Consider the following 288358-nt stretch of genomic DNA (forward strand, 5'->3'; position numbering starts at 1 on the left):
GGTTGAGAGACCCAAGAGAACCATGGAGCATGCCTCTGGATAAGTCTGTGAGTACACTTGCAGAGAACATGGATGTGTAGGAACAGTAAGGGAGGGGAATGACCTACTCCAAGTGTGGGCAGCACCTCCCAATGGCTGGGGGTTGCAACAAATCAAAAGCAGAAAGGGACGGCACCAGTCAACATGCCCAGACTCCAGGATTCCAGAGCTCAACATGGCTCCCGCTGCCACTGTTGCCCTGAACAACACAGCTCTTCAGCCTTTCGTGTTGCAGATGGAACGACAGGCTATGTCCCGCCGCCCAGCTTGCATACACCCGGGCTAGCGGGCTGCTTGTTGTCTTGGCCACCCTGCTAGCTTATGCCCGAAATAATCACACAGAGATCTGTATTAATTAAATTGCTGCCTGGCCCATTAGCTCTAGCCTCTTTCTGGCTAACTCTCACATCTTGATTAACCCATTTCTATTAATGTGTATCGCCACTTGATTGTGGCTTACCAGGAAAGATTCAGCATGTCTGACCTGGTGGCTGGCTCCATGGCAGCAATCTCTGCCTGCCTTCTCACTCCCGGAATTCTGTTCTGTCTACTCCACCCACCAAAGGGCTGCCCTTTCAAAAGGCCAAGGCAGCTTCTTTATTCAACCAGTGAAATCAACACAAATACAGAAGGACCTCCTACACCACTTTTGGTGGGATCCATACCAGTCACTCTGCAGAAGGCTTTCAGGTCTTCACCATCTCAGAACTGTATCATTAATCACTCATGTTCTGGGGCTTCTGTCTTCCTGGACGGGGCAGCTGCAGGGGGTGGGTGTTAATGACTCTGCAGCATGCAGACAGCCATAGTTGGACAGCCAGTCTCTGATCATGCAACATCATCTAACAAATATACCTTTTATGATGAAATATGTTCTCCTGACTCTACTAGAGAGACTCAGGCACTAATAGGTGCTTCTTTCTGTTGTCACCCTGCTAATAACTCAGTTATTTCCACCCTCTTAGGCATCTAGTTGACAACTCCACACCCATTTCAAAGTCTGGGAAGCTGTTGACATGACAAACTAACCCCTGGAATTAAGTGAATCCGAGAGATGCAGGGGTCAACTGGACCCGAGGCCGCTCTTTTCAGATCTGCAGGAGCTGGAACAACCATGGGCTGGGACCATTGCCTGCCAACAGCCCCCAGCTGCATCCTCTGCAAGTGCCCTCAGAGGCTTGGACCACCTCCCTCAAGTCTACTTCACACTCCTGGAGTGGCCAACCACCTGTTATGTTTTGATATGAACTGTTCCTCACAGGCTCACTGGTCCCCAGCTGATGGTGCTGTTTGGAAGGCTCTAGAAACTCTAGGAGGAGGGTCCTAGCTGAAGGAAGTAGATAACTGGGGGTGGCGGGAGGTGCCTTTGAAGGTGATCGCTATTCTCAGTTGCTTTGTTGCTTGTTCTCCACAAGGTGAGCTTTCTCTCACCGTCTTGTAGTTCTGCTTCACCGCGCTCCCCGAGTCCCCAGAGGCCAGACACCATGCGTGAAATCTCTGGCACGGGAATAGACCCTCTCTCTTTTGGCTTTCTTGCGTGAGTGCTCTGTCACAGCAACAGCAAGAGGAACACATCCCTCGCCTCAACGTGAGCTCCCCCTGGGCTCCCAGAGGCACCCGTGGCTGTGTCATTACGGGTCACTTTCTGCCCAGTGTCCTCTTAGTAAGATTTTGACAAGTCTCTGGCTTCTTGATCTTCTCAGGACATCTTCATCATGAATAAAAATATTTCTCTTTCCTCTGGGGGCAGAGCATTAATAGGCCGTAAGCGTTTTCTAAAAACCCTTCACCTTCTGGTGTCATTGACACATTTTTGTTTGTTGTCGTTGTTTTTACCTCACTGTAGGAATTGTCTCATTGCCAATTTAAAAAAAATAAGCTTTGCTGAAATATAATCCAAACCTATACAGTTCACCAGTGTGACAGTATCTTATCCTACTCCGAGGTACTGTGTAATTTATGAAAAATGCAGGTTTTTCTCTTACCGTTCTGGAGACTGGGAAGTCCGCTGTTCAGCGCTTGCTGCTAGTGAGAGTTTTCTTGCTGTATCGTCCCACGGCAGAAGGCTGAAGGGTGCAGAAGTGCACACACGTGTGCATTTGAGAGAGAAAGAGAGTGAGAGAGCTGAACTCACTTTTGTAATAAACTCATTCTAGAACAGAGAATCCGTTGCACATGCCACAGCTAATCCACTTAAGAGCACTGAACCCTCAGGACATAGCTGTCCAGCATTTAGCTGTTCTATCAATCAATACTGTTCCATTGGGAATCACACCATTGTATGAATTCAGGCTTTGGAACACACGCAGATCACAGTCAATGGATCTTAGTATGTTCGCAGTGTGTACAAATGCCACCAGCGTCAACTTTGGAGCCTCTCCACCACCTCCCAAACTCCATGCTTCTCTCATCACGCCCGTCTCCCTTATCCTCTGCCTCTTCTCTAAGCACTCCTTCCTGTCTCCATGTGTGTGGTGGATTAGCCAAGAATGGCCCCTATAGGCTCATATATTGTTTAGTCATCAGGGATCACATGACTTGAGAAGGATTAGGAAGTGTGGCCTTGTTGGAGAAAATGTGTCATTGGGGGTGGCCTTTGAGGCTTCATAAACCCAAGCCAGGCCCAGTGTCTCTCCCTTCCTGCTGCCTTCAGATCCAGGTATAGAACTCTCAGCTACTTCTCCAGCACCATTTTGGCCTGCACGCTATCACAATCTCCACCATAATGATATTGGACTAGACCTCTGAAACTGTAAGCCAGCCCCCATTAAATGCTTTCCTTTATAAGAGTTGCTGTGGTCCTGGTGTCTCTTCACAGCAGTAGAGCACTGTAGAGTGGGTTTCCCTGTTCTGGACAGTTTCTATGTATAGAGTCATGGAACGTGTTTTAAAGCTTCTACCTCATATATGATTAAGTCATATTTCACTCCTTTTTGAAATTTTTTTTTAAAAATTGTGATTAAACATAAAAAGCATAAAATTTATAATTTTGACCAATTGAGATAAATTATATAACTTTACATACATTCACGCAGCCCTATCCATCACTAGAACTTTCTATTACCCTCAACTGAAACTGAACCACTAAACAGAAGTGCCTATTCCCCACGGCTACCTGCTTGCCAGCACTATTTAACTTCCTGTCTCCGTGACAACTTTCAGTAACCCCAACAATCAAAATCATGCAGTGGTTGCCTTTTTGCTTCTGTTTTCTTTCTCTTAGCGCAATGTTCTTACATTTCACACAGTAAAAGTCTCATATATTGCCAAGCCACACCCAGTGAGACACCACTTTCTGTTGCCTGCAAGCCAGGATATAGGACACTCAGCTACCTCCACAGCACCATGTCTGCCTGCATGCCACCATGTCGTACCATGATGATAGTGGACTGAACCTCTGAAGATGTAAGCCTTCCCAGCTAAATGTTTTTCCCTTATAAGAGTTGCTGTGGTCACGGTGTCTCTTCACAGCAATAGAAGTTGGTCCCAGAGACTGGGTATTGTTGTGGTAGGCCTGACCATGTTTTTATTTGGAGGAGCTTGGACGTTGGTACTTTGGGTTAGGAATGCTTTAAGCAATTCCGATGAGATATGGAAATGTTATTCCTATATTCTTCTAATACCTTCCCAGCAATGCATTACTTTATGCAATTTTATGTCTGTAGATCCTAAGAATAATGGTATGTAAGAATAAGTGTAAAGGGACTGGAGCGATGGCTCAGAGGTTAAGAGCATTTGCTATTCTAACGGAGAACCTGCATTTGGTTCCCAGCATCTAGGCCCGGTGGCTCCTAACTACCTGTAACTCCAGTTCCAGGGGATGTAGTGCCCTCTTCAGGCTCCTGTGTGCACTGCATGCCTGTGGCGTTCAAACAGACAAGCGGATGCACACACATTCCCATAAAAATAAATGCATTAAGATGTTTTTGGCATTTGTTAACTTTCTCGAACTTTATTATTTCCTCCTACAGATTCAGGTTACCAGCTGGAATTCAGTTTTGCTCTTTCTCCTTTGCCTTTGTCTGGTTATAATCAACAAATGCCATGTTGATCTCATGTCTCCGTGTCTAGGTATATTGCTACCTTCTGCAGTTCAGGTATCTATTCACCAGATGAAAATCTTGAGCTGTAGCTTTTTTTCCCCTTTCTTTCTCTCCTACCTCTTTGCTTTTCATCTGTGCGTTCAGAGGTAGAACCTGTAGTGCTGACACTGGCTTTTAATCCCAGCACGTCGGAGGCGGAGCCAGAAGAATGTTTCAGGTCAGCCTGGGGCTGCCTGGTGCTGTCTTGTCTCAATGCCCTCTCCTCAAAAATGTGGTAAAAGAAAAGAAAGAAACGGTGACTAGTTTGTTGCTGGCCTTGGGGAAGCTTGTTCCCATTAGGAAGAAACTCAGGGGGAAATGAGCAGGCCTCAGTGAGGCTGACCTCAAGAAAGAGACTGTTTTCCTGAGCTTTTACCTCCTTTAGTGCCGTGGATTTAATAATGCCCAGGAGGAGTTCAGAGAGATCCAACCTAGGTCATACAGTCAGGAAGTGACACTCACTGTGTCCGGCTCAAAATGAAGCTTGGAAGCCTCTCCACAAAGTCCAGGGCTGATGACAGGAGAGGGACTCTGGCCAGGTGGAAGCTGGTATTGTCTACAGTGGTCTACTGTTGTCCTTAGGTGCCCGTCACTGAAAGAGGTGCCTTTAGGTCCTGGGATGCAGAGCCAGCAATGCAGAGTAAAGCTGCTCTAATATTTTATTCCTGCCTTAGAACACTCTGCACACATTTGGAAGACAGATTGTCAGGATCCCCTGTGACTGCACAGTGGGGTGCCTTTGGTTCATTATTTCTACGGCAAAACATCTTATTTGTAGGTCTTCTATTTATATGCGTATTTGCTAGAGAACTGTGAAAATCAGAGGCGGGGAGGGAATGCTTGGCACCGGCACATGCCGCTTTTCTCAGAGCTGTAGTATAGATTGCCAGGGAAGGGCGATGGAGATCTCTTTCCAGAATATCTGAATGTGTCAGCTGCAGCGTGCGCCGATACCAGGTCGCAGCCTGCAGGGAACTGGAAAGACCTTGATCAACACAGAGTATGTCTGTAGCCTTGACAGCGACCATTCTGAGCCCTGGATTATTTTTTTTAAATGTTATAAAAGGTCTGTACTAAGTAGGCTCATGGGCAGAACTTGCGGGAATGACTGTGGTCAGAAGAGCCTCGTGAAGGGAGCTGGAAGGAGCCTGCTCTACTGCAGTGGTTGCCTTCAACTCTGAGGAGCTCACACCAGGTCCTCAGTCCGGGAAGATCGGAGTCCTTTCTCTAAGAAGGCAAGAAGGGCTGCCCCATGAAGAGAGCTGCTTTCTTGACTTAAATCCTAAATACCAAGCTAGAGACATTTTATAATTGAAAAAAAAAGGTGTGGTGACTCAGATCTGCTGTCCCAGTATTCAGGATGCTGAGGTGGGGGAATCGACACAAATTTCAGGCCAGCCTAGAATACAAAACTAACACCACCACCCCCCGAGACAGATATACACACACCCCCACAAAATGAAGAAAGAGATCATGCCCCCAAACAGCTATAAGAACTAGCTAGAATGTGCCAGCAGGGACAGAGGAGGCTAGAAAAAAGGCTTTAATAAGCAGGGCTTCTTGGATTCAGGGACACGGCTCCAGGGTGGCTTTCAGAAGCCCAGAGGGAGGGACTGTCCACACTCTGCACTGTGGAAACGCCTGAGGATGAAGGGAGATGGTGGCAGAGGGGCTCAAAGCTCAGGGAAGTGGGCTGTAGGGATAACTTCAGCAGAAAGGAGGGTCTGAAAGTCACGTTCTTTACCCGACCAGGTGAGCTCTCCTTTGTCTGCTGGGGCTGAGGGAAGGAGGTGTAGACATAGTCATGCCTGAGGGACAAACTAATTACCGTATTGTTGAACTGTAGGGCCTGCCAAAGGGACTTAATCCCAAAGGGAGCTGTGGAGGTCAAGTGGTTCCTCTAGGAGGGAGAGGAGGTGTTGGAAGAGGAGGAGGAGGAGGAGGAGGAGGAGGAGGAGGAGGAGGAGGAGGAGGAGAGAGGAGGGTACTTTGTTGGAAGGAAGCAAGTGCAGGGGAGCAGAAAGCTGTGTGCAGTCACCTCAATTCCTAAACCAAATGGAAATGAAACCAATGTTCAGACCCCAAACCTACTGACAAAGATGTGAATAGATTCCTGGAAGATAGACGCAGTTGAGATTTCTGGAACCTTCCAGGGTGACTAATCACCGCCGTTCAGTCAAGTGGCTGTGTGTGAAAGGAAGGAGAATGGCCAGCCGTTTTGAATATACTTGCATGCAGGAACCAGGTTGACCTAGAAATCTGAAAGGTCCTGTGGCCCTGCTGTTACCATAGCAGCGTGTGACTGCAGTGGTCATCGGGATACAGCCAGCATGAAAGAGGCACTGGGCTCTTCTCAACACAGTACTTTAAAAAAAAAAATTAAATCCGGGACCTCATACATACCAGGGATACTGTGCTGTTAAATCCAGCCCCCTTCTGAGTTTTATTTATTTATTCTTTTGTGACAAGGTCTTAGCAAGTTGTCTGTGTAGGCCCTGAACTCATTTCATTGCCCAGAGTGGTTTGTCACTTGCCCTCTTCCTACCTCAGCCTCCCGAGTCGTTGTGATTCAGGTCTACACTACTAGGAGACCTCTTGGCACCATCTTGGTTTCCATGTGACCATATGGAAGAGAGAAGTCACGCTAGTCTGAGTCAGGGGCTCGGGCTTCTGAGAGATGTAGGCTTGGCCAAGCCACCAGGTAAGACGTCCAGCAAGAGTCCAGTGTGGGTAAAATTTGGGATGGGGAGTACAAGAGGAAGACAGTGCTGCCACTTGTACCCTCTGATCCAAGGTGGAGATGTGGGAGCTACAGTTCACCCACTGAGCTCTTCCTTTATTTCCCCTCTAAAGAAGAGAGACAACGTGTACCACAGGGCTGCGGGAGGGCTTGTAGACGTGGAAAAGACAGGAAATGCTCTCTCTAGGCAGAGACCACAACAAAGACAGCGGAAGGTGGTTGCAGAATGGGAAGGCGGGTCTGGCCGTTTCTCCATCTTTGTTCTGGAGCTTTGTCACAGACTGGTGGAGCTCTCCCAGTTGTGAGAAGCCCCTGTAGCCTGTTGCTGCGTTCTTCTTCCTCTTCACAAGGCCAGCCCTGCACAGAAAGTGGTACAAAGGAAGGTGGTTTCTTTTCCGTCTTTCTTTTAGAACATGTATTTTCAGAAATGTTGAATGAGGCTGCTTGTTTGTTTTCCTGGCTGCTTACCCCCAAAATAATCACACAGAAACTGTATTAATTAAACCACTCCTTGGCCCATTAGCCCTAGCTTCTTATTGGCTAACTCTTACATATTAATTTAACCCATCTCCATTAATCTGTGCATCAGCACAAGGTCGTGGCAAAGTTTCAGCACATCTGTTTCTGGTGGCTCCATGGCTTCTCCTTGATTCTGCCTCCTTTCTCCTAGTATTCAGTTTAGTTTTCCCCGCTTACCCAAGTTCTGCCCTATCAACAAATGTCTTTATTTTTTCTTATTTTTAGTTATTACTTTAATAATTTTTGTGTGTGCTGAGTGTACAAGTGCCTCTTGCTGATCCTGAAGCTCATTCCTTTGGCTAGCCTGGCCTGGGATATGCCCATCTCTGCACCCCAACACTGGGGTTACAGCCCTTAAACTAGAACTTTATGGAGTGGTCCCTAAGCTTGGTGCTTTTTATGCAACACATACTTTCTTCCCAATTATATTTTTTTAAAAAAGCTCATATGTCCTTCCCATTGACAACACCTGACTGTCTTTAAAGCATGGACCCTCAAGTCTCAGCTCCAGAGGTTCTAATTCACTTTCTGTGAGGCAGAATTTGGATAATTTTGCACAGAGGCAGTTTTTGTTTTGTTTTTCAAGACAGGGTTTCTCTGTGTAGCCTTGGCTGTCCTAGAATTCACTTTGCAGGCCAGTCTGGCCTTGAACTCACAGAGATCTGCCTGCCCCTGCCTCCCCAGTGCTGGGATGAAAGGCGTGTGCCACCACTGACTGACTTGAACATGCCTTTTCTAAGCAACTCACAAGATTTGGGAAGTGGCTCCCCCTCCCCACCCAGTCTAGCCTTCACAGTTTTGCAATGCGTTCTCATTTCCCACAGTCCTGCTCCTTTACTCCTGCAAGCCTCTTCCAGACCGAGGCCAATTCTGGCTGTCTTAGAACCAGATAGAGGGAGAAAGTCTCACACAGACCTTGACGGCCCTCACTTTAGTGTGCGACCATCAGGAGTCAAGAAACTGTGTTACATGAACAGTGGCTGCTTTCTAAATCCACCATCCACCTAATGCTTTCTTGACTCTGTTAGAAGTCTCTTCCAATGCATTCAGAGTAGAGGATATTAGTGCAGTCTGCTTTATTGTGATGAAGCCTCCAATTTTATATGCACTATCCCGAAAGATACAACTTCTAACAGTACTCATCGGGGTTCCAGCTCGTACAAGGATCCTGCTGTGTACACCAGCCACCTGCTGGTCTCTAAACCTGCGACCACACAGACCTCTACCCCTTTTCATCCAACAGCCATTATTTGAAAAACAATTATCATAGAATCCCTGAGTCATTTTTTTTTTCAGATGAAATATCAGCACTTTAACCTTTTTTCTCAGATGGTATAATTGGAAACCTCTTGCTACTGAATTCACTCCAAGCGTTTCCTTCCAGGGCAGAGACAATCACTGTTTGCTGTGTGATAGATAATTGTATGTAAAATTGCTGCCGAGAGCTGTATTAACAACCGGAGTAGGCACACTCTGCAGGCTGGTCTCAGTGAAGCTCCTGGTCTGCCCCGCCTGGGCCGCTCTGTCCTCTGTCTCCTATTGTGTTGTGTTGTCATTCACTGAGTGGAGGGGCTTTGCTAGCTAAGGAGAGGTCACTGTGGGCTTGGGCTGCAAGGGGGAGAGGTGTGTGCTTCTAGGAGCCCTTTACTCAGTGGCGATGCCAGCGACAGCACAGGTGGTGTCAGAACTAAGGCAGAAGAAAGGAGGCAAGCCCTCTGGTCTGTGCAAATGTGGCAGAGTTCTTACCCAGTCCTCTGACTGATTTCTTGTGTGAGCTGAGAACTGATCAGCTAGGTTAGTGTAGGTGCTGGCCATTTTAGCCACGCAAACATACACACACACAATGCACACTATATATTTCTTATAATTTACACTGGGGAAATGTGGCCATTATAAAGAATATTGTCAAGTTGAGAGAACTAAGAAAGTTGAAATGCTAGTTCCTTCCTTCCTTGCTTGTTTCCTTTCTTCCTTCCTTCTTTTATTCTTTCCTTTTTTTTGAGACAGGGTCTCACTATGTGGTCCTGGATACCAAGGAACTTGCTCTGTAGACCAGGCTGGCCTTGAATTAACAGAGATCCACCTGCTTCTGCCTCTGTGGGAATTCATTCAGCCAATATTTTTTGGCTTAGTCTTTAATATGTATAGGTATTAAGAATTACAAGTCAGTAGTCAGCCAGGTCTGTGGTGTTAGGCTAGTCAGGTTCTCTAAATGCATGGAGATTGTACTTCACATAGATAGGTAATCTTCAAACACTTCAAAGAACTGTAGAATATGGCATTTAAATAACTACGGATTCTGTTGATGTGAGACACAATTGCTCCTGGCAGCACTGATCTATTCCTGAGGGAATGTTGGGCCCTAAAGACACTCCACTTGGAGCTTGTTTTCTTCTTGGCAAAACTGGCCTTTGGGTAAAGAAATGCCCTTGTCTTGACCTTGACTACTAACAGTATGTACACTGACCAAACTGGACAAGCAGGATACAAACAAAAATAACTGCTGAACCTTGCCAAGACAGGGTAGGACAGTCTTTCAAATTTTCTTGCCTCTGAAAATGGTCTGTCAGATACTTTAGGCCTTAGCCAAAGTTGGTTGCTCCTAACTTTGCAAATGAGACTTTGGGTGATTGCCCGGGTACTCAGTTGTCTATGCCATTTCTTGCACTTCTTGTTTACTCAGGTAATATTCTTTTCCTTCTCAGGTCTTTGGGGTTAAAGACTAGATAGTCATAGCTGCTTTCCTCTCATAACTTAGTTAAGACATTGTAGTATAAGACTTAGGTTCCTCAGGATAGGACAACTATTGAGTTAATCTCTGTTGTTTGCTGATTATCTCGGACTGGACATTTAGCATGTGTTTCTTGCTTGATGTTGTTCATGTTGGTTGTGTATATTTCTATTTTTGTGTATATTTTTGCCTCTTACCCCCCTGGACAATACTTAATATTTGTTCGTATAGTATATAGTTTTGTATTAGGTTTAGAACCCTCTTATTTAGAGAAAAGAGAGAGGTGTTGTGGGAATTCATTCAGCCCATAGCCTTTTGGGTATTGGCCGTTAGAGTGTGGTCTAAGATACTGTAAGTGAAGATGTAATCGTGCTCGGCCCTTCTTTTGGTTGTTGATCAGATTTTGGTTCACAGTTTCCAGTGCCCACAGAGGACCACAGCTCTCTGCCCTTATTGTGAGTTTTTTTTCCAAAATAAATAAATAGTTGTTATCCTTTATTCTGGGCTCTTGTGGACCTCCTTAGTTATGCCAACATTAGGTTTTCTTCCTGCTTCATGTCTCTTAGCATAGTTCTTTTGAGGTTCCCCATACTAGCTGTACCAAGAGCTCGTTCTATGAAATGGTCCCTCTGAGTGAACACAGCCCGCTTACCCAGTCACTGGGTGAGCATGTGAATTGTTTGCCATTTGGGACAGTCTCAAACACAGTGGCTCTGAATACTGTGTGCACGTCTCTGCATGGGCATATGCTTTCTCTTGGCTAAATGTCTAGACAAAGAATGACAAGATTATATGGTAGGTGGAGTGTTTAACTTTTTATGAAGCTGCCAAACTGTTTCCCAGAATGTTGGCACCATTTCCATTCCTTCTAAGGAATGATTTGTTTCAACATCATATATTTTAAATTTCAATTAAGTCTTCCTTATTCTTGGAGTTCTCTTTTCTTTCAATGAGCCCCTCTGTGCACTCTTTACCATGGGCCCTCTTGCTACAGGCTATCCATGAGTGCTGAGCTCACATTTACAAACCCTACACACACACATACACACACACACACACACACACACACACACACACGTATAATTTAAAAGGTATTTCTAAAACATGCAGTAGACAGACCATGTAAAAGTAGCAGGCCTGTAATAGTGGTATCTATTGTTTTACTTGTTAGCTTTTCTATTAAAAGCTAAACCAAATACATAATTTTTGGAGACAACTTGATTACTTGAGTAATCACTAGAAAATGACTTTTATAATTTCTAAACACACGTGTGTGTGTGTGCCTGTGTGTCCCTGTGTATAAGTACAGTCATACATATACCACAGCACACGTGAAGGTTATAGGATAGCCTCTGATATCAGTGTTGACTTTCACCTTGAGACAGGGTGTCTTGTTGTTTGCCATGGTGTATGCCAGGCTAGCACACCCCGAAACATCCAGGGGCTCTCCACTGTGTATGTCAGTTTAGTCCTGCGTATGTCAGGCTAGCCCACCTGAAGCATCCAGGGGCTCTCCACTGCATATGTCAGGCTAGCCTGCCCCAAACCATCCAGGGGTTCTCCTGTCTGCACCTCCTATTTCACTGTGGGGAATACCGTGTTGCAGACAGGTGCTGCTCTATCTGGCTTTTGTGGTTCTGGATATTTGAACTCACGTTCTCACCTTGCCTAGCAATCATTTTACCCACTGAACTATCATCTCCCTATCCCCAAGTGTCATTTCTTAAAATAAGACTTTGCGGTGTTCCTTAAATTTAGTGAGCATTTTCATGAAGTGAAAACTTACTGCAGATATTGAAAATAATTTTTGCTTGTGTCTCTTAATTCACTTCTGAATCTTAGCATATAATTTAAAATTCTCAAATTGTATGTCTGTTTTATTTCCATGTAACACTGTGAGGAAAATGCTTGACACAGTTTAAAAGAAAAGAGACTTATTTTGTCTCTGTCAGGTCAGCACATGGTAACTGGCCCCATGACTTGGATAGGACACCATGACCATAGGAATGTGTGGTAGAGGAGAGCTACATGGCCAACCACGAAGGAGAAGGAGTTGGGAGAGGGACAGAGAGAGATGAAGACAAGGAAAAGGAGGGGGGAGAATGAGAGAGATGTGGGCAGGGATATACACTATCAAGGATCATACCCTGGTAACTGACACTCTCCAGCTTGGCCCCCTCTCCCAAGTTCCTAGAATGTCCCCTAAAAAATACCCCTACCTGGGTACCTGATCTTATAGAGGAGACTACATACATTTAAGCCATAAGCTGAGTAAATTGCGGTTCTGCGATTATTGTAACCCAAGTCTCTGAGTCCTTAGGACACATCACAGTCCTCTAACAGTTGTCTTCCCATGAAATAAAAAGGCACTGGCTTACACATTAGGGGAACAGAGTGTGGATTTATGACCCATGCTCCAGGGTAGGGCGCATGCCCAGGAGAAGGAGCTGGCAGACATCAAAGGAACTTCATAGTTTTTCTGTGCTACCCCATTTTCCCCTAGTTTTTTGTCTTATTTTTGTTTTTTCTTTTCTTTTCTTTTCCTTTCTTTTCTTTACTTTTCTATTTCTTTCCTTCTTTTTCCTTTCTTTCTTTCTTTCTTTCTTTCTTTCTTTCTTTCTTTCTTTTGCAAGAAATGCAGAGAAATTTGGTGAGTAGAAAAGAGAGGAGTGGGGGCTGGAGAGATGATTCAGTGGTTAAGAGCATTGCCTGCTCTTCTAAAGGTCCTGAGTTCAATTCCCAGCAACCGAATGGTGGCTCACATCCATCTGTAATGAGGTCTGGTGCCCTCTTCTGGCCTGCAGGCATACACACAGACAGAATATTATAATAAATAAACAAATATTTTTAAAAAGAGAGAGAGGAGGATGTGGGAGGAATGGGGGAGGGATATATGAAGTCACAGACACTTGTGAGCTGCCATGGTGAGTGCTGGGATTTGGACCTAGGTCCTCTGGAAGAGCAGACTGTGCTCTTAACCACTGAGCCATCTCCTCAGCCACTTCTTTACTGCAATTTTAACAACTGTTTTATCTGATTGTTGTGGAGGTATCCACATTAAAGCTTAATAAATACCAATATGAAGGGTCCATGATATCCCAGGTTTTTATAATTCATTCATTCTCTCAGCAAAAATTAATTGAGGGTTGGAAAGATTCAGGATCTGCCACTCAAGCCTGACAGCCTGAATTTGGATCCCTGAAAGTCATGTAAAAGCCAGACCATGTGGCATGTGTCTGTAGCCCCAGAAAGCATCAGGAGAGAGACTGCCTCAAACAAGGTAGAGTTGAAGACCATCGCTCCAGATTGTTCTCAGAACTCCACACACACTGGCATGTATGCGCCTCACTACATACACATGTATGCCCACATAGGCACAAAAGCAAATATTAAAATATATTGTTTTTAATGACTTAGAAATGATGTGTCTATGTTTGTGTGTGCCTGTGGGTTTGTATATGTGAGTTTGTACGTGTGTGAGTACTAGTGTTAGATCCCCTCAAGCTGGAGTTACAGGAGGTTGTGAGTTGCCTGATGTAGGTGCTGGGAACCAATCTCCAGTCTTTTTTGCAAGAGCAGTAAATGCTCTTAACTATTGAGCCATCTCTCCAGCCCCCAAGTATCTATTTTTATATAAAGAATAATGGTTCACATTTTTGTGTTGGATACACACAACAAGCTCTTATTGCTTTTTTATGACCTTCATGGAGTGAGGCCCACACACAGTAGTTACATAAGCCAAAAAGAAAGGAATGACTGTTCCATAATAACGGATAATAATTTTTCTCATCTAACAATTTATTTTAGGCATAGAATTCAATTTCCTTTCTATACATATGCTCTTGGGGGCTTCTAAAACTTGCTCTGTGCTAGGTGGCTACATTTACCGTGGGTGACATATTTACATTATTTTTAAAGGTTGATGGTACTTTTTTTTGGCCTTTCAGTGAAAATCATTATATAAATGTCACTTGTCATTATCATAGAAACATTCAGCTGTGGGAAAAAAATCTTTAAATATCCTGCCTAGAACAAGATAATGTACTTTGTTATGAATAAGAACATTTAGCTGCTGGATCCTATATCCTACTAAGCATGTGTTTCTTGATCACTTTGTGTTAAATTGGTCTAGGTCTGTTCATGCTTCCATGCTGACAGGATAGACCATGCCGGGCTACTGTTCTTTCTAAAAGCTGCAGTGTGGAGACCAGGGGTTGTGGCTGAGCGCCGAGTACTTGCTTTGCCTGTACAAAACTGGGGGCTCTGTCACCAGCACTGGAAAACAAACTGAAGGACAGACAGATAGACAGACAAACCTGCAGTGTTCTGCTCTGCCATTACCCAACAGCAATAACTTCCTTGAGCAATGAGAACATTGTAACCAAGATTATACAGGAATAACAGTGTGTTTACAGAGGAAAAGGAAGAGCAGTGTAGGTGGTCCTTCTGTCTGCATAAAAGAGTTGGAAGATGGAACAGAAGGAAGTGGAGGGTAGTAAGTAAGCTTTCTGAGCTAGTTCATCTTTCTTTGGTGGAGCCTGTGTGTTGCCGCTACAGCTATGGCTGTAAGCAAGACTCCCATTTTAAACTGAGCATAATGTCCAAATCTATAATCTCATCGTTCAGGAGGCTGAGGCAGAAGGATTGAACATTTGAGACTAGGCGGGGTTCATTAGTGGGTTCCAGGCTGCTCTTAGCTGCCTCAAAACAAAACAAAAGACTCATTGGAAAAACTACCACTTTGTCTATATTAATAAAATAATTTTAGAATGTTCCATGTTTAGTTTTGGTTATTACTGTCTATAGAATGCTGATAATTCTTGACAAAAACACTTTGTGGAGGCAACAGAAGTGAAGAAATAATTATTCTAATATTTCTTTTCTTTCAATCCCAATCTTTACCTCCACACAGCATTAATCCTGGGGTACTAGGTCACTGGGTAGCACTGCCACACATGGGAAATCATTACTGCTCTCTTCCTGCCAATTCCACCTAAATAATTGTTGGTATCCTGTCTGAATACTAACATGCCACTTGTGTTGCTTTGTGGCTGTATTGTAGAATAAAGTGCACACTAACTGTGGTGGCTAGTCTTGATGGGTAACCTGACTGGATCAGGAATCCACGAAGAGATACACTTCCGAATGTGTCTGTGAAGGGTTTTACAAAAAAGAATAACACACTGTAGTGGGCAGATTTTCCCGCAGAAGATGCAGGCCCTTTCAAAATATGGTCCGGATATGAAGAGGTCTGAGGAAAAAGTGTTGCCTGTCTGCTTGCCCATCTTCCTGAGGGAGCACATCCATCTCTGCTGCTACCATCCTCAGCATCAATCTCCATGTCTCGCCTTCCAATGTGGACTAAATATCAGAGACTCTCCAAGAACTTTCCAGACTTTTGGCATCAGGTTGGGACTGCTGAGGTATTCAGCTCTGTGAGCTCTGGGCTTCTCAGCTTTCACAGTGCACAAACAGCAATTGTTGAACTACTCAACCCCTATCCTATCAGCCAATCTAATGAATCCTCTTTATCTATCTATCTATCTATCTATCTATCTATCTATCTATCTATCTATCATCTATCCATCAATCCACAGAGAGATATATACATACACAATTCTATCTGTTCTCTTCTTCTGTAGAACCTTGACCAACATACTATTTATATGTGTTTTTTCATTTAAATTAAATAAAACTAAATTCTTTTTTTTAATTTGTTCCTGTTACATTTCAGGTGTTCATTCACATATGGCTCCTGGCTACTCTGTGGCTGCAAGTATAAGATATTTTCATTGTCATAGATAATTCTTTTGTCTGTCTCTGCTCTAAGGAAACCTCTATGAAGTATGCTGAGAGTAAAGTTCTTGGAAGAGTGTGAAAGTCACGTGTGTTGGGATGGGTGTCTAAACAGTACCTTCTTAGGCACCATTTAAGCCTTTTCTTTCTGGTAGCTCTCTTCTTAGAGAGTTCAACAATGTGGGTTACATGGGGCCTATTCATAATGCATATGAAACACCCCCCCAGGTCTAGCACAATTTCTAATTGGTCTTAATAAAAACTCAGAGACAGATGAGATAAATGTCGAAAGATCAGAGAAATAAAAAGCCAGCCACTAGAGAGACTTCTTGCCTCTACCAAATCCTCAGACTGAAGGGGTTTATCCTGTCTCTATGAATTCTCAGACCGAATGGAACTGAGTTCCTGTCTCCTCCTGCCTTATATTCCTCTCTTTGCTCAGTCATATACTTCCTGTCTCCACTTTCCTAGTGCTGGGATTAAAGGCGTTGGATCCTAAATGCTGAGATCAAAGGTGTTTAAATCTCCTGTAGCCCTGTTTCCACCTCCCAAGTGTTGGGATTAAAGGTGTGTACCACCACTGCCTGGTCTCTGTGGTTAGCTAGTGGCTATCTCCTCTGATCTTCAGGCAAGCTTTCTTTGTTAGAGCACAAACAAAGTATCACACAGGCTCCTGTGATGTACATTTAGTGCCCAGCTTGGTGGGACAATCTTGGGAGGTTCTGAGGAAATTCAGGCAGTGAGATCTAGTTGGAAGAAGTAGGTAACTGGAGACATGTCCTTAATGGTATTTTGTCCTTGATCCCTTCTTGTTTGTGTCTCTGCTTCTTGTGTGTTACAAGTGGAGAAACTCTTCACCATGAAGTTCTGGGACCAACTATCTACAGGTTGAATACTCTGAATTCTTGAGCCAAAATAAAACTATATTTTCTTGTTCTGTCAGATATTTTAGTCATGGTCATCTTTAAAAAGTGCCTAATACAGGTGTAGTGTCTATCCTCACACTTCCATGACCATAGAGGCCCTGCTCTGGAACATGAACATTTAATAATTGTTCTCCTGACTGGTCTGGAACAGGGCAGCCCACTTAAGTTGAAGAAACAAATCATAATTGTCTGTAATTGTAACTCCACTTCCCAAGGATCATGATGCCTCTGGCCGCTGAGGCCACCTGCATCCACATGTACAAACCCACATGCACACACACACACACACACACACACACACACACACACACACCTAGGCATGATTAAAAATAAAATGATAAATATTTTAAAAGCCTTCTTCATGCAGAGCCAGCCACAAAAGCTCTGAAAAGCATTGTGACATGCATTACATCTTTCCACGTGTGTCTGTATGTTATCACATGTAGTCTTTACTTCTGCATGTGTAATTTACAATTTTTTTGCTTCAGTTGAGTAATTTATATAAACAGAGATTCCAGCTTAAAATGGGTTGTTTCTTAAGAGGTTGTTGGGAGCTTTTGTATTTGAAGCGTGTTTTTCCACCAAGATTATATTGCTGTGAACAAGGGTTGTTTGGCACATGGAACTTTCTTTAATATAGGTCGGATCATTTTTCACTTCCATTTGATTTGGCCTTCCTCCATGTTTAATCTTTAATGTTTAATTTTTCTACCAATATTTCAATCACATCACTGAGTGATGAAACTTCATGGTGTTACTGGAAATTTAAAGTATTATCTTGAATATTTTAATGGAAAGACCAATTAAAAATTGCAGTATCAACACATCTTTATTTCAGAGTCATAAGGATAGAAATCACGTCAGCTTCTTTCAACTTGACTTTCGATCTTAGTTTTTGTTTCCACAATGCATGATGGAAAACTGCTTGAGTGATATGTTTAAAACTCTTTTTACAAATAATTCATTATAAAAAGCAAAGAATTAAAAATGAAGAAGTGAACCAGGGGTGGTGGTGGTGGTAGTGGTGCACACCTTTAACCCCAGCCCTGGATCTCTGAGTTCAAGGCTAGACTTATATATATAGAGAGAGTTCCAGGACAGTCAGGGCTAAGAGAAACCAAGTCTTATCAAACAAAATAAGCAAAAATAAAATAAAGATAGAGAATCTCATAAAAAGTCCAAGTGTATTAAAGTATATAGTCTAAATATTTTGGAGGTATGCAGTTGAGATCAAAAGTAACTATTGTCTTTAGGCAAGACATATAATTCAATGTAAAACTTTTAATTAAAAATGATACTTGTTGAAATTAGAACAATTGAGCATGTCACCTACTTTTTTGTTAAGTCTTATTTTTCTGTGATATAGACAAACACCTGTGGCTGAGTAATTTATAAAGAAAATGGTTTCATTTGGCTCATGGCTTCAGAGGGTTGGAGAGTTTAAGCTTCACTGGTCACATCTGGTGAGGACCTTATGTTGTATCTCATGGTGGGACAGTGAGAGGAGTCAGCTCTCATTGGAAAAGAGGAAAGGGACAATTTATAATGACATGTCCTTAGGATAACCAGTGATCTGAGCCAGGTCAGGAGGAACTATACTCAGACCTCTATGAAGGCTCCACCCTTCTGGTCAAATACCATTCAAGGTCCCAACCTTATAATAGCATTATGTTGGTAATTAAATTTTCAGCTGCCTTTGGTGGGGACAAAGCACACCGAAGCAGTCACAACTCTTCCATGAGCTCAGGAGGTGCATGAAATGTTGGGCAGATGTTGAAGTAAGAAATATGGTCGTTTCTTTCTTTCTTTCTTTCTTTCTTTCTTTCTTTCTTTCTTTCTTCCTTCCTTCCTTCCTTCCTTCCTTCTTTCTTTCTTTCTTTCTTTCTTTTTTTCTTTTCTTTTTTCAGACAGGGTTTCTCTGTCTAGCCCTAGCTGTCCTGGAACTCACTCTGTAGGCCAGGTTGGGCCAAACTCAGAAGTCTGCCTGCCTCTGTCTCCCAAGTGGTGGGATTAAATACATGTGCCACCACTACCCGGCTGGTATTTTCTAATATCTATCTCAGAAGGTTTTTTCCTTTTTTTTAAAAAAGGGGTCTTTTAAAAATTTAATTTTTTTGTGTGTGCATTAGTGTTTTGCCTGCATGTATGTCTGTGTGAAGGTCAGATCTTGGCATTACAGACAGTTGTGAGCTGCCGTGTGGGTGCTGGGAATTGAACCCCAGTCCTTTGGAAGGACAGCCAGTGCTCTTAACCACTGAGCCATCTCTCCAGGCCTCTATCTTGGAAGTTTTACAACTAGTATTTGGTAATGTTGGTAGAGGGAATTATGAGTTTAGAATGAGGGGCAAATGTTAGCAGTGAGTGGCTTTGGCTCAAATTTAACACACACATGCACTTTCTGAGAAACCTGTGGTGAGATAATGATGTGGGAGAGTCTTCTGTTTGTGTTGATTTCATTGGTTAATAAAGAAACTGCCTTGGCCCATTTGATAGGCCAGCCCTTAGGTGGGTGGAGTAGACAGAACATGAGGCTGGAGAGCTAAAGAATGGGCTGGATCCAGCTGCCAAAGTCACGGCTTTAGTCCTACCTATATTGTTTGGTAAATTAAAGACTCATATGGTCAAAAAAGAGACATATACAGTAAAAGAAAGATTCAAAGTCAAAGAAAACGTCTAAATAGTTTACAGTGTGTTAAAAATATATGTAGGCTAAAGGTTAAAGTTCTTAAAGTAAAAAAAAGAGTAGTTGGGTGTGGTGGTACACACCTTTAATCCCAACACTTGGAAGGCAGAGGTAGATTGACCTCTGTGACTTCAAGGTGTGATAGTACACACCTTTAATCCCAATGCCTGGGAGGCAGAGACAGAGGGATCTCTGAGAGTTCAAGGACAGCCTGGTCTACAGGGTTATTCCAGGACAAAGATATATAGAGAACCTGTCTCAAAAAAAAAAATAAAAGTAAAAATAAACGAAATAGAGGTTAAAATAAAGCCGCACAAAGATGGAAAATACATAGAGAATCTTGATACTGTATGCTATTATGCTCTCTTTGAATTGTTTGAATGCTGAGGAAGGAGCAACAGCTGCTAAAAGATATTTGTTTATAAATGCTGCTGAACTAATCCAAGGTAGATATTTTGAAAATACCTTGATTTCAAAATTTGGATCTAAGGTTATGATGCTTTGGAAAAGTTCTTCTTTTGTTTTCAGAGGATGAGACCCTGTGGATTGCTTCTATCCCAATATGGTATGATAGACTATGCCCTCCTGAAAGGTTGCTGTGAACACCCTCAAAAAATTACTTTGCTCAACTGCCGACTGAGAGGAACCTAACACACAGGTTACACCATGAAAGATATGATTAACAGCGCCCTCATACAGCAGGAAGCAGTTTGGAGAGAAATAATTGCGCCCATATTCCCAAATATTGTTTACAAATGTTCTTTTACATTTAAAGGGGGAAATGATATAGATATGAATAATTTACATTGGTATAAATTTTACTCTATTGATATAAATTTAAGGTCAACTTTGTTATATGTATATGTATTTCTGATACTGATTAAGGTAATGTGATTGTGTTGTTCATTTAAAAATGTAATGTATATAGGTTGTTAATGGATAGTCATTAATAATAGTCAAACTTGTAGTCATGTTAGTTAGATTTTCTAGATGTGAATAGATATATTTCAGATAGGCATTCTTCATATCTTTCAAAGACTACAGAATATGCCATTTAATGTTTTAATAACTTAGGGCTTTTCATGACAATGAGACACATCTGCTCCTGGCAGCACCAATCTACTTCAAGAGGAAGATGGGCATTGAAGAGGTTCCTTATGGAGTTTGATAGCCATTTGGGCAAGAAACTGCTCTTGCCTGGACTGTTGCATAAACTGGGCACAAAGAACCCTCGGAGAGAGGACTGCTGAACTTGCCTAAGGGTGAGATGGTCTTTCTGGGTTCCTGATTCATGAAAGAGTCTGTGAGACATTCTGCAGGACACAGCAGATAGTGACTGAACTGCCTTTGAAATTTCCTGCTTCATGGAAATGTCTCTGGATACTATGGGCCTGTAGGCCAAAGATGGATGCCCCAACGGTACAGAGGAACTTTGGGTGACTGTCCAGGAAGTGAGATGTCTCTGTGATTTCTAGAGTTTTGTAAGTTGCTTACTTCTCACTTACTTAGGTAATATTATATCCTTCTGGAGTCTTTGATGGAGTTAAAGCATAGATAGTTATAGTTGTTTTCCTTTGTTGTATTAAAAGATAAAATAGTTATAAATATTGTGACTGTAATTCTTACTTGATAACTGTTGTTATATGTAATTTTGCTATGTTTAAGTTAAAGCCTTTTTTCTGTTTAAACAGATAAAGGGGAAATGATGTGGGAGAGTCTTCTGTTTGTGTTAATTTCATTGGTTAATAAAGAAACTGCCTTGGCCCATTTGATAGGCCAGCCCTTAGGTGGGTGGAGTAGACAGAACAGAAGGCTGGGAAGAGGGAAGTTAGACAGATGCCAAGCCTCCCCTGAGTGAGACAGTTGCCATGAAGCCAGCCACCAGGTCAGACATGCTGAATCCTTCCCGGTAAGACACCACCTTGTGGTGCTACACAGATTACTAAATATGGGTTAAAGCAAGATATGAGAATTAGCCAATAAGAGGCTGAAACTAATGGGCCAGGCAGTGTTTAAATGAATACAATTTGTGTGTTGTTATTTCGGGGCATAAGCTAGCCAGGCGGCCAGGAGCTGGGCGGCAGGAACACAGCCCGCTGCTCCTTCTACAAGATAACACAGTTTATGCAGATTCACATAACATGGTCATGTATGCCGACATCTGTGTAATTGGTGATGAAGTAATTACTAAGGTTTTTGACTTTAACATGAAATTTCTGAAAAGGCTAACCAATTGGAGCCTGTTAGAAACCAGGACCCAAGGGTAAGGTTTCAAGTTTGGTGTCCTGAAGTTCAAGTCTGTGTTAATCACAGTTTCCTCAAGAAAATGTCATTATAAAAGCTGTTTTATTTGGACCCCAACCAAATTTATGATTCATCTTCCAGGGTGGGGGAAGAGGGAGAGGAGAGGGAGGGAAAGAGCTCACTCCTAGACTAACATATAGGTATTTTACCAGAACAGTTATTTAGTTTGATGCTTCAGTAACAATTCTTGTTTATAGACAGATGTTTTAGTGTGCATGTGTGTTTCTGTGCATGTGTGCTCATGTCTGTGTAGGTGTGTGCATATGTGTGTGTAAGATAGACACATTGAGCATTTTCTTCATCCACTTATCTGTTTTATGGATATGGATGTTTTGCTCAAATGTGTATATATGTATGCATGCCTGGTGCCCATGGAGTCTGGAAGAGGTACCAGATCCCCTGGAACTGGAGTTACAGACAGTTGTGAGCCCTCATCCATCTTAGTTTTTGAGATAGGCTCTCTCATGGAATTTGGAGTTCATCACCTAGTCTACGCTGGCTTGCCATTGAACTCTAAGGATCTACTAGGTTGTCAGGCATGCTGTGTGTGTGTGTGTGTGTGTGTGTGTGTGTGTGTTGGGGATTGAACTCAAGTTCTCATGCTTCTGCAACAAACAGTTAACCAACTGATCCATCTCTCCAACCCTTATAGCTAGCCCTCAGCACAATGCCTGGGATCAATAGAGATTCACTGAAGTAGTCAAAACATTAAGGAATGGGGCCGGGAAATGTCTCAGAGGGTAATGGTGTTTGCCATCAATCCTGTCTGACAGTATGAGTTTGATCCCTGGAGCCCACATGGTGGTGAGAACACACTTCTACAAGCTGTCCTGTGACCTTCATGCGCATGCCCTGCCTCAGCAAATAATAAGCCATGTAAAAAATGTTAAAGAATAAATGCCTATGGAGCATAAACTGGCTGAGGGAGAGGTTATATAAAAGCAATGAAAGACATTTTCTGCTCTAGATTACAGTCCAACCTCACTTACATAATAAGTGGAAAATATGTTCTTTGTGTCAATCCTTAATATAGCCACCTGCTCTAGGAGTGAGCATTTTCTCCACAAGGGAGAACCGCTAAGCCCTTATCCCTTATTGCGGCTTTATCTGGGCCCTTAAAGTACCAGATGAAGTGGGAAGTCTTGCAAAGTGGCGGGACTGAAGTGTAAATTAGGTAGCTAGCTCTTGGTTGTTCAGAGTTGGCCTTTGCCTGTCCGCAGGCTCATGAGCTTGCACACTTAAAAATGTGTGTGTGACAAGCTTATCAGGCCCTTTGTCAAGATGTCTGTCCAACACCTACATTTGCGTGGCTTCAAATGAGCGTTTGCCCTGTGGACAAATGCCAATTCGTACTTCCAAGGGGGCACCGAGCTCCTGGAATTGAGTCTCATCAGGAATGAGGCTGGAGAGAGGGAGATAGGGAAGGAGGGAGGGAGGGACGGAGGGAGGGAGGGACGGAGACCGTCCTCTTTTTGGCGTGTTGTGCCAAGAAATAGTCTCTATTTGAAAGCGAAGATCGGAGGTGAGTGTTCAGACAAAACAAAACAAAACTGAAGAGACTTTGTTTGGGCGGGAATCGCGTCCGAGTCCCGTGCCGGGAGCTGTCCGCGGTCCTGAACGCCTTGCGTGGCACTTGCCGAGCCATGCAGGGCGGAGGTTGGCGGCAGGGGTGAGGCTGACTCCAGCACCTGTTGGGAATCCGGGCCTGGGACTGTAGCCCCCAGGGGTTGGGGGCGAGCCCGGGCCAGGGCTGGGGGCGTGGCCTGTGCGTGGTGGGCGGGGTTGGGTCAGAGGTGGGCGGGGTTGTGGGACTTCGGGGCGGGGCCTGAGGAGGTAGGTGGGAGTGGGTGAAGGCCGGGTTGTGGGTCAAGCTACGGTTCCTGAGGGGGCGGGGCCTAGAGGGCCCCGGGGGGCGGGGCGGTGTCACGTGCCGACGGTGCGCATCTGGAGAAGGTTCCGCTTCCTGCGCTGCTGGCTCCGGAGCTCCGACCCCACCCCGCCGCCCCGCCCCGGCTCCCCGAGGCCCAGCAGCCCGGCCCCGGGGCTCGGTCCCGCCCCTCTCGCCAGAGGCCTTGGCGCGTCCTCCTCCCGCACCCTCCAACCCCCACCCGCGCTCTCCGTGCTGTTGGTGCGGTCCATGGCGAGCGCATCATGGCGATCGAAGGTAAGTAGAGGCCAAGCGAGGCGTGGAGGAGTCCGCCCGGCGGGCGAACGCAGGGCCTGGGTGGGAGGCCGAGGCGCCGGTTGTGGGTCCGGGCCGTGAGGGAGGCGGCGGATGCGGGACACCGGCCTAGGCGCGGCGTGCGGTCCCGGCGGGCACTGACCTACGCGCTGGAGGCGCTGAGGTGCTCAGGGACTGAGGAGGCTCAGGTATTAAGGCGCTGAGATGCTGGGATGCTGAGGTATGGAGGTTCTGAGGTGGCGTTGGGATTCACCTCTGACAGAAGGACTGGGGGACCCGCTCAAGGTGCTGCTCCCGCCGGTACCCAGCCTGCGCTCTGGGCTGGTGACATCCGCTCTATCCCCTTCTGTTGACGGGTATGGGGACCAGGACATCCGCGTGAGGTTAATCTGACCCTCAAAATTGTTTGTCTCCGGGGAGGAGTAAATGCCTCTTTTTGACAAACGCACCTAGAAGACTTCAACAGAAATGTTTCATGAACACCTTAATTCGAATTAAGTTCCTGCATAAGGTTGGTGGTACGAATAATGTGTGTCTTCCCCTTATTTTGAGAATATGGGGCTGGAGTGGCGTGTAATTTGCCTTGATTTTAAAGAGGATATTTTGCAGTTAGTATCATACAGGTAGGAGAGTGTCCACAGAATTTGGCTTCCCATTTCAGATGAGCGCAGTGTATAAAGATTTCCAAAACTTCCCTCTGGGACGTGTACATTCATGTGCAGGGTACCAATAGCTGAATCATTATTCGTTTACATTTAATGTGTTCTTCCTGAGTAATTCCCCGAGGTGACTGGTCTCTGGTAGTATACACACCCGGTACACAGCCATCAAACTGCAGAATTGATTTAGTTGTGTGTTGCGTGTTTACTTCATTTTAGAGATTAAGAACAGGGCACATTGACATGCTCTCAAGTACGTGCGTTTGCTAAGATGATGAAGAACACAGTCTGTCTGTAGTCTTTGATATTCCTGTTAGTCAGAACAGCTTGTCCAACGCTGTTTCTTCCCAGTGTAGTTTACTAGAGCTGGAAAGTCAGGGAGCAGGATCCACTGGTGGGTGTAGAATGCTCTGTTTTGCCAACAACTTTGTGGAAGGATTTCTTGTAAAGTCATAAAAATAAAATTTTATGCAGAAAATTAAGGATTGGCCCAGATAGGTTCAAATATGATCTCATAACTTGTAACTTCTTGGTATCCAGTTTTTCTTCATGCATGCATACCTTCCTCTGGCAGTTAAATATTACAGCATTTTGCTCTGTCTTTTTTATCTTTAAATAATAAGATTTTCTAAAGATACTCTGTATGTTTTTTGGTGCTAGGCTATACCCTCAGCCTGTTCTTAAACCTATACATTTGTTTCAGGTTTTCATGATATAAAATAAATATCAACACTTAGGCTGTCTCTAATTTGGTAAGGAAACTGTAGTTAATACATTTCAAGTAAAGGTATCAGGTTAAGTCAGTCTCACTATGCCTCTTAGCACATGCTAAAATACATTCTGTTTATATAGTCCATCCTTAATTTCTTCACCCCTTAGTAGAATCTTATTTGCTCAGTATGATAATACCGTAACCAGTGTTTCTTTAAAGACCTGCTTGGTAGACATACCTCTAACTGATAAAGAATGATACAGTTATGTAGTAGAAATAATTTATTATAAGAGGAAGGTTTTAAACAGAGGAGGAAATCAGTACTTTAGTATTAGACTCAAAGGTGGTGAGACCACTGAACACAGCAACTAAGAGCATGCCTGACTGTTACAAACACCCGTTCTTCAATTCACTGTAAGGTTCACGCAAAGGTCTGCAGATAAAACTAGAGATAAAGACTTTGTGTTGAGGTCGAATCAGAAGTTAGAATCCTGAGGGTATTTCATTCAACATTCTTCCTTATAAAGTAGTTTTCAAAACATCCAATTCATTCACCTGCTAATTCAATGAATATTTGTTGAAAACCAGGTATATACAATGTTCTGAAGTAGACTTTGTGGGATCTTCCCTGTTAGAGTTTATGTTCTGGTGAGACAGATAAGCGTATGGTTATAGTATAGTGTTTATACCAAGAGATAAACCATGCTTGCTTCCTTTTTATAAAAACATTCAATGGTGTTGTCTTCAAAACTAATTTTGAGGCAATAAGTGTTATATCTTTAAGGTCTTTATATTTGGCCTGAAGTTTTGTATTTCCAAGTCTGTTATTCAGCAAGTTTGGTCTAACTCCTTCCTAGTTTTGCTTTCTTTTTCTTTTTTTTAAAGATTTATTTATTTATTATGTATACAACATTCCTTCCATGTTTGCTTGCATGTCAGAAGAGGGCACCAGATCTCATTATAGATGGCTGTGAGCCACCATGTGGTTGCTGGGAATTGAACTCAGGACCTCTGGAAGCGCAGTCAGTGCTCTTAACCTCTGAGCCATCTCTCCAGCCCCTAGTTTTGCTTTCTTAAGCAATACTTAAAATATACTCTTTTATGTGTGTGTGTGTGTGTGTGTGTGTGTGTGTATACCTCTTCCATTTGCAGACAAGAACTGTATGCTCCTTTGTTTTAGAATTTGAAATACAGTGATGGAAAATTCCATTCCACTGTTACCGAAGCTAGTATAACCTTACTTGTACTTAATTCTATGAATGCAGCTTAATGTTAGAATAACCTTTTGTGTAACTTCTTGTTGACTCAGACGAGCTTGTATTCAACCAAAACTATGGACTGTTTTACTTGGGTTCCTTACTCTAGCTGTGTCTTCAGCCCTTTATGTAACTAAATTGTGTTGTGAATTGAGAATAGGTGTAGCAGGGAGGCGTGCTTTCAGTAGTTCTGTTCAGTGGGTTAGCCTTGGGTTTAGGACCAGCAGCTACTTGGATTTCCTCCTCTGAATAAAACTCTTTGTTTTATAATCCCAAATTATCTGTAAAGAAACCATCTCCTCCTTTATCAGTCAGAGGTATGCCTACCAAGAGGTCTTCATAGAAAGTTAGGTTGATGGTAACACCGTACTGAGCAAAGAAAATTCTACTGAGAGGTGAGGAAGTTAACTTTTAAAAAGTGGAAGTACACTTAAAATTCTTTCTTTAGTATGATTTTATGTGTATAGTTGTTTTGGCTGCATGTGTATTGGCATACCATGTGGGGGCCTGGTGCCCATAAGGCTAGAAAAGGGCATCAGATTGCCTGGAACTGGAGTTACAGATGGTCATAGAAATCATGGATGTGCTGGGAACTACACCCAGGTTTTCTGGAAGAGCAGCTAGTGGTCTTAATTGCTAAGTCATTTCTCCAGCTCTGTAAGTACACTTTCTAAAAAGCATTTTCCCAATGGACAGCTTATAGGTCCCAGCTATCTGGCAGTTCAGGTTGTGATCATTATTTTACTTAAGCTGTCCTGACATGCCATTGGCTGCCCAGGAAGGACATAGACTTCTCTAGTATTGCTATCAATCCACCTTTGTTGACTATTTTTCCTTTCTTTTTTCTTTCTTTCTCTCTCTCTTTCTTTTGTTCAGTGATTTATTGATTTTTATTTTATGTGCATTGGTGTTTTGCCTGCGTGTGTGTGTGTGTGTGTGTGTGTGTCTGTCTGTCTGTCTGTCTGTCTGTCAGATTACCTGGAGGAGGAGTTACAGACACTTGTAAGCTGCCATATGGGTGCTAGGAATTGAACCCAGGTCCTCTGGAAGAACAGCTAGTGTTCTCAACTGCTAAGCCATTGCTTGTTGGCTATTTTCTAATTTTGGAGTTTTCTCCTGACTACTTAGTTTTTTCTGCTTACCTGAACTAATGTTCTTTGTGTTTCTGTTTTCGACTCTATTGCTATTATCTAGTTTATTCATACTTCACATATTGAACAGTTTTAATATCTGTAGTCCAACTATAAATTCAAAGAGGATAAAGTCTTTTTCAAGAAGCACCTGGAATCCTATGTCCTCAGTCCACATTTCCTGAATTATTTCATGGAATTCTGTATGTAGTCTTCATAGATTGCATCCACTGTTTTGATGCCTGTCTCTAGCAGAATTTTTCTGTAGTAGATAGCTATCTTCACTCACATTTTAAAGTAGTAGGTAGAGATCCTCACTTGGATGTACCAAAGCAATCCAAAATGTCCACCTTAAAACATTCAGAATGACCTTAAGTTGTCACCTGCCCGTCACATCTGTCCCTCATACTTTCCGTACCTCCTTATTCTGTGCAGACTCACTGGCGGAGTGACAGTCAAGCTAGAAACCTGGGTGTTAACTCCGCCATATAGTTCATTAAATCCGTTCACGCCTGTATCTTAAAAACATTTATTTTACTTAGTGTTTATATTTTTGCTCATATACTTATTGAAAAATGATTTGCCAGCACTTAAGAGGCAGAGACAGGTGAATCTCTGTGAGTTCAAGGCCAGCCTGGTCTACAGAGTTAGTTCCAGAACAGCCAAGGCTGTTACTTAGTGAAACCCTATCTTGAAAAACAAAAACAACAACAACAAAAAATCCAACAAAAAACTCCACAACAACCCAAACCCCCCAAATCCCAAGTTCCTGCAGAAAGAAATGATTTGTTTATTTTCTATTTTTCTTTTTTTAATTTATTTTTCCATTCAAAAAGTTACACTTCCTCCCCTCCTCCCATTCCCCTCCCACTCCCCCACTCCCCCTCCTCCCTCCCCCTCCCTCCTTAAGAGAGGGCAGGGAATCCTGCCCTGTGGGAAGTCCAAGCCCCCCCCCCCCCCATCCAGGCCTAGGAAGCTTTGCATCCAAATAGACTAGGGTCCCAAAAAGCCAGTACATGCAGTAGAAACAAGTCCCAGTACTTTTATCAACGGCTTCTTAGTCAGCCCCCATTTTCAGCCACATTCAGAGAGTCCAGTTTGATCACATGCTCGTTCAGTCTCAGTCCAGCTGGATTTAGTGAGCTTCCATTAGAACAGGCACACAGTCTCAGTGGGTGGACCAACTCCTCGTGGTCCAGACTTCCTTGCTCATCTTCTCCCTCCTTCTGCTCTTCAACTGGACCTTGGGAGCTCAGTCCATTGCTCTGATGAGGGACTTTATCTCTATCTCTGTCTCCATCTGTCCCCGGACAAAGACTCTATGGTGATATTCGAGATAATCATCAGTGTGATAGTGGGGCAAAGCCAGTTCAGGCACCCTCTACTCTGCTGCCCAAGGACCTAGCTAGGGACATCCCCGTGGACACCTGGGATCCCCTCTAGAGCCAAGTCTCTTGTCAACCCTAAAATAGCTCCCTTAATGTAGATATCTTCTTCCCTGCTCCTATATCTGCCCTTCCTCCATCTCCACCCTCCCACTCCCCCAAGCACTCTCCAGTCTTTACCTTTTCCCTTCTCTCTCCCCCTCTCCCCTTCCCCCTGCCTCATCCCAACCCCATGCTCCCAACTCCCCCCTCCCCCGGCAATCTTGTTTGCTTCCAATTTCCAAGAGGATCTATATATGTTTTTCTTTGGGTTCACCTTGTTATTTGGCTTCTCTAGGCTTGTGAACTATAGGCTTAATGTTCTTTGTTTATTTTATTTTCTTAACATTTTTCTTCCCAGTTCACATTTTTGAGATTACATGTAAATGAAGACTGTGTGTTCATTTCTTAGCTGCCCAGACCAGAATAATTGCACAGAAACTATATTAATTACAACATTGTTTGGCCAATGGCTTAGGTGTAATTCTAGCTAGCTTTTACATCTTAAATTAACCCATTTCTATTAGTCTATGTATTGCCCTGTGGCTGTGGTGTTACCTCATTTTCTACATGTCTTGTTTCCTTGGCGGCTGGCTTGCTTCTGTTTGGTTCTGCCTACTCTCTATATATCTCTGTTCGGGTTTCCCTACATGGCTTTACTCTGCTAAGCCATTGGCCAAAGCAGCTTCTTCATTAACCAATGGTAATAAAACACAGTCACAGCATACAGAGGGGAATAACACATCAATTATACACCCCCACATACACCCTTATAATACCTTACTTGAACCTAATAAATTGAAACCTTTGATTTATTATTTTTTTAATTTTTAATTTAGTTTATTTACTACATAGTTATATTTGAACATTTGCCATGTAAAACTAAACATTGCTATTAAAATATAAACAGTTACAAATAATGACAAGTGAGTAATATAAGGACATAGTTAATGTTTAAATTTCTGTTTTGCTGACACAGTGTAACATTAATAATATTCAATAATATCTTTTTTGTTTGATTGTTTTTATTTCATACATTTTTAATTAAAACATAAATACATCGCTTTCTTCCTCCCGGTTCCTCCCTGCACATCCTCCCTCCAAATCCTCCCGTGTCCTCCAACTCCCAATTTGATGGCCTTTTCTTCCACAATTATTCTGTTAAATATAGTTTGTATATATGTAAAAATATATAAATACAGACTTCTGAGTCTGTTTTTGTTGTGTGTGTATATGATTTCAGAACTGACCACTTTATACTGGACAATCAACTAAGGGACTCATTCCTGGGAGAGACTAATTCTTCCTCTCTCTCAGTAGTCATCAGTTACAGAAATAGTGGTAATATAGCAAGGTGTTATTTATTAACAAACTTCTAAAAGCCATACATATATTCGGAACAATTTCTTATTTTCATGATTTTAGGACCATGGTAGACTAAATCTTCAAAGTAGTATTTTGAACTCACCATGAGATAAATATTAATAAAATATTAAATTATTTTCATTGTACCTTACTATACAGCAATGCATATTTATAGTTTTAAAAAATTTATCTGGCATAGCCAACACAGAAGGATTTTGTTTTATTTTGAGTTAACTAGAAAATTCAGTTATTAGACCATGCTATATATAAGCACATACTTGTAGGGATTTACTGTGTTGTGTTAGTAGCTTTCTAATAGTTTAAAACATTAAATAAAACTATAATCTAAAGACTAGTTCAGTGACTGGAAAAGTGGACTAATTTGCCAGTAAATTTAATTTTATAAGGAAAAATTGTATTTAGAAAAATTATTAATTAAATACATAGGGATTTATGTAGGTCAAATGAGATACTATGTTGAGCAAGCTTTTGTTTCTTCATTTTTTAAATTTAGCATATGGGTATGTGGGAGAGAGGCGAAGAGGAAGGAGCGGGAGATGGAGCAAGCACCCCTGTGGGCAGAGGCCGAGTGGGCATAGTTCCTCCAGTCCTCGCTGGCATCTGGACGTCTGCGTCCGCCGCAGGCTCTGGTGACCGCGCTCTCCTTGTCAGGCTAGCGCTGCCGTGCTTTAGATGCTGAGCCGTCTGGTTGATCTGACACACCATTGCTATCAAAATAGACGGGGCTGTTCGTGTGATGCTGTGGTAGTGGTGAGTATGTTCCCAAAGTTAGGCTGGGAGTTCAGTGTAGAAAGGCCTTGACCTGTTCAGATTGTTTTAATTCTACTGTAATTATGTAGCAGTGGTGCCAATTTAGGAGGGTAACTTTTAGAAGTTTGGAGGCCTAATGGTTTTCCCGTAAGAAAAAAAATTAAAGTACAGCATGTGTGCGGGGCTAATATTCATTTTGGGATATTTACACAAGCTGATTTTTGGAGTTAGTGAAAGCGGGTGCTAAAGAGAAAGAAAGCATTCAGGCGTCTTCTCTGTTTCCTAGGCCTAAACGCTGACGTTCTCTTTGAACTTGACGACTTTGGATTCCAGTCATCGACACCCACTTCTTCCTCTTATGACAGACAAGCCTGCTGTGCTGTGTCGTCCTTTTTCCTATTAGTGGTGTACTGGGTTTGGAAGTTGTTAGGATTGTTTGGCTCTGCCTGCAGCAGGTGTTCCCATTTAGCAGAATGAGCGTGCAGCATGAAAGCTATTTTTGTCCTAGGATTATTATTACCACTTTATAATAACTACATTTCCTCACTGCAACTCCCATATAAACAAACACAGGTTTGTAGAAGCCATTCTAGATGATGCTAACGTTAGAAGTGAAGCCTGGCTCAGCCCAGAAATCATGATTGTTTATAAAACTGTGCTCTTAAAATTAGAGACCCAAACTAGGAAATGGCTTAAATTGGAGACTAATCTAAAAATACTTATACAAGTTAGAGGTCTAAATAGGTTAAGGTGATTTGGGGCAGTTGTCAGCATAAACAAAAAATGTTTAAAGTCTTTTCCTTATGTATAGTAAATACAAGAATTTACAGAAGAACTTAAAGGTTGTGACTACTTTCATGGATGAAGTTTGGGGAAAAAGTTTTTAGATGAGATGAAATATAAGACACTAGGTTTTCAGTGTCTGACCATGAAAAAAAATTAGTGAAGCTTGTATGTGGAGGTGACCTAAGCCCGCGGTCAGAATCCAATAAAGTGAATTGTAAGGAAAACTCTTCAGGAGCTGAACCATAGGTTTAATTCTCTCTTTGACTCCTGCATGTACTCTGGTGCATTTTCCCTTCTGTGAAGCAGGGAAGTAGGTAATCTGTAATGATTCTCCTCCCCCTTACAAAAGTATCCGAGTTACATATGAGGCATGTTCCCAGCTGTGTGTCCATTCATACAAACACATGAAGGTACACAATCAACATGCGTGTGCCCCACACCATCTATTATCTCCCCCCCTGCTGCCACCCTAGAGGACTGGACAGTCTCTTGTTCCCATTGGATCCGCCCGAGGAGAACTGTGCTGATGACTGACATGTCACCCGGTGCTCTGAGTCCCAGGCAGCTAAGATCATTTCAAGACCAGTGCTTGTATTACCTCTAGAGACAGTTCTTAAATGAAGTTTGCTTTATATAAATTACCTTAAAGCACTCAAAAGCAAATTCATAATATTCCTATTTTTGTACAAACGAAAATGTCCATTTTAACTTCTTAATTAACTTCATTGGTTGTTAGCTACAATATTTGAATTTTTTTTAAAACACTAATTAGCAGTCTTGGGAAACCATTAAGGTTCTGCTTTGTTTGTACTGTAAAATAATGGGCTAGCTAGGTTTATTTACAAATTCTAGTTTGTTATGTTAGTTATGTGACTGGTGTAGGAGTTCCTTCTGTTTGTGTGTTGCTCTCACTGGATAATGAATAAAGAAACTGCCTTGGCCTAGTTGATAGGGCGAAACTTAGGTAGGTGGAGGAGACAGAACTGAATGCTGGGAAGAAGGGCAGAGTCAGAGGCGCCTTGGATCTTCTGCCTGAGACGGACGCTGGTTAGAATCTTGCCAGTAAGCCACAGTCACGTGGTGATACACAGATTAATGGAAATGGATTAAACTATATGTAAGAGTTAGCTAATAAGAAGCTAAAGCTAATGGCCAAGCAGTGTTTTAGTTAATACAGTTTCTGTGTGGTTATTTCAGGTGTAAGCTAGCTGGGCGGCCGGGATGGAACAAGGGCCCTCTCCCCTAGCAACATGTGATTTTTTTCATTAAGTGCTTTGACAGATTGACAGTGGTCAGTTAACTAAGTTTAAGATGTAGTAATTATTTGACTGGCTTTTAAAACTGAAGTTCTTTTATTTAGTATAGATAAAGAAAACACTTAGCAAAGATAGGGACAGATGAGAGATGGTTCACTGGGTAAGGGTGCTTGTTGCCATGCCGAATTTCCAGAGCCCACACGGTGGCAGGAGAGTACCCACTCCCACATGTTGTCCTCTGACTTTCACATGTGTCCTGTGCCAGTCATGCACGTTCACGGACACACACAATAAATAAATAGATAAATAAATAGATAAATAAATAGAATATATATATATATACACACACACACACACACACATATATATATATGATAGTTTTGTTATTGTTAATACTAAGCATTGTAAAACCTGCTGTTACGTACTTAGGACTAGATGTATGAAATAAAACAACCAATTTATATTAAATATGTGGAGAGTTTAGTTTTAAGGATTTATTTTTATTTATTTATTTTTAAATAATGTGGAGAGAGAGAGAGAGAGAGAGAGAGAGAGAGAGAGAGAGAGAGAGAGAGAGAGAGAGAGAGAGAGGTCTGCAAAGGCCGGAAGAGGGCATCAGATCCCTGGAACTGTTAGAGGTAGTTACAGGATCCCAGACATGGGTCCCAGGAACTGAATTTTGGTTCTCTGCAAGAACAGTATGTGTTTTAACCTCCTGAGCCATCTCTCCAGCCCCCCAAAAATCTTGCTTTATTAATAGATGTTAAAAGGCGCACTCTGGTTCCATGAGTAAAGCATGTGACTCAAACTTAAGTTACAAATGTTGACATCTAGAGGATGCGGCTTAATTATTGTATAGGAAAAATAGTTCAACTAACTATGAAAACATCAAAGGCCTCAATATAAATTATGATTATTATTATCACATGGTTTTTCTAGTATCTTGAAAATAGTTCATTAAATTGAGTGAATACCTACTCCTTTGGCTAATGTCTTCTCAGTTTTAAAAGATGCATTTGCAGCTATATTTCTTTCTAGCTCTTTAGCAAGTAGTCTGTTGTAGTTCCTTGGTAATATTACAGTTAGTACTATATTTGACAGTGGCATTTTGCTCAATAATAATTCTTTTTTCAGCTTTAGCTTTTGTGTTTAGTGTTTCCCCTGCTAAACCTGTATTCCTGATGCTTTGTATTATTGTTATTGATCCAGGAAGCAGGGACATTTTTACAACCAAATTAGACTGTAGATCTAACCTACTTTGGTGATAGAAATACTGTTTTCTAGATTTTTTTTTTTTGCTTCTTACATGACCCACTTTTAAAAATGAATATCACTTCTTATTTCTCACATAATTACTGTAGGAATTCTGTTTCTTGTAACTGAACTGTTCATAATAAGCTTCTATAATGAACTAAAATGCTTGCATAATTTAGTATTATGTAAAATTAAGTAATTCATAGGTATAGTTGATAAGGTTAAACATACAGAGAATACTACAAAATTTTATTGAGCTTACGTTAGAGTAGTGGCATTATGTTTTTGAGAGAAAGAAATACATATTTATAAGAGTAATCAGTATATTTATGAGCTATAATGTTGTGTTTTTATATGTACAAAATTGTAGAATATTAAATCAAGACATGTCTGCCACTTTTCCTACTTATTCTTTGTGGTGAGAACATTTAAAACCTGCTGTCTCGTCAGTTTTTAAGACTATAATAAATTGTCATAAAACCATCATACCGTTCAGTAGATCACTGAAACACACTCCTCCAATGGGGTTTAATTTGTCTTCTGTGTCTGGCTTTTTTCTCTCAGATTAGTGTTTTTACCACTTGTCCCTACTGTTGCAAATATCCAAGTAGTTTTTGTAGATACTATAGCATTCCATCGTGTGTGCATGCCACAAAGTTCCATCACTTGCTTGCTAGGTATACCCAGCAGTTCTGGGTGTGTAGCCAGGAGAAAGGCATGCATATGTGTATTAAAGAGACATACTTTACGTGGCCTCTAGCAAAATTAATACAAACTCATACTCAAGCCAGTCCAAATGTTTATGAACTAAAGTTTATGTATAACTATATACAGTCTTGTGCATATATTTATGTATATTTAAACAGTAGAATTTTGTATAGCAATGAAAATGAATGAATCACAAGTAACATTGGGCTGATTTTACAAATGCATTGAAAATAATGAGACTTAAAAATGTCTATTATTTTATAAGCTTTCTATTAGAACTCAGGAGAGTATTCTTTATGTAAATTTGGGGGCAGTTTTTGTGAAGATGAGTCGACCTCGGAGTTGGTGGCTACCTGCTGTGTCTGCTGTGGTTTGCAGTGACTGGAGACATGCTCTATGATAACTGAGTGGGTGGGGCTTTATAAATGTGTGCACTCTCCTGTATTTATACATGTGTGCTCTCCTGTATTTATACATGTGTGCGCTCTCCTGTATTTATACATGTGTGCGCTCTCCTGTATTTGTACATGTGTGCTCTCCTGTATTTATACATGTGTGCTCTCCTGTATTTATACATGTGTGTGCTCTCCTGTATTTATACATGTGTGCTCTCCTGTATTTATACATGTGTGCTCTCCTGTATTTATACATGTGTGCACTCTCCTGTATTTATACATGTGTGCGTTCTCCTGTATTTATACATGTGTGCTCTCTCCTGTATTTGTGTATGTGTGTGCTCTCCTGTATTTATACATGTGTGCACTCTCCTGTATTTGTGTTTTTCTGACCACCACGTTGGAAAATGAGATTGGGGGAAACGTTTTCCAAAGACGTAACAGTTTTTTGGGGGTATGGACTATATTGTTATTATGTTTTTATCCTGTTATCTATTGTTTGTCTTCTTACAAATTTGTAAGAGTGGGTAGCCACACTTTATCCTTTATGTGGTACTATAACTGGTGCTTCTATAGGGTTGACAGTTAAAGAAACAGCCGTGTATGCCAGGGCTCCGATACAAAGTGGGTCCTTCCTTGCTGTGCTTCTTTCTAGGAAATAGGAAGGGGATAGGAGGTGGTGATGCAGTCACTATTTCCAGGAGGTTTCCAGCTGGAATAACCTACCAAATAAGGAAGTGTCATCTTTCCACAAATAAAGCCTTCATTTCTGGATTTTTCAGAAAAATTCAGGCTGTAATATTTAGTTTCATTAACCTTCAAGAAAATAATTAGGGAGCTTTTTCCTAAGATCATTTTTAGGTACCTATTTGGCATGGTTCTTTGTAACAGTAAAATTTAGGCCATTGTCTGCATTTTTGGTTGCTAATAAACTTTTTTCTTTATAGGTGGAGAGAGAACCTGTGGAGTACATGAACTCATCTGTATTAGAAAAGGTAGGCCAATGCTCTGTATGGGTGTTTAAGTACTAAATGAATGCTTTCTAGAATATAGTATATTTTAGTATGATATTTAGTATGATAATTTGGCTATATAAGGCATGAATTTAAGAGATATCAGTACTCATCCGCATTATGGATTTGAGCACACCTGGAGTCCATGTTGCTTATTACGTGACTACTGAGGGTTGCATATTTTCTTTTGATGAACTAATAAAGTCTGGTTTCTTTATTTTCTTTTATTTATTTTCTGTCCCCTTCCAGAATCTGGGTACTGGGTGCATATCGGCCTCTAGTTGGCTTCTGTTCTGTTACTGTACCCCATCAGAGTAATGTGGACGGTTGGTTGAAATTCAAATTGGGAACATATACAAAGCCCAGACAACCACATGGCACGAACAACTGCCTGTGCTTCCTTTAGAAGGAGCCACTTGGCAGCTAGGTAGCTCAGCAAGGCAGCCAAGGAAAGGTAATTCAGGTATTTAGGTGGAAGGCAAGGAACCTGGTGTTCTCTAGGTTTTAAGGAACTTGGCTCTGGGCACTGTAAAGAGAGGAGACCTGGAGAAAGGGCAAGAGGGAGAGAAAAACCTTCATTCCCTGACCGCTCCTGCTGGGGTCTCAGCAAGAACATGTCTTTCTTTCTTTTTTCTGCAACTGAGCTGGCACTCCTGAGTTTGGCCAGAAGCCCAAAGCCCACCCTGACCTTTCACCTTGCAGAGGTTGGAGCAGTGTCTGTGAGACATGGTATAACTGACAGGGCAGTCAGATGTCAGTTATTTTCAGTCTTGACAGCTCTGGAAAATCCTTAGCTGCTCTGGAATTGGGAAAAAATTTTTTTAAACCATCTTGGGTGAATCCATGTGATTATTACTAGTGTTATGCTAATTAATTTATGGGTCACTGCCTGTAGTGCTGTCGTTTAAAGACAATCTACTTTCTTCATTAACATGTAGGTTATTGTATCTTTCCTCTGGTACCAGAAAGGGAGAAATTGAAGTCAGTTTTCTGGATTTGTGCATCTTATCAAAAATAGTGAAGATCAAATTTATATATTTTTATGTAAATATTTTCTCTTGTGTTATATTTTATTTATTTTGTGTTTCAAATTATTTTAATTCTATTGAGAGTTTTAGTAATTTTATAGTGATTATTATCTTGTCCCAATAAACTTATTGAAATTGTTTTACTTGAGGGTCAGCAAAAGTTGCTATACAGATTATTCGGAATCATAGTCAAAAGCCTGAGAAGCAGTTGATTCAGTTGGAATCAAAAGCAACTTCAGCAGGACTCAGGTGAAGAGGGATTCAAGACAAGACTAGAGACAGCTGGCAGGAAACTGAGTGGGGACACTGGGGAGAGGTGATCAGGATAGCTGGTGATCTTAATTAGACCACGTAACCTGGCTGAATGTTCCTCCTCTTAGGGTTGTTGCTCCCATTACTTTGTATTTAACCAGCCTTTCCACTTTTCTTTGTGCTATGGAATCTTCATTCTGTGATTATTTATATACTTTTGAGATTGGGTCTTAGGTGGCTCAGGGTAGCCTTGAATTCACTGTGTAACAGAGAAAGATTTTTGAGACCTAATCTTCTACCCCCACTGGCCAAGTGTTAGGATTACAGGTGTGTGCTGGTGCCATGCCTGATTTTACACATTGCTGGCACTGAGCCCAGGGCTTCACGTGTGCTAAGCAAGTACTCTACTACTGAGCTACAACTTTAGCCCAGTTAACATTTAAAAAAATTATTCACACTGTAATCACTTTATGAAAAAAATGTTTAGATCTTTATTTCCTTAGCATTTAATGGTATTATATTCTGATGTTTCATAAATGTTTAAGCATTTAAGACTGAAGGCTAATACTTCCTCGTTTTAAGCTAGACTTACATAGACCAGAGCATATGAAGGTTATACAAACTAAAATCATAGTAATTAGTGCCAGTTATTCTGATAAAATGACACCAAATCAGCCCTCCCCTTTGTTTTCTTGAGGTAGCTGTTCATATATCCCATGCTGGCCTTCAACTTACTGGGTGTCTGAGGCCAGCATTAAATTTCTGAAACTTCTGTCTCCACTTTGCAGTGCTAGGATGTCAAGAAGGTGCCCCCATGCCATGCTCAGTGGTGAATTTCTCTTTCCTTGTGCATTCTGTCTCCTGCTGGATGCTCTCTGTCTGCAGCACAGACTGCATGAGAGTACAGCGCTTGACTAACTTCACTGTCTTCCCTTCTGTGGTTTCTATCTAGTTGTGCTATTTTGAATGTTCCTTGAAGAAAGTCAACATGGATGGCCTTTAAGTTCTTGCTCTTTTTCTAACTTCTGGATATTTTTATTTGATGTCAGTAGAGTAGCAGACTGACTCATCTAAAAGTCTGTCTTAATCCTTAAGTGAGCCTTCACCTTCTAGTGAGCCCTTCTCCTCTCAGCTGTGAGTAGCACTCCCTGCTTGCTTAGGGCCTAACTTAGGAATCTTCCCGTATTTCAATCAGTCTCTTAGCTCCCACTGGAACTGTGCAGTTGTCATTTGTACTCGGAGTGTATTTTAGTCCGTCTCCCCTCCCCCATTCGTTGTCATTGTAGTCTTGAATATTTTCTTTTGCTTAGCCCACTAGAGTAGTTTTCTTTTTCTTATTTACATGCTTACCTTGTTGTAATAAGCATCAGTGATTTTTAAAAATGTAAATTATACTATATCACTTTGATGGTTGGAATTGTTCTGTGGATTTCCAGTGTACCTGGAATAAAATCAAAGTGTTTCACTCAATCCACAAAGCAGCAGCTTTGAGTTCAGAATGTCAACTACATATCATCAGCTCAGAGGTATAAATCATTTCTATAAAAGTGTGTATAAGAACTTACTACTGGAGACCTGTGGGTAGGGAACTCTGAAGAGGAATATTGCTTTTAAGATTAAAAGCTTATGATTATATACCTGTTAGAAATTGCAAACTTACTTTCCTTGTATATATTTCATTGTATATATTTGTCTTAGCTATTTATTGTTATGGTGATAAATTATGCTTGGCAAAAGCAACTTCAGGGAAACGTGCTTGTTTTGGTTCACAGTTCCATGTGCAGTCTGTCATGGTTAGGCGGTCACTGTGGCAGGAGCTCAAGACAGCTGGCCATGTTGTATGTGCAGTCAGCCAGCTTGCTCCTTTCTATGCAACTCAAGACCCAAGCTTAAGGAATGGTGATAACCTAGTCAAGATAATCTTTCACAGATCTGTCCAGATGCAGAACTAAATAATCCTGGGGTCCATTCCTGCTGTGTAGGAGCCCTGCTTGCTTGCTTTCTCTTAAATTCCCACTTTTCAACCTATAATAAAGTATTTTCAACCTCAAAATAAATTAAAAAATAATCCTAACAGGTGTGTGTGTGTGTGTGTGTGTGTGTGTGTGTGTGTAGTCTTACATTCTTGCTGATTCCATATCCTGTCAAGTTGACAGTGAACGATAATCCTATTGTTCACTATATGCTTTTGTATTCCTACCAGAAACACATGAACTCCTTGCTCTATCAGCAGTGTCTTTTGGAGACTCTTGTTGTTACTGCTGCTGCTGATCTGACGGTAGAAGAGTGGTTCGGTGCCCTTTCACTCTTCTTAGGGAAGGCCTTTGAGCTGTCTGCAGAGCGCCAGAGAACCCGCTGCTTCAGGAAGGTCTGCCTCTGCTCCGTAGCTTCTCACCCTGCAGTATGTGCTACATTAGGGTCCATTTAATCTTTGAACTTAATTTCAAATGTATTACATTGTTGTCACCTAAATATACCACCACTGTATATCAGATTATTTTGATTCCACATGGGAAACAAGAATTATGGACCTGAAGCATGAGCCTCAGGACAAGAGGTGTTCTGTAGACGAGGGTGAGAGAGTGGTGAAAGCGGGCACAGGGCAGTCGAGGGCAGTGGCCAGAATGGGCAGATCTGAGGTGTGCCAAGGGCAAGCTGTTTGTAGAACACTGTTTCTGTTTTATGGTGCAGCTGAGAGCATGGAGCTGCTGTGCTGCTGTGTGGCGCTCTGCTTTCTCCCAAGTGTACACTCCAGCCCCACCCTATTCTTCTGAGGTGGAATAAACAAAGGAGGCCGAGATGAAAGGGAAAGCCTGTTTAGTAATATAGTCTGCTGTATATGTGCAGAATGTGAATCCCTCCCCGTGTATGTATGAACATGTATGTGCAGGCGTGTTTGGAGGACAGAGGTCCTTATTAGATATCTTCTTGTGTTGCTCTCTGCTTTATTTTTTTGAGAAACATCTCTTGCTGAACATGGAGCTTGCTGATGTGTCTAAACAAGCTGGACAGCAAGATATTGCCTGTCTCTACTTCCATAGCACTAGAATTACAGGCATTTCCTACCAATTCCAGTTTTCATGTCGGCACTGGGGATCTGAATGCATGTCCTCATGCCTGCCGTGGTAGGAACTTGACTAACTTAACTATCTCCCTAACTCCCCCTCCTTTTTGTCTTTTTTTTTTTTTTTTTTTTTTGGTTATTCGAGACAGGGTTTCTCTGCAGCTTTTTTAAAGCCTGCCCTGGAAATTGGCTTGTATGTCCACTTTATTGTATCTTCTTCACCCTGATAGCCATTTACTCTTTGGTGAAAGAGAGTAGAATTAGATTCCAGTGCGCTATGAAAGGCAGCAGTGGTAGACAGACAGTTTTAGAAGCCTACTCTCTCTCTCTCTCTCTCTCTCTCTCTCTGTGTGTGTGTGTATGTATATATTTAGTAATTTTCTTCTGTAGTGGATCGAAAGCAAAAGTGTCTTGAAGGCCTGAAGGTTATGAAGTAGAGGATGGGTTTCTTGTGTTACTTGTCTTGTAGGTGTTGATATATATTTAGTATTTTAGCATTTGTCTAATTGTGGGCACTGTTCTAACTGCTGGGAATTTTGTGTTTAATAAATGACAAATGTTCTGGTCTCCTGTAGCTTATAATGCTTGGACTAACAGGATATAGACAAGAAACAAATCAAATAATTCTAAAATATCTATAATGGCTGTAAAAACAGTAGAATACAATGGTGTGTGTGTGTGTGTGTGTGTGTGTGTGTGTGTGTGTGTGTGTAACCGTGAGGAGAGGAGAAGAGTCGGAAAAGAAAGGGAGAGTCTTACTGATTTCAGAAAGAACAGTTTAGTCAGGTAAGATCTTTCTGAGAAGGTAGAATTAAAATTTTTATTTTAGATTTTTGAATTTTATTTTGCAATATAAATGTTTTGCCTGTGTGTATGTGTATATATGCATACCATGTGCATGTCTGGTGCTCACAATGTCAGAAGAAGGCATCAGTTCCTCTGGAAATGGAGTTAGAGGTAGCTGTGACTTACCACATGAATGCTGGGAACCAAACCCAGGTTCTCTGCAAGATAACAAATGCTCTTACTCCTCGAACCATTTCTTTAGCCCATGAGAAGATAACATTTAAGCTGAGGGAAGAGGTCTGCCTGGTGAGGAAGAAACACAAGGATGGGGAAGTCAGTTACCGAGCTGGAAAGTACAGGCGCCCTGAGGTGAGAACAAGGCTTGCCTCTTTAAGGCTCTAAGTAGTGAGTGTGCATGGGAAGGTTCATGGAATAAAATGGGGGAGGTCTGGGGTGTTTGGATTGTATAAAACTTGTGACCTGTTTCACTGCACACAATGAAATGCAAATGGGGAATTAGACAGGAAGTGAAGTGATTTACTCTTAATAGTTGTTTGTTTAATTGTGTGTGTGTTCATACACGTGTGTGCCTGTGCAGACACACATCTGAATCAGGTGCCTGTGGAGGTCAGAGGCGTTGATCTGGAGTTACGAGAGGTTATGAGTGGCCCCCACATGGATCCTCTACAAGAGCAGTATCTGCTCATAACCACCGAGCCATCTCTTCAGTACCATAATTTACTCTCATACATGTCCAGTAAGGGGATGAGAGTTGATGTTGGAAGAGCATTAGGAAGCTCTTGGTGATTCCAGGCAAGAAATGACGAGGCTTGGATTCCTGTGGTGCCAGTGCCGGTGCTGAGAAGTGCTTGGTTCAGGGTGGCTTTTCATGTTGAAATGTGTAAGAAATGACTACGGCCTGTGCTTTGGGAGCACTCTTGATGGAGATCCTGCTGACTGACATGGGGCAGGTGGAGGGAAGCGGAAGTGGGCTCGTGGGGGCGCAAGAAGTCACTTGTTCCATTTTGGACATGTTGAGTTCTAGGTGCTCACTAAACATTGATTGATGATGTTAGGAAGGCGTTTGGATATCAAAATCTGGAAATTAGGATAGCAAATGGGAAACTGGGGGATATGGTATTGAGAGCCAGGGTGCCAGTTGAGGTCATCCTGAAATTGAGTTATATAGAAAGACAAAGGCTATTGATTTATACATGATTGCTGATTTATTTAAAAATGAAAATATATTAGTGTGTAGTTCATCTCTGAAGACAAGTTGATTGCTTTAGTGAACTTAATTTAAAAAGACAATTAATGATTGTATTAGGGATAATTATTTGATTTTTCAATGACTTAACCAAAACAATATTTTCTTTTCTCTCTTTTTTAAACCTTTGTTGATTCTTTATGGATTTCATATCATGCATTCTGATCCCATTTGTCTTCCAGTCTCCTAGAATCTGCCCTCTGCCCTTGCAACCTCCCCACCCTCCAATTAAAACTAAATTTAAAAGGAAAACTAAAACCAAAACCAAAACAACAAAAGAAGAAGAATCTTGTGGAAGCTGTCGTGTCGCTGTTGAGACACAGTTTTTACCCTTTAGTCTGTTCATCTTTACTTGCCAGTGTTCTCTACCAGGAATCAATGGCCTGGTTCAAGGCCTCTGGTCTCTGCTACACCACCAATAATGAGCTCTCACAGGGGCTCCTCTCGCATATACTGTATTGTCCTGGTCCGTGGAGATCCTGCTGCTTTGGATCTGTAGATTCATCCCCTTTGTTATGATTCTGCACTGGAAAGGGACCTTGGTGGTCAGTGGGTCCAAGCCACAGTGGTGAGAGCTCACTGCGATTCCCTGTGTTAGAGACCTGGGCAGGTGAGACACAAATATGCCATGCAGGCAAAGCTTAAGTGACTGAGATAAAGGGAATGGGGGAGGGAAGAGAGAAAAGGAGAAAGGGGGGGGAGAAGAGAGAAGAGATGGGGGAAGAGGAAGAACAGAAAGAAGGAGGAGGAATTTCCCTTTTTAAAGAGAGGATACTGCCTGCCCTGCACACAGGTGTGACACACTGTCAGGTCCTCAAGGGTCGTGGCCAGGTTTGTTTGGATGCTAACATTCCTTCCTTCTTTATTTATTAAAAAAAGGTGAGGAGTTAGGTGTGGCAGAGAAGTGAGGGCACGGAGTTCTTTTTTTTTTTTTTTTTTTTTTGGTTTTTCGAGACAGGGTTTCCCTGTAGTTTCTAGAGCCTGTCCTGGAACTAGCTCTTGTAAACCAGGCTGGCCTCGAACTCAGAGATCCGCCTGCCTCTGCCTCCCGAGTGCTGGGATTAAAGGCGTGCGCCACCACCGCCCGGCGAGGGCACGGAGTTCTTGAAACTACTTCCCGCCTCTGGGGCATCAGCCGTCTTTGGGGGACCTGAGAAAGCCGGGATGCCGGCCATGGCCTAGGGCTTCACTTCACTGTCCAGACTCCGGGGACTGTCTGCCCTCTTGAACCTAGCAAGGTGTTGGCAGAGCAGAGGACACGGTTAAGTTTAGGAAGACCGTTTCCTTAGGTCCTGGTAATTGAGGAGGGGGGGGGGGGTGCTAAGACCAGCGTAAAGGGGGGAGGCTTACGGTATTTAGGTCCTGGTAATTGGAGGGGGTACATCTAAACTGTTTGTGGTGAATCCAAGTTGACTTTCTGAAACTTACAAGAATTCTTTGAGTTTGTGAAAACATAAGTTTTAGACAGGTTAACATTCCCACTGTTTATAGTCTGCATTGAAATTGACATTGTAGAAACCGCATGCCAAAAAAACCTGTGACAGATGTTGTTGCACAATGAAAAGTATCTTTGAGGTCTATAGTTAGGAAACCAGTAACGGGAATTTGAAATCTTGAGCTTGTGGCTATGGTGACAGTGATATAGTATGGTATTTAGTACTCTGTCAGAGTTGGATGAATAGCATATTAGAACTTTATTGATTAATGTTAAGACTGTGGACCCTTGGAGTCCTAATATAGCAGTAGCATACTGAGAGAGAACAATCTGGAACATGTTTTATTCTTTTAAACATCTCAAATCACTTTCTCTTTTCAGCACTGAAGCCTTTTATCCTCAGACCTTTATAACTTGCATTTACACATCTTAACAGCTTACATTTGCACACCTTAAAACACCTTCTTAGACCCTAAAACTCTCCTAGATCCTCCATCTTAAAACACCTTCTTAGACCTTGAAACACTCCTAGATCCTCACATCTCAAGCTGTGCTTCTTCAAACACTTTTTATTAAACAAAGGAATGGTAAAAAGTTATACTGAAATCTGTTTTGTGAGTTTATTTTTTTTTTTTTTGAGTCTGGTAATGAGGTAATTGTATGTAGACTTAGTATTGGCTCTAGGAGAGTGAGACCTGTGACCTGAATTTTACACAGAGAACTGAGAAGTTGGCAAAGCTACCAGTTGTCAAACTGCATCAGAGATCTTGAGAAGGATGAATTTTACCTGAAGTTTTGATTACAAATGACAAAAACTCACTTGATTGGCTACCTAGACAGCCACCTCAGGGTCCTCCATGGTCGCTGAGGGCAGGCTTTAGGGCATCATCCGTCTTCCAGACCTGCAAGGTCCCAGAAGATCCCACAGGCTTCTGAGGAATAAGGACTTGTGAGAGGACCTGCCTACCTTTTCCCTTAGGCAACTGAGGCAGACATGGCAGTCTCCCATTGTCCCATTGTCCCCAGGTTGAAGAGGGTCTTAGCAGCAGTTGAGGTGGAAAACAGTTTGCTCAATGGCTAGTGCTTTCAAGTGTAAAGCAAGCTCCAGGTGGAGCTTCTTCCTTGCCCATCTATCTTCTTTGGAGGAAATGGGGCTTTCTGACCTGCATCTCTCTATTACAAAAAGCCTTTTTTAATTAAAAATTTTAAATGCTATATTCTCCAGATCTTTGAGCATCTGAGGACTGTCTATCAGGTATATCTGAGTTATGACTACAATGGCACAGGATCTGCATGGAGAGCTGGGTCAAGCTGAGAGGTTGTGGAGTGTTTTGCCTAGACTCCTCCAGCTTGACTTGACTGGCCTTAACTTATCAGGTCAGATTTATGTTTGTACAGGACAAAAGAATAAAGAAAAATTTCTTTTTGCAATAGACGCTTAACACTAAAATCTGACAATAGTGAATACAGAAAGGGCTGAATGTTGTAAATCTCTAAGTTAGCTTTTGTTAACCCGAAATAGGTCTTTATAACCTTAAATTTTTATCAGTATATAGAATTTATTTTAAAGCAGAACTAAGTCACATATACAGTATGTTGTATCAGATCTAAAAGTACATACCAGTCCGAGTCACCACACCAAATGCTATGATTCTGCATAGTAGAGGGACCTTGGCGGTGGGTGGATCCAAACCACAGTGGGTAAGAGCCCATGGTGATTCTGCACTTCAGAGACCATGGCGGGTGTGAGCCAGATGTCTCATGGCAGGTGAGAGACAAATACACCATTCAGGCAAAGCTTAGGTGAAGAGTTTTTATTGAGATAAAGGGAATGGGGGAGGGAAGAGAAAAAGGGAGGAGAGAGAGAGAGACAGAGAGAGAGACAGAGAGAGACAGAGAAACGGGGGGGGGGGAGATGATGCAGAGAAAGAGGGGAAGAAGAAGAAAGCGGAGTTTCACTTTTTAAAGAGACAGGATACTGCCTGCCTATGTGACACACTGTCAGGTCCTCAAGGGGCACGGCCAGGTTTGTCTGGATGTTAACACCCTTCACAGGTTTCAACAGTTCATAGATTCAGTGGATGTTGGGGTGGGCCAACTCGTAGCCCTAGTTCTGAGCCTGGGTGGTAGCTGGGTTGGTCAGCTCACACTGCCTCTGCTAGCTCACCCTGCCTCTGCTAACTCACCCAATACAGCCTACAGAAAGGAGCAGAGCCAGCTCCTCTGCTCTCAAGCCCTCAGATCTGGTTTCCCCTCACTCTTATTGTCAGGGTCAGCTCTACTGCTTTGCCTGGCAAGGTGCAGGGCCCTCTTTCTGGATTGCAGTATGTGTTGGGGGACATGGGGGAAGAACATACAAGGGAGGTGGGGGTCAGCTCCCACACCCTCTGTGCTGGCTCACCCAGACCCCCCATTCCTACCCCACAGTCAGGGTGCAGGGTCCACTCTTCTCTGCTGCAGCTGGTGTGAGGCAGGGCTAGCTCTCTCACTCTTGGGATTCTGGGACCAGCCACAGGTAGCAAGGTGTGGAGGGGGAAGACATGGCAGATGAGGGGGATGGGATCTGCTCTGTGGCTTTCACACCCTCAGGGCTGGCTCACCTGCACCCAGACAACAGGGCCAGCTCTAGTATGTTGCCCAAACAGGAAACAGAGGCAGCTTTCTCAGGTGAGGTTCAGGGCTAGCTCTCTCACTTTGTGACCTGAGGGCCAGCTCTCTCACCTGCTGCTGTGGATGGCTCTTCCCTGAGGGACGCATCCAGCCATGGGCAGGAGCAGCCCATGAGACAATTAATGGTTGCATTTGATGGCTGGAGAGGTGTCTCAGAGGTTAAGAGCACTGGCTGCTCTTCCAGAGGTCCTGAGTTCAATTCCCAACAACCACATTGTGGCTCATAACCATCTATAATGAGATCTGGTGCCCTCTTCTGGCCTTCAGGGATACATGCAGGCAGAACACTGCATAATAAATAAATAAATCTTTAAAAGGTTGCATTTGAGATAATTATTTGATTTTTAATGACTTAACCAAAAGCATATTTTCTTATAAAGTATATCTTCTCAATTGTTTCTAATAGAAGGTGGGTATTGTTTTTGTTTTTTTGAGGTTGGGAGTTGAAGTTTTGACAGAGTAAACAAGGTATATCATGTGCTCTGAGCCGTAGCAGAAGTGGTAGTTTCATTTTCATTTTCATTTCGTCTGAAAGTGTTCTTTTGGTCAGGAGCCGTACAAGGGTTAGTTTGTGTTGGATGCACTTTCAGATGTGAAGCTGCAACAGATTCAGACTGAGAGACAAAATTAAGTCTATTAGCTTTTTTTTTCCTGACTGTCTTTATATTTATATTCTTAGGTTTCTCTCCTGTTCCTTTTCATTTTTAAAATGTTTAGACATCTTTTTCCTGGCTGTGGGAAGGTGAATTCATGAGTGGCTTTGGAGGGAGTACCCATAATGCTTCTTGCTGCTGCTTAACTGGGTGAACTCAGCAGGTTGCCTGACCCTTCTTACCTTACAGTTCTCATCTGAATGCAGAATGGGATGACAGTATTGTGTTTCTCATCTGGTGAGTTTTAGACTAGTTAATATATATTAATGCATAAATTAGTGGTATGAAGTCCTTCTGAATATGTGTTGCTTTTATTGGTTAATGAATAAAGAAGCTGTTTTGGCTCTTAATCTGGTAGAACAGAGCTAGGTGGGGAAAACTAAACTGAATGCTGGGAAAAAGAAGGCAGAGTCAGGAGATACCATGTAGCCACACCAGAGACAGACCCTGGATGGAACCTTGCTGGTAAGCTCTTGGGGGCTGCAGACCCCTGGCCCCTTGACTTTCTTTGCCTGCTGGAATGAACGGAGTAAACAGCTTGTTTTCCTGTGCCTGCAGCTTCTCTGAGCAGGAGACCCCCATGAGTTCCTGATGGCAGGGGAGTGGATTCTGGTGGGTTTTACAGCTCAAAATCCCAAGAGCTGGGGCATGGCTATCAGTTAAGGATCCCCATATAAGCTTCCTTGGAGCACAGTAAAGTTGGCATTCTTGTATCAAGGATTACCTGAGTCCCCGTGTCTCTGTCTCTGTGTGTATGTTTTTAAATCTCCAGCCCCTTTCCCTGTACACAAACCGCCCCATAGTGCAGGTGCTACAGTAAGCCACAGCCATGTGGCAGTACACACATTAATAAAAATGGGTTAAATTAAGATGTAAGAGCTAGCCAATAAGAAGCTAGAGCTAAGCCGGGCGGTGGTAGCACACACCTTTAATCCCAGCAGAGGCAGACGGATCTCTGTGAGTTCAAGGCCAGCCTGGTCTACAAGAGCTAGTTCCAGGACAGGCTCCAAAGCCACAGAGAAACCCTGTCTCGAAAAACAAACAAACAAACAAACAAACAAACAAAAAAGAAGCTAGAGCTAATTAGCCAAGCAGTGATTTAATTAATACAGTTTCTGAGTGGTTATTTATGGAGTCTGGGCAGCCAGGAACAAACAAGAGGCCTCTTACAACAAATTGGCACTCCAACCTGGTTGACTATATCCACAAAAAACCTGACAAGTTTTGGTTGAGTTTCAGAGGTTACATTTTTGTGATTGATAGTTTTTGTAGTAAAGCTGTTTACTCTTCAATCATGTTTTTGTACAACTTCACTTCTAGCTCAACTCCATTTTCACCAGAGCTTAGAATCCATGTTGTCTTTTGCCATTCAGATTTTTCTTTTCTCTCGCCACCCTGCTCCGCTTCAGTAGCATGTATCCTTAGCCTGCTCTACTTCCCTAAGTGTCTTGGTTGCTGTGATAAAGTACTATGACCATAGGCACCTTAAGGAAGTGGTGGGGAAGGCCTGGCAGCAGGATCATGAAGTTAAGAGAGCACATCTCAGCTGCATACAGGAAGCAGAGAAGGAAAAGTGGAAGTGTGGTGAAGTTATAAATTTTTAAGTCCCTTTCCCAGTGACTCACTTCCTCCAGCAAGGCTCAATGACCTAAAAGTTCTATAAGCTCTCCAAACAGAGCTACCAAATGGGACCAAGTATTCAGCTATATGAGTTGTTTAAAGAGATATTTCTCATTTAAGCAAGAACACTTGGAACTAGTCAGCTTATTATATCACTTAATATATAAGTTAGCTGGTATGCTTAGCAAATCCCAGAGACACAAGCAGGAGAGAAGTTTATTCTTCTGAGAAATTCAGGCCAGTTGTTTGTAATGCCTATAGGACATTGCTTTCATGGGACTGCATGTCTAGGTTCTTGGCATCTCTGGCTCCAGCAACTCTAGCATGTCACTTTGGAAGCTACCATGTTCCTCATCAAGTAGGGAATATGAAGGAAAGGGAAAGGGTTGTTCTTAGAGGCTTTTATGGGCCAACCTGGAGGCAATGCACATTCCTTAATATTCTTCTGCTCTCAGTAATTCAGTTGCATGGCTACAGGCTTCTTCACAGCAGGCTGAGAATGTTAGGAAGCCAGTGAGCCTGGGAAGTTACCAGGTTGTAGTCTACTATTTACACCAGTTCACCTTAGCACGGAATTCTTATTGGTTATTCTTATGTGCTGTGTATATGTTAATGATGACTCAAGGGACAAGTTCCCTGTACTAGTATGGTGTAGGAATTCTTTCTGTTTGTATGTTAATGGGTAAAGAAATTGCCTTGGCCTAGTTGATAGGGCAGAACTTAGGTAGGCAGGAAAGATAGAACTGAATGCTGGGAAGAAGAAAGGCAGAGAGAGAGAGAGAGAGAGAGAGAGAGAGAGAGAGAGAGAGAGAGAGAGAGCGCCCCCATGGAGCCGCCAGAGTCATGCTGAATCTTTTACGGTAAGCCACTGCCACATGGTGGTATACAGATTGATAGAAATGGGTTAAATCAAGATGTGAGAGTTAGCCAATAAGAGGCTAGAACAAATGGGCCAAGCAGTGTTTTAATTAATACAATTTCTGTGTGGTTATTTTGGGGCTAAGCTAGCCGGGCAGCCGGGACAAACAAGCAGCCCCACCTTACAACACTAGTAGTTGAATAATTTAAAGATGTGTCTTCAGAATAAATTTAAGGGCTTGTGGAAAAATATAATAGGAATTTTGGTATATTTTGTTTTTGTGAGAGAGGGATTGGAAATATTCTGATTTTTTGTTTTGTTTTTTTACTCATTCTGCAAGATTCTACCTTATATAAATGGAAGTTTCTGTACTGCTTGGTACCATAGCCATTCAGTCCCAAAGAAACACACAGAGGCTTATATTAATTATAAACTGTTTGGCCTGTTAGCTTAGGCTCATTATTAACTATCTCTTACATCTTAAATTAACACACTCCTCTTAATCTGTGTATGGCCACAAGGCTGTGGCCTACCGGTAAGTTTCTGGCTTCCTTCTCCTTTGGCAGCTAAATGGCATCTGTCTGATTCTGCCTTTTTCTCCCTGCATTCAGTTTTTTTTTTTTTTGCCTACCTATATTCTACCCTGCTATAGGCCAAAGCAGCTTGTTTATTAACCAATGGTAATAAAACGTATTCACAGCATGCAGAGAGGAATCCCACATCAACCTCATTTTGTTTTTTTCTCTCTTTACTTCCTAAACTATGAACAATCTTCTGTTTTCCTCTTCACAAATTGTAACTCTAATACAATTTCTCATGTTGTGGTGACCCCCAGCCATAAAATTATTTTCTTTGCTACTTTATAGCTGTAATTTTGCTAGTTATAAATCATAATACAAATAGTTTTGGAGATAGAGGTTTGCAAAAGGGGTCATGTTCCACAGGTTGAGAATCACCACTTAAATTGTCTTATAATTTTAAATTCTTTTCCTGTGCTTTGTGTCCTGTTCAACTATTTTAAGTGTGTGTGTGTGTGTGTGTGTGTGTGTGTGTGTTTGTGTGTGTGTATGCATGCATGAACTGATTTTTTTGACAATGGTTTTAGATCTACCTGAGGTTTCTTATTATTTTCTATTTTCCTTACACAATTTCTTCTTTTGCTTATAGCAAAGGCTTTTCAGCCAGGTGGGTGTGGTGTTGAATTATTTTGTACCACTTATCATAAAGGAAGTATTTACCTCCAGAGAAAAGATGGATTTGGAATACCAAACAGGTTGTTGTTGATTTTTTTTTCCAGATGAGGTCACTGATACTTTCTGAGGTGTGATCTCATACCAAAGATTTTCTTACATTTATTACAAGCATCTCTCCCATGAGTTCCTTGACATCTGTTGAAATCTGTTAAAGGCTTTTTAACAGTCATTGCATTCATCAGATTTCTCTCCTGTGTGAACTGTCTGATCTATAGTGAGGGCATCCTTACGACAGATTTATACATACTTTGCATTAGTAGGACTTTTGATGGGTAGTACAGCCTGACAGTTAGCTGAAAAATTTCTTTTATTAGTTGTGTTCATAATTATCCATGGCTTGTGTATATCATTTGATGAGTTATGAGTTCTGTGAATATGTATGAATATGTACATGTGCATATTCTAACACATACATACATTTTGGAAAGTGCTTTTTATGTATAGTATCATTTTTGCCTTGTAGGTTTCTCTTTATTCAAGAGTATCCCATAACCTTGCATTCTGTTTTTTTGATGTTTATTAGTTTAGATATTTTATGAACCCCAAATTAAAATAATAGACCTCAGGTAAGTGACTATTGGTTAATAGGTGTGGATACTTTTGAGTATTACTCTAGTTTTTTGGCACAGGACTCCTGCTCTTAGTTTCTTCTGTATACCAAATCCATCTTTATGTAGTTCATAGTTTGCCTAGTATATATGCATATTAGCAACATATATTCCAGTGTGAATGAGAGTCCTTTAGAACCTGTAGAAAACAGAAGATCTTTGTAGTGGTTAGAGGATAGAAGACAATATGGTGGTTTGAATAAGAATGGCCCCCATAGGCTCATATATTTGAATGATTAGTCATCAGGGAGTGACACTATTTGAGAAGGATTAGTAGGTGTGGCCTTGTTGGAGGAAATGTGTCACTGGGGGTGGGCTTTGAAGTTCCAAAAACACATGCCAAGTTCGGTCTGTCTCTGCTTGCTACCTATGTATCAGGATGTAGCTCTCAGCTTCTGCTCCAGCATCTGCCTGCATGTCCCATGCTCCCCACCATGATGATGATGGGCTAAACCTCTGAAACTGTAAGCAAACCTCTAACTAAATGCTTTCTTTTTTAAGAGTTGCTGTGGTAATGATGTCTCTTCACCGCAACAGAACAGTGACTAAGACAGAAGATATCAGTGAAGAACTTTGGAAAAATACTTTTTTAACTCTAGAAATAAGAATGGGGATTGAGCTAGGTGTGGTGCATGCCTTTACTTCCAGCTCTTGGGAGACTGAGGCAGGTAGATCCCCAAGTTCAAGACTAGCCTGTTCGACAGAGCGAGATCCAGGACAAACAGCACCACACAAAGAAACCTCATCTTGAAACATGCTCCCCGCCCTGGGGAGGGGGAGGAAGAGGAGGATCTTAATGGGGATTGAGAGTTTAGCTCTGTGCTAGAGCACTTGTCTAGCATGAGTGAGATTGTGTCTTTGATTGATAGTACCACAAAAATAAATGAATTTAAAAAAGATGGAGCACAGAGTGTGATTGAATTAAAAGCCAGCACTGCTAAATATTTTTTAAAAATTGTTTCTGCTTGCTGGGTGTCATGACCCCATGCCAGTAATTTCTTCACTTGGGAGGCTGGGGCAGGAAGATTTCTGCAAATTTAAGGGCAGCCTGAGTGATCCTGTGATACCTTGTCAAACACAAAAGAAAGCAAGCCTAAAGACTTAGTATTCTTCTTTTGCCATGATAAAAACATCATGATGTTTAAAGAAGACAGAGAGAATTTATTTTATCTTATGGTTCCAGAGGGATAAGAGTCCAGGATGGTGGAGTGGAGCCATGGCAGCCAATAGCAGGCATGGCGGCAGGAACAGGAAGCTGAGAGCTCACATGCTTTACTGCCGTCATAAAGGAGAGCAAACTGGGTACAGGACAAGGCCTCCTCCCAGTGACAGACAGCCCTTTAACAACTGAGCACCAAGGGTTCAAATGTCTAAGAATATGAGGACATTCTCATTCAAACCACTACACTGGCTTAACTAAGTCTATAAATTTATTGTTGACCAAATTTTTTTTTTCATTAGATAGAAGTCATTTGTTCAAGCCACTGACTATAAACTTTTGGCCATGCTTGGAAATGATGATACAGATAAGCTTTCTAATCAGTTCTGTTTGGACCAAGATTGTATGGAACGTAGATTGATCACCTGGGCTTTTTATTGGTGTTGCTGTGTTACAGGGATGGAGCAAGCTTGTGTACCAGGCAAACACTGGATTAGTTCACAGCACCATCCGTTGTTCTTAACTTCTCTAGGTGCTCTTTTTCAACATTTTTTTTTTCAATTTTGTTGAAATAGTATTTCTCTATGTAACACTGACTGGCCTAGAACTCACTATGAAAACCACACTGGCCTCAAATTTATGGCAGTCCTGCCTTAGTCTCAAAAATGCTGGGAATCAAAACATGAGACACCATTCTTGGTTTACTCTGAAGTCTAAGTAATATTTACAATTTCTTTTAAATATGAACATAAATAACTAAAAATCTCATAAGTTAACACTTTATTATGAGTATGTCTGTCTACCTGAGAGCAACTACTGATAAAGGATTGAACACGGGAGTGGAAGGGTTACAAGTTGTGTGCTGGTTTAGATACTGCATCTGTCCAGACCTTGTTACCTCTTATGCTTCTACACAGATGTATTGGGATAAGCAGCTCTAAGCGAGAACTAGGCATAGAAGTGAAGAGAGTTTAGAGACAGCAGCTGGAATGCTTGTCCTTCTTTGAGTTCCGGAAGAGACTCAACCAAGTGCTGCTTGTCCAGGCTTATAGCCACAAAAGGCATTTCTATGCATTGTCCTTTTTTTTACAATAAGCTGTGACTACTGCCTTATAAATAGTGTCTTAGGGTTTCTATTGTTGTCAAGAGACACCATGATCATGGCAATTTTTCTAAGGAAAACATTTAATTGGGGTGGCTCGCTTACAGTTTCAGAGGTTCAGTCCATTATCATCATGGCAGGGAACATGGCAGCATGCAGGCAGATGTGCTGGCTGATCTTGGCTTGCAGGCAGTAGGAGGTCAGCTCACTCACTGAGCAGTACTCTGAGCATATGAAACCTCAAAGCCTGTCCCCACAGTGACACACTTCCTCCAACAAGGCCAACCCACTCCAACAAAGCCACGCCTCCTAATAGTGACACTCCCTTTCTGGGTCCATTTTCTTTCAAATCACCACAAATAGGAATCTAGTTTTCAGGTTTTACCATCTCTATTTTGTGAAACTGAGGTTTTCATCTTTTATCATCTCTACCTCAGAGTCTCTTCTCAGCTGAGTAGACATACTGTCTTTCTTCTGACCCTCAGGTGGATCCTGTGTCCTTCTTTTGGCACTATTCTTAGTGGTCTTATTTTTTTGGGGAGGGGATTAGGAGAGTATCTGAAAATATATGAATTGTCATAGCCAGTTTGAAAATTATACATTAATATTATTTTTCAAAGCATTTATTATTATTTGTGTGTGAGAGAAAGTATGAGAGAGAAAGAGAGAGAGAGAGAGAGAGAGAGAGAGAGAGAGAGAGAGAGAGAGAGAGAATTTGTGTGTGAGCCATAGCACATGTGTGGAGGTCAGAGGACAGCATTTGATAGTTGGTTTTTTCTTGCCACCATGGGACAATGGTCTTGTACACTGGAAAGATTTGTCACTTATATTGGTTTAATAAAATACTGTTTGGCCAGTAGCCAAGCAGGATAAGCAGGGTGACCAGAACAGGAGAATTCTGGGAAGAAGAAAGGCTCAGTCTACAATCATCACCCAGACACAGAGGAAGCAAGATGAGGATGCCTCACTGATAAAGATACCAAGCCACGTGGCTGACACAGATAAGAATTATGGATTAGTGTAGAATGTAAGAGTTAATAAGAAGCCTGAGCTAATAGGCCAACCAGTTTATAATTAATGTAGACCTCTGTGTGTTTCTTTGGGGCTGAACGGCTGTGGGGTTGGGCAGGACAGAAACCTCTGTCAACTGGTTCTGGGGATTGAACTCAGGTTTCCAGGCTTGTGTGCAAGTGCTTTTATCTGCTGAGTCCCATTGCTAGCCCTGTGCAGCTATATTATAATTTTGTGCTTAGCGATTGAGTTTGTTGGACTTTTGCTATAGTTCCAGGTATCCAGAGAAAAGAGTAAGAAACAGTCTTCCCTTTCTATTTTTTACTAGGAAGCAAATTAGAATTTGGGGTATATGTATTAAGTTTCCAATGTGCTTCATCCAAGCCAGTGCTGGAATCAACCAGTTTTCGAAGGCAAAATCTTTAGCTAGTTCACAGTTGAGGAGGTTCAAAGTCCAGGGACAGCCTGGCCCATTGGCCTCTGGCTAGAGAGGACCTTGCTGTGTGTGAGTAGAAAGAAAGGACAGATGGCCCCACAGTCCTATGTAAGGGCATGCTCCTTCTCCCCAGTGATGTAAGGACCTCCTCAAGTCTCAGAATTCAGGTTCTAACACTTTCCAGTAGGGTTGTTCTAGGTATCAAATCTTTAAGACAGGCCTTTGGCAGATATTTAGCATCCAAACCATGGTACTATTAATGCCATATATACAAATTTCACAAGACTTCTGTGAGGACCAAATAAAATAAAGTAGCCAGTAAGATGTATGTTTCTTTCTTTATTGCATGCCTCTGTAAAATCAGAGAAAGTTGCACCTTACAACATTCAATGGCACAGAATAAACGAGAGAGGAACAGTGGGGTAGCAAGGAGAGACTGAACTGATGCAAGACTAAAGCCCAGCAGGGTAAGCACCAACTTCTTTAGCACCATATCTGACATCTAAGGTACACAGTGGCCGTGGACTTATCTGACCTCCAATGTACTTGGAAGCCTTAGCCTCAATGGCCCTTCCAATTGTGGCCCACCTGGCCTCTCTCTTGGGCCACCTGTACTTAGTGCCTGTAGCTTTTCTCAGCAAATGCCCCACATTTCTAGCATTCCCAACATCCTGGCTCTATTGCAACTTAGGCTTTGCCTTCGCAGCTTCATTCATCGCTGTGTCAGCTATACTTTGCATGTCTGCTCCTGCAGCACACTGCCTGGGCTCACAGACGTTTCCCTGATTCTTGGTGCCTCAGATGACCCCTTCTTCTTGCATCTGCACAGCTCTCAGAGTAGACTGTGCTGAGTTCTGCTGCTGACATGAAATGTGCCAGGACCCTCTCAGACCATGGCTATAGTGCTTTCTGAGAGTTTGTGCAGCTTAACCCTAGAAAGTTTCTTTGAATGGCTCTTTTTATGAAGGGAACTCTTTCTCAGGCAACTCTTCTTTGGAATGAAAGTTTTTTCAGATGACTACATTTTTATGCCTTTGGAGTGTTGTCTGAGGCTTTCTGTCTTGCCTGGTTCCCGAAGTCATTAAGTCCCAATGAAATCACACAGAGGTCTACATTAGTTATAAACTGATTGGCCCATTAGCTCAGGCTTCTTATTAACTCTTATAACTTATATTAGCCCATTATTTTTATTTATGTTAGCCACGTGGCTCAGTACCTTATTCAGCGAGGCAGTCAGTCCCCTTTTGCTTCTTCTGTGGCTGGGTCAGGACTGCAGAGGAATGGGCTTCCTTCTTCCCAGAATTCTCCTGTTCTCATTGACCCGCCTCTACTTCCTATCTAGTTGTCTCGCCTATACTTTCTGCCTGGCTACTGGCCAATCAGCATTTATTTAAAATATAATTGACAGAATACAGACCATTGTCCCACACCATTGGAGCCTTTAGGGAGTAACTGGGGACTTTCTCTTGGGTGGCACCTTTCTTTTGTTCTAGAACAAAGTGCTTGGTTTCTCTAATGATAATAATCTCCTTAGTAACCACCACCTCTTTGCATTATTTGCCTTGTTCACTCTAAAAACTCTCTTGTTCTTTTGCTCACCAAAGTGCATATTTTTTTCAAATTGCTTCTGCTCTATTTTGCTCTGTGTAGCTTTGACAATGAATCTAGTAGCTAAGAGCAGCCAACGTTAACCATGCTTCAGACTGAATTCTTTGCTGTCTTGAAATTTCCTCCATCAAATAAACTAATTCATTATTTTAAAATTAAGTCTTATTCACAATTTCAGAACATAGGCAAAATACAGCCACATTCTTTGTGGGAATGTGACATGAATGGCTTCTAGTCCAATTCCCCACAGATTTTTTTGGTCCCCATTTGAAATTCCCTGAATATAGTTTTTGCTGTCCCCATAACTATTGGGATTCTGGTAATCCAGATTCAGCAGAATCACCCACTAAACTCTTAACAGCACTCTAAAGCTGGTCTAGCCTGTGTTCCAAAGGCATACGAACTATATGGATAGGGTTAATCACAGTGACAGCCCCACTTTGCTACCAGTTTTCTGTATTAATAACTTTTCTCATTGCTGTTAACAAAAACAAAACAGATCTAACAGTTTGAGAGCGGAAACATTTATCTTAGTTCATGGTTCCAGGGGCTTTCTTTTTCATGACGCACTTGGTGTGGTGGTGGGAACACTGAGCAGCAGCTTCTTCTTACAGCCATAGAGTAGCGAGTGGGTGGAAATGCAGGGTCTGAGACAGAAGCAAGAGTAACTTTCGGCCTCCCCTGTACAGTCTCACTGCTTCGAACCAGGCTCACTTCCCCAAAGTTCCACAACTTTTATGTGCATTCCAATGCATCGTTCTTAGTGTTAGCATTCTTCAGGGAGAAGATAGGGACTTACAGACTACACCAGTTCTAGGCAGTAATACCGATTGTTCCTGTTATTCACCAGTCATGTGAGAGCAACAAGTTTGAATGTATGAGAACTAAGTTGGTAACATGAGCCTTTTACCTTCAATAATTCATTTAAGTGGTGTTGTATGTTTATAGGAAGACTCTTACGGATCTCTGAACAAATGTCATCATCTAGTAAGAGAAAATTAATCTTTGGATACTGGCAAAGAAATCACCCTCTATGTTCACTTTATATGCAATCCAGTGAAAACCTTCCACCTAAGATTAACATTTAATGTAAAATACTGTAGTCTTTCTTTATAATTTCCATTATTATCAGAAAATATTAAATGGTAAATTCTAGAAGTAAACAATTAACAAATGTATTTATAAGAAAATTACAAATTATGCACCAGTAAGGGTAGTGATATGAAATCTCATGCCTTCCCATTCAGCCCTATGCAGACATGACTGTTGGTTTGACAAATGCTTCAGTAAACCATTAAAAAACTTTTGACTTTTTTTTTTAAACTGTGTGATCTTCCATGTTAAAGCTAGACTCTCCACTCAGAGGGCCCATGTCAATAAACTTAGCCTGATCCAGTTCTATGTTCCTTCACCATTATCCCACACTCTTTTTGGTTTCTTAAGACAGGGTTTCTCTGTGTAGCTTTGGAACTTGTGTTGGAACTCAGACTCACAGAGATCCATCTGCCTCTGCTGGGATTAAAGGTGTGTGCCACCACCACCAGGCCCATCCCATACTCTTAAAATCCATTTCTACACATATTCCCCAGACTTCTGCTTGAATGAATTAACAAATTCATTAAGCTTTTTAGTAGTGTAGCACATGTCCTCACTTTGTCTTCAATATGGTTATAGGTCTAGAGGAAACTATTGTTGGGTCCTGAGAAACATCAATATTTTCGTGCCTGTCATTTCCTTCAGAGGTCACTCCTGGTTTAACAGAAAATTAAGGGTTAATTTCCTCAGTCAAAGGTGAAAAGGTTAATATTTCAGGGGGTAGAGATGTGAGTACATTTTCTGCTGAAGGTGACCTTCCTTAGGTAAGATAAAGCCTTGAGAATCTGAGTGTTCAAAGTTCTCAGCTTCTACAGAATCTTCCCACACATTTCCATTCCAAGTTTCAAGATCCCATTCTTTACCAATTAATGCCCTTACTTTTAACCATCAACATCCTCTGAGGCAGGGACTTGAATTTTCTCTGTAATTCAACTAACCTTATATTGAGGGCTTCAGTTTGATTTCCCACAACTTGAGCCCTGTGGCTGCTGGAGAGAAGATGCTCTTCCAGGACACACTCAGAGACCTTTAGACTGCTCGTGCATCTAGAGCTGATCAGTTTCATCACTGAGTTCAAGGTGCTAGAAATTGGTTAATTTTATCATTGAGCCCATTCCTATCCGTTGTCAATCTATGCAGAGATGCTAAAAGCAATCAAACAACATCGTCATTTCCCTTATTTTTCCCAAACTGTCAGAAGTTTTATGTACAGACTCACCAAATCCATTACTGTCCACAGTTGGTAAATCAGGGTAATCAAAAGCATGTATGTTCTCAAGTTTGTAAAACAGTTCTCACCCTGGGCTTTTATTGTTCCTTGAGTTCCCAGAAGAGGCTTCAGTAACTGGAGAAAGTTTGGTATTGGTAGGTGCTGCTGAATTGGAAAACCTGTTCCAGACCCTTCTGTTGCTCTAGAACTACTTCTAGCACTAAAATCTTTATTGTTCAGGATTTTGTAGAGAAACAGAACTTATAAAGTGAATTTCTCTCTCTCTCTCCCTCATTCATACACACACACTATATACTCTCATATAGATATATTACTATTATATTTCTCTAGCTATTACTCTCTCATTCATATATATATACCAACATATGTACACACACACACGCACACGCACACACACACACACACACACACACATTAGAATGACTTACAGATTGTGATACAGTCCAACAATGGCTGGCTATGAATGGAAAGTTTAAGAATCCAGAGTTGCTCAGTCCACTAGTCTGGATGTCTCACTTGGTCTTCAGTAGATTCACCCACTTAAAACCAAGCCAAAAAAAAAAAATCTCACAAGTGTTCCCTCCAATTCTGGATTGTAGTTCATTCTAGATGCATTCAAGTTGACAACCAAGAGCAGCTATCATATCCAGGGTGTCCATGCTGTATGCTGCTCAGTCAGTCTAGATCTCAGATTGTTTTCAGTTTTGCAGTGTTTGCCCTATTTTACTCAATAATGGCTCCAGTGTTCAAGAGAATGATGCTACAATCTTACTATGGTATGCTATAGTTGTGTTTATTGCTAGTTATTGTTCGTCTCTTACTGTGCTTCTTAGCATGTGTAGGAAAGAACATAGTATATACAAGGTTGGGCATTTTCTGTGCCTCTAGGCATCCTTTGGGTCTTAGAATATGTTCTTAAGTTTTACCAAAATTGTGTAAAAGTTATTTTATTGTATTATCCTCCTTCCTTTCTTGTGACGTGGCAGTATGTAATGAACAAAGTGTTTCCAGTAGTGGTGTTGCGCACCTGCAGTTCTAGTGTGAGAGGCTGAAGTAAGAATATTGCTTAAGCCTGGAAATTTGAGGCAGTCTCGAGAGAGATGCCTCCTGATTTCACTGGTGGGGGAGTTGATAGAGCTAAGTCTTTAAGTTAGCGAGTAGGATAATAGTACCAGAGGTGAGGGACAGAGAGTAGCATTTCATAATAATCATGTTGTTTGGAGGACTGGTGTTTGTATCTGTGACATGGAAGATGATTGTAGTTACAGCGTCATGTGCTAGAATCCAAAGTAACAAGGAGAGAATTTTCTTGGAAAGAAATGACATATTTTTGAGAAAGTCGATAATGTAAAGCTCCCAAGTCAATGAATACAGTGTGTAAATATGCCACATCTTCACACTGTCTCTGTGAAGAAGCCTGGCTTTCTGTCAAAATGCAAAATCTAGAGTTGTAGTATACCTTCCCTGTTTATACTGTTTTAGAAATTTCTGGGTCTTAAGGCCACTATCTTTCTGTCAGTGTGTCTTGGAGACTTCTAGACAGTGCTAATAACACATACTGAGTGACTAGCACATCTTTCTAACTGCTCTGTTAAAATGTAATTTTTTGTGATTCTCTTCCTCCCTCCATCCCTCTGTCCCTCTGTCCCTCCCTCCCTCCATCCCTTCTCCCCCACCCCCTTTTAATGGCTTTTTGAGACAGGGTTTCTCTGTAACTTTGGAGTCTGTCCTGGAACTAGCTCTGTAGACCAGTCTGGGGAGATCTGCCTACCTCTGCCTCCTGAGTGCTGGGATTAAAGACTTGTGCCACCACTGCCCAGCTCGCTCCTTCCTTCCTTCCTTCCTTCCTTCCTTCCTTCCTTCCTTCCTTCCTTCCTTCCTTCCTCCTTCCCTCCCTCCCTGCCTCCCTCCTTCCCTCCCTGCCTCCCTCCTTCCCTCCCTCCTTCCCTGCCTCCCTCCCTCCCTCCTTCCTTTCTTTTGTTTGACAGTCTCACTATGTAGCCCTGGCTCATTGGCACTCACTATATAGACCACGTTAGTCTCTAACTCTCACAGAGCTCCACCTGCCTCTCAAGTACTGGGAGTAAAGGCATGTGTGACACTTCCATTTACAGTTTAACAGAAAATAGGAGTCGTGGGCTCTTCTTCTCTTTGGTTCATTCTCAGTTCCTTGAACTGTGTGTGAACCCTGATGGAAAGTCTCCCTCATTGACTCATGCCTGTTGTTTTTAGTTTTGTATTCCAGGTAGAGGCTGCTGTAGGTTATTCTAGCTCTAACCCTTAGCATTCAGGGTGGAGTGCCGGATTGTGCAAAAGAACAGACTGTGAAGGTTAGGAGTAGGAGAATTTGCAGTGATCCTAGTAAAGTAACACAGGAAGCAGACGTGAAGACTGTGCACCTCCCCTTCCCCAGCACTTCCTGCTTTCTCTGAAGTCCACTGTCAGAGAGAACTGCTTTCTCTTTCCCTCCTGTCCTTTCCTAAAGGACAGATTGTGAGTTTAATGCTGTGTGTTTGGGAGAATGAGGCTTTAGATCAGCTTTAGAAACTGGAAGCTTGTTTGCATTTTTCAACCCATCTGCTGTGCACTCTTTCATAACATGCTTTGAAAAGGATCAGGTCCACACATTGCTGCTAAACAAAAGGTTAGGATGCTATTACCTGCCCGGGCCTTCTCTGAGGGAGGAGCTCTTTATACTTAGACTAATTTTTGTTCATGGATTACAGTTCACTTTTTTGACTATGGCTAGTATGATTCCTTTATCACTGTTGAGGAAAGCAATCCTGACTACACTGAGGTGTCTTTCCCTTTAAACAACCATGTCATGTGCTTCACTGCAGGCTCTTCTGACTAGACGGGTGTGACTAACAGGTGATGGCACAGAACTTTCCCTACTGCTTACAGTGTTGTGCCACTTGAAACTTAGGTATTGTTTATTTCTCGAATATTTCATTTGATGCCTCAAATGCTAACCCTGGTTACTTGAAACCATGGAAGTGAAATCTGCATATAGTCTGCTATAGTTTGATTAGAGCTGTTCACCAAGAGTTCCCACATTAAAGGCTGCTTCCCTAGCCTGTAGTCCTGTGGTTTGACCCTAGCGGGAAAAAATTAGACCGTTGCAAACATACCCATGAAGAAGATAGTGACACCGTGACCACCACATGAGTCTGTTTTTGATCCCTGACTGCTGTGAGGTGAGCATAGCTCCTTTGCAATATACTCTGGCCACGCTGTGTTTGTCACTGCTGGGCTAGAGCAGTGTGGTCAAGTAACTGTGAACTGAGTCCTCCAAAACTGTGAACCAAAATAAACCTGTCTTCCTTTTAGGTTGATGATTCCAGATAATCTGCCACATTGATGGGATGTTTACTAACACATGGCCTAACTTTCTGAGCTAAGATGCTTTTAAACACTAGTCACATGAGCTAGAATTGCTTAAGATTCTGAATCAGGGGTGTAGTCATTGTTTCTTGTGTGCTAGATTTGGTTAGTGGTTCTTCCCTCTACTTAAGCAGTTATTTTCCCAGCCAGTTTCTGTTTCTTTATATAGTATGTACTAAGAGGCCTTGTACTATATATTATCTGTGACTCAGATCACACATCTAGATAGCATTTTGTTTCTTAAAAAAGATTTATTTTTATTTGTGCTATGTGCATTTGCCTGTGTGGGTATATAAAATGTGTGTGGGTGTTCATGGTTCTAGAAAATGATGTTGGATCCAGTGGAGTCGGAGTTACAGGCTGTGTAAGCTGCCTAACATGATTTTTGGAAATGAGCGAAGGTCTTTGCTTTTAATTGCTTAGCTGACTATCCACCCCTTGTAATTTGGTGTTGCTGGTTTGGTTTTTATTTGACACAGGGTCTCATGTGCCAGGCTGCTTTTGAACTCACTGTTTAACAGAGGATGATCTGGAACTTCTGGTCTTCTTGCCTCATCTCCTTAGATCTGGCCTTACAGGCTTGAACCACCATGTTCAGTTTATGAGGGAATGAACTCAAGACACTATGGAGACTAGGCAAGCACACTACCAATTGAACTGTTTTTGAGACAGGGCCTTGCTGTATAGTCTAGACTGGCACTGAATGTGTGATCTTCCTGCCTCAGCCTACTGAGGCCCCCGTGCAGAGTCCTTTGCTGGTTGTTCTCGGGTAAGTGCGCTTCAGCCTCCCTTGAGTGTCGCTCCCCGCTCTATCTCCTCAGCTCAGACAAGTTGGTGTGTTCTCAGGTTGCTGCACTCTGTGAACTACAAACTGTCTGTATCCAAACAGGAAGCTTGCTGAATTAATTACAGCATGCTCTTCATCTCAGTTGAGTGGTCACTGCCTGTGTTCAGTGTCCCAGGTGGTGGTATTTTGTGTATTCGCTCTGCTGTACAACATTACTGGGTACCAGGCTGCATCTGACCCTGTGACTCTTTAATTGGACATGGAGAAAGTGATGACCAGAATGCGGGCATCTGGAGCAGAAGTTTTAGAATAGAGATTGGGGAAATACCCGGAAGTGAGAGTCCTGAATTAGAGAAGAGGAGCTGGTGAAATTTAGCTAAAGAGAAAAGACAGAGAAACCACGGAATTAAAATGCAAAAGTCAGTGTAGGCTTATGAGTAATCAATATATTTATGTAGAAAGCTTTGCCGTAGGTTTACCTTAGGAAAGTATCTGCGACATGTGACATTTACCTTTAGTCTGCGCAAGTTTTAACTTTGTGAGAATGGTGGTAGAAATGTAGTTACTTATATTATTCTTTAAAACAAATCCTAACAGTGTAAAGGTTGTATATTATATTTACTTAAAGGTTAAGCGTACTATATTTTTTACTTCATTCTAAGCATGTGGGGAAATTAGAATCCTGTTGTCTACAAGATACATGGTGCCATCTAATGGCTAAGATAAAGTCTATTCTGTGTTCTGCATACTGCTTTGCAAAATCTGTTTTAGATGTCTGAAGTACAGTTTCTGTTAAATACTAGGATTTGCTTATGTTTTCACTTTAATTTACAGTGATATTAGAGTCTTTTGCCACATCTAGAACCATGTATGTGTAACTAGCTTACTTGGAGGCATATTTTATACAAATTTTGCCTATAAAGCAGTTTTAATAAATGAATCAGATTTCCCGCATCTGTTGTCTCTTTAAGTTTCTGTTCCCCCATCCTAACTCAATAAGTAGTTGTGAATGAGTATATCTGTAGGCTCTCAGTTGTGTGTGTGTACAGATACAGGTGAGGCCAGAAGTAAACCATGCATGCCATTTTTTCAGAAGCCCTTTTCTTTGCTTTTTAAAACAGAGCATATCACTGGCCTGGAGCTCAACAAATAGGCTAGGCTAGGTGGCCAGAAAGCATAAAAAGACAATGCAGAGCAATACCAAAATGAGGCTTTAGGCATTTTCTTTTTTAGCTTGGAGGATTTCTTAATTTTTTTGACAAAAAAAAATAATAGCTAGGCCAGAAAGATCAGCAGGTACTTCTCACCAGACTTGATGAATTGAGGGTTGAAAGGTTATTTTCCTCTTTAGACTAGCATTGATGGCTTCAGGTTTTATCCTTATCCATTTGAGACTCTACTACAATCTGTAGTAATAGTCAAGATGCAAGTGACATCCCTGGCTGGTCCCCTCTGCCACCTCCATCTCTTGTGGCTCTCCATACCTACATGCCTTATTCTGAGTCAGCTCCGGCTAGATGCTTGCTCCAGAGCATCCTGTACTGTTATGGGAACCTTCCTCTATCCCATTGCTTCTTACCTTGGGTCTGCCTTGACCCTGTCCCTGAATCTGAATTCAGCTTTTGTTCTGAGGTTTGGAGCTCTCTAGGCCTCTGGACTTTAGCTTGGGTTGACCCTGATAGCCTGAGTTTGATCCTCATGGCCCACATATAGTGGATGGAGAAAAACCATCTCCCCTTAAGTTGTCTATTGACCTCCACATGCCCACTTTAGCAGGTGTGCCCCATTCCCCCCCAAATAAATAAATAAATAAATAAATAAATAAATAAATAAATAAATAAATGTAAAGAAAAAATTTGGTAGTTTTTCTGTTAGACAAATAACAAAACAAAAGCCCCCCAAACCCATTTGTGATTGTAAAATAATATTCGCAAAAGAAATGATACATAATTCCATCTCCTACACTTGATGGCTACTAATAGTTTAGAATATCAGCAGGTAGCCTCTTTGTGTACACAGCTCACATTCTGCAGGTAGTTTCTTATCTGAAGTGTATATACCAAGTATCTCTCCATTGAGAGTATTCTGTTGTTATGACATCTTTTTTATGTTTTCTTATTTCTCTGATGATGTTGGGGATGCTTAATAACAGTGTGGCTTTTGAATTATTTTATGTACTTAAAAAAAGACCTCTAAGTTGGTCTGTAGTAACCATAAGCTCCTCCCCACACCAGAGTGGCCAGCCCCCCCCCCCCCGCCCCAGGCCTCTAACTGCCAGGTTCCACTCACAGAACACTCTAACTGCCCTAACTGCCAGACCCTGCCCCCATCCTACAGAGTAAAAAGCCAGTCTCTGGATGTGGAATCCCACCAGACTCCACCCTGGAAAGCTCCACCCTGAAAAACTTCCACCTCCTGTAGTGCGGGGCTGCGGGCAGGCCTGCTTTTCATCCCACCCGGCTCCCGCATAGCTGGCTTAGCCCCAGAAATAACAACACACAAACTGTATTCATTTAAACACTGCCTGGCCCATTAGTTCCAGCCTCTTATTGTCCAATTCTCACATCTTGATTAACCCATTTCTAATAATCTATGTAGCTCCATGAAGTGGTGTCTTAACAGGAAAGATTCAGCATGTCTGACCTGGTGGCTGGCTTCATGGCATCTGTCTCAGAGAGGAGAGGCATGACGATTGCCTGAGGCATCTGCCTCACTTCCCTCTTCCCAGCATCCTGTTCTGTCTACTCCATCCACCTATGTTCTAACCTATCAGGTCAAGCAGTTTCTTTATTAATTAACCAATGAAATCATCAGTTAGATAGAAGACACACCTACATCATTTCCCCCTTTTCTGTTTAAACAAAAAAGAAAGGCTTTCACTTTAACATAGTAAAATTACATATAACAAAACAGTTATCAAGCAAGAATTACAGTTACAATATTTATATCTATTTTATCTTTTATCATAACTAAGGAAAACTATAACTGTAACTAACCATTCTTCAACTCCATCAAAGACTCTAGAAGGATACAATATTACCTAAGCAAACAAGAAATAAGCAACTTCCAACTCTAGAAATGACAGAGACATCTCGCTGTTTGGACAGTCACCTAAAGTTCTTTTGTACTGTTGGGGCATCCATCTTCAGCCTTCAGGCCCACAGTATCCTTTTCATGGAAAATCAGACTTTTCCATGAAGCAGGAAATTTCAAAGACAGTCAGTCACTTTCTGCTGTGTCCTGCAGAATGTCTCGTAGACTCTTATAAATCAGGAACCCCGAAAGACCATCTCACCTTTAGGCAAGTTCAACAGTCTTCTTTCTGTGGGTTCTTTGTGTCCAGTTCGAGAAGTAGGATCCCAAAAGCCAGTAAAAAAACTCAGAGACAGCCCCTGTTTCCACTGTTAGGAGTCCCATAAGAGGATCAAGCTACACAACTGTAACATACATGCAGAATGCCTAGGTCAGTCCCAGCAACTTTATTGGTTTGGAATTGCCTTTATGTGAAATTTAGGAGTGTAGATTATAGTGTGTATGTGCATATAGGTGGGATGTGTGTGGTGCTCGTGCACATGTGTAGACCAGAGATGAATCTCAAATTGCTCCTCAGGAACCGTCTACCTTGTTTATGGAGGTTGGGTTTCACCTATTAGTATAGGTTGTCTGCCAAGCCAGCTTCAGGGATTCTCCTGCTTTTGCACCCTAGCACTGGGGTTACAGAGTCTCCATTTGATGTGGGTTCTGGGAAATTAAATTCAGATCTTCATGCTTGTACAAGTACTTTACAAACTGACCTATCTCCCCAGCCCTATAACTTTTTTAAAAAGTGAAATAAAGTTATTTCTAAATTGTGACAAGCATTTGTTAAGTGCTCTGTTACCCTGCTCTGTGGCAAACATCAGGAAAGGAACCCTGATGTGTTTGCAAGCTCTGCCATCATGAGCCTTTAGGGTGGTGGCCATGTAAACTGCCCATTTTGTTCCAGGGCATGGAAGCCCGTAAAGAAAGCTTGGACTGAACACCATGACAGCACATAGTGGAGGGAGTTACATCCAACCTTAAGATCCCCAAAGTCTCTCAGGAGAAGTCCACACCTGCGCAGTTGTGCAAGGTAAAGACTGTCGAGGTCAAGGGTAGAGAGGAGGGCTGTGGAGGGTTTAGTGAGTAAAGCACTTGCTTTGTGAACATGAGAATCTGGCCTTGGGTCCCTAGCAAAATGTAAAAACTAGGTGTGGTGGCAGGCAGGCACCTGTGACCCTAGCACTGGGGAATCAGAAGCTAGCATATTCTTCAGGTTCTCTGGTCAGCCAGTCTAACCGAAGTGACAAGCTTTAAGTTCAGTGAGAGAGCCTGTCTCAAAAAACAAGACAACAATAGAGGAAAACACATTATACCTTTTAACACCCTCTGGCCATCAACATGTACACATGAGCAAGCACACTGGCATACATTTTTGAGTGTGAGCATATGAGTGCACACATACTCACACCTACCCACCCAAACTCCCACTACCCACCCCCACGCCCATCCCCCCACTGCACACACACAGGATAGCAGGGAGGCAGAGAAAGAGTGGGTCAGTGAGGAGTGGCTGTTAGAGCTATTTGTCTACCACAGTGGTCACCCCATTGATCATCCATGGTAGAATCAGCTGATCTGCCTGGCTAGGGCAAGTGTGCCCCCTTCCCTCACTACTTCCTGTCTGTTCTTCCAAAGCTGTGTGCTTGATTGAGAGGACAGCTTTGCCTGGTAGTGGTGGACCATTTTCCTTCAAGGGTGCATGAGTCGTGTACTCTTGAGAACCTACAGATAGCTCTCAAGAAAACATGAAGGGAAAGAAGAGTTGGGAGAGAAAGGGGTAGCACTTGCTAGACATTACAACTCCTGTGTAGAGGATATGTGTATCCTACCTTGGGAGGAAGTGAAAGCCATTTCTAATTAGTAATGGGCTTTAGGAGCACTAATTCCCTTGCTTTAATTGTAAAAGTCTTCACATATTAAATTTTCCACAGAATTCCCATCCTATTGTGTTCCTCCATCTATCTCTCTGATAGCACAATTCTAAGTCTCTAGACTAGGGATAGTGTGACCAGCTCTGTTAACAACTGCTTTAGTCACCTGTTGAAGCTAAGCAAAAATGAAGTCAAATCTCCAGTAAAACAGCTTCTATTTGGGGAGCTGTATGTAGACAAGCTGTAGTGGCTTTGCCGTCTGTAGGACAGGACATCATTGTGGGCCACTAGGGCGAACATCTAGCTATGAGGAATGGCAAGGAGAGTGCAGAACTGCATTAGGTCATAACTCGCAGTTCTGTTCACAGTTCTGTAGATGCGAAAGTCGTATTAACAATAAGGCAGGCTGTTTGTAACTATTCTTGCCTAACATTTCCTCCCCGTGGCAGCTCATCACTTTTGTTGTTTGTTTTAGAAGGGTTTGGCTGTTCATTGCTTTGTTGTCAAGAATGACCTTGAACTCCAGATCCTTCTTCTGCCGTCCTCTAGTGCCAAGATTACAGGCCTTTGTCACCACACTTGGCAGCTATTTCTGTGTTTTTGTATTTTTGAAATAGGGTCTCTTCTAGCCCAGGTTGGCCTTGGATGTGCTATACATATAAAACCAAATCTGACTGAATGAATGTTTTTATTTGTATGCTCAATCTTTGGAAGATGATGGTGGAAGTTACAAAATAATCCCATAGTAGTTCAGAATTAACATATAATAAAGGGTTATTTATTTAGGGGAGACTCACAGATCACAGTCCTAGATCACAGTCCTCTGCACGAACGGGGAGCAGGAACAGAGTCTGGCACCCAGAGTGAAAGCCAGAGGCAAGAGAGTAGGGCAGGCTTTACATCTGCATTTATAGTATAAGAGACCATCCCCAAGTGGGCTGGTATCTTAAAGGCTATTGGCTGAAGGAGTGGAAGGAGCTCTCACAGCACTTCCCCCTTTTATTTAAATAAGAGAGTTCTAAATCCAATACAAAACTATATATATAGACTAGGAACAGATATCAAGTATAAGATTAGAATTACAGCCAGCATAAAAAATATTAAGCAAGGAACGTATGCTAAATGTTTTAATAAACATTCTATCCTAAGGAGTCTAAGTCTTGTATTGGAAATGGCTTGGCTAAACCGTAAGTGGATGGTAACTACAACTATCTAATCTTCAACCCCATCGAAGGCCTGAGAAGGGAGATAATATTACTTGAGTAGGCAGGAAGTGCAATCAAGCAGCTTACAAAATGTGCAGTAGATAAGAGACAACTGGCTATATGAGCAATCACCCAAAGTCTCATTTGCAATGTTGAAGCAACCAACTTTGGTTAAGGCCTAGAGTAACTGACAGGCCATTTTCAGAGGTAAAAAAAAACTTCAAAATTGTCTTACCTTGTCTTGGCAAGATTTGACAGTCTTTTTATCTTTTTATCTTATCAGTTCAGACATCATGCACTTTGTCAGTTTTCGAGGCATGGGCAGTGTCTTGCCCAAAAGCCAGTTGTGCCAAGAAGACAAACTCCAAGTGGAGTTTCTTTGGTGCTCAACACTCTCTCGGGAATAATCAGTGCTGCCAGGTGCAATCGTGTCTCATGTCAACAGAATCCTAAATTATTCAAATGCCATGTTCTACAGATCTTTTAAGTAGTGAAGGTTACCTATCTATGCAGAATACAGTCTCTATGTATCTAAAGAACCTAATTAGTCTGACTAAAAGTATAACAAACGTGAATGACTATTGACCTATATTAATACTTAATACCAATATAACTTAAAGATTTAAGACTTCATCTCAGAATATTAAACAATATTAAAACAACTGTGCAATAAAGGAGGATAATGACATCAAAATGTAAGCAATGTATAAATATCTTAATCAGAGGTAGAAATTCATAATGCAATTGATAAATATTTCCTAAAATTGTATCAATATACAAAATGTATTAAACAGAAGTAGAAACATGCATACATACAACATGACAAACTTTGCATAGCTGTACAAATATTGTAAACAGAAATAACAAATATAATTTGAACCTGTGTCAATATACAAGAAACTATACCTGTGTAAATTGTCCATTAATTGTAGCTCACTATTATTATTAGTGTGAGTAAGTTGACACTAAATTACCTATTATCCCATTCAATCTTCCTTTTTTTGAGATCTCTAGGCCTACATAATTTTCACCCCAACCCCTGACCCTATGTGAGTAATAATCAGCTCCTAAATGGTGCCTCTAACCATGAGGACAAACTTTGTTGGGACAGGGGATGGTGCTTTCTAGAATTGCTTCCTGCTGTCATAGGGATGATGTTTTTTATGGGATCCTGTAAAAGTAAAATGATGGTTAAGTTTCAAGATTGTTGTTTTGTATAATTACAAATGTTCTCTGAGTAGTCAATATGGTCTTTTTGTTTGTTTGCGTGCTTTGAAGTTCTTATTTGGAGTTCTGGCCAGAACATTGTAAGAAGGTGCACCATTTCCCCAGCTGGTACTCAAAAACTGGTCTCATAGTAGCGCCATCAGAATCATGACATCATATCAACCATGTGGAGTCATCGTTGTGGGGCCCCATCTTCTTCCTGGAAGCTTCAAAGATTACTGCAGGAAAATCTACTGTTCATTGTGGAAAACTTAAGCATTATTCATATAGACATATATTTAGTGAAAGATACATTATTATAAACAAAATGGACATGGAGAAAAGTAAAATATTTCCTTAAAATCTATCTTCTTTCTGTCCCATACCAGATAGCTCCTGACATGAGACAGAAATTTTAAATTTTTCTTTTAAGAACATGCTTGGATTTATAGAAGGATAGCCATTGTCCAACTCTAAAGCCAGCTCTTATTTTTAAGTAGAGATGTTTAAGTAGAGATTATTTGGATGTGTCCAAATAATCAAATTTTACCATGCAGATAATACAGCATCATAAGGCAGATTTCTCTTTGCTTGTTGATTCTTTCTGGATAGCTATCTTTTTACCTTTAGGCATCTAGATATCCAAGGTCTTTCCACTCTTTGAAGATGAATCTTTTCCCACAAAGACAAGAACAGAACCCTGCCCCAAACATTATGAGGTTTTCTTACCACCTGTATGATTGTCACCTCTGTGGATGAGCCATCATTTCTCTTTCTCAAGAGGTTTCTCTTTTTCAAACTGAATCTTTATTAATTTCGATGGTATCCGTAGCTTTTCTTCTTCTGTGGAAACAAGAGCGAAACACCCTCCCCTGTGTAGCATATCTCCTGATTTCCATTGTGAGGTCAGCACATCCTTGAAATATACTGGTTGATTCATTTCAGAAATTTTTTTTATATTATCCAATGTCTCTCTTTTGCTGTTGCTCCTTTCTCATTAGCATTAAGAAGATTCAAGGTTGATAAAGCATTATGCAATCTATTTCTGGGGGTATTTTTCATCCCTTTCTGTTTGTTTAGCATATCGTTTTTAGTTCGATTTGATCTTTCTATAACTGCCTCACCTGTGGGATTGTTTGGTATACCTGTAATATGCTTTATATTATAATAAGCAAAAAAACTGTTTCATTTTCTTAGACACATATGCTGGACCATTGTTTGTCTTTTTTTGTGAAGGTATACCCATGATAGCCATAACGTCTAATAAATGTGTGATTACCAAATCAGCCTTTTCTGAGCTCAAGGCAGTTGCCTATTGAAAACCTGAATAAGTGTCAATGGTGTGGTGCACATATTTTAATTTTCCAAATTCTGTAAAGTGGAACACATCCATCTGCCAGATTTCATTTCTTTGAGTACCCTTTGGGTTGTTCCCTGCTGGTAATGGTGTTTGGTTATAGAAAGAGCAAGTAGGACATCTCTTTATAGTCTCCTTAGCTTCTTTCCATGTAAAAGAAAACTCTTTCTTTAAACCTTTTTATTGACATGATGTTTCTTATGAAATTCTGAGGCCTTCAGCACACTTCTAATCAATAATTGATTGATTTCTGCATTACCTTGTGCTAGAGGACCAGGCAGACACATATGGGATTGGATGTGTGTTATGTATATGGGACAAAGCCTATTCCTGATTATGTCTTGAACCAGTATGAATAATGAATCAATTCTGTATCATCTGGTATAACTTCAGCAGTTTCAATATGTAAGATAACTCTTTCTGCATATTGTGAATCAGACTGAAGGAATGTTAACCTGGGTATTCCATTGCTGCAATAGAAAACGGTCCCATAAATTTACTGTAATATTAGCTACATATGGCCTTAGCCTTCCTTTCTGTCCTTCTATCCCTATTCATTCAACCCACCTTGTGCTTTGTTTTACTTGAGATAGGGTTCCAATTCCTAGGAATTGAACATGTGCTTCTTAGAGAGGCCATTCAGGATGCCAAGATTCTGGAGTAATAATAGTTACATCCGCACCTGTGTCTAGTAATTCCTCAGTTACAATGCCATTTATATGCACTCTTGGCTTTGGTCTTTGATCATTTATAGAAGTCTGCCAGAATATACATATATACGTTTCCTATTTCTTACCGGAGTTTTTGACTCATCCTCCAGGTCTATTCCATCATCCAGAACAGTGTGGTTTTTTACAGTAGGCACTAGATTGTTTAATTTTCTGGTGAGACATGTTCTCCACTGTGACTGGGAATGACTGGGTCTTCTTTGACATCGGGGCCTGAGAGAGTTCCCCCCACAAGGAGTATTGGTTGTATTGGGTTGCCTTGTCTGTATCTTGTTGACCTACATTCATTAGTCCAATGTCGGCCTTTGTCCCACCTCCTACATATATCAAAAGGCTGAGTCCTCCTATTCTCGCAATTCCTAGAGGAGACATTATTCCTAGAAATTCCTTGTCCACAGTCCCTTCTTAGATGCCTATTCTTCCACAATTAAAACATTTGACATATTGGTGTTTCTTCATACCGTTGGAAGTTGCTTCTCCTACCCAAACTTCAGTACTATAGTCAAATGTTCCAACATTCATTGTATGTAAGATCCATTCACCTGTGGTTGCTGATCTAATCTTTAATGCCCAAGGATGATCTTACATTCTAAGTTGTCATTTTAAAAAACCAAGGATTCATTTAGTACACGTCTAGCTTCAGGGCCTGTCACTCCTAATTGTACAGCCTTAGTTCATCTTTGTAAGAAGTCAGTAAAGGGTTCTCTGTGGCCCTGTTTAACCCTAATATATGACTCAGTCCTCTTTCCTAGTTCCTGAATCCTGTCCCAAGCATTTAAAGCTGCTGTGCTGCATAGGGACAAGGTGTGTTCATCATAGTGAGCCTATTCCTGAGGATCAGAGTAATGACCCTCACCAAGAATTTGAGCTTGGGAGGTCTCAAATACTTTTTCTTTCCCTGTTACTCTAAAGTTTTTGCCTCTTCTCTCAAATAACACTTCCAAAGCAGCTGAATTCCATTTTCTAGGATCACTGAGATTAATTGAAGCCAGTCGTGTGGGGTAACCTTAGTGCTTGAAGCCCACGTTTTCACCATTTCCCTGACAAATGGTGAATGTAGCCCATAAGAAACTATTGCTTGTTTTCTTTCTTTTAGATCGCTCATACGTATTGGTTCCCCTGTGTATTCTTTGACTACCTTAAGGTACTTTGTGCCAGATGATCTTTCTGAGGAAATTACTGGACATGCAGTTGAAACTCTGTGTAAGTCTTACAGGGGTCTGGTATGTACTGATGAGGCTAAATCCTGTCCTTGTACCTTCTGTCCCTGCTCATCAATTTCAATAAATTCCTCAATCTTTTCAAATCTTTTACTACTGCCTTTTTAAAAGTCTGAATCTCCTGTTCAGTGTTCTGTTCTAATGTCCTCACTGAGGATTCTAACTTGTCCAGTAAAGATAATGTCTCATCCTTGGACATATCATAACTTTTCAACAGATTTCATAGTTAGATTCAACCACATAAATTCTTTCAGATAATTTTGTCAAATTGATGCTATCCTTCTCTGTAGTATTGAACAATTTTTAAATGAGATAATATTGAAAACAAAGCTAATTCCTAGAATCAAGTAAAGGGAAGGAAAATAGTGTAAGTCTTCCACAATACCTTTCGTAGTGTAAGCAAAGTAATTAATGAACTCCTGGATGTTATCAGTCAATTTTTGTAGTTTTTTTCAGATATTACCTGTCATAAAATAATTACAATGAATTAGAGTAGATGTAATAATCGTTATCGGCTAGCAGGTATCACAGTTGTAGCCACGTGGCCAAGAGATGCTAGCAGCAGTGAACAGCATGTGTTGCTTACTTAGGTACTGAAAAATATAATTTGTTTAACAGATTAAGAACAGTTATTAAGGCAATCAAATGATTCCTGAGAGTTGGGACTCAGGGGAAAAAAAAGAAAGCCTGAAGTTTTCCATCAGTTTGAGTTGTGGACTGTGTACACCATGGGGATCACAGGCAGCAGTGTGTTGGCTGGTATGTAGCACACAGAGAGGCAGCATGTGGGTTGTGATCTGGGGAGCACTGAGCAGCAGCCTGCCGCATCTAAGTGCCAACTAGATCTGCAGGCAGGAGAGTCAGTGCCTGATGTGTCACGTGGCTGGTGGACCAATCCCAAAAAGTGTGGACTGGTCCCCATGTTCAGGTACCAGATGATTGTGGAAGTTACAGAATAATCCCATAGTAGTTCAGAATTACATATAATAAAGGGTTATTTATTTCGGGGAGACTTACAGATCACTGTCCTAGATCACAGACCCCTCATGAACAGGGAACAGGAATAGAATCTAGCACCCAGAAGCAAGAGCCAGAAGCAAGAGAGCAAGTGCAGGCTTTACAGCTGCATTTATAGTAAAGAGACCATGCCCAAGTGGGCTGGTATCTTAAAGGCTGAAGGAGCGGAAGGAGCTCCCACAGAAGAAAAATTCTGCATGTTCTCTCTCATAAGTGAAGTCTAGCTAATACATGTATATATGTAGGAAAATACACTTGTGGGTACAGTAGAACATGTAGTAAAGAGAGCAAGGAAGACTAAATATTAGGGGACAAGAAATGACTGAATGCAAATAGTGGACATGGGTGATGAAAGAGAATTCAAAGATAATGTTTTTCTAGGTGTGACTCTGTCATGGGTGTTTCATTTTTGGTGGTGGATACTTACATGGAAATCTATTCAGTATTGTATGTTTAAAATTCAGTGTGAAGCCCCAAACTTTAGAATGGCGATTCCAACTGTGTAGAAACCCATTGGAGTGTATAGACTGTGGGTCTGGCTAATTTCTAATACCTTTTAAAAAATCAACTAATGTCTCTTCTCTTTTTCTTCTGCTGTGTGTTTTGTTCCTCATGTATCATTTACATCTATCTGTTGTTTTAATTGCTGTGAGTTATTTACTTTATAAAGGTATTCATTACAGTTATTTAGCTGTTTGACATTTGCTTGAACTGGGTCTTCACCTTTCCCTTTGTGTTCGTGTTTCACTTTGTTTGTTTGTTTGTTTGTTTGAGACAGAATTTCCCTGTGCAGCCCTGGCTTCCTGGAACTCCCTCTGTAGACAGAGATCCGCCTGCCCCTGCCTCCTAAATGCTGGGATGTGGTGTGCACCACCACTGCCTAGCCATGCTTTACTTTTTTTTTTTTTTTTTTTTTTTTTTTGGTTTTTTGAGACAGGGTTTCTCTGTGGCTTTGGAGCCTGTCCTGGAACTAGCTCTTGTAGACCAGGCTGGTCTCGAACTCACAGAGATCCGCCTGCCTCTGCCTCCCGAGTGCTGGGATTCATGCTTTACTTTTTAATCTCCACAGTTAAGTATTACTGCAATCAAGGTTTTGGATGGCAGACCACTTTCTGTCTTTCCTAATCTGAGCATTCCACACTACGAACCTTACTGATTGGGATAAACTAAATTGGACACTTTCGCCATTTCTTTTTCAGTGTAGAGTAAATTCACCTTTGTGCAATGCCTTTTGTGTGTGTTCTAAATGCTATTGCTGCTCTCTGAGCATTTTTCTTTTCTCAGTTGTATTTTTAAATATAACTCCATTATTGCTCTAATTTGAATTTTCATTACCTGTTAAAAACAGCACACTTCTAATACCTTTTTGACTTGCATCATATATTTACTTTTAGGTTTGTCCAGACTTTTTTATTGAGCCAACGTCTTCACCAATATCTATCAGTATATGGGCCCTGGTCAGATAGTATAAGCTCATAGTTGCCCACATTGATGTTTGCTTTGTTTTTGGGTGTTATCTTGTTAATACATCACTCCTAGAGTATCTTTCTTTCAGTCAGTGAATTAGCTGTCATGCCCAACCAGGTATTCATTTGACTTTCTACAAAATTAATGAGCACATTCTCAGTTTTTTCTTTCAGGCTCTTGATACAGGTATTAAATAGCATAGCTCTGTAGAGTCTCTTTCTTTAAAAGTAAATGGGAGCGATTGAATTTGGGGTATAATATTACATTCTTTGTCTATTTAACTCATTCAGGTATCCAACTATTGCTATTTCCTGACTTCAAGATGCAGAGCCTAAAGAATACTATCTCCCTAGAGAAAGAACAATTCTATAACTTTTAGCTTAGAACTATCACCAATGAGAGCAAATGTGATCCAGAGGCACTGGTCCCAGGTGGACACACTGATGCTGGTGCATGACCAAGATGTGCCGGGAGCCTGAGTCATGGGGCCTGGTGCTGACGCTGGCTTCCAGGCCTTCCTTTCCAACCGAGTTCCTAACTGATAAAGTGAAAATTTGAGGACACTATAAGCTTTCTTTAAGACACTTAGACATAGTATATATCTCTGTGTTTAGGTAACTGCTCATTTCAAAGAGAAAAATTAGTTATCTTTACTTTATAAGACATACAGATTGATCTTTGAAAGCACATCTTTCGTCTATAGTTGGAAGGTGGTGCTTGATAACCTATACTACTACTTTCCCACACGGCTGTCAGGCTTTTGTTTTATGTCTGTGGTTGTTTTGCCTGTGCGTATGTCTGTTCTACACATGCATGCCTGGTGCCCGAGGAGGGCAGAAGAAGGTATTGGATCCCTCAAAACTGGAGTTACACATGATTGTGAACTACCATTTGGGTGCTGGAAATTAAACTTAAGTTATCTGGAAGATCGGCTAATGTTATTAACTGCTAAGCTGTTTCTCCAGTGCCACCCCATATGTTTCTAAAAAAAAAACAAACAAAAAAACCCCAAAACATCCATGTAACAATGTAACATCTCACAGCTGATATTTCATTTATTTGAATATCAGCATGGCTCTGTGGGAAGATCATTTGATAAAGTAATGTGTGCATGGCTTCCTTTTTATGTATTTGGAGAATAGCCTGTTTTGTTAGGTAATGTGATGAAATGCCAATGATTGGAAGTTGAAGTTTTTACCATTGGAAGCAGAAACACTAATGAAACACGTGAAGAAAGAGCATTTAACCATGAGTGTGAGACACAGTGTGCAGCCAGCAGTTGGAGTGAAGGAGCCTGCAAGGTGGTCTCCTCTTTCCTCTGTCATTTCCTGTTCCGGTTTCTGCAATGGTCTCCACACTGCCAATCAGGAGTTTGTTCACACCAGAGATCCTACCACTTCCGTTTGTCCCTAATGCCCTCTGCTTTGTCTTTTCAGCTTCTCACTCTTTATTTTTCCCTCTTAGTGAGTCACTATCATTTTTTTACTGTAGAGATTTTTGCACTTTTCTCTGCTTTCTTACTCTTTTGTTCTAGGTTCTTCATATTTTAGATTCTATATCCTCCATAATTTAGCAGTTACTTCTTCCAAGTATCAGGATTAGTTATCCAGCCCTTCTTTATTAAATCTCTGTCTAGAATCAAATTCATTGTCTGTAGTTTTCTATCGTTGTGATGTCTTGAATAAATTACTATACAGTTCGCACTTCTCAGAGTTTCAAATCAACAGAAAACACGTATCTCCATGGTAGCAGGAAGGTACCTGCTCATAACATGAAAGTTTCTTAAAAAAGTCTTAGATTCCAAAATCAGTAGTGAGTTACTTAACTTTGATGTCAGGGGTCCGACTCAGGGTCTTGTGCATACTGAACACGTGCATCACCACTGATCTGTACCTGCCTGATTTTATTTCAGCTAAAAATACTTAAAAGCTTCCTCGATGATAAACTATGTAACAGTTCTCTAAATCACAGTTGTACTGGATACTAATGAGTTCTGTCATAGTATTCCAACAAATTCTCTCTCAGCCCCAGTCTTTTCTCTTAGGCAAGCGGTTAATGTGGATTTGGTTGCAGGTTATCTGGAATGTGCAACACTGCTCTGGAAAAGCTCCTAGTGCTTTAGTGACATTTGCAGCCTCTAGGACCAGGGCACAGTGCTTGGCACTGACCATTCCTCTTAATATGCTTGCCAGTATCTGCTGGGCAACTGTCTGCTTCTGAATTGGAAGTTTACATCTCTTTTGAGAACTTTTAGAGTAGTATTTAGAGTAGTATTTATTGCCTTTGGTGTACCTTTGGTGTACCTGGTACAGATATTATATCAATGGAAAGGGGATAAAGATATTTTGCAAACTGAGGACCACAGTTTGTTTCCTATGTGTTCTGGAATACAAGGTAACAATGTTGATATTTAATTTGCTGCATTTAAGAAGTAATGTGGAATGCTGAGCCTATATCATGGCAAACTAAAGTAGACTTGTGTACTAGGTTAGCGGGTGCAATGCCCGGTGTCTTGAATGAGAATGGTCCCATTGGCTCCTATGTTTGAATACCTGCTCCACAGTTGGTACAGATGCTTGGGAAGAATCAAGAGGTGCGGCCTTGTTGGAGGAAGTGTATTACTGAAGGAAAATTTTGAGGATTCAAGAGCCCTCATTATTCCCAGTTAGCGATCCCTCTCTCTCTCTCTCTCTCTCTCTCTCTCTCTCTCTCTCTCTCTCTCTCTCTCTCTCTCTCTCTCTCTCTCTCTCTCTCTCTCTCTCTCTCCCTCCTCTCTGCCTCCTCTTCCCCTCCCTGCCTCCTACTTGTGGATAAGATCTAAGTTCTCAGCTACTGTTCCAGTGTCCTGCCTGTCTGCACACTGCTGTTCTCCCTGCTGTGATGGCTGTGGACTTACCCCGTGAAACTAAAATCCCTGAGTAAGCTCATCCCTGGTCATGGTGTCTCATCACAGCAATAGGAAAGTAACTGGGACAGCTGCCTTTCTTCAGAACACATCAACTGGTGGGAATAGACTTTCAAAGTATGCAAAGATTCTTTGATCACTTGAGGAAGAGAGCTCTGGCACAGCTCTCACTTTTAAGAAGATGGAGTTTCTCTAAGCCTTGAAGGTAAAAAAAAGTCTGTCTACTGTTTACCATAATTTGGTGGTTTTGAACTAAATCCTGAAGTAAGCCTGTCTGAAACTGTGAGTGATATCAGGAATTGGCTCTGAGTAGAAGATTCTCCTGCAGTTGGTGTTGAATTTTCAAAATTTTAAAGAATCAGCTATGGATATCTAATTGTAAGCATTGAACAACTGCAGCAGGACAACAGAGAGGTCAGGCCTCAGCCGGTGCTGTGATACCCTTGGATCCCTTATCACCAGACAGTGAAGGAAAGTGGGGCATCATAAGAGAGATGCATTGTCCTACAGGGAGATGCTAAGAAGACGGGTTGTAGGATAAATGTGATTGGCATCAGTTTTGACTATCCTTGGAGGAAATTTTCTTCCCAAGAATGTTGGACAGAATTTGTCTATTAATATTTTTGTTTACATATGTTATTATTAGTGCATTATAGACTGTTAAATCTGAGTCTTAGGTATCTGGCTGTAATTAATGTTTGGGTTTCTGTTTTTTTCCAAGATTAATTTCAGTATTTTGTTGTTATGAAATTTTAAAGGTTAAATTGAGTAGTTTGTTGCATTTAAATTTCAATATCTCACTGTACTTGTAGGAAATATAGCTCAGTCTTTGACAGTTGGATCTGTGAGATACAGTGAGTGGCTCCTGTTGATCCACTATCCTGGTTGCTGTTTTGGCAGAGGACATTTTTCTTCCCTGAGGTTTTGGAGTTCACAGGAATGCCCTCTGGACCTCTTTTGTCCTTAGTTGTTTGCAATGGATTATTTAATTAACAATGTTCTTTTTAGTACTTACACTTTTTGAAAAAAACATAAAGTCCAGAGCTGTTACCTAAATAACATATCCATTTTGTAGACTGGTACATCACTTTTTTAGTCTGGCATCATTTATATCATAATAGAAGCATTTCAAGGGATGTATTGTTTTTGTAATTGAGATGTTACAAAGGTAATTTAAAACATTGATCTTTTCTAACCTTAAATTATTTCTTGATGTTCCAATAATTTTATGCCAAAGTAGAAAAAAGTAATTAAAATATATTAAAAGGTTTTAGATTTAGATAAAGAGAAAGCAGTTATTTTTTTTTAAATAAAAGTTGGCTTCCTATCCAGTTGACAGTTTGGTCAGGAGATAGAGTGGCGCCTATGAAATGAATTATTAAAGCCTCTCCGGTGGTGCAGACTGGAGCTGGGTCCATGCTCTGGATGACTCACATTCACATCCTGTCAGGCAGGTGTAAGTTGTGCTCTTATCTCTTCTGTTTTTAATTTAGTTAAGAATTATAAATTATAGTTGCTGTTTGTCTAATTTTGCATTGCAAATACAATGAAGTAGAATCGTCTTGTAAAATGTGTATGTAAAGTTAGAATTTTGTTATAAGGAGAGAATGATGGCGGCAAGTGAGGACAGACTGGGACACTCGTGTGGCAGCTAGTCTCCTCGCACTTAACTACTTACGTGTCCTCAGAAACTACCTAGGAAATGTCTGTTTGTGGCGTAGTGTAGTACAGAAACTAAATATTCTTAAGTCAAAATTTTTGAATGACCAGCTTCTCTATGACTTCTTAGCACTCTTACTGCAACTTAAAGTTGGCAACAGTGGCATTATTCAAAGTCTACTTTTCCTAAATACGTGTGTTTCTAAATACAACAATAATTGTCCAAAGGAGTTTAGCAAATACAATGTAAACTTGGACAAAGCTAATTCTCTGGGTTTTCTTCATGCAGAATCATTTTACTTTGTAATATTTATTTTATGTTATGGGTTTTAGAAATTCATAGGATCAAATAGCTCGGAGACTTTAGTTGTAGTCTCTGTTGAGTACCATGATAAGCTTCCTCGGTGATAGACTATCTTTAGTTTAAATTTTTTTATCATCAATCAATCAATCAATTAATCAATCAATCAAATATCAATCAGCCAATCTCAAGGTCTTACTCTGCAGGGAAGGCTGCTTTGACCTCCTGATCCTCTTGTCTCACTCTGAAACCTGAGATAATGTGCCGTCAATTCTTATTTATTTTATTAACTAAAAGTGTGGTATATAACAAATATATATTGTTGATAAGCATAGTTCTAAAGTTAATTTTAAAATACTTTAAAATGTATTTTGATTTTTGTTTTATAAATTACATGTTTATTTTGAAAAAGCTGAGCTTCTTTGCTATTTTTTAACCTTTATAAAAACTAAACTATCCATATATCTAGTTAGCTTTGTGGTTTCTGTCAATAGCTTTCCCCTACTTTTGTATGCAGATTGGTATTTAGGGAGTACTGCTGTCTGGTGCTTAAGACAAGGGATTCAAGTCAGAATGTTTGAGTTCAAACCCAGATTCTACCACTTCATGGATTTTGTGTTATTGGCAAGTCCTGTAATCACCTATCTAATCTAAGGCTAAAATAATTGTTTTGTACTAATTATCATTAAAATTGTGGTTATTTTAAAATGAAAACAATTTTCTCCATGCCTGGTAATCGTCAAGAGAAGAGACTTCTGGTTAACAGTGATTCTCAATCTTCCTAATGCTGTGACTTTTTAATACAGTTCCTCAAGTTGTGGTGACTCCCAACCATAACATTATTTTTGTTGCTACTTTATAGCTGTGCTTTTGCTACTGTTATGAATCGTAACGTAAACATCTGTGTTTTCTGATGGTCTTAGGCGACCTCTGTGAAAGAGTCATCCAGCCCCCAAAGGGGTCACTACTCACGACTTGAGAACTGCTGGGTCAAGAGTTTGGATTCCGAATTCTCAGTGTCTGTCCAAACTCAAATCCAGGTCTGTTACTGACCTATACTGTTAAGACCCCAAAAAACATAAGATTGTTTGGGGGGTCTCAGTAGTGATACCAATCAAATGTGTTTATTGAACATTAAAGGTGACAATCCTAGTGAAACAGTCTCTACTAAACATGTCAAATATTGCTAACATTGTTATGCATCTTGAGCTTATTGTTTGACACATTAAAATACTGAAAGTTTGAATTATGGCAAAACAGTGTACTTGTGAGTTTTTAATCATTGACTACAGTCAGTAAATTTATTTCTTCAGCTATATAATACCAATATGCATGAGTTGTTGACTATGTACTTTAAATAGAGATTTTGAAGGTTTTCCTTAGAAGAGAACAGGAATTTAAAAAAAAAAAATCCTGTATGTATGTGCGTGTTTGTGTGTGTGTGTGTGCATGCACATGTGAATAGCGAGAGGTCAGCCTCTGGTGTCATTCTCCAGGAGCTGCTCACCTTGTTCTTTGAACAGGGTCTACCACTAACCTGGAGCTCCACGGTTTGGCTAGGTGGAGCAGCTAGCAGGTACCAGGGATCCTTCTGTCTCTACTTTACCGATACTGGGGATACACGTTTGTACCATATGTCTGTAAACGTAGGCTGCCCAGCATCTCCCTCCCTCCCTCCTTCTCCCTCCCTCCCTCCCTCCCTCCCTCCCTCCCTCCCTCCCTCCCTCCCTCTCTCTCTCTCTCTCTCTCTCTCTCTCTCTCTCTCTCTCTCCAGATTTCCTGCCTGGCTATTTTACTCTACTCAGCCATTGGTCGAAACAGCTTTCTTTATCAACCAATAAAAGCAACACATACATATACAGAAGGACATTCCACATCGCATGTCCAGCCTTTTATGTGGGTGTTGGGGATTGAACTCAGGTGTTCATGCTTGCCTAGCAGGCTTATTGACTGAACTCTTTCACGAGCCCTGCCACAGGAATTTAAAATATTTTTATTTATTTATTGTATGTTTATAGGCATTTTACCCATAGGTATGTCTATGTACCATATAAACGATTTTATCCATTTTGTCCATGCAGTGTTCATGGAGGCCAGAAAAAAGGCATTGGATCTTAATGAACTGGAGTTGCAAACAGTTGTGTGCCACCATGTGGGTGCTGGGAACTGAACCTGGGTCCTCTGGATGAGCAGCCTGTGAGCTTACCTGTTAAGCCATCTCTCCAACTCCTAACAGGCTTTTTTTAAATTTAATTTAATTTTTTTTGGGGGGGAGGGGATGTTTCAAGACAGGGTTTCTTTGTAGCTTTGGAGCCTATCCTGGAACTGACCAGGCTGGCCTCGAACTCACAGATATCTGCCTGCCTCTGCCTCCCAAGTGCTGGGATTAAAGGCGTGCACCACCACTGCCGGCTCCCAATAGGCATTTTTAATAGGTTTACTTGCCTTTGATGATCTAGAAGCCTTGAAAAGGATATATCTATGCATATATTAATTAACCCTATTCTTAGAAGTATGCAGAATGTCTACAAGCAGATTCATAGTATAAGATTTTAGGGAGAAATTTTAGTCTTATAGATCTAAGTATTATTTATTCTTTATTGACTATGTACAGTGTTCATGCCTGTAATCTGATTTCAGTGCATGATTTCTGCTGCAGTTTTATGCTTAAGTGAGATTTAGCAAATATTGATATACTCAGAACTATTATTGTTTATTTAAAATAATAAATATTTTGGCTTTGATATAATGACAAAATAGAAATCTGAAGATTTATAATATATGCTATATTAGGAAATGTTACTTATTTTTTTACAGCCACATTACTATTTTAAATTATGACTATGTGTTTTCTGTGTGGGAAAATGGGCATTTAATCAAGTAATGGATAAAATCAGGGTTGTATGAGTAACATATTTGTAGCAGGCCTATTTTTCCTTTTCTTATTGGAAAAAAGTATTGTTTTTTTTATTCTCAAAAAATATAGCATGTATTTATCAATAAATTTGTAATGAATAGATTAACCAGTAAGAAGAGCTCACATCTGAGTTTGTTTGCTTAGTTTTACTTTGTGAATGGGGCCCCCAGGTCTTTTATAACCAACCTTATGTTCACATGGATAGCCTGCTCACATTCTGCTCTGCAGTGCTCTGCTGATGTTTGTAATATACCACGTCAGCACCACACCCAGCATCCCCTAAAAGAGCTTCGTCTACTCGCCTCTTTCCCCCATGCTGCTAAGCCAAATGCCTTCCCTCTCATTGTTTTCATTTTGGTTAATGATGCTGCTGTCTACCTGACCGTTCTGCTTGGAATTAGAGTTATCCTCAGCTCTTCATCATCTTCTATATTTTGTTGATTGGGTCATTACTTATTTTCTTTGAAAAAAGTAGAATTCATCCCTTTTTTCTGCTACTGGTGTTACTGCTTAAGTAAGGGCTCATCATAATCTTGCAACTATTCCTTCCCTACCTTATTCCATTTTTCTTAATTTTAACAGTGTAATTTTTCAAGGCAATCATGTTATAACCCTGTTGTTCTCTGAGTTCAAAATCTTCAGGGTGATATCCAAGACTGTTTGACAGTTTGCAGCGTGCTTTCTTCTTTACTTTTGATTCTCATATTTTTGGATCTTCCCGAAGCACACGTTCTCTCACTTGCTTACCATCCATCCACTCATTCCTCCATTCACACACATGTGCTGTCAGCTGCCTGGTGCTGTTAGGCACATGAGGAAAGAAAGGTAAGTGCAGCAGCCATGACTGTTACTCTTCAGAGGCTATGGAATGTTAGACCATCTGCCATTTTCCACTACAGAGTTATTAGTCTTTTCACCTACACTCAAGGGCTCTTCTGGCCACCTCGGCAGCTTATATTCTTGTCTCCAGAACAGAGCTCACTGCTTTTCAGTATGCTTTCTTGTTTAGACTTGAATTCCCACGAGGTTGAGTTTCACAGAGTGGAAGGAGGAAGATAAAAAGTAATATAGGAGTAAGGCGGGGTCAGGGTATAGGAAAGGTTGAGGAGGAGCTGGGAGACAGGAGAGACAGCGTGAGCACAGTAGAAAGCACAGCTTCTAGCAGCCTTGCGTGCTGGCTGGGCATGTGGCGTATACACAGATGAGTTTATGGTGGGGATGGTCACTGGATCTTTGTGAAGTCTGAGTTAGTCACAGGGTAGACACTGTATGGACTTGCTGCTGCCAGACCCTCCACTTCCACTGCCTCTCCTGTCCAATGTCCTGTCTGCAACACTGCTGACGCAGCCGTGAGAAGACTGTAATGTCATACTCTGCATGCCTGGCTTGCATGAATAATGAAAAGCTAACAGATAAAGCACCAGTCACGCATCTGTTAGTGACCTCATTTTAAACAAACAAGCTCTGCTTGAAGATCTTGGGGGAGATGGCATGGTAGATCCTGCATAAGCAGTGGAGGGAAGTAGGTCATGCTTCACAGGGGTATTTGAGATTTAAGATTCATCTGCTCATACTTGTGTGATATTAGACTTGCAAAAACACGATCCTTGTCTAACTCCAGATGAGTGGTACTGTGTCGGGCAATGGGAATATAAAAGGACAGTGAGGTTGCTGAAGTGGGAGTTCAAGTCTCCTGGGTGCTGTCGTAAATTCTCTTGACACTACTGAATTCTGTTTAGTCTGACAGCTCATCATAACAGAAGTCTCATGCTGCTTTACTGGTCTAAGTCCTGTTAGTTCATAAGATGTGGTCTCAGAAGCCGTAGCTTCCAGAAAAGCACATTTGACCCTCCAGTGCTGGATCTTGTTGTTCCTAAGTGGAGAGCCTGTCCTTTTCCAGTCATAGTCTATGTGATGCTGGGTTCTCACCACCTCCATCATACGTGTAGAAAACAGGAGCTATGTATAAGCTATGGTGTATGGCAGATAGTTCAGTGGAATGTTATGAGAAATGAGATGGGCATTCCAGGCATGAGGGAGAGGATATGCCAAACCAAAATTGTATGTATGTTCATAATGAGGCAGCAGACTAGACCCATTTGACTGAAGTGTGTGCTGGGAGGAGAGGCTGGAATATAAATGCCAGATTAGGGAATCCAGTGTTTAATAAGAAAGGTCCAGCAAAGTCTTGAGAGATAATAGTATATGTTCTCATGAGTTTAATTATTTTTATAGATGAAAAGTATTTTTTAATTCAGTGCTAAAATTTTTATAACACTCTTCATGGTTTTAAAAATTATTAACTACCTATGTTTTCTTTATGGATTTAAAATTTGTTAACTACCTATGTTTTAGACTGTTTTTCTTTTAAAATTCTTTCAATATATTTATTTAGAAACATTTTGAAAATTTTTGAATGAATGCTGTTGAATATATTGAAAAGTTATTTTTAAAATTTGTGGGTTTCCTTACAAAGTATTTTAAATCATGATCGTTTAAAAGTAATTGGAATTAGATGACACTCTATCTAGTGTATATTAGGAATTTCCTTCTTGTTTGCAGCTTAGAGAAAACAGATGCTGACGGCTATGACTTTCTTTTCTCTAGTCTCTCCAGAGGCAGTTGGATTTTTGTCAGCGATTGGGGTGTTTATTGTCTTGATGCTGCTCCTTTTTCTCTATATTAATAAGAAGTTCTGTTTTGAAAATGTTGGAGGTTTTCCAGACCTTGATCCAGGATACAGCACACAGAAGAACTCACAAGATAAAATGTGTAAGTAATGACATCACCACTCACCTGTGCTGTCCCTTGCTTTAACAGGCTCTCTGAGGAGGTTAGCTTGGTACATGATAAACGTAGCGTTTGAACCTCCACTTTGTGAGGATGAAACACGTTAGGTGATTGTATGTTTAGGTCTCTTGCCTACAGATTGATAAGCTACTGTATAAAGGTAGCTGTCTGTTATTGCAAAATAATGTTTTCACCTTTCATCTAGAAGGCATGATTTTGAGTTTATCCTATGAGTAGATAATGCTTTAAGAATAAAAACCTGGCCCACTGTGCACATGACGCTCAGGAGAGCTTTCCCAGTGTCGCCTGCCAGGACTTCCTTCTCAGCTGAGGAGAGATGCTGTTGCTCGGAGGAGGGCTGTGCTCCAGTATTGCTGGATTCCAGGGAGCTTGAGGCCTGTAGTACTGTATGTTCCCATTTTGGAGACACTTTACAAAGACTGTTACAAGAGCTTTTGTTGTCTCAAGTATGACTGATGAAAATGACAGTGGAGGAGGTCGGGAAGGTGGACCAGGGTGGGAGTGTGGAGGAGGGTGGAGAGCACAGTTGCTGGAGAACGCTTTTCTCTTCTGATAGCCTGAGCTGCGTTTCGGTTTCTGTGTTAGAAACTGTGTGCCTCATATGGTTCTGAGGTTTTGTGTTTCTCATATTCCACTCCAGCCCTGTAAGCCACTCATTTGTGTGAATGAACTGCTTAAAAATCTGTCTCTGTCTTCCTCTCCCTCTCCCTCTCTCCCTCTCTCTCTGTCTCGTCTCTCTGCATGTGTCTGTATGCTTGTGTGTCTCTCTCTGTCTCTGCATGCGCGTCTGTCTGTATCTCTCTGTCTCAGTTTCTCATCTTCCTGTCTGTTTCTCCCTCCTTCCTTTCTCTATGTCTTCCTCCCTCCCTCCCTCCCTCCCTCCCTCCCTCCCTCCCTCTCCACCAAGCCCCTATCAGCTTTCTGTAATTCTCTGGTTCAGCTTCCCTAGATTTTCTTTTGTCTTCAAATTCCAAAGAACTTTTGTTGGTATAAGTTACATCTATTAATATGTACTATATTAGATATAAACTGAGAAAATTATCTTTTACCAACTTACTTTTCCTTTTGTTTTGAGTTAAAAGGTTTTTCTGGGGATTGAACCCAGGCCTTTACATATGTTATGCTTGTAGTCTGTTGGTGAGGTACATTTTCAGTCTCTATGGATTATATAAAAAAAAGTACTAGCAATAAGATTATTATTTGTGAATATAAGTAACATTTTAAAGTTTTTCTTAAAGAATTTTTTAAACCAAAAGAAAGATTTGCAGAGAAGAGTGAGATTGCTGTGCACAATCATACAGGGCTGTTAGCACTCAACTCGATTCTGTGTCCGCCCCTATCAGGTCTGTCTCTCACCTCTGGGAAGCCCAGTTTGCATTTGCAAGGAAGGGAGAGTGAAATATTAAACAGCCCCTACTGTCACTGTACAAGCAGTGTGCTCAGGTCTCATCAATATCCTATTGTTTTTCTCTACTTGTTAAAGTAAAAACAGCTTTCCCTTTTAAAGGTACCGTACATCAAATAAGGCTAAATGTGTCCATTACGGTTCTTGGAAGTCCCATTCAGCAGATGCTCTCACCTCTTCTCTCTGGTTCTTTGCAAAACTGTTTAGATATTTTCCTCTAAGTACAATTCTTCACTTGAAATATTGATAGTCTGGGCTGGAGAGGTGGCTCAGTGGTTAAGAGCACTGATTACTCTTCCAGAGGTCCTGAGTTCAATTCCCAGCAAGCACATGGTGGCTCACAGCCATCTGTAATAAGATCTGGTGTCCTCTTCTGGTGTGCAAGCATACATGCAGGCAGAATACTGTATGCATAATAAGTAAATAAATCTTTAAAAAGTGATGAAATATTGATAGTCTGTTAATGGGGTTATTCCTTTATTACACTGACTCTTCGTAAAGAAGGCACATAATAAAAATCCTTTTTATACTTCTTCTTTCAGGTGTAGACTAAATACCCAATAGTATTTGAGGGAAAAAAATAATGTCTTGCTGCTGTTTTGATAGCTTTCTTTGGAGTGGGAAAAGATGTCATTACACTTAAACCAAGTGATTTGATTTTTATTTTTTCCGGAGGATTCTTTACTTCAACGTATTTCTTCCAGTACACATTGCATTTACAAACAGATTCAAAGACACGGTGCAAAATAACTTGTATCACTCTAATGATAGCAACATTCGTGTAAATATTAAGTTTATATTCCAAAGTAGTTGATATATTGAGAAGAGAAAGTTCCATTATCACACCTTTTAGGAACAAGCAACTGGAAAATGGCATTTTTCAAAAGTTTTCAGCAGAATCTGCCTTCAGTGTCCTCCCTGGTAGACACAATCAGTAGTGCTGTGGAAGATTTGAGCACTGCCGTTGGGGAAGTCAGCTATGCATTAAGTGACTCAGTTGCTGGGCAGGTAGCAAGTATGATGCATGGCTTTTACCCAGAGGAGGAAAGCTGCACAGCAGAAGAGGCTGCAGGGTCTTCTAAAGCCAGAAGTGCAGTATTGTGGGATACCTCCAAAACCAGTGATGGTCAGAAGACACCGTCTGACAGAGAGCACGGAGCAAGGCAAAGCTCCTGTTGTGACATCTCAGCTCCTCAAAAGCAAGAACAAGAAATGCATGAACAGGGATTTTATGTTCGTGATGGGCAGTGGACACCCTCAGAACACAAAGCAACTGGAGATGGTGCTGGTGGTTCTGCTTTGCAAGGCTTCATGAATGACAGGATATCAGCTGCCAAGCAGAAAATGGTGGCTGCACCCAGTTGTCCTGACAAAGGAGAGACAGCTGGAGGAGGAAGCTCCAAGAGTGGTCGGCATGGTTTTGAGGAGGTAAGTTATCTCGAAGTGAGAGGGAAGCTGGACACCAGTGGGCAAGAAGCTACGGGTGACTCCAAAGCCAGACTGCAGTGTGCGGCCGTGAGCAGAGAGCACGGGCAGTCGGGGAGCTTCGCTGAAAATAGACATCTTACGGATTCAGAGCATTCTGATCATTTAAAAAAAGCTGGAAACCATGGTGAACATGATGGATTCGAAGGGAATGAATGCTCAGGAAACAAATGTTCTCCAGAAGATAACGTGAGAAAAAGCAGATACAGGACACAGAATTCCATTGTGAAGGAATACACACATCCAGCTCCATCAACAAATTGTAAAATCAAGTTTCCCGGGAAAATCAAAGAAAAAATAAATCCAACAAAGTACTACAAAGTGAAAGGAGACATAAAAACAAAGAAAAATGAAGCTAATTCTGCTAAAAGAGGAACAGCAGAGAATAAAGTTGGCAAATATTCTAAGATATTACCAGAAAAAGGTGAGGTCTCCTAATGCTGGTTTGAGTGATTAAATTTTCTCTTGATTTTTTAAACTAGAAAAACATTTAAATTTCTCAGCTTTCCTTTCCATGTCTGTATAACTAATTTTTTCTTTGATCTTCTTACTTGCAGATATTTTTAGAGACATTTAGATTTTTTTTCAGTCATTTTTAGGTAATTCATGTTATTTTATAACACCAAGTATATGATCCCTACACTATCTAACCAATTTCCAGCAGTCCTGATTTCTTTTTCTTCTTTGTATTCTTGTGAGCAGAGTTTCACTGTGCAGCTCCAGTTGGCCTGAAACTCACTTTATAACCCAGGGTAGCCTTGAACCTAAGGTGCTCCTGCCTGAGCCTCTTTACTGAGATTACAGCTGTGAACCGCCCCACCCATTTCCTAATTTTAACTACAGTTTATTTTAATACTAGAAATTTTATGCAGACTTTAATTAGAACTTATTTGGTATGAAACTCATATATTTAAATTTTTGTTTTACTTTTATAACTAAGTCTTTAGTTAGTTATATAACATTTTCAAAGCTACCCCAGTGAGGATCTATGTAAAAAATTTTATATGTTTCTTGAAACCAATAGCTCCTGTATTGTTAGGTAGCATGCTTCTGGATATGTCTTTTTCATTTAGCTTTGCCGTATATCTTTCGTGAGACGGCTTTAGTTCATGACTGCACATGAGCAATACATTATTATTCATAAGTTCTTTATATAGAATTAAGATTCTGAATGAGTATTTACAATGTTCAGCTATAATATTTGTGGCAGTTTTCAAAACATCTTTGCAGTGCACACCTTATGATAATTGCTTCTAGTACTCCTTCGTCACCTCTGTACTTCTGATGTGATCGGAAGGCCCCAAATACTGGCTTTTGTTTATAGAATAAGTTCCTGTAGTTTTTCTATAAATTTAGATTCTCATAAGATATCAAAGCCTGAGACATCATAAAACTAATGGAAGACTTTTCAATTCTGCTATGTGCCTCATCTGTAGGAGGAGTCTGTTGTATATCAAACAATAATAGGTTTTTAATGGCATAGGAGAAAATGACCCTAGACTGCTGGACTAGTTACCAAGAAATGTTCGTGAAGTTGTGTTCTCTGTAGAGTCCGTTCTTGTAGCAGCTGTGATTCACTGGACATTGGTGCCTTGTTTCGTTCTGGCAGCATCGTTACTTATGAAGAAATAAAAGTAATGAATTGTTTAGAAAATGACAATAGGATGGCTCACACGAATAAATACAATTACAGTAGCACTGCAAATTTTTTTTGTTTTGCTTTGTTTTTAATTGAGGAGCATTCTGGCATCTCAAGAAACCAAAGGCTCTCAAATATCCCAAAGAAGAGTCCTGAACAAATAGTCCTGTGGACAGATTGCAGGTGTTTTGGCTTGTAGGTTAGCCTTCATGTAGCTGCATTGCTGTGTTCCTGGAACAGTGTTGCAGGCTCTCACAGGGAGACTCAGGCATAAGAAGGTTTCTCTGATGTTGCATGCAGGGCATTCTGGGATAGAGGAAGTTTGACTGCAAAGGGGCTTACAGTATTCCTCTGCCTTTAGGTCTCACTCTGGTATTTCACAAGACATTCACACTCAGAGCTAGGTGTCAGAGTGCTGGTCTGATTATCGTAGTGCTGTTTAGTCAAGTTCTTGATGATGGTGAAGTTGGAATGTCTGCATTGTTCCAGATTAACCACCGGCTATATAATGCTCTATACACTGTAAGTGTGGCTGGTGGATTGGAAAAGCTTAGTGATATCTATTCAGACATCATGAGAAATGAACTCTTAACCGTTCTGCTGTTTCTTAGGGAATATAAACAGTATCTCTTAAAATTTAGGTATGATTAAGTAAAATTTTCCTAGTAATTTAACTTTTCACTGGTAGTGTTATAAGTTTTGTGTCTATCTATCTATCTATCTATCTATCTATCTATCTATCTATCTATCTATCTATCATCTATCTATCTATCATCTATCTATCTATCTATCTATCTATCTATCTATCTATCTATAGATTGCAGGTTAAAGTATGTATAATATCTATTAAATAAAAATATAATTGCACCTTCTATTCTTTCCTTGTGAACCAAAAGCTTACTGACTCATGTTAAGGGCTGCGCAATCCTAGTATGTATGTTGAATGTTGTGCCTAACCACGGCCCATTGATAGGCATGTTGGTTATATATTTTGTTTTCTTTTGTTAGCATACTTCACAAACTTGTATCAGTTGTAATACTAGTGTCTGCCATTTCTCTGTTCCCTGTTAGCACGAAGCATGGCTAGTTCTGAAAATATAGGGCAAATGAAAACCAGAAATGTGTCGAATGACATTGATAGTTTTACTCTAGTCTATAAGCAATGTCAGCACTCATAATTTCACTTGTATATAGCAGACCTTTTACAAAATTGTGCAGCGTGACAAATATAATTTCCTTCATACCTAAAAACGTTACAAACCTCTGTGACTGAGATTATTTATACAATTAGAATATACAATATGATATTTCTTATAAACACATAAAAGTCTAACATCTGGTATTCTTACATGAAAAATATATTTTCTAAAACTGAAGTTTTGTGTCATAACATACATACACACGAATGTTACAATATACTTTAAATTCAGTTTAAGAGATTACCAAGAATTTCAGTAATTTTAAGGATTGTTCTAATTAGTTTCACCCTGTGTGTACTCACACAAACATACATATTTGCATTTGTGGTTGTTTTGTGTGTATATATGCATATATATCTTAAATAAATTTGCCATAAGTTTATTAAAATTATAATTTTCTCTCACTGTTATCCAATAGATAATTCCTACATGGACAGAGATGAGCCTGGTTCATCCTCTGAAAGTGAAGATGAAGCATTGGGTAAATATCACGAGGCCTTGTCCAGAGCACACACCTCCAGGTGGCCGTTGGTGGAGTCTAGACAGCAGAGCTACGCCTGGGAGACGAGGCAGAAGTACAGCCCGCTGTCTGCGGAGCACGACGGGTACAGCAGCGACGCGTCCACGGAGGACGGTAAGAAAGCCACGAGACACGGCACAGTTGTCACATGATGTGTGCCTAAAACTCCAGGTGTCTGAGGTTGCACACTGAGAGATATAGTCAGGGTTCTCTTTCTTTTTCCTTTTTTTAAAATGTGCAATGACCTACCTTATTTTTTTCACATACCAATCCCAGTTTTTCCTCCCTCCCCTTCTCCCATTCCCTCTACCTATTCCTTCCTCTCTCATCTACTCCTCAGAGAGGGTAAGGCACATTGCTTTGGGGAAGGTCGAAGGCCCACCCTGCTATAACTAGACTGAGCAAGGTATCCATCCAAAGCGAACAGGTTCCCTAACAGCCAGTAGAAACAGAGGGATAAGTACTGGTGCCACTGCCAGTGGCCCTGCAGTCGCCTCAGCCATACACCTGTCACCCACATTCAGAGGGACTAGTTTTGACCTATGCTGGTTCCTTCTGTTTCCAGCTGGAGTTGGTGAGCTCCCATTAGCTCAGGTAGACTGTTTCAGTGGGTGTCTCCATCATGGTCTTGACCTCTTTGCTCATATTCTCACTCCTCCCACTCTTCAACTGGACTTTGGGAGCTCAGCCCAGTGCCTCGCTGCTGCTCTCTGCCTCTGTTTCCATTAGTTGCAAGGCCAGTTCGGGCACCCTCTCATCTTTTGCATAGGGTCTTAGCTGGGGTCATCCTTGTGAAAATCTGGGAATTTCTCTAGTGCCAGGTTTTGAAGTCTGCATGCAAATGGATGAAACTAGAAAAATCCATCCTGAGTGAGGTAACACAGACCCAGAAGATGAACATGGTAGGTACTCACTCATAAGTGGATACTAGCTGTAAAGCAAAGGATATTGAGCCTATAGTCCATGATCCTAGAGAAGCTAAGTAACAAGGTGAACCCTAAGAAAAACATACATAGATCCACCTGGAAAGGGGAAATAGACAAGATCGCCTGACAAAATCGGGATGAGGGGAGAAAGGAGGGTGGAAGGGAAAGAGGAGGGGATAAGGGGAGTGGGGAGAGAACTTGAGGGAACGGGATAGTTGAGATGGAGGAAGGACAGAGATGAGAACAAGGAAAGAGATTTTGATTGAGGGAGCCGTTATGGGGCTAGCAAAAAACCTAGGGTTCTGTTTCTGAGCATAATCTAAATAGAAAATTTGGGCTGACAATGAAAAGCAGCAGCTCCAAAACACACAAAAGCAAAATGCCAACTATGGCCTGGATGTGGTAGCTGGGGTTCTTACTCACAGTAAGCAATGCTGACTCAAATGAGAAGGGTGGGAATGTTCTGTTCCTCAGGTGCAGGCAGTTGAGTGCAGGTGGTCTCTCTGTGCATTTGGTTCTTTCTGAGACTTAAGAACACAATCTGAGCAGAAGATGTAAGTCCACTCCATAACAAGAAAAAAGGTTTTGCTATTAGTTAACGCATATTTATTTTTACATTTCAATGCATTGTTTATTTGCTTGCCAGAGTGTTCATAGTAACTACTGTCTTTATAACCAAAAGAGAACAATCTTACCGGCATCAGTTTCATTATTGATAACCATCCAACTATCTTTGATTTTGTTGTTGGGATTTGTCTTTTAGGACCTTATCCTATTGATGATTTAAGTATTATCCTGATTTCTAAGTAGTCAAAGGAGCAAAATGATATATGTTTGTGTTTGGCTTCATGTGAATTAAAGGTTTGTCAATTTTTACTTCTGTTAGTATACAGATATAGCTATGAATGAACCAAATACTACATTTTTACAAGATAGAAAGCTCATTACAGGTATAAAGAAATACTAGACCTGGACTCCACTCAAAAACAATGCTTTTGTAGTAGTACACAGAAGATGTGCGCCTACAGAGATAACTAAATTATATAAACCAGTAAAGCCACCCTATAATTTCTGTGCATCTCTGGCACATGAACAATAGAACAGAGGAAGACCAGTGGTGAATCTGATCCTGGCTGGCATTCTTTCCATATCTTATCTATTCGCAGTGAAACCCTGAGGAGCATACATCATTGTGTCTAAAATGTGGGTAGTATCAACCATAATTGACTATTAGCCTCTGTAAATAAAGGGTTAAGGGAGAATGCATCTCTAGGTGCTGTGCCTCTCTGAGCCAGCTTTCTGCCAAGAGAGTTCAGGAACAACTAGATAATCAGGAATAACTAGATAATTATATGCAAGCAGATAATGCTTTGCAATGGACCTGCTCCCATGGCCACAGTATCTCCTAATAAAAGAGTAGAGGATTACCAGAGGTGGGTTTGCCTATTTACATTGTTCCAAGATGTTTTCGTTTTTAGTTGCATCAAAATCTAAAGTTTTCCTTATAGACATATGAAATCTAAGGACTCACTGGCAATGTCAAAATTCTCTCAGACAAGCTCTAACCTTTTTCTAATCAGTAACATCTTCATAATGAACTAAAGCAGTTACAAACAGTAACAGATCAATACCATAATTCTAGTATGGAAATTAACAATAAGAATACAGTTTGTGAAATCACAATTTTCTTAAATCTGTTCTAATCAAAAGACAGGAAGAGGCTTCTGTGGCGGCTGAGCTGTGGTCGGTTTTCTCTCCTCTACTCCCATTGCGTTCAAGTTTCAAAGATAAATTCAAACTGTCCCAGTCTCTGAGCAGCAGTGAACTTTTGTGCCATTCCTTCTCATTTCTGAAGAGGGACTTCAGTCACTCTTTGCTTCCACAATAGTGCTCCATTGCTTTAACAAGTCTTTTTCCTCCGGAGAGGAAATTTTGAGGTCTCAGATCTCAGGTCCTTTCTTTCAACAGCAGATTGAATACCATATTGGAAAAATGAGTTCTGTATCCCAAGATACAGTGCGGATAAACTGCCGACATTCAGCCAGCATTCTTGAGTCAGCTCCAGAGTACACAGGACACACTGAGGTCTAGAAATTTGTGCAGTGGGTCCCCCAAGAAACTAGGGGTCACCATTCCTCACCAGACTTCCTTCCTTTCTGCAGCATGATGGCATAAGAAAGTCAGGAACACAGGCTCTCACTCCGACTCTTCTGGGGTCCCCAGTGGCTATGATGTCATCAGGGCTAGCACTCTGCTGGTTTCCTGTGGACGAAAAGCACAAACATGCCTGGGCCCCATATTAATACAGGAGCAGGTCCTTTCCAACATAGACTGAGAGTAGAGCTCCCTGGTTTATCTTATAGAGTCGTGTTTTATTCTCACTGAGGGGGCCTAAGATCCCCTATTAACAACAATAATTAGGACTATAGCCATGGACATTTTATTAAAGTTTGTAAACTATCTTTTTAATACAAACTGCAAGTCTCACTAGCTGACAGATTTTTACAGACACCTGACTTGAAGTGCATTTGTATTTCAACAGACGCTTGGCTGCTTCTCAGCTTGGCTGTCAGGCTGGGAATCGGGGATCTTAGCTTGCAACTGAAGCTGGGAGCAGGGCGGGGCTCAGCTGAGCTCTCTGCTCCTTGGCCATCTACCCCTATAGGCTTGTTGGGTTTGTGGGCCATGCTGCCTCTAGCCATTCCCTGGCAAATGGCTGTGAGTGTCAGCTGCTGGAGGCCAAGCCCTCCAAACTTTTCTGAATTCTGCCTTTCCAGACTGGGTGGCACCTCGCGGGCCAGACTCCGATGGCTGTAGTGCGTGCACGTGGGCAGCCACGGTTTTGGCGGCATTGGCCATTGCCAGGCCGTGCACCCCATGCTCCCTTCACTCTCCCTGCTCAGCAATGGCAGTGGCAGCGTCTCCAAGGCCACAGCATCCACAGGTCAGCTTGACCTCTCTGAGTCCTGGAGAAGTCTGGAGGTGGTAGTGGCTAAGCTGCCAGCAGTGGGGGGAGGGGAGGGAACAGAATATTTACACTGTCTACAAACTCTAAAAATCTCTGCATTTGTTTCTGCTCCACCCAGCTCCTCTGGTTATCAAAATATACCCCAAAAATGTATAGACAGTTGTCTGTTCTTTCCTTGTACCTTTTCTACAAATGTTTTATTTACAAATCCTTTGCTCCTGTTATTTGATCACTGCCTTTCCCTATTAACTATCTGTATCTATTCCAGCACTCACTTTTGGCTTTTACACTTGCAGGGTCTTATTCACCTGTGGTGCCCATCACATGCCCTTCTGTACCACTGGCCACATGTCTGGGTGCCATCTGTCATGCATTCTACTTTGAGGGGTGTCTGTTGGTGCCCAACATCCGGGTGCCATCTGTCTTAGCCACACATTGGGCTCAGAGATGTGAGTCCTGTTCCACCTTGACTAAAGGTCAGAGAGTTGCAGCTTTTTTTACCCTTTCACAGTTGTTGACAACAGGTGTGGCTACAAACAAGGTGTGCTGACCTAGGGTGTGGTTACTTGGTGTTTTGAACATTATGATGGCCCATAGAGGTGGGTCTGGTCCACTCTGACCAAAGGTCAGAGAATTCAAGCCTATTCCTGCCCCTTCAATTTTAAAACAGGAGGCTTGACCCAGGGAGCGACTTTCTACAGGTATTTGATCTAAGGTGTATTTGCTGCACATCCTGCCCAAAACATCAGAATGCTTAACTCGGGCAGTAGTGCCTTGATGTCTCGTATTGAAGCAAGTCGCTGTTCTGGTTGTCCTTTGTGTCATGGTAAAGCAGTCTTCTTCCCCCCCCCCTCCCTTTATGTATTGGGATACATAAGTGCATGGAAAATAAATGCGGGCAGATTCAGTATTCAGTAATCACTGAGCTGCCCTCCGGGTACTATCCTATGTATTTCCTTTGTATCTCTGTCTGTCCTATCTAATTGTTCTAACCTACATGCCCCTACCCTGGACGTATGAACTCATCGAGGCTGGACCCCAACAGCAGATTTATTTACACTTTTGTTCTTAGTTTCACCATTGAGATCACCAAGATCATCTGTGTATTATCAACAGCTTTATTATTAAGTTCACGTTTTATCTTGGGGCCGATTAATTTAAAACAGTGCTAAAGACAGTTCCCACCCGAGAAGGCAAACGCAGAGCTGCCTCCTCCCCTTATCACTATGTCCAACACTCCATGCAATTAAATTGAATGTTGTTTTAAAATTAGGGACTCTAAAGCATAGTTACTTTGTTCCTCTTAGTTTATTTTGGGTGTTAGTAAGATGGCTCAGTGGGTAAAGGTGCCTGCTACCCTGAGTTCAACCCTGGGGACCCACACAGTAGAGAGAACCCACTCTCCTCACTTGTCTTCTGGCCTTCACGGGCACACTGTGGCACATACACCACCCCCGCCACACACAGTAAATGAAAATGTAATAATTTTGTATAGCTTATGTTTGAAATAATTTAAAACTTAAGTGAAATAACCTCATATTTTCTGTATGCATTTGAACATGAAGTGTACAGTCCACCTGTACAGTACTGCCTGTCTACCACACAAAGGTTCATGAGTCAGGCAAGGGGCTGGAGATACACACACACACACACACACACACACACACACACTCACAGAGAGAGAGAGAGAGAGAGAGAGAGAGAGAGAGAGAGAGAGAGAGAGAGAGAGAGAGAGAGAGAGAGAGAGAGAGAGAGAGAGACAGAGAGAGGTCATCCTTGAAACAAGAATGTCCCTTTTATCATGGTCCAGGGCAGCTTATGTAGGACTCTTCTTATCTAATGGCCACGCCCTAGCTCTTGGGATTTCTCAGCTGCAAGCCCACCAGAAACCACTCCCCTGCCATCAGGAACCCATGAGAGTGTTGTGCTCAGAGCAGCTGCAAGCATAGGAAAATAAGTTGTTTACTCTGGCAGGCAAGGGGTCACAGAAAATTCAGGGTCTGAGGGTCTGTAGTCCAAACAATATAGATTATTTTATTAATTTGTGCATTTTCTTTATGAAGAATATAAATAAAATAAATATATATCTGTATTTTCCAGAAAATTTTAAAATAGAATATGTTTAGAAGGCTGGGAGTATAGCTCAGGGGTAGACTTCCCTGGTTAGTACCCAACACTGTCCTTAGTAAAATAGATGATTAAAATTAAATATATTTAGAACTTAGAATACTGCAAGGGACAGGGGTTACAATGTCTATTTAGATTCCTGGAAAACATTTGATTTCAAGTTTTTGTTCACGAATATTTTTCTTCTGAAGAATACTTTATTGTATCTATATATTTAAAAAGTATGCCCAATTTAGCCAGGTGTGGTGGCACATTCCTTTAATTCCAGTTATTGGTGGGTAGAGGCAGGCAGATCTATGAGTTTGAGGTCAGCCTGATCTATATAGTGAGTTCCAGGACAGCCAGGACTATACAGAGAAACACTGTTTTGGAAAACAAAGCAAAGCCTGACCAATTTTAAAGTTTTACTGCATTGTTACTGTTTTGGAGATCTTTTTATGTAATGAAATTGATTGTTCCCAATAGTGCTGGATTCTTTGTAAAACTTTTTTTTTTTTTTTTTTTTTTTTTTTTTTTTTTTTGTGTGGTGAAACTTACATAATCTAAAACTTAGCCCTGTAGCGTTTGGAAAAGATTTTATTTATATGTATGAAAGTTTGCCCATATGTGTGTGTACCACATGTATGCAGTGCCCTTGGAGGCCAAAAAAAAAAGGTGTCAAATCCATGGAACTGGGATCCAGATGTGGATGCTGAGGAAGGAATGCAGGTCCTCTTCCGTAGACACACGTGCTCTTAGCCACTGAGCCATGTCCCCTGCCCCTCTGCTGCAGTGGTGTTAAAGACTGTTCCGCTGATACGGTGACACAGCTGTCCGGTCTTTGTCTCCATCTCGCCATTCTTCCCGCCCAGCTCTAAAGATGAACCACTATTCCACTCTGTGTCCAGCTCTAAAGATGAACCACTATTCCACTCTGTGTCCAGCTCTAAAGATGAACCACTATTCCACTCTGTGTCCAGCTCTAAAGATGAACCACTATTCCACTCTGTGTCCAGCTCTAAAGATGAACCACTATTCCACTCTGTGTCCAGCTCTAAAGATGAACCACTATTCCACTCTGTGTCCAGCTCTAAAGATGAACCACTATTCCACTCTGTGTCTTGGAGTTTGAGTATTGTGGGTGCTTCTGGCACATTTCACTCAGGATGGTGTCTTCCCCGTCCATTATTGTCACAATTTATGTATTGTAGTAAGAGATGCATAGCATAGGCTTTATGTTCCTAACCATTTGCTGTCCACACTGTTCTCTCCGGCCTTCCTCCCCAGAACTCCTCTCCTGTAGCCTCTCTCCTCCTATCCCCACTGACCCTCCCTAGTTTCTGGAAACCACATTCTGCTGTTTGCCCGAGTGTCTCATACAGATGGAAATCTAGACGGTTTCACCTTTCGTGACTAGTTTATTTGCCTTGCAGAATGTCTTTCTGACTCAGTAACATTCAGTTGTATGTGTGTGCCACATTTGGCTCATGCATTCGTCTGTGGGTAGATACTTCAGTCGCTTCTACATTTACTGGTTATGACTAAGAGTGTTATGTACATAAGAATATAAATATTTATTAGAGACCCAACTTTCCATTGTTTCGAGTATAACCAGAAGGGAAATTGGTAGATAATATAGTAGTTTTACTTTTTAAGAGTTTGATTAACTTCTATGTCATTTTCTATGGGGGCCTAACCATTTTACATTTCCTCCAACAATGTGCAAAAGGTTCCAGTTTCTCCCTAGCCTCACAAATACTTTTATTTCCATTTTATGGTGTCTTAGTCAGGGTTGTACTGCTATGAAGATACAATATGACTATGACAACTCTTATTTATCATTCAATTGGTGTGGCTTGCTTACAACTCAGAGGTTCAGACCATTATCATCATGATGGGCATGATAGTGTACAGGCAGACTTGGTGATGGAGAAGTAGTCGAGAGTCCTAGATCTTTCAGGCATCAGGAAGTGGTCTGAGTGTCACACTGAGCAACGCTTGAGCAACGGAGACCTCAAAGCCAGCTCCCACAGTGACACACTTCCTCTAGTAAAGCTACACCTCCCAATAGTGCCACTCCCTTTGGAGAGCATTTTTTTTCAAGCCACCACATATGGTAATAACAATCCTAGTGGGTGTGGGGTGGTATGTCCTTGAGATTTGATTTGCTTTTTCCTAAAGGTGAGAGAAGTTGAACATCCTTTCTTATGCATATTGGTTACTCATATCTTTGGAGATGTCTTTTCATGTTCTTTTTACTCTTTTGGGTTATTTGTAAGTCTTTCTATAGTCTAGATATTAATTCTACAGTAAAAATGTGCAGATATTATTCAGTAGGGTACATTTCTATGGGGCATCTTTTGATTTTGATGATGTCTGGTATGTCTCTTTTTTCCTTCTGTTGTTTTTGCCATTGCTGCAATGTATAAGAGACATGTCAAATCCAAAGTTGTGAACATTTACCACTCTTTCTGTCTAATCCAGAGTTGTGAACATTTACCCCCTCTTTTTTTTGTTTAAGAATCTAATAGTTTTAGGTCTTAATTTAGGACATAATTTATTTTCAGTTAGTTTTTACATATGGTATGACATGGTGTTCTAGCACCATGTGTTGAAAACACTCATCTCCCCATTGAATGATATTGGTACACATGTCAAAATTATTTGGATATATACTGATTTCTGAACCTGTCATTTTATTTTATCCCACTAGTATTGGTTTGTCTTTACTCTAGCACCACACTGTTTGATTTCTATAGCTTCATAATATGTTTATAAAGCAAGAAGCAGGAATTCTTGAGTTTTGCTTGTATTTTTCAGAAATTAAGGTCATTTGTGATTCTATTTGAAGTTTAGGAGTGTGTGTGTGTGTGTGTGTTTAAGCCTTCATTTCAGTTTATAGAAGTGCTATTATTTGCAGATTTCCTTGATTTTAATTAGCATCTTACCAATATTAAATTTTCTAAATATGATGTGTCTTTCTATTTATTTATGTCCTTTATTTTCTTTGGAAATTACTCTTAAATTAATTCCTGAGTATTTTATTCTTCCTTATACTATTGTAAATAGAATAGTTTTCTTAATTTCCTTTTCTAGTTGCTTATCATTAGTGTATAGGGTGGTGATTTTTTTTTTTAGTGTTGGCCTTGTACTCTGTTTTATTACTGAATTTATTCATTTTAATAGTATTTTCTAAGGTGTGGAACCTGCAGTGTTTTTACTTATACTGTAATACCATTTGCAAAGAAAACATTTTACTTCTTTCTTTCCTTTTAAATGATCTGTATTTACTTTTTTCTTGCTTAAGAGCTCTAGTTAGTCCTTCCAGATTGAGTAAATATTGCAAAAGGTGGGCATCTTCACCTTTTTATGCTCTGATCTTTTTAGTCTCTATCACTGAGTGTGATGTTTGATGTGGGCATTTTCTGAACATGACTTAGTCATGTTCAGATAGTTTCTAGTCTGTTGAGTGTTTTTAGCATGAAAAGGTGCTGAATTTTGTCAAATGCTTTCTCTGAATCAATTGAGATGATTTGTTTTGAGATGTAGTTGTATTATCTTTCCATTGCTGTGATAAACACCTATAGAAACAACTTTAAGAAGGAAAGATTTATTTTGGTTGTCATCACTTTATCTGTCTTTGGGTTTATCTTGAGGCAGAGCAACATGAGAGAGAAGGCTTAGCTTCATTGCAACTGTGGTGACAAGATACTCCCTTTCAAGGTACACCCCAGTGACTCACTTCTATTATCCAACCCCTGTGATAGCTGATGTGTTAATCCACAGATGAGGTTAGAACACTTATGAGCCAATTGCTTTCCAAAAGTCCTTCGTACGGCACACAATCCTATTAGACATGAGCCTTACACAAACCATAACCATAGTTCCACCTTCATTCTATTAATATGGTTTATTATACTGATTGAACTATCTTTGCATTCCAAGTACTTAACTGTTAGGTTAAATTCTTTTAATATATTGCTGAATTCTGTTGGCTGGCTATGTTGAGGATTTTGGTACCAGTGTTTACAAAGGGTACTAGCTACAGGTTTGTAGTGTATGTGTCCTTTTCTCGCTTGATCTAAAGTAATGCTTACATCACAGAATGGTGAACTGTTCTTACCTCTTCAGTTTTCTGAAAAAGTTTGATAATATTGTTAAATCTTCTTTAAATGTTTGCCAGAAATTCATTGATGAAGGTTCTGCGCAACTAGCAGAAAATGTGTGCCTCGAAGGGAGGGCCATGGCAGAGTAAAGTTTTGCCCATTCTGCTTTACTTTTTGTTACTTCTTTGTGTAGGTATGTGGGAGTGGTGCTGTATGCACACACATTAGTGGTGTGTGTGTGTCCCCTTGTACATTGTAGAGGCCTGAAGAGAACCTTTACTAAGACATCAAGGTGTCTGAATCTGTCACTCTCCGCCATATTCCTTTGGACAGGCTCTTTCACTGAATGGAAAGCCATGCTGATAATCAGCAAGTCCAAGCAATCCCATCTCTGCCCTCAACGTACTGTGGTTGCAGGTGCACATGTGACCAGCCCTTTATGTGCATGATTGGGATTTGAACTTACCATCTAATAGTGCTCTTACCAAGCTATCTCTGCAACCCCACTTAAATATATTTATTCCTGTGTGTGTGTGTGTGTGTGAGTGTGTGTGTGTGTGTTAGAAGGATGCAATTGGATAGGTGTGCAAGAGAAACACACAAATCACCAAAATAAAAGGGAAGGGGAACTTGGCTCTGTTGTTGTATTGCATGGGTTGTAGTCAAACTCTTTCACTTTAATGCTCAAGTTTTTTCACATAGTAAGTGGATACAATTATCATGTGATTCCCAAACTCACTTATACCCATTTGATGTGGGAGTCCTCTCTGTGTGTTGCTTTTCTTGGATAGTGAATAAAGAAACTGCCTTGGCCTGTTGATAGGGCAGAACTTAGGTAGGTGGGGAAGATAGAACTGAATGCTGGGAGAAGGAAAGAATGAGGGAGATGCCATGGATCCTCCACCTGAGACATATGCAGGTTAGAAAGTTTGCCGGCAAGCCACTGCCATGTGGCGATATACAAATTAATTGAAATGGGTTAAATTAATATGAGTTAGCCAATAAGAAGCTAGAGCTAATGGGCCAAGCAGTGTTTTAATTAATACAATTTCTGTGTGATTATTTTGGTTCTGCGAGGCCAGGACGAACAAGTGGGCCCTTCTCTTACACCCATTTATATTTCCAGTCGTTGAAAAATGTTGAATAAAAGCCCTTTTTTTTTTTTTTTTTTTTTTTTTGGTTTTTCGAGACAGGGTTTCCCTGTAATTTCTAGGGCCTGTCCTGGAACTAGCTCTTGTAGACCAGGCTGGCCTCGAACTCAGAGATCCGCCTGCCTCTGCCTCCCGAGTGCTGGGATTAAAGGCGTGCGCCACCACCGCCCGGCAGCCCTCATTTTTTTTAGCAATAAGAGCAACATTCTTTTCTGGCGTTGGCTGGGCATTTAGAGTTTATGAACTTCAAGCTTCAAAAGAGTTCCCTTATTCAGGGCATGTTCCCAACCCCACATCTCTTTGCTCTATAGGTGATCTCCCTTTGTTTAGGAATACCTGGTGGTACCATGGGAACAGAGCTTTGGGAGCCTCTACCCCATCTTCTTTCACATAGTTCTGTTCTGCCTTCAGTGGCCAGAGGAGCTACCCGAAGGTTTGGGTTAGAAAGCAGCCAGTGGCCACATCTTGGGGAAGCCAGAAAGGCCCTGAGTGCTAAGGTAGTTTTTCCCAAGGCACCTGAGGCAGCTAGTGAGGAGGCTGACTCTTGAGTCTTTGTTGTATGTTGCGGGAGCTCCTTCCACTCCTTCAGCCAATAGCCGCAGAGATACCAGCCCATTGGGGCGTGCACAGAGGGCTTTTGTCTGGGACGGTGATCTGTAAGTTTTCCCCCTTCAAATAAATAACCATTCTATTAATCATAATTCCAAACTGGTGTGGGATTGTTTGTGACTTACGCCTTCAGTTGTATAAAACAGTGGGATTTGTAGTAGCTCCTTGCTTAGCTACCACACAGCCCCAAAGAGGCTTTATAAACAATGAAAGTAAGTAGTGCTGGCTCAGTCCCTGAACTAGTCACTGATTTTAGGTTGCTTGTTGGAAAAACAAGGGAAGTCCTGTCAATTATGTGGTAGTTTGAATGAAAATGTCTCCTGATGACCCAGTGGGTGGCATTTTGGGGGAGTTGAGAAGGTGTGGCCTGGCTGAAGGAAGTACATCACTGAAGGTGGGATTGAGAGTCTAATGACACGAGTCGCTCCTAGTTTGCTTTCTTGTTTTGTGTTTGTGGTTCAGGATATGAGCTTTTAGTATCCAGCCATCATGCCTGCTGCTGCCTCCATTTTGCCATTATGGTCTCCAACTCTGTGTCTGTCAGTCTTCTATAAGTTGCCTTGATCATAATATTTTATTTATCACAGCAACAGAAAGCAACTAACACAAGTAACAAGTCTTTTTCTGGAGGGAATGAGTATGGGACAGGAGGTGACTATATATAGTACATGAATCCTATTGACTGTGCTGTATTGAGAGTTGTCTGATACATGTTAAGTGATAAAATCAAGGTGTGGAATAAGTTTACTATGTTATTCTTTTTTTTTTTTTTTTTTTTTTTGGTTTTTCGAGACAGGGTTTCCCTGTAGTTTCTAGAGCCTGTCCTGGAACTAGCTCTTGTAGACCAGGCTGGCCTTGAACTCAGAGATCCGTGCCTGCCTCTGCCTCCCGGCTACTACTGCTGGGATTAAAGGCCTGCGCCACCACCTCCCGGCTACTATGTTATTCTTAATCAGGGAAAGAGAAGTGCATTTGTATTTGCTCATATTGAGAATCTACGAAACCTCTTCAGAAAATAGTGACCTGTGAAGAAGGGAGGGGCAGTGTAGAAGTGTCAGAAACCAGCCACATGAGGGCCAGCTTGTTGGGGTTTATGTCCTGTCCAGTTCCCACAGCCAGTAAGCTCCTAAAGAAAACCACACAGAGGTCTCCCTAAGTCATAAACTGATTGGCCCATTAGCTCAGGCTTCTTGCTAACTCTTATATCAACCCATTATTCTTATTTATGTTAGCCACATGGCTCAGTACCTTTTTCAGCGGCATAATCACGTCCTGCTTCTTCAGTGTCTGAACAAGACTGCAGGGGAAACTTCCTTCTTCCCAGAATACTTCTGTTTTCATTGCCCTGCCTCTACTTCCTGTCTGGTTGTCCCGCCTATACTTCCTGCCTGGCTCTTGGCCAATCAGTGTTTATTTAAAACATAATTGACAGAATACAGAATTTTCCCACATCACCACCAGCCCCCAAAAATGCAGCTAAATGTTTTGGTTTCTGTGTGTGTGTGTGTGTGTGTGTGTGTCTGTCTGTCTGTCTGTCTGTCTGTCTGTCTGTCTGGAATTCCTTTCCAAGCTCTCTCAGGTTTTATTGTGGATTTAGCTAGCACACGTTGGAGTGCCAATTTGCAGCCTTCTTAGAACAACATAGTGAGACTCTTCTCTCACTTGGGCTGAGAAGTAAATCTTGGGCTGGAGAGATGGTTTGGTGGTTAAGAACTCATACTACTCTTGAGCATCTGGGTTCAGTTCCCAACACCCAAATGGTGGCTCATAACCTTCATAACTCCAATTTCTGGTGATCTGATCCCCTCTTCTGGCCTCAACACACATATTGTACACATACATATTACAAACACTTTTACACATCAGATAAAATGATTTGGCGAGTCATAGCAAATCAGGGATCTGTCTACTTTTGTGGAGGCTGAGATGGAAGCTGTACTTTTGGTAGATCTTGTCTTATGTAATATAATAGAACTGAGGTAAATGTTAAAAATATGTTCCCTAAAACCAAAATATGCAATAAAACAATTAAACCCTGTCTGGGTACTAAGACCCATAATCTTCCAGAGATATTTCATTTGAGAAAATGAAGTGGAAGTTAAACTAGTTAGAAAATCTGTTGAGGAATTGAAGGCATCAGTGTTTTGCCTGCATGTGTGTATATGTACTGTTACATCTAGTGCCTGCTGAGGGCACTGGACACATTGGAACTGGAGTTACAGATGATTGTAAGCTACTATGTCGGTGCTGGGAGTTGAACTTGGGTCCTTTGCAAGAGCAACTAGTGCTCTTAACCATTTTCTTAATCTTGGTCATTATCAATAGGATAAGATAAAATCTCAAAGTAGTTTTAATTTGCATTCCCCAGGTGGCTAACGATAAGAATATATTTAAAAATTGTTCTTAGCCATTTATATTTCTTCTTTTGAGAACTCTCTGCTGACTCCCAGAGCCCACTTTTTAAATGGGTTGTTGGCCCCACATTCAGAAGTATATGGATGTACAAATTGTAGTAGTGGGCTGTTAAATGTAAAGACCTTTTAAAAAGAGGACACCAAGTTGGAGCGTGATAAGCAGGTAAGAGTGAATCAGGGAAGAGTTAAGGGGAGGGATTAGGGTGAATATGATAAAAATATATAAAATCCTCTAAGAATTTATGAAAATGTTTTTAAAAAGATAAAATCACATAATATACCTATTTTGTTGAAAATTAGGAATTTAATTTTAACAGTATAAATTAGTCAAAAAAATTTTTCCTAATACATTGTAAAGACCTTGTCAAATCAAAGTCTGTTCAGAAAAGTTGTAAATGCAAAGTAAATGCTTTATCTAAATTAATTAATTTCTGTAAAATTATATGTATCTATAAATACTTTGTAGTTAATTGGGAGTTCATTTATGTTGGGTCCTCCGTACTTTCAAGTTAACACATTACATTTTTGTAAGTTTAGTATGCTTGAAAGAAAGACATAATCTCCCTTGTTCTTGTTTATTTCTATTTTCCCCCTTTCAGATTTAATGAAATTTAAAACCAGAGTAATGCACCTAACACTTCTGAAGGAATGGTCTTTGCTGTGAAGTGAAGGCTTTGAGAAAAGCCTCCTTTTGATCATTGTTTGTCTTTGAAGTGACAGTAAATTTACATTGATAAACAAGGAGTCTGATCAATGCCTGTGTCAGCCAATCACACTGTACATCATTAATATGTACAGTCAATACATGTTCATTACAAATAAAGTAATTTAAATTTTATATTTGTTTTATTGAGTGCATGTGAGTGTGTGTGCGCGTGCGATGTGTGTGTGTGTGTGCGCGCGGTGTCCATGCACAGTGTGTGTGTGTGCAGGTGTGTGCGTGTGTGTGTGTGTGTGTGTACATAGTATATGGCTGACTGGTAAAGGGAGACTTTGATCTCAGTTTTCTTCTTCTAGAGTAGTTCCAGGTACCAAAGTCACATCAGTCTTGCAGGGCCAAATACTTTTACCTACTGAGCCACTTCACTGGCCTTTAAATAATTTTTTAAAAAAAAAAATACCAATAAGCAAAGATATATCTGATGGAAAATGGAAAAAGGCATAGCATATATCTACTCTTATAGTTCATTTATCAAGATATTTGTTTTTAAAAATAAAAAATCCTTTTGTATTGCACATAAAATTATATTAAGAAATTATAAATTATTAAGAAAAATTATAGAAGAAGAAACAGTTGAAATAAATTGCAGATTCTCATCTTTTAGTGTACGGTTGTTGAAGTAGTGTTTGGAGTCCACCTGACTCCACATTTTTCACAAATAATTTTTAAAAATAGCTTTACTGCTTTATATTGTACATATAAAATGTGCACAAATTTTTAGTATATAATTCAGAATAACCTTACTCTGTTTCAGCATCTCTCTGGTTTTTTTACGTGTTACTAATCAGGTCTCTCACACCCATGAGTACTTATCCCCTGCTCTCATCTTTAACCTCCAGAGCCATAAACCTACTGTTTCTAAGTTTGCCAGCTGGAGACGTTCCATGTAGTGAGACCATATGCTATGAAGCCTGTCACAACTGGCTGCATTTCTCAGTATATTGTTTTTGAAGGTCAGTTTTTAATGTTCTCTCTTATTCAATTAGTATTTCATTGAATGCAAACACCACATATTGTCTATCTAGTCACCTGTTGGCACTTCTAGTTTTTTTACATTACAGATGGTACCATGAACTCTTACATGAAGGCCTTTATGTGTCCTAAAGTAAGGATTCTAATGAGATGCACTCAGGACAAATCATCCTCACACCCCTGTGTTGGGCCCATTCTTCATATGAGGGAACCAAAAAAATTTACCCAAGATTCAAAGCAGGCAGTCTGATGTAAACAATTCCTGTTTTATCATATGGATCTGCATATTTAAGGGGTAATTTCTACTAATTTGGATCCAGTTTCAATACCACATAATTTTCCTACAGCAGACTGAGCTGACTGTGCTTACGTTTTTGATGTGAGAGAATGGAGACTGCACACGCCTTGCCTGATTCACCTTTGCTTCCCCGGGTTGGTCCAAGAGCGTGGCACATGGAAAGGGGTCCAGTAACTGTCTCTTGAATTAATATAGCCAGTGTTCTTTTAATTTGGGGTTTTACCTCCTTGTTGCTTATTAATCGTTTCCCTATCCTGACTGGGAGAATTTAATGTAGATTCCACTTCAGGTGCTATTCTGATTAAATTTCCTGAGGATTATAGAGGTTTTAAAGTATCTTGATTGATGATAGCTTGAGAATTGGGAATTTAAATTATATATTACATACTACAAATGACAAAGATGCTCACCTTTTCGGAGTGAACAAGTGGACATTAGTTGTAATGAGTGATAGGACCACAGTGTGCTCCCCCAGGGGCCGTTTGATCAGGTATTGGTCCAAGTGTGTGGTAGACCTCCAAACTGCTTTATTTTACAGACCCTTTCTGCATTCTCAGGAGTAAAGTTTCTAGGCAGCACAAGGGACTGAACAGTTTGTTTTCTAGTCCCCCCTTTTGTTTTAGCACTCACTGGTCACTGGTTGCCTGAATATATTAGCACTTCTTATTCAGTGTCATGGTCATTTGCTCTTAAATGCAGTGTTGCCTGTCCTTTGTACTGTTCATTCATAAGACTGTCTTAGCCATTGACAAGTTTGTTCATGCTGACAACTGTCATCCTTGACATGTCTTCATCAAATTTTGAGTACTTCATTACTTTATTTTTTTTCTTTAGCAAAAAAAAATTTGTTCTCCTAAAAAATTGTATTTTCCTTCTGGATCTCAACTATCAACCATTTTTCAGGAGCCATCAAAGCTTTTGGTGAGGGCAGGTACCAATGTATCAAAGCCTAGGTGTACCTGTCACTACTTCTGACCACTGTGTTTGGACGAAGCACATTTTAATACAGTTCAAACTTAGAACCAAAGAATTCTTTGCTCACTCTGTATGTGTATCTACCTTCACTCATATAAAAGCACTGTCCTTAAAATTTATGAATTTAGTGATTTTTTTTCTCATTTCTGCCATCCATCCTAAGTAGTTTGTAAATTTTTATGTAAGAACCAGTCAACATCAACCAACTATTAAAGAAAGTGAGGTTTTGTTTTGGTATTCTGTTATTAAAAGGTAACATCCTAAGGATTTACAATAGATTTGTGTTCAAAAGTTACCTAAATTAGGACTTGCAAGATAGCTCAGCAAGGAAGGGAAGAATACTTGTGAGGAAAGCTTGGCAGTAAATATTCAGTCCCTGGAGTCCTCAGCTAGTTGGAAAGAGAGGACTGACGCCAAAAAGCTGTGGGCACATGCTAATAAATAATAATAATGATAATAATTAAAACTTCTAAAGTGGGGCCAAGGAAACGGCTCCACAATTAGAAGCACTAGCTGTTCTTCCAGAGCTCTAAGTTTGATTCCTAGCACCCACGTAGCATATAACAACCTTCTGTTACTCCAGTTACAAGAGACCTGACACCCTCTTTGGGTCTTTGTGGGCACTACACTCAGGTGGTTGATGCACATCATAATACAATCTGTGTTCATACATGTAAAGTAAAGATAAGCCTTTTAAAGATGTAATTGCCTATTGAAGTTAGGTGTACTGTTACAATCTTAGCACTAAAGAAGCAGAAGCAGGAGGCGCACAGGCTCAAGGCCAGCCTGGGTGATTGCCTTGAGATGCTTCCTGTTTCCCTTTCTATTTTCCTTAAAAGGTACCTAAATTATTTCTCTTACAATGTGCTTTGTTACATTTGATATAAATAAATTTATGCCTTTGTTATTGTCATGTTGTGTTTACTATCTTTATATAAATAAAGATATTTGTATATGAATATAAACATTAGAATAATTTAAAAATAAAAGCTAAGTAAAAATGCATAATTAGAAGTGGGCCATTTTGTTGTTGTTTTTAATTAGTTCCACTACATTGTATTCAGCTGTGCTGATGTCTACTCGTGTTCGTTTCTGGTTGATCCTTCCTTACAAAATTTGTGTGTGTGTTTTGTTATTTCCCTTCTCTTCCTTGTCACATAAGAGGTAGCAAAGTCATGTGTTTATGTGTATATATGCACATATATGTGTTTATGTGTATATATGCACATATATGTGCTTATGTGTATATATGCACATATATGTGTTTATGTGTATATATGCACATATATGTGTTTGTGTGTGTATGTGCACATATATGTGTTTGTGTGTATATATGCACATATGTGCTTATGTGTATATATGCACATATATGTGCTTATGTGTATATATGCACATATATGTGTTTTGTGCACGTTGCCTTCCTCACTTGTTGTATCTTGGTACTCCCTTGTCTAGAGATTTTCCTTCTTTTCTACGTTTCCAGGGTCCAAACTTGAATAAGTACACAATTGCTTATTAATTCCAAATTTAATAAACTGATAAATTTTGTATTTAATTGAAACAATTATGAACCTGATTTTTCTGATTAAATGCTCTCTGATTCCTTGTTTTTGAATTTCTTGGGTTTGAGTCCTTAATGTGCTTTATGCATTCCCTAATTTTCTGTTCATCCTGATTTGTTCACAAAATGGGATATTCAATTATTTCTATTTGGCAGTTGTGTTCCTCCTTCCCTATAGCCTAGAAACAGAATCTGTCACACATGCCATTTGTGTGTGTGTGTGTGTGACTGTGAGTACAGAGCTGTCCTTCGGAATATATAGAACACATAGATGTTTTGACATGTCTATTTCTGTGTAGGCATTTGATTTTGAGTATTTATCAAGATCTGTACCTACAGTAGGTTACAGTAATGTCTGGGGAAAATGAGTTATCCCTCTATTGCTGTGTTTGTACTATGATGTCAAATGGGAGTGTGTGGAGGCTTTGTTATCCTGGGTTTGGTGACTCAGTGCTTCAGTTGGAATAAGAAAGGCACACCTCTTCCTCTCCTCCCTTGTCTGAAATGTTGAGCTAGCAGGCACAGCCTGGATCTAACCTATGTATGGGTATATGAAAGAGCCTACTTTGTTTCTTTTCCTCTGGCTGTGATAAAATACTCTGGTTAAAGCGACTTATGGAGAAAGGGTTTATTCTGGCTTACAGTTCCAAGGTGCAGTCCTCATAAGGGGGAAGTCACAGCAGCCGCAGTCTGTTAGAGCTAGTCACATTCGTGCCACAGTCAGGATCAGAGCAATGAACCTCTGTTAGCCCAGTCATGACAGTCTCCCATAGACAAGGCTAGAGCATGTCTTGCAGGTGACTTTAGCTATGTTAAGCACACCGCATATCACAGAGCCTAAGCTGCTTCTAGTGCTCTGAAGTAGTCCACTGCCACCCATAGCTTCCCCATTCTACTTTTGATGCATGTCTGGAATTCCTGGAGGCCAGAAGGATGTTTCTGGGTCTCCTTCTAGAGGAACATACAAAATAAAGGCCCGGGAGCATGGACTGCTAACCACAGGATGAGGGGTGCTGTCTTTTGAAAAGTGTGGTAACTAGTAAGCCTGAGATGGCCCTGAACTTCACCACATAATTGTAACACATTTGTAAAGGAACTGCCATAGGTAGCCACAAAAATTACCACAACAACCTGATAAAATGTTACCTTATAATTAATAAGGACCAATATGAAGTTCCATAGGCTTTGTGCCACTTAGTGATTGGCAAAAAGGATATGGAAGCTAAGAATTCATAAAGGCACCCTTGCTAACCTAAGAGAAATGAATATGCTTGCCAGCAATAAAGAATGTGCATATGTCTCGTTCTGACCCATTTGGGGGTCAAATGACCCTTTCACAGGGGTCACCTAAGACCACTGGAAAACACAGGTATTTACATTATGATTCATAACAGTAACAAAATTGCAGCTATGAAGTAGCAGAGAAAATAATTTTATGGTTGGTGGTCCCCACAATATGAATAATTATATTAAAGGGTTGCAGCATTAGGAAGGTTGAGAATCACTCATCTAGACAGAGAGCTACACATACTACATAAATATTGCCATGTTTCTTCAGCTTACAGATGAAAATAGAATTATGTTAATGTTGAGTCCCAGTTTAAAAGTATAAATATTTAAATTTTTATTATTAAATGTATGGATGATGTGGGATTCCCCTCTGTATGCTGTGAATATGTTTTATTGACACTGTTTAATAAAGAAGCTGCTTTTGGGCCGATGGCTTAACAATAAAGTCAGGCAAAAAATCTGAACAGAGATGTTAAGAGAGAGTAGGCCGAGTCAGAGAGATACCATGTAGCTGCCGAAGGAGTAACATGCCGGCACCAGTAAGCCACAGCCGAACGGCTATACATAGATTAACAGAAATGGCTTAATTCAAGATGTAAGAGCTAGCTAGAAATGCACTAGAGTCAAGCCAAATAGTATTGTAATTAATATAGTTTCTTTGTGATTATTTGGGGTCTGGGTGGCTGGGAAACAAACAAGCAGTCTCCGCTTACATATGGGCACAGTGTAGTAGTTTGGTACATTATACAGTGTTTGTGATGGTTTGACAAGATGCCCCCTGTAGTCTCAGGCATTTGAACTCTTGATCCCAAATTGGTGCTGCTGTTTGGGGACATCTTAGGAGATGAGCTGTGAGAGTCTAAAATACCATTCCAATTCATGCACTCTGCTTCATGCTTTAGATCAGATGCGAGCCCTTAGCTTTCTGATCGTGCTGAAATGCTTGTGCCTTGCTGTCATGTCCCCCTAGCATAGTGCACTCTTACGTTTTGGAGCGGCAGTCCTAGTAAACTCCTGTGTACGTCAGTAGTCCTAGTAAACTCCTGTGTAAGTCAGCAGTCCTAGTAAACTCCTGTGTAAGTCAGTAGTCCTAGTAAACTCCTGTGCACGTCAGCAGTCCTAGTAAACTCCTGTGTAAGTCAGCAGTCCTAGTAAACTCCTGTGTAAGTCAGCAGTCCTAGTAAACTCCTGTGTATGTCAGTAGTCCTAGTAAACTCCTGTGTAAGTCAGCAGTCCTAGTAAACTCCTGTGCACGTCAGCAGTCCTAGTAAACTCCTGTGCACGTCAGTAGTCCTAGTAAACTCCTGTGCACGTCAGCAGTCCTAGTAAACTCCTGTGCACGTCAGCAGTCCTAGTAAACTCCTGTGCACGTCAGCAGTCCTAGTAAACTCCTGTGCACTTCAGTAGTCCTAGTAAACTCCTGTGCACGTCAACAGTCCTAGTAAACTCCTGTGTAAGTCAGCAGTCCTAGTAAACTCCTGTGTACGTCAGCAGTCCTAGTAAACTTCTGTGTACGTCAGCAGTCCTAGTAAACTCCTGTGTACGTCAGTAGTCCTAGTAAACTCCTGTGTAAGTCAGCAGTCCTAGTAAACTCCTGTGCAAGTCAGCAGTCCTGGTAAACTCCTGTGCACGTCAGCAGTCCTAGTAAACTCCTGTGCACGTCAGTAGTCCTAGTAAACTCCTGTGCAAGGCGCCTTGACTGTGGTGTTTTATTACAGCAACAGAAAAGGAGCTAATACAGTGTTCAAGTCAAGGTAATTGAAATTTCCATCTCAAAGACTCAGTAATTTTTATTAACATGTAAAAATAAGGCTTTTGGAAAGCACTGTGATGTGTTAACGCATGAGTACAGTATATATTGATGAGAGTAGTTAGCAATCTTTTTAATTTTATTTTACTGATTTTTTATTGAGCTCTACATTTTTCCCTGCCTCTCCCCTCCCCTTCAACCCTCTCCCAATGTCCCCATGCTCCCAGTAGGTAGCAATCTTACTTCCCTGTTATGGTTTCAGGTTTGTAGCTTTTGATCTGATCTTTGTACTTATTGAAAAAATAAAGTAGGTTTTTATGAATGTATTCCCCGACAGTGCCATGGAACATACAAATTGCTTTTTTTTTTCCCATGATGTTTGGGTACCTGTTTCCAGGTAATCATAATGATGTAAATAATTCTCACACAGGCTCTAGTCTGCATTCCAGTCCTGTTGGGGTCAAGGAGACTCAGGAGTAACCTGTCTGTCCCTCCAATCATGCCAGACCACTACTCCCTGCGTGGCTTCTGTTCCAGTTGTTCTCTGTGTGGTTTTGCCAACCAACTTGTGTTGAGCTGCACTGATTGACAATTACTGCTATGGCATAACACTTCTGCAAGAGAAAGGAAGAGTTCTGGGTTTGTATCCCACCTTGTTTGGGGATTCCTCTCAGAATTTTGAGCTCTGAAGTGTTAACAGTTCTAAAAGTGTGTTCTTCCAGCTTGTATGCAGCATGTTTCCTTGCCAGCAAAGCTTCTGGGATAGATTTTTTTTCCCCAACTGCATGCACCAAGTTTACTGCTTTTCTCTGACCTCTAGTCCTGCACCCTGGAATGCCTTTCTTCTATTATGAAGTTAAACATTTTATACCCTTTCAGAAATGTACATTGTCCCACTCTCTGCCCTCTAACTTGCCAGACACTCTTAGATATTTTTGCAAAATGGTTTTAGCTTACAGTGCTTTCATTGGAGGCTTTTTGCTCTGCCATAACAGGAATAGATACAAGTAGATCCAGTTCAGGATGGAGAAGAGGGGGTTGGCAACTGGGAGGTAGGAAGTACAGTGATGGCGGGGCTGTCCAGTTTCATGTGTGTCTTAGGATTTTTATTGCTGTGAAAAGATGCCATGACCACGGCAGTCCTTACAAAGAAAACTTTTAATTGAGGTGATGGCTTAGAGTTATTATAATAGGGAGCATGGCAGCGTGCAGGCGGACATGGTGCTGGCTACATCTGGACCAGAAGGCGGCAGGAAGTTGACTGTCACATTGAGGGAAGCTTGAGAAAAAGAGACCCCAAAGCCCTCCCCTACAGTAACATATTTCCTCCAACAAGTCCACACTTCCTAATAGAACCACTCCCTTTGGGGGCCATTTTCTTTCAAATCACTGCAATGTGGGAGCGGGATCTGAAGATCTGCTTGAGCCTAGCTTTGACTCCTGCTGTGGTGTGGGACCATGGTCTATATTCTGTCAATTATATTTTTTTTTCTCTCATGGTTTATTTTTTTTATATTTAAAAATTTCCATCTCCTTCCCTCCTCCTCTCCCCTCCCTCCCTTCCTTCTCCCCCTTCCCTCCCCTCCCCTCCACGCATACCTCCCCTCCCTCCCTCTCAAGGCCAAGGAGCCATCAGGGTTCCCCACTCTATGCTAAGACCAAGGTCCTCCCAACTCCCCCCAGGTCCAGGAAGGTGATCGACCAAGCTGAGAAGGCTCCCACAGAGCCCGTCCATGCAGAAGAATCAGAGCCCAGAGCCATTGTCCTTTGCTTCTCAGTCAGCCCCCGCTGTTGGCCACATTCAGAGAGACGGGTTTGGTCGCATGATCCATCAGTCCCATTCCAACTGGAGTTGGTGATCTCCCATTAGCTCTGTCCCACTGTCTCCATGAGTGAACGCACCCCTCTCCTTCCTGACTTTCTCCCTCATGTTCTCGCTCCTTCTGCTCCTCATCAGGACCTTGGGAGCTCAGTCCAGTGCGCCAATGTGGGGCTCAGTCACCTTCCCCATCTGTCGCCAGATGGAGGTTCCCTCACGGTCCTGATTTTGTTTCTCATGTTCTCTCTCCTTCTGCTCCTCATCAGGACCTTGGGAGCTCAGTCCGGTGCTCCAATGTGGGGCTCTGTCATTTTCTTCATCTATCGTCAGGTGTAGGTTCAGTTCAGATGGAATGTCAGGGCACAGGATCAGGGATTCCAGCCTGTCAATTATATTTTAAATAAACATTGATTGGCCAGTAGCCAGGCAGAAAGTGTAGGCAGGACAACTAGACAGGAAGTAGAGCCCGGTCAAGGAGAACAGGAGAATTCTGGGAAGAGGACGCAGTCCTATCCAGACACAGAAGAAGCAAGATGTGACTATGCCACTGGAAAAGGTACTGAGCCATGTGGCTAACGCAGATAAGAATAATGGGCTAATGTAAGTTATAAGAGTTAATAAGAAGCCTGAGCTAATGGGCCAATCAGTTTATGATTAATGTAGACCTCTGTGTGATTTCTTTGGGACTTAACAACTGCAGGAACTGGGCAGGGCAGAAACCCCAGTCAACACTGCTGCATTTGAATCACTGTGGAAACTTTGTAAACATCTTCCTCTTCTCCCCTTTCTTAACAAAGTGAGTAGCTAGGTCCCTGTGTGCAATGTGCTGGTCTGCACTTAGTCTATTTGACAGACAAGGCATCTTATCTTAATACCCGTAAACTGTTATTTTGAGTGTGGTACAGGCTCCGTGTTATTTGTTTTGCAGATCAGATTAGGCTGTGTGATCTAAGGCTCACTCTGGTCTTCATGTACTGAGATGCTGTGTTCCTAAGTAGGAAGTCCAAAGTTTCATTTTATTGCTGTTAAAACTTCTAACATAATGTACGAAGTTAGTTGCACAAAATTTAGTTGGGACATAGAAAGTATGTGCTTAGCATGTACAAAGTTTGATACTCAACACTACAAAAAAATTAAAGAAGCCTTTTCTGAGCATGATCATGCTCACCTCTCATACCACATCCAGGCTGAGACCAAGGATTATCACCAGTTGAAGGCCAGAATGAGCTCTAAGGTGAGTAAATCTCTGTCTAAAATAATTAATTAAATCGACAAGGTATATAATTTATAGCCTGTGAGGTTTTTTTGTTTTAACTTTTCTAAAACAAAATTTTTCTAACAATTGATTTGAAAATAACTATTTCTCTTTGGTGCTATACCATAAATATACATAAGCTAATAATTTATTTATAAATTATAAATAATAATTTATTTTTATACAGCTTTAAACTGTTACCTATTTGTAATTGTAAGCAAGAAGTATGAAAAATTTGGATTTGGGAAAATATTTGAATGGATAAATTGAAGACCTGAGTTTGATTTTGGAATCTACATTTTAAAAATCAAGCATGGTGGTATATACTTGTAGTGCTGGGAGGTGGAGACAGGTGAATCCCTAGGCTTTGCTGACCAGCCTGTCTAGCCTATTTGATGAGTCCCAGATCACTGGGAGTACATCTTTTAGGAAGGCAGGGAAGGAAGGTAAGATGGAAGGGAAAGGAAAGGAAAGGAAAGGAAAGGAAAGGAAAGGAAGGCCACACCTGAGGAACGACATCCAAGATAGTTCTCTTGTCTCCCTTTATGGAGACACGTACAGACAGGGTGGCAATTTAAAGAACAATAAGTTTTCTTAAGAAAGGGAAACACCTCCAGTGCAGTCAACCATGTTGGAGCCTGGCTTCTGGGCAGTTTTCATCTTGCTGCTGCCGTTGCTACTTTAAATGTCTCTGTGTTGGTTTTTCTAACTTTACTTGGTGGTTGAATTGCTATAAATGTTGTTTCCTTGCTATTTTCTTACAGAATACTTACTAACACTTTTGTTCAGCAGGGTTTTATGTAAGGTCCTAGTTGAATAAAGGTCTTAGTTGATGAAGATATCTTTTATCTCTTCTGGCATTTGAATATTTAGGTTTTCCTTTTCCTCAGAAGTCAGAAGGAACCTTTCCTGTGCCCCTGAATTTATTTTTTTCTTCACGAAAAGGCCTGTTTGTCTTCATAGAATCTCCCAAAAGCCTACCGATGAATCTTTTTTCATTATCTCAGATACTGTTGAAACCTTTACCTCATTAATTTCTTCATTTTACTGTACCTTCATGTTAATTGACTGTCATAGTTGAGAATGTACCTGTAATCTTTGAGGATTTGGTGTGCCTAGTTGTTCTGATACAAAAATTTCATTATTGAGTAGTTTGGTCATGTGAATGGTGATGTTACTTGTATCTAGTGTTTCATTAAATAAATGGTTAAATTAGAGATATCTGTGATGAATTAATAGAATATAGAGTTAACCTTGCTTCTAAGAGTTTTAACCAGAGGCTTTTCAATGTGTATCACGTTTCAAATCATTGATAAACATGTATATTAGTTGCCTCAGGATAGACCTCAATAGACTGACCCATTGTTTTCCTTGCTCCTTTAAAAACAAGCATCCACTTTGAAGCAGACAGACATCCAGGGTCTGTGTGGAGGATTCATGCCTTTCTAAATGTGGTCCATTTCTAGAATTAGTATCAGTTTTAGAAATTTAGTAAAAGGACTTATCAGGAGTCTAAATGAAGATAAACTTACTTGTATAAAGCCATAGTCTAAATTTAATCTTTAAGAAAATTCCAGTTCTCAGTATGACACAGTATGTTCACTTGGTTGTTGACAAAATGTTATCTGTGAGCTTTGCCATTTGGGCCTCATTCTGCTTTGTCTCCTTAACTCTTTAGAAAATTTGTTTACTCAGTAAGACTTCTGTTGCCTTACTTATTTTTTCCTTTTCAATAGTATAAAGATCTGTACTACAATAGCTTTGTATTTTTGGCAAAGTATGGGAAAAATATCCACCTGTCACTTAGAAAGAAAAGTGAGATATCCTCTACTTGTGTTCAGGTCTCGCCTGGGCGTTTTAGTGGCAGCCCTTGCTTTGAGCTGCAGCTTGAAGATGCGTGGCAGTGTGCCGCCTTAGCCTGCGGCTGGGGATGGGAGTGTGCTCTGAACGTTAAGTATCTGGTAGTGTCTGAGTGACAGGTTAAAGATGGAACCAATAACCAACCGCATATAAGGAGATTTGATGTTTACAGTGTGAAGCTGCACAGGGGTGATCTCTGCAGATGATTGACTGCCTGTGTAATAAGCTGTTTGTACTCCGTAAAACTAAACGATGCTCTCCGGTAAGTAGACTAAGTCAGTGATATTTTTTCTCATTCTGTGAACTTCTGGGAGGAAAATAAAAACATAATAGTGTGCAAGAAGGTACGGATTGCCTTTCACAGACTGTAGCTGGTTGCTCAGGCATTTTATTCTCCAATTGCAATGTTATAAATCTCATAAAATTCTGTATCTTTCACTCTTATTTTAAAGTGGGGGGAAAACAAACAATTCTATGTGAAGTTCTTTGACATATTTTATATAATTCTAGCTATACATTGCCTTTAAAACTGTAATAGCTGTTTAATTATGAAGTTATAGCTAGTTCTAGAGTTTGGTACTGGATGTTGTAGTTTTTATAGTTTATGTGCTGATAAGTATTATGTGTTTATGTATTATGTATGCTTTTTGTGACTTGGTAAATTTGATCACTTTTTAAATTAATAGTAATTTTATTGACAGATCATGGATACTAATTTTAGTTTTTATTATGTAGATTTTTTTATTTTGATTTTTAAGGAGTCCCAGCATCTATTAGATACTGTCCTAGAAATTATATGTATATATAGCCTAGCCTGGCCTGAAACTGATGCACCTCCTTCCTCCACCTACCAAGTACTAGGCTTACAGACTATGCCACCACAGCTGACTTTAGCATTTTCATAACTTCAACATTTTTTTAACTTTAGTCATTTTAAATTCTTAAAAATTTTCTTTTTTGCTCATGTTCTCCCTTCTTCTGCTCCTCATTTGGACCTTGGGTGCTCAGTCCAGTTTTATTCTACTGTATGTACTGGCTTTGTGGGAACCTAATCTGTTTGGATCCTCACCTTCCTAGACCTGGATGGATGGGGAAGGAACTTGGACTTCCCACAGGGCAGGGAACCCTGACTGCTCCTTGGACTGGAGAGGGAGGGGAGGGGGGATGAGGGGAGGGGAAGGAAAATAGGAGGAGGAGAGGAGGTGAAAATTTGTAAAATTATATAATTTAATAAAAAAAAGAAGGAAAAAATATTTCTTCTTTTTTGCCACTTACACTTGGTTTTCTTTTTACTATAATTTTATTTTTATTTTGTTGATTTAAAAATATTTTTATTAATCATTTGAGAACTTTAGACAATGTATTTTGGACATATTTACCCCCAACTTCAGCCCTTAACTCTTCCTAGATTCTCTACTATCTTCCTACTGCTTCCACTTCATGTGTTCTGTTTTAATAACCCATTGAGCCCATGGATTCCAGTTTGTTTATGTGTTTCTGGAGGTGAGAACATTCTCTGGGGTGGGATCAGCCTCCCTAGAGCTAAAACCCTGACTCTTCTTCTCCTTCCACTAGAAGCCATCAGTTCTCCATAGCTCTGCAGCTGGTGGCTGGTGGGCATGAGCCCCTTTCCGCTCCATGCTGGAATGTCGACTGATTTGGTCTTGTTGCAAGTAAACACAGCTGCCGTGAGTTCATGAATATAGCAGTTCTGTTATATCAGGAAGACACTGTGTGCTCTGTCTTCTATGGCCTCTGGCTCTTAAAATCAATCATTGTGCCTCCTCTTCCAATGTGGTTTGAAAACCTGAAGTGGGTGTGCTACAGATGTCCCATTTGTAACTGAGCACGTCATTGTAACTTATTCTATACACTTTGACCAATTGTCAGTTTTCGCATTAACCACCATCATCTTTCACACAAGGAAACTTTTCAATAAATTCTGAGAGCTACACTAATTCATGGTAGAGAGATGACTGGTGATGAGTTCATTTAGCAAAATAATAGTAGTAGATACGCTAGGGCCTGCAGATTAGCAATACCAGGTATGTGATTCCTCCTATGAAGTGGGCCTAAAATTGAACTAGAAATTAATTGGCTACCCACATAATATTTGTGCTATTATTGCACCCATTGACATATCTTGCTATACTGGTCATTATTGCAGTTCATGGGATTCACAGCTGTCGATCACCACATAGTACCATCCAATACTATAAAAGCTAGCCAGAGAGAGGAATCTTCTTGGTTAGTACTAACTTGGTTTCTCCATGTCCTGTGATCAATGTATCTGGTGCCATTAGCGATATGGTCTTACCATCAGTTTCTGGTGAGCAAGCAAGAACAGTGGCAATAGTCTGGGTTGCTCTGAAGGTCTCTAAGATGCCGCTGACCAGCAAGTAGAAGAGAGTTATACTATACTTTGCATTGTACTTTTTACTTGACAACTTAAAGCTTCTGAGATGAACAACTCCAATTAAATTCTTCCTTAAATATGTGCATATGTGCACGCACGCACACACACATACACACACACCAGCTTCTGACTTCTGGAGTGATAGATTTCCATATAGCTTTTTCAAAATCCTTAGATTAGTTCTCCCTACTCTCCCCCTCCTCTGCCATACCCTTCCATTTCTCTCCCCTTTACTCTATCTTTTCTCTTCATGCTGTCTGTGTTCTTTTATCCCTACTCCCCCTGGTCTTTCTTTCCCTTTCCACCAATGGTCCCTTCTAGTCGATTCTGCAGGTACTTTATTTAAAAATACTAATATAAAGATTTGACCTTAAGAGTTTTCAACTTTCTGACTGTGCATCTTTGATATAGCTCTGATTTATTTTACATTCAAGATTTACATGGATATTTAGTTATTGTTTGCCATTTGTACTATATTATTTGCTGAAAAGTCTCATTTTTTTTACTTTTTGATTGTTTCTTTTTTTCTTTTTTAATTTTTTTCTCATTTTTTTTTATTAAAGATTTCCATCTCCTCCCCCTTCCCTCCCCTCCCTTCCACCCATACCCCCACTCCACCCCTCTCCAAGACAAAGAGCCATCAGGGTTCCCTTCACTATGTTAAGTCCAAGGTCCTCCCAGCTCCCCCTAAGACCAGGAAGGTGAGCAACCAAACTGACAAGGTTCACAGTGAGCCCGTCCATGCTGTAGAGTTCATGTTCATTGCCGTTGTCCTTGGTTTCTCAGTCCTCCTCCACCGTCAGCCACATTTAGAGAGTCCGGTTTGGTCCCCTGTTCCATCAGTCCCATTCCAACTAGACTTGGTGGTCTCCCGTTAGATATGTCCCACCGTCTCAATGGGTAAACACACTCCTCAGGGTCCTGACTTCCTTGATCATGATCTCCCTCCTTTTGCTCCTCATTGGGACCTTGGGATCTCAGTCCGGTGCTCCTATGTGGGGCTCTGTCATTTTCTCCATCCAATGCCAGGTGAAGGTTCTATGGTGATATGCAAGATATTCATGAGTATGGCAATAGGATCTGGACATTTCTGGCACCCTCTCCTCAGCTGCCCAAGGACCTAGCTGGGGGCGTCTTCCTGGACACCTGGGAACCCCTCTAGAGTCAAGTCTCTGCCAACCCTAGAATGGCTCCCTTAATTAAGATATATAATTCCTTGTTCCCATATCCACTTTTCCTATATCCCAACCATCCTATTCCCCCAAGCTCTTCCCTTCCTCCACTTCACACTTTTCTCTCCCCATCCCCCCTCCCCCCATCCCACCCCACCCCCATGTTCCCATTTTTTGTCCGGCAATCTTGTCTACTTCCAGTATCCAGGAGGATAACTAAATGTCTTTCTTTGGGTTCACCTTCTTATATAGCTTCTCTAGGATTTTTTACGAAATATAGGCTCCATGTCCTTTATTTATGGCTAGAAACCAATTATGAGTGAGTACATCCCATGTTCATCTTTTGGGGCCTGGGTTACCTCACTCAGGATGGTGTTTTCTATTTGCATCCATTTGCATGCAAAATTCAAGATGTCATTGTTTTTTACCGCCGAGTAGTACTCTAATATGTATATATTCCACACTTTCTTCATCCATTCTTCCACTGAAGGGCATCTAGGTTGTTTCCAGGTTCTGGCTATTACAAATAATGCTGCTATAAACATAGTTGAACAGATGCTTTTGTAATATGATTGGGCATACTCTTTTTTTGTATTTTGCTAAGTTTCCTTTTGAGATTATGCCTATGTTTTTAACTTGGTTCTCATTAATCCCCCAGTGCAGTGTCTTATATTGTAGAATTTTGTCAGATTTGTGGTTGTTCATATACACCAATCCCTAGCAATGGATTATAAAGCAGTGCCTGTGTATCTTGGTTGAGATCTCCATGAGCTTCCGTGGAATGCTTCTTCACTGCCTTTCAGCGCTGATCTTAACAATCTGCGTGGTTTTGCAGCTTTCCTTCCCACTTCAGAATTTTTTATTTGTATGCATCCTCCTACTTCGTGACGTGACCGCCCTGTAACTTCCTGTTCATTTGGCCTCACAGCCCACTTTGTGTTTTCACCATGCAGCTCATGTCTTCTTCTCCCTGAGGAGGGCATTCCTTCCTTTCTATCTCAGTGAAGCAGGGTGAAGATTTTAAAGGTCTACCCAAGTTGCAGCATGTGTGAGAATCACATTATTCTCTAATTAATTACTTGTTTCTTTTAATTGTACAGCATTCAAAATATAAAAGTTTGCCGTCATAGCCCTGAGTGGCCTCACACTGTTGTACACCTATTACCACCATCTGTTTCCGGAACTTTCTAATAAACAAACAAATTGTACAACTCCATCAGTTCCCTTCCTGTGGGAACTACTCTCTACTCGCTACGGGAACTAGGCTGGAAATTTAAAAACACGCAAACACAGACAGAGACAGACAGACAGATGGGGCCACGGGGACGTCCCTGAGACAAGAGTGCCAAGAATGCCCCTTTTCTATATAATTATGGGCGATCTTTCAGGAATCCGTAGTTTCTGATCTCTCTGGGGCCTCCACTTATAAAAACTCAAAAGGTCCTGTACTATGCCTGTAGCCCCGTGCTAGTACAAGATGGTACGTGAGTCGGGAACTAAGCTGGAGACTTAAAAACACACGCACACACAGACAGACCAGAGACACGGACATGGGTCATCCTTCATACAAGAATGCCAATGCCCACTTTCTAGGGCAAATAGCGACTTATATCGCTGCTGTTGCAGCTGCTGCCTGTTGTAGGGGCAGAGCAACAGAAATCCTCTGGCCTGTAGCTCCCGGGATCATCAGCCTGCCGTCAGGGTCTCGTGCTTAGAGCAGCTGCAAGCACAGGTGTTTTGCTCAGTTCACTTCAGCAGGCAAAGGGTCTGCAGCCCCCAACAATAGATAAATAAAAGTTCCTTGTGTTCTTCTTGTCTCAGTCACTGGTAACTACTGTGCTACTTTCTGTCTCAATGAATTTGCATAGTATAAAGAATGCATATAAGTGGACTCATTCAATATGTGTCCTATTGTATCTGTTTTATTTCATTTAATATAATGTCTTCAAGATTTACCCATGTTGTGGCATGTATCAGAACTTTATTAATTTTTATGCCTAGATTATAGTCCACTGTATGTACATACCATGTTTGCTTATCCCTCACTCTGCCTGAGTTGTTTCCCTTTCTGCTGTCATGAGCTGTGGGCATTGTCCTCCAGTGATCTTGTTAAGTTTTTGTTTCTCCAAGGGATGGCTTAGCTAGGCTAGTCATGTGGTGAGTCTGTGTTTAGAATTTTGTAGAACTTCCTACATTAGTTGAACAACTTTTCACTTCTACTATCAGTGCATGAGGGCCACATATTCTGCCTAGCTCGTTATTTTCTATTTTGTGACATTATCTTGTTTTTAGTACTAGGCATTGTAATGGTGTGATACAGCATCTTTCTGGATTTGATTGTGTATCTTTTCATGTGCTAATTGATCAGTTAGATTCTTTTTGAGCTATTTGATATTTTCTTCCTGTTCTTTTTTTTTTTTTTTTTTTTTTGGTCTAATGCCTCAAAATTGTTTAACTGTGCTAAGTTCAGTAGATTTATCACTCTTTCCTTCTATTGCCTGTGCTGTGTGTGCCACACCCAAAATCAGGGAGTGAAGCTTTCCCTGTATTTTTTTTGTTCTGTAATTTAGACTGTTTAGGTCAGGTCTTTGGTCCACATTGAGGTAATTTCCATATGTGGTATAAGAGCACCCAGTCTCCAGCTCCACTGCTCTCCAGCAGCCCAGTGGTGCTGTTTCCTCATCGGAAGGTCTTGCGCTCTTGCCTGCCAACTGGACACCCACATATACTCTTTTTCTGAACTTTCATTGATTAAAGTATCTTCATGTCAGTGCCATACTGTCTTCATGAAAAGTTGTGAAGTTGAGTCTTTCTATTTCATGTTTGTTTTAGCTATCCTTGTTGTCACAAAAAATAATAATAATATGTGGCTTTTAGGGACAGCTTGACAATTTCTCCAAAGAATTCATGTTAAGTTGCTGTGGCATTTATGTTGATCCTGTATATTGACTTGGAGAAATGCAGCCATCTAATCGTGATAAAACCCTTTGATCCATGAACACAAAATGTTTGTCCAGTCATTTGTGTCTTTAAATTCTTTTTTAGCTGTGCCTTAGCTTTTAGATGTTTTAATTCATTTATTTTTTGTCATATGCCAAAATTCTACTTTTTGTGATATTGATCCATCATATGGAAATACTGCATTTCTTTCATCTGAATGTAGGTGATTTCTACCCTTTATTGTGGGTGCCGCTTCTATGAATGTTACTATATCCTTGTGGAGCTCTTGCTTTCATATCTTCTGGTTGTCTCCTAGACTATGGCAGTTTGTCTTTGTGAAACTTGATGCATTATCACTAGGCGCATGTGTGTGCGTGTGGCTGTCATGTCATTCAGATGGATTGACCCTTTAGGTTTGACAAGTCTTCTTATACATGATCATTTTTAAATTATTAATATGTATGTACTGCACACGAGTAGCCATGGCGCCCAAAAGAGGGCATCAGATCCCCTGGAGCTGAAATTACAAATGGTTGTAAACTACCCATGTGGTGCTAAGAGCCAACTCCAGTTTTCTGGAAGAGCAGCAAGTACTATAACCCTGAGCCGTCTCTTTGTACTTATTGTTAAATTTAAAATCCATTTTTTTTTCTGTTACTGGCTTAGTTACTCCTGTTTTCTTGCTGTTGTGGTGCAGGAGAATTGTCTGTATTCTGTCAATCATGTCTTAAATAAACGCTGATTGGCCAGGCAGGAAGTATAGGCGGGCAGGTTAATCAGACAGGAAGTAGAGGTGGGGCTATGAGAACAGGAGTATTCTGGGAAGAAGGAAGCCCATTCCTCCCATTCCTGCCCAGACCACCGAAAGGCAAGATGTAACCTGCCTGGCTGAGAAATGTACCGAGCCATGTGGCTAACATAGGTAAAAATAATGGGTTAATATAAACTACAAGAGCTAATCAGAAGATTGAGCTAATGGGCCAATCAGTTTATAATCTTATGGAGATCTCTGTGTGATTTTCTTTGGGGCTTGCTGGCTGTGGGGTACCAGGCAGGACAGAAACCCCAACAAGCAGGCCCTCCATGTTACGCTGTTGCTATTTGGGTTTGAACCTTCTGCTTTCTATTTTCAGGCACACTGTGGATGTCTTGTAGGTGTGGATCCAGGCCACTGCAGTAAAGCAAACATTGCAATAAAGTATATTGGAATAATTCTTATTTTTCCATTGAGAATAAAATTAATACCTGAAGTAGTATTGTCTAAATGACAAACAAAATAAAACAATGCAACCATTTCTGCACACAGCAGATACAATTCAGACCACAGGACAGATGCAGCCATCCCATTTGCTGCATTCCGCTCACTGCTCTCTTCCACTCACCCTCAGGGTTTGTCTGCACTGAGCATGAGGATGTGTGTGCTGTGGCTGGATGAGAGCGTGCTCCGTAGGCACATGTGTGTGAGCACTCAGTCCCAGTTGGAGTTCATGCTGGTGAAAAGTGCTCAGTGATTTGTCTTTTGTCTTTATTTTATAAACACGGGCCCAGGATACTTAATGTACATTTAGCTTCAGAGCTGACTTTGGGTTCCTCTTTTTATTTTTTATTGGTTCTTATTGCCCAAGAATATGTTTACAAGTGGGTACTCTTCCAGAGTGGAGTTTGAATGTTTGTGTAGTGCCTAATATAAAAGTAAATGTCTAAGAAACAACAGGAGGAAAAGGCAAGGAACAGTGAAATTTTTCAGGACTATGCTTTTTAATACAGGGCACAGCCTAGACCTCTAAAGGCATGTGAGGCCGGTTAGCACATGTTCCAGTGTCTGGTTTGTGTATGTGGCTGGGTCTCCAGGAGTAATCACAAGAGAACTGACTTTGCTAGATTTCCTCTGCTTGTCAGTTCTCTAAGAATAGTTGGATCTATTTATTTTTCCAGCCTTGCTTTATACAGTCTTCTGTAATGGAAAATAATAGATATTAGCCTCTCTTTGTGGGTCCTCATAAGAATGTATCAGATACATTATTTTTTTGGTCACCTAATTATATAATTGAGTTTGGATGATCTGATGTTTTTATTCTTACAGTTTCTTTTAGTAATTTGATAAATCTCTTGATAAAGATGTTCTTCCTCTGTCAGATGGAGAAACTGAGGCATTAGGAGGCTTGACTGGGAACCTCTGTGAAATACATACATAGTGTCAGACTGAATTTTTGTATCCTTTTCTTGTGCATGTGAGTGTGTGTATATATGTGTGTATTTTTATATGTGTGCATAGAAGGTGGTTGCGTGTATTGTTGGGGACAGAAATTAGTATTGGATGCCTTCCTCAATTTCTATTTGCTTTATTGTTTGAGATAAAGTCTCTCTCTAAACCTGAAACTTACAGGTTGGGTCAGGAATCCTCAGGGATCCTCCTGTCTTGCCCTCCCCACACAAGGTTGCTAAACTTACTTTTACCTGGGTGCTGAGGACCTGAACTCAGGTCCTCAGGCTTTTATGCTAAGCAAAGCAGTTTATCTTAGCCCCTAGTCCCACTCAACCCCTGGATTTGTGTATTCTTATGTGAAGCTTATGAATTCAAGAGCTCTCTTGTAGCAGCTCATAGACAGGGCAGTAAGAATATTCCTGTCTACACCATCTGTGTTACTCTTAGTCACATATCCTTGTATAGGGAGTGGTACATTATACTGTGCTGGTATTTTTCTTTCTTTGTTATATTGGTGACTCTTGCTATGTTGCAATTGTAAATTGTTAGGTCTCCTGAGAGCTTAAACTATGACACATGTTCATTTGTCTTCAAAGGTGAATCTGGACGTTCTGTCTTACCCTTTCATGCTATCATGCTGACATTTTAAAAAGACTTTCAGACACATTTATTCCATTTACGGTGATATTTTTGTCTGTTTTTCTCTGTAACAGCCCTGGTTGTTCTTGAACTCATTTTGTAGACCAGGCAGGCCTCGAACTCCTAAGTGCTGGGATTAATAGTGTGAACCACCACACCCGGCAGCAATGATATTTTTGTTGTAAGCCGGTTACCTAACCCTGAGAGACTATTCATCCATCATATGGGATCCCTCTTGATGTGTGACCCGATGTGACTGTCCCTGTGGGATGTTGACTTAAGTAGAGTTAGAAGTTTTCAGTACTGAAATTTGCTGAATTTCAGATTTCATTCTGGGTATGTAATATTTTAATGCTTGTTTTAAAGTCTTAATAATAACAGCTCATTTTCTACTCTGATTTGTTGTCTATTCAGATTATAAAAAATAATTTGCTAGTTTGCTGATTTGGTTAATTTTAAAAATGTATATATTACATTATTTTAAACTGTTTGAGTAGTGAGAGAATTAAAAATTTATGGTGTCTGAATGACTTGATGTTATGTTAGTTTTCTTGTGTCTGATGAGACACAGAAAACCATTGAGGAGAATGTTTGTCCTTGGTATCCAAGGTAACTCCCAAGCTTCTCTGGAACTCAGAGGCTAGCCAAAGCCACAGTAATAGGTCTCATTAAAAGGGCAAAGGACAGAAAAGGTTCAAGCATATTCTTTTAATTAGTTGCCAACGTCAGCTGGACCTAGAGAAAGTGCCATTCTAACTTCACACTGTTAGAAACAGGCTTTTGAACGCTGAAGATGGGAGGAGAGAAGCAGGGAGCACTCACAGTGGCTGTGGCCTCTTCATCACACTGTGGACAGAAGGGAGGCCTAGCCCCTTGGTGTGGAGAACTAAGGTTTGCTTGTCGTTCTGATGTCACCACAGAACTGTTGTTTCTTCAGAGCTGCACCCTTTAGCCTTTCCTGGCAGGGAATGAACTGTGGAGGAAATACACCATCCTAGGGATCCACCAGTGGTTGCATGTGGTTTTGTTTTAAATGCAAATGTTGCCCCATTGTTAACTGTTGGGGTGCATTACACGCTCAGTCAGCCTCAGAGCTATGAAATGTGGATGAGTGAACAACAGTTTAGGAAAAATGACAAGAACGGTTATTTTCTGTTAGAAAACTATGGCGGATAAAAGATTAATAACTTTTAAGAAGACAAAATTCTTCAAAGCTTTTCTTTTGACTTGCAATCTACAAAGAATCATCTTGTGTTGCATTGCAATTCAACACATTATTTTCTCCTGTTGCTATAGAAACTAATTCTGGTGCAGCTGTGATTGCTAATCAAAATTCTAACATTATCCAACCTTCCCCCCCCCCCCACTGCTTCATTTTATTTGTAGTTACAAAATAATAAATTTCAATGTTGAGTTCAGTGGTCAAAACATTAATGCAAAGATCTTTTAATACAGAAATATTATTATTGTATGGTTTTTCTATGAATAACAAGGAAACCAAGCCTTTCTCTGATCTCAAAGATCTCCAGTTGCTGTGTGACCCCAGCACTGAGGCGCTTTGCTGCTTCATCCCTAGATTGCTAACTGTTTCAACATCTATCTTTAAGATGTCTGGTTACTTGGTGTTATAAAAATGAAAAAATAAAAAAAGTCTTCATAATGTCTGAAGTTTTTCATATAAAATGTAAATAGAACCTCATTGTTTCATCCTCTGAGTATTGAGATTGCATCCTTAGCTAATGTAGTGAGCAGAAGCTAATTGGTTCTCATTCTTTTTTTTTTTTTTGCCCTCTGAGGTTTACATGAGTACCATGGCATGCACACATGCACAAGCACACCACACACACACACACACACACACACACACACACAAATGCACACACAACAGTAAATGCTCAGGTAGTACGGGTGCATGACTAATATCATTTTCCCAGCTTTTACATGGTTTGGCCCTATCTTACACTGTCTGTTCATGTTGGACAAATTGTGTGTCACAATGTTAGAGGTTTGTGTTAGGCTGCTCACAGAGGACTGTGGTCCGAGTTCTAGAGAGTCTATCAAAGAAATCACCCCCAGGAGACAGTGCCTTTCTTCTACCTCTCCTTGGTGACTCCTTTATAGAGACTTAACGATACCCAAAGTCTGTCTTCCACGTTCATATGGCGTTTGAATCTGTATATAAGTAGTACCCACATGATGGATTTATTTTTCAATACTGTGTAGAGTTTTTTAAAATATAATTTCCTTTCCATTGGGTTTCTCCCCTTGGTTGAACAATTTTTAAGCTTTATTACTGCAAGATTCTATCTTACTTACTTTATATTGCCTGAAACTAGCTTGTGTTTCATAATTATGTTGAGACTCTGTTGTGAAAATATTGCGTTGTTTCCTCCCCTCAGACCCTGACACAAATAGACATATATATCCTGAGAGACTTTTGAAGTGCAGTTCTCATGTTATGAGACTCAGTCATTTGCTTTTAGTATTCTTAGAGAACGGTGCAATCATCGGGACATTCTTAGCAATCACTAGTAGTCATTCACACAAAAGTGCACTTCCAGTAAAAACTATGTTTGGTATCAGAAGAACTACTACTCAGACTGGCAGTCTGTTTTCTGTCTTTGTATATGTTCTCCTTCCTCAATTTTCATATAAATGGAATAACAGTAAGGAGCTTCTTTTTATTAATATTAAATTTATTTTTAAACAATCTTTTCATATTTTGCATACCTAGCCCAGTTCCCACTCCCTCCCTTCCTCCTACTCCCCCAGCCCTAGCCCCCCATATACTTCTCAGAGAGGGTAAGGTTTCCCAAGGGGAGTCAACAAAGTCTGACACATCACTTTGAGGCAGGACCAAGGCCCTCCCCTTTATTTCTAGGCTAGCAAGGTATCCCTCAAAAAAGGATGGGCCTGAAAATGCCAATTCAAGCACTCAAGCAAGCACTAAGGATAAATCCTGGTCCCACTGTTAATGGCCCCACAGACTGTCCAAGCCACACAACTGTCATCCACATTCAATGGGCCTAGTTTGGTCCTCTGCAGGTTTCTCCACTCTCAGTCCAGAGTCAATGAGCGCCCACTAACTCAGCTCAGATGTTTCTATGGGTATTCCCATTATGGTCATGACCCCTGTGCTCATATAATTGCTCCTCCCTCTCTTGTACTAGTCTCTGGAAATTCAGCCCAGTGCTTAGCTATTAATCTCTGCATCTGCTTCCATCATTTGTGGGATGAAGGTTCTATGATGAAAATTAAGATAGTCATCAATCTGATTACAGGGGAAGGCCAATTCAGGCACCCTCTCTACTATTGCTTTGGGTCTTAGCTGGGGTCATTCTTATGAATTTCTGAGAATTTCCCTAGTGCCAGGTTTCTTGCTAGCCCCATAATGGCTCCCTCAATCAAGATATCTCTTTCTTTGCTCTCCCTCTCTGTCTATCCCCATCATCTCCCCCACTCCACACTCCCAATTTTCTCAAGAGATCTTGTCTAATTTCCTAGGGGGAATCCATTTATGTCTCTCTTAGGGTTCTCCCTGTTACCTAGCTTCTCTGGGGTCATGGACAGTAGGCTGGTCATCCTTTGCTTTACATCTAGTATCCACTTATGAGTGAGTACATACCATGTTTGTCTTTGAGTCTGGGTTACCGCACTCAGGATGGTTTTTTTCTGGTTCCATCTACTTGCATGCAGATTTCAAGATGTCATTTTTTTTTAAACCTCTGAATAGTACTCCATTGGGTAAATGTACCACATTTTCTTTACCCATTCTTCGGTTGTGGGACATCTAGGTTGTTTCCAGGTTCTGGCTATTATGAATAATGCTATTAGGAACACAGTTGAGCAAATGTCCTTGTGGTATTAGTGTGCATCTTTTGGGTATATGCCCAAGAGTGGTATTGCTGGGTCTTGATGTAGATCAATTCCTAATTATCTGAGAAACTGCATACTGATTTCCATAGTGGCTGTATAAGTTTACACTCCCACCAGCAATGGAGGTGTGTTCCCCTTACTTCATATCCTCTCCAAGATAAGCTCTCATTGATGTTTATTTGATCTTAGCCATTCTGACAGATACAGATGGTATCTCAAAGTCGTTTCTAAGGATGTGGAGCAATTCCTTAAGTGTCTTTCAGCCATTTGCAATTCTTCTGTTGAGAATTCTGTTTAGATCTGTACCCCATTTTTGATTGGATTATGTGGTATTTTAATGTCTAATTTCTTGAGGTCTTTATATATTTTGGAGATTAGTCTTCTGTCCTAGGTGGGGTCAGTGAAGATCTTTTCCCATTTGGTAGGCTGCTGTTTTGTCTTATTGACTGTGTCCTTTGCTTTACAGAAGCTTTTTAGTTTCAGGAGGTCCCATTTATTAATTTTTGCTCTCAGTGTCTGTGCTACTGGTGTTATGTTTAGGAAGTGGTCTCCAGGGCCAATGTGTTCAAGGCTACTTCCTTCTTTCTCGTCAATGAGGTTCAGTGTGGCTGGATTTATGCTGAAGTCTTTGATCCATTTGGACTTGAGTTTTGTGCATGCCGATAGGTATGGACCTATTTGCATTCTTCTACATGTTGCTATCCAGTCATGCCAGCACCATTTGTTGGAGATGCTTTCTTTTTGCCATTGTATAATGATGGAAGAGTGTCTGTGTTACTTTTATTAATAAAAAAACTGCCTTGGCCCTTTAAGAAGACAGAAAATTAGGGAGGCAGAGTAGACAGAACAGAATTGTGGGAGAAAGGAAGCAGAGTTGGGGAGACGCTTCAGGCAGTCGCCATATGCAGTCGCCATGCCTCTCCTCTCCGAGATGGACGCAGGCTAAGATCTCTCCTGGTAAGCGACCACCTCGTGGTGCTAAACGGATTACTAAATATGGGTTAATTAGCCAATAAGAGGCTGAAACTAATGGGCCAGGCAGTATTTAAAAGAATACAGTTTCCGTGTAATTATTTTGGGTAAAGCTAGCCGGGTGGCGGGACGCAGCCCATGCCATTCTTTCTACAGTATAATTTTAGCTTTTTTGTCAAAAAATCAGGTGTTCATAGGTGTGTGGATTAATACCAGGGACTTCAACTCGATTCCATTTGTATATATATCTGGTTTTATGCCAATACCAAGCTATTTTCATTATTATAACTCTATAGTAGTAGAACTTGAAGTCAGGGATGGTGATGCCCCTGGCGGTGCCTTTCTTATGCAGGATTGTTTTGGTTATCTTGGGCTTTTTGTTTTTCCATATGAAGTTGTATATTGTTCTTTTGAGGTCTGTGAAGAATTGTGTTGGGATTTTGTGGGGATTGTATTGGATCTGTAGATTGCCTTTGATAAGATTGCCACTTTTATTATGTTGATCCTACCTATCCAAGAACATGGGAGATCTCTCCATTTTCTGATATCTTCTTTAATTTCTTTCTTCAAAGACTTAATGTTCTTGTCATATAAGTCTTTCACTTCTTTGGTTAGCATTACCCCAAGATATTTTATGTTATTTGTGGCTGTTGTAAAGGGTGATGTTTCTCTGATTTCTTTCTTAGCACTTTTATCATTTGTATACAGGAGGGCTACTGATTTTTTTTTACTTGATCTTGTATCCTGCCACATTACTGAAACTATTTATCAGTTGTAGGAGTTTCTTGGTAGAACTTTTGGGTCACTTATATATATTATCTTATCATCTGCAAATAGTGAAAGTTTGACTTCTTCCTTTTCAATTTGTATCACCTTGATCTCCTTTTATTGTCTTATTGCTTTAGCTAGAACTTCAAGTACTACATTGAATAGATATGGAGAAAGTGGACAGCCTTGTCTTGTTCCTGATTTTAGTGAAATCACTTTGAGTTTCTCTCCATTTAGTTAGATGTGGACTTTCGGCTTGCTGTATATTACTATTATTATGTTAAGATATGTTCCTTGTGTCCCTGATCTCTCCAAGACCCTTATCATGAAGGGTTGATGGATTTAGTCAAAGGCTTTTTAGTACCTAGTGAGATGATCATATGGTTCTTTTTTCCTTCAGTTTATTTATATGGTATATTACATTGGCAGATTTTCATATGTTGAATCATCCCTGCATCTCTGGGATAATTATGGTGGGTGATATTTTGATGTGTTCTTGGATTTGGTTTGCCAGTATTTATTGAGTATATTTGCATCAATGTTCATGAGGGATATTGGTCTCTAATTCTCTTTCTTAGTTGAGTCTTTGTGTTGTTTGGGTATTATGGTAACTGTATCCTCATAAAAAGAGTTTGGCAATGTTCTTTTTGTTTCTATTTTGTGGAACAATTTGAGGAGTATAGGTTTTAGCTCTTCTTTGAAGTTCTGGTAGATTTCTGCATGGAAACCATTGGGCCCTAGGTTTTTTATGGTTGGGAAACTTTTGATGACTGCTTCTATTTTCTTTAGGGTTATATGTCTACTTAAATTGTTTATCTGGTCTTGATTTAGTTTTGGATGTGTTTCCTATCCAGAAAGTTATTCATTACTTTTCGATTTTCCAACTTTGTGGAGTACAGGTTGTCAAAGTATGACCTAATAATTCTCTCAGTTTCCTCCATGTCTGTTTTTATGTCCCCCTTTTCATTTCTGATTTTGCTTATTTGGGTATTCTCTCTTCCTTTTGGTTAGTTTAAATGAGGGTTTGTCTATCTTCTTGATTTCTCCTGAAGAACCAACTCTTTGTTTCATTGATTCTTTGCATTGTTTTCTTTGTTTCTTTTTTATTTATTTTAGCCCTCAATTTAATTATTTCCTGTCATCTACTCTTGCTAGGTCAGTCTGCTTCTTTTTGTTCTAGAGCTTTCAGGTGTGCGATTTCTCCATTTTCATTATATAGGCACTTAGTGCTATGAACTTTCCTCTTAGGACTGCTTTCATGATATCCCATAGGTTGGGTATGTTTTGCATTCATTTTCATTGAATTCTAGGAAGTCTTTAATTTCTTTCTTGACCCAGGGGTGATTCGGTTGTGCATTGTTCAATTTTCATGAGTTTGTAGGCTTTCCACAATTAGTGTTGTTATTGAATTCTAACTTTAAGTCATGGTGATCCGATAAGATACAGGAGGTTATTCCAGTTTTTTTTTTTTTTTTTTTTTTTTTTTTGTATCTGTGGAGGTTTGCTTTGTGGTCAGTTTTACATAAGTCTCCGTGAGATGTTGAGAAGAAATTATGTTCTTTTGTGTTTGAGTGAAATGTTCTGTAGATGTCTATTAAGTTCATTTGAGCCACCACATCTGCTAGTTCTCTTATTTCTCTGTTAAGTTTCTGTCTGGCAGACCTGTCCATTGGTGAGAGTGGGGTATTGAAGTCTGCTACTATTAGTGTGTAGGGTTTGATGTGTAATTTAAAGTATTTATTTATTTATTTATTTATTTATTTATTTATTTATTTATTATGTATATAGTGCAGGCCAGAAGAGGGCACCAAGTCTCATTACAGATGGTTGTGAGCCACCATGTGATTGCTGGGAATTGAACTTGGAACCTTTGGAAGAGAAGGCAATGCTCTTAACCGCTGAGCCATCTCTCCAGCCTTATAATTTAAGCTTTAGTAGTGTTTCCTTTACATAAGTAGGTACTCTTGTGTTTGGGGCATAGATGTTCAGAATTGAGACTTCATATTGATGAATTTTTCCTGTGATGAGTATGAAGTTTCCCTCTCCATCTCTTTTGACTGATTTTAGTTTGAAGTTTATTTTGCTAGGTATTAGGATGGCTACATCTGCTTGTTCCTTAGTTCCATTTGATTGGAAAATATTTTCTCAACCCTTTACTCTGAGATAATGTCTGTCTTTGAGGCTGAAGTATGTTTCTTGTATGCAGCAGAAAGATGGATCCTGATCCTGTTTTCATACTCATTCTCTTAGTCTCTGTCTTTTTATAGGTGAATCGAGTCCATTGATACTAAGAGATACTAATGACCAGTGATTGTTTATTCCTGTTATTTTTCAGTGGTAGTGTTTGTGTGTTTCCCTTCTTTACTGGTATGAGGTGTGAAGTTATCTGTTGCCTGTATTTAGTGGGTACAGCTAACTTCCTTGGGTTAGAGTTTTCCTTCTAGTACTTTCTGTAAGGCTGGATTTGTGGAAGGATATTATTTAATCTGGTTTTGTCATGGAATATCTTGTTTTCTCCGTCTAATGGTGATTGAAAGCTTTGCTGGCCATTGTAGCCTGGGCTTGCATCCATGGTGACTTAGTGTCTGCAGCACATCCATCCAGGACCTTCTGGCTTTCAGAATTTCTATTGAGAAGTGGGGTGTAATTTTAATGGTTCTGCCTTTATACGTTATTTGACCTTTTCCTTTTCAGCTCTTAAAATTCTTTCTTTATTCTCTATGCTTAGTATTTTGATTATTATATGGGAAGGGGCCTTTTTATTCTGGTCCACTCTATTTGGTATTCTGTAAGCTTCTTGTAACTTCACAGACATATCCTTCCTTAGGTTGGGAAATTTTTCTTCTATGATTTTGTTGAATATATTTTCTGTGACTTTAAGCTGGAGTTCTTCTCCTTCTATTCCTATTATTCTTAGGTTTGGTCTTTTCATGGTGTCCCAGATTTCCTGGATGTTGTGTTAAGGATTTGTTGAAATAAACATTTTCTTTGCCCAATGAATCTGTTTCCTCTATTGTATCTTCAACTCCTGAGATTCTCTCTTCCATCTCTTATAATTTGTTGGTTATGCTTGCATCTGTAGTTCCTGTTCATTTACCCAGATTTTCCATTTCCAGAATTCCTTCAGTTTGTGTTTTCTTTATTGACTCTATTTCAATTTTCAAGTTTTGAACTGTTTGCTTCACCTGTTTGTTTTTCTTGGGTTTAAGAGATTTATTGCTTTTTTTCAATTTTTTGTTTGTCTTTTCCTCCATTTTTAAAGAATTTCTTGTCTCCTCTTTAAGGGTTCCTATCATCTTCATAAAGTTATATTTAAGATCATTTTCTTCTGCTTCCTATAGAATGGGAAGTTCAGGTCTTCCTGTTGTAGGACCACTGGGCTCTGGTGGCGTCTTGTTGCTCTGTTGTTGAATGTGTTCTTACACTGGCATCTGCTCATCTCTTCCTCCAATGGGTGCTGGTTGGACCTATGGCTTAGGTGGTTGCTCTTTCTCCGGGTGCAGGCTGGTCTAGTGGATGCTGATACAGTTCTCGGGCTTCCCCTAGGTGTAGGTGGGGCCAAGGTTCTCTCCAGGTGCAGTCAGGTCTAAGACTCCAGTGTTCACAGATGCTCTTCAGGTGCAGCCTGGGCCAAGGCTCCTGTGGTCACAGATGCTGTCAGGGAATGGTTGTGCACGTGGGGAAGCTACTTTGGGGTCTCTGGGGTTTGGTGGGTGGGGGTGGGGCACAGGATGTGCCTCCCAGGGCTAGTGTCTAATGAGTAGGGCACTCCAACCTGGAACCCAAACACTCACCTCTCTGAATCTCTGTGAGTTTGAGGCCAGCCTGGTCTTCAGAGTAAGGTCCAGGGCTGGTTCCAGCACTACATGAAGAAACCATGTCTCAAACAAACAAACAAAAAGACTTCTTCCTAATCAGTAATGAGAAGTCATCAACTTCTCTTTAAGATGTGCAGGATTTGGACAGATGCATTATCAGAGAAGACTTATGAATGGACATTAAATGCACAGGGAAGATGCTCAAGACACTAGTCACCCAGGGAAGTGTATGGTCAAACCACTGAGGTGCCATCATACAACAAGCTGGAAGGAGCAAAACTTAGCATATTGCCAGTGCCAGCATCAAAGTAGAAATAGGTGACACCTTTATATGTGGCTGGTTTGAAGGCAGAGTGGTACAGCCACTTGGAAAGTATTTAAATATAATAATTATGGGCTTCCTACAATGGAATACTACTCAATTAAAGTTTATAAACTGAACAAATGTGGTTGAGTTGTAGAAGCAGCATTTATGACAGGAAAAGAAGTCGGTTACAGCTCTTCAGAGTGGTTCTGCTTCTGTGGCATTCTAGAAAAGGCTTAGAAATTGTGAAAAGAAGTTGGCGTGGAGATGGATTTTTTTTTTTGAGACAAAGGAATGACCAGGAGCAGGCAGGGACATGGACTTATCTTTCTCCAGTGTGATAGTGGTTACCCAGCTGCAGGCATTTATCAAAACTCATTGAAGGAGCTGGATTCTACTCTCCATAAATTGTATTTCAGGAAAACATGTTGTCTTGGTTAGTATTTCTGTCACTCTGATCAACACCACGACCAAAAGCAACTTGGGAAGGAAAGGGTTCATTTCAGCTCACAACTCTCAAACCATGATCCTGTACTGGAGAAAGTCAGAGCAAGAGGGCAGAAATCTGGAGGCAGGATCTGAAACGGAGCCCATGTAGAAGTGCTGCTTCCTGGCTTGCTCCCCATGATTCAGCCTGGTTTCTTACCCCATCCAGAACGACCTGCCTAGGGGGGTTAGCACCTCCTACAGTAAACTGGGCCTTTTCACATCTAATCATCAGTCGAGAAAATGCCCTACAATCTTGCCTATTTGCCAGTTTTGTGGAGGCATTTTTTTTCAACTGAGGCTCCCTCTCTCAGATGACTCTAGCTTATAGCAAGTTAATAAAAACAAAACTAGTCAGCACACACATTTTAGATGCAGAGACTCTAACTCATTGGCATGCTTAGCTGGCAGTCCCTGGAAGAAGCTCTGAGGCCTGCAGTACTGATTGGCTCTGATTCTTCCTGTGTGTAAAGCCTGCTCCATGGGGAGCCTTGCGTCCTGCTTCACACACAGTCTTGAGCACAGCAATGGTGTTTGCCCTCCCAGATTTAAAGTATTAGGATGCCCAGAGCAAAGTTTTGGCTTATTCTCAGTTTGCTGCATGTTGTTTCTTGCTTTAAAATAGTTGATTTTTACATCTTACCCTGTTTTTTTTTATATTATATTCATGGGAATTTTTGCCTGCATGTGTGCCTATGCACCACTTATCATGCCTGGTGCTTGCAGGGCCAGGAGAGAACATTGAATCACCTGCAAATGGAGTTAGAAACAGTTGTGAGCCACCATGTGGATGCTGAGACTCAAACGTGGGTCCTTTGTAATACAGCCAATGCTTTTAACCACTGGTCTATTTCTCTAGCCCACATTTAATCCAGTTTTATAGTTGTATATAGCTGGACGTGAATCCAGTACCACTTCTCCTTCTTGGACAAAAAAACAGAAATTCCTTGTTTTTATTAATCATTTATTGTATATTCTTCAGGATAAATTTAAGTAAAGATGAAATAATAAATAGATACATTAGTGTAGTTGACAAAAATTGAATGAAATTTACAGCTTTAATTTTCCAACAATCCTACCTTAAATTTAGGAAAGAATATGCCAGTTTCATTCCACTTGCATAAAATAAAGAAATGATACCACTATTGATATTGACTTGTCTTTGTGTTATCTGAAGATGGTAAAATGTAGTTTTCAGATTTCCCTAGATGTGTACATATTTATGTGTGCATGTTTATGTGAGGACAGGTGCATGCATGTGTATGATTATGTGTTCCTGTAGAACCCTCAGGTGCTATCTGCTTTGGCTTTTTTGTTTGTTTGTTTGTTTGTTTGTTTTGTTTTTTGAGACAAAGCTTCTTACTGGTCTGGGTCTTATCAATCAGTTCTTATCAAGGAACTCCAGGGTCTCCAGTTTCTATCTCTTCAACACTGGGGTTATAAGCATGCATCGCCATGGCAGACCCTTCTCAGTGTGAGCCTTAAGAGGCAAGCTCAGGTCCTCATGCTTGCACAGGAAGCACCTGACCAAGTCGGGTGTCTCCTCAACACATCCCTAGATGTTTTTAGCTCAAAGATTTTTTTCCTTTTTTTTTCCTAAAGATTTCTTTTACCTTGATTTTGGGAAGGCTTCCAACTGATTACAATGACTTCAATAAGATGAGGCATCTTACAGATATATAATTAAGAATGTGTTTTTAATACGGCATAGAATGAAATGAATATGTGGCCTTAGCCAAATATATTAACCTGCACTTAGTCACAGGATACCTTTCTTCAAAATGCTTTTTTCTGGAATACAGTAAACAATCATCATAATAAATATTATAATCAAGATGAATGTATATGAAATTTGAATTAGATCCTGAAGAGTATATGATAATGATCCCCAGGGAATCATTTTTTGGCTGAGGAGTACCATGACCAGGTTAGGTATTAAGGTGGGCGAACGGTCATATTGGACTCAATTGTTGAAGTCCTTAGATGTTATTTCTGGAATCAATAGAAAACTCAGCAATAAAACAGTTACTCATTAAAAATCAAAGCAGAGAAAAAGAAGTATTACGCAATTTGGAAACTTTGTATTTGTCTTGCTGTATATGGGTCAGTTTTAGAAGTGTTCCTATTTGGTGCACACTTGTGGTGTGAGTTGTTGGGTTTGTAAATATTTTTGGGCCCTAGAGCCATTCCAGTGATGCTCCAGTCTTACCTTATCCCTGAACTCTTTTCTAGTCCTTACACTCAGTCAGACCCTTGACTCAGGAAATGGAAACCATTCTTACTGTGACCAAAGTTGAAAACCAAATGGATGGTTACAATTCTACCACTAAGATTTAATTTCTCTGTTATCTTTGAGGGTCAAGTCTGTGAAGGACTGTAATTCCAGAGCTTTCTGCTTCCATTGGTGTTGGCACACGTGTCATTATCATGGTTGTTCTCTCACCTCGGTTGACTAGTCAGTTACTCCTGCTGAGGTTGTGAGTGCAAACAAAGTGTCACCCAGCAGTCATCTGCACCTGCTCCTGGTGACAAGGTCAGCTGACCCCCACCTCACAGGTGAGTGAGGACATGCGACCTGCCTTGTACTGGAAACATTAGGTCACTGCTGACCCAAATTCTGCACCCTGTGTTCTTCCTCAGTAAGTGGTGAGGGCAAGGGATCTTTGTCTTGTTTCAGAGAAGTGAGGTAGTAAGTTGAATTTTTCCCACTCAGAGAGATGTCTTGTTGAGCGAGTAAGGATACATTAGCTGCTGCCTCTCCTCCTCTTTCTTCTCCTCCTCCTGTAATGGTAAAAATAAAATGGTGCAGTCCCCTGAGTGGGGGCAGTGGGCAGCAGTGGGCAGCAGGCCACAAGGGCAGCGGGTCCCAGGGGAGAGACCATGGCAGGTGAGAGGCAAAGACAGATAGGCATGCCATGCAGAGTGAGGATGGAAATTTATTTAGTGGGTTATGGAGGGGAAAGGGGGAAAAGGAGAGGGAGGGAGAAGGGGGAGGAAGAGAGAGGGAGGCAGAGAGAAAGAGAAACAGAGAGGAGAGAGGAGAGGAGAAACTACCTCTTCGGGAGAGAGACAGAAAAAGAAGGAGCTCAGACTGGAAGCTAAAGGAAGATCCACTTGCCTGGGCAGGGTGGTGGAGGGAGTGGGCGAGGCTTATCTCTTAAAGGAACAGCACAGACCATTACATTCCCATCTCTTTTTTATAATAAAAAGGCATGATGTTAGGCACAACAGGTTAAAGGAATTGGGATGGTGGATTCTCAAGACTGCTTCCTGCTTATTTGTGACCATCGTCTTGTGGGGTAACCTGGGAAGGCTGGGTGCTGGTCACATCCTGGGGTAGCTGGTCTCCTCACTCTTCTCCAGTGTTTATGGTATGGAAATGTCTGGTGTCTCTTACACCTGTTTAAAGTATTGGCAGAACAGAGGACAAAGTTACATTTAGGGAAAAAAAATTAGGACCAGAGAATTGAGAGGGGTATATCTGACCTGTTTAAGGTGGATCCTTCAATTAGGCTCTCTGGAACTCACAAGAATTTTTTGGGTTTGTGAAAACACAAGTTTTAGCATATTTATGTCAGAATTACTGTGACAGATGTTCTTGCACAATGAAAAGTATTATTTTTAAGACTATAAAAGGCAATGCTAGCCGGGCGGTGGTGGCGCACGCCTTTAATCCCAGCACTCGGGAGGCAGAGGCAGGCGGATCTCTGTGAGTTCGAGACCAGCCTGGACTACAAGAGCTAGTTCCAGGACAGGCTCCAAAGCCACAGAGAAACCCTGTCTCGAAAAACCAAAAAAAAAAAAAAAAAAGGCAATGCTAGAGAGAAATTTGATAGCATGCCCTTGTCCTCACACCTTTATAACTTGCAGGTACTTGCCTTAATAACTTGCATTTGTATTTTGCTGAAATATTTTTGGTGAGGTTCTCCTTTTAAACTGACAAAGCCTCTCAGCTATCAAACTGCATCAGAGATCTTTGAGAAGGATAAAATTTTATTTGAGTTATTGATTAAAAATGACAGAAAACTTACTTGATTGGCACCTAGAGCTACTCTTCAGAGTCCTCCATGGTTGTTAAGGGTCATATTTGCCTTTTGCTGTTTAGTGCAGGGCCTCCCAGGTTCTAGAAGATCCTGTGGGCGAAGAAATCTGTAGGAAGACAAGCCTACCTTGACCTGAGCAGCTAGGCTGACGATTCCAGTGATTCTGTCCACATCTGGAGATCTTCAGTTTAGATGAAAGGCAGTTCGTCCAGTGGTCAGCGCTTCACAGTTGACACAAATGGAGGATGGACGTTGTTCTGTGCCCATTTGTCTTCTGTCTTCTTTGGAGAAAGTAGAGTGCTGCTGCTAGGAACCAATCTGTCTCTTTTTTATGAAAAGTTTTTTAATAATTAAATATTTAAATGCCATATGCCCCAGATCTCTGAGCAGCTGAGGAGTGTTTAGCAGGTATAGATGAGTTATAACTACAGTATAGAATCTGCCTGGAGAACTGGGTCTGAGCTTGACTCTACTGGCTCTCAACAGGTAAGATTTACACTCATAAAAAGACAGAAGAAAATGCTGCTTGCAATAGAAGGTTAATGGCAGAACTGACAATAGTAGAGAACAATTTAATATATTTTAAAGCAGGGTTGAATTAAATATATGTATTTTTGTAAGAGACTTAACAAGTACATACCAGTTTAAAACATAAGACTTACTGTTTTGTAGTCTGGAATGAGATACAGTGAACAGACAATTATAACATTTAACAGTAAACATAGGTGCATTTAAGTTACGTGTTTGTGTACACACACATACACACACAGAGTGAACAGGAATTAGGTAAAGTGGATGTTCTTGGTAGGCCCTACCAAAGGCATACCACTGTGCAAAACACACATGTAACAGAGTCAACACCAGGGAATTTAGAGACAAAAACATAAGTAAACCAGGGGACCAGGCAGGACATATCTCAGTAAAGATGGCAGGACTTGGCCACCTGACCTGGCCATCAGTTAATATGACAGCGAGGTCACGTGTCCTCAGTCAAAATGGCAGTGGTCATGTGTTGTATGGAGAAGCCACATTTTTTGAGCTGCGGAAGTTTTAAATATAATAAAAGAGAGACCTGGAGGCATGATCCACCCTGTTGCCTAGCTGCCACGCCACAAGCTGCAGCAGGAAGCAAAGGCTGGGGTTGAAAACAGCTGCCTCGCGGATCTGAGCGGAAGCAGTGGCAGAGATAGTGTGAGGAAAAGCAGAGCTGTGGGCCACCGTCAGAGCGTTCACAAGTGGGTGGCTAATAGTTTGAGTTTTATATTCCATTGCTAAAAACGCGAAAACCCATGAAAACAGTGAACAACACCACAAGACCTATAGGAAAACATCTTTTCTCTACAGGTGGGGTGTTGATGAAGCCTGACTGGCCCTGGTCCAGGTGACTCAGAACCTAGAGAGGATTAGAGGCTGCTCCAGGTTGTCTCTCACAGCAGGGACCACTTACGAGTGGTTCTAAAGAAAAGAAAAGAGAAATAAAAATCTGAGGGACCCCAGGCCCCAAAGCAAATGCACTGCTCAACATGTGCAGTGCTAGCGTGGGAAGACCAACCCTGGGTTGTCTAGTCACGTCTTTAGCTATGAAAAGCAACCAGAGATGAATGTCAGCTAAGGGCTCAACCGTAGCTTTGAAGGCTCTGGTTGGGGGCAATACAGTTAAGCTGATTGGAAGGGGAAAACTCGCCACCAAAGCTGCTAGTATGTGTAGAGGTCAGTGTTCAGGCAGATAGAACATGGGGCTGTTATAAAGAAACCCTGTTCCCAAGCCCAGGGTTCCGTGTGTCCTTAGCCGGCCCGCCTGTGGGTGGAAGGGAACATGGAGAGAGCCAGGCCGGGTCATGAGCACCAATGTAATGGCAAAAATAAAAATGGTGCAGTTCCCTGAGGGACAGCAGTGGGCCATGAGGGGCAGCAGATCCCAGGCAGGGAGCCACGTAGCAGGTGAGAGACCTCAGTGGATCAGCCCGTCCCATGAGGAGCCCTGGCGGGTGAGAGACAAAGACAGATAGGCATGCCATGCATAGTGAGGTTGGATATTTATTTAGTGGGTTATGGAGGGGAAAAGGAAAGGGAAGAGGAAGAGAGAAGGGGGACAAGAAGAGAGAGGCAGAGAGAGAAAGAAACAGAGATGGGGGAGAGGAGAGGAGAAGCTGCCTCTTTGGGAAAGAGACAATAAAAGAAGGAGCTGAGGTTGGAAGTGGAAGGAAGATCCACTTGCCTTGGCAGATGGGAGAGGGACTGGGTGGGGCTTGTCTCTTAAAGGGACAGGACAGACCATTACACCTCCCTCCTCCCTTCTCCCTTCTTCTTTTCAAGACATATTCTCACTGTGTATCCTGACTGGCCTGGAACTCACTATGTAGACCAGGCTGACCTCAAATTCATGGAGATCCACCTGCCTCTGCCTCCTGAGTGCTGAGATTAAGGTTGTGTGCCGCCATGTCTGGTTATTCGCATTTTTATGTATGGAGGATGATCTGAGTCAGGGATTATTTCAGACCATCAAGAAAATACACTGACCAAGGAATTAGAGTTTTAAGACAGAGTACAAAAATAATCCAAACTGTATTCCAGTAAAATTCATTCAAAAGTGCAAAAAGTGAAAAGGTAATTTTAAGCCAATAGCTTTTACTGCAGTTCTGACATCGGGATTCTCCAGTGATACTTGCTCTACCACGGCATATTGGTTGTCTAGGTTGCAAGGGTCAAATATAGGCTCACTCCACTCTCCCCTCTGGCGTCTGGACAGATTTATCCTGCTTTGGGCTCTATTCAAAGCTAGCAGCTTTCTAGTTTTCTTTATGACTGTGCCAGAGCGGTATATTCAAATGTGTATTACTCCACTTTCAAAACAGAGGCTGGCAGGATGCTTGGTTGTCCTCTGAAGAGACAGATGAGGTTCAATAAATCCTCTCTGGCTGCTGGAGAAATACTCCACTGCATCTCTTTGACCTTAGACTGCATCTCACTGGCAAGCACATTGTTTCGTAAGAGTTGGTGCTGAGTTCTGCCAACCACAGGCATTTAATGTACTCATCCGTGGCTCTTCTGCTTCTCTTATCTAATGTTTTGCCGTCATCTACATGATGGGTGTGAGGTGTTCACACATTAAGAATCTCTGTTGAGTGGAGGATGCATGGAGACAGAATATTCTAATTGAAGCGGGACAGTAGAGGTGTAGCTGGTCTTGCCAAGTGGAACAACCTGTTAATTTTTGTTATCTGTGTTGTTGTGAAGGAAAAGCACTTGCTAGCTAGTGCAGAATATCAAACGCCAGGGCGTCTCAATTTTCTCAAGAAGGAGCTTCCATCTGGAGTGGCAACTGTAGTTGAGATCATCTAATTAAGTTTATGATAATCTGCCATGGCTCTTCTTTCTTTTTATTTTATTTTTTTGCCATGCTTTTCAAATCTCTTACTTTTTGTGGTGGCAAAACTAGTGAAAGCATTTACTAAACATGTAATTCTCAAGTTTCTGTTCTCTTTTGGGATGCCTTGCTGAAGAAATGAAGCTTTGCCTATTTGTAACTAACTCCTCCTAAATCAGGTTAGCCGCTGCTGAGAAATTTGAAGTTTGGAGTCTACCCGTTGTTGAAAGAACACATTCTAATTATAAACTCAATGATTGGAAAAATAACACCAATACAGTTTCTTAGGTTTGTTTTTAGACGTTTGATGTTTTCTGGTGTTATTAAGTATGGGATTGCTGTAAAATTTTACTTTCCAATTGTCCTTTGCATGTATGTAGAAATTGCATGTATGTAGAAATTCAGTTGCCTTTTTCCTTACTGACCTTTTATGCTGAGGCCTTGTTGAATTTACTTACTGTAACAAATCCTCTCTATCCCTGCTTTTCTCTGTTTTTTTGTTTTGTTTTGTTTTATGTCATGATAGTTACCTGTAGCGGCGGTCGGAGGAATTTGGAAATAACCAAAAATAGTCCTTTTAGAATAAATCAGTTTTAATAAAAGGAGAAAGAGGGACACACTTACAAAGCCAAAGCTCCAGCGAAGTAGAGAGTCAAGCGGAAGGGGGGGGGGGGTGTAACAGGGCTGTCTATCCCCAACCTGGTTCTTTTTAAAGGTACCTTTCTCCTCTGAGGCAGCCACGCCCCTGAATGCAGGGATTGGCCAGCTGCCCCAGCATCTCCCCGTTTTGTCTAAATAAGGCAGATTCAGAAACCAAATACAACTATATACAATGGGAATAGATCATATAAAATTACAAGAAGCAAACAATATTAGGCAAGGAACATATAACAAAAATTTTACTAAACATTCTACTTCAGAAAGTCTAAATAATGTAGAAGGTAGCTACAATTATCTAATCTTCAACCCCATCAAAGATCTGAGAAGGGAAATAATATTACTAAAGCAACCAGGAAGCACAAACGAGAAACTTCCAAAATGTGCAATAGATGACAGAGACAATTGACTACCTGGGCAACCACACGAAATCTTGTTAGCAATGTTGAGGCAACCAACTTTGGCTAAGGCCTGATATAACCTAACATACCATTTTTCAACGGCAAGGAACCTTTAGTAGAACTATCCTATCCTGTCTTGGCAAGATAAGACAATTCTGTTTTATCCACTTATGGATATTTTGTATCTTAGTCAGTAGTGGAGGTATGGGCTTTTCTTTGCCCAAAGGCCAGTTCTGCCAAGAAGAAGACAAACTCCCAGTGGAGTGTCTTTGGTGCTCAACGTTCTCTCGGGAGTAGAGCATTGTTGCCAGGAGTGATTGTGTCTCATAAGTACAAAACTCTAGGTTAGATTAAAGGCCATGTTCTACAGCTCTTCAAAGAGCTCGAAGATTATGCTATCTATACTAAATATAATCTCTATGTGTCTAAAAAACCTGATTATCCTAAATATAAATATGACAAACATATAATTCTCAACACTTATCTAACTGTATGACTAATAGAATAGACAACTGTGCAATAAATGAAGACAATGATTTCCAAATGTAAACAGGGTCATTACATAAATAATATCCGAGGTAGAAATGTACATTGCAATATGGTAAACAATGTCATTACATAAATAATATCAGAGGTAGAGATGTACATTGCAATATGGTATACAATGTCATTACATAAATAATATCAGAGGTAGAGATGTACATTGCAATATGGTATATATCTCAATATAACAATTGTTTCAAACAGAGGTAGGATCATACTCACATACAATGTTCAATATATCAATATACAAGAATCAGCACCCATATAGTTTTCAAAAAACAATAACTCACAAAAATCAATTATTCTTCAGCCCACTAGTTAATCCCTCCTCTTTTTTGGAAATATATATATATTTCCAAATATAAATATATATATATATATGTATGTAGTTTATACCCCTGAGTCCATATAAAGCCTTTCTTAACCCCTCAACCCTATACCAGCCACCAATTAGTGTCCCTAAACCTGAGGGTAAACTTTGTTGGGAGAGGGGGCGTCGCCATCTAAGATTGCTTCCAGCTGACATAGGGGTGACTTTTCTTCTCAGGGGGTCCTGTGAAAGCAAATGATGGTAAAATACCCAGGGTAACATTTCATCTAGGAAGAACGTGTCTAGCCTCTGAATATTTTGAGGAGATCCAGCCAGAATGTTGTCAAAATTGTGCACTATTCAAAAGTGTTCTGTGCAATTGGTACCAAAAAACAGGCCAAATATTAGCACTACAAAAACATGACGTCATAATAACCAGTTGGAGTTGATGTTGCGGGGCCCCGTCTTCATCCTGGAAACCACAAAGATTACGAGCATGAGACTCTTAATCTCAGGGTCGTGGGTTCGAGCCCCACGTTGGGCGCCAAGTGTAGCGGCGGTCAGAGGAATTTGGAAATAACCAAAAATAGTCCTTTTAGAATAAATCAGTTTTAATAAAAGGAGAAAGAGGGACACACTTACAAAGCCAAAGCTCCAGCGAAGTAGAGAGTCAAGTGGGGAAAAAACAGGGCCGTCTATCCCCAACCTGGTTCTTTTTAAAGGTACCTTTCTCCCCTGGGGCAGCCACACCCCTGAACGCAGGGATTGGCCAGCTACCCCAACAGTTACCTGAAAGAGCTGACAGTTTTATTTATTTACAATTATTTTCTAGCTTCTTTAACCTGCCTTATTGCATTGACTAGGAAGGCCCTCCAGTGTGCTGTTGAGTAGAATTAGTGAAGCAATTACCTTGTGTCATTCCTGCACTCAGAGGTAAAAGCCAAGATGTGGGCACTGGGTTCACTGCTCCTGGACAGTGACTTTCTCATATCTCAGTGGAAAACCTTAAAATGTTTGTTGCATGGCTGTGTATTTAAGCATATACTGTGTTAACTGAGTACCTGTCTTAATTAGGGTTTCTGTTGTTGTGATAAAATACCATGACCAAGTGCAGCTTGGGGAGGAAAGGGTTTATTTCATGTTACAGCTGGATGATGTCCTCTATCATCCAGGGAAGTCAGGACAGGAACTCAAGCCAGGCAGCAGCCTGGACGCAGGAGCTGAAGCAGAGGTCATGGAGGAGTTCTACCTCCTGGCCTGCTCAGCCTGCTTTCTTATAGCACCCAAGACCACCAACACATGCTTGCTCTGAGCTGTCCCCCTCCCACATCAGAAAATCCATCAAGAAAATGCACACAGGCTTGCCCAGAGATCAGTCTAATTGGGGTGTTTTTCTCAATAGAAACTTTCTCCTCTCAAATGACTCTAGCTTATGTCAAGTCAAAATAAAACTAGCTGGGACGATATATATGCATTTCTCCCTAATTATTATTCAGCTCCTAAGAGTCATCTCTAGCCTTTCCCCTTCCCATATTCTAACTCCTTTATCTTACATAAAAGAGCTGGCTACATTAACCTGGGAGTTTTGCTCTTTGATCGTCAGGCTGTACACAGGCTTTCTCCTCTGGCTTCATGCCTCTGTTCATTTTATTTCCCACTTTTAGACGGCCCCCAACATGGAGTGCAGTGGACGCTCATCATCCACCATGCAGACAGATGTTGCTCCTCTGCATTCAGCACCATGGTCAGCGCTTTCTCAGCCAAGTGGCCTTGTGTGCACCACTCTCTGCACACCTTCCCCAGTCTCCTCCTTCCCGTCACCTGTCTGACAAAATGCAGTACACACTTTGTCCTGCACGTGTGAATGCCTGTAGGAGTTGAAGTCCTGACACTAATAACTTATATTACCAGTTTTTCTAACTAGTCTGTTCTAATAATTTATCAATTTCATTTCTGTTTTTTAATGAATTATATTTTCATTTGTTAAAGTTTTCTGATCTATACATGTTTTCAAATTTATTTTTCTGTTTATTATTTTCTATTTTCTATTTTCATTTTCTATCCCTTTTATTTTTTGTTTTATTTTCTTGAAGTTACCACACATATCCTAAAATTGCACTTAAACCTGGGGAGTTCTTGATTTACTATATGTCAGTGCATATAAAGGTATTATATAATTTAATCAATTGATAGGTGAAGGACAAGAATGAGGAGAGGAAAGTGTCGTTTAATGAGTTAAACTGACAGGTGAGGCTACATTTGTAGATTTCTACAGAAAATGAAGCTATCGTGTTTACCTTTGTGTTTTGTCTTCCTTGGTCATCAAAGTTGGGGGTAATATTTCTGATACCCTGACTTTTCTGTGTTTCTTTTTTTGTCTGCTTTTGGGTTTGTTTGTTTTGGGGGGTTGCTGTTATTGTTTGCTCTGTTTTTTGTTTTTCCTTCTCTGTCTTCAGATTTTATTCCCATGCTTGTGATTTCTCAGTCCCAAGGTGGCCTCTGAACCTCAAGCAGAAGGAAGGACAGAGACACCAATTGGGTGTTCCTGCTTTTACAAGGGAAGCTGGGAGGACAGGGCTCCATGTGTGGACTCTGCCACCGCTTGTCTCAGTTATTAATACGTCCTCTCGCATAGCTTTAGGTGCATCATTTTGAAAGCTTTTTAAAGTTTGTACTAGACTCAGAAGGTAAGATGTTTTATTTAAAGTTAGGGCCTTTGATCAACTATGTAAATTTATAATTAAGGAATTAATATTTTTCATTTGAATGAGGGCTTTGGTATTTTTTTAAATGAGGCCTTTAATTTTTATGTAAAATTTAAGAAAGAGCTGTATTGAGTTTTTTAACTGACCCCTACAGTAATTTTATCTTAAACTACCTTTTTTAGAGTTCCTTTTGTAGGAGCATTGTTTAACTTTAATATTAAACACTGAATTCTGGATCTATCTACGTAGTCTTGTCTACTTAAATTGTAAGCAGAGCCAGCATGTCTACAGTCCATACAGTTTTATGACCTCCCTCCTGGTCCATGTGTATGATGACAGTGTATGCGTGCACCGGAGCATCTAGACTAAAGGGGTGTGGAGTGCTCAGTAACCATTATTAGAAGATAGATAAGAGCTAGAAGGGTTTAATTTCTTAGAAAGAAAATGGAAAGTTGCTCTATTTTTAAAACAAAGTTTATTAGGTTATTTAAAATTTTTACATTATATGTGAATCCCTTATCCCTCCTTCATCCCAACCATTTATAGGTATGTTTATTCTCCATTGCGGGGTGAGACAGATTATTGAAGCAAAAGTTTTAAAAGATAATTTAGGAGAAGGTGGTGATGTGGCTTCACATCATTGCTGGAAGTGATTCTTCCTGTGGGCCAGGAAGAGCTGGGCACTCAGGTAGACTCAGAGATGGCAAGCAGGGACTGATGTGGGAATGCTGAGCTGAACGTTGACTGTAGTTCATCTCCATAACTGAGAAAGCAGCAGTGTCCTCATGCTTTACCCCCTGTACTTGTACGGCCTCTTGGCAGGTTACCAGACATACACATGGAAATGTCTAGAGAGAAGATCGAGTAAACAGACAGTTTGGGTCATTTTTGTCTGTGTGATTTATAACAATGAATGGCTTTAATGTGCCTGGCCCTACGGGTGAGAGGAGAGTGATTTTATTGCTGTGCCTCGTCCGAGGAAAGAGAAAAGTCGTTTAGGATTTTAACAGTTGTGCTGTTGAGCTTTTGCTTTACTTTTTAAAGCTATTTACCATTCTTGTATACTGACAGTGACCACACTCTTGTCCTTGGTAGGAAACTGCATTCAGAGAATGAGAAGGACACCTCCATTGGATGAGCTGCAGCCACCACCTTACCAAGACGACAGCGGTTCGCCTCACCTCTCATGCACACCCTCTGAGATCGGGGATGGCAAGTGTGAGATTTCCCGCTGCAGCAACAGCCCACGCTGCTCTTTCAACAAGTGCCCTAGCGAAGGAAGCACAGGGCACGAGGCAGAGAGCTTTCACAATAAAGGCTATGAAGATGATGTCCCTAGCGACAGCACCGCAGTCCTCAGCCCCGAAGTAAGCAGAAGCGTCCTGCAGCGTCCAGGGAGCATGCTCTGGAAACGAGGGGCCTCGCGCTTTCCTTCAGCCCCGTAGCTAGCTTCTCACCCCACTGTCAGCCTTCACCTGACACACTCATGGAGGCTGCTGCACCTTCCCATAACAGAGATGGGAGCTAGGCATGGTTGTTGTATCTTAAATAGTTTACATAGAATGTTCTGGAATGATTTACCTTTTTGCTTATATTTTGTGCTTTTTATTATCATTTTGTTTTAGTTTGCTATTTTTGTTCTTTTATTAAGATTTTATCCAGTGTTTTATAAGCCTTTCAAATTAATCTTACTATATTTTTATTTCATAGAGTATGAGAAGAATAAATGGTGGTTAGCTTTACGGGTGAAATTTCACGATTTCCTGAATTTAGGGTAGCTGACTGCTTTTGTTTGTTACTTTTCTAGAGTGAAAAAATGAGAAAATGGTGACAAAATAATTGTAGTTTTAAAGTCTTCTTGTAATCCGTAAAGAATTTGTCTCATCCATTCTTAGGATGAAGACTAAGGCATCCCAAGCCTCACACGCAGCAGTTATCTGTAGGAGTTGCTTTCTTTCACAAGTTTTACATTGCAAGGTCCTTCAGCTTTTGCCCCATCAGCATTATCCCTCTGACATGGTCTGTGCTGTCTAAATAATGTATGTAGTTTGCTAATACACAGTGTGATTAAACTAGAGATAGAATTTGTTTAGTTTGGGGTTTTCTCCTATAATTTAAAAGCACTATAACTACTTTCTGGTAGCTTTAGTATTGTCATGTAGTATCTGACCTAGAAGGAACTGCTGAATTGGGACTTTAAGCTTTAATGTGTCATGATGCCACCAGTTTCCTGTGTGCTATCACATAAACATATTTGAGAACTTTATGTTTTGCAAACTATGTAGGTAGCCACTGACCTAGCAGTGACCCTGGATTATAACGGTGACCACAGTGGTATCTATCTGACACCTAGACAGCTTATTCATTGTTCATAGTCACTGCTTCAGGAAGTAAAAAATGCTAGTTTCAGAGAGAAGCAGGCAGCTCTGTTCCCCCAGATCCCTGTGTGCAGAAAAGGAGTTGGCAGCAGCTACCGTGCTCTGTATTCTTGTTGACCGGAGTTGTTGTTCGAGGGTTTCTTTGTTATAACAGTGCCATCTGGACATACTACAAGGCAAACTGTCCCAGAGACCTTAATCACCAAAGTAACATGTCCAAATGCAACCAGATGCTTAAGTGTATGTGTGTATATCTTCCTCCACTTCAGATGCAAAGCAGAAATTAAGCAAATGAAGGTAAAGTAGATTAACACAACTTGCCACAGGATGTCAGAGCAGATAGGTGTTGAGCCCACACTGGCCTGTACGGGCCTGTGTATCCTCAGTGTCTGCAGTTCTGTTTATCACCCCATAGCAAGGACCAGCACTGAGATTTGAAAAGAAGCACCCACAACTGGCAGCAAGCTCTCATTTATGGGAGAGATAAAGGGAAAATATACCTGTTTACCCCTGGAACTTGCCAATTAGAGAAACTTGCTATCTCAGAAACAGGTTTTTCCCTGTATTTCATAAGTAGAACCTATGGGTGATAAAAATCCTTGGCTCACAGTCCACATGGCAAAGCGTGGACTTTCCGTCTCTTTGTGGTCTGTGCATTGCTGGCATCTTCTAGGTTGCTACCTTAGGACTTCTTTCTGTGCATGTCTCTCAAGCTGCTTGCTTATCTGTGGGTAACCACTGCTGTGTGTATTTCAGAAGCGGTGTACTTGCTGTGATAACACTATGCAGTTTCTCCCATGCTTGTGCCTTTTATAGCACACATATACAGTCATATAGTACATCAAGTACACATTACATGAGTGTTTAGATGTGGAACGTTTTATAGCACACCCGAATACATTCATATAGTACCTCTAGTATATACTACATAAATGTTTAGATGTGGAATATTGGATAGCCTAGGCCACTATAAAATTTGTATTTTTTCAAGCTTATTTTACATCCTTATAATATCTATCCTGCATCCAAGGATCCATGTAACAGGTTCATCCGCTAGATCTATTGAAGTCTTCCTGCAACTAATGGCGCCCAGCACCCTGATAGGGAAAGATTTTTTTTCTTAGTCTTTCTTTTAGGAATGTGAATAGTAGCTTTGGTATGTAAGGTTTCACCTGTATTTCTAAGGACTGTTAGAATGTCACAAGTAAAACCCAGAAATTTAGGACCTTATAAAGTGTTTGTTTTCTGAAAACCCTTGTTACCATGATATTATTTTTAAAACATTAAATTGAAATACTAAAGAGACATTGGTGAGTGTAGGCAGAGGCTGCTTGTTCGTTTCCTGGCTGCCCAGACCCAAAATAACCACACAGAAATTATATTAATTACACTACTGTTTGGCCAATAGCTTAAGCATATAATAATATATATAATAGCTAGCTCTTACATCTTAATCCATTTCTATTATTCTGTGTATTACCATGAGGCTCATGGTTTACCATTTAGGTTCCAGGACATCTGTCTGCTTTGGTGGCTGCATGGTCTCTCCTTGACTCTGCCTACTGTCTCTCTCTACATCTCTGTTCGCATTTTCCGCCTGGCTTTACTTTGTTAAACCACTGGCCAAAAGCAGCTTCTTTATTAACCAATGGCATTCAAACATATTCACAGCACACAGAGGGAAAACCCACATAAGGTAATCTATAATTAACAATTATAAAATGGGTTTGTATTTCTAGCACCCACTTAAAGCTGTACATGGCAACCTGTGTCTGCAACCACTTTGCTAAGGACAGAGAAAGGAAGCTGACTGAGCTTGCTGACTAGCCAGCTTAGTCACACAGTGACAGTCTCTGGGCTCAATGGAGGATGGTGGAGCAGGCCCGATACCCTCCTCTGGCATCTGTGTGAGCGTGTACTAAAGTGCATGTGTCGAACACAGGCAGCACACACAAACACATTAACGTATTTCAAATACGTGCAGTGTACACATAAGCAATCAATTTAAGGAATGTCTTCTACAAAAGTTTTTCCTGTTTTCCACATGTGATACCAAGGACTTTGTATACTTACAGTATCAGAGGCTCCTGTCTTTTTGATGTTTTCTGCTTAAAGAAGAGTCTTCTATCCCAAGCTAACAGAGGGCTTAGAACACAGTGCTAAGCTGACTGAAAAACTCAGGAGCTCGTTTCTCTTTCACTCAACCAGATAAGTAAGACTTTGCATGATGGCTTTATTGAGGGCCAGCTTTTTATGTGAACCTACCATTCCCTAGAGCCCTGTCCTTATTCTTTTGTTCAAACTGATTCCACACACTATCTGTGTGCCTGCTTGTGGAAAGAGAATGGAAAGCAAGCATTTCCATTGCAAGGTTAAGATAGACATTTCTCATAGGAGCTCTGTGTGCCTCCATCTGCCCTAGTTGTGCCGTAAGCCCATCCAAAAGAACCTTCTGGGTGGGGCATCCTTTGGGCTAATAAGAGAAGGAAGACCATGGTCAGCATTGTTCAGTGCTAAGTAGCTATGAATCCAAGGTCTTATTCAATATTTGAAGGTCAAAGTGTGTGGCTCAAAGGTCAAAAACCTGGTCCCAGCTTTGTCAGTCACTAGATAAGATCTTGCGAGCAGTTAGACAGTCGATGGAAGAATGGTCTCTGTTTCTGACCATGCCATAAGTAACATGTGCAAGTTTAGCCTTTCTCCAGTTTTTGAAATGTGTATTTTGCCATGTCTTTGGCGATTCACGTGGAGAAAAATGCAGCTGTTTTGAATTCTGGTTGGAAACTGTGATTAGCATGGCCTTGATATGGAGAGTGACTGTCTGGATGCCAATGTCCTGAGCCCTTTGCCTTTCTAGCCAGGTTTCCCATTCTATTGACTTAAGTTTTACTGTATGATTCTGTTTTAGACGGAATCATCTTAAACATCCCTGAGAGTGGAGCCACATCTTTCTGTAGCATAGAACTTTGCTTTTCTTCGTGGGCTCCTCCATCAGGAGCAAAGACATGGCACTGATATGCACATTCAACTCTAGTTTATACAAATATACATCAAAACTGTGGTAGTGAATAGTGCACTCAAAAGTTATCTTCTTTGTATGGTCTTTACCACTTAAATCACACTGCCTGCGGGTGACGCTGGCCTGTAGCTGGGTGGTGCTTGAGCTTTCTCCATGGTAGCAATGAAGATTGTTTTAATATCGGACTCTGAAAGAAATTGGCATTTATTTACATCTTGATTTAGTATTAGGGTTAAAAACTAAAAACATTTAAATTTGCTTTTCTTAGGAAATGTCAGCCCAAGGATCCTCCTCACAGCTTCCTAAACCTTTTGATCCAGAACCAGAAGCTAAATATGGCACACTGGATGTGACTTTTGACTATGATTCACAAAGACAGAAGCTTCTGGTGACGGTGACAGCTGTCACAGACATTCCAACGTATAACAGGACAGGTGGCAACTCGTGGCAGGTGCATCTTGTTCTTCTACCTATAAAGAAACAGAGAGCCAAAACCAGCATCCAGAGAGGACCATGCCCTGTCTTCACAGAAACATTCAAATTTAACCACGTTGAATCAGAGATGATTGGAAACTATGCAGTTAGGTTTAGACTGTATGGTGTCCATCGTATGAAGAAAGAAAAGATTGTGGGGGAAAAGATTTTTTATTTAACAAAGTTGAATCTTCAAGGGAAAATGTCGTTACCCGTGATACTGGAGCCTTCCTACAACCCTTCTGTGAGTATCTCATCCAATGACCCCGATGCAGTTTCTGTGTATGGCACGTAACACAAGCAGCAGGAGACGTCTGTGACCAGCCCACTGGTCCCACACTTCTGTCTGCTGTCACTTTACCTCATGCGCTTTGTCTGTCCCAAGCTCTCACGCAGGCCTTCGCATTTGTTCCTGCTGCCTGCACTCCATGGTTGCTGGTGCATTGTCCAGACTCACTAGAGAAGTTTCCCTCTTCCTTCAGGTTAAACTGGACGGCGCAGGAGGAGCTGTCCGCCAAAGACAAGTCCTTACTGAGGTATTTCTCAGTGAAAACTTGTGACCTCAAGCTTTTAAATTTTTTTTTAAATCACACACTATTTATCTCTATATATTTTTAGCAAAATTCCCACAAGGCATTCCAGATTACAGGAGAGTAATGACTACATTGTTTATTTAAACCAGGGAGGTGCATTATGTCACATAGTTATTTCTGTATGAGAAAATCTGTGACTTGGGTAAGTGTAAATTATGACTTATATTTATTTATTCCTTTCTGTGTTATTTCGGAGAAGAAACATTTTATAATGTAAATATGCAGACGTTAGAATAGATTTAAGTTTTAAGTTGGAGGTCTGGTGTTTCACAGTTATTTCTAAGCTTTGACCATGTGAGCCTAGAGCCTCGGCTCTGGCCCATTGAACCGTACTAGGCAGGATCTGAACCTGCCAGCTTCCACACACCATGCAGCCAGGCTGCTTCAACCAGGCCCCTGCAGGGTCTTTATAAGGAAAAGACGATGGTAGATGTAGTATGTCTTGTGGATTTCAGTTTTATTGATAAAATTAGCACATCATTTAAAATTTTTAGAATAAGCAATTTTGGGGACATACCTTTTAAGACATTTTTGAGAATTTCATACATGTGTACAATAAAATATGATCATATTTTCCCAAGTGATCATAATTCCTCCTATGTCTCCCTCAACATATCCCTATCCCAACTGCATGTCTTTTTTTTTTATTAACCCACTAAGTCCAGTTAGTGCTGTCCATATGTGTAAGGATGTGGGGCCATCTACTGGAGCGTGGGACTTCTACCAACAGCCTGCATATTCAGTCTCTTTATTTTCCATTACTTTGAGTTGTATTCCACTGTGTAAATGCCTTTTAAAATGAGAGTGCTCTATAAGAAGAAATGAAGGAATATGCAATCTTTAGGAGGTATACATTTTTAGAAACATGAAATATTCTGCTATTATTAATCCAGTTTTTAAAAATTTTCACTATCTACTATAGATGAGTAGCAACTTTCTACAAAAAAAAAAAAATAGGTTCTTACACAATAACTGAGTTAAATTAGAAGAGAAAGACCGGTGCCAAAAACTATGTGTTTGTATTGCTTTGAAGACTTCATCTGTTCCCAGTTCTATATTAATTGTATTCTTTGCCATGAACAATAGAACAATTTTATCTTTGCTCAGACTAAATGGCTCCTACATTGTGTGTATTGCTCTGTAGACATGGATTCTGTAATATTTTTGGCCAGGCAGTACAGTGAGTTATGGGCCACTCACAAGAAGGAGAAAGTGCTAGGTAAGTAGCTTCTAACGCATACTACTTACATCTACAGAGAGGTGTCTGTCTTCTGCTCTGAGAGATTTTCCCTGGGTGCCAGTGTGCCAGTGTGCCAGTGTGCCAGTCATTTAGTAGCTGCGTTTAATTGCTCTTTAACCTTGCTTTGCCCTTCCCATTTTTTCAAAATCTTACAACTCAGCACATGTTTTTAGGCCAATTTGTAACACTGTTGTATTGAATGTAAAAACACAGTATTGATATTACTTATGTATTTGATGTATGTGCCATAGTATTAGTGATCTCTTTGCTTAACTTTTAAAATAAGCTGAATGGAGAATTCTTGCTATTGTGGTTTACTTGAGAGAGCTTCTCTTTGATTCTGTAAGACATGTTTATGAGGTACATTTGTGGAAAAAAGATTACTTCCATATTTAGTCATTCGTTCTGGTAACTTTTTAGTGATTATTTATTGTTATTATTGCAATAATATTAACTTTTCACCAAGGAAGTTTTAGTCCACCCAGATTTACAGATTACTTTTAAAATATGTTTAAAGATTTCAGTTTATTTCACAGATAATAACATAATTCACATATAGTATTTAGTTTCATAGATAGTTTTCCAAGAACTTGTTGAGTCAGAACACAAAAATGACTTTTTAAGAACTCTGTGATGGTTTTTGCTACTGAAAAGATTAACACAGCATTGAAATGTGGCTGTAGCTTGCATGTGCCTCCTTGACCGTGCACATGGGCAATGTGTTGAAAGTTGAAAGATTTGAGTTGCCTTTCAACCAGCTATTTAAGCTTCCTAAAGGAGTTTGAGCATCAAGTTTCTGGTGACTAAAATGAAAGGGTTTAGACCAGTGACCTACAGACTGTGTGTCTCTGTTATTCTGATTCTGCTAACGCTATGGAAGAAGTTAGGTAAGGTCAGAAATGGGATAAACTTTACTACATTTGTGCATTTAGTTGTGTGTATTTGTACGTGAGTGCGTGTAGATGAGGTGGGTGCGTATGTGCCACAGTGCACAGTGCATGTGTGGGAGTTTGATGATGGTTTCTCTCCTTTCTCCATATGGGTCCTGGGGACCAAACTCAGGGCGTCAGCCTTGGTGACAAGCACCTTTATCCACTGAACTGGAGATGGGGTAGGTGTTAAGTGTTTGCACTATCGTGGTTTTCAGTGGACATGCACTGCTATCTAGTTCTTCCAGACCCTTTCAACTTTCTGAAGAAGTCCACCTCCTTTTAGACACTCTGCAATACTTAGCCAGGCTTCTTTGTGTTCAGAGCAAGGCATTGAGGTCTAGATTTACATTTGATGTTTGTTTTGTAATACAATGTGAGTCAGAGAAGTACTGAATGTAGCCCGTAACAAAGAGAATCTTAGCAGATGTTCACGCTCTGTCTTCTCCATGCTGTAGACTGCATAGGGACTTGTCATAATCTAGGAAAATGCCTGTTGAGACGTTATATTTAATTCTGTTGCAGGTAAAGAATAGTTGTGTTTATAAGATAATGTAGATAATAAATTGGTCTTTACATTTCTTGTTTGTTTCAAGAAGATTTAAATTTCTGGCACTAGACATGAACGTGTTCCTGTGAGTCCTCCCATGTCTTTATCCCACAGATGGGTCTCTTGGAGGAAATGAACAGTCACACGTGTTAGGTCTGCAGCTTCCTCAATGGAAAGGTTGATCACCCTGACCTCCCTGTGAGCAGTCAGGGCAGGAGTGCCATCCATTCTGGGCACTTTGCACGGTTATGATGGTGCTGAAGGTGACAAGCAGTGCGTGTGGTACCCTTGTAGTTACTGTAACTAGGAATCTCTGTCCTGTGATTAAACAGCATCCCTACTTAGTTCTAACTCAAGTCTAACATTTTTATGTAGATTTATTATACTTATGTTTCTGGTATTGCTAACCGTCACAAATGTAATAATTATTTTCTTTCTTAGTCCAGAATTTGAATTTTATTCTAGTGTGTAATTACCTGACATTATATAATCAAATATCTAATGTGGTTAGAAAAGCTGTATGCTCATATTTCTGTAGTTTGTCCCTTCACTTTAAAGGATCAGTGCCATCTGTAGGTTAATGTTCCACACCACTTGTTCATCAGGAGTCTTTAAATAAATTTAGACTTTTATAACATGAAAATTTACTCTCTTGAGACATTCTCTTTTAAATCTTAATTTAAATACTAGGTTTCATAACCAAGCCTTTCCTAGTAACCCAGCTCTGGCATGTTATCCCAGCTCGTGTGACTGTCAGGGAACTTAGATGGTTATCAACATGAAAAGTCTTGATGCAAATCAGGTTGGCCAAACCAAGAAAGACAGTGATAGTTTGTTTACTATGACAGCTAAATAGTGACATTTCTTCTTTCTTTACTTGTCATTGAAATGATAGTTTCATGATTTATCAATGTACTCTCTTCATTTTTATACTTATGAGATCAAAGATATCTTGAAAGGGAGATTTACTACTAGGGCTTATAGGTTAAAAAAAATCCTAAAAGATCCCAGGTAGCAAAACAAATGAGGGATAGAAGGGTATCAGACTTCCCATACCAAAACCAGAATTCAGGATTGCAAGAGACACTTATTTCTCTATTACGTGTTTCCTATGACCTCAGCATGACTCTTTGTTGGGTCTGTTCCAGTTGTGCTGTGATGACAGTGCCTGAGAAGACAACTGAAGAACTTCCTTTGAGTAGTAATTTCAGATATCTCAGCCCAGAGTCATCTGAGTGCAGTGTGTGGGCCTGGGCATGAAGCAAGAGCATGTTGCAGAGGGTGCTCACCTCATGGCTGCCAGCATACAGAGGAAAAAGGTCAGGGAAGGTCTTTCCTTCCAGTGACCTACCTCTTCCAACAGACCCTGCCTCCCAGTAAAGCCATCTTAAAAATCCAACAAGGAATTGATCCATTCGTTAGATCAGAGTCTTCATGATCCAGTTACTTGCCCAAAGCCCCTAATACAAAGCCTATGAAGGACATTGCCTATTCAAAGCATTTATACCTATTTTGCAGATGGCAAAGTAGACAAATGTAACCTTGGTCCTTTCAAGGTTACAGTCACATTGGATTGCTTGGCACTGAGCCAATCATCCTAGCTTTTTCAGTCTGTTTCCTACACTTAGGAGGAGGCACATGTCTGAGATTCCCTAGAGTTCTAGATGCTAATCAGATTCTGCAGCTAAACGTGTTTGTGTATAGTTGGCATTCTCCCTGCTCCAGCAAGTCTAAGGAGAGCTGTCCCCCCATCCCCCGCCATGTGTGCTAGCAGTTGTCCATATCGTGTGTCCTCCCCCCCCCCTGTGTGCTAGCGGTTTTCTCTCCCCCCACCCGCATGCTAGCCGTTGGTCTGGAGCTCCAGCGGTAGCCACAGGGCTGATGTCGGACCTAGTATGTTTTGCTCATTTGCAGCACCTTCTTGGGAAGCAGAGCAGCATGTTCAGGGACCATTCTTGCAGGACCCATCCAGTGTTAAGCCCTCCACTTTTCCAGCCATGCTTGTAAGCTCCTGGTTTCTCTTTTACCTGTATCTTTTTAAATACTCAAACAAGTTTCCTTCACTAAGCCCTTTCCGACATGTTTCACAGTTCAGAATATCTTAGACAGTTCATGCCGAACTTAAAACACTGTCAACCAAAACTAGGGTTTGGTTGTAGTAGATTTTTTTTTCTTAAATACCACTTCTGAAAATTATACTAGCAGAAAAAGACTGAGAAGGTTAATTTTCTTTAACCTAAATACTGTTCTATATGCTGGGTACAACTTTAAGTGTGTATATACTAGCTTACTCACTCTCTGAGATGGCTGCTGTGGCCTCAGTTTACCCAGAGTGGTATATGCAGCGCTTGCCCTGACAGTCTGTCTTCAGCATATTGTGTATTGTCTTTGTATCTAATACTAAATTTTGCCTAAAGGGATTTGAGTTATCAAGAAATGTTAATGGAAACAACTTTAGTGTATGAATCAACTTTAGTGTCTTTTCTCTCAAGCAATTTGTTTTTCACAGTTAAAAAGTTTCTTAGAATCCCTAAAGTTCAAGATCATGAACATAATTTATAAACACATGAATGAAATTATAGAAAAGATGAGAAGGTATCTTTCACTTTTAGGAATATCCTTCAGCCTCCTGAAGAGCCAGAGGTTGTATGGAATGACTGTTTACATCTGTTCAAATTTCAGTTTAATGAACACTCAGCAAGGAATGCCGTAAATGTAAGGGGAGACCCAAAGAGCAGGCTTTTCTTCAGAAATAATTAAGATGTCATCACAGTGTTACTTTCTCCTGCTGCTCACCCTACCCTGCAGCCTTGAAATCCTTGTTTCACTAGGCTTCGTGCCTTGTGAAGAACCAGACATTGTGGTTACAGAGACAATGATAGTAATTCAGGCTCAGAAGCTGGAGTCACCTCCCAGTCATATCAGGAGGGCACTGGGAAGGTGAATTTAGGATACCAGCACTAGAAGGAACAACACTTGGGAGCCCAGAAGGCACCAGCTAATGGCATGGTGTCGTGTTTATTTAAATCTGTTGAAAATAAGTACAGTCGGACATCACACCCATTGTCAGGACCTGAGTGCCTGTCTGTCCAACTCCTGGAAAGCTGTGGTCTGATCTGGTGCCCCAGAATTTGCCCTTTCTCCTGTCGAGGTTTTTCACTGTTATTTCTTGAGTATTTAAAACTACAATGTGTCATTGCCAAGTTCTAAAACATTGGTTATATCTGATCATAGTACTTAACATGAAACAAATGACATCATTGAGAAAACTGAAGATTCACTAATCGAATAAAGGATCTTTCCAGAATTACCTACTCAAATTGCAACCAATTAAACTATTAAAAATCACCTTTACTAAAAATAATTTTACCTAAAATACTTGTAGTGAAATTTAGTCTTGAATATTTTGAGATGGGTGTGAATGGAAAGTGGTTATATGTGCTAAAACAATTAACTGTTTCATTACCTTTAGCAACTTTCAAATTTTTACATTTTAGATTTACTTTAAATATTAAAATAATGGGCTTTGTTAGAAATTGAGAATATTTTGGGAAGAGAAAAATGAAAACATGTTAAGAGGGGTTGATATTGTTGTGACAATGAGAATTATCCAGTGTTAGGTAGGTTGTTTCCTTTTGATTTAGTTTATTTAAACAGATTGTGTCACCAAAGACATGATGTTGCTGGGTGCCTTCTGTTCACTCAGGTTTCTGTCCCACCCGGTCCTGCAGCCATTAAGTCCCAAAGAATCACACAGAGGTCTACATTAGTTATAAACTGATTGGCCCATTAGCTCAGGCTTCTTATTTACTAATTCTTACAACTTACATTAGCCCATAATTCTTGTCTGAGTTAGCCACGTGGCTCGGTCCCTTTCTCGGCGAGGCCGTCACATCCTGCGTCCTCTGCGGCTGGGTCGCAACTGCAGACTGAGACTTCTCTCTTCCCAGAATTCTCGTTGTCACCCCACCTGTACTTCCTCCCTGGCTACTGGCCAATCAGCATTTTATTAAAAATAATACAAGTGACAGGATAAAAGACCATTGTCACATAGCAACATGAGAATGAAATTTTTAGAAACTAACTAATATCTCCAATTTCATTGATCCTTTAGGAACAGATGCTTGGGAAAATGTACCAAGTGGCCTGTTACCTCTGTCCAAGGGTGTGCTCACAGCATCTTTCCACTCAGCTGTCCTGGAGCTTACCCTGTGAAATGGCAGGAAGTGAGAGGATAATATTAACAGAGTTTCCCAGAGCAGTGCTTCATGAGCTAAAAGGTTTCTGTAGGTAGTTGCTTCTCATTTCTTTGCAACTCCTTTTAGTGCTCTGTGAAGACAGGTTTAAGATTACATCTCATGAAATAATTAAGGGAGCTGGAGGATTCCCTGTGAAACTTCATTAGGGTTCTCAGAAATATCCTTCTTTATTCATGTTTTAATAAACATATAAATCCTATTTTTGCCATTTTATTTGTCAGTAACTTATATCTAACAAAATTTGAATCAGAACCAATTTTCAAATAGTCTGTTTTGTGGCTGTCTTGATAGGGTTTCTATTGCTGTGATAAAACACCATGACCAAGAGCAACTTGGGTAGGAAAGGGTTTATCTTACACTTCCATGTAACAGTCCATAATGACGGCAAGTCAGGGCAGGAGCTGACAGCAAGAAGCTGGAGGCAGGAGCAGAGGTGAAGGCCGTGGAAAAACTCTGTTTATTGGCTTGCTTCTCCTGGCTTGTTCGGAAGGAGACAAGGGAAGGACAAGGGAAAGCCTTTTCACCCCCAGAGTCCCCTTTGAACAAGATTAAACAGCACCTGAGTTTATCAATATAATGTTTCTTATACTCTCCTTTTGAAATAGTCTTGAATAAAATAATGTTTTCCATATTCTTTTAACAATTGCCAGACTCTCTGTTTTCTTCAACCTTCTGCTTTCTTTTCTTATCCAGTGCCTCGTCTAGTGCAGTGTCGAGCAGACGTGGTGAGAGCAGATCTTGGAGGGAAAGCAGTCACTCTCTTAAGACTAAGAAATTAGATGTGACGTTTTCATACATGCCCTTACTAGTTGAGGACGCTCCCTTTAGTTCCTGATTTACTGTATCTATTGAGATATAAGTTTTGCCCTTTGTTCTGTTCTGGTGGTTGTATTACATCTACTAAATGTTTGTATGGAGGAGTGCACATGTGTGTGTGCACGTGTGTGTGGTGAGCATGTGGACAACTGGTGTTGGCACACAAGTGTTACACAGTTTGTTTGAAAGTTTGCTCTATAGGCCAGGCTAGCTAGATCTCAAGCTACCAGGGATTTGCCTATTTCTGCCCCTCAGCTTACTATCACTGGCATAGGCACCAGCTTTTTATGTGGGTTTCTGGTGTTCAAAATGAGATTATGACATTTGCAAGACGTGTTCTTTACCAATTGAGCCATCTTCTAGCCTATTGCTGTTTTCTGTTAGCTTCACCTAACATTCCTGAATAAATCCTATTTTGTTGTGACAGCTTGCTAGTATTTTAAGGATTCTTTTATGGTACTCATGAAAGATACAAGTTTTTAGTATGCTTTTCTTCTGCTGCCTTTGCTATGCTCTGGTATTTTACTCTCCAGAGTGAACTAGAAAATGGTTTCTCCTCTCGTGTTTTGTTTTGTTTTGTTGAAGTTTTTAAGTGTTTGCTGATGTATTAGTGCAGCTGTCACAAAAGACCAAAATGCAGGCAGCTCACAGCAACAGACTTTGCCTTTGAAATTGGTGCTGGCAAGTGCTGGTTCTCTCAGAGGTCAGCTGGCAAGGACTGTGTCACTCCCGTCTCTATTGTGTCTTCACATGGCGCCCTCCCTGTGTATCTTAGTGGCCATTTTCTCTTCCAACAAGAGTGCTAGCATTGGACCAGGGCCCAACTTCTCCAATGCTCACCTCCTTCTGAGACATATGTAGTCTCCAAAGACCTTATTTTCAGGTACGTCCACACCAGCTGCAGCAGTCTTACAATTTGAACATTTCTTTGCAGGAAATACCTTTGCTCTGCAATAGATAGAGCTATCTGTGAAGTCATTTAAAATAGGGGTTTTCTTCTTGGGAAGTCTGAGTTTCCTCTGGTGTGGTTAGTAATTCAGTTTTCTTACTTATGTATTCAGGTATTTCCATTCCCTTTTCGGAAGCTTATATACTTATAAGAATTTTTGCAATTTAAGTTGTCTAATTTATTGAATTTCAAGTAGTAGTCCCTCCCTCACTAGCCATTTTACTTCTAGAGGTTTATGATAATGGCCCTTTTTTCATAGTTGATTTTAGTAATTAAAATTTTGTCTCTTATTTTCTTGGTCACTCCAGTTAGATGTTTGTCAGTTTTCTTGGCCTTTTCAAAGAATCAAAATGTTTATTTTGTTGGGTTTTCCTGTTGTCCTTATAAAGCCTTCCGCTCCTCTCTCTGTTTAGATCCTGTCTTACTGCTGTGGCCATGGTGTCTTCATTTTCTGAGCTGTGTTTTGTGTTGTTAGAGAATTTGATGACTTGAGAGTGAACTTTCTTAATAAGGGCACACGTGGCTAGAAGCCTCTCTGAACTAGCTTTTGCTGCATCTCATATGACATGTTTTGTTTTCATTTTCATTTGTCTCAAAATACTAATTTATTTTTTATTTCACCTTTGAACCATTATAGTTATTTACAAATGTGCCAGTTAATGTACATGTTTGTGAATTTCTCAAGTTTCCTTCTGTTAATGATTTCTAATTTAACCATCTTAGAAAATTTGAGACTTATTTTTTGGCCAGACCAATTGTCTATCCTCATTTGCCCACATAAATCATTCCATACGCTCTTGAAAAGAAGTCTCTCCAGTGTCTGCAGATAACTGAGGCACAGTTGCTGCACAGTGCTCAAGTCTTCTCATGCCCTCGCTGTTGCTGTAGAGCCGACTTTATGTTTGGCAGTTATGTCAGTTGTTGCTTTCCTCTGGAGCTACATCACTGGGCGACATTTTTATCATTTCTTAGTAGATATTTAGGCTGATTCTAGTATAGCCATTCTCATTCTCTTTTTGTTTATGCTTGCATGATTTTTCTTTTTTTCAATCACTTTTAACTGTCACCTCATTGGTGCCCTTAAATCTAAAAAAAGAACTCTAATAGATGTAATGTTTTTGTGACCCATTGTTTGAAATATATTCTACCAGTCCTTGATTTGGGATTGGGACGTTTAGTCCATCCATATTCAGTGTGGTTACTGTTGACTAACGTGCCATCTTACCGTTTGTTTTCTGTGTCTTACTCCTTGTCTCTCTACTTTCCATTGCAGATTTATTTTGTATTAGGTATTTTCCAATATGCTGCCTTATTGTACCTTTCTACTACTCTGTTTTTCAAGTTATTTTCTTAGTGAGTTTTCTGGGAATGATAATTAACATCTTAATTTAAAATAATCTAATTCATGTGAGCACCAACCTAATTTTAGTAGTATGTAAAATTTGCTTAGTGTGTGCCCCATCAATTTTCCTTCTCCATTTTTGCTGTTATTATCATACAAATTTCATCTGTATATATTAGACATTTGTTAACAAATGTTTAGATTTATTGCTTTATTCAGTGTCTTTTAAATTGGATAGTAAAGAGTTATATATTGCTTTCCTATTCCTGCCTTAACAAGTTATGAAAAACATAAAATTTCTTACCTTGTAAGTTTGAAGAACATTAGTCCCAAATTGTCAGCCAGGAATAGATTTCATCTGGAAATGGCAAAAAAGGACCTTGCTTTGTGTTTCCTTTTCTGTCTTCTAAAGATCCCCTCGTGCTTTCTTGGCTCATGCTCCCTTTCTCCATCTTCCAAGCCAATAGCAAGGGCGTTCTGACTTCACTCTCTCATTGCCTCTATTTTCCAGCTCTCTGACAAAGGGGGAAATGATGTGCCTCTTAGAGCAGTGATGCTGACCCTTTGAAAGATCTTTCATCAGGTCTACAAAGTTGTTTTTTTATATAAGGTAGTGCTTACAGGTTCTTAGGCTTTTGAACCATGCAAGCCTGCCCCTCCTAACCCTTCCTGAGCAGTTCTGCTGGCTGGGGACCAAGTATGCAAATATACGAGCCTATTGCCATTCTCATTCCAACCATCACCTTCCACTCCCTAACCCCAGAGACCTGTGGCCATGTCATATTACAAAATACATTTAGTCAGACTTCAAAAGTCCACATATATTTTTCAGTCTCAATAAAATTTAGAAGTCCAAAGTCTCTTCTTTTGAGACTTAAAGCAATCTCTCTCTCTCTCTCTCTCTCTCTCTCTCTCTCTCTCTCTCTCTCTCTCTCTCTCTCTCTCTCTCTCTCCTCTCTCCTCTCTCCTCTCTCCTCTCTCCTCTCTCCTCTCTGGTTTTTTGAGACAGGGTTTCTATGTCTATATAGCTGTGGAGCCTGTCCCAGAACTAGCTCTTGTAGACTAGGCTGGCCTCGAACTCACAGAGATCCTCCTACCTCTGCCTCCCAAGTGCCTGTGCCACCACCACCCAGCTTCAAGGCAATCTCTTAGTTATAATCCCCTATAAAAGCACATTACATACTTTCAACATACAATGGCACAGAATACACATTACCATTTCCAAAAAGGAGGAAAGGAAACATAGTGAGAAACTACTGGACTGAAACAAGACCAATATGCAGCAGGACAAACTCCAGTTCTGTAGCACTGTGTCCAATATGAAAGGGCTTAAATGGTCCCACCCTTCCAAATTTGGTGACTACAGTACATGTCTCTCTTGTGAGCAGGCTCCACCCGTATCTGCAGCTCCACCCGTATCTGCAGCTCCATCCCGTATCTGCAGCTCCACCCCGTATCTGCAGCTCCACTAGGCAGATACGCCAGTACTCTGGCGCCTCCAACACAACCCAGTCTTTGTTTTCACAGCTTCATGCAACGGCCTCTCAGGGCCTCCACTCAGGCGCTCCTCTGCCACACGCCCAGCCTCAGACGCTTTTCCTAACCACAGAGGAAGATTCCATAACCCCTTTCCTGGTTCCTTATTGACACCAGAACCACATGACCAATGCTGCCAACTTGGGCTGACTGCTTGGAATAGAGGCTAGGCCCCTCCTTGAATTACATTTGTATAAGCTTTAATTTGTTAGTATTTTTTTTTTGGTTGCAGAAAATTCCTCAGGCATTTCTTTCAACAAATTGGAAACTTAGTTTGGTGGGATCTTGCCCTGAGGGCATCATTCCCTTAATCCCATTTCACATCAGGCCTTTCTTTAATCTTCTCATCTCAAACATGAGCCTTGGCTCCAACATTAAATTTCCTGGTGCTCTTTTCCCTTAAAACTGTACATTTTGTATGTTCTTTTTGCCCTGCTTGCTCTTTTTCATTGTAGACCTGCGTAAGAGTAATTTCTAAAAAAAAAAAAAAAAAAAAAAAAAATGCAACAGAATCAATACCAGGCTGTCTTGAAATCACCCCTGCCAACAAATTAGTTCAAATGCTTCAGTTTTGTCTTACGCATACACATTCTTATGACAAGGGCAAATAAGGCAGCCACATTCTTTTCCAAGATACAGTAAGAATGACAGTAGCTGAAACCTCTTAAGTGAGTCCTCCAGAGCTCACATTTCTCTTAAATCTCTTGTCTTCCAGGCTCTTACTAGGATGTTCCATTAAGCCCCTGCTAACAGCATTCAATCATTTTTTTTAGCTCAAAATCCCAAAGTCTTCCATATTCTTCCAAAACCCACCATGATCAGGTCTATCATAGCACCCAGTCCTAGTACCAACTTCTGTCTCAGTTACTTTTCTGTTGCTGTGATAAGTTACCATGACCAAGGAAAATTACAGGAGAAAACGTTTATTTGAAGCCTATAGTTTCAGAGGATTAGCATTCATGACCATCAGGATGGGGAGCATGGCAGCAGGGTGTCAGGCTGGTGCTGGAGCTAAGAGCTTGATCCATAGCGTGAGGTAAAGAGAAACTGAGAAGGCAGGGGAACTTCTGAAGCCCATAGCCTGCTCTGTGACACAGCTCCTCCAACAAGGCCACAGCTCTAAACCCTTCCCAAACAGCTCCACCAACTGGGGACCATTATGCAAATGTATGAGGAGCTTATGAGGGCTTTGCCCTTCAAACCAGCACAGATGGGTTTCACCAAACTGGGATGTTCTCAATCATATTTTTTGAGATGTCTCCTACACCTTCTCTTCCTTCCTCTCAGAATTTGGATACATCATGCTTGATATTTCTCACGGCTTGTAAAGCTGTCTTCTCTTTCTTGTTTTTTCTTGCTCTTGGGCTGGAAATTCTCAAATCACTTAACCGTCCAGTTCAGTGTTGTTGATCTCTTTATTGAATTTCTTGTCTCAGTTATAGTTTTCAAATCAGAGGTTTTAAACAGTCATTACATCTCTTTATAAATAATCTATATTAATGTGGTTTCCATTAGCTATTTGACCATGATTAAAAGATCAGGTGTAGGAGCTGCAGAAATGACTCAGAGGTTCAAGGTGTTGGCTGTGCTCATAGAGGATCCTTGCCCCTATGCTGGGTGGCTGAGAATCACTTGTTACTAATGTTCTAGGGGATCCTGTACCCTCTATGGGTACTGCACTCATGTACACAAACCCACGTATATACATAATTTAATTTTTCTGACGTGCAGTCTTCTCCTGAAGCCCATTTGTGGGCTTCCACAGCTTCTGCTGAGGTTTTGGTGTTTTGTTTTGTTTTGTTTTTATGTCTTATAACCTTTTTCTTCCTTAAAAAAAAAGTAGAATTTAAGTATTAAAAAACCTACGTCTATAAATGAGCTCCATCTCCCAGTTTATTGTCGCTTTTTTCCTTCATTATTGCTGCTTTTTGCTTGAAGACCGATTAATTCTGTAAACTCTGTTTATCATGTGCAGTTGCTGCACCCTGGTCACTTTGGTAGTCAGCCAGTGATTAGACTCATATCCCCTAAAAGCCTCAAATCATTAATTCTCCTAGCATTTTATGGGTCTACATGTGTTGTAATATACCTTTAGTGTTCCTAAAGCCAGTTTATAACTGCCTTAGCTTTCACCTCCTGACTACCCAGAGCCTCAAGTCAGCTGGAAGTGAGGAGTAGGATCTTCCTAGAGGAAGTCTTTTCAGGGCATATGCACAACCTTACCTCTGGATCCCTAAGAAGTTGCCCACTTGTTAAAATATCTCATTTCACAGATTTTCCATCTATTTTCATGAGCCTCCTCTTAACTTCAGCTGGAAATGTGACTTGTAGTTACAGCATTAAACAGTCCCAGGAATAGTAACCAGCCTTTGTCCTAAGGATACAGCTATTATGATCACATAGCTCAAGCCCAAAGCCAAGAGAGAAGGAGACCAAACCTTGAGCATAGAACTTTCCTGGGAACTATGAGGCAAGTTGTGTCAGGACAGTTCTCTGAGAAGGCCACTGGTCGATTCAGCCCGTCTCTCTGCTCGGTGTCTTCTCAGCTTGGGATGCTCCCCGTTTGTAAGATGGCAAGCTGGGAAACTAAATTTTCAGTGCTGTTCTTATGGTAATCAGTTATTTTCCTTGTGAAAACACTTCTCAGACTGCTAGTTTTTAGTTAGCTCAGATTGCTGAAAAAGTTTATTTTCACAACACTTTGCTGATGCTTAGATGCTCGTGTGGAGCAGAACACTTTGAGAAGTGCTTACTTCACTGTTCTGGCGTCACTATCGAGGCCAGCTTTGTGGAAGTGTGTTTCACTCGTGTCTGATGTCCTCACCTTGGCATGGGCACTGGTAGGTAGGATGTGATAATCTGATCGCCCAGTCATCCAGTTAAGGAAGACCTGAGATGGTCAGAGGAGCCAACCAAGGCCAGAAGTTCAGAGAATTAGAAATAACTGATGGCGTAGCCATGGAGGAAGCCTGACTGAGTGTAGAGGAATTCTCTCATGTCTGCTTTCTACACACCCACCCCCAGTTTCCTCCATATACAACCTTGGGGGGGTGCACAGTACAGTACACAAAAAGCAGAGAATGGAGCAAAAATAGCTATGATGCCAATATGTTATGGAAATAAAATCATTTTAAAAGCACTAAATTGCCTCATATAATCTTATAACTGGGCAAGATAGGAACAAGATAACAAGCATGTAATGTAGGACAGCAAGCAGCTGGAATCTCAGTAGGCAGCTGCTTTCAATCGTAGGACTCCACGTTAGGTCGAGATGCTATGGAGGTCTTCTCGTTTCTCACTAGCAGGTTAAGCCTGCCAAAGGTTGTGATGATTTCCCTTTGTGTTTGTTTTCTGGGACCGCTTCACTGTGACCTAAACACACAGTCCTGTTGCCTCAGCCACCCACATACTGAGATTGCAAGTATGTTCCATCACACCTGGCTCTAAAATACGTTCTAGACTCTTCCCATCATCCCGGAGCATATGTAGGGCTGCTGAAAACAGAACTTCTAGAGCATAGATATGCCTAGAAGGCCATGGTGCATTGTAGTGGAACCAAAGAAAGCACACGGCTCTTCTTAAAATATAAAAATTATACTGGAGATGAAACCCAATTCTACATGGGCAAGAGATGTGCTGATATAGATTAAACAAAAAACAATCTAAACAAACAGACAAACAAAAATAAGCAGCACAGTGGCCATTGGTTGTAAAGCAGGAAAAAACCCAAGTAATATGGAGAAAGATAACTCAGGCCCCTGTAACAGATCATGCTAATTCTGAAACAGCGTTCCTACACAGACCACCGGACACAGAAACTGTGTGATGCTATACTCCTCATGGGTTTAACTAATGAAAAGTAAATAAATAAAAATGTGTTTGCCTTTCAAAAATGATTCCTAGAGGAAAATTTCCCCAACTCTGGTCAGTTGGGTGAGACTGAAAGAGTATGCCCAAGATTCGCAGAAAATACAGTTTAACACCGTCTCAGTCAGGATTTTATTGTTGTGAAGAGAACCGTGACCACAGCAACTCTCATAAAGGAAAACATTAATTGGGCTGGCTTACAGTTGAGAGTCCATTGTCATCGTGGTGGCACAGGGTGCTGGAGAAAGAGCAGAGAGCTCTCCATCTTGTCTGGAGGCAGCAGAGGTAGACTGTGTAGCACACTCCCAAGAGTTTGAGGAGAGGAAGCCTCAGAGCCTACCCCTATGGTGACACACTCTTCCAACAAGGCCAAACCTCCTAATAGTGCCACTCCCTGTGGGGGCCACTTTCTTTGAAACCACCACAGACACTTTGCAACACCAAAAATACAAATGATCTTGTAATGTGGGGGCCTCAAAATCCATATCCTGTCAGTTTAGTGGAAAATTTTGAGGACGGATCATTGCAGAGCTGAGCTGAGCTCCTGGTTTCCAGCAGGTGTCAGCATTACTTTAAACAGCGACCATGGGGTTGGCTCTGTGGAAGGGGACGCCTCTGCGCTCACAGCCTGCTGTTGGCATGAGCTGATGGGAATGTGCCATGTCTGTCTGGAGCTGCAGTCAGTATTTTACCATCTACCCTTCATTGTGGTGATCATCTATGGGAGTACTAATCTATAATAACTGAGGAACAAAAGCTTTCCATTCTCAGAATACTTTAAATATTTTTAAAGAAACTGGGTCAACAGGGGGCAGCACAATCTTAGGATATTTAATTTTATCATGACCATTCAGAACAAGATACAAATTTCCTGTGGTAGGGGTATTGTCAAACATAAAATCCGTCTATGTCAAATAAGTTATGATTTATAGCCCAACTATATAAAGCAGATAAAGTGATATTTTACTTAAAGAAATAGTACTTTATAGTATTACTTATATTAGACACTGAAAATAACAGACTTACTTTAAACAAAAAATTTATTGAAATTTTCTAGAAAGTACTATGGCAGCCTTTCATTTACAGATGAGAAAATTGAACCCTAGTGAAATCTTACAGCACACCAAGGCCACATAGGCACAGAGTCTTAGATCTTGCACAAGAGCTCAGTGCCTGAGAACCCACAGCTGCACAGTGGTGAGTAGTGTGCTTTGGTGTCATCGCACCACTGGTATCCAGTCCTGTCTACTTCTTTGGCTTCTGTTGTGCATCTTAGAGGAAATGCTGATTTACACTGGTGCATTAGAAATGATAACTTCAAGTCCTTATTCTGCAGCCTCCATTTGTTAATTAAGTAAATGTCAGGAAAATGTTTATTCCATGGTAGAAGGAGTAGCATGTTGAATCTGATAGAAACAAATGTTTTGCTACTTTGTAATATGTTGGCGAGCAGTGTAGTGACACAGGCAGTGGATACAGCTGCTGCACGCCGTCCAGGTGAGCTGAGGCACAGGCAGTGGATGCAGCTGCTGCACGCCGTCCAGGTGAGCTGAGGCACAGGCAGTGGATACAGCTGCTGCACACCGTCCAGGTGAGCTGAGGCATGAAGACGCTAATTACTCACTGGAGTCCCGGCGTGCATGAGCGGACAGAGGCCTGTGTTCCACATCTGCTTACCTTACACTATACTGCTTCTCCCATTACTCACTCCTTTCCCCTATTGCTTGTATCTCCTATTTTAAATAGCTATACTTATATTTTAAAAATGAAATCCAGTAGAGTTCAGAAAGTACAGTTATGGTAACAATATCATCCAAAATACAAATAATAATGTTTGGAAGTAGTTCAGGGGCTAGGGGCTTTGTAGTCTAATTGCCATTTGAATTCACTTTCTAATAGTAAAAACATATTACACATATTCAGATAATCTCATTTAGAACATTCATTGATAGAAATACTCTGTGCATTTAAAATATACCACCTGGAGGCTGGAGACGTGACTCAGCAGCTAACAGCACACATTGCCCTTGCAGGGAACTCAAGTTTGGCTCCCAGACACCATGTCAGGTGGCTCACAACCCCCTATATCTCCAGTTTGAGGCACCTACATTCATATGTACAGATACACACAATTAAAAATAAGATTTTTAAAAGAATACACCAACCTGTGCAAGAATAACCAATTGTAGCTCACTATATAATCCAGTGGCCACTTTGAACAAGCTTACCCTCCAATGTGTCCGTAAAGTCATGTCTGGAGGGCAGAGCTATTACTAAGGTAGCAGCCAGCCTGTGTTGTAAAGTCTCAGAAAGGAAGCTTTTTCATTTTTCAGGAATATGGCCCATATAGGACAGGAAGTAATTATCTTAGAGCAAGTTCCTGAGTATGTTAAAACCGCTAGTAACAGGAATCCTGTATGGTTATTTCTGCTATAACATGTCCACATTGCTAAGGCTGGTTGTAATGCAACCTTTTTTTTTTTTCTATTTTGTTTTGAGATGAGTCTCACTTAGCTCGGGATGTCCCTGAACTCAGTGTGTAGCTGAAGATGACCTTGAACTGCTGTCCCTCTTCCTGCCACCTCACAAGTGCAAACCCTATGTGAAGGCCGGCCTTGGGGCCTCTGGAGGGGAGGCATCTGCTAATAGCATAGCCAAGGAGTTGTGATCCTGTCTGGACACTCAGCTGTGCTGTGTGAAATTCCCCTGATTCTTGTGACAGATGTGTTCCGTGCCAGGTCAGGTGCATACAGTTTCCCCTTCATCTCCTGCCCATCAGCATTCACACTCTGCAGTCATCAGCTTAGGAAGTCCCTACTGGGGCACCTGAGGTCTGCCTGGGAGGCTGGGAGTGTGAACAAGCAGTGAGGTGTCAGCAGCAGTGCTCACCTGCCTGCTCGTCTGACAAGCCCTTGTGGCTCCTGACGTCCCTCTAAAGCCAGCCTCACAAACATTGATTGTCCTGCCTAAAACTTCCCACAGCGTTTGGTCCTATTCTGCCCTGAAAGTAGCCCATCTCCACATTATTTCCTCATACACAGAACAGGCTTGCCACAGCCTTCCTGCTGAGCATTTCCAAGTAGCTATTTTGTTATATTATTGTTTCAGCAACTATGAGAATGCGGTCACAAAAAAAAATCAGTCACAAATAAATTGGGATTATGAGATATGTTTTTACTGAACAGCTGGACGTGATGGCACATGCCTTTGTATCCCAGCACTGGGGAGGCAGAGGCAGTCTGATCCCTGTGAGTGTGAGGAGCCTGTCCTTTAATAGTGAGTTCCAGACCAGCCTGAACTATGTAGTGAGAGCTACACAACAACAAACCACTAAACAGCCTGAGATATAAGTATTGTATTAATTACTGTAGCATAATTGATTTTTTTCTGGTGGGTTCTGTCCCCACTGCTTTTATCCCTAAGTAAAATTGGTTTTATTGCCATTAAAGAAGTCAAACCTATGATATACATAATTCCCACAGAAGTAAGTCCGTGGGAAGTCAACTTACACTTTGAAAAGTTTAAGTCTGAAGAAATGACCCACTGAATGACAACAGCATCTCCAAAATAATAGTGTTTGGGCACTCTATAGTTCACCTACCACTCTGGGGACATCTCTAGACAACACAGGCTGTCGGGGAGTAAAGAGATAGGAGAAGAAATGGACAGAAGACAACAATATTGGGGAAGGAGACGCAACCAAAGAGCAACTGGAACTTCTAGAATGCATAAGTTCTTAAAACCCAATCAGATGGCTCCATGGGTAAAGTGCTGCTGGGCAAGCATTGGGACTTGAGTTCAGATCCCCAGGGCTCCAGCAGTGACCGATGGGAAGAAGAGACAGGAGGACAGCCTGGCATACACAGCAGTGCTATGGGCAGAAGAGACAGGAGGACAGCCTGGCGTACACAGCAGTGCTATGGGCAGAAGAGACAGGAGGACAGCCTGGCATACACAGCAGTGAGCATGAGACCCTTTCTCAAAGTAGAAGACCAGACTGACACTAGGGTTGTACCCTAACCTCCACATACATTTCGTGGCTGTGCACTCACACAGGAGCACACGTGCACAAGTTAAAAGAGTACTTTTTGTTTGTTTGTTTTTTCGAGACAGGGTTCCTCTGTAGCTTTTGGAGCCTGTCCTGGCACTTGCTTTGTAAACCAGGCTGGTCTTGAACTCACAGAGATCTGCCTGCCTCCCTTCCAAGTGCTGGGATTAAAGGCGTGTGCCACCACCACCTGGCTAAAAGGCAGGTGGATCTCTGTGAGCTCGAGGCCAATCTGGGCTACAAGAGCTAGTTCCAGGACAGGCTCCAAAACTGCAGAGAAACCCTGTCTCATAAACAAAACAAAACAAAAAAGAACTTTATAAATAGTAAAATAAAATAAAAGAGTGCCTTTTAAGGAATTTTTAAGGCATGAGAAATCTGAAGGGCAGACTGAAAATGCTGAGCACATTTTCTAAGAACTCCAGAATGAGAAACAAGTAATGAGAATGGACAGCTCATCAGATGGAGGAAATATGGTCCCAAGTGGGAAGACTGAAATTGTTCCACATCGAAGAGAACAGCAGTCAAATAATGAAACTCCAAAGGTAGAAGGTAACAGAGTAACTAGAAATCTCCATTCTCATATCATCTAAACCGTCACTCAACATGGAGAGGAAACTCCAGATATTTCCAGGCAACCCAGAGGCCTCCACTCATAGATCATTGCTCAAATAATGATTATAGCACACATTTGTCAGGAACACATTGTGTTCAAAGGAAGGAATGAAATAAAAGACTGTTAAACACATAGAAAAGTCTGAATAAGCAGAAGTAGGTTAAGCCGAGAAGCACTGGCAAGGACACAAGTATTTCAGCAACAATAGGGTCAACTTACTATATGCTTGTCCAACCTCTGCCCAATAATCCTAAAATATGTGCTTTCTTTAAATAGCCATAGAACAGCCATAAAAGCCAACTATATGCTACATGAAAGGAAGTTCTCCACAAATATCATTAACCACTATCATAAAAAATTCATTCTTTGACCACATTGTAATGAAATGAGAAAATAGTTCAACAAAGACCTCTAAAGTGTCCAGCATATTTGCCAGATATTCTAGGTTTTTGGTATACATGAATGAGAAAGCAATTTTATCCTCTATGGAATGTATTTCCAAGAAAGGCTGAGCACATGTAACAACACAGCGGTGGGTGTGTGGTATGCAACCATTGGAAAGTCCTGTTTAAATGGAGGTCAGGGTGAGGGCCAGGAGTGTGGCTGTGCATGGAGACCTGGAGTAGGTAGGCAGCCGCCATGTACAGCCTGAGGAGAAACCCTGCATACAGCAGGAGAAGCCACCGGGGCATGGAGCATTTGTGCTGAGTTCCAGATCATGAAGCTAAAACACCTCAATTGCAGAGTAGAGATGAGGTTATAAGAGTCCATTCCCCACCCAGATCTGTGTTTCCCAACACACACAAATTAAAAGCATTTTGAGTTAACCCTGGGTCAGAGAATAAGACATGGCAGAAGTTCAGAATGTTTACAATAAAAAGCAAAAGCGCTGTTCATCTTCTGGCGTATACTTAGAACAACTACGTTTGATCTTAAATGCAAAGCCAGACATGGTGGTACACTTGTAATGTCAGCACTGGTAAGGGAGAGGATAAAAAGTGCTCAGGACTAGAGGTGTGCCTCCATGAAGACAGAGTCGAAACTACCACTTCCTTGAACTTGCCATTCCCCTGCCTCAACCTGCTAAGAAGCTGGGGTGACCGCCCTGAGCCACCAGGCTCTGTTCCCTCTTTTCCTCTTGCTTGGCAAGGAGCCTAAAAGAGGTCATCGCAACTAGGGCATCGCCCTGCTCAGAGCACAAAAAGCCCTCGAGAGGGAAGCAGGGGCAGATGGCTCAGGTGATCATGCTTTAGTGATCGAACACCTGTATCTTTCTGTTATGGCCACAGTGCCCAGATTTTATCTGAGGTACTCAACCTGCAACTGCATTGTCCAGTTTTGTTACTATAATAAAACACCCAAGGCGTCAGTATAGAAAAGGGGTGTGTTTAGCTCATAGTTTTGGAGGTTGAAAAGCCCATAATCATGGGCCAGACTCTGTGAGGGTCCCTCTTGACTGCAGCACATCATGTGTGTTTCAGGGGACAGAGAGTGTCTTTCCTCTCTATCACTAGAATTCACCTGAGTAACCTGTTTTAAACACCACAATCTTGTGCCACTAATTTATAACATTGGAGTTTAAACTCCTGCACAGGTTGGGAGTGGGAACCATGTTCAACCCATACACAACTTTTTTCTCCCAAACTCTTGAAGTGATTTCCTGGCCCTGACTATCCAGTTCTGCAGGCCGTAAGCTCTCAGAAAGCTGTTCTCTTTCTCACAACTCAGGAGAGTGCCTGAGGGGGCAAGCCTGGGGAAGAGAGGAAGGAGGGGGTGGGGTAGGGGGGAGCCTGGACCCACTGAGCTTCCTGGGTCGCTTACAACCTGAATCACACCAGTGCAGCCCAGTTTGAGGCAGACCGTCTTCCACTGCTCTCCTTTGCAGCTCCACTGGGTATTTCCCTAGCAGCCCCGCCTGGCTGCTCGCTCTCTCCTGAAATCGCCTCTGGTGTCACAGGGGACGAGCTTGTCTTATGTGGCAGTGCCCTTTGTGCTCCCATCACCCGTTTTTGGTGTAATGAAAACTTTTCATATATAAATAAAATTGGAATATGAATGCTGTCTTCCAGCCACAGTGAGAATAAATTCAACAGAGATTATTTAAATTTACATTATTATACAGTTCAGTTTAAACTTTAAAAATTTGGGTGTAAGTAGACAGGTAAGCTAAATCTACTTAGTGCCAATGAGAAGCCCAGTATGTTTAGTCTGTAGGAATTCTGTTGCTCATCAAATGGCTGTTCTAGATGTTTGCTTGATTTAAAGCTATAAGCACCATTAAGGCCCTGCACGATGATTCTGGATACCATTAACACCTTATAGAGTTTACTCATCTGTCTGGAATTTTAAGATTTTTTTCTCTCCTCACAGCACTGATAATAATCCTTCACCCTCTGGCAAAAAGAGGAAATATTAAAATTAAAGTCTTATGCAAGGTGGGGGATGTTTGACTTTTGGGAGCCTCTGGTACCCTTCATTTATGCCAGCTTAGTATTGGTTCAAATTTGTGTGGCTCTAGATTAATTACCTATAGTTACTGGCACCTAGGCAAGCCCTGTTCTAAATTCATGACAGGGCCTGCAGGATTGACCAGAGGTAGAATGAAGGAGGCACATCGGCGTGGAGTCTACTCTTGCCCCTCGCTCTGTGTGCCGCCTCTCCAGTTTTCAGTTTCTGTGGGCTCTTTGGACACTGCCTTTCTCGGAGAGGCACTGATGGGAGGCCATCCGCTTCCAGTGCTCTAAGGTGGAATGCAGGTTACACGCAGGCCGACTCAAATAAAACGTGATCATTGAAGATCTTAACAGTCATCCTATCGGGTTCAACAATAACACAGCCAGGGAGGTGTCTGTCTCCCCAGAAGCACTCCTGGTGGCATTACGCTTGGCTGACAGGCAGCTAGGTTCACACGTGTTCTAGCAGATTCAGGAAGTGTGTTCAAGCATGTTTTTGACACCATCTTCAGAAGCGATAATACAGCCTGACTGAAACTAAAACTGTTTTCTTCTCCAACTGTCAGAAAAGATATCAAACCATGGGGATTTTACCCATGATTTAGGAATACAAGCTATATATTCCTTTTGGCTCCTACTCTGTAATTTTGAGGTATATTTGAAAAATGATATTTTATCTTCCTGAAGGCTAGACCAATTAGTTTGCTCAGATATGTGCTCGTTCTTTTTTATTACTTTACATAGCCAAGAGTAGATTTAAATTTGAAGACTTATCTAAAACATTAAAAAATTTAAGATTAAAAAATTGAGTATGTGCATATGTACAGCTGTGTGTGGATGCGCTGCAGTGCAGGTCTGGGGACCAGTGGGCAGCTGCCCTACGTTATTATCTCCTGACACCAGCTAAGAGTCATGGATCAAGCTCAGGCTACTGAGCTCCCATCCAGAGTCTTTTTCCTGCTGAAGCGTCTCTCTGGCTTAAAGAGAGATAGCTTGAAATTGAAAATTCTTTAATTACATTGTTATATGGAGTAGCCTTCCTCTTTTCCTCCTCCCTTCATCCTCCCTTCCTATCTTCCTTTCATCTTTTCATTCATTGTTTCCTTCTTCTATTCCTGTTATTCTACATCATGGCATTTCTCAGGGAATCTTCAAATAAAATTCTGAATATTTGTTTTATCGTTTTGTGTGTGTGTGTGTGTGTGTGTGTGTGTATGTGTGTGTGTGTCTTTATATCAAGCAATCCCTTCTTAAACCTCTTTCTTATAGAAATCCAGTTCACTTCAAAAAGGGGAAAAACAGAAATGAGACCACCCATTTATCACAAATATATACAGGTAAAATAAAAACAAAGCCGTTGCCCTGTGATCGTCTATCACAGCCCTCTAGAATTAAGCACAATTTACATGGATATTAATCACTTTCTTGCTGCTCTTTGTCTCACCGCCCGTCACACTTGAGAAGCACGGGGTTTAGTTTGCTAGCCGTCCTTCAGGTTGTTCGGTCTGGGCTTGTTTCTAACGCACACGAATGGAATGACGTTAGTGGGTGATCTTCTAGGACCAACATTTCAATTACGCTTGTAACATTATAATGGTTCTTACTGTAGTGAGGTACACCAGTCACTGTATGAGCTTACCAGAATTCTTCCACCCTGCCTTTTGGGTCTGGGGTGAGGAATGTCTCTCTGGGCATTATTCTTTCTTGTCTCTTGGTGGCACTCCATACATCTTCACTGGGAATATATAGATTAGGATTTCAAAGCCAGTGGTATGTACCTCTGGCATTTTTGAAAGTAGCATCTGCTTATACCCCACCAAAAAGGGGATGGCTCCCACTCCTCTGTGTCCATGCCACCCTAGGTGTTCTTTCTGCCCATCTGTTGCACAGGTTCTAATTGGTATTAATAATAAAAACCCAGAGACAGATGTTAGAGGATGAAAGCTGAAGGATCAGAGAAGCAGAGCAGCCAGCCTTACCTTACCTCTACGACTCTCAGTCCCCAAAGAGAGACTGAGTTCCTTTCTCCACCCAGCCATATCAATTCCTGTCTGTACAGACCTCCAGACCTCTATGGGTAAATAATGGCTAGCTTCTCTCTCTAATCTTCAGGCAAGCTTTATTTGTTATAGTACAAACAGAGTATCGCCACATTTCCCCTTTTTGTCTAAAATAAAAAAGGTTATAACTAATATAAGAAAAACTATATATGTACAATAACTATAATATATACAGGTAAATACATCAACATTATCTAGTCCATTAGCAACTGACAAATTCAGAGGAAAATATTCCATATCTGTCCTATCTTGATTAGTCTAAAAGTTTGTACCTAATTCACTTTTTATTTTAATATGCATTACCAAAACTATCTCTTAATGTCTCTCAACTATACACTTTATACCTCTTTAGTAAAATTCTTTTCTGAATCTGGTAACAAAGGAAAACTATAACTACAAAGTCTTAAATTCTATCAAAATCCTGAGAAGGAAATAATACTGAGTAAGCAGGAAGTGCAAGCAAGCAACTTCCAAAAAATGTGAGAAATGACAGAAACAGCTGACTGCCTGGACAGTCACCTAAAGTTCCTCTGCAACATTGGGGCATCCATCTTCAGTTTACAGACTATTCTACAGACTTTTCTATAAAGCAGGATTCTTGAAGGACTGTCCTACCTTGTCCTGACAAGGCTTGGCAGTCACTCTCTTTTGTGTCCCACGTGTCCAATTTGGACAGCATACTGTCAGCAGTCCAGGTAAGGGCACTTTCTTGCCCAGTTGCTAACTTTTGGCACAAAGAAAGTAAACTCCATGGAGAATTTTTTTGATGCCCATCATCTTCTCTGAAGTAGATTGGTGCTGCCAGGAGCAGACATGTCTCATTATCATAAAAAAAGGAACCTCTGTTATTCAAACACCTTAAATGCTATATTCTGTAAATCTCTGAAGTGTTTGAAGATGACCTGTCTATCTAAAATATATCTTTTTGACCTTGAAAACATACCTAATATCACGAAAAATTTGGTTGTAATTATTAACTACTTACTTGCATTACTTTGTATCCTAAGTAATTGGTAATAATAACTTTTTAAGAACTAAAAATTTGCAGTACATTGTTAAATGAGCTGTATAGGTACAATATCTTGATCAAGTTTTAAAATGTATGTGAATTATGTTCTAACAAAATTAATCTCAAATTTGTATCAATATACAAAAATCCATATCAGTGTAAAATATTTAAAACAAGTAGTTGCTTTTTTGTTTAAAAGTAAATTCAGTAATCTACTATTCTATCCTATTTCTATATCCCTCTTTTTTCTTTTCAGAGTAAACTCAATAATCTACCTTTATATCCTATCGTATCTATAGCCCCTCTTTTTTTTCCAAACAGGAACTCTGAATCTAATCTCCTTTGTTCAATTTTTTTCCCGACTATTACCAATAACAACTTTGAACCAATTCCCTTAAACAGTTGTAGTAAGGAGCAGACGGGCTGCGTTCCTGCCACCCTGGCTCCTGCATGGCTAGCTTTACACGCTACATATCAACACACAAATTGTATTCTTTTAAACACTGCCTGGCCCATTAGTTTCAGCATCTTATTCACATCTTGACTAACCCATATCGAATAATCTATGTAACACCTTGAGTGGTGTCTTACCTGGAAAGATTCAGCATGTCTGACCTGGTGGCTGGCTTCATCACGACTATCTCCCTGAGGAGAGGCACGGTGGTCTGCCTCATTTAGGAGAGGCATGGCATCTGTCTGAGCCATCTACCCCACTTCCTTCTTCCTGTTCTGTCTACTCCACCCACGTAAGGGCTGGCCAAGGCAGTTTCTTTATTAATTAACCAATGAAATCAACAGATAAATAGAAGACACACCTACATCAAACAGTGGCAAATATTTATAACCCAATGAAAGACCAAAAACCACCCACCCCATCTCTTTGGAATGTGGGCATTGTGTTTTTCCTGCTGTCTGAGGGCAGCAGCATCTTTAGGGGATCCTGAAAAGAAAAATTTGGGTTAATTGTCAAGATGTACCATTTTATTGGGGACCTCTGAGTGCAAGCCTCAGTCCCTTCCAGGGTCCAGAAGAAGACTCACAGCAGGCACAGGACTTAAATCTGAGGGTGAAATGAGCTCTCCTACACTACACACTTTTCTGTGTCCATTTCTTTATTCTTCTGCTGTTTTCTTTTAATTCTGTAAAACTTTTAGTTTATATACACAGGCAAAATAAAGGCAATTCTCTGAGATTGGATGTCCCATTATCTTTGAAGGTTCCAAATGTGATCTATATGAAAGACTCCTCTCCTGATTGCATGTCCTGCCAAATGGAAGATAGTTGCAGGAAGGTGGCTTCTGTTGCATCTCAGGGAACAAAAAAAAGTGAAGATTAGACTGTGGGAACCAAGGTTATTGAGTGCTTGGCTAAATTTCCCACTTGGAGGTCCCACAGAGTGGGGGGGGGAATGACCCAATATACCCATTCATGAGAAAGAATTGTGCCCAATAATCCATACTCTGCTGAATCTTACACCAAGGGAGAGTGCTAATGGTTTCACAAGAGATCCACTTTGAGAATCAATCAATATGTAAAAGGTGGTCAGCCCAGCCTCTTACGAGCTGTGTTTGCCTCCATCAGAATGTGTTTGTTCTGGTGGGTCAGCCTTCTGCCATATCAGCTGAAATCTCACTGCATGATTCCTGCAGACCACAGCATCATTTGCTGTCCAGTTTCTGCATAATGGGAAAGTACAGGACTTGTCTAAAGTTCTGGCTAGAGTAATCTGTGAGGCTGTATCATCTCAGCTAGCCAACTCGAAATTGTCCTGAGCAGTTTGTAGAACAAAGCCTGTAGATGGAGCGGCGGGCTGTGTCTGGCCATCTGGCTAGCTTTACCCAAAATAATTACACGGAAACTGTATTCTTTTAAACACTGCCTGGCCCATTAGTTTCAGCCTCTTATTGGTTAATTCTCATATCTTGCTTTAACCCATATTTAGTAATCCATGTAGCACCATGAGGTGGTCGCTTACCAGGAGAGATCTTAACCTGCGTCCGTCTTGGAGAGGAGAGGCATGGTGACTCACTATGGTGACTGCCTGAAGCATCCCCCCCAACTCTGCTTCCTTTCTCCCACAATTCTGTTCTGTCTACTCCGCCTACCTAATTTTCTATCCTCTTAAAGGGCCAAGGCAGTTTTTTTTTATTAATCAATGAAAGTAACACATAGACACTCCTCCATCAAAAGCCAATATTTAGGTGGTGTTTTCAGCTTAGTGGTATTATCATAGTCCTGGAGGAATCATCTTTGTGGGGCCTCATTCTCCTTTTGGAGACTTCAAAGGTTACTGTTAGGCATGGTCTTGGTTCACTGCAGAAAACTTATTTTAAATGTCATATGCAGTAGATCTCAAAAAGGTTAAAGGATCACTATTTGTTATGTGCATCCAGAGTGCAAAAACTTAATTCCCTCTTACCTGATAGGCACTCAAACCTGAAATCACGTATAGGAAGGTAGATGAAGCCCTTTTCTGAGACTAATATGTAGAAGGAGCTGCAGGCTGCATTCCCACCCGGCTCCCGCACAGCTAGCTTTACACCTGAAATAACAACATACAAACTGTATTCATTTAAACATTGCTTGGCCCATTAGCTCTAGCCTCTTATTGGCTAACTCTCACATCTTGATTAACACATTTCTGCTAATGTGTGTAGCACCACGAGGTGGTGGCTTACTGGGAAAGATCCTAACCTGCCTCTGTCTCGGGTCAGAGAATCATGGCGACTGACTCACTGCCTTCTTCCCAGCATTCTGTTCTGTCTACCTATGTTCTGACCTATCAGGCCAAGCGGTTTTCTTTACTAATTAACCAGTAAAAGCAACAGATAGATAGAAGACCCACCTACATCACTAGTACTCTATATGATCATTAATTAATATCATGACAAACAGTTTAAGATTATATATAAGATATGTGTATATTAACCTTATAAACTTTGAAATAATATTTGTATCTTAAGAAAAGCCTTAACGAATCAAAATAAAAACAAAGGATTATGAGATTAGTGGCAATACAGTAGTCCCTAATTTTTTGTTTATCTTCTCTTCCATATCATATGGCTCTTCTGACATGAGACAGATTTTGGATTTTACTTTAACAGCATGCTTGGGTTTAGAGAAGGAGAGACCCATGCTCTAACTCCAAAGTCATCTTTAATTTTTAACTGGACTGGGACTATGAAAAGACCACTTGCATTATATGTCTGTAGAGAACAGCAGAAACAAACATTTGAGAAGTTTTATGAAATTGTATCCTGTTGGAAATGTGATATACCAATAGGCCAATTTACTCCTTTTCTTGGAACATTTTTTTCTTGATGATTTGTCCTTTTTCTTCAGATGTCTCATTTGTCCGGTAGTCCTCAGATTCCTTAGCTGAATGCCTTTATTCTCCTGAAAAGACAAAACCAAAACCCTTCCCCAACCCTAATTTTGGGAAGGATCCCTTTTGGCAAGTTTTATCTGATCAAATGAGAAGCATTTGTCAGTTTTATAGGTGAATTTAGATTAAATGGCCATGCTGCTTCATGAACTATCATCTCTTCAGTTAAGTGGTCTCTCATTCAAATCAAATCTTTATAAATTTTGATGGTATCCATAGCTTTTCTTCTTCTGTGGAAACAAAAGCAAAACCCCTTCTCCAGCATAACACGTCCTGGTTTCCATTCTGAGTTCAGTACATTGTTAAAGTGTATCAGCTGATTTAATTCTGTAGTTTTTTCCTACGATCCAATGTCTTTCTGCAACTGTTGTTCCTTTCTCATTAGCATTTAGAAAACTCAAAGTTAATAAGGGATTATGCAATCTATTCCTTGATGGTCTTTATTACCCCTTTCTGTTTCTTTAGTTTATCCTTTAGAGTTCAATTTGAACTTTCTATAACTGCTTGTCCTGTAGGATTATGTCATATATTTGTAATATGCTTTATATTGTAAAAAGCAAAAAACCTGTTTTATTTTATTAGAGACATGCTAGACCATTGTCTGTCTTTATTTGTACAGGTATATCCTCGATAGCCATAACTTCTAGCAAATGTGTGGTTACCAAATCAGCCTTTTCTGAATTCAAAGCAGTTGCCCATTGAAAACCTGAATAGGTATCGATGGTGTGGTGTACATATTTTAGTTTTCCAAATTCTACAAAATGGAACACATCATCTGCCAGATTTCATTCCTTTGAGTAACCTTTGGGTTACTTCCTGCAGGTAGTGGTGCTTGGTTGTATAAAGAACAAGTAAGACATTTCCTTATAATTTCCTTGGCTTGTTGCCACATGATGGAAAAGTCTTTTTTTAAACTTTTGCTATTGACATGATGTTTTTTTTTTTTATGAGATTCTGAGGCCTTCAGCCCACTTACAATCAATAGTTGATGCAAAAAAGTCTGTTGAGATTTTTAATGGAATTGCATTTACTCTATAGATGATGAGGGGAGAATGTTGTTAAATGGCTGTCACACATTTGCTGAGCTTACCTGGTAGAGTACTTTTCATTCTCAGCAATGCTCATGTTTTCTGCAGATACCTTGCAGGCTAGCATGTCATTTATTATATGCTAGATATTTTATGTTTTATGCTGTGACAAATGCTTTTGCTTGTATTTTTTATTTGTTGTTTGAGACAAGATTTCACAATGTAGCGTTGGCTAGCGCAGAACTCTGTGTACACTAGGCTAGACTGGAGCTTGCAGTCCACCTGGCTCAGCCTCCTCCGCAGTGCGGGTTCCGGTGTGTTGCTGATATGTTTACAATGTGAATATTTTTAAATTTTACCTTTTGTGCAAACTGCAGTTTGTCTGTGAATTTGTTCAGACTTCCTTTGTATTTGATTGTCTGGTGGGCAGTCTTCCCCACTCTATTTTATTGTTGTTTATTAAGACTAGGACCTTCTCTGGCTGTGAAGGCCCACCACGGTGGTGACAGTGTCAAAGGGGAAATAAGTTACAGGATGTTTTGAGGCCAGATCTCACGTGAGCCAGGTTGGCCTGGAATTTACTGTGTAGCCTTCACCTTTTCTGATCTTCCTGCCTCCGCAGGTGCGTGCCGCCACACCCAGCTTCCCTGTGCTGCAGAGTGGATGTAGAGCCTTGTGTGTACTAAAGCTCAACCTGCCCCCACTAGTGCAAATTTTTTAATTGCGTGTTGATAGGTTTGGCCTGCTAATGGTGGATTTAGGAATTTTAAGTCGAGGTTCACAAATGAGACTTAAAAAATAGATTTTTAAGTCTATCCTAAGCCTGGTTTCTAAGAGTTTGTTAGATTCTCAGTACATGGGCAGGTAAGGGCTATTTCTTCTTCACTGTCTGAATGTGTTTGGGAAAGAGGAATGGTATCAGTTATAATTCACAAGGGAAGCTGTCACAGCTAAAATGTCTTATTCTGTGTCTTTATTTTTTAAAAGTTTTTGGTTACAAGTTCAGTTGGGATATTCTGTCTCTTCTAGTGTCCCTTCTGTTAGCTGTCATTCTCTAAGAATGTGTTCGTTCCATCCAAATTTTAGATTAGTTGGGGGCTGTCAGCACGGCTCTCTCATGTATTCACGATCTGCAGAATATGCAGTGTGCTCACTCTCTTCTCTCGTTGAACCATCCAGAAATTTATCCATTTTTGTTGATCCTTTCAATCGTTAATTATCTCATTCTCAATACTATTTGGTTTCTCAAAAATTACTTAGAAATGCATTCAAATATATCATAGGTCTTTTGTTCTTCTAGAAAATACTTTGTCATTTCTATTTGATCGAAAAGCATACTATGAGCTGGGGGGTGGTGATACATGACTTTAATCCCAGCACTCAGAAGGCAGAGACAGGGGGATCTCTATGAGTTCAAGGCCAGCCTGGTCTTTAGAGTGAGTTCCAGGACAGTCAGGGCTGTTACACAGATCAACCCTGTCTTGAAAAGCAAGCAAGCAAACAAACAAAAAGCATACCATGAAATTTTTCCTCATTTGCATATTATCATTGCTTGCTTTATTGCTATAAGGAAAGGCTTCTGCTCTGCTGCTGGGCGTGCTGTACTGTGTCCGTAGTCTGACCCTCACTGTTGGTGATGTGCCAATCTCCCACATCCTTTCTGCATCCTCCCCTGCTCACATGGCCAGGCACTGAGAGAGATGCTGCTCTGCCACTGGTGCGTGTTTCTCCTTAATGTTACAGGGTCTTTGCTTTCTGTGTCTTTAACCCACTTTACAAAATGCTTACAAATTTGGAATTTTTCTGTTTTCCTAAAAACTAAACACGTAGTCATCACTAAGTGCACTTCCTCACCTCTGATGATGGCCTAGTTTTCAAGGAAACACACAGCCACATCAGTTTTCTTATGGCTATGTGTGCACAGTAAGTTTTACATTTTTTTTTTACTATTCTGCCTCTCTATTTTAGATATTGGCATAAGAATGGCAGATAATTTTGTTTATTTATCAACACATGCCAATCTTTGTCTTTAATACTATAGTTGAGATGTTTACTGTAAATAAATCTAAATTTACATCCATGTTTTAAAGTTGATAACTCTCATTACCATGCATACGTTGAAGAAACTGTTGAATTGTTGAGATGGCTCAGTGGATAAAGGCTTCTGTGCTGACAGCTTGATGACCTGAGTTCAATCCATGGGCACACAGTGGAAGGAGAGACCAGCCCTGCTGGCTGCCCTGTGACTTTCAGAACATACTGACCACATGCATTTGTGTGGGCACGGGCACAGGCACGGGCACACGGGAATGAATGAATGAATGATTAAAATAAATAGAGTTTATTGCAGGAATATCATCTATTACTTGACTGAAATGTCTGCAGACTATTTCTAATTGAGTGTTGGGAGTGTGGTGTGTGATGTGATTTCAGTACACACAGCACTGCCATTTTATTTATTTTGTTTGTTGTAGTTGATGGTGGTGGTGTTTGAGACGGTCTCACCATAGCGCTGGCTGGCCTGCAGTTCATTGTCTAGACAAAAGAGAGCCACCCGCCTCTGCATCCTGTGTGCTGCCCACCACACCCAGCCAATGGTACATTTTATGATCTGTGTTTTGTAAAATTCTGTAACAATTTCACATTTGCTCTCCAGGGCTGTGACTCCCAGGTGAGCTTGTCAGAAGTGTCCTGTGGTGAAAGCACATCCTCCTGTCAGTCCCTTGAACACGGCTCCGTTCCAGAGATCCTCATTGGGCTCCTTTACAATGCCACCACTGGACGACTATCAGCAGAAGTGATCAAAGGCAGCCACTTCAAAAACCTGGCAGCAAACAGACCACCCAGTGAGTGAAAACCAGTTATGTCTACTTAATGCTTTCTGCATAGGGGCTTCGCATCATTTTAGTCTAGGCCAATCCCAGTGAAACCCTGGATCATCACCAGTCTGTTTCATGGTTTCTATTTCCAGCCGTTTGGGAAGTAGAAAATGTGAGATTCAAAATATTAATTGTATGGTAACAGAAATTTTAAGTTTTCATAGTCTGCAGAATAAATTATCCCTACTATAGCCATTATCTTTTAATGCCAGAAGAAGTTACAGGGCTTGAAAGTGACTACTATTCACAATGAAAGAAATGTATGCAGCTTCTGTTAGAGATTAATGTCGTGTTTCCTGTCTGTGTGCAGTATTCTGAACTAATGTATCTACTTCTGTGTTTCCCTTCCTTTACCCTCAACACCTCATGAAGAAAGTATTTTCTTGAAGTTTCTTCTTTGAAATTGTGGGTGTTAAGGATGTGGTTGAGTGGGGCAGCATGTGCTTAGCATGTGCAGGCCTGGGTTTCAGCACAGCACCACACAAAAAGAAAAAAAGAAATCGTCACCTGACACGACCAGCATGCCTTTTCTTCCCAGTACAAATGAGATCAAGACGGTGCTTTGCCCTGGGTGGACTGAGTGGGAGCGAGGGCGTTTGTCTGCTCTGACTGTCCCTGTCCTCCTCTGTGAAGATGAGAGTAGGTGCGGGAGGTGCAGAGAAGTTGTCCCACCCCGCTCTACTGCTGATGTCTGTGAGCCAGATCTAAATGGGCACAGAACAGCTCTTCTGAATTTCTATAGATTAAACCTGTTCATGCCCTGACTGAAACTCTGAATAGAAATTGCGAGTGATTAATAGCTTAAATTTGTTTACGGATTTCCAAGAGACTTCCTTAATACACTGTTAATCAGGGTGCAGGCAGAGGGGGAGCTTTTTCTATCCTTTACGTTAATTTTGCTTTTAAATGCCATAAAAATCCATCGTTCAATGCAGGTGAAACATCATTAAAAGATAATAGGTTTATGCCAAGGAGTGTTGGGACATGCATCACAGAATACATCTATCCCTAAATTGAGAAGCCTGGAGGGTAAGGCTAAAGAGATGGCTCAGCAGTGAAGAGCCCTGGCTGTTCTTCCAGAGAACTCAGTTTAATCCCAGCACCCACATGGCAGCTCCCAACCATCCAGAGCTCTAGTTCCAAGGGATCCAGTCCACTCTTATGGCCTCTGCAGGCACCAGATACACACATGGTGCACAGACATGCATGTAGGTAAACACTCACACACACAGAATAATAATTCAAAATTTTAAAAGAGATATCTAAAGAGAAAAATTATAACCTCAATAGACAAATGGCCTGACCCTGCAGGGATGTTTCTTAATAGGTAAAGTTAAGTTTATATCTTTTACAGGGTAATTGTGAGAATCAGATCTGACAAAGGTACATAAAAGTGAATTGGTACCATCCACTTTCCCATTTCAAAGGGAAACCGAGTAAGTGAAAAGACATTCTGAGACCAAGCAGGCTGGGGAGTCCGACTTGATTTTCTCCAAGCAAACACACTGAGACTCTCTCCACAATGGGCTGGAGAGAGCCTGAACACATGTGAGCTTGTGAGACCATGACAACTGCATGTGCTTACCTGGCCACAAGACACAGACCCAATGACCGTGTAACACTGCACCACAGACAAAGATGCACGTCAGTCTGTGCCTCACACCTAAGATGGCCGTTCAATAAATGTTGACAAATCCTTAATTGGACATGTCAGAAGTAGCAAAATAAAATGATAGTGTGGCCTAGAAACAGCACAGGGAGTCAGAATGAAGGGAGCAGATGCAGGGGTGGATAGGAAGCGTGTTAAGACTGCTGTGAGCCGGGCGGTGGTGGCGCACGCCTTTAATCCCAGCACTCGGGAGGCAGAGGCAGGCGGATCTCTGAGTTCGAGGCCAGCCTGGTCTACAAGAGCTAGTTCCAGGACAGGCTCTAGAAACTACAGGGAAACCCTGTCTCGAAAAACCAAAAAAAAAAAAAAAAAAGACTGCTGTGAGCTACATGGAGTCTGTCCTTGGGGCAGAGGGGTGGGAGCAGTTGCCATCACTTTAGAATCAGATCCTCAGCCTCCGGTTGGTCATTGTCTTTAGCTAGGAAGTCACTAGTAAATAAGTGAAGCCAGCTTTTGAAATAGTGATATGAGGGTCAAGCATTTATAAAAGACATGCCAGATAGCTGCCGAGCAAAACTGAAGACAGTTGTGTCAGGATTATAGCCCTTCACTGATACTCAGGGTCTGAACTGCTGTAAGCCGGGTAACCTCAGACCCCCCCCCCCCCAAACAGGAGTAGCACTCACAAGCACGTACTCTGATAGTCACATTTCGTTTTGCATAACTGAGTTCTTGATTATATTGGGAGTAATCAGACTTGAAATAGTAAATGTTGCATGGGTAAAATTAAAAATGTAGCACAATAGCAGTGATCCTATGATTGTATCCAATCTTTTATAGCCTGATAATTTGCATGATTCTATATGTTCAATGTGCTTTAGACCAAGAAGATACCATTATAAATATGTCCCCATCTTAAAACAGAGTAATTTTTGTTTAAGATTACACAATGATGTTAAATTTTTTTCATTCCTTGAAATTTATAAAACAGCCCTTTGTTCAACCCTCTACTTGAATTAAAATGCTAAAGTTTTGTGTTTTCCACTGAAGTGCACAGTGTTTCCTCTTTAATTCTGACCTTTGACCCTCTTTCACCCAACAATTGACATCTGGTCATTATTTCTTTTACTGCTTTCCACCCCCTGTTGTCAGATGGACTGTTCTGTTGTCTAAAACACTTGATAGGTGGACAGGTTTATATAATCCGAGGTGAGTTCCTGTAGAGGCTAATTGGATGTTGTCTTTTCATGCAAAACAAAATGCCCTAAAACTTGCCAGCAGTGAGACTGTCCACCATGTTGGTTTCCAAAACAATGCACATTTTTATCTGTGGTATTTTAAATAAAACTAACTTAGAATTTATCTCTGATTATGGATGATGGTATTCAGAATATCAACAAATGAGCAAAACCTTTTAAGATAAGTTATTTTTTATTTCTTTGTATTTTGATTTATGATAGAAACATATCTCATGAGACCATTGCAATTATCTTTAATTGTGATATAAAGTACACATGATGGATCAACATGCTGAGACCATTTGCATGAGTCGAACAGACTTGGAAAGTCTTTAAAGAGAATATATCTCCTGTGTAAAAAGGCCTTGAAGTGCTACATTTCACTCTGTACACTAAACATCATGCCAGTGTCTTTGCAATTGATGAAAATAATTAAAATATCATTCTTAAAATTTTACATTAAATTATGCCTGAAAGAAACCCAATAGTATTTAACTATCCCCCACCCACCCCCAAAAAAGCACATTAAATGTACTCTTGCATGAAACTGGAAGAAAGTTTTACTTGGTTTGCTAAACATTGATCTCTTAAGGCATTTGGCTTCATTTGGACCCTTGAATATTTTCAATGTGTATTTTAAAACCACATCCATGCAGAGATTGTTTTGACATTTCATCTTAAGCTGTTTCAGTGTCACCTTTGCGTTCTTGTCCTCCTCGTCCTCCTCTCCATCTGCCTTCATCTCTGTCTGTGTACTCTCTTCTCTGAGAACAGTGGAATGCCTTAGTGTCGTGGCTAACTGAGCTTGCTACGTGTCTATGGATGCTATGGTGTCCCGCTTAGTGGAGTGAAATAGGGGGTGATGGGCAGGGGGGGCTGGGGAGGCTGATGAGGGGTGGGAGGGGGAAGGAAGGATTATGAGGTATACCTTTAAATTCCATTCCTAGAAACAGTGAGGCTAAGTCATTGCTACTGTCCAAGAATTTCAGCCAACTTAGCATTCTCTATACTTGTCACATATTTAATAAGCATCTGCATCAAAACTGAGTTAGTTCAGTTTCCATCAAACATGGTATACACCATATCCTTATAAAGCGTGACTACCTAATCTTGGTATTTATCATTAGAAAACTGTCAGTTTGTCTCAAATGATATTTGTGGTATGTTGGTTTTCTTCCTTCAGATACATATGTTAAATTAACACTGCTGAATTCAATGGGCCAAGAGATGTCCAAGTGCAAGACATCCACCCGCAGAGGGCAGCCAAACCCGGTGTACAAGGAAACTTTTGTTTTTCAAGTGGCCTTGTTTCAACTTTCTGATGTGACTCTGATACTGTCTGTGTATAACAAGCGCAGCATGAAAAGAAAGGAGATGATAGGCTGGATTTCCTTAGGTCTGAACAGCTCTGGGGAGGAGGAGCTTAGACACTGGACTGCAATGAAGGAGTCCAAGGGACAGCAAGTGTGCAGGTGGCACGCCCTGCTGGAGTCCTGAGCAAGGAGCTGCTCCCTGGAGAGTCCTCGTCAACACCTGCCACAATGCTTCACACTTTGGGAAGAACCATCAGTGCTGAGCTGAGGGAGCGGGGCTTTGTCTCTGGTAGAGCTCTGTGAGAAACCAAGAAACTTGTCAGTGTCCAGCAGTCCTCCAGAAATTGAAGTACATGCTTTTGATTTGAATTTTATTTTATTTAGTGAAAAAGCTAGGAATTTTGTGGTGATTGTGGTTTTTTAAACCAAAATTTCCATTGTAGCACTGCGTATCATCGTCCACATACTACCCATAAAGCGTTATGACGGCCAGTCCTTGAATGAAGCTCAGCAATCACGGTCACATCTCCAGGCTCATTCACGCTGAAGATAGTTTCATCTCAGATGTGTTCTCTTTGTGCCTCAGCCTTTCTTACAGTACTAAACCCAAGTGCAAAATTCCCCAAAGCAAAGTTTAAGCTTGGTTTCTTTGAAGTTTGTCTTTGCTTTCTTCTACTTACTTACTTAACTTACTTACTTACTTACTTATTTATTTATTTATTTATTTGATCCAAAGAGACCATGCCCCATTGGTCCCTTGCAAACTTTTCTGACTGTACTGCAGAAACTTCATAACTTTATGGTCGAGTCCTTTGTGTATTCTGTGTCCCAGTGTAGAGCAGACTCTCACTTGGAATTGCTCCCAGTGATCAGTTTTCGCAGCTGTGTGATGTGGCAGGCATGGTGGGTCATTGTTGCAAATGGGAGGCATTCTGGTTAAAGGAGTTTTGACTATCTGTTCCAAGTGTTGAGCCTTCAGGCAGCATCGGAACAGGCTCCTGGGGTCCTTATTCACTCCGATTTCTTTGTGGTTCTCAGCTTTAATACAGTTAGGAGCATTCTGAGATCCCTATGTTCTAGTGACTTGTGCTGTGTTTTGTGACGTCTTCAGCGTGATGTCACCCTGTGCCTTTCATGCAAGTTGACCTTGCTTACACAGCTGGGAAGCCGTATTTGCAAACTTGGCCTTCAGCACTCACAGGTGTGAAGCCCTCGGCTGCCATGCCGATGCCGTGCTTTGCAGCCTGGGAGGCAGCGCGCTTGCTGGCCTCTTCATGGTCGAGCACTTTCTGGTCTTATCTTCATATTTAGAAACCCATAGGCCAATTGGATATAACAGAAGCTATTTCTTTTAGTTTTTCTTCTTACCTGACAGAAATGGTATGATTATGCATTACTAGAGCATGTTCTGTGTACATGAAATGATTTTCCTTTTGCTCTTTCACATTCCTAGTTCAACCTAACAAAAATGTGTTAGTTACCAATTAATGAAAAGTTGTGTCATGGTTCCGATCCCAGCTGAGCACTCTGTACTGTTTACTGGGAGCTAGAATTCATCGATCCCAGACCAGCAGAGCGCACACTGACTGGTAAGAACGTAGCAGTACTGAAAGGCCTTAAACACACCTGAAAGACCATGAGCACCTACATTTTAGCTTAAAAGAAGGCATCTCTATGCTTTCCAACACAGCATCTTAAGAGGAAAAGATACAGATAAATGAAGTTAGTTAAAAGGCAGAAATTTCAGAGCCCAGCATAGTGGCTTATCCCTGTAATGCTAGTACTTGGGAGGCTGAGGCAGGAGGATTGCTGTGAGTTTGACACTAGCCAAACCATCCTGGACTACAAAGTGAGAACTGTCAAAAAAAAAATGTATGTTAAAAAAAAAAAGTAGCATTAAAAAGACAGCATTAGGGCTGGGGATATGGCTCAGCCACTGAAAGCCAATTCACCACCAAAATAAAAAGAAAAGGCCCTTCTACCACTCGGCTAGTGAGCATCCCAGGACTGGTTTGGGGAGAAGGGGTGTTCTTGCTTGCTTGCTTGCTTGCTTGCTTGCTTGCTTGCTTTTGTTATTTTTTTAAGTGTTATTGAAGAACATAGTAAGGCAAAATGTGAAGAAGGCTATAGGTTACTCTGAAAATTAGGTGCAGGCATTTGATGCTAAGTGCTTTGAAACAGTCACCCGCATGATTAACAACCTCTGTCTTCCTAACAAAGCACTGGTCTTGTTTGTGACGAAGTTCAGTTGGACATTATAAGACCAGCTTGGTGCTTTCACTGTGTGGAGAGGAAACCCTGTTACTTGTTCAGCCTCCTTTCTGGAGACTGCCCAGAGCTGTGTGAGCTCCCGAAGACCCTCAGGGGTGTCTGCTGTAAGTGTCCCTCATGTGCGGCCTGGAAGTGACTTCAGTCTTCTTCAACTTCAGGAACAGCCCTCCCACTCTCTGTCCCATTTCCCAAGTCTTCAATGATTATAAATTGTGTGTGCCTGTAACTGCACACACAGCACTGTGTGCCGCGCACATGCAAAGGCAAGGGTACCGCCTTTCCACATAACCCGGTACAGAGGTGTTTCTCGGCAGGCCATGGCTGCTCTTTTTCTCCTCTGTAAAATTTCTAAATGTGATACTAGGTTTAGAGCCAAATGCTGCCATTCTGCCACATATACACAAATATGCATCTTTTTTCTCTCCTGTGATTTAACGTAAATACTTTCCCAAATTATCTGAGTCACAGATGTTGACTCAGAATCTTGAAAATGACAGTCTACACTCCTACTGTCTTGCTAAAATCAAATGAAATATCCAGACTTCACAGCTGACTGGAATATGAGGTAGTCTCGGCTTCCTCAATGTGGCTGTGGGCTGCTGTCCAGAAGCGCAGTATTGTCTGACCTCAGAAGCAAGCTTCTGTAATTGTGGAGCCTGAGCACCAACCACCTTGTATTTAAAACACAGCTGCACATTATCTCACTGCATGTTGGTGAGCTCCCAGTACTGCGTTGACTAACAAACGTCATTTATTAGGCCATGTTGTAAGAAGACTGCCTGGGTGGCTGTGCTACTGCGAAGCTGAGCGTTGGTTGGGTCAGATCTGATCTGTGCAAAACACAGCTCTGTGTTACATCACTGCTTCCTCCCTGGGCTAGGAGCATGGTCAGTGCCTGGGAGTCTGACCACATCACTAGACAAGCAGACACAGAGTCTAGGCTGTCCTTGACAATGAGGAATACAAATGCTATCATAGCTTTCCAGGGAGTAAAGAAACAGGAGAGCTGTTTAAAGTGTACTTGGTAGAAGACCAGTGATCACCAACCAGTTTCTTCAAAATCCTTGTTAAGCTATCAATAGAAAAGACACAAAGTTCATTAGCAGAAATATTTATCTCCATAGACTGGAGAATTCATGGAAAAATTCACATTCCTGGTTGTTATTCCTAAGTTTCTTTCTCTTACTCTCTTTGTAATCCATTTCTTCCTCCTTATCTGCCAGTGGAGAGTGACCATCTGTGTCATTGTCACCGGCACGCTGATGCTGAGACAAGGCAGGGCGTGCAGTGAAGCCCTTCAGACAGGCTGCAGCCCTGACAGCGTTACAGCTGTAGCTTAGTAAAGAGCCGAGACGGTAATTGGGTTTTAAGAGGCACCACTAGTGTTTTCTCTGTGAGGAAGCTGCTGCTGGGGACCTGAGCTGAACCCCTAAGTGAACCACAGCAGAGCTGGGATCACTCCAAGCCCACTTACGCACATTGTGCGGGGGCAGTTTCTGCCCAGCTTATCTCCATGGCAGAGATAGGCCCGAGAGTAGAGCTTAGGAGGTGAAAAGACAGCCGGGGGGCTTGCCTCTTGGGACAGATGGTATTTAGGTATTGTAATTTGTGGGTGATTTTTATTTTTAAGGACTTGAGATTTGTTTGCTGTGTCTACACTGTACTTGTATTCTGACAATATATTAATTCATGACCAAGCTATTTTCATTATCTGTGTACACTTTCCTACCCTGTGAAATGGTGGGCAATCTGCTAACCCGCACTCGTGTTGGAGTCAGAGGAGAGACTGCTGCCTTTCTGCACACGTTTATGTTCTCTTGTTAAAGTCTGTTGATATTGCACAGAATGCACACCTAGCTTCCTTCCCTCCATTGTTAGTAATTGCACACAGCAAGTACTGATGAATGAAATCTCTTCTGTAGAATCGGCACTGCTGTTTGTGAATCTTGTTCACTCACTCAGTTCCCTTTCTCCCTTTAATGTATATGTATGAGCATCCCCGCTGTGTGCCATGCGCTGTTGTAGGGGCTACAAGTTGGATGGACAGTCTTCCCTCGCGATCCTGTGTGCTGAGGTGTTGAGACTGGCACTGAATGATGAGGTTAGAGAAGGACGTGTGCAGGGCTGGCGTTGAGTAGGAAAGTGAACCCCGAGTTGGTAATGTACCTAAGAATTCTCTCTGGGTTCTATCCAGAGATTCTGTTCAGAGGTGTAGAGGGAAGGCCTGAGAGTCCAGGTCTGAACGAGCGCCCCAGGAAATTCTACCCGAGCGGTACTGGGTCATAACACTTTGTTTCTTATCTGCAGTTGTTGGCAGCAGTTTTGGACCCATAGATAAAGTCTTAGTGTGGCAGTGGTAAGATCTGTAGTTTCTGCACCATTGTGAGGAGGGCAGCTTCTTGGGAATGAAAACCCTGAGGCCATTGTGTCTTTCTCGCCCCCTAATCTCTCTCGTGTTGCTTTAAGAAAACGATTTCCAAAAATGCAAAACTAAAGCTAATACCATAAAGTTAAAGAAAGGCCTCTTTAGAGGTGAGGATGGCTTTTTGGCAGTTTTGTAGGATAAATAACTGAGTGTATCACTATGTCCTGTAATGCACTGACATTTCCTGGCTGAGAGGAAACCAGGACAGATTTGACAAGTGTACTGATGCTGTCCTGAAGTGCACAGCTAGAAATGTGTGGTGGGACTCACAAATAATTTGAGTTTACCACGAGAAAAGGTATGGAAATAACATATTTTAAAAATTCACTCATTATATGTCTATATAGTTTTGTTTCAATAACTTTCTGATGAAACAAAACCGCATTCCCGAGGCACCTTCAAGCTGACAGAAGGGACAGCCTTGGCCTCAGCGGGCAGCGACTGCCATGTCCCAGCAACTTGGCTGGACTTGATCCTGACTTCCGACATAAGGCGGTGTATCAGAACTGTTTCTCAGTGCTTGAGCTATGAATTTTAAGAGTCTGATAAGTGTTGGGACCTAGTCTTTTTCTAAAACTCAAGAGGTTCATCACTGCTTGGTACCTCTGCAGTGGGACTTTGCTTCTCAAACTAATGTAATTTTTACAGAAAAACTCAGAATCAGTGGGTCTTTTTATTCAGTATCCCTTTTCCTTACTCTCTTCCCCATCCTCTCTTCCTTTCTTTCAGTTTTTGAGGCAAGAAGCTTCCTCAATAGTCTAGTTTCTACGGAGCTTTCTTACTTATTTTTCTAACAATAGGTGTAACCGAATGGTAACATTTAACTGCTCTGTGAGCAGAGTTGTCTCACCCAACCTGAAGAAATGTGCTGCCTATCGGTGTTTCCTGTGTCTCAACTCTCTAACCTGTTTGCTAGCGACTCTCACCCATGAGTCTTTCTCGTGTACATAGTGTGTCCATGTGGTCATCAGCAGTGTTGTGCTGCTGTCACGGATTTTTATATGCACTTGGTCAAAGCTAGACACTGACAAGTGTGTGAGCCGTCCTGTAGCGTGGACGGCTGAGCCGCCTGCGTGCTGCTGGAGTGGCGCTGCGCGTCGTGGCCTTCAACTCTCACACCTTCCTTTGTGCTCTCTACACCGCCTGTCACGGTGCCTTTTCCCTTTTGTATAATTGTATTACATAAAGAAATTGCTGACCTGTGTGTAAAAATGTTAAAATTACACCAGTCCACAGATATTTTAATGGCAGTTCAATTTTCCAGAGAATAAATTTTTGTGTGCATTAAATGTTATTTAAATATTATTTTCTTCACGTTTATGTAAAAAAAAAAGAAGTGTTCCGTTTTAGCACTCACGTGGAGTGGAAAACATCATCTTCTTTGATGATGATACATAAAACTCATCCCTAATTCTCACTGGCAACCAAGTGTCAACATGGCTGTTTCGTAGAATGAGCTAATGTCATTCACCTACACAAATATCAAGTAGGTCCGGATGGCCCCAAGATTGGGTTTGAAAATAATCATATATGCTATCAAATACTTTTGTCAAAATATTTGGATCATACTTTTTTCACTGGGACTCAAATCTGACCACTGAAGAAAAGAAGACTCCAGGTAAACATTTTAAAGTGATTCCTTGAAAGTTCATATAAATCAAGAAAGGAGTAGGTTGTTTGAACAAGCTGAGCCCCTTAGCTAGAATGTGGCATGGATCCCATCACCCAGCTTTGTCTTCCCTTGGCCGCGGGCCTGTCCTCTCTCCCGTGGATTCCTGTGAACAAGCCCTTTCTAAAGGCAGCGCTATACAGAATATTGTCTGCCAAAGCCCTCGGTTCAGGTTCTTTTTGTATTACTTTACCGTGTCTATTTTGTGTCCAGGATAACAACCAGTTTAACAAATACTTAAGCATTTGGTGCTTTAGTCTGACAGAAACTGAGGTTGCTACATCACCTTATTTCTGATTGATTGTCTCTGAATCCTGAGTTCCATCAACTGACCAGCCTTTCCTTTTTCTTTGGCTTTTTGAGGTAGTGGAGCTCCAACCAGTACCTACTTGGTCTGGTTTCCTGCCTTTTTTTTTTTTTCTTTCTTTTTTTCTCTTTTCTTGTTGTAAGGAGTCATTTTATTCTACACAATGGAAAAATGCATTTCTGCTCAAAATAAATATGTTCATAACATGCTCCTCAGCCACAGCAGACTTTGTATCTTTTCCTAGTATCCACTGGTTAATTCTCCCACCCCAAAGATTTGTTTATCAGTGTTCTCAAAGTTTCTGAATTCTAAACAATGCCTCAGTTGGGGTTGATTTGTTAGTTATTTGGTACTTGGAAAATATGCATATGAGTCATGACTTCCTCTTTCCAGAGAATTACAATAGATAAAAGGTGAAATTCCAGCAGAGAGTTGGCCCTTCTGCGGTCTCACTAGAAAGGCGGTAAGTTATCATTTCCTACTATTAAAAGATACATTTATCACCACAACATGTTACTCTGAAGGTTACATCTTAATTGCAAGTTGCTTGTGACTCCTTTCATCTCCAGCATGCCAAACAATATTTAAGTCAATTCTTCACTCCCACGACTATCCAAATATTCCTTAATGTTTCTTATTTGAAAATAAAGTCATTGCCAACTTAAAATTATGAGACCATAGTAAAAATTTGGAATATTTGTTTGGCTGGTGTATGAGAATGAATTATAAAAGTATAAATCACTAAATGTGAAGTAATTAGATGCCACACAAAGGGGGATAAATAACAGTCATGAATTGATTTAACATGTTGTGTGTCTGAGAAAGGTGCTGTTGATTGATTCCACCGTTGTCTGGAGAAATCTGCGAAGTCCTGGTGTCCGTAGCTGAGCACCCCTGCAAGCCATCGGCAGTGTTCTAGGTCTTAGCCACCCTAAGAGCTGAAGAGCAGATCTCACAGGTGAGGTGGCTGGCCGGCAGGCACCAAGAATCTGCCTGTCTCTACCTAAGCCTCCAGGCCTTGCTTGCTGTTCCTTAAGCATGAGTAAGGATACCCAAGCTCTGGCCATGCTGAACAGAAGCCATGGAGCTCAGGGAGGTTTCAAGCTTTCAGACCTGAAAATGCGGCTGACGGAGCATGGAACTGCGACACTGGGCGGGTGGCTGGGCGCACCCCCTGGCACTCCTGATGCGTCTGTGGAGTTTTCGTTCCGCCTCTTCCTGCTCAGTATTTCCCTTGTATCCTCTTCACACAGCTGCACTGTGCTGCACTGGGGCCTTCTGACAAGCCTGCTGCCCGTGTGTCCTGCCCTCCACGTCCCCTGCTGCCTGAGACGTCTCCTGTCTCAGTCTGTGATGTCGACATCTTTGCTGTCCCTCATGATGAATGTCTTTCCTTTTGGTTTTTGACTGACTGGTTAAAATCTTTTGGTTCTAACCAAATTTCACATTTGCCAGAGTGAATAGGATTTGTTACATACCTGCAGCATATAGCTTAACCGATACCTGTTACAAAGGCAGCATTAAAAAACACGTTTTGGGATGAAGCTCAGTGGGAAAATGTCATAGTATATGTCCAACTATCAGTTGCTCTAGCAGAAACATGCAGTCTGTGCTGTCTTCAGCTACTTCCACTAAGCGAAGGCCCTGAAGATTCATCTGTTTTGGTGCATTTTTTTTCTACCTCATTCATTTCTGTGGTTAAGCAGTAGTCCCTTGTGGATATCATACTGTGATTTCTTTTCCACTCCCTTCTCTGGTTTTCTGTTGCTACATATCTAGCTGCCTGAAGCTAAGTGACCCTAGGAGACTGACCAGTTTTCCACTTTGTGCATCTTACAACAGGAACAATTTCTCAGTTTACATAGCATTGCCTGGGCTCCTCAAAGGCTAAAGGTACCTTGATGGCCAGACTGGACTCGTCTTAAGGGAATCCCATGTGTCCAGCTGTAGCTGAGTGAATGGCTGCTTGCTCTGCTTACATCTGGGAGTGGGGCTCCAGGCATACGCATCCCGCGGGAACAAAGCAGGTGTGTGGCAACCCTACCCCTCGTCTCGGCACAGTCTTCTCCGTCACTAGAGTCCTGTCCGGGACCAGAGGAGCAGAGCAGTCTGCACACATCCCCTAAGAGGAGAGTCAAATCACCGCCTCTCTAGTGGCCACAGCAGTCCATATTCTCACAAAATTCACCTAAGCCCTTTTCAGGACTGCTGGTCTCTTCCACAGTAGCATCTTCTGTCAGAACCAAGTATGCATGAGGCTCCATGAGAGGTGTTCTGAGGAGCTGCAGTCTGGAGAGACAGATTACGTGTTTGTCGACTTAGATCTGGTATGCAGGAGTGGGACAGTAGAGGTGATCCGGGTGAGACCTGCTGAAGAAGGCTGTCTCCCCGCCAGTATCTCTCCCATTGCTGCCATCACCTTTGCAGGAGCGCAGTTCATCAAGACAACTTCCCGATTTCCAAATCTGAGGGTGGAGGGAGACAGTGACCCCTTTCTGTGTTACTCTGTGTTCCTCTTGATCCAAGCTACAAACTGTTTAAAACCATAAGAATTTTGTGTGTTCAATTCCACCCTACTTTACCAAGAAAAAGCCACGTTCACCAGTCACTCTGAGCCTTCTGCCTGGCACTTTCAGGATACCTGTGAGATATGGCCTTTTGAAGGTCCAGGCACCCTGCTGTTTAATCGAAAGGCTCTTCCTTTGATTTGTTATGTCTGAAAAGGTTTAGACTGTGGGAGGTCTTGCCAGATCTGCAGTCACACCCTTGGCTTCCAATGTGGCTGTGGCAACCTTATAGCTAGCTCCATTTCAACTTAACTGACCATCTGGAGAGCTTATGGATGAAGGGAAGTGTAATGTTTGTGTCCAGCGAGTCCTGACCCTCATGTCTGACCATTTTCCCCTCATTCCTGTTTTTGTGCATAGCCAGTCAACATTTTGCCTGCAGATCTCCTGGCCCAGGTGGCTGACTGCTTGGAGTGATGTACGTCGACTTTACGGACCAGTCTGCACCACATGACCAAGGTTTGCTGTCGCCCCCAGTCTCCAGTAAATGCGTTCCTCACTTTCTTTCCAGTCCTTGCTCCTAGACTCTAAAAGGTCCTTAGGGTCCCACTAGGGCATCGCCTGGGCAGGGCCCTTCCAGCTTCTCCCATGCCCAGCCCCAACCCAGAGCTGTGAGTGGGGTTTAGGGTTTGCTTCAACAGCACCCTATCTCCATATGCCAAACTGCTCCAGCTCCATACTGCCAAGCCCATACTCCAGCACAGAGGCTTGGAAGCCCAGCATTTCCTCATTCTGCAGGCAGTCAACAGTAGTACTCCTGCATGTAAAATCTTTGTGCCTGAATTTCCAGGAGAAGTTCTCAGAAGAACCGCAGAAGTGTGGGACGTTCTGCAGCCCAGAGTCGTAAGTCTGAGTGTCTGTTCTGTTCACTACACATTGACATAGTCACAGTGTTCTCCCCAAGTGCAAGTTGAGGGAATGTAGGTGTTCAAAATGGCGCTGTTATGAGGGAGTAAAGTCTCACACATTGCTGTTGAGGGTTGTTATTTAGTTTTAATATATAGTTTTGGTTTTGGTTTTTGAGACAGGGTTTCTCTGTGTAACAGTCCTGGCTATCCTGGAACTCACTCTGTAGACCAGGCTGGCCTTGATTTCACAGAGATCCACCTGTCTCTGTCTCCCAAATGCTGGGATTAAAGACATGTGCCACCACCACCCAGCTAAAGAGTTCTTAAATGTTATTATTTTAAGTATATATGCTTGTGCCCATAGTGGCTATAAGAAGGCAGTGGTTTCCCAGGGGAACTGGAGCTACAAGCAGTTAAAAGTCACCCAGTGTGGTTGCTGGGAACCGCACCCAGGTCATCCGCAAGAGCAGCAAGTGCTCTTAACTGCTGAGCCTTCTCTCCAGCCCCCTAAAGAGTTCTTTAACAATATTTTGAACAAATCATTTCTTGAAATGTTGTTTGAATCTGTATGTAGTTCTAATCATCAGCCCCTTAAACATTATTATATATGTAATTGAATGCATTGTCTACTTTAACTATCAGTTACAATGCTTAGATTACCACAATCAAGAAGAAAATTAAAATTTGCTGGCAAGGGGTAGAAATTAGTGTTTTTCCAGCACCCTAGCACCTGCCAGCAATCTTATAAGACCTTGGTACTGTTAATTATTAATGCTAGCATGCTTGATTGAATATCACTGTGAAGAAAATCAACTCATACACTTCTCATGAATTAACCAGAGTGTGACATTAATTATATGCATAATTCTTATAAGAACTACTCTAGTAAGGATCTCTTTTGCCAAACTCTGTATCCAAAAGGTACTGACTTGATCCTTTTAAAGACTGTCTTTCTAATTTTACTTAATTGTATTCATATGTATGTGAGTGTGTGCTTGTGTATATGAAGCATGTGTGTGCAGGTGCCCACAGAGGCCAGCAGGGGAAGCCAGATCCTCTGCGGCTTGAGTTACATGCAAGTGTGAGCTACCCAACATGTATGCTGGGAACTGACCCCAGCTTTTCTGCAAGAGCAGCAAGTGTTCTCAACCACTTGAGCCATCTCTCCAGCCTCTTGATTTTTTTTTTTTTTTTAACAGCGTCTCTCAGTGTAGCCCAGATTGGCTTAGCACTTACAATCCTTCAGTCTCAGCCTCTTGGAAACTGGAATTACAGGTGTGTACCACTATGCCCAGCTTCAAGTATAGATTTGTAAGAAATTGAGAAGTGCTCAATATACGCTTCTATTTTATTCTTATTATTATTACTGTTGTTATTATTATCTCTCTACTTACTGAGTTTTTCCCTTCTTGTCAGCTCCTTACCTCTCACAGCAGGAAAGACAAGAAAAATGACAGAAATGTCAGCAATAATCAGTGTTTCTGGTTGGAAGCACACAGAAGAGCAGTCTCACTTGCTAAGAGAGTGAAAGAAAGCCTCGTGAGCACCAGGAGGTAAGTGGTCAGGCAGCTTCAGACCCTGGGCATTGTGCTCACTCCAGATAGGGCACCTCACTTCTAGAAGAACAAGTCAAAACAAAGCTGCTCCATAATCGATTACGACCTGTTACTGAAAGTCAGGATGCTTTGCTAGAGTGTTTCTCCTCGCTCACTCACTGTGTCGGTGAGTTGCCAGCCATAGTCACGGGCTTGACTCTAAAACAGATTCAAAGAAAATTTCACATGCTTGCATGGCAAAGAAATACTCCTAGAATGTCTGCTTCCAGATGGGCCTGGGCTATGACCAGGAAGGAATCCCTGTCCTCCTAGAATGGCTGCTTCCAGATGGGCCTGGGCTATGACCAGGAAGGAATCCCTGTCCTCCTAGAATGTCTGCTTCCAGATGGGCCTGGGCTATGACCAGGAAGGAATCCCTGTCCTCCTAGAATGGCTGCTTCCAGATGGGCCTGGGCTATGACCAGGAAGGAATCCCTGTCCTCCTAGAATGTCTGCTTCCAGATGGGCCCCGGGCTATGACCAGGAAGGAATCCCTGTCCTCCTAGAATGGCTGCTTCCAGATGGGCCTGAGCTATGACCAGGAAGGAATCCCTGTCCTCCTAGAATGTCTGCTTCCAGATGGGCCCCGGGCTATGACCAGGAAGGAATCCCTGTCCTCCTAGAATGGCTGCTTCCAGATGGGCCTGGGCTATGACCAGGAAGGAATCCCTGTCCTAGAATGGCTGCTTCCAGATGGGCCCGGGGCTATGACCAGGAATTCCTGTCCTTCCTCCCCTCATGGCAGAAGGAAGGAAGCAATCACGTGAGTGTCCAACTTGCAAGGAAAAGCACAAGAACAGTTCATGGGTATGTTTTTAGAGCACAGGCAGGTATCCCTTCTCTTCTGCTATATGCAGTCCCTCAGCAGGCAACCAGGGCAGCTCCCAAGTCTCCTCTCCTTGCTTTAGGCATTAACCCATTTCTCAAAGTCCTACTGGATTTTGTGAATCTTTGACTGACTGTTCTGTTACTGAGAACATTGCCAAGACAAGAATCCTTTAACTCACCCATGTTGTCAGGAGTCTGCCGGAAGCCTTAATAGGTAAGAGTGGATGTGGTTCTGCGTTACCCAGGGTTTGGTCTCCACTTGACTCCGAATGGGTGCTTCCATTGTCTTCTCATCCTCGCTACAAACACACTCATTTGCCTCCCAATGGAGTTATTTCTGCTCCCTTGATTTTGATTTTGCTCTAAATGGGTTTCTTTCTGACAGCAAAAGAGTGAATGTCTTGAAAGGGAAATGTCTTTGTGTGCTAGTTTTGAAATACAGTGCCTGCCAGACTGGATTGATTGGAGCACTAAATGCAGCAGTGTTGATATTAAGTGAAGGATTATATTCCAGAAACCTCTGAAATCATACATGACTCACAGTCTGTATTTCAGGATGTCAGGTGGGGGATCATGATATGAAAATGAAATGCTAACCAAAAATAACAGGAACCCGGGAGGTGCTGCACACCCATAATCCCAGCACTCGAGAGACGGAAGCGGGAAGATGCGGAGTTCTGCTGCGTGTCCAGGGTAAACGAGATCGTGCCCCAAGAAGAGCACTGGGGGGCAAGCCAGTGGCTCTCAGTCTGCATCTCTCAAAGCCCACTGGTGGATGGCTGTCATTGTCACTCCAAGCACGCTGCGTTCCCAGTAAAGTTTTTCTAATCTCTTCTTGATTTGGATTTTGCCCCGGGAGCAGCCGAGTGCAGTGTCTTAAGCATCCGGGGGTCAGGTGCCAAGGACCAACGGTGCCAAGAAGACTGCAGCTTCTTGGTTCTGTTGATGGATCTCAGACTTTCTTGTGCCTGGTGACTGCTGTTAAAGGGCATGTTGGAAAATACCCTCTGCACACAGAGAGAGCAGCAGGAGTGTCCAGTGTGGAAAGGAACCATCCCTTTCCAACTGAGTGTGAGGGCGTGGGCCACGCGAGATGAGACTACGAGCTTCTCTTAAACTGCTTTACCTCAGAAATCACTGCACAGTTTATCTGCACAGACTTTCCAGGCCTCAACCTCACAGGCGCATCCCAACGCATCCCAAACGGCAATTCTGACTGGATCTGTGCATGCTTTTCTTCCCTGTCATTGAATTCCCTTATTTAGGTTTTAAAGTCCTCTAAAGACCCATTAAACATTTCGTTGCTAGTGCTGCTGGGAGTTTTTGAAGCTTTTAGAAGTGGGACCTTGCAGAGATGAGTTTGGTAGGAACATTGGGACCCTTAGCCCCTCCTTCTGTCCTCACCACCAGGCGGCCACCACAACGTTGTGCTTCTGTGCACCCCAAGTACTGACCCCAACTGATCCTGATCTGAAGGCTCTGACCTGTGAGCCTAAATCAGTCTCATCTTAGGTGGGCTCTCCCAGGTGATTGTCACAGTGGGACAAACCCAGTACGTCCTCTCCTGGTCTCTTCCAGAGGAGGAACTCCGGCTAAATAAAGTACCATGAACTGGAGGCCAAAAACTGTTGTCACCAAGAAACTCATGGCACAAAATGTACTCTAGCAGCCTCAGGCACTGAAAAACTGTGCCCTCCACAGACCTAAAATACATTGCCTAGCTTTTGCATTTACTAAAGATTGTAATGTTTATTAATACATTGAATATTCTCTAAAATCACTTCAGTAAAGTTTGGAGAGCTGGCTTAGTCAGTAGATGCTTGCTGCGTATCCATGATGGCCTGGGTTAGATTCCCAGCACTCAAAACAGAAGCCAGATCAAGCATAGGCCTTTAATTCCAGCACTGAGGAGGCAGAAACAGGTGCATCCCAGGGACTTGATGACCAGCCAAGCTAGGGAAATTGGTAAGCTCCAGATTCAGTGAGAGACACTCCAAAAAATAAAGTTTGACAGCAATTTAGGAAGCCATCAAGAGTGACTTCTGGCCTCTACACAACTGAACATATTTGTTTCCCTTCTAGCGTGTATATACACAGGCACTTAAATTCAATATTGGTACGTATTCACTGAACAAAGTTGTTTATATGGAATGTTTCACTGGGTAGAAGCTTCTCTTTATCACAGTTACTGCTAGAATCTTCTTCGGCTGAGTTGGATTCAGAAGTGTGAAATTATGGAATTGGGCAGCTAAACTTCCATTTGGTCTCTTTGTGCCTGCTGCTTTACATGGGGGCAGAGGAGCCCCTTAATGGGGGCAAGAAGAAAAAATGCACCTCTACAACTCAGTGAGGACTAAGAATGAAGTAGCATTTCTGATGCATTTGTCTTGATCCCAGGAAACAGGAATGAGATCTCAACAGCAAAGGGGACTGTATCTTATTTATCTATTGACTAATAAACCCAAGATGTATTATCTTAAAACAATTTTTTTGTTTTGCTTATATATCTATGAGTCAGAAGTTAGGGAAGGATAAAATCCATGATGAAATGATCCCTGTACTTCGACCATAACACCCGAGCCTTCTCAGATACCCATCCCCATCTCCACACAGCTGTCGGGGTATCTTCAGCTTCTGTAGAGCTAACGAGGCAATAGATGGGGCTCCGGGAACAAGTGTCTCATAAATTTGGTGGAAGCTGCAAACTGTCCTGACCTAGACTTCTAAGTCCAGAACGTCACTTCTGCACCATTGCAGCAGTCAGGCAAGTTAGGCCAGCTCCGCTCAAACAGAAGGAAAAGAAACAGTAATTTCTGAAGCTGAGTGTTGCAGAATATTTTAACTGGGCAAATGTAGTGATGAGACGAGCAGGCCTGCTTTTCGTCCCGCCCGGCTCCTGGCCGCCTGGCTAGCTTATGCCCCAAAATAACAACACACAAACTGTATTCATTTAAATACTGCCTGGTCCATTAGTTTCAGCCTCTTATTAGCTAATTCTCACATCTTGCTTTAACCCATATTTAGTAATGTGTGTAGCACCATGAGGTAGTGGCTTATCGGGAAAGATTCAGCATGTATGACCTGGCTAATTTAAAGGCACTTGCCTGGCAACTTGAGTTTAATCTCCAGAACCCACAGTGGGAAGAGGGAACTAACTCCTGAAAGATGTCCTCCACGTGTTATGGCATGTGTGACATGTGGTATGTGTACACATGTGCATGCACACACACACACACACACACAAATGAAAAAGGAGTTGGAGGTCCTTCAGTCAGTGGAGGGCATACTCTTGGGAGGGGTTTGGGCACCGTGGTTTTACTGTGGCCTCACCCTCCCACATACACTCTTACCATGATAGTGTTTTCCTTCCTGAGGCCTTTACTAAAGCCCAGCTGATGTTGTGTCCTTGAACCTCCAGAACTCTGGGATAAATTAACCTATTTTGTTCACAAGGGACGTCCCTCCATTATTTCATCACAGCAGAAAAGAAACTAATTCAGGACCCTTTTCAAAACCCTCAAACTCATCAGGAGTGTTTGCTATTTCGAGACTAGCTCATAATGTACAAAAAGACACAGCTGGATTTGTGCTGTGCACCTATCATCCCAGCACTCCAGAGGTGTCAACAGGAGGAACGTGAGTTTAAGGCCAACCTGAGTTATATGGTGAGAGCCTGCTTTAAAACAATAAAAATAATAAGTGTAGACATGTTCTACACTAATGGAGGAGTGCTGATCGACCCTGCCAGTGACATTTCTGTATCTGGATCTTGTTTATTAACTGATAAAGTTTAAAATACATAAATTTTCTGTGCATGAAAACATGTGTATAAATCCTTGGGACTCACAAGAAAATTTGACTGTGCATTAACATGCTAAGGGTGAGAGGTGGGGAGAGCAGGTGCTGGAGGGTGCGAGGACTTGGTGCCAGCTCAGCTCTCAGGCTCAGTGAGACGCATCGTGGGGAGTGTAAGTGGGGACACTAGTGTCCTCCTCGCAGACCTGCGCAGAGACTCGCTACACGCCACTCACACACAAGAGTACCTTTGCTGAGTTTTACACAGAATTCTAGTAAAAGGTGGGGTTCCTACTCTCAGTTTCTAAATATTTAATGCGTTAAAGAGAGACCGAAAAAAGTGAAGCATTTTTGGCTCCTTTTGTTTTAAGAAGATCTGTGCAGTATGATCCCATAGGACTTGAAACATGGACATTTTCCCATGGAGCACAAGAGATGGGAGCCACTGAACACTGAAGACCACTAGAAAAACCTCAAGCCCAAAGAATGGTGAAGTTGGTACAGATACGGATTAGACTCAAGGGACGTCGGTACATGGTCTGTGAGGAGCCCTGTGATACAGATACGCGCTAGAGAGGTCGATATAGGTCTGTAGCACACATTCTCTTGATTCGGTACAAGGTGTCAGTCGGCACAGCTCTGGCTTAGTTAACTCTCTACAAACCCGACGAGGAAGGGCAGGAAGACAGCAGTGTGGCAGCGTGTCTCTGCCTGCTCAAACGTGCTGAGGATTTTAAATCTGTGATAGAAGCTCACAGGGGCACTCAAAAGTGATAGGAAGACCAAGTGCGAAGCCATGGGAAAGCTGTAAAGTCTGTCCAGGGGATCATAGCAAATCAGAGGGAGTGTACACAAACTATTTATATGGCAATAAACTGCTAATGCAATTATGAATAATGGGTAAGGTTTGTGTATTTGTTTCAGGCCTAATTGGAGTCATGCATCTCAGACTATTAATAATAGAAAGCTCTTTCTTAATTATATGTGCCACGTACCTGCTCAGCCTCATACAGAATCCAAGCAACTTTTCAGTAGTGTGCAATGGAACCGTTTTCCAGTTTGCCACTTCTTAGAGCAGGCGATTTATGTGTTGGTTTTCTCTAAACAGCTGTCAGATGCTAGCTCTGTAGATGGAGACTGTGCTTTCGTTTCCTGGCCAACCCAGACCCGAATGATCACACAAAAACTATATTAATTGCAACAGTGTTTGGCCAATAGTTCAGGCGTAAGCTAGCTCTTACATCTTAAATTAACCCATTTCTCTTAATCTGTGTATCACCATGAAGCTGTGGCTTACCAGTAAGGTCCTGGCGTCCTTCTCCTTTGGCAGCTACATGGCGTCTGCCTGACTCCGCCTTCTTTCATCCTGTGTCTCTGCTTGGATTTCCCACCTTGATATGTTCTGCCCTGCCATAGGCCAAAGCAGCTTCTTTATTAACCAGTGGTAATAAAATATATTCATAGCATACATAGGGGAATCCCACATCATAGTTCACCCTCAGTATTAGGGAGAAAGCAGGATTTTGCATAAAGACAAAAGGGTCATCTCGCCAAACTTAAAGGTCACAACAATCATGACAACGTAAGGTGCATGCACTAGGAACTGAATCTTTGCCTCATAATCAGTTATTTTATCAGTTATTTTAAATTTGTTTGTTTGCCATGCTGGGATGGAATTCAGGACCTTGCTGTGCTGGGTGATCACAGTATCAGTGCAGACATTTTTAAGCTTTCTGATAAATCCCGCTCCACCACCCTCCCAGTTACTCAGCTTGTACCTGAAAACCTAGAGTTTGGGGGCAAGGCAGCCAGGAAAGCCAATCAGATCCATGAAGTTGATTGGTAGGCCAGCCTAGCCAAATCAATGAGCTTCAGACTCAGTGAGAGCTCCTGTCTCAAAGCCCAAAGGTGGAAAACAGTTAGGGAAGACATTCTGCATCAGCCTCTGGCTTCCACTCACACACACACACACACACACACACACAATTGTAAACAAGGGTGGGTTAGATGACAAATCACATCAAAAATTTGTCTCTCTAATAAATAAAATTAATTGCCTAAGATCTGGACATTAAGTCAGATCTCATAATACGTTTCTCAGCCTGAATATGCTTGTTGGTTTTGATATATATATTGAATATACATATCTGGCTTGGGCACTAGCTAGGCATCTGGTACCTACTTGCTGCTCACAATGGAGAATGATGAGATACAACAGGAAGTCCTCAGCCCATCTCGCCCTGATGATCAGGTTGAGCATCTTGATCTCATTAACAGTTGCCTGAAATCCCCTGACACGGAGACGGCTGCTGATGTATTTGGAAGGTTATGAGATCTGACTGAAGCTTTCTGCTGGCAGAGACTTTTCAAAGATTTATCTTCCTCCTGGAGTAAATATCACATTTTTAATTATTCATAATGCTTCTCCTGTTTTACCAGAAGCTTCCTTGGAGGAGAGTGCATTAGGCTCTCCAGTTACTGTAAGAGTTGGGCGGGGGTGGTGCGTGAATAGAATATACATGTATATTCAGCATTCCATTGTTATTCTGGGCAAACGAAATTTAACATGATTTGCAAAACGCTGCACTCGGCACAACAAAAGGTGTAAAGTGAGGCAACAGAGTTACACTGTGTGCACACTAGCAAGCCTGAGTGAAAAGTGCTCGGAGCAGAAGCAGGGACTGAGACCCTCACATGCTTAACAGCTATATTAGAGAGGGAAACAAATGTGAGCATGCCTAGAAACATGGCCAGAGCGGCCCTATTTAGATCCGTGCTGGAGGAATACAATTGTATGTGTCTTCTAGGCAAGCTAAATTTGGTAGGCTGCCTTTTCTTATATTGAATACTTAATAATTAGCTAAGGAAAGATACTTTCTCCATATGTCAGGGTTACCGGAATGTGGGGTTGCTAACTGGTAAGTGCTCCTGCAGAGCCGAGCCCTGGGGTTATCCTTTCAGGCTTATCACAGGGTGACTTAAAGGCAGTGTCCAGTCCTTCGAAGTCAGCAGATGCCCCAACCTCAGTCATTGCTCACTGCAGTCAAGATACAGGACAGCTTCTCTCAGTTTTCCTTTGTGCCTTTTTCAACCTCTTTTCCTAGTTTCAACCCTCAGTAGCCTGCAATCTTGTGTGTGTGTGTGTGCGCGCACGCACACATGTGCATATTTGTGTGCATGTACCTATATGTGTGTATACATATACATGTGGAGTCCACAGTTTAACCGCAGGTGTCATTCCTTAGGCCTGTCCTAGACTGGCTGGCATGCAAGCACCGGGGTCTGTCTGTCTTTGCCTTCCCAACAGTGGGGTTATAAGCACTACACCGTGCTCAGCTCTTACATGGACTCTGGGTCTCAAAGATAAACTTGAACCCTCCTGTCTGTAGAACCACCTCCCTACCCCACCACTGGTCTTTTCCTGTGATTTCCCTTCCTGAAAATGTCACATAAGTGGAATTAAGTAGCGTGTGACCTTCTAAGCCTGTTTTCTTTTTTCTTCACATTGGGCATTTGGAATTTATCTGACCATACACAGAAGTGTGTTCCTTGTTATTGTTGAGTAGTGTTCACTGGCGTGGGTGTACCAGAGTGAGTAACCACTCACCATTTGACGGGCATTTGTTTCCAGCTTGAGACAATTAGAGATAGAAGATCTGTAGGCAATCATCTACAATTCTAAAGGGATGTAAATTTTCACTTCTCTTAGAGAAATAGTTAAGAGTAGAATTGTTGGGTTACATGCTAAGTATACTTTATGGCAAAAGGCCAGGCTTCCAAAGAGTGTTAGTTGTTTCCCTGTGTATTGACCGTTTCTCTTCTGCTGTGACAAATACTGACAAATGCATGGCAAGAAGCAGAGAATCTGTTGTGGTTCACAGTTCTGAGGCATCGCAGCAAAGGCACATTGCCTCCACAGGAAGCAGAGATGAATGCTGGTGATCAGGTTGCCTCTCCTTTCCATTCAGTCCTAGATCCCACCACATTTAGGGTGGGTGTTCCCATGTTAATTAACCCAGTCTAGGAAGTCCCTCACAGACATGCCTAGACATTTGTCTCCACGGTGATTCTAAATCCCATCAAGTTGACTGTCAAGATTAGCCATCACGAACTATAACATTACATTCCCATAACATGTAAGGGTGTCAAGTTCTTTGCCTTCCTGCAAGCACTTGATTTTGAAGGTTGTTCTCTTCTGGCTTTGTTGTTGTTTTTAATGTTAGCCAGTTTTACACATCAGCAATGTACTATGGACTTGGTTTGCATTTCTCTGATGACTAACAGTGTTGAACATGTTGATGTTTGGTGTTCTGTATGTTCAGACCTTCTGCCCATTTTCTTTCTGGGTTATTTGTTTCCTATAATTGTGGCTTTAAGACAGCTCTTTATATGTGTAATGTGGTTGCTAGTCCTTTGGAGAATGTGTGGCTTGCAAATACTTTCTTCCAGTCTGTGGTTCCTTTGTTTTCCCAACAGTGGTTGAAAGCTCTCGTTTGGAGCAGGGGTTTAGAGTTGCGGAGAGAGCAGGGCTTTTCAGCTCTTTTGTGTGCATGTGGGAGGGGAGCTGGTGAATACAAGTGTCCAATTCTTCCAAAACCATTTCTTGAAAAGACTCCCATCAAGTTGTCTCTGCCTGTATCAGAAATTGAATGACTGCATAAGAGGAGGTGGATTACTGGGCTCTGTTTTTCCCTATTGAGCTGCAAGCCTGCCAGATACTATGGTTCCTTGGTAGTAAGCCTTGAAATCACAGAGGGAGTCTTTAGCTTTGTTGACCAATGGGGAGTAACAGGAAAGAAGCCAGGTGTAAAGTAATGGCACAGCCTTCCTGAGCTTGTTGGCACACAACATCTTAAACAGGAAAATGCACACACAGACAGAAGATGTAAGGATGGTCTCGGGTTGGAGCGAGAACGTGTCGCACTCACAGAGCATGTGGGAGGATGCTGGGGGCGGGGGAGCCTTCCACCGTGGATACAGGTTGGAGACAGAACTCAGTCGTTTACTAAAAGAAGTCATCATTAAACCATGTTTCCATGGTTTGGCTCTTATATAAATTATACTTTAATAATTTTTTAAAGTTCAAATGCCTAACTGAGGTAGGGAAATGGGCACTGAGAAGCTGCTTATGCTGAAAACACTGGCTCCTCACTTGGGCCTACAGGAGCCAAAGCAGGAAGAAAACCCGGCATCTGCCTTGATTTTGTGTTTGTCTCCTTTACTCTGGCTGAAGGCACAAAGGTAAGTCATTTTAATTAACCTTCCCTGAGACACCTGGCATTCCCAGAGCATCAGCCTGTCCCAGGATGGACAGACGGACGGACGGGTGGGGACGGGGACACACACACACACACACACACACACACACACACACAGTCAATTATCCATGATGCTGAAGCTGAGCTCTGAAGCAGAGGTAATCATTTTGCAGAAACCAGACTGATCCCCTGAGGAATGGCAGGACTTTGTAGACCATCTTGAAGAACCAAAGCAAGGGAACAGTCAACCAGCCCAACTGACCAGGACTGCTTGACTCTGTAGATCTCTGCCCCTGCCCTAATTCTCCTTTTTAAGGTCAGATTTTCTATCAGGCCCCTGAAATTTGGCTTGGTGTCACTACATACCTGTATTTGTTTCTCTTCCCAGTGCGGCCACATTCAGTCAACGTCTCTGCTTCTTGTTGCTATTGGCCTGTCAGTCATGTGAGCTGAGCCCAGCCTGTTGGGTGCTGAGACCCAGGGATTCCGACCGTAATGCTCCCAGCAAATATACGGAGATTGCGCTTTCATTTCCCAGCTGCCCAGAACCAAACTATTAACTACAACACTGTGTGGCAAATGCCTTCGGCTTCTTACTGGCTGTCCTTTAAGTATTAACCCATTTTGATTCATCTGTGTATGGCCAGAAGGCCATGGTTTTCCGGTGCAGCATGTTACTCCTTCAGCCGGCTACGTGGCTTCTCTTTGACTGCCTACTCTCTCTATCTCTGTTCAGATTTCCTGCCTGACTTTATTCTGCTAAGCCATTGTCCAAACCAGCTTTATTCCCCAACCAATAAAAGCAGCACATATACAGAAGAACATCCCACATTAAGCAAATGTCGGGGTGTGTGACCGTCTCCAGAGGTTTTCCAGGTTCTTGTGTTGTAGAGACAGACAACCAGATAACACCTAAAATCAGCAGGGACCGTTTGTTAGGAAGACACTCATGCAAGGAGAGTATGGGCTGCCATAGTTTGGCAGTTCAAACAGCAGGTGGTATACAAGGGCTTGAGTCTTTTGGCTCATTCACTTAACCTGTGCTTTTCCGTACATCTTATGTTAGATGCAGTTCAGCATACAACTTCATGTATCACCTGTCTTTTTAGCATCTTAAATCTCCACCCAAAAATATATTTTAGTATCAGAATGGGGCACACGTCACCTTCAGATACACTGGAGTGTCTCTGCACTGGTACCAGTGGCTTCAGCTGGTCTGTCTAGGGGGTTCCAGTATTCCTTTTTGCCGAAAGGTTTTTGGCAAATACTAATTCTGCAGTCTTTGTCTGAGGCCTTCTCAGACAAATTCCATTCTGCTTTGGAAGCAGTTTAAAGTGCATGCACTCCCAGTACATTGCGAATCTCTGTGCCAGGGTAAATGGCTTGCACCTAGTTTATCCTCTTTCGCTTAGGGAGCAGGTGAGGATAACAGAAAGATGGAGAACAGAACAGAGACAAGGCATTTGAGGCGAGACAGCCTTGCAGAGGCTGAGATCTTAGCTGATCTTGACGCTGCCTCCTACACTCTGAATAGGTCACCAGGAGTGAGGCATTCATCCCCAGATCTCCAGTACCTCTCTGAAACAGAGCCTTTGCATAACGTGAAAACAGAACAAAAAGATAATCTAGGCACGTACTTAGCATACTGCCAGGCCATAAAGAGTTTTTAAATAACCTATTATTATTTAAAACAGCAATTTTTACATAGAAGACAAAACTGCAAGGTGCCGCTAATTTGCAAAATTTGCAAATGGGACTTCTGATTTTCTGTCAGCTGGAAAGGGTTCATCTTTATCCTTCCTAACCCCGGTGCAAGCCGGGTGCTAGCAGTCTTCAGCTCCTGGACTAAGGAGGGGGGGAGCCCCTATCGGGAGTCAAGTCGTACACCTCACTGGAATCTCCTGATACAGCTCCATTCTGAGCCCCAGAAGCACAATATACTTCCTCTCTAGGCATGGGCTATAGTTTTGTTTGTTTTAAGGCCTCCTGTCCAGGGCTCTGCGTTCAGGTCTCCAATGTTGGTCCTCTTGCCTGATTTAAAAAAAAAATAGATGACCAAAAGCAACTTATGAAAGAAAGAATTTATTTGGCTTCGGGTTCTACAAGGGATAAGAGTCCATCATGGCAGGAAGACATGGCAACAAGTGACAGGCATGGCGGCAGGAAGGGGAAGATGAGCGCTCACATCTCGACTATGAGCAGGAAGTAAGGTGAGACTGTAAACACAGGTCCTGCCCCTAGTGGCATGCTTCCTCCAGCAAGGTTCCCAGACAGTGCCGTTGCTGGAGACCAAGCATTCAAGTATTGGAGCTACAGGAGACAGTTCTCAGTCAAAGCACCACACCTGGGGATCTGGGGAGTCGGGGGAGGGAATGGTAGAAGGGTCACATGCTCTCTCTGGACTTTCAAGATTGCTTTCTTTCAGTGTAGAAAAAAAAGGAAAACCATTTGGCAGAGCTGAGCAGTGGGTGTTGTGTGGCCTGGTGTCCAAATCTCTTCCAGGCCATAAAACGCGGATGCAGGTAACGGAGCAGCACCTTAGGGGACAGCTAAACCATGTTGGTTTTGGTTTTCAGGCCTCACATTTGTTGGGCATACACAAAGAGGTTGGAAGACAGCTCAGTTCTTGCTCACAAGCCTGAAGACCTGATTTAGGATCCTCAAAATCCATGTAAATGCTGGGTAGGCTAAGCAACCTTCCTGTAATTCAGCCTTAAAAGGTGGGAATGAGATCCTGAGAGCAAGCTAGCTTGGTTTGATTGGGAGAGCCTCCCTCAATAAAGCAGAACAGTGATCAAGGATGATCCCTGACATCGAAGTCCCCCATGCATAAACATGTATACACACATGCACAAATGAAAATGTGCACTGAAAAAAAGTGCTGTAAATGAAAAAAAATGGAGAGATTTTAAATTATTTTAGACTACTGAGTGAGAAATTCATATACTGTAGATGGTTCAGAAACTCTGAACATCCAACCCTACTGGTCCAAGTTGATGTCTGCACCGAACATAGGCTGTCTCTCTCCATACCTCTCTTCAGCCCTTTCTGTTTCTCTCTAAACTCAACAGAAGTGACACTTGGTGGGATTCCCCAAACAGAAAACATTGGTGAGAGTGACTGTCTTCTCTATAAATAACAATGATGCTGGTGTAAGGTCCATGCCCCGAGAATCATAGGGCATAGGTCTTTCTTTCCAAGTGTTACTTTCGGGATACAGAATAATTCATCTACACGCTCTCCTAATCCCTGAGCCATCGCTCAAGACCCCAGAAAGATATTAGGAAATATGTACAGCTTTTACCTTTGGGAATCCTGTGCTTTTGTTTGTCTGGTTTTTTTTTTTTTAATCTATTAATTCAGTGAGTTTCTAGCTCACTATCGTTAGAATGCAGCATCTTAAAAGGATATCTTGATTCAAATTTTCTATTCTCCCTCTTGGGAGTAAGTTTCACATGTAGAAAACGTATCATTTCCTTCTAGATCTATACCACAGGCCAAGTGGGAGACTTTTTGTTTTTACTATTGTATGACTTATAGAAGGAAACTTTAAGACACAAAAGAAACTTCTGATCAAACATGCCAGACGGAACTCTTGTGTTTGCTTTTACTTTTTGCTCATGCAAACGTAGAGATTGCCTAAAAGACACAAGCCTGTGAGCAGTGAGAGTGAGGAGGAGAGGGTGTCATAGAGTTTAGGAAGTGGATGCGTAAGGAGAGGTGCTTACTGATAGAGCAGGGGCAACCAGCAGTGAGGCTCAGAGACCACTGCATCGCATCTGGGTGCGGTCCAGATGGAAGGGTAGAATGAGTCTGTGTAGGATGGGTTAGGACCCCAGAGTCCCTCCTCCTCCACTAATAAAGACAGCCTTTCTGCAATTAGCAGAATCCCTCAGCATGTTCCAACAACTGAGGTCAACACCAGAAAGCCAAGGATACTGTAAGTATTATCCCTTCTTATCATAAATATACTATGCTTGAAATGCAGACAGACATGTTTGTGTCTTTCTGTAGAGTCCACATTTGTTGAATAACAATAAATGCATAGTATTTAGCAGTTTTAATGAAAACAATTTTTTATGTAATCTGCCTACCTTGGTAATAAACCTGGGCAAGGTGAATGCAGGTTCTTTTATCCTAATTTTAATTGATAATATTAACTCTTATCACATAACACATAGTATGTCTACATGCACGCACATTTGGTTTACAGAATGTATACATGTTAGAGAACCTATTGAAGACTTAAAGGGTTTCAGAAGTAACTCTATATTGACAACAAACCAGACTAGTGTCAAGAGGGAGCTGCTGCTGAAACCGGGGAAGGGGGTTAGAGAGTGAAACTACAGAGTTCAGTTGTGAGGGGAAAGATGAAGATTCAGAGCAGGAACCTGGGAGTCCATGTGCAGGTCCAGACAGGCAAACAGGTGGAGGGTAGTTGAATAGGTGCATCAACAGCAGAGGATTCAGTCCAGCCAGAGCTCCAGAGACACGGGGACTCCATTGCCTGTCAATCTTTGATGCATACATCAGAACATAGGTTGGTGTGGGTATGAAAAGTTTGGGGCCTGGTTTCCATGACACAGCTTTAACATACTGTATGTGCCCATACAGTTCTAACTCACCCAAGTAAACTTACAAGGGTAGATGCCTTTCTATTCCCATGAATAAGTCATTTATCACTCTCTAGTGAAGTGTGGTACCTAACAGATGGTACAGTTTCTGGGTCTACCCAGGGAAAGCAATCATCTTTCTCTCTCAAAATGGAGCCAAAAGTTGCATTTAAAATGGAGTCTCCTAGGGCAAGATGGCCCCCAAAGCCACTGTTTTCTGTTTATTTTATGCATGAATGTTTTATGTGCATGAACATGTGTGGAATGTTGTGGGATATTTGTACACTGTGTGAAGATGTGTCGCTGTAATTGGTTTAATAAAGAGCTGAATGGCCAGTAGCTAGGCAGGAGAGGATGGCCGGGATTTCTGGGGAGAGAGCAGAAGGGGAGAAGGAATCTAGGTGCACAGAATCACCAGTCAGACTTGGAGGAAGAAGGGTGGGCATTACAGAGATGAGGTAATGGCACATGGCAGAGCGTAGATTAATATAAATGGGTTCATTTAAAAGCTGTTGAGAACAAACCTAAGCTAAGGCTGAGCTTCCATAACAAGTCTCCACTTCGTCATTTGTGAGCTGGTGGCCAAAAGAAAAGTCCAGCTACAATACACTGTTCATGCCCGGTACCCATGCAGGTCAGAGGAGGTGCTGGATGACCCCGAACTGGAATTAAGGAGGTTGTGAACCACTACATGAGTGCTGAGAACCAAACCCAAGTGCTCTGCAAGAGCAGAAGTGCTTTAACTGCTGAGCCATCTCTCCATCCCCAAACCAGTGTTTTATACAGTACAAAATAACAAAGAGTAGGAAATACCTTGATCTCAACATGCGTCCTCCAGCTAATCCCCAGTTCCTAAATGCTTCGCAGCTTCCAGAATAGTGCAACCAGCCCATGAGAGCCAAATAACAAAGGTAAGGGCCTCACAATCTTTGTGTATCTGGCTCCTCTCGGTGATGGGGTCTGGTCAGAAACCCTCCAGCAGACTGGAAGATTCATCTTGGGGAAACTGACCAACATAGGAGAAAAGACACAGATACCCACTATGGAGGGTACTAGGCTTGTCCTGTGTAGTGAGGGGCTGTGGGCCAGCTTCCCGCCGCCCTGCTCCCGGCCACCGGCTAGCTTATGCCCCGAAATAATTACACGGAAACTGTATTCTTCTAAACACTGCCTGGCCCATTATTTCCAGCCTCTTACTCACATCTTGACTAACCCATATCTAATAATCTTTGTAACACCATGAATGGTGTCTTACCGGCAAAGATTCAACATGTCTGAACTGGCGGCTGGCTCCATCGCATCTGTCTCCCTGAGGAGAGGCACGGTGGTCTGCCCCAGAGAGGAGAGGCAGGGCAACTGTCTGAGTCATCTACCTCACTTCCTTTTTCCTGTTCTGTCTACTCCACCTATCTAAATTTTGCCCTATCAAAAAGCCAAGGCAGTTTGTTTATTAGCCAATGAGAATCCTCCATCAGTCCTGCCCAGGCTATCCTTCCCAAAACTCCATCACAACTCAAAGGCTCTGCTTTGTTAGGGTTCCTTTCTATTGCTGTGAAGAGACACCATGGCCACAACAAATATTATAAAGGAAAACATTTAATTTGGATGGCTTACATTTTCAGACATTTAGTCCATTATCATCATGGTGGACATGGTGACAGGCAGGCAGACTTAGTGCTGATCATAAGGCAAAAGGAAGTGAACTGAGATACTGGGTGTGGCTTGAGCATCTCAAAGCTTGGCTTTGAGACCAAAGCCTACTTCCACAACAAGGCCACACCCACTCAACAACAAAATCACACCCCCTAATAGTTCCACTCCCTTTGGGGGCTGTTTTCTTTCAAATCACCACAAACTCCTACTACCTTCTCAGTGTCTCCCCCTCTGGTTTTTCAAGGCAGGGTTCTTTTGTGTCACCTCGGCTGTCCTTGAACTAGTTGTGTAGACCCTACCCAGCTTGTGCCTCACTCTGAAATACACAATAGCAGATGATTATGTAATAATACCAAGTTAATCTATTAGGAGAAAACAGAAGAAATTTAGAAAACTGGAAGTACTGGCAGCCTAATATCCACGCCCTAGGATCCCAGAAGGAATAAGGAGAGAGTTATTAAAGACTGACTCAAGAGAATGCCCCACCTTCAGCTACATGCATTTCCAGATGTTTCTAGGCTCAGGACCAAAGTCTTTTGGGTCCGTGGTGCAAAGTTAGCACCCTTTGAAGAAGGGACCCAAAAGTCATGCAGGAATTTGTGTGTGTGTGTGTGTGTGTGTGTGTGTGTGTGTACATATAGTGCACAATGAATCAGAAATCAAAATAGCATCAAATTTCTCAGTAACCGTGAAACTAGAAAAATGCAACAGTATTCAAACTCAGGGTGGGGGATTATTTTTACCCCCAAAATGTCTACCTAGCCAAGCATTCAATCAGGGAAAAGGTGAAATAATGACATTTTCAGACAGACAATGTAGCAGCCAGAATGATATTATGACTGACACAGAGAAAGCTTCCCCTGTTAGCAGAGATTCATTACTAAGATGTAGAAGAGAACTCTAAGGAGTCTGGGAATGTTAACTGTGGAAAGGCTGACAAGAGGGAAGGAGAGAAGAGAGGAGGAGAGAGACAATGAGAATCTATACACCAAGAAGGAATGGGTTTGGAAGAGCCCCCAGCCAAAGTTGGAATTCAGCCTTCATTTCAGAGGGTGTGGCACCACCCGTGGACAGTGGAAAAGTTCACAGGCTGTGGGTGTTTAGTCTAAGTTGTCATTTTGTGGGAAGAGAGCTTTAATGAGCAATTGTCTAAACCAGGGTGGCCCATGGCCACGTCTGTGGGGGACTTTCATGATCGTGTCGATTGAAGTTGGAAGATCTGCCCACTGAACACCACCATTCCCTAGGCAGGTGTCCCCGCTGTGGAGGAGTGTGGACTGAACCAGGCAGGCCCTCTCGGATCTCTGTTCCGTGACGTGACAGCTCTTCCCAGCCCGGAACTGTGAGTTAAACCCTTTGTTCCATGTGTTCCTTTTTCAGGGGATGCTTAACACGGCAACAGGTAAAGAAACAGACAGTTGGGTGTCTGGGGCCACAGCAGGTCCACAGGAGACCACCCACTGGGCTGTGGTGATGTGAAGCACCTCTGGGTTGAGACGGAGGAACCAATGGGGAAAGTGCAACCCGGGCGCCTATGAAGAGAAGCCCTTTCCCTGCCCTGCTTTGCAGTGGAGAAACGTTCACAGGATCCAGTTCCAGTATCCAAGCCTGTTCCTATAGAGCTAATAGAAATGGCAATCCACCAAAAGGAAGTAAATCAGGAAAGAGGAACAAACAAGACTCTAGAGGTAGGATTGGGATATAGCTCAGTCCATAGTATGCTTGCCTGGCATGGCCCTGACTTACATGTCCGGCATCACACCCAATGAATGTGCTGATAAACTCAGGCAATCCCAGTACTCAGTGAGTAGAAGAAGCGGGGGACAAAGGTTTAGGATGATCTCCACTTAGCGAGTTTGAGGCCAGCTTAGGTCACATGAGACTGTCAAAGAAAAGAAGGAAGAAAGGCATGCTGGCTAGTTCTTTGTCAGCTTAGGAAGAGGACCCATGATTGAGAAAATGCTCCACTAAATTAGCCTGTGGGCATATCTGTGGTACATTTTCATCATTGATGATTGATTTGGAAGGACCCAGACAACTGTGGGCAGGGCCATCCTGGGCTGGCAACACTCCTCCATGGTCCATTTCAGTTCCTGCCCAGTTATCTTTGGTCACGATGCTTTATCACAGCTCAACAAGCCCTAACAGAGCAGGAGAAAGGCAAGAGAAGACACTTAGTCTGATGACAGGAAGAAAGAAGGTGAGGTGAATCCCAGGAGGATGATAAAGGAAGATCCGGCAAGGGTGGGAGCAAGCAGGACTCCAGGGGAGTTCCTCAAAGTGAGGAGGGAAGAGAAGAAGGAAGGAGAGACACACTGTGACCCTGTGAATACGTAGGCAGAGGCCGACGGCGCTTCTATAATCCCAGAGCACTAACAGTTGGCAGCAAGGAAGGGTGTGAAGTGACTTCTCTTCCTGACAGTCCTCAGAAGGACCCAACCCTGCCCGTGCTCACTCAGACTTCCAGCCTGCAGAGCCGCGAGGTGATAAACCTGTCCTATACAATGGCCTTGGCACACTAACACCAGTGTAACACGTGTCGTTATGATTGACAGCCCACTCCCTCACAGAGCTTTCTGTGTTGCAAATATTATCCGGAATCAAGATAGTTCTAGCGCGCCCCCACTGAGTGAAATTCTTTATAGCATCATGCATGTGCGTGTAGTTATTGTGGAAAGTTATGAGGAGAGAAAATACAAAGAAAATGACTTATTTGGAATGAATACATTTGCTTATCGACTAGGGGTGTAAAAGATAAGACAATCAAACTGTCCATTCCTTTCTAACAAGTTCCAGTCTTTTCTCTTAATTTAATTTAGTTTGTATTCATCCATGCCCTGTCACTACAACAAAATACCAAAGATGGGAAATTTACAAAGAGGAAAGATTTCTCTCAGATCTGCAGACTCTGATAAAGGCTTCCTGTGGTGGGGGAGGGCAGAGGACATAATGGGGGGACGAATGTATTGCCAAAGGAGAGACCAGACATAAGGCAGGGAGTTTGAACATTTGGGAGTCAAATTTACGCTGGCCCTCATCGGAGTGAGCAGACATAATCATCTTGCTGTAGTATACAGAGCTATAAGATAAATCTTTCTTTATAAATATCCAACTTCTTATGGGAACTAACTCCCTGCATGAGACTATCATTAATCCCGTCTAAGGACAATGCCCAAGACCTGATTCCTTTCTACTAGGCCTCATCTCTCATTTCTACCCCTCACAAAGTTTCTTCCACTCTGTGTGTGTGTGTGTGTGTGTGTGTGTGTGAGAGAGAGAGAGAGAGAGAGAGAGAGAGAGAGAGAGAGAGAGAGAGAGAGAGAGAGAGAAAGAGGAGGGGGGAGGGAGACAGACAGACAGAACGCATACTTGTGTGTTTATGTGAAGACCATAGTCGATCTCAGATGTTATTCCTCAGGAGACAATCACCTACTTTTATGAGCTAGGCTCTCCTACTGGAACTGAGGCTTGCCCCTTCAGCTTGGCTGATCAGTGAGCTCTAGAGATTCCCCTGTCTCTGCCACCCCAGTACTGGATTCCAGCCGTGCCGTACGGACCTTGGTTTACATAAATTACAGGGGATTGAACTCAGGTCCTCACACTGTTAGCAAACACTCTACCAACTGAGGCATCTCCCTGCTCCTAATGTTGCTACAATGGGACCAAGACTCTGGTATATGGACCCTGGAGAACAAAAAAGTAACCAAGCCATAGCAGTTTGTAAGTTTTTTTGTTGTTGTTGTTGTTTTGTTTTTTTTTATTTTTCGAGACAGGGTTTCTCTGTGGCTTTGGAGCCTGTCCTGGAACTAGCTCTTGTAGACCAGGCTGGCCTCGAACTCACAGAGATCCACCTGCCTCTGCCTCCCGAGTGCTGGGATTAAAGGCGTGCGCCACCACCGCCCGGCTTGTAAGTTTTCTTAAAAGCCCACCAACCGCACACAGCTGTGTTTGGACTCCCAAGGCTCTATTCTTTCAGGCAAGAGTAAGCCTGCCTTTGAATCATATAAAGATTCCCTGCTAAAAAAAATTAAAAATAAATAAATATTCCCAGCTGTTAGGTGCCAGAGGTCTAAGCTAGGTAGCACTCTCCTAAGACCTGTGAATTGTGTAGAGTTCAATTGGTTTAGGGATCAGTGGATACAAACAGAATTGAGAATATCTATGTAGCACAGAAGAAATTTTAATGAGTTTGTGTATCATGCACAGTAAACTAGATGTCAATCCTTGATGAGTGTGTCTTACACACAGTAAACCACACATGTCAATCATTGGTGTGTCTTCATGCACAGTAAACCAGATGTCAATCAGCAATGAGTGTGTCTCATGCACAGTAAGCCACAGATGTCAGCTGATGGTGTGCGTGTGTTGTGCACATTAAACCATAATGTCTGTCAATCATTAGTGAATGTATCTCACAGTAAGCTACAGATGTCTCTAGGACCTAGGGACCGTTTCTGTGCACAGCTGCCTAGCATGAAGACCTGGAAGAGCCTTCCTCCTCTTCCCAGTGTAAAGAACTTCAGTTCAGACCTTAGAATGTGTAAGTTCAAAACAAAGTTAAGGATTGTGATACAGCTATACTGATAACTAACTCAAGATGAAAGACAACTTTTCTTTGATTAATCTTGGTGTTGGAGGCAAAAACAGGAATCTATGAGCATAAATTATTACCCATAAAATTGACTCAATTTCCCATTTCACTTGGTTCATATAAGCATTATCTAAACCATAAGGTAAAAAAAATAGCCCTTAAAGCCTTTGTTAAAAGGTCATTTTTCCAAAGCTACAGTGAAACCCTGCCTCGGGGGGGGGGGGGGGAAGGAATTTTTATCTAATGGCCATGTATACCATCACAACGGTGACAACAGATGGGATTGGCACTGTTGCGAGAAGCCATGTGGTGGACGGCGCACACGTCAGGTGCAGCAGGCTCAGTTCTTGCCTCAACCTCAACCTCAGAGGCTTTCAGCCTGGTCTGTGTTGTGTCTCCTCAGGAGTCCAGAGAAGCTATGAAGTCCTTATCTGAAAAGTTTTCAAATGTGTTAAAACAAAAAAGTATGCAAAACTAAAGGAAAGAAGCCAATCACATTAAAATGCAATTTCTAAAATATTTTTAAATTTGTGATCCTACAGCATGTGCATTTCACTATTGACATATTAAATATCAAGATGCAATGGCAAATACTTCAATCACTGGGATGTTTTTGTCTTGTCAACTCGACGGGATTTGGAATTACTATGGAAACAAAGCCTCTGGGCATGTTTGTGAGGGGTCTTCTAGAGCAGGTTAATCCAGGTGGGAAATCCTGCATGTCCAGAATGTCTGAATGTGGGCAGTACTGTCCAAGTGAGCAAAGAGGTCAGGCGATAGTGGTTCACACCTTTAATCCCAGAACTCAGGAAGCAGAGGCACACAGAGCTCTGTGAGTTCAAGGCCAGCCTGTCAATGGAGCAAGTTCCAGAACAGCTTGTTCTAAACAGAGAAACCCTGTCTTGAAAACCAAAAAGAGAAAAAAAGAGAAGAAAAAGAAAAAGAGACTGCAAGAACAGCATGCAGTGTCCTTGCTTGTTGCTTCCTGGCTAGGGATGCAATGTAACCAGATATTAAACTTCTGCCACTGTGACTTCCCACCATGATGAACTGGAATCAGAATCTTCTTTCGGCTGCCAACCATCTCCCAAGTAAAAATACAGAGACTTATTATTAATTATGGAGGTTCTGCCTTAGCTTGGGCTTGTCCCACTAGCACTTTTTAACCTTTCATTTTGTGTGTCCTACTCTCCTGCTTCCTCTGTGTCTGTGTGTCTGGCCCCTGGTGTCTCCCTGGAGTTTCTTTCCCCACCCCCAGCCTAAATTCTGCCTTCTACTTACTCTCCCTGCCCAGAAGTCCTGCCTATTCCTATTGGCTGTTCAGCTTTTTATTAGACCAATCAGGTGCCTTAGGCAGGCAAGGTAAGCAGCAGCACATCTTTCCATAATTAAACAAATGCAACACATCTTTACATAGTTGGACAAATCTAACACATCTTTGCATAAATATTCTGCAACGATGGATTGTGCCCTTAACTTTGATCCAGCCAAACCATTACTTATATAATTGCTTTTATTGAGTCTTTTGTCTCAGCAAAGAGACTACAACTACCATGATCTCAGAACAGTGATGAATTGACAAATCTCAAGATAATGATGTTAGTTACTTTTCTCATTGGTGTAACAAAACACCTGGCAAAGGCAACGTGAAGAATTTATTTTGGTTCACAGTTTGAGGTATAGTCCATCACGGCAGGGAAGGGAGAAGGGAGGGTGGCCAGAGCAGGAGGTAGCTGGTCACCTGGGGTCTGCATTCAGGTGGCCCAGGGTAATCAGAAGCCCTGCTGTAAAGTTTCAATGTCTGCCCCAGACACTTGACTTCCTCCAAATCAGCACTACCAGCTGGGGACCAGCTCTTCAATCAAGCAAGGAGCCTGTGGGAGACTTTTTATATTCCAACTACAGCATCTACAAGAACTGTGACATGCACCTATATGTGATTCCTGCAGGTGACAAAGCCACTAGTATTTCTGCACATACGATGGTAGAAGTTCCCCACAAATCCCAATCCAGACAGGATGTGGCCGTGAGCTAACCATCTGACCAGTTTCTGGAGCTATTCAGCACCTCCTATTGGGTTCTGAAGAATATGACTCAGACCTTAGAGAGACTTGAGTTTGGACTGGGGGAAGGGTGACAGTATGTAAGATCTGAAACCAAAGCCATCTTTTGTGCATTCAAGGGCCAAGACACTGCTGAGCCTGCCATGACACCCATTTATTCAACAAGCATTGTCTGTTTGAATTACTTGACACTTTCCCCTTGGTCCTGTCTCCAGACTTCAAAAGTAGTCATAAAATCTCAGACATCAGTAGACACAAAATACTGTTGATTCAAGAAAAAATTACTCATTTTGATTGGCTTGGCTTCTCATATAGTCTGCCTAGTCATGAACATATGTATGTGTGTATGTGAGGATGTGCACATGCATTTTGCATGTATTTGTGGCATCATATTTTTATAATATTTAACAGTCTGAGATTTACAGAAATACCAAGAAAGTAAGGCAGTTTCTATTGTTATTTACATCTTAGAGGTAACATAAATTTTAATTGGTCTTACTAAACAAAACTCGGAGTCAGATATTAGGGGGTGAAATCTGCGAGATCAGAGAAGCAGTGTAGCCAGCCACTAGAGAGACCAATGCTTGACCAAAGGGGTGATCCTGTCCTCAGACTGCACTGGGCTCCTGTCTCCTCCTGCCTTATAGTCCTCTCTCCACCCGGCCATATTCCCTTCCTGTCTCCAGGACAGGCCTGGGACTCCCAAATCCTGGGATTAAAGGTGTATGCCACCACTGCCTGGCCGCTAGTGGCTTAGCTCCACACTCTAATCTTCAGACAAGCTTTATTTGTTAAAACACAAACTATCACTACACTTACATTAGTGTATGTTCCCTGTTCCACGGATACTGGCTGGCGTTTAGTCATCCTGTCTCCTTGGTCTACTCTTGACTGTCAGTCTTCCAACTCCTCCATTTTGAGGAGGACTGCCAGGTACTTTGTGGAAAGTCCTCAGTTGGGATTTGTTTAACATTCTTCTCAGGATTAGAATGAAGTCAAGAGTCTTGGGGAGAAGGCTCTAGGGATAAAAGCATGAAGCATACATGTTACAACTGGAGTCACCACTGCTGCCTTCAACCATGGCCATCGCATGCAGCAGTCATGTTCCTCTTTGGTAAATTCATATTCCCCTGACAATTCATTCTTACACATCTTCATATCATGCATGAGAACCTGCTCCTTTACAGAGGCACAGGTCTACCAGAGATTTAGAAAGAGAGTTTACTCCAGTCTCTTGTCCTAGTAGCCCAATCCTAGATGAGTTTCCGACTGTCCTTTTAAAAGTTTAAAACATGAGAAAAAGAAGTCGTTCCACCATGAAAACATTCTGAACTCTGACAGCCAAGGCTCTGTACTCAGTGAGCTGAGCAAACCGAGGCAGAGCATGCACTAACCACAGCCTTGGGTGAGTAGCTCCATGACACTGCACATTTTAATCACTTCTGATGCTGACTTACACACAAGCAACACACGAGGAGCAATGAAGTGCAAGACAGCGTAGGATCTAAGTTTACGTTCCAGGTTCCTTGAATTAAAACACAATTTTGTTTTGGTTTTGTTTTTGGTTTTTCGAGACAGGGTTTCTCTGTGTAGCCTTGACTGTCCTGGAATTCACTCTGCAGACCGGGCTGGCCTTGAACTCACAGAGATCTGCCTGCCTCTGCCTCCTGAGTGCTGGGATTAAAGGTGTGCACCACCACTGTGCCTGGCTAAAACATACAACCTTGGACAAGCCACTTGACCTTCTTAAACTTCAGTTTCCTGAACTGTAAGCAGAAGCAGCTACACCTACTGTTAAAAGGTACGCAGATCAAATAACGTCCAGGAGACTGAAGGTGTAGCTCAGTTGCCGAGTGCTCACCTAGCATGCACAGACCTCCGGATTTGACCCCACCACTGCATAAAGCATGTATGGTAGCACATGCCTGTAAGCTTAGCCCTCAGGAAGTGGAAACAGGAGGATCAGAACCTGATGTAGCCTGAGCTACATGGGCCCCTGTGTCAAAAAACAAAAGCAACGACACACAGTAGGTCTTCAATATGTGACAACTATCATTAGTACATAATAGGTCTTTGTATCTGTTAACTATTGATCTATACCACAGGTCTTTGGTGCATGATAGTTTTATCCATGACACGGTAGGCCTTTGGCACATGGTAGCTATCAGTTGCATACACTCGGTCTTCAGCACACTGCAGATACCGGTAACACATAGTAGGCCTTTGGCACATGGTAGCTACCAGTTGCATACACTAGGTCTTCAGCACACTGCGGATACCGGTAGCACACAGTGGGCCTTTGGTACATGGTAGTTATTGGTGATATGCAGCAGGTTTTGGGTGCACAGTAACTATCAGTGGCACATAGTAGGTCTTCGGCTACCATTAGCAGATAGGGAACGGCTATGTGATTGCACCTTCCAGTTACTGAATGGGTCTGACCTGAAGGGTCTTCCTCTGCTGAGAGCTTCAGGTGTATTTCATATCTTTCTCACCTTCTTCCCCATTCCTCTCAGACTTCATTGCACCCTCCTGCTCTCGTAGACTGTCACCACGGTTGCCATTCCTTCCCTACACCAGCCCCCTTGTCAGTCAGCGAGGGAGAGGCTGGTGGCTGGTGAGGACTACTCCCCAGGTGGCGGGAGAGAGGGAGCGGAGGGAGCAGAGAAAACGTGCCCGCCCGTTACATACAGACAAGATGCCCACATTTGTTTGTTTGGTTTTAAGTGGTTGCTTTCCTGATCCTATTACTGTAGAGGGTAATGATATTTGGGAATAAAAGTCTATGAATAAGTAATGATAACAGAAGTAAGAGCCAGAGCTGTGGGTAGAAGCTTGTGTCATAAATAGTCTGCTACTTCCAACCCTGCCTACTAAGCCTTCTCCTTGACCGAGAGACACAGACAGGGCTTCAGTGAGAGAAGCCGGCACAGGGCTGGAGGGTCAGGGCACAAAACTACATGCTTAAGCTCAGAGAACAACCTAATGCCACGCCAAGTAACCGCAGTCAAATGTAATTAATTAATAAAGAGTATTCGTTAAGAATGGAAACCACAGCATAGATCACTACAGTGAGAACCCTTTGCTTCCTCAAGTGCATGTTGTTCCCTGCCTCCCCAGGCACTCACTGAGCAAGGCTGAACCCACAGAAAGGCGCAAATACAAGCTGCAGTCTCAGAGGCATTGTGCCTGCCATTGTGCAGAAGACTGGCCACAAGGAAGCCCTGCCACCTCAGACAGCTGCCAAACCCCAAGTCCAGGGTTTGACCAAGGGCTGGAGCCGACTGTGCAAGCAGGCACTAGCTTGTACAGGGAGCACGCAGCAGCAGCCCAGGAGCCAGATCTCAGGCCTGCAAGCCAGGACCTTATAACCCATGTGAGCCATGGTCTGAGGTCAGCTGGGGCCTTGGGTTGATTGCCTTAATGGCTAAGCTGGCAGGCTAAGTCAGAATGCAGACACCACCGCCCCTCCTGCCCACCCCCTCCACAAGCACGGAGAGTCTGTTAAGGCAGAACCGCACAAATGGGAAACACCCATCAAATGCAGCAGGATATTAACTTCTCTGGGAAGCCTTTATATGCCATTACTTCAGAAAGGATTCCTTGTTAGTCCTACCATTAAACAATTAAATTGTCAGAGATGAATCTGTGCATATGTGTGCAGAGCGCCTGTGTGTGCGGGATGTGTGACTTCCCACTCAGGTGATGTCTGCGCCAGGTTCTCTCTACCCACCCCCGCCTTCCTCCCTCTCCATCTTTCCACCCTGATTTTATGCTTTTTTCCTTTTACATGGTGGAAATAAATATATCTTCCCGGTGGCATAAGCAGGTTTTGTTTTGAACTTTGCCTGCACATTTTCTGCTACAAAGAAACTCCAAGATGAAGGTGTCTCCAGGTACACCCCCCACTCCCCACCCCCACCTCCTTTCCAATGCCAGTTATGGGCATAGTTCAGCACGTGTGTGATATATGTATACACACTGTATCAAGAGCTCCGAATTCAGGCTAATATCTGCAACGAAGAGGAGGAAACATGAGTTGCAAATGCTCATATGTTTTTATTAAAATAATTTCCTTGTACATACTTGTGAAAAGTAGATGTGTTTCAATAAACCTGGCAGTGATTATTTTAGTAGAGAACACACTACTTAAATTCAATAACATTTAACATCTAATAAATATAATTATGTCCACACTTGTTTTCTGTACATTTATTATAGCTGAAATTATTGCTTCATTGGAACATACATTCCTGTAAGCTACCAGAAATCTTCTCTGGAATTTGATGTCAAAAAGAAAAATAAGCAAAAAAAAAATATAAAGATTTCAACAATCACCTATGTATAAAGTTATGAGTTGAAGAAAATACTGTTGGTATGTCCAGGTCCTCCAGCTCCTGAAAGAAGTGTTGGTACAGTATCATATAAACCTACACAAACACACATAACACAGGAGCACACAGGTGCACACATGGATAGAAGGACACACAGTGTACACACACACACACGCTCATGCACTCATAATCTTTCTCCCTGCCACTCTGGGCAGGACCACGGATTGGACGCAGGGCCTCGCCAACTCTACAAGGATGCTCTACACTGCCGCATCCTAACACTCCATGCGCTAATCTTGTTTGCTTTGCCTCACCGTGTAGTAGCTCTGCCTGGCTGGAAACTTTCTGTACCAGGCTGGTGTCTGCTTCACAGGTGCTGTGACCAAAGGTGTGCACGGTGTCTTCCTATCTCCTCTTGGCCATCCAGCTCCCATCCAAAGGACTTGTGTGTCCCATGATTCAGCTTTCCCCTGACATCTTGGGGCGAATGTTTGTGTTCTCAGTTACCACACTAATACAACGTTGACAGCATCAAAGAAAGAAAAAAAAAGGTCCATTGAATATTTTTCGCTGAAAAAAGTTAGTGAGTATGAGAAGAACAGCTCTCTTTCGGCAGCTAGTCAGGATATTTACTGCAAACCATTCCCGAGTAGTCACTAACGCAGGTCTCCAAAAGCAACATCCTGAGCAAGGGACCATATATGTTACAGGATTAGCGTTCAAAAATAAAACCTCACCAGCTTACATCTGAAATCATGCCATTAATTAATTATCAGCTGCTTTGATTAAAGTTTTTGCAATGTTATGACACTCCCATTAAAACACAAATATCCCCGAGGGAGATATAACATGCAAAGCTCATTACCAACAGTTTCCATCTTTGGGGGATTATTTCAGGATTATCTGATGAAATGAATCACTTTGTACTTGTGAAGGTTCATGCGTAAATGGCTTCTGAACAAGCACAGTACGGAGTTACTTCTGTATTGCGCTAACAGGCCATGGAGGAGAGACTGACTGCCACCAAACTCTGCCTCCTAGCCAAGTTCCTTCTAGGCCAAAGGGGTCGTTATATTCTTTGAGATACATATCCTTTAAGAGAGTTTACTCAGTGAACCCAAAAATGTCATTTTCAGCTCTGAATAAACACATTTGCAGATTCTTTAAAGAGCAGATCTAGGTCTTTCTCTAATTCTCAAAAAATACCTTTAGTTGACTCATTCTGTCCAACAGACAGAAAAATGTTCATCATCCTCTTTGTTGTTGTTTTTTGAGACAGGGTTTCTCTGAACTGCCCTGGCTCTCCTGGAAGACACTTTGTAGACCAGGTTGGCCTTGAACTCACAGAGATCTGCCTGCCTCTGCCTCCAAAGTGCTGGGATTAAAGGCATGTGCCAGGACCACCACACCTGGCACACATCATTCTTATCTCTTTCTCTCACGGTGTCTCGGCCAGCCAGGACGTCAGCTGTCCCTGTGTATCTCCATCTGTCTGCTCCCTGGACAGCTCCTCTTTATCAGACCAAGAGCCAGCAGGTCACACGTCCTTTCCATCCTGTCCCTTCTCCTTCCTCGTGGGTTTGCTTTCAGCCATGTAGTGACTTGACCAACAACCTTAGTTCTCTCCCATGCTTCTTGTCTTCCCAATCAGCGATGACAGCCTGAGGGTTCCCACTCTGGGACATCTCACACCCTTCTTCACCTTCCAGGGCTACAATGCTAAGACATGTCCAGTCTTCTTGCTATACCGTTGAGAGAGTAGCCGAGCGTTCCAGCATCGCTGTCCCCAGACATGGCTTCTCCTGAAGCTTAGCTTCCCTCAGTAAGGCACTCTGTGCTTGTGGAGCCGACACCCATTCTGTCCTCCAGTGCGGTGCGATCTGATTTCATCTGCTGGCTGCTCCCTCAAGTCCCTTCGCTGAACTCCGGTGCATCTACTATGCCCAGATGACTAAGTAGCTCCACCAGTATATGTTCCTCTATACTGCTGACTACACTGGCAACTCTGTAAGTCCAGGATGGTGCCCTGCTCATCTCCCCCACTTTGAGGGCAGCTTTGCCAAGAAACGACAGAGTTCTTCAAAGCCACTTAACACACTTCTGAGGCGGAAACTTTGGACCAGCTTCTAGCACTGGGAATCTGTGCTGGAAAGAGGATGTGGCCCCCAACACCAGCGTCTGCTGGGCGTTGTATAAGGCAGGAGACTCAGACTGGCACTCTTAGACTGAAAAACAGTTACGGCTTTCAGTGACTTTGCAGCTCGAGTATTTTGAGTTTTATACTCAAACATTTTTCTTGCACGTTCACAGACATATGTATGGGTACACATATCCCCGAGTGATGACATCATAGGGCTCAGTTGGCTCTTGTTTATAAATCACATCCACTCATTCCAAACACTTCACTAGTGATTTGCGGCTCTTATACCAGAGCCACAACTTACATTTTGAAATGATGTTCCGCACTCCACGGACACCTGACTGTCTTTTGCAGGGGTAAACGTGTGCATGCTAAGTTCATGTGCGGATCCACAAGGCTGCAGGGTTTAAATGCAGGCCTTTGACTCTTAGCCCAGCAAAGCCAAGAGACTCTGCACCCCGGGGTGCTGTGGCGTTTCCCCGGAAGGCTTGTTTTTCAGAGGGCAGCTCATGGTGGTCCCTAGTGTTATTTCTCAATTTGATGCTTAATTTGCTCCTTTTGGTTTTATGTATTTTTTGACACAGCTAAGTGTGTAAGTGGATTCCCTGTAGTCCTTACTAAATGCTATAAAACTTTAACACGGGAGATAAAAACAATGACAAGCCACGCCTCTAAGCCTCACGTTTAGTCCTTTATTTGAGCTACAGGAGGAGAAGTTTTAGGTCCATATATAATTCCCAGGTATCACACTGCTTCAACTGGGGTTGTGCCTGGCCTCCCTTCACTCAGATGGAAAGTAGGCTCTACCCTCAACCTGGATGTAGGGCTCTCACTGATTGATGGGAAAAAGTCATCTTTAAAATTCTGAAATCATCATCTAAATGTCTATGTTGGCATGAGCTGGGGCAATTTAACATGGTTTGGAATGAAGCCAAGATGGACACCCAATGCTGTCTGTGGTGTGCAACCCTGGACTGTCTTTCAGAAAAGCTGAAATATGCTCCTGTTTCCAGAAATTGTTCTCCTGGCATCCTAATACCCTAAGAATCTTTGCGTCTTTGATGCACAAAGTTCAATAGAAACACCTCCTAAATAGATTAGTCCTAATGATGGTTAATATTTGCTGCTTTATTGAATAAAGCACATTTGCTTAAAAAAAAGGAAATTCACTTAGCCGCATGTCAGTCACCCAAATTTTGAGTGTACAAATGAAATGGAAAACATTTATTACACAAATTTAATTACAATTCTAGGAAATAAACATGCAAATCAGACAGAGCACAATCTGCAGGCGCTGATCCTCATCCCTACTCCTGCCTCTCTTCCCCAGGCTTGCAGTCCCCGAACCTTCTGGACTGTAGCAACCAGGCAGCCAGAGGCCTGGCTCCCCCAGGCAGGAGGATCGCTGTTTCAAAGAGGGGCATCTGCCGTCTCCAGTGTCCTAACACTTCCGCACGTGCCTCTCTTCCTGGCTTTAGTAGTAGGTCTGCATCTTATAAGCCTCTGCCTTCCTCAAGTGACTTCTCCATGATGGAGGGTCCCCAGACAGGATTTATGAATTAAAATGTTTGTTGTTGTTGCTGCTGTTTTGTTTTTAAGAAAAAGGCCAGCCACGCATGGTGGCGCAAGTCTTTAATAGTAGCACTTGGGAGGCAGAGGCAAGCAATGTCTCTAAGTTCAAGGCCAGCCTGGTCTACACAGTAAGACCCTGTCTCAAAACAAAAACAACAACAAAACCCCCCACAAAAGCCAACTCTAATTGAATCCACAACAAGGGGGTGAGGGGATCACTATCTGCAAAATTAAAGTGACTCTGGCTTCTGAAACAGACTCTCCACCAAGGGCAAGCTTCTTTACTAATTTTTTGGTTTTGTTTGGCTTTTGGTTTTCTTGGAGGTTTTCCCCACGGGGATTCCTCACCCAGGAGCTGCCAGTTCACGTGAATGCAGGACGAAAGCTGCCTTGTTACACCCGGGTTGCAGGGGAAGGGACCGGGCGGGCGGGGGAGCGCAACCGCTCAGTCCAGCTCCGACATCTGTTTCTCATCTCCGAGTGCTGTAGAGAGGGGAAGAAAGTCTTTAGCAAAGGGTGGGAAAGGCACAAATTTTTTTTTTAAATCACACGCACACACAATAAGAAAACTAAACCAAAATTTAAAAAATAGACAAGACGTCTGGGCAGGTTGCAAGTGAACGCTTCGCGCGCTGCAGCCCCTGCCCCAGGCGGGCTGCGCGCGTGGGGTCCGGGCTGCTGGCGGGAGCAGCCCGCGCGGCCCCGAGGGCGGAGGCGGAGCGGGGGCGGAGGCAGGGCGGGCGGGGGCGCGGCGCCCTGCGAGCTGGCAGAGCGGAGGGAGGCGGGGAGCGCGCTTGTCAGGTTCCCTCTCGCCCCGGGGGCATCCAGCAGAGCCCGGCTCGGAAATCCGCGGGGAAATGGCAAACAGGATTGACGGGTTTCTCGCGCTCCTCGCCAGACACAGCGGCTCATTTCCATAACCGTCTGCGGCGGCGGCGGCGGCGGCGGGACCTGCGGGGACCTCGGCCGCCTCGCACCGGGCCACGCCAACAGGGCCCGGGAGGCGCGTGGGCAGCGGCGGCCGCGCGGAGGACGGCGGCGGCTAAAGCGCGGGGCGCGCGGTAAGAGCCGCGACCCCAGGGCGCGCGGGGGCGGGGAGGGTCGCGCGTGGGGCCGGGGCGCAGCTGGACACAGCGGGGTGCGGGGGCGGCGCGCGCTCTCCAGGGCCGCGCGCCCTTCCCCGGGAGCAGCGGCGCGCACGAGGCGACCCGGGCGGTCGGCGGAGACCCCCGTAGCAGCGAGTCTGGTGTCCCCGGGTATCAGGAAGGTCGGCCCGGGGCCGGGAGGGTAGGGAGGAGGGCCTGCGGGTCTCAGGGGCGCGCGCTTCGCGGAACAAGGCGCCGCTGCTGAAGCTGACACCTTGTGTCCCCCGCAACCTTCGCGCCCGCCCCTGCTCCCGGCTGCGGGCGGCGCTGTCCTCGGCTCACCTTCCCGCGGGCTGCGAGGCCCACGCCCCCGCCTCTGCCAGCCTTCACGCCCCGCAACTTTCCCGTGCGCCCGGCCGCAGAAGCGGGACGCCAAGGTCCACCCTGGTCCCAGCGGCGCGCACTGCGCGGACGACCGGGGCTCGGCTAAAGACCCGGGCAGCTGCAGGCTGGAGTGCGGCCCCGCCAGCCGCCGTGAGTCATAGCCTTGGAATCCCACCTTGGCGTGTATTTCCCATAGAAGGAAACTTGGTTTTTAGAAGGAGAGCGAATAATCATAGCCCTTGTTCTTCAGAAGAGGCACTGGGCTTCGGTACCTTGGAAGACTACTTGCCTTTGTTCCCAGACACTTGGGCTGTTTACTTTTCCCTGCGGCCTGCGGCTGGCCGGACCGTGCCCTCTGTCCCGGAAAGGGGCTTAAGGGCATGGCACCAGTCTCCAGGGTGCGTCTGGGTAAGACCCTGGGTAAGGGACCCGTCACACCCTAGCACCCCACCTTGAGCCTGGACTGAGAAAGCCGACCCTCAAGCTTCCAGTGGGGAACCGCTAACCGCCCTAGTCCCCCCACACCTGAGTTCCCAGCCTCAATACCGGACCTAGAGCTCTTAGCCTCCTGGGACCGCGGCTGGCCGGTGCACTTCCAGGGACACCACAGGGACCTGCAGAAAGCGTTGAAGGGTTTTGTTGTAATCATCCAGCCCCTATCTCCACCATTGGGCGAATCAGACAAACTGTTGAGATCCTGTCTGGGACCGTTTGGAGTCCGTGGGTGAGGAAGTCTTCTGGCTCCCCAGGACAGAGCTCTGCGGTTCTCTGGACCTGCCTGGATCTCAGCGGTTCCTTCATGCTATCCAGGCTAGAACTCTGTCTTCCAGCTGCCTAGAGGCTCCTTTATAATGCGTTCTGTAATTCCTAGTGTCAGGAAGAAGAGGGGTGATCCTTCTGCCATGCTGTTCTATGTCCAGTAGCCCCCCTTAGTTTCCTGGCACCTCCTTGAGCACCGTGATGGCTTTATCTGGAAAAGCCAAACGGTATAGACATGCGTGTATGTGGAGCACTCGGTGGAAACGCTGACACTTGGTCTTCAGCCTTGTCGAGGGTGTTGGGGTCATCCCACAGCATCACCCCAGTGACCAAACAGTGGCACAGCAGCCTGAGGGCTACGAGTTAGTGCATCAACACTAACTTTTAATCCACACATTTCTGATCTTAAAACAAAATCTCTGTCGTATACATCATTGTGGCTGTATTTCTATGAGCAATACGAACTTGTGAACCTGGATTTCTGGGTTCCATAGCAGAAGACCCAAGCTAAACATGGGTGCCTAGTACTCTACAGCCCCGTGTCTCATGAACACTACGCTTGCCTCCCTAATTGGTTAGCATCCGTGTGAGTTCTAAATAGACCAGGAAGGCTCAGTTGCAGACTCTCCTCCCTCCTCCCAATTCGTCCCAGCTCATTCATGTTTTATTCCAGCTTAAATAAATCACTTGCAGAACCCAGCCTCTCCCATTTAGGATCTCGTGTGTAACAGTTTCTAATTTGAAGAAGAAAAACTTGCTGAAATTAGATGTTATAAACAAAAGAAGCAGCCTCGCTAAAAAAAAAAAAAACTATTATGCCTCATTTCAAGTTCAAATCATAACGATGGAATTTCATATGTTGTGAACAATGTCAGCAAAGAGAAGCCCCGAGAGCCTTAACAACAGAAAAGCTGCTCCCGGAGTCATTAGAATACAAACAAACTCTGACTACCGTAAAGCAGCCCAGGGCCCATTAATGTCCTATTAAGCAAAGGTAATTGCTGCCAGGAGCCTGGCAGCTCCTCTGTCTTTAGGGGCATGGGTTTGTCAACCTGCTTTTGTTTATGTGTAGTAAAAGTTCTACCGGGCAAAGGTTTGCATCCTCTTCCCAGACCCCACCCCGGAAGCGGGTATGAATTTCAAGCTGTCTGTCGGAGAAGGTTATTCTTTAGACTAGGTTAAGAAATTGGGCGGCTTTATGAGCGTCTTAGTGAGTCTTCGCTTGGTTGAAGAGTTGGAGGTGGGAGAGACCAAAGGGCTGAGTTTGTTAAATTGACAAAGACAAAATTTCCTTGTTGATGACTTGAAAGAGTAAAATAAATGACATCTTCCATCATCTCTTGATAGAGAATTATTTTACACACACACACACACACACACACACACACACACACACATCCTCCTTCCCTAAGGCATTTCTGATACCCCTTTAGGAATAAAAAAGGAAGAGTAGACTCCAGAGCCCAAGTCAGCTCTACCCTGATTTTACCCATTGAATAGAGACCCGGGCTGAGGCTGATTTCGAAAGCACTGGTGTCTAGAGAGAGACAAGCTGCTGCCAGTCGCTGCTCTGGTGGCCAGAAGACTTTACCACCTTTTGAAGCAAAGATCTCCACCTCCACCCCTGGAAGTACACTGGCATGTGGGAACTCATACTCTCCACAGGACAGTGACGGGTCCACCCTTGCCCTAGCCTGAAGGCCAAAGAATGAACTGGGTTCTTGCTATGCCTGAAGGGAAATCCATCTTCAGCAAGCAGGCCTGACATCACTTCAGTCCTTAAAACAGCTGAGCCGTTCAGGTCTGGATGTCCTACAGCAGCCACTCTCAACCTGTGGGTCGCGACCCCCTGGGCAGTCAGGCAGCTGTTTCACAAGGATCACCTAAGACCATCAGAAAATAGAGATATTTACGTCACAGTTCGTAACAGTGGCAAAATCACTGTTCCGAAGTAGCAAGGAGATAATTTTATGGTTGGGGGATGACCACAGCAAGAGGAGCTGTGTTAAAGGGGCACAGAGTTAGGAAGGCTCAGAACTGCTGTCCTGAGGAACGGGAATCAGAGGCTCTGGGTCTGCTCTCTGACTTAGGCCCCAGACTCTTCTCCCTGGAGCATAGTGTTGACCCTGTCCTGAGGGTCAACACTGAGCCCCACGGAAGTGGCCCCGTAGCCTGGATTACACAGGGTCAGAGTCTGGGAGCATCCCAGAGCATCAGGCTGTCTCCCTGCAGGCCTGAGGTCAGGCTGGGAACCCTAGAGTAGAGTGTGACTCTTGGAAAGTTCCTGCCTTGCATCTCGCTGGCTGCCTCTGCCCGGAGCCCTGGCTCCTGTTTAATATTCTGCTGCCTGGTTGATGTTGTGCTTGGCTCCTGTGGGACTGCAACTCACGGCTGGAAACTGGAGCCAATTTTCTGTCTTCATCTTGGTGTTTTGACTGGAGGCAGATCCAGTTCAGGCCGATCAGGGCTGTGGAAACAACTACCAAGTGTCTGTCTGCTTCACCCCGGGAGGAGAGAGTGTGGCCAAGGAGCTGGGAAGAGAAGAGAGCACTGGGAGGACCCTAGGGACTTCTGCCTTGCCCCCGCCCCCCACTGGTTAGCAGATTTCATCAAAGGGGACTCCTAAGGGCTTGAATAGAAAATTGATTTCACCTTATTAATAGGAGGGAGGCACAGGGTTTCTAGCCCTTCCTCTTAGAGGTACATTTGTAAGGTCGGGAGGAAAATGTGTTTGGGAAGCAGAGCAGCTGTCTGAGGAGCTGAGGGGAATCTGAGAACAATAAGGAGAGGACTCTGAAGACCCGCTCTGAGATGCAGGCTGCTGACTGCAGTGGCTAAGCTGAGAGCTGTTGGAGTTTGCTAATGTGTCCTTGGGAGAAGCAGTCTGCTGGTTTGGGATGAAGGGAAGTTAAGCCTCCCAAGCCCAGGAAGATGCCAAGGCTGTCCTCATGCTGGCTGTGGGGCAGGGCTTTTTGCCTGTCCCGCCCACCCAACCACTTTTTTCTCCCCCCAGATCTAAGGCTGTCAGAGATGACGCTGGTTCTGTCCATGAATAGATTCTGCGAGCCCATTGTCTCAGAAGGAGCTGCTGGAATCGCCGGGTACCAGACGCTATGGGAGGCTGACAGCTACCGAGGTGCAAGCCCCCCAGGGCCAGCACAGGTTCCTTTACAGGCAGACCGAGCAGCCAGCCCACAACTGGCAGGTATTGCCTTTGGCCTTCTCCTTAGGAGCTGGGGCTGTGCTCCCTTGGGAAATCCTACTTAACTTGCTCCACAGCCCTTCCTGCTGTGGATGTCCTGGAACTTTTGTGTTTTTTAGTTTGTTCGTATTTTAAAGGAACTGAACCAGACACCAAAAGTTTGGGTTCAGGCTTTCTATCCCGTGAAAGTGAATGATCCACAGGAAGGTACAGATCACAGTCTTTGCATGCAGGGCTCTGTCCCACAAGCATAAAGGAGTCTGTGCCCCTGCCACAGCTTCAAGCTGCTCCTCTTCACGGTTGACAAGAAAATAGAAATATCTTCTTTTGGGCTTTAATTCTAATAGTCTCAAATAAGTTCCTTTGAGGTTTTATGACGTGATAGGTCTTTTTTTTTCTTTTAAAAAGAAACTGAAATAAAAAATTCATGAAAGTCTAGTTTCTGAAAAGGTTTGAGAGTCCTCCAAGGAGGCCCTGCTCTATTCCTGGTTGGTGTGTTAGCATTTCCAGAGTGAAACAGAATTTAATTACTCCAGGTTTTAAGCATTACTATATAAGAAGAGCCATTGTAACTCCATGTATGTGTGCGTTTGTTTATTATCCCTGAACGTGCTTCGTGCCCAGCTCAGCCACCTGCATGAGGTGTCTGAGTCCGTGCTGGTCCTGCTTCAGATGGGGTCCCAGTCCCCCCACCGCCCGTGGATCTACTGTTTGTCTGTACAGTTAAGATCCCGAGCATCTATTTAGCAGATGCCGAACTGTGGGTGACATTTTCCTCTAATGCTGCTTGGAAATCCTTACCTTCGCGGGCTCGCAGGATTCAGTCCGCTAGCAACCATGAAGACAAATGTTTGTTTTTCATCATTGCGTGTACAGGCGGGGATGTAGCCAAGCTATCCACTAGAGGGAAAGGAAATGAAAGTATTTTGCTTGGCGAGCCTCTGGCAGGCCGCGTGTCATTTGTCGATCTGATTTATTGCCGCAGGATCGCACTACAGGGGAATTCCAAATCCTATTGGAGCATCCAAGGTCACCTACTTCAAGAGGAAGTACGCCCCAGAGGAGGATCTTCACCCCCCCCTCAGCAGCTGCAGCCATACAGTAGGTTTGAAATAGTTACTTTGTTAACATTTACAATGCCTCCTCACACTTGCTTCAACCATGCCCAGACCTTAAATTGTTCCATCCAAGGGACAGAAGAGGGCCACTTCTTTGTAGGGCCCACCTGGGTCACTGTCACTTTTGGGGGGGAACCTGACCTGGACAGGTTCCCGTCAGTTTGTCACCAGCTAAAGTCATCTGAGAGGACAGAACCTTAAGTAAATGCTTCTGTGAGGTCAGGCTGTGGGCAAGCCTGCAGGGCATTTTTTAAACTGGTGATTGATGGGGGAGGGTGCAGCCCATCATGGGTGGGTGGTGACATCTGTGGGCTGTGGGCTGGGGTTCTATAAGACAGCAGGCTGAGCAGGCCAATAAGCAGCACTCCTCCATGGCCTCTGCATCAGCTCCTGCCTGCACGTTCCTGCCCTGTTTGAGTTCCTGTCCTGACTTCCGTTGGTGATGGACTACAGTGTGTGTAAGCCAAGCCAGCCCTCTCCTCCGCGGCAGTAACCGCCCCCCCCCCCCACTAGGGCAGGGCCTGTGTTACTTTTCACAAGTACTTGAAGAAAGAACCAGAAAGAGATCCTCCACCCAGAAATAATTCGAGTATGCAAGGAAGCTCACATCTTTTTGCCGATGGTTTAATATTCCCAGGCTCCCCTGAGAGCTAGGGCTGCTCTGTGGTATCATGTGTTGGGACAGATACTCAGCTTTCCTAACCCTAGTCTGAGCTCTGCCCAGGAGGCTACTGCTGTGTGCTGGTTGGGGTGGTTGTCCAGGGGTTTTCCTGACCTCCTGGGGGTCAGTGTTTCCTCCCTTGGATGTGTGCGTAGAGCAGGCATGCTGTTTGTGATACATCCTGACACATGTCAAGTTTGTTGAAATTCAGAACTAATTCCCAAGGAAGGACCAGAGATAGCTATTTTTCTTCTCACACGAAGTAAGGAAATAACCCGGCGGGGAGCGTGCATGAGTGAAGAACGGGTGTCTAAGCGTCTGTTCTTTTTCCTTGGTGGTACCTTCCCTCCAGATCACCTCTGACCTCATCTGTGAGGTGAGGCTGGAGCCCCGTGGGCAGACGCCTATCTCCTCAGTTCAGCTTCCAGCCGCTCTCTGCCCCCCCCCCACCTTTAGACGTTACCTCTGCCTGTCGGTAAGGAGGCACCGTGTTTATCTCTTTAGTCTCTATGCTGTGTCTGTATCAGCTTTCCAGCTGCTACTGGGATGTGCCAGATGTGTTGTGCATCCTGATATCTCAGCTCTTAAAAGGCAGAGCAGGAGGATTGCTGCAAGGGGAGAAAGGTCAGAGCCTACCTGGGCTACCTTGTGAGTTCTGGGGCAGCCTGGGCTACATAGCAAGGCCGTGTTTTTTGGTTTCGTTTGTTTTTTACAAAAGCAAATTAACAATAATAACAATTGTGAATGGACCATCCTGTACCCAGTGACAGCCCCACACAGCCCAGGACTGTATCCGCATCTCCAGTTTCTGTCTTCATCTCTTTCCGGTCCTCTCCACAAGCCGACAGGCCCAACCCGTCCCAGCCTCTAACTACAGTTGCCCTCTTAGCAAGCGGTATGTCGTAGGTGTGGAGCCCCAGCAGTGTTCCTTGGTGGCCCAGTCCTGGCGCTGACATGTGCCCGTTAGAACCTGCATCTCGAATCTTTAAAACACTGGAGTTGAGAAATGGCTCCGCAGTTCAGAGCCCTGGCTGCCTTTGCACGTGAGCTCTGTCCCTAGCATCCACCTGGTAGCTCACGACTGACTGTGTCTCCAACTCCAGGGCATCCCGTGCCCTTCTTCGGCCTCTTTTGGGTGGGGCCTCTCATAGTACACAGACAGACACACTGGCAAACCCTCAAACACAAAAATTATTTTTCAGTCGATAGGGATGGCACAGGCCGTAATCCCAGCACGCACGTGGCAGAGGCAGGCACATCTCTGAGTTCAGGGCCAGGATGGTCTCCATGGTGAGTTCCAGGACAGCCAAGGATATATAATAAAGAGACCCTGTCTCAAAGAAAGTAAAATAGTGATAATAATATAAATCTTTTTAAAAAAAATAGATAAATTCAAAACTTCACACTGCTGTGAAATGCATGAGTGTGCCTCTGCCCACAGACGTGTGATACATTTCGACCAGCGCACCCCTTGTTATTAACAACCAGGTCAACCTGACCCTGCCTGTGTGGCTTCAGGTCACCTGCCCCCTAGCCCCACAGCAGCTGCCGGCCTGACTTCCGACAGCTCTGCTTGACGGTCTTGGCGCCTCCTTCACTCTGACTTAAAGGACTGAGCCTTCTGGCTGGGCCCTGCTGAGGTCCATCCAGTGATTGGATCTTCTTTGGCACGCCAGTGAGTCAGGAAACAGCTGGCCACGGGACAGCCATAGCCGTGGGGCCAACCTCTAAATGGGCGATGACGTCACAAACATCATTTCCTAAGCCTTCTCCCATCTCTGATCCTTTTTTAGACCATCTCTGTTTTTGAAGAACGAGCCCACATCCTTTACATGTCCTTGGAGAAGCTCAGGTTCATCGATGACCCGGAAGTGTACCTGCGGAGATCCGTCCTCATTAACAACCTGATGAAGAGGATCCATGGGGAAATCCTCATGCAGAACAGCTGGTGCCTCCCCGCCTGCTCCCTCAGCGGCACCTCCGCCCAAGAGTGGTTCCTGGCTCAAGACTGTCCTTACCGGAAACGGCCCCGGGTGGCCAAAGAGGAGTGGGAGAAAGTCCACACTTGCTGTTTGTACCAGGAGTGTGGCAGCCACTGCCTGAATCTGCCCCTTTCAGTCAATGCCGGTGTTGGAAGCAATTCTGCTGCTGCCCCGGCTGCATCTCCCTCTGCCGCCCCATCCTCATCCTCATCCTCCTCTTCCTCCTCCTCTCTGCCATTGCCTAGCTGTTCCCACCATGTGGACTTTGATATAGGCAGCGCCCCCATCTACAAGAGCGACGGCCAAACACCTGCCGATGAAATTTTCGTCACTAACAGGTCACTTGGTGTCCAGGAAAAAGCCAAATTCAGCGATGGGAAAGTAAGTCACGACACCAGCAGAGACAGTGACACCCTTGGCCAAGAACCTCTGGGGGACGACCTTGATTGTGAGTGCAAAGGCCAATTCTATGACTATTTTGAGACTGGATATAATGAGAAAAGCCACATGAGTGAGTCCTGGAAAAAGTCTTTGAGGAAAAAGGAGCTTTCCCCAAGCACCAGACTATGCTGCAGCAAAGGAAGTAAGATGTGACCGTCCTCCCGCCGGCACGCGCCAGGACGCGCAGCATGACCAGCTTCTGTCTCGAATGGATTTTTGTAGTTTTGTACAACTGATAACATTGTGCAGTGGACACACTGTGTGGTCTCACTGCCTGGAGAGCAGACTGCACAAAACATCTGTACAGTAGGCATCCCCAAGCCACCTGTTAATGTGATTTTCCGAGGAAAGCCAACTTTGTGTTTGAAAGTATATCTTAGTTTTCTTTAAAAAAAAAAAATAGTAGATTAGGTTGAGGACAACATTATTCCCACTGCCCCTCCAAGAAGCCCGCCACTAGCCAAGCTCAACATGTTTGCCGGTTAATTGGGTAGTTATTTGGCAAACAGATCATTATAACAGCAGAGTTGTCTGCTTCTTCCGTATGATGCAGCATTTCCTTCTGAGTGAAAGACTGAGGACAGGAAGATAAATGGAGGGTTTCATGAGTTGTGACATGTTTGTCCTGGACAGCGAGACACAATGGAACACCTGGCGGGCAGCAGTGTAGGAATTGTGGAGACTGTACCCTGCGAGCTCCTCGCTTGCCTGTGCTGGGTAATGGGTGACTAGAGAGGTGTATGGGACCATCTTTGATGGGCTCTGTAGGGGGGAGGTGTACACGGCCGTGTCTGATGGGCTCTGTAGGGAGGAGGTGGACACAGCCATCTCTGATGGACTCTGTAGGGGGAGGTGTACACGGCCATCTCTGATGGGCTCTGTAGGGAGGAGATGTACACGGCCGTGTCTGATGGGCTCTGTAGGGAGGAGGTGGACACAGCCATCTCTGATGGGCTCTGTAGGGAGGAGGTGGACACAGCCATCTCTGATGGACTCTGTAGGGGGAGGTGTACACGGCCATCTCTGATGGGCTCTGTAGGGAGGAGATGTACACAGCCGTGTCTGATGGGTTCTGTGGGGAGGAGGTGTACACGGCCGTGTCTGATGGGCTCTGTTGGGAGGAGATGTACATGGCCGTCTCTGATGGGCTCTGTAGGGAGGAGATGTACATGGCCGTCTCTGATGGGCTCTGTAGGGAGGAGGTGGACACGGCCATCTTTGACGGGGCGGTCTTGCTGTCATGACAAGGAACGTGGTATACAGGGCGATCTTGGGTGCCTTACTTATCTTAATTTTTGCCAATGTGAAAATTAAGGATAAATCAGAGTTACAGCAGGGATTTAACAAATAGTAAAAAAAAAAACACACAGGGTGGATCCATGCGGTTTGGAAACTTAACTTTGAACTATTGCGTTCAGCTTTTGATTCACCATCCTCTTCTTCCTTTGTTTTTAACGCCCAGTGGCTGTGGGTCTGACCTTTTTGGGTAGAGGTGGCAGAGGAGATAATAGGGACGGCCATGGGAACAGTGGAGGCGGCCTAGGCTCGTCCATGGAAACACACCGTCGTTGGGTCTGGGCTTTCTGAGCTTTGGGTTGTTCTGTATCCTTGTGCAGTGACGTGCACGGCCCGGGGCATGCGTTCTGTGCGTCACACTTTGGCCTGTTTTGCATCTCATTTCATGAGTTTAGACTCCTAAGAGCATGTGGTTTCTATATATGACTTTCGCTGTTGATTGAGAAGCACAATGTTAATAGATGACGTGGTGATCAATACGTTTTTATCTTAAAGAATGTAAAGACTGTAGGTTGCGAAACGTTATTTTGGAGAAATGGGACTCTCCCGTCATTGTTACCTGGGTATTTGGCCAACACACTACTCAAACAAGACCTTGGATTTGCACATTGCCGCGTGTCCTCAGCGGCACTACGGCCCAGTCCAGCCAGCTCCTCCTCGTAAAATGTATTCCCGTTTCCAAGGCCAGGCATCGGCCTAGTTGACTTGGGCCTTCTAAAAACCATTGTTTGCAGCAACCAAATGCCAAATGGAGGAGATAGGTAAGTCCTCCCAGTTTCTCCAAGATGAAGCTTTTTTAATTATTGCTATTAATATTAAATAGGTCTCATTCATACAGTGTATGAGTAGATCATTTGGGAAATTGTCCGCAAGGACCAATTTTTAAAACATGTTCCTGTGTTATGGCCGAATAGTCTAGTAATGTTTTGTCCCTTATTTTCAATATTTGATGAACATTTCAGTGTTGAAATTTTAGGTGATAGATGCTAGTACATGACTGTGTTGTAATAAAAGTGAGGTTTTTCTTGATATATATTTATTAAAATGATCAAAAATCATTCAGTTTTTACAAATTTCATTTTAATGGCTATTTCTCTTTTCCACATTTCTCTCTATTTAAAACAAAACAAAAGCCTGTCTGAATGTCTAGAAACTGTGCATGGTGTCCACACAGGTATTCATTAAGAATGAGCCCAGCCCCGAGCCGTGGGGGGTGGCTTTGTGACTGGACACTTAGGGAGATGACAGGTCAGTGAGCAGCTTCACAGCCCGGAGATCCAGAGTGGTTTCCCCTTCAACCCTGCATCCGTGTTTCTTAGAAGCTAGCGTTGTATTTGATAAAGGGGAGGTCTAGTTGAAGGCAGATTAATTTGTCAAACATATCAACTGTATTATAAGTGTAGTGCGGCACAGAGATTTAAATATGAAAGAGTGGATTTGCCCTTTTGCTTTTTTAACCCCAGCCTTTCCAGACAGTGTGATAATCTGAGTATATCCATCTTGGGTTATTTGAGGGCCGGGGGTTTAAGACAGGGTCTTAACTACATAGCCCAGGCTGACTCAAACCCACACCTCCTGCCTCTGCCTCCCAAGTGTTGGGATCTAGGTGCTGACGAAGCCCTTGGAGTTGGCAGTGTCGAACAGTGCTCCCCTGGGCAGGAACAGGCAGGCTCCCCTCAGCAGAATCGCCCATTCACTGTGTGGGTATCTATGGTTGTTAGTCTCCTGGGGTTTGTGTTAGGACATTGCCAGAATAATAAAATAATAGTAATAATAATAATAATAACTCCTTTTCTAAAACAAAAACAAAAGGCCCTATCCCAGCATTCAGATGACAGAAACCTTTTGTGGTCACTGTGAGCGTGAGAACACTTCTGGTGTAGTTCCTGATGCCCAGGCAGCCCTGGCCAGATCTCTCAGGAGCCCATGGCACTCCCCCATACTGAGTGAACCCTTTACCTGGTTTCTTTGTGAAGTTTAGCCCATCTCCCATATTAATAAGCTACACATGGTGGCATACACCTTCTAACCTAGAGCTAGAAAGGTAGAGACAGAAGGATCCCTAGAATTTTTATTTTTATTTTTTATTGTTTTATGAGTCCCCTTAGCCTAATGAGTGTGCTTCGGGCCACTGAAAAGACCCTGTCCCAAAAAACAAGGGGACAACTCTTGAAACACAACACTTGAAGTTGACCTCTGGCCTCCACAGGCACAGGCATGCATGTGAACACACAACCATCCCCCCACATATACATGTGTACACACATGAACACAGGCACGAGAGCACAAACAAAGTGGTCCTAGGCTGTTAGTCAGAAGATCGCTTGCCCAGCATACACGCACACGGCTCTGCATGCACATGGCCCAGCATGCACACGGCTCTGGACTCAATCCCTATCATTGCACACGGCATGGACCACACCTGTAATCCCAGCTGGGGCGGTAGCATACAGCTGCACGGCAAGCATGAAGCCAACCAGGGATACATGAGACCTGGTCTAAAAACGGAAAAAAAAATTCTGTTCCCCAACACTGCTTCCCAGCAGCTTCTGCTTCATGGTTGCAGCCCAGTGGTCCCTGTCCTTCCTCTCACAATGGGTAGTTGGAGGAGCTGGATCTCACAAAGGCACTGTCTGCCCCACCTCTTTTATTTTTTTAGGCAGGAAACTCTATGCAGACACACTGGTCTCTAACTCACAGAGATCCTCCTGCCTCCACCTCCCAAATCCTGAGTTGAAAGGAGTGAGCCACCCCCAGAAACTGCCCCCACTCTTAAAACCCTGTTACCTGCAGTATACCCTGAAACAGCCTTAGGCATAGGATGCAGGGACCAGGAACATGGAGGATGATGGAAAAGCTTAAAAGCAGTAGAAGTCACCATTTAATAACCTATCATAATTAGCAAAACATCTTTGGTGTAATCTTTCAAGTCCTGGAGACTTCGAAGGTTCTACCTGCTGCTTTGTCACCAAGTGGTCAAACATGCAAACAAAGGTGTCATGCTTCGTGCATGTTCAGGTGTGACCGTGCTGGGTATCGGGAGTACACAAGAAGCAGACTCCAGGCGAGCATGGCCACAGCCTCTCCAGTCAGAAACATACAACACAGCTGCACCAATTGCTTCCTTCCTGAGAACCGGAGCAGAAAGCTTGAAGGAGACCTAGGCTCCAGGAGATGCCTGCATCAGGGGACAGCAGACGCGGTGGCTTCTTCCACTGTGGCTAAGTATCTGTCTCCCTCATGCAGCTGAGAGCAGAAGAAGAGATGAGCTGTTTAAACCCATGTCTGTAACGGATCCCTAAATGAACTCGTAGTACGGTTACCACATCTGGGCCAATCTTTCTAGGCCTCTGCAAAGCCAAGGGTCAGTATCGTAATGGCATCTCTGTCCCACGAAACAATCCAGCAAAAACACTGAAGTTGGTGTGTTAGGTGGAAAAGAAGCTATGACTTTCAGCAATCCCTTTTAAGATTGCTGTGTGTGGGGCTGGAGAGAACTGAGGTTCCGGAGGTCCTGAGTTCAAATCCCAGCAACCACATGAAGGCTCACACCCATCTATAATGAGATCTGGTGCCCAGAACACTATATACGTAATAAATAATAAAAAAGATTGCTATGTGTGTACGTATACGTGAGTGGGCAGGTCACATATACACAGGGAATTTACCAGGCCACCTAAGGTGGACTCACTACACCCACTCTCCATTTTATCTTTTGAGACAGGGCCTGTCACTGAACTTGAAGCTCGCTGATTTGGTTAGACTGGCTAGCCAGTGAGCCCCAGGACGCCTCCTGCCTCAGCCTCCCCAGCGCTGGGATTGCAGGCTGGGATTACATGCCTAGCTGTTACATAGGTGCTCAAGAGGGAGCTCAGGTCTGTGTTTGTGCAGCAAGCACATTACTGACTAAGCCATCATCCTGGATCCTCTTCTAATTTTTGAGATGGTGTCTCTCTGAACGTGGAACTTCCCATTTCAGCTAGGCTGCCTGGCTGCAGGCAAGCCCTGGGGTCTCCTGTCTACACTGTCTCCCAGCACTGGCATTGCGGGTACCCATCTCCCTACCTGGCTTTTGACATGGGCGCTGGGTATCCCTAACTAGATCCTCCTGCCTGTGTGTTGAGCCTGTCCCCCTCGCCCCAGCCCCACTGCTGTGAGCTGATTCCATGGTTTACAACAAATGTATCTGGGATCTCGTCGCTTGCTACCAGGCACCCAGCCGTTGCTTTCTCAGAGGTGCAGTTGCATTGGGTGAGCACTTGACTTGATCTCCCTGTTGGAAGAGGTGTGCTCCGTGACCCCGGGGTGGGATTGTTTAGAATCAGCTTGTATGTTAGCGGGAGAACTCACTTAGGAAAAGTACTCACAAGGATGGAGCCATGAGTACTTGAGTCTCACATCCTGCACTGAAGTGCATCAGCAAGTGAGTTTAATAAAACACGCTGTCTAAAATAGCCTGTAATTTCCTGTGTGCATTTCCCCTCAGTATCTGCGACTGGGCTGGAGAAGGATGACTAAACAGGGGACTCACACAGCCTAGTCTGCTGCTGGTAGCAACCCTTGCCGAGCTGCTGCAGCTTCTGTAAACAGCTCTCTGCTGGGCTATGTGTCCCCCCTCCCCGCCGCCCCGTGTTGATCCAATATGTTAATTTTAAAAATGCAAACTACTGATTCATAGCTCGAAACACCTGCTTTTGACCACAATGAAACTGGTAAAAAATATGAAGATGAATGAATCTTTTTTCGTGTCATTTCCCTACATCTCGGTCTTATTTTTTTTTTTTTTTTTACTAGTCCCATGATTTACAGTGACAAAAATTTGATTAGATGCTTTTATCTTCGGGGAAAACACATACGGAAAAGAATTGTTACAGATGGCGGGTGTGAATGGGCAGGTAGGTGTCAGCTTTGTGGGGAGGAATCACACAAGTACCCTTTGGCTTGTGATTGCCCAGGCTAGCCTGTGCTCCATCCAGGCCATTCCTTGGGAGTCGCTGAGTCTTGACATCAAACGTGTGTTAGTTGTTACTTGAATCTAGTTTGGATGCTTCTGGAAGCATCTGCAGGTGCCCTCCGAGGTGACCCAAGTGAAGTGAGCTGTTCTCTGTATGATTCTGGTCTCCTTGCTTCAAAGAGCGAATGGATTGTTCTAAAGTGTACCTGGGGCAACATTCAAACATCCCTACAGGAAGTTGAGAAACAGACTCCCTGTGTGCCCAGGAGGAAATATGAACACAGAAGAAGACAAGTCTTCCCTTTGTCAAACCTCAGCAGACAGGAGAGTATACAGAGGACTGCGTTCTCTTCCCTTGCCTTCCTTTTCCAGAGCTGGGAAAGAGGCTTGCTCTGTTCTCCAAGTCTGCAGATACCCCGAGATGGAGGTGTCGCCCCAAGACACCTTCCCCTTCAGTTCAGACACAGAGGAGAGGCAGTGGCTTTCATGTAAGGCTGGACAGAGCAGAGGCCGGAAGTGTGAGGCAGGGTTTGGGGTCTGACAGCCTGGATACAGAGCCAGGCTCTTCCACTACAGCCAAGAGGTGTCCCTTACAAGGGAAAAGATGCACTCTCTTAACTCCCGACTTGCTACATAATTCTGTTACCACATCCAATGGTTGGTTCATTCAAACATAGTCTTTACTCAGGAAAAAATAAATCCCACCAAAACATGGCGCTAAGTTAAACATGTCAGACGATTTCAGCTCAGTGGTCCCCCTATGTGCCTGACTTCACAGGAGAAACCAAAGCAACATCCTAAACAGTCAAAACAGCAGGTGATGGTGGCAGAAGAGGCTGACCTGGTCTAGAGGCTGAGTTCCAGCCAGCCAGGAATACATGGGGAAAAACAAAACAAAAAAAACTCTGAGGCCCTGCCCTATTACAAAGTAACTAGGATATACTCTGCTCTGTTTATTTGGGTTTTATTGGTGGTAGGTTTTTCCCCCCTTCCTGAGACAGTCTTTTGTCACCCAGACTAGAACTCACTATGTATCTGAAGATGACCTTGAACTTCTGATCTTCCTGTGTCCACTTCTTCTGGGATTATAGGCATTCGCCACCACCCCTGGTTTACGGTTTATGCCATGCTGGGAACCAAGCCCAGGTTTTCGTGCTAGGCAAGCAATCTACCAACTGAGATACACCCCAACCCTGTGTTTTCTGCTTTGTAAGACGGAAGTTTCAATCAGATCAAGTAGGTTTGTCCCTACTTCAGACTCTCTCCCTTTTTATGTCATCTCTATATTATATCCAGCTGATGGTATCAGATTAGTATGCTATTCACAGACACCCCATTTTCACCTGTTTCTCAGCTATGTAGTTTTCCCTAAGGTGAAGGTGGGCATACTTCTAGTGATGCTTGATTGGGAGAACCCGAGAGCGGAAAGGAGAGTATTGTCATTGTAGAGCGAGAACCACCAGAGTTCAACTCATCTCTACACATGATAGCCCTGGGATTTCTCAGCAAGAAGTGAGCTCTCTCTCTGCACCACTAGGTTCAGGAAGGGCATGATGCATACCTGCAATTTGTGTCTGCTGAGAGACACTGAGGAGCCAGGACACCACTGGTCAGTCGCAGGTTTTCCTGGAAGAGTCCTACAGAAATGCAAGTCAAGGAGACTGCCTCTGAGGAACTGTCCAGACTGCTGAACCAATGGATTTATCAGGGGTGCTTTCAGGAGCATAGTGGCTCAGGCAGCCCTGTGACTAAATGTCCCACCCTGTAAGAATGGCAACACAACATCACTGGAGTCCCCATCCCTAGTCAACCCCAAAGGCCATGTGTAGCTAGGGGCCAAGAGTGGCTGGAGTGTCAGCTGTCTGCAGACCCTTTTGTCAGGGAATGTTGTAGGCTGGGTCCTGTGCCTCCTGGGGGTGGCTGGAGCCAGCAATGGAGGGTGGCAGGCAGAAGACACTCAGCTTGCCCAGGGAAAGCAGAATGGCCATCTCCAGGATCTGACTTCTGTTTGGAAAACCAACAGCTAAAGAATAAAAAATTCCATTTTCCAATGACTAGAACTCCAGCTAGTAAGAACCTGCAGCCAGCTCAGCCTTCACTGGTTTTAGTCAAGATGGCTACACACAATGGGGGTGGGTGACATGGGATGTTCTCTGGAAGTTAACTGCAGAAAGAATCCTAAAGGAACCCCTAGTCATTTGTCCATCAGGGTGTTTAGTGAAGGAATAAGTAGATACACACTGAGGTGCCCCCTGGAGTGGAAATTGTAAGAATTAATTCATTTACAACTCCAATCATTATAGATATAATCTTAATCGTTCTAGTATCTTCTAACCTTTTACTTATCTGTTTTGGGTCTCTCTCTCTCTTGCATGCGCGCGCGCATGTGTGAGGTGGGGGGGGGGGGAGCCATAATCGTTGTACGTAGCACTACATTCCTGCAGGCAGATTCACTCCCCCAGCTCAATGTTACCCCACCCTCCCCCAGCCCATTAGCCCGGCACACCCGGAGCCAGCCAGGCACAGCGCTGCTGCTCCTGGCACAAGAGCTTCTTCGCCTCCCTGCACCAGGCAGGCGGGGGACCCTGCGCCTCTTCCTCATGTTTATGCGTAATAAAATAGCACACGTTCCCTCTGCTGCTTTATGAAGACAGTCCTTGCAGCTGTGACTGTAACTGGATTTTTCCTTACCAGCTAAGATTATGGTCCCATAACCCAATTAGTGTCATTTGGTGGTGGTCCAAGTGCCTCTCCTGCCCGGGTTTTAATTTGGGGATCCCCGGAGGCTGCACTCCACATCTGTAGCGGGCCTGCTCTTCCTCTCCCGGTATTTGCTCGAGGTTTATGGCGGGATTAGCTGTGTGGTCTGGAGGCGGCTGTCCTCTTTCATCCTCATGGCTCCGGAGCCGCCCCAGAAGCCTTTTACTTTCCATCTAGCCCTGGCACCTAGAGGGCAGGCAGCCCGGGCGACTGGAAAGAATCAGAGCTCGCCCGGCAGGCCGGGGAGGCGCGGTCTCACCCGAGTGGGGGGAGGTGCTGCTCGCTCCGCAGCTCTCATCAGGACGCGCCCGCCCCTTCCACCCAGGGCGCGGGGTCCGCCCCGCCCCCACTCACGGGCTGCCGGGGACTGGCGAGGGCTGGCGGGGCTCAGGGCGCCCATTGTGCAGGCAGCTGGCACCAGCTGGGAAGGGAATTAACATAACAAAGAGCCGGAGCAAACGCCGCGCGGTCGGGCGGGGGCTCTGCGAAGCGCCCCGGGCTGGAGGAGCGAGCGGTCGCCTGCTGTCGGGTACCCAACCCGGCAGCCGGCCACGCGAGGCTCAGACAGTGGGTGCAGCCGTGTGTCCCTGACGCGTGTGCATGTGAGTGCCTGCGGGTGCGTGCCTGCCTTCAACCGCGTCCCAGGCCCGGGATGCGGATGCCTGAACCTCACCTGCAGACACTGGGCACTCACCCACTTGGCATCGTGGCGCCCAAGTGGGCCTCGTTGGGCCTTTCCAAAGCAATGCTTTGACTTTCACCGCCTGTTCTCAGCAGGGTCCGTACCTCGGAACCACCTGGGGAGCTTTCCCCAGCTCCAGGACCGGCTTATCTCCATACTCCAGATTATTTGGCCTAGCCAAAGCCCTCGATGTTGTTGACTGAAGCATCCGCTGCGGTTCTAGCTTTCCAGAGCTGGACACCATGGGGCGCGTCCTGACCCCTGGCCCCTACCCTGGCCCAAAGCGAGAGGCAGGCTTCAGAGCCCAGGCTCGAGCTGTCGGGTTTGAGACCTTAGAGCTTGGCCTTCGCCTCGCCTGGCTAGGGGTCAAGAACACATTCCTAACTGGCGCGTCCGTCGTAAGCTTCCGTCCGACTAGTCCGTTTCAACCTCTCTTATTGCTAAAAGCCTTGTAATAGCCTGTAGGAAGAAAGCTGTCGGGGTGGGAAGGTTCAACTGAACTAGGCAGAGAGACAGACAAAAAAAGAACAAAACACTATTTTTAGGCTACGCCAGGCCTCCGGCTCTCCAGGAGGTCTTCTGTGGGGACTGTAGGAGTCAGGCTCAGCAGGACCCGCAACTCAAGAAGCGGGCACTGCCCAGATGCGCTGCGCCACTATCGTTTGACTCTGGTGACCACCTCCTCGCGGATCCCGGTCCTCTGCAAACTCCATTTCCCCGCGGAGAAAGGCTAAGGGAGAGTCCCCCACCCATCTCCCCCGGGAAGGTGGGGAGGAAGCGCCGCAGCGGGGATCCGGGCTGCGGGGACTGAAGGGCACCTCGGTGCCTCCGGCCTCACCCAGAGGTGCGCTTCCTCCTGGCGGGACAGCGTCTGTGAATTCCACTGCCGCAGGCTGTTTGAACTGCTCCCTGGAGGGAGGAGAGTGACTGAAAGTAGTTGCCCGACTCTGCCATCAGGAAGAAGCTCTAAAGTGCCTTAGAACGCAGTTTCAAGAGCCTCTACTAGGAATGTAAACCCAGAGGAGTCAGCAGAGTTCACTACAGTTCAAGTAGCTACCCTTGCGGGCAGAGCCCAGAGAATTCTGGGTGCTAACGTCCCCAGACCTATTTTGCTTTATAAACTTCCACTGTAGAGTGTCAGATAATCCGGAAAAGGGGAGAAGGTGGAACCCCTGGTCCTCAGCTTGAGAATAACCTTGTCCGAGGTCAAGCAGCCAGGCAGGTGACCTGGTCGCTGTGCAGGGACTTGGTGTTGTCTACTGTTGTTGAGTTCAGAATTCTCGCAGGTCCTAACCACTGTGTTTATTCTCAATAAATGGTTTCTTAATAATCGTTTTAATTAGCAAAAAGGCTGTCTTATTAAAGCTAATTAAAGGCAATTTGGGAACCTTATTTTCATACAATCATAAAATTAAAGCAACAAGAGGGTAGAGAAATGGGAAATGCCTCCAGCTTCCATGCTCTCTAACCCCCACAGCAGTTCTGAGGGGCAGGGGTACCCAGTTGGTAAACTGAATCTTACATTTAGGTGTAGCCGAGGACAGTACAGGAGGAATCCTCTGTCCCTGTCTTCCTTGTGGCATCTTAGAGACATCCAACCTGCCCACCCTCCCCTTCTGCCAGTCCTCTCCTGAGGGTTGTCTTTCTGTTGAGAAAATAGACATTCTTCTTCCGTTCCCTAACACTGTACCAGCTGCTGGAGATCGCCAGGTCTCACCTTTGCCCAGTGACACATTCTCCATCTGGTGTTCCCTGCCAGCCATTGTGGGGTGACTGCCCTGTGTCACAGGCTTCCCAGGTGCTTAGAACCTTTTGGACCTGGCATAGTGTGATTTCAAATGGGTCTTTTTTAAAAAAAGGAGTCAGATATTGGGGGTAAAAATGGAGAGATTAGAGAAGCAAAGCAGCCAACACTAGTTCTTACCTCTACAAAATCCTTAGATCAAATGGGGTATCCTATCTCTACAAGTCCTCAGAATGAATGCAATGAGCTCCTGTCTCCTCCCACCTTAGATTCCTCTCTCTGCCCAGCCATATCACTCCCGTCTCCACCTCCCTAGTGCTGGGATTAAAGGTGTGGGATCCCAACTGTTGGGATCACCTTTGTGTGAGCTCTGTGTGGCCTCGAACTCATAGAGATCTGTCTGCCTCTGCTCCTGAGTGCTGGGGTTAAAGGTGTGTGCCACCGCTGCCTGGCCTCTAGGCTAACTACTGTGGCTAGCTCTGCACTCTGATCTTCAAGCATGCTTTATTTGCTAGACTACAAACAAGATATCACCACAACTTGTCTTTGTGTTCTCCAGACCTCAGCCCAGGTTTCTCCCCAAGCAAAACTGCTCGCTGTGGGAACCTCCATGTCTTCCACAGCTGACCTCAACCTTGGCCTTCCCTTTGCTTTCCACTTAACCTGGGATAACCTCTCCCAGACTCCATATCACAAACAAACAAGCAAACAAAAACCGTTCTCTGTCACGCTCTATGAGTCCTACTACCGTCTCCATAGGCATGATCCATGACCTAATCTAGAGTCGTTTGTGTTTGCTTCAAGAGGCTGTTATTTTAGAATAACATAATACTATACGTAATACTATAGCTTTGGGGTGGCACAGGCCTCACTCGGGCCCCGCCTTCACATGGCTTTAAGGGCTGACAGAGCTCTGGTCTTCAGCGGGAGAGGAGGCTCGTCTCAAGAGGATATCTGTACATCCGTACAGCAGATGCCCTGTATGTTCCTGGAGTGTGGGACACCGTGCAGGCACACCTCTCCACGCTGCAGGCGCTCATTGTCATAGGCGGTTTCAGGATAGTTAGGAGGTGTGACTTCACAGGGAAGAGAGTGTCTGAACTGGCTCCAACCTTGCCTCTAGAGATGCTCACAGCTGCCTTCCCTCCCTGCTCACCAGGGTCCCTTCCAAAGGCCTGGGAGACTCTCCAGGGATCCCAGTTTCTTTGTTTACAGTCGCTTGTCCTGCCCACATCACACGTCAGAACTCTGCAAAGAAGCCACAGGGCAGGGGTTGGTTCCTTGCTTTTGTTTTTAAGCTTTTTAAAAAGAATGTGTGTGTGTGTGTGTGTGTCTGTGTGTGTGTGTGTGTGTGTGTGTGTGTGTGTGTGTGTGTGTGTGTGCCTTGTGTTTGTTTGTGTGTGCCTCTGTAGGCCAGAAGAGCTGATCCCTTGGAGCTGGAGTTATAGGCTGTTGTGAATGACCTGATGTAGGTGCAGGGAACTGAACTCAGGATCTCCAGCAAATGTTCTTAATAGCTGCTTTCTCTCCAGCCCCGCCTCGCCTTGTTGTTTTGGGTTTTCCAACCTCCTTCCATTGAGGACCTCCTTGTGAAGGACTCCTTCTAGCAGGAAGTTCTCACCTCTAAGTGCTTTCTAGAAAAATCTCCTACGGCCCCCAAAATTCTTGCCTGTCCTTGGAAATCCAGCTTGGTGGGCTTTGTAAGGCAAACCTTGAATTTCTCCTTAGGTGTTGCTTGGGGCCCCAGACAGAGAGTGACCATGAGTCAGGGAGGCCCTTTCCCCCAGCCCACCCTCCTATTTCCCTGGCTGAAACCTTAGTGGTGGCAAAGCTGTCCAGGGTAAGTGTTTAGCTACTGATTCTCGAAGCGGTCCTTAAATTAGAGGCCCCGATGGCAGCTGCTGTCTCCAGAAAATGCTTAGTAAAGGATGCTCTGTAGAGGAAAAGATGAGCCGGTGGCACTTGGATTCTGACCTGTGAATACTTTGGCCTTCCCAGGGCTGTACCTGGAGCAGAAGTGCCACCAGAACCAAACAGCATATGCCTGCCCTGTGCACCAAGTGTGGTGGTCACTTTTCACCATCACAGGCACACAAGAGCCACGTTTCCTCCCCTGAGTCTCCCCTGCAGTGTCTGCCCACTGTAAGCGTCCACAGGGGCTGGAGCTACTCTGGCTGGCATGATTAAAGCCTGAATTACACGACAGTGGCTTCACTTTCAAGGAGCTAGAGAAACTGCACAGGACCCCTGGGGCGGGACACAGGCTCCTCAAGATGCCCCTTTTAACAAAGTTGTCATGAAATCCAATTAGCCAGCTGAAAGGCTAGCATGGGCAGGCCTCCTCAGGGTTAATACATAATAGAACATGCCCTGTACCCAAAAGAGCCTCTCTGTTGCAAGCATGGAGGCCAAGACAAGCACTCCCAGCAGGAAAACATAGGCACCAGCCTCCCTGCTCTCTGAGTCCAGCAGTGAAGGTTCCCAAGAGGCACACACCTCCCACCCCCAGGAACCACTGTCATTCGTGAGCCCCAGGTTTGAGATGCTGGGGCCTCTGGGACAAGAAGCAGACTCAGGCTGGGTGTGGTGGACACACCTTTAATCTTAGCAATCAGAAGGCAGAGGCAGGCAGATCTCTGTGAGGTCGAGGTCAGCCCCGTCTACAAAGTGAGTTCCAGGACAGCCAGGGCTGTTATATAGAGAAATCCTGCCGAGGTTGGGGTGTGGGGGGAGAGCCTTTGCGCTGTGGGACAATGGTTTGTACCCTGTCAATTGTATTTTAATAAAACGCTGATTGGCTAGTAGCCAGGCAGGAAGTAGAGGCGGGACAACCAGGCAGGAAGTAGAGGTGGAGCAACGAGAACAGGAGAATTCTGGGAAGAAGAAAGCTTATTCTGCTGTCGTGACCCAGCCACAGAAGAAGCAAGATAAGAAGTCTCAGCTAATGGGCTAATTGGTTTATAACCAATGTAGACTCTCTGTGTGATTTCTTTGGGACTTAACTAATACAGGAACCAGGCAGGATAGAAACCATAGTTAACACCTTAGTATGAGTTAGCAGCCTTGGCTCAACTCTGGGTCTGACTCATTTTTCCCATAAGCTGTTCAGACACAATCACCCCAAATCCCCTCCCTTGTCCTTTTTATAGTGAGAAGCAGCTATTGCCCTGTGGCTGACACCTGAGTGGACTTCCTACTTTTCCTACTTTTGCTACATCAGGCAGCACTGTTCAGTGGAAAGATAATGTGAACCGCAGACATTGTGGTGGTCTGAATGAAAATGGCTTAGCTTAGTTAAGAGGTGTGGCCTGTTGGAGTAGATGTGGCCTTATTAGAGGAAGTGTGTCCCTGGGGGAAGACTGTGAGGTTTCAAGATGCTCAAGCCAGGCCCAGTGTGGCACTCACTTCCTGTTGTCTGCCAGTCTGGATGTACATCTCTAAATAGCTACCACTCTGGCACCATGTCTGCCTCTGGGCTACCATGATGACAATGGACTAAACCTCTGAACTGTAAGCCAGGCCCAGTTAAATGCTGTACTCTATAAGGGCTGCTGTGGTCATGGTGTCTCTTCACAGCAAAGCAATAGAAACCCAAAGACAGACACGATTTTAAATGTTCTAGTAATCCCATTTTAAAAGAAGTTCAAAGAAGGAGGTTACGTTGATTTTGATTAGATATTTTATTTCACCCAAACCTCCACCAGATGTCTTCACTTAGACATAATCAATACAAAATCTACAAGTAAGGCATGTTGCATCCTTTTTGGTTCCCAGATTCTGAAATCTGCTGTGTAGTTTTAAAAATCATTTTATATATTATTTCTATATTTTTACATTTTGTTTGCATGTGTATCTGTGGACTACATGTGTGTCATGCCCATGGAGGTCAGAAGAGAACATCAGATCCCCCCTGGAACAGGATACAGATGATTGTGAGCTGCCATGAGGGTGCCAGGATATGAACCCAGGTCCTTCGGAAGAGCAGCAAGTGCTCTTAACTGCTAAGCCCTCCCTGCAGCCAGTCTCCTGTGTGTTTTACAATGCATATAAGTTAGAGCAAGGAAATGAGACAGTGGCTCCTACATTAGACCAGGTCACTGTGTAGCTCTGTGATCCCTGATATGGGGGTCATGCAGCCCCAACTACAGTCCTCCCATCTGTCCTCAGGGTACCATCATGGATTTGCACAAAGCCCCTCTAGTTCAAGGCCATAGAAGCATAGAAAGGCGTTGGCAATTGCTGTTGTTCCCAGTGACTGTCCTGTGTGGTCCAGGGGTCCCATCCCACCTGCATTGTCCCCGCTGCGCATAACAGGGCTCGCCAGAGTGAGCAGAGCCAAGCTTGCGCACCGCCAAGGACAGGAGTATTAGTGACAAACTGCAGTGTTCCCTGGGTGGTGGAAACCATTGTTAGGAACAGACAGGAGATTTTAATCCTCTGTTAGTAGAGCGAGAGAATGTGGGCAGCAAGTCAAGTCTTGTCAGGGAAAACACCAGCAGGAAGGGGAGCCGCCTGGTATGCCGTGCCACCTCTGCCTCTGCTGCTTCCCTCCGATGCAGTGCCTTGGTGGCATTGAGTCTAGCCAAGCTGTGGCAGACCCTGAATTGTCACCAACACTGCTGTTGTACCCCTCTGATGCAGTCCATCTCTGCCTCTGACTTCCATAGGCACACACACACATGTACATGCACACGCACACACACACATATACATGCACACACACACACATACCCGCACGCACGCGCGTGCGCACACACATGTATACCACACACACACGCACATGCACATAACTGAAAATAAAATACATTAGCTGGTGGGGGAGTATGGTACATGTCTTTAATGCCAGCACTCAGGAGGCAGAGGCAGGCAGAGCTCTGTTTGTGGCCTGTCTGGTCTTCAGAGTGAGTTCAAGGACAGCCAAGGCTGTTATACAGAGAAACCTTGCCTTGAAAAGCCAAAACAAAAACAAAACAAAACAAAAACAACACAAGAAATAAAAACAAAAACAAACAAACAAACAAAACCCCCCCAAACATCAAAAGGCCAAGTCTGGTTCGAGTCTTTCGTTTGACACATTTGGACACTGAAGCCCCAGTGACAGTTGATTCAGAGCCGAGGAGGGCTGCCCTTCGACCTCTGTGCAGCAGCCCAGACAGCTCAGGGCTCCAGGGAGTCTCTTAGGAAGCTCAGAACTGTTCATGGAGGGAGGGAGATGGAGAGAAAGGATGGAATGGCCGTGATCTCTCAGACCCACCATCAGTCATCTGCCATGGCCAGGGTGCCACCTCTCTGGGCATCGTCTCACTAAACAATACACACAACACCCCTTCCCCGACTTCCCTGCTTCTGAAGACAGTGGAGAGGGAGGAACAGGAGCCACAGAGTCCCATACAGTGGATGAGAGTCGGGGAAGTCGGAGGGAATGAGTAAGCACAGGCTAAGAGCTAGAGACCACAGCTGCACACTAGGGCTGTGCCCTGGGAAGTGTGGAGATCTGTTTCTGTTCTCACTTTGGCCCCAGAATGTTCATCATGAGTCTCCTCAAACTCTGCGCCTCTTTATTTGAATTAGCCAGGGTCTCTCCAAACAAAAACAGTTCCCATCGGGTCTAGGCATGAAGTGATTCGTTAAGATTTGGGAGGAGTGGGAACCAGCCCAGGCTGAGCTTCAGGAGACACCCAGAACCACACAACTGATCAGCCCTGGCCTCTGCCAACTCTGCCCACACCCTGTCCCCAGGTCACTGTCTGAGATTTGCATCACTCAACAGGCCCCAGCAGCTGAGAAAATGGGAATGGAGGTGGCTTTCATGCTCACTGTGAAGGTGATATTTACATTCTGAAGAATGGTGACCATATTTAGGGTGTGTTGAAAAAATTTCAGTCTCCATGGATGTTTGTGTCTATGACAGTACCCTTTGAGGTGCTGGGAACACAATCCTAAGGAATTTGGGTTTTCAGGTCTCTTATTTTCATTTGAATACATTTTTAAACCTTTAAAAATTACATTTTAGCTGGGCAGTGGTGTTGTTGCATGCCTTTAATCCCAGCACTTGGGAGGCAGAGGCAGGCAGATCTCAGTGAGTTTGAGGCCACCCTGGTCTACAAAGAGAGTTCCAGGACAGCAAGGACTATTACACCAAGAAATTATTTCCTGTCTTGGGAAAACAATAACAAAAACAACAAACAAAAATTGCATTTTGAACCTTTTAAAGTTACACACACATACACACACACACACCACACACACACACACACACACACACACACACACACCACACACACACACACAGTCGGCTCTTCTGTGAGGGTGCAAGAACTGCTTGTTGGAGTCAGTTAATCCTGAGGCTTGGCTAGGGTCTTCAGTCCTAACAGTGTGTGCCTTCACTACTGAGCCATTTCGTCAGCCCTGAATATGTATGTTTCTAATGTGTGTGGATGTTTAGCTTGCCTGTATATCTGTGCACCACATGTGCACAGAAGACCAGAAGATCCCCTGAAACTGGAGTTATAGTGAGTTACTAATCATCATGTGGGTTCTGGGAACTGACCTGGGTCCTCAGCAGGAAAAAGGGTTCCTCACTACTGAGCCACCTCTTCTGCCCCCTAAAGACAGTTCTAAAGCATTCATGTTACACAAGCATATATATATCTAGACATAGCTATATGCTCATACATGCACCCATGTCTATTAAGAACATATAAACCACATATATACATGTTTCATTTAACATACTAAAATCTTCCCCATATGCATTATCTTAAGGTTTATAGTGCTGTGAAGAGACACCATGACCACAGCAATTCTTATAAAGGAAAATGTTTAATTAGGATTGATTAACAGGTTCAGAGGTTTAGTCTATTATCGTCATGGTGGGAAGCATGGTTGTGTGTAGGCAGACATGGTGCAGAAGAGGTAGCTGAGAGCCCTGCTCCTGGATTGGCAGGCAGCAAGAAAAGAGAGAGCCACGACTTCTCAGAAAATTAGGAAACAACCTTCCTCAAGGCCCAGTAATACCACTTTTGGGTCTATACCCAAAGGATGCTCATTTGTGCCACAAGGACATGTGCTAACTATGTTCATAGCAGCTTTGTTTGTCATAGCCAGAATCTGGAAACAACCTAAATGCCCTCCACCGATGAATAGATAAGGAAAATGTGGTACATTTATACAATGGAGTACTACACAGCAGAAAAAAATAATGACATCTTGAAATTTGCGGGCAAATGGTTGGAGCTAGAAAACATCATTTTGTGTGAGGTAACCCAAACCCAGAAAGATAATTATCATATGTACTCACTCATAGGTGGTTTCTAAACATAAAGCAAATAAAACCAGCCCACAAATCACAATCCCAGAGAACCTAGAAAACAATGAGGACTTTCAGAGAGACATACTTGGGTCTAATCTACATGGAAAGTAGAAAAAGACAAGCTCTCCTGAGTAAATTGGGAGCATGGCGACCATGGGAGAGGGTTGAAGGGGAGGGGAGAGGCGGGGAGGGGAGCAGAGAAAAATGTATAGCTCAATAAAATCAATAAGCAAAGAGAGAGAGAGAGCCACTGCCCATTGCCTTGGGCTTTGAGACCCCCAAGTCTACCCCAAGTGGACACTTCCTCTAACAAAGCCACACCCACTCCAACAAGGCCACACCCACTCCAACAAGGCCATACCCACTCCAACAAGGTCACTCCCACTCCAACAAGGCCACACCTAACAATTCTAACAAGGCCACACTTCTTAATGCCACTCCCTAAGCATTCAAATATGAGTCTAGGGGTCCTGTAGTGGCAGTTACTGTGCTTCAGGGCCCATTTCTATTCATCCCACCACATTCCACTTCCTGGCCCCCAGAGGCTTGTAGCCATATCATAATGAATTCAGTTCAACTTCAAAAGTCCCCATAGTCTATCACAGTCTCAACCCTGTTTAAAAGTGCAAAGTCTCTTCTGAGATTCATAGCAATCCCTTAACTGTAGCCCCCTGTAAAATCAAAACCAAAGAGGAGATTACATACTTCTAACATGCAATGACACAAAATTTACATTACTGTTCCAAAAGGGAGGAAATACTGGACCGAACAAGACTGAAAACCAGAAGGGCAAACTTCAAACTTCACATCTCTGTGTCTGATGTCAAAGTGCTCTTCAGATCTCCAACTCCTTTCAGCTTTGTTGACTGCAACACACTTCTCTCCCTTGGGCTGGCTCCACTCCCTGTAAGTAGCTCTTCTCGGAAAGTATCCCATGGTGCTGGCATCGCCAACATCTTGGTGTCTCCAAGGCGATCCAGACGTCACCTTCACAGCTTCTCCGGGCTTCCATTCAAGGACACCCCTGACACATGCCTGGTCTCAGTGACTTAGTGGTGGAGGAAGATTCCATAACCCCTTTCTTATATCTTTGAATCTAAAACCAGTAACTGAAGCTGCTAAGTTCTGCTGCTTGCTGGGACTGGAACATGGCCCCTCATTCAAAAATGTTCAGTTGGAAGTTCCTCATGGCCTCGCTATCTGCCCCATTACAAACTCACCCTTCTTAGAAAGTCTGCCAAGCAGTGGGTCCTCCCCAGGATCTGCTCTAGACCATACCTACAGGGTATTTAAGCGCTGTCCCTAGACCTGCTGTGTGATTTTTCTTCTTCCTTCCCCTGCCTCACTTTTGGGGGACTTGGGAGTCACCCAGGAGCGCTTTGCTCATTAAACCTGGACTTTTAATTGGGTTTGAGCTGGCTTATTGCATCGGCAGAGAAACCCACTGCCGGGGTCCAAAGATACTTAGATACTTATTAAAATACATTTGAGATTTTTGCTGTTGCTGTTTGTTTGAAGGCAATCCTTTGGCCTCCCCCAGACCTCAATTGTGTGCACAGCCTGGCCCCTCTAGATCTTTGGAAAGAGGGTTACTAATTGTCCTGATTGATCTGGACCAGGCCCCATTGATGCCTGTGATCGACATGACTTTTTCCTGACCTGTGTCTCTGTTTAAATGATAAATTAGATGGTCATCTTGTTCTCGTGGGACAGCTGACTGTCCCCAGCCTCTAGGATATGTTGACAGGATGACATTGCAGTCTGACCCTATAGTTCCAGGGACTGGGCTCAGAGCCTGTCAGGTAGCCTGTCTTTTCTTGTGTGTGTGAGAGAGTGTGTGTGTGTGTGTGTGTCTGTCCGTCTGTCTGTCTGTGTGCATGGGGGTGGTGGGGAGCACACAGGTCCTGCTTCATAACCAAAACCAGTAGAACTGAGGCCACAGGGACATGTGCGCCTAATTCCCGGCCACATGAAGAGCCAAGAATATGTAAGACACACAGTCAAGGACACGGTGTTGCCTAGCCATCCTGCTGTCCCGGACTTGGTGTCACCGTTGTCACCACAGAAATGCTCACCAGTGCTGGCTTTCAGGCCAGTTTTGAATTTGATGACTCCTTTGATTCCAGTGCCCACCCCCCAGCCCCCCCCTCCCCCGCCGACACAGCCAGGAGGTATCCACTAAGGGCGAGGTTGGATCACTGCATCAAGCGAGGGTTCTCAAGAGTAGAACAATTTCCCCCAGCAGACGAGACTCACAGGGACAGGGCTCCTGTGATCTGAAGGACCAAGACTTCTTTTGCTCTCTGCGGCCTTGTACCCAGCCATGGCTCCAGAGCTTCAAGGGAAAGCAGAGGTATGAGGCTTGTTCTAATTAGCCCCCAGTTGGGCTGCGGGCAGCGGTGAAATTTGTCCCTGCTCCTCCCCCTTCAAAGCAGTCCTGATGTTTCCAGGCCTCCAGGCTGCGGAGTGGGACTCGGGCTTAATGAAGCAAGCTCTCCAACCTCCATCTGTGGCTTTGCCCTCTCTGGCAGACTCCAGCTGCCTGGGGCCTGGCTTTGGGTAAAGCAGTCAAGGCAGTCCCTCCTCCCAGGCCCCCCAGCCCTCCTCTCACCAGGGGGTCCGCTCCTCCACAGCCAGCCTCACTCCACCCATGTTAGACTAATGAGTTCCAGCACCCACACCAGAGCCACTCTTCTGGTGCTGACCTATTTAATTAAAACAGCAGCTTTCAAATATGGAGGCTCTGCCCCTGGCCACAGAGGGGCTCTAGGCTGTCTCTGGCCAGTTTGGACGTTGGCACCGCTCCACCCCTTGCCTTTCTTCTCTTCCTCCCTCCTCCTCTCTCCTGATTTTTCCAATATCTGTGTCCAGAAAGGAAGAAAAACCCTGTTTGGACTGGCCTCCTTCCACCCGTCATTTTTCCCTCCTTTCAAACGTCTTGTCTAAAGTGGAGTCAGTTACATAAGCATCCCACCTCTTTCCATAAATTTCCTCAGTCTCTTAACAATAGGGTTACTGTGCAGGGGAAGAGGAGCCCTCAACCACACCCCTCGAGTGCGAGTCCCCGGCCAAACAGAACCAGAGATGCGTTCTTTGAAAGAAGCCAAGAGGAAGCCCAGACTGTTCTGGGGGAGATCTTTGCTGTTGTCCTTGGAACACTTTCTTACCAAAGCCCCGGCCCCACCCCTCCCGCTGTGCCCTTCCAGCTCTGAGCATCACACTGTTTGAATGGATGCCCAATTGCTGTCTTTCCCTTCCCTGCCTGACAGTCTATGTCACTATGTGTCCGTGTCCCGAGGGCAGACTGTGCTGCTGATGGAGCTGGTTTTGTGTGTGTGTGTGTGTGTGTGTGTGTGTGTGTCTGTTGGCAAGGTCCTCGAAGGCACACCCTGGAGATTTTGTTGCCTTTTTCTTTAAATAGAAACAGTTAGACCTCACTAATTCAGACCAGTTGGGAGAAAAGTCCGGAGCGGAAGAGAAGTCTGACAGCATAGTTACACAGAGGCCTTTTACTTCTCCCAGCGTGTCCAGTCGCTGGAACTAGTCCTAATCACGTGGACAGATATGGTCCTGCTGGACTCAGTCCAAGTAGACAGAGATTTTTTGCGAAGTCATCTTGAATAGCTAGTTAGCAGGAGGGCTTCTCTGGGTATGAAAACGTTGTAATTTTTTATTTTCTCTATTTTTAGTTTTTTTTTTTTTTGACAGGGTCTCGTGTCACTAGCTAGCTCAGCCTGCATCGAACCCAGGTCCTTCTCTGTCCACTTCCCATGGGCTGAGATTGCAAATGTGTGACACCATGTCCAGCTCTAAAAACACACTTTTCCTTGGGAGATTAGATTTCAACACTTATGGTGCTTCTCATTTAGGTCAGAGAATTACCTCACTTGGATGGTGGTAATAACAGGTTCTTGTCTCTCAATATCTAATGTATCTTCTATCCTATAGTAATCATGAAAAAATGTGTTGAAAACTGGACAGATGGATGGATAAGTGGGTAGGTGGATGAGTGGGTAGGTGGATGAGTGGGTAGGTGGATGAGTGGGTAGATGGATGAGTGGGTAGGTGGATGTATTGATGGGTGGATGAATAGAGGACTGCATATATGGATGACTGAGTGGATGGATGGATGGGTAGATGGATGGATGGATGGATGGGTGGGTGGGTGGATGGATGGATGGGTGGATGGATGGATGGATGGATGGATGGATGGATGGATGGGTGGATGGATGGATGGATGGATGGATGGGTGGGTGGATGGATGGGTGGATGGGTGGATGGATGGGTGGATGGATGGATGGGTGGATGGATGGGTGGATGGATGGATGGATGGATGGATGGATGGGTGGATGGGTGGGTGGATGGATGGGTGGGTGGATGGATGGGTGGATGGATGGGTGGATGGATGGAGTTTAGATGGGTGAATGAAACTGGTGACACTGGAAGAGAAGGATTGGAAAAGAGCCTTGGTGGAAACATTTGAAAGAAACTTTTATTCACCTGCTAAGTGTGGCAAGCTCATACCTGTGTCATGCTGTAGTCTGGAAGAGGAATATCCCTTAGGTCTTTGGGAGTCTTTATCCCCTTCTGGGCGCTGTTGGGAAACAGGGAGGCTTTAAATGGGACACTTTCAGACAACGAGTTGTGTGCTTTGAAGAGGATGTGGAGCTGGGAGCACGGGGCTCTCTGTCTCTTCCTCTTCTGTTTTATGTTTTCTCTCTCCTCTGTGTGTGTGGGGGGGGGGTGAGGGGTGGGTGCTATGTGGTATGTGTTGTTTGTGTGTGTGAGGGTATGCGTTCACATGTGCCTGTGTGTAAAGGCCAGCAGTTGGCATCCGGTATCCCCCTCATTGCTCTCTTCCTTGTTGTTTGGGATAAAGTCTTTCACAGCCTTGAACTTGCTGATTCAGCTAGACAGCTGGCATGGAACCTTCACGATCCTTTTGTCCCTACCTCCCCAGCACTGGGTGTACCACTGCACCCAGCTTTTTATGTGGGTGTTGGGGATCCCAACTCAGGTCCTTATGTGTGTGTGGCCATCACTTTAGATGGAGCCAGCCCCTACCCCTAGTCTTCTTTCTTCTTTCCCTCTTGGGTGTGGCTGTGAGCTGAGTAGTCAGGATAAACATTTCCTCTCGGTAAGATGATCCCTTAGGGCATTTTGTAATGGCAACAGAAAGTTAGGGACCCACGGAGAGCACTGTCACCAGGTTTCCACCACACACAGAATGAGAAGCAGAAGGCAAAGGCCAGCATGGTGGCACTGAGTGATAGGAGACAGCAGGACACAGAATTAAATGGTGTTGGTGAGCAAGAATCAGTTCATGAGGTAAGCTGGACCTGGAGCCAGGCATTAAGCAAGGTTTAAAAGGGGCTCAGCTGTGGATAGTAAGGGTGCTGTAGCGGTTAAGATCCTTTTGGCCAGGTGAGGTACAACTTGGCTATAACCCCAGCATGATTGGGGAAGAGGGAAGCAGGCAGAGGCTGAATTTGAGGACAGTCTGGGCTACACAGTAAGAACTTATCAAAACAAAAAACTAAACAAACAAATAAACAAAAAACAAACCAAACAACCAAACAAACAAACAAACAAAAAGTACCAAAAAGCCAAAACCAAAAAGTAAACCAAAACAACAAAAATATTGCTGGCTGGGATCTCTAACACAAGGAGGCCGTGGTCAGCACCTAGATGCCCACGCACACACTGAGCTTGGCACTTAGAAGTTCCTTTCTGGTCAGGTGACCGAGATCATGAAGGCTTCAGTTAATTTACATACAGACTGCCACATCGACTGCACAGGTGTACTAGAATGAGAAGGAGGGACACATGGTCCTCCAGGAGAAGTTGTAGGAGCAGGTTGGAGCTCCAGGAGCTCCGCGCCTGATGTACTCAGTGACCTGAAGCTGCACCATTAAGAGCTCTAGCCTATTCCCTGGCAGACAGGCTTCAAGCCATTGGATGCATCAGGTAATGTGACTCCCAGTGACCCTGTGATTTTTGTGGGTGCTTGACAGCCATGGAATGACTGGTGGACGAAGGTCTTGTGTAATAAATTAGAGTCTCCACCTTCAACCCTCTCCATGATGAGAGCATCTCAAGCAACCCAGCTTAGAGTATCAACTTGCGGTTGACCAGATCGGATGCCGCCCATGCCTAACTTGTCCTAGCGTTGCCATTCTCTCCCGGAGGATGCCAGGACCAAGGCCGTTGCAGTCAACTACGATGGCACCACAAACCTGGTGCCCCATAAAGGAAGTTGTTGGTGAACACCCAAGTCTGTGACACCAGCACACATTGCTGGGAACTTTACGGCTTTTCCTTTGAGCTGGGTAATGAGGGTATGACCACCTCACTCAGTCACAGCAGGAGCTAAGGGGTCTACACTATGATGAGCTGTGCCAAAGGCACATGCAGAAGCTAGAAGCGCTAGTTGCCTGCCCTCCCCTGCACGACTCCCTCCTGTCCTTGCTGTCTCAGTCCTTGTAAGTGTGGTGTGGCCTGTGTCGCTCAGCACACTGGCTGGTGTCTCAAAGAGCATGATGTACACTCTACAAAGCAGAGTCTGTGGATTCTGTTCCTCCCAGGTTTTCTTTGCTGCTCTTCTCACCCACCCAGGAGCCTAGAAACGTTTAACCTGAGTACCCTTTCTGACTAACGAGAAGTTCAAGGTCTGCAGTCAAAATCGCTTAGGTGGGCAGTGGTGATGTACGCCTTTAACCCCAGCGCTCCAGAGGCAGAGACAGGCGGATCGAGTCTGGTCCACAGAGTTCCAGGACAACCAGGGCTACACGGAGAAACTCTCTCAGGAAAACGAAAAACAAAGAACAAAAAATCACGCCACTAAAGTAGTTTTGGGTGCTTGAACTATAATTACTTTGGTCAGACTTCTCTTTGCCTCAAATAACAAAAAGCCTTGTGAGGGGGAACAAATCAAGAGTCAAGGAGAAAGAGTGGTTTTTGAAACAACCAATAGAAAACATAAATGAGCAGCCTTACACCAGCAGTCTCTACTCAGGGCAGGCTGGTGGACTCTACTGTGTCCTAACTGGGATGGGAGGTGTTACTGAACTGATATACATAGCAGAGATGCTGGCATCATCCCCGGTATACGGCACAGCTACCCACAGTGTGCTTCAGAGGTTAGCGGGATGCTGCTGAGAAGCCTTGAAGCTACTGTCCTACATAGTGAGCAATTTGGGGTTTACTGACTGGTTTACTGGGGCACAGAGGCACTAGGTTTTTCTCCTGGGCTTTTATGGAGCATTTCTGTGCTCAGGGGCACAAGACTACTGTCTCCAAGGACTGCTTCTTCCATCCGTGCATCCCACCCACGCCTAGTTCTAAATCCACCCCGAGCAAGGAAGAGACTACTAGTTTCATCAAGATCCGGCATCCTCCCCCCCCCCCCCCCCCCCCGTCCACAGGGACCGCTGGGTAGAGAAGCTGAAATCTGAAGGATTTTATATTTGGTTAGAAAATGGTGTACTTCTGCTGAAGGGGAGTGTGCTATTCTTGACAGAATGGCCCCTGCTTGCTGGACTTTGTAAAACATGCTTGTGACCTTGTGACCTCCAGACTGGACCTGGCTGTTTGGTTGCTCATGTGCAGCCAGCTCCTCAGTCTAACACAGCCAGTGACAGAGAACTTCTTCATGGTGCTAGGGTCACCCACAGACATGTTTTTTTTTTAAAAGGATGCCCTGTGGATAGAAAGGGCGGGGCTTTAGGAAGTCAGATGAAAAAGCTCTTCTATAGGAGTCACCATGGCAGACAAGAGCCTTCCACAGGAGTGTGAGGGATGGGGGATCTCCTTGGTTCACCTAAGATCTGGAGAACAGACAAAATTTAACCAGATGAAAGGCAGGGGGCAGGCTGCATCCCCATAGATCAGACTAGCCACCAGGCAAAGCACACACCAGGACTTGTGAGTTTTGCCAAAGAAAGACCCCCATCTCTTGTCATGTCGTGCATGTTAAAGGATTCGTCTTGATTTCAAAAGCAAGGAGGAGCCATTGAAGTGCCCTACAGAAGGTTCACTTTGACATGAACAACAAAAGAGAGCGATTCGAGCCCACCCAGAGGAATAGGGAGCTACCACAAGCACAGGGGCTCCCATGATTGGAGTATCACGAGAATGAAGAAACCCTGAAGAGAAGATCAAGTTAGTTGTTGGAGGAGAAGGAAGGATTAGAGACGGCTCCTTCGTTTCTGGACTGAGTTTAGAAATGGGTCTGTTCACTGGGGAAAAAATACTGAAATAGGGACAGAACTGTGGGAAAATCAGTTTAGGTTTGGTAGTGGTGAGATCAGTTTCTTTGAGACCAAGTGGAGATGGTGAGTGGGCAGCCAGATACAAGATCAAAGCAGAAGGCCGGACTGGAAATGTAAATCCAGGCAGTGTCAGCATCCAGATGGGACAGTGTAGCAATTGTCTTGTTGAGTGGTAGGTTACCTCGAGGCTTGGTGATTGAGCACAGCCTTCCTTTGTTGTGTGCGGTTTGGACAAGCTGGGAAACTGGCCAGGGCTCAGAGGGGATGACTTCATTCTGCCCTACAATCTCCGAGGTCTCCGTGGCTGGGAGCTGGAGCTGTCTGCTGTTGATGTTGGCCGAGAGCTTGGCTGGGGTTGCTGGCTGCAACATCTCCATGTGGCAGAGGTTTTCTCACAACAGGACAGATTGATTCTAAAAGTGAGAGTCCCAAGAGAGGGCCAAGTAGAAACTCTGTCCTGTGAATGACCTAACCTTGGAAGTCAAGAGCTGTCAACTCTGCCATACTTCCTTGACCGAAGTCGTGATCTGCCACCTGGACTGTGAAATTTAGACTCTGTCTCTTGATGGACAACTAACGATGACATTCCTTGCACAGTATACTCAACCACCAATACATACTAAAGGGAATGAGTGTTCTCTCCCGAGGAGACACTGCCAGCGTGGCTGCCTCAAGATGACTTACAAGTGTTTGGCTTTGCAGCAGTGTGTGTTGTATGACTTTCGGGGGGAGACATGAACAAATGTCTGTTCACTCCACACAGAGACTGGTGACAGACAAAAGAAGCAATTCCACTCTAGTCTAGTTCCGTGAGCCAGTGAGTGTGTTGGGGTTCTTACAGGAGAACGGCTAAGGGCTCGCTTCTATGAGCAGGGATGACTTGAAAGAAACTGTGTCATCCCAAAGCCCACCTCAGAGTGGGTGTCGATTTGCCAAAGCTGCACTGCTGGGAATTTCTGCACATCTTGTAGGCATCTCAGCCTTCAGGAAAATCTCCTCTCCTGACTGTTCCCGCTTGCATGACCTTGAAGCAGGTCTGGAGAATCTTGTTTCAGGGACTTGTTGAGGTTTGTGAGTTGTGCTCATTTTCAGAGTCTTAAGAGAATGTTTTAAATGGAGGGAATGATCTACACAACAACGTAAAAGGCCGTCACACACTCCTCATTTTTCATCTTTAGTACCTTCAAATAGCACATGATTCAGCCAACACTCATAAGATCCACTGTGTGTCAGACTGTCCAACTGTGTGTGGACCAGTAAAAATGTTCTGAGCTTCTTAGAGTGTTGAAGGCAGGCCACCGTAGCTCTGATGTTCAGTAGGACAGTACCTGAGAACTAAATTCACCTTCCATGTACCCTATGCCTAACCTAGCACAGAATGAGCAGGATGCAACCATGTCTGAAGTCAGGGAGAATACATACAGACACGTGTAAACAGAGACTGCACTTTCATTTCCCAGCCACCCAAACCCAGATAATTACACAGAAACTATATAAATTACAACACTGTTTGGCCAGTGGCTCAGGCATATTCTTAGCTAGCTCTTACATCTTAAACTAACCTATTTCTATTAATCTATGTGTTGCCACAAGGCTGTGGCTTACCGGTAGTGTTCTGGCATCTTTCTCTTTCTCCTTTGGAGGCTACGTGACATCTCCTTGACTCCATCTACTCTCTCTGTATATCTCTGTTTGGATTTCCTACCTGGCTTTACTCTGCAAAGCCATTGGCTGAAACAGCTTTATTCACCAACCAATAAAAGCAGCACATAAACAGAAGGACATCTCGCATCAGAGAAGAAAAGGGAAGAACCCAAGATGGAGGTTGGGTGACTGCATGGCAGGATGGAGGAAAGGAACAAGAGGAACACTGGAGGATGTGGGGCCAAGGAAGCCACTGGGACTTCATGCTTCTGCCTACTGAGCATTTATCTAACACTTATTGTACCAGACTGTCCTAGACTCTATCAATGTCAAGTGAAGACTTCGTTTCCTGACTTCGTAACGCTACATTACAAATACCCAGAGACCCAGTCAGCCCAAAGAAGCTAGCTTTGTTAAAGTGACGTGTAGCATGGTGGCAGCATCAACAGGGCAAATGGACAGATGAACTAGACAGCAAACACAAAGGCAGTAAGACAAGAGGCAGAGCTTACCCTTCAAACCTCCTTAGGAAATGCGGCAGTCACATTTTAGGGTGCCTCTTGGCTCTTCAAATAACCCAATCAAAATAGTCCCTCACAGGCGTGCCTCAGTGGCTTAGCTCTCCACTGATTCTGGACCCAGTCAAGTTGATGCAAGATTGGACATCACATCCAGTTACATAAGGACTGGACGAGTGTGGTGTGGATGTAGTGGAGAAGGTTGTATTTAGAAGGGATTGGGGTGGAGTGGGGAGTAAACGGGAGTGCCAAGAGCAACACATGCACTATGCAGTAAAGACGGCTCTGGGTTGATGATGGAGGGGACCCCATCTATCAGGACACCTCCTCTTCTCTGTAGCATGTCCTGCTATCAGTCTAGGGGTTGTTCTGGTTTCTCTGGCCCCAGGACTCAACATAAGGAGCAAGCAGTGTGGAGTTGGTCGGGGCTCACAGAGACTGTGGGGCAAGGACCACCGTGTGCAGCAGCTCGTGAAGTGCCAGGCAGCCTCGGCTGATTCAGTAGAGAGAGGACTTCCGGAGCGGCTCATGCTCCGCCAGGAAGATCAAAGGGCATCTCGCACCCTCTCAACACCCTTTCCCAGTGGCGGCAGCAGCAGCAGCTCTTCCAGCCCTGCTTGGCTTTTGCTCTTAGTCCTTGCCCTGGCACGTGGGACTATATTGCTTTTCCTGTGTTTTCTATCCTTTTTTCTCTCTCTGTCCCAATGGGTTGACCTTCGATGTCTGCTCTATTTTGATCTGGGTTTCCCTGTAGTGATGGGTGGTGAGTTCCCTAAACCAATCCCTAGGTGACTGGTGGGAAAGGCCCTCTCTGTGGGCTATTTCTGCATCCTCCAGGGTTGGGAGAAGCAAGAACAAGCGTTGGGGCAGAGTCTGGTGGTGGCGCACACCTTTAATCCCAGGAGGCAGAGGCAGGTGGATCTCTAGGAGTTCAAGTCCAGCCTGGTCTAAAAAGTGAGCTCCAGGTCAGCTAGGGCTGTGAAACTCTGTCTCGAAAAAACTAAAAAGAAAAAGGAAAAAAAAAGAGTGGGGGCAGAGGCTTTCTCCACATGTGGTTCTGATTAGATGCTCTTGCTGAGGCTCTCTGGCCTTGAACCCTCTCTCCACAGGAAGCCTGTGCAGGCCAGAGCTGAGGCTAGGTTTAAGCAGGCAGCCTGGGGCAGATGGAGGCCTGTACATTTGATCTTTATCAGACCTCTCTCTCCACCCCAGGCCTCCTGCCAGCTGCCAGAGCCCCTAGCCAGAATCCTCCAGGAATTCAGAATCCAAGGATTGTGTTACTTTCTGATTCTATTAGTGGCGGGACAGGGAGGGGAATCTGCAGGGGCTCAGCGGGTGTGTGTGGACCTTGCTCCTGCTTTTCCAGCTTCGACTCCCCCCTGACCCCCCTCTCTCATGCTCTCTGCAGGGAAGGATGTAGATGGTGGATATATAAACCAATGTTTTGCAATTGGCTTTAGCGAGCAAGCACGAGCAATAACAGTATAACAAAGGAGAGCACAGTTACCCCTTATGTAAATGCTTAGGATCTCAGACTTGAAAATATTTTCAAATACACAATAAGGTATCTTGGGGAAGGGACCTAGGTCTGAAAGAATGGATTTGTGTTTCATGTGTACCTTATTGTTGTCAAATGAGGTCCTCAGAGCAAAACAGCCCCTGTCTGCATAAGATCTGCTGTGCCTACCTTCAAGAGTCCATCAAGATAGAACTTGGTAACTGTTGACATTCCCTCAAAGAAGGAGGGATAGAGAGGGTCATGAACCCTCACCTGAGCTGCACCTCCCAGCCATTGGTATACAGTTTTGCCCTAATTACACAGGGAGGTGCTGGGGAGTATAGGTTGGGAGGTCAGCTGAAGCTGTCTTTGCAGCTTTGGGGGAGCCACCCTCCACGCTGGGCGAAGTCTTTCCAGAGTGACTGCTTTCCAGTTGCTGTGCTTCCTCCAGGGACCTCTCGCCCGCGCCCTGTAAGCGAGGCTCCAGAACTCATCAGTTTTCCATGCAAGCTTCAGAATCATACTTTGGTTTGTTGTAAGCAAAGGGAGACGTTGCTTCTGTCTCCCCAGGGAAGGAATTCTTGAGACGCTTGTCCACAAAGCCTAAAGGTCATTTTACAGCGCTTTTGGTGCAGTGTAGTCTTGTAAGGGGGCTCTGGGAGTTTTCTAGGGGTTTGCTGTGTTCGTTTTATGCAAAGACAAAGAACTGAGTGTCTGGGAAAGACAGAAGACCAGGCCTCAGAGAAGAAAGTAACAGCTTTGTTCCTTCAGGATGGGAGAGGCCCATGGCTGGGAGTCTCCTGAGCAGATGGTATGTTACAGGACTCCTGAGTCCTACCCTTTCCCCTCCCCTATTTAGATACTCACCCCCATGTGTGCCTGTTCTGTCTCCTTGCACTATGTTCTAGGAACAAGAAGCCGCTGCCTCAAGGAGCCCACTTTCTACTTCCTCGGCTACCTACGTCCCTCTAATTCTTCATTCTGACTGCAACCTGTCACTCAAGGTTGCTGTGTGGTGTTGGGGGGTGGGGGAAGGAAATCCTTGCATTTGGAACATTTTATATTTTCAGATTAGGGAGGATTGACCTGATTCAGCTTGCTTGTTTGAGGCAGGGCATAGCGTATCTTAGGCTGGCCCCACACTTGCTACGTGGGGAAGGATGGCTTTGAACTTCCCATCCTTCTGCCTCCACCTTTCCCACACTGGGGTTGCAGGCCTGTGCCACCACACCCCATTTTACAGACGCTTAGGCTGTAATGGCAAAGCAAACGTGGCTTCACGGGGTGACTCACAACTGTCATCTCAACATTTGGGAAGCTGAGGCAGGAGGATTGCTATGAACTGTGTAGTGAATTTCAGGCCATCCAAGACCATGCCAAGACTAGGTTATCAAAAAAAAAAGATGATGATGATGATGATGATGATGGTAACAACCACAGTGTGCTATTACTGTTAGTACCGTTACAACCACTTAATACCCAGACGTCCATTTTCTTCAGAACAGCTCTGCTGTGGAGGTGTCTCCTCATAACCATAGGAGGACTGAGCAAAATGAACTTGAAGTTTCTCTTTCTCCTCTCTTTTGCCCTCAATCTCTTTCCTTGACAAGGAAATAACGTGGAGGGCAGTAGAATGGATGTTTTGCCAGGCTGCCTAGCAGCTTGTCTAGAGAGGTCAGAGGGCAAATACCTTATGAACCATTTCAACTGTCCAGACCCCTCATAGCAGGAAGTCTGGGACGGACTCTGTGAGCTGGCACAGGCCTGAACAGGACACTACTCTCTCAGTTCCCAGCCTTCAGCCATTCATCCATCCCAAGGTTTTATAGGGTGCCGGACACTTCTGATCTCTGAGGGGCTGTTCCCAGGCCCCCTGCTGTGTGCTAGGCGCCCTGTTGGGAGCCTTTTCTGTGTTATCTCATTTCATCCTCCGCCCACAGGACGTGGGATTTCTGTTTTAATTTGCAAGTATGGCCAGGCTGGCCCCTCTACTCCAGGATGCTGGCGGCAGAGCTGGAGCCTTGCCGGCACACCAGGTTCTGCAGCCTCGACTCGAGCCTGGGCTTGGATCCTCCCGAGGCCTTGCCCCTTGACTTGCAGGGGCACATTCTCCTCCTTTCTCTTTGTCCAAGCTTCTCTGTCTGTCAGGGTCTGAGAAGCTTTCCGTCTGCCCCTCCTGCCCCATCCAGTATTTGGAATCTTAAGCCTCAGCCTGGATTTGAGGAGAGTGGCTTTGTGAAGATCATGAAGGATTAGTCTCCCTTTCTATGGATGGTAAGCAGCCTTGCAGCCGCTGGCCCTGGCCCTGCCTGGATCTTAGAATTCCCCGCCTTCACAGCTGCAAGAAATCAGTGTTTGTTAATAAATTACCCTGACTATGGTGTTTAGTTGTAGCACCAATGTGGTGGTTTGAAAAAAGGCTCCTAAAGGGAGTGGCATTATTAGGAGGGGTGGCTTTGTTGGAGTAGGTGTGGCCTTGTTGGAGGAAGTGTGTCACTGTGGGGGTGGGCTCTGAGGTCTCTTTTGCTCAAACTTCCCTCAGTGTGACTGCCAGTTGACTTCCTGTTACCTGCAAGATGTGGTGCTCTCAGCCCCAGCGCCATGTCTGCTTGCATACCCTCACTCCCCTGACTTGATGATAATGGACTGAACCTCTGAAACTGTAAGCCTGCTACCTCAATTAAATATTTTCTTTGTGAGTTGCCGTGGTCACCGTGAGTTGCCGTGGTCACGGTGTCTCTTCACAGCAATAGAAACCTAAGACACACATAAATGCATAAATTTCTGCATCCTAACCCTGTTTCTTATAAGACCACTTTTTATATCGGATGAGGGGCCACCCATAAGACTACATTTTAACTTAATCACCTTTCTGAGAGCCCTAATCCCAAATGACATCCTGCAAGGGTCCTGGGGGTTAGGATCCTGACAGGTGAATCCTGGCGGGGAAACAAATCAACGTGCAGCAGCCATAGGTGGCACAGACTCTAAGAGCCAACTATCTACCCAAGGTCACAGAGTTACTTGCACGTCTTATTCCAAAGCCCATGTGGCTGCATGTGTCTCCAGCTCATTCGTCTAAATTGGTAGTTAATAGTCCAGCAAACACACGTGTCACGGTGGTGATGGTGAGTACTGATTGTCAGTTTGGAACACATGTGATCAAGCCTCTAGCATACCTCGAGGGGTGATCTAGATTAGAGCTTTGATGCAGGGAGACCCACCGGAACTGTGGACAGCACTACTATTGCCTAGGGGGATCTTGTCCTGTATAAAATGGAGAAAGCAGGCTGAACACTAGCAGGCGTGTGTGTGTGTGTGTGTGTGTGTGTGTGTGTGTGTGTGTGTGTGTGTGTTTCTTGTGTCTGCTTCCTGCCTGTGCCCACAGTGTGACTAGTTGCCTCGGGCCTATTATAGTGATATTTTATTTGTGCTTTCCTGAAGATCAGAGTGCAGAGCTAAGCCACTAGAGGCCAGGGAGTGGTGGCTCACACCTTTAATCCCAGGACTCAAGGCCACCCTAGGTTTCTCAAGATTGAATCTGTCTAAAAAGAGAAATAGAATTTACACAAAGGTACTCCCAGCACTCGGGAGTCCCAGGCCTTTAATCCCAGCACTAGGGAGGTGGAGACAGGAGTGATATGGCTGAATGGAGAGAGGAATATAAGGCAGGAAGAGACAGGAGCTCAGTGAAGTCTGAGGTTTGGTGGAGAGCTTTGCAGTCTACAGTCACACTGAAGACGGGATCTCCCCTTTGTTTGCCTGAGCCTTGGTGGAGGTAAGAACTTCTAGCGGCTTGGCTGCTTTGCTTTTCTGATCGTTAGCTTGATATCTGTCAGTATCTGTCTCTGGATTTTTATTGTTTGTGCTACAGTCTGTCTCCTTGACTTTCCCTCCATGAAGCAGTGTGCCCACAAACTGTGAGCCAAAATTAATTCCTCTCTCCCTGAGTTGTTTACTTAATGAATGGCTAAGACAACTGTTTTCTTATGTTTACTTATTTTTCATTGGCAGCCATTTGTGTGGATCTGAAGGTTTTGTAAACAAGAATCCTGTGGGCATTTTTTATGTTGGGGACCTAAAACAGAATTTTCCTTGTAATTGTTGTAAAGTGTTTTTTCTAAGGCAATTGTGCGATTTACCGTTTCCATTGGTAATGGCCAATCATAGTTGTTCTCAGCACTGGGCCATCAGCCCCTTTGTTAGCAGATCGAGGATACCGGGCATCTCTCTCAGGAAAGATTAGGATGACATAAGGATCACCCCAACTGTCCCCGCAGAGAAACGAATGGAAATAGGGGCTGGAGAGATGGCTGGGAGGGGGGGGCAAAAGCTTGTGCACTCTTGCAGAGAACCTGGGCCTGGTTCCCAGCAGCCTCATCAGGTTGTTTTAGTTCCAGGGAATCCAACACCTCTGGTCTCTGCAGATACCAACATGCATGTGGTGTGGTATATATACAAACATGCAGGTGCATGTAACAAAAATAAGTAATAAGCCGGGCGGTGGTGGCGCATGCCTTTAATCCCAGCACTCGGGAGGCAGAGGCAGGCGGATCTCTGTGAGTTCGAGGCCAGCCTGGTCTACAAGAGCTAGGTCCAGGACAGGCTCTAAAAAAGCTGCAGAGAAACCCTGTCTTGAAAAACCAAAAAAAAAAAAAATAAGTGATAGTTTTAAATTAAAAACATAAGGGTCTGGGCCCGGGAGATGTCTCAGCAGGTGAAACCCTGGCTATACAAGTTCCAGGTCTGGAGTTTGAATCTGTCACACCCAGGTAAGCCCTGGGTGGTTTGGCATCCCATAATTCCATTGTATGGGAGACATAAGCAGATACCCATAAGCTGGGTAACTAGACAAGCTGAAATGGAGGGGCCTGGGTTTAGTGAGAGACCTTGCCTCAGTGTATAAGGTGGAGGGTAATTGAGGGAGACACCCAGTATTAACCTTTGGCACACACACACACACACACACACACACACGTGTACCCACACACATGAATACACACACACGTGTGTATGTAGAGAAAAATGTTTAAGGGTTCTGAGCTAGGCTAACAACGTACTATAAATTAATATCTGTTGAAGAAAACATAAAAATATTTGATAAGAAAAATTATGATCTACAGTTTGGGGTCAGGACATCTCTGTAGAAGTTGACAAGCTAGCCCTGAGGCTCACACAGACTTACAAAGGACCCAGAAGAGCTACAGCAGCATTGAGGACGAGAAAGCCAAGGACTGAGACTTACCAAAGCAATAGCCACCAAGGTCAGGGCCACTAGCCTGGAGAAGACAGAATTGAGGCTGCACATGTCTGTGACCTTGTGAATGCTTCATCCAGTACAGATGCAGGTTATTTCTCAACAGTGTTGCTAAGCTTGACTAGCTTAGGGATGTCCGGCTGCAGGTGTCTGTCTCGTATTGTTGCCATGACACAATGCCATAACAGTGACAAAGGCCTTCCTGGCTGAAGGTGAGAAGTAAAATATAGGTTTCCCTGGCTCCAAATCAGGGCCACCCTCCCTCAGAGGCTCTGGAAGCTTCAGCCCTCTTGCTCTCTTCCTACAGGGAATATGTAAGTGCCCCACTTTCTCTGTGTTCAAAGCTCACTCACCTCCATGTGTCCCCTCCCTCCTCTGACAACTTGATAAAGACCAAGTGTTCACACTGGTCCCACCTGACACTCACCTGATGCTTACACTGGACTCGCCTGATGCTCACACTGGACTCGCCTGATGCTCACACTGGACCTACCTGATACTCACCTGATGCTTACACTGGACCCACCTGATGCTCACACTGGACCCACCTGATGCTCACACTGGACTCACCTGATGCTCACACTGGAGCCACCTGATGCTTACACTGGACCCGCCTGATGCTCACCCTAGACTCCCCTGATGCTCACACTGGACCCACCTGATGCTCACACTGGACCCGCTTGATGCTCACACTGGACCCGCCTGATGCTCTCACACTGGACCCGCCTCATGCTCACACTGGACTTGCTTGATGCTCTCACACTGAACTCTCCTGATGCTCACACTGGTCCCGCCTGATGCTCACACTGGACCGGCCTGATGCTCACACTGGACCGGCCTGATGCTCACACTGGTCCCACCAGAATAATCCATGGTTATCTTCTCCATCTCCAGATCCTTAATTCCATTTTCTCTTCTAATTTGCTTTTGTTCAATAAAGCATTGTGTTCCAGAGAGTGGCATTGTTCAGCCAGCACCAGTGGGAGGGTGCACAGGAAAGTAAGCAGAAAATTTCTTCTGTGGTGTGCCCATCGGTTTTCTTAACTAATAATGTCTTTGATTATCTCACTCCTTTTGGCAGAGCTACGTAAGTTGTTTCTAAAATCCCTATGAAAAGTCCAAGGCCCCAGGGTAGATGAAGCCATCTCAGAGAGAATGGGGCTTCTTTTCTCTGTCCTATGTTGCAAAATCACATTTGCTAATGCAGGACAGCAGGGGAAAAAAAAGAAAAAAAGAAATTTTTATTTATTTATTTACTGTTTTCTTTTTGAGACAAGGTTTCTCTGTAGCTTTGGTGCTTGCCCTGGAACTAGCTCTTGTAGACCAGGCTGCCCTTAAACTCACAGAGATTCACCTGCCTCCTGAGTGTTCCACCACCTCCAACAGCTACGATTTTTGCAAATATTTATGAAAGATGTTGGTCTGTAGTTTTCCCTCCTCCTTCCTCACTCTTCCTCTCCCCTCCCCCACTCTCCACAAAGTGTTTCTCTGCCCAAGTTGACTTTGAACTCTCCAAGTAGCCCAGGATAGCCTTGAATTTGCAAAGATTCTGCCTCAACCTCCCAAGTGCAGAGATTACCGACGTGTGAACCACCCTACCCCACTCCCCGCATCTTATTTTCCTATAGTGTTCTGTCCAGGGAGCTCAAGAGACCTCGTGAAAGGCAATAGCTTCAAGGAAGGGACCGTGCTTGGGAGACTGAAGAGGCCTGAGCACTGGGAAGCTGGGATCCACTGTGAAGGAAGTACTCTGCTTAGCTCCATCAGTCCCTCTGAGAGAGCACCAGATCTTGGTGATTAAGCTACGAAATGGGGGGTGGGGAGCTTGAAGGGACACCAGCCCCCCTCCGCTGTGGAAAGCACCATCAGCATCCGGCCCTGCTCCAGTTCCCTCATCGCTCCCAGGGCCTCTCAGCACCTCTCTCTGAATCCAACAATAACTGCAGAATATTTTTGTCAGAGTTAAAAAAAAACTTGGCATGTCTAGTCTTTTTAAATCCCTTCTCGGAAGAGGTGAACTGCTTAGCAAACCTCGGTGGTAATGGAGTCAATCAAGAGAAGGAAGTTTGTCTAATGGCTCTGTGACTTAATTAGACACCAGCATGTTTTCCTGGAGCAGAACTGGACAACTGAAGTCATTTTCCCACCAACGGTGGTCAAGCTGTGTTGTTTGGGAGGCAGAGGGGTCCTTGTCGGGGCTTTCAGCATGCACGTCTTTGCACAGTTTGGCCTTTTCAACGCCGGTCCCAGTATGGAATTGCCAGGTGTTTTTTGAGATCCTTAGAAATGAAAGTTCCACCGGATCCACAAACACACTTTAGCCCTAGTGAAGATACAGTCTGTTCCCCAGTGTCCACCTCTACTGCTGATTGTTCACACAAGTTTCTAAGTGTCACCCCGCAGGCTGTGACTGGACGTGGTCCCTGTGTCCTCTAGGGCATGCCTTTAGGAAAAGCATGTGACCATTATGGCCTTCCTTCCTTCCTTCCACTGGCTGGAAGGCGGAAGCATCGACTGAAGGTGGAACTACCATCTTAGATTAGACATTCACAGGGCAGAAGAGATCCAGACCCACCCCGAACCAACTACCCAGAATTTTTATATAAGAACCGTAGAGACACTGTTATTCTGGTCTTGGATACGGCAGCTAGATCTGTCCTAACTCATGTTGGCTCCAGCCGTGTTTCTGTATATGCCTAATGACTTTTGTTTTCCTCGCATTTGCTATGGGTGCTGCCATTTCTTCACCTGATCTTCCCACCTGCATCCTGCCTCCATCATGGCCTGCCTCTAGATAGTCAGTAATCCCCAATGTCTGAAAAGAATTTGCCACAACAGAACAACGGAAGTCGACAATATTTTCTTAGCACTAACACTGCTGAGAGATAATTTATATTAATGTGTGTGTAATCTAATTACATCTCATTTAACCCTGCCACGACCTCTGAAATGTGTAGTTTTATTCCCTGCAAGTTGGAGTGAAGAATCTGGGGTACAGAGAGAAGAAAGGGGGGGCTGGAGAGATGGCTCAGAGGTTAAGAGCACTGCCTGCTCTTCCAAAGGTCCTGAGTTCAATTCCCAGCAATCACTTGGTGGCTCAGAGAGAAGAAAGGGCATTACACCCACACATTCTGATACGGGTTCTGAATCCAGAAGCCCTGTGTATGGTAAGTGAGGGTGGAGAAGCCGTTAAGGTCACCGAAGAGACTGGAGAGGGCTGCTCCATGGTGGCCCCTGAAGCCACCTGAGAGCTGCAGCCTCCTCTGACCAGAATCACCGCAGACACAGGATAGGTGAGCTGGTGAATCTTTTGGCCCAGGTTGTTGAGTTCCTTTGGACAGGCTGAAGGACTCCCCACACTTGGAATTCCTGCCTTTATACCATCTCTGTAACTCCTCCAGGCTGAATCTCACTTTAATCCAGCCATGGTCTCTCCCCAGCCCTTATCCAGCCCCTGTCGTAGAGTGGCTCTTTATTTTAGCCAGTACCTGTTGATTCACAGCCTTAATCCGGGGTAGGCATTCTCAGCCTACTTTGGGTGGCTGCCAGCCATGGATCTGGCCAGGACCTCAACTGAGAAGTGGGGCCAAGCCAAACTGAGGAGCTGTGGGGCCCAGACTGCCCAGCTTCTGTTGGGTCTTGTGCCATTCACATGACCTTCACTGTGCTCAGGCACACGCTCTCTGTGTGCACCACACCCCAGGGTCCTCCCTGAGTGAGGTTCCCCCATGGTCCTCCAGCCTACACTCCAGCCTTCTCCATCTTTATCTGTTTTTCTTTTGTCAAGTTTTGTGTTTAATAAGAACACATTATAGCAGACGGTGGCTTACCAGGGGAGAACACTCAGGCTCCCTGTGAAGAGGACCGGCCGGGGACCCAGCCTCACCCTGGGGATACCCCACATGTGAACTAGCTGAAGATAGCCAGAAACAGTTAATCCGAAGCCACAGATGCCAACTTAAGATGGAGCCTTCTTCCTCTCATGGCTGCCTGCCCTTCTTCTGCCTAGACCATCTCTCTGCATTTGCTTTCCTTCCCCCACCTGGCAAGGTGGGGTGACTGTGTCTTAATCCAGTTGTAATTCCCCTCCCCCTCAAAGTGGGTGGCTGCTGGTTCACGGGGAGCTTCACACTCTGTGCCGTGGGCACGGACAAGAGCTCTCCTGTCTCTGAACTGGCTGCCCAGTGGACAATGGTTATGGCTAGTGGGTACTCTTCATTTCTTCATCCTCCTGAG

The 288358-nt window shown here is 43.1% G+C and overlaps 2 protein-coding genes across 2 annotated transcripts; both read left to right on the forward strand.

Annotated features, from left to right (window-relative positions):
* The first annotated feature begins 36674 nt into the window (after positions 1–36674).
* Positions 36675–196210, forward strand: Syt14 (synaptotagmin 14). The gene is made up of 8 exons (XM_038349751.1): positions 36675–36713; positions 87581–87745; positions 93931–94146; positions 153532–153803; positions 158102–158551; positions 191644–191833; positions 194628–194684; positions 195897–196210. Exons 2-8 carry the CDS (start codon positions 87634–87636, stop codon positions 196208–196210), a joined length of 1611 nt encoding a protein of 536 aa, XP_038205679.1. The 5' UTR covers positions 36675–36713; positions 87581–87633.
* A 47603-nt stretch (positions 196211–243813) lies between these two features.
* On the forward strand, positions 243814–248340 carry Sertad4 (SERTA domain containing 4). The gene is made up of 3 exons (XM_038309497.1): positions 243814–243988; positions 244971–245086; positions 247558–248340. Exons 1-3 carry the CDS (start codon positions 243814–243816, stop codon positions 248338–248340), a joined length of 1074 nt encoding a protein of 357 aa, XP_038165425.1.
* Positions 248341–288358: the final 40018 nt, after the last annotated feature.

Source organism: Arvicola amphibius, chromosome 12 (assembly GCF_903992535.2).
Source record: "Arvicola amphibius chromosome 12, mArvAmp1.2, whole genome shotgun sequence".
Taxonomy (NCBI): domain Eukaryota; kingdom Metazoa; phylum Chordata; class Mammalia; order Rodentia; family Cricetidae; genus Arvicola; species Arvicola amphibius.

Coding starts and splice junctions, on each gene's coding strand:
- Sertad4 (XM_038309497.1), top strand. CDS start 243,814: ATGACGCTGGTTCTGTCCATGAATAGATTCTGCGAGCCCATTGTCTCA. Junction 243,989..244,970: donor AGCCAGCCCACAACTGGCAG/GTATTGCCTTTG, acceptor TTATTGCCGCAG/GATCGCACTACAGGGGAATT. Junction 245,087..247,557: donor TCAGCAGCTGCAGCCATACA/GTAGGTTTGAAA, acceptor ATCCTTTTTTAG/ACCATCTCTGTTTTTGAAGA.
- Syt14 (XM_038349751.1), top strand. CDS start 87,634: ATGCTGCTCCTTTTTCTCTATATTAATAAGAAGTTCTGTTTTGAAAAT. Junction 94,147..153,531: donor CGACGCGTCCACGGAGGACG/GTAAGAAAGCCA, acceptor TGTCCTTGGTAG/GAAACTGCATTCAGAGAATG. Junction 158,552..191,643: donor AGCCTTCCTACAACCCTTCT/GTGAGTATCTCA, acceptor TTTGCTCTCCAG/GGCTGTGACTCCCAGGTGAG.